This window comes from Pseudophryne corroboree, chromosome 1, assembly GCF_028390025.1.
Source record: "Pseudophryne corroboree isolate aPseCor3 chromosome 1, aPseCor3.hap2, whole genome shotgun sequence".
In the NCBI taxonomy this organism is placed as follows: Eukaryota; Metazoa; Chordata; class Amphibia; order Anura; family Myobatrachidae; genus Pseudophryne; species Pseudophryne corroboree.
The window spans coordinates 121967464-122255821 of NC_086444.1; the positions used below are offsets into that span (position 1 = coordinate 121967464).

Below are 288358 nucleotides of genomic sequence, written 5' to 3' on the forward strand. Positions count from 1 at the left end.
ATTCTGTAAAAATGTCCCTTCCAAAATGACAGCGTCCTGAGGACAGTTTTTAAAAATGCTAGAGCAGGCGGTGGCCATTTTACAAGGGACATCTCATAGACGGATCCTGGAGGGAACAGGAGGCAGAAAACGGCACAACAGTGCTAGGGATGCGGCGGCAGCACCAGTGGAGATAGCAGGCAGGTACAGTGACAATTTTAAGTGCGACATGGTGCTAGGGAGAATTACTGTGTGGGACATAATAAGGTGCAATGGGCATTACTGTGTGAGTCTTAATATGGTGCAAGGAACATTACTGTGTGGGGCATATTATGGTGTAAGGTAGGGTTTTCCTTCAAGGCCACCCCCTTCTCAGCAAGGCCACATCCATTTTCTACTAGACCATGCCCATTTCCAGCTAGACCATGCCCATTTTCCTGTGGTGGGGGAACTTTTTTTGTGTTCGTACTGGGAGCAAAATAGGCTAGAAACAGCCCTGTATAGCTGATTAAACTGCCATCCTGTCTGCCACTGCAGTGCCACTGTTTCCTAGATGTGCCATCTTTGAAGCTGAACTGCCATATGTTTGTGCTGCCCACTGCTGTCTCTTAGCTTAGTCAGCCAGTTAGCTTGGTGCAACATTTTTGGCTTAAACTGGATGAATATAAGAATATTGTGAGGCGGTCAAAACTGAGTGGAACTGATTGGAAATTAAAGTTATTAGGAGCAAAAATAGGGCCAAATTATGTAATTTTAGCTGGACAAAATGATCAGTAGCCCAAAGCGCAAACACACCTATGCAGCCACTTGAGGATGACAGGGCCACTCCACCCTTATACAAATGCAATGCAAAAAAGAGAATCCACAAGTAAAGGCGCTCAAGTGTTGTCTCACTTACACCAAATTGACAAAATATAAAATATACTTAATGTCCAAAAAAGGATCAAATCAGTCCCACAGTTGAGAAAGTCCTTTCTTAAAATCCTCTGTTTGCGCTTCCACCGTAAAGGCTTCTGTTTCCAGTAGTCACTCAAGAAGATATGCAATAAAAACAATACAAAATCATGGTGTAGTACGTCTCAAGCTGTTTTCACACAGTGACAGATAGATATGCTAGAGAACCAAAGCGTACCCCACTCACAAAAAGTAAGGTGACTGAAGAGTGTTTTTTAGGCATATCCATTTTTTGTTTTTTTCCCTCTGTAATTGATGTCTTAACACCAGACAGGGAATTTGCTGTTTTCGGCCGACGGCTATACCTGTTAATAGCATCGATATCAGTTGTGACTTACATATGGTCATTGCCTATATATGTTTTAAATAAAACCTTTTTATCAGTATATATCCCTTTATTTGAATGAGGAGGGATCCGGCATGGAACATCTAAAGAAACCGTGATGTGAGGAGTACTGCTTCTGGAGAAGTGAGTATGGTACGCATAATTTGACAAGAATTGTCACATCTGCACCATTACTAAAGATACCTTTACATGAGGATAGTCACCTTACTTTTTGTGAGTGGGGTACGCTTTGGTTCTCTAGCATTTCTATCTGTCACTGTGTGAAAACAGCTTGAGACGTACTACACCATGATTTTGTATTGTTTTTATTGCATATCTTCTTGAGTGACTGCTGGCATGTAATTTTAGCTGTTTTTATCATAAAAAAAAAAAAAAAAATACAGATCCAAAACCAAAACATGTGAAGGCGGTTTTGGCAATACCAAACCCCATGACAAATAACAACCAAAACCTGTTGACCAGGAAGAAACCCTAAAGGAATATTGATATTTTTCACTTAAATGCTCATTAGCAGCAATTGTCTAGTGACAATGGAAATGCAGCATGTAGGACTATGAAGAAGCTGAACATAGCAGGTATGCTGTTGTCATCGGATTAAGTACTGAAACATAACGTTTAAAAACTGCCAAATAAAATAAGAATTTACTTACCGATAATTCTATTTCTCGTAGTCCGTAGTGGATGCTGGGAACTCCGTAAGGACCATGGGGAATAGCGGCTCCGCAGGAGACTGGGCACATCTAAAAGAAAGCTTTAGGACTATCTGGTGTGCACTGGCTCCTCCCCCTATGACCCTCCTCCAAGCCTCAGTTAGGATACTGTGCCCGGACGAGCGTACACAATAAGGAAGGATTTTGAATCCCGGGTAAGACTCATACCAGCCACACCAATCACACCGTATAACTTGTGATCTGAACCCAGTTAACAGTATGATAACAGATGAGCCTCTAGAAAAGATGGCTCACTACAACAATAACCCGATTTAGTTAACAATAACTATGTACAAGTATTGCAGACAATCCGCACTTGGGATGGGCGCCCAGCATCCACTACGGACTACGAGAAATAGAATTATCGGTAAGTAAATTCTTATTTTCTCTGACGTCCTAGTGGATGCTGGGAACTCCGTAAGGACCATGGGGATTATACCAAAGCTCCCAAACGGGCGGGAGAGTGCGGATGACTCTGCAGCACCGAATGAGAGAACTCCAGGTCCTCCACAGCCAGGGTATTAAATTTGTAGAAATTAGCAAACGTGTTTGCCCCTGACCAAGTAGCTGCTCGGCAAAGTTGTAAAGCCGAGACCCCTCGGGCAGCCGCCCAAGATGAGCCCACCTTCCTTGTGGAATGGGCTTTTACAGATTTTGGTTGTGGCAGGCCTGCCACAGAATGTGCAAGCTGAATTGTACTACAAATCCAACGAGCAATAGTCTGCTTAAAAGCAGGAGCACCCAGCTTGTTGGGTGCATACAGGATAAACAGCGAGTCAGATTTTCTGACTCCAGCCGTCCTGGAAACATATATTTTCAGTGCCCTGACTACGTCCAGCAACTTGGAGTCCTCCAAGTCCCTAGTAGCCGCAGGTACCACAATAGGTTGGTTCACATGAAAAACTGCTACCACCTTAGGAAGCAATTGGGAACGAGTCCTCAATTCCGCCTTATCCATATAAAATACAGATAAGAGCTTTTGACAAAGCCGCCAATTCTGATACACGCCTGGCCGACGCCAAGGCCCACAGCATGAACACTTTCCACGTGAGGTATTATAGCTCCACGGATTTAAGTGGCTCACTCAATGCGACTTCAGGAAATCCAACACTACGTTGAGATCCCACGGTGCCACCGGAGGCACAAACGGGGGCTGACTATGCAGCACTCCCTTAACAAAAATCTGAACTTCAGGCAGTGAAGCCAGTTCTATTTTGGAAGAAAATCGATAGAGCCGAAATCAGGACCTTAATGGAACCCAATTTTAGGCTCATAGTCACCTCTGACTTGTAGGAAGTGCAGAAATTGACCTAGCTGAAATTCCTCCTTTGGGGCCGTACTGGCCTCACAGCACGCAACATATTTCCGCCATATGCGGTGATAATGGTTTGCGTTCACTTCTTTCCCAGCTTTAAATAGCGTAGGGATAACTTCCTCCGGAATGCCTTTTTCCTTCAGGATCCGGCGTTCAACCGCCATGCCGTCAAATGCAGCCGCGGTAAGTCTTGGAACAGACAGGACCCCTGCTTCAGCAGGTCCTGTCTGAGCTGCAGAGGCCATGGGTCCTCTGAGATCATTTCTTGGAGTTCTGGGTACCAAGCTCTTCTTGGCCCCCCGGAACAATGAGTATAGTTCTTATTCCTCTCCTTCTTATTATTCTCATTACCCTGGGTATGAGAGGCAGAGAAGAGAACACATACACCGACTGGTACACCCACGGTGTTACCAGAGCGTCCACAGCTATCGCCTGAGGGTCCCTTGACCTGGCGCAATATCTTTGTAGCTTTTTGTTGAGGCGGGACGCCCTCCTGTCCACCTGTGGCCTTTCCCCACGGTGTACAATCATTTGGAAAACTTCTGGATGAAGTCCCCACTCTCCCGGGTGGAGGTTATATCTGCTGAGAAAGTCTGCTTCTCAGTTGTCCACTCCAGGAATGAACACTGCTGACAGTGCTAACACATGATTTTCCGCCCATCGGCGAATCCTTGTGGCTTCTGTCATCGCCATCCTGCTTCTTGTGCCGCCCTGTCGGTTTACATGAGCGACCGCCGTGATGTTGTCTGACTGGATCAGCACCGGCCGGTGTTGAAGCAGGGGTCTAGTCTGACTTAGGGCATTGTAAATGGCCCATAGTTCCAGAACATTTATGTGTAGGGAAGTCTCCTGACTTTTCCATAGGCCTTGGAAGTTTCTTCCCTGTGTGACTGCCCCCCAGCCTATGAGCACTCTGCAGTCACCACCACAGCGACACCCTGGCCCTTGGAGACAGGATTATCCGCCGATGCATCTGAGGATGCGACCCGGACCACTTGTCCAACAGATCCCTTGCATGGGAATTGACGAATGGAAATTCTTCGTAAGAAGCTACCATCTTTTCCAAGGCTCGCGTGCATTGATGCACCGATACCTGTATTTGTATTAGGAGGTCTCCGTCTAGAGACGCCAACTCCTTGGACTTCTCCTCCGGGAGAAACCCATTTTAACCTGTTCTGTGTCCAGAACCATATCCAGGAACAGTAGATGCGTCGTAGGAACCAGCTGCGACTTTGGAATATTCAGAATCCAGCCGTGCTGTTGTAGCACTTCCCGAGATAGTGCTACTCCGACGAACAACTGCTCCCTGGACCTCGCCTTTATAAGGAGATCGTCCAAGTACGGGATAAGTACTTCGGCCATTACCTTGGTAAATACCCTCAGTGCCGGGGACAGACCAACGGCAACGTCTGGAATTGGTAATGACAATCCTGTACCACAATTTTGAGGTACACCTGGTGAAGAGGGTAAATAGGGACATGCAGGTAAGTATCCTTGATGTCCAGTGATACCCTGAAATTTTCCAGGCTTGCAATAATCGCCCTGAGCGATTCCATTTTGAACTTGAACCTTCGTATATAAGTGTTCAAGGATTTCAATTTTAGAATGGGTCTCACCGAACCGTCTGGTTTCGGTACCACAACATTTTGGAATAGTAACCCCGGCCTTTTTAAGGAGGGGTACCTTGATTTCACCTGCTGGAAGTACAGCTTGTGAATTTCCGCCAGTACTACCTTTCCGAGGGCAGCAGGCAAGGCTGATGTGAAGGCAACGGCGAGGGGGAGTCGTCTCGAACTCCAGCCTGTATCCCTGTGATACTACTTGCAGAACCTAGGGATCCACCTGTGGGCAAGCCCACTGGTCCCTGCAGTTCCCGAGACGCGCCCCCACCGCACCTGTCTCCACCTGTGGAGCCCCAGCGTCATGCGGTGGACTCAGAGGAAGCGAGGGAAGAGATTTGATCCTGGGAACTGGCTGACTGGTGCAGCTTTTTCCTTCTTCCCTTGTCTCTGTGTAGAAAGGAAGCGCCTTTGACCCGCTTGCTTTTCTGAAGCCGAAAGGACTGTACCTGAAAATACGGTGCTTTCTTAGGCTTTTGTGAGGAAACCTGAGGTAAAAAATTTTCTTCCCAGCTGTTGCTGTGGATACGAGGTCCCAGAGACCATCCCCAAACAATTCCTCACCCTTATAAGGCAGAATCTCCATGTGCCTTTTAAATGCAGCATCACCTGTCCACTGCCAGGTTTCTAATACCCTCCTGGCAGAATGGACATTGCATTAATTCTGGATGCCAGCCGGCAAATATCCCTCTGTGCATCCTTTATATATATGACAACGTCTTAAATATGCTCAATGTTAGCAAAACATTATCCCTGTCTTAGCTATTATCTGACAGGGTATCAGACCACGCTGCAGCAGCACTATTTATGCTGAGGTAATAGCAGGCTTCAGTGTATAACCTGAGTGTGTAATTACAGACTTCAGGATCGCCTCCTGCTTTTTATCAGCAGGTTCCTTCAAGGTGACCGTATCCTAAGACGGCAGTGCCACCTTTTGACAAACGTGTGAGCGCCTTATCCACCCCAAGGGATATCTCCCAACGTGACCTATCCTCTGGCGGGAAAGGGTACGCCATCAGTAACTTTTTAGAAATCACCAGTTTCTTATCGGGGGAAACCACGCTTCTTTTCACACTTCATTCATTCATCTGATGGGGGAACAAAACACTGGCTGCTTTTTCTCCCCAAAAATAAAACCCTTTTTATGTGGTACTTGGGTTCATGTCAGAAAATGCGTAACACATTTTTAATTGCCGAAATCATGTAACGGATTTTCCTAGTGGATTGTGTATATGTCTCAACCTCGTCGACACTGGAGTCAGACTCCGTGTCGACATCTGTGTCTGCCATCTGAGGTAACGGGTGTTGTTTGAGCCCCTGATGGCCTTTGAGACGCCTGGGCAGGCGCGGACTGAGCAGCCGGCTGTCCCACAGCTGTTACGTCATCCAGCCTTTTATGTAAGGAGTTGACACTGTCGGTTAATATCTTCCACCTATCCATCCACTCTGGTGTCGGCCCCACAGGGGGCGACATCCCATTTATCGGCCTCCGCTCCGCCTCCACGTATCCAACATGTCGACACAGCCGTACCGACACACGGCACACACACAGGGAATGCTCTGATAGAGGACAGGACCCCACTAGCCCTTTGGGGAGACAGAGGGAGAGTATGCCAGCACACACCAGAGCGCTATATATATATATATACAGGGATAACCTTATATAAGTGTTTTTCCCTTTATAGCTGCTGTATTGTTATACTGCGCCTAATTAGTGCCCCCCTCTCTTTTTTAACCCCTTTCTGTAGTGTAGTAACTGCAGGGGAGAGCCAGGGAGCTTCCCTCCAACGGAGCTGTGAGAGAAAATGGCGCCAGTGTGCTGAGGAGATAGGCTCCGCCCCCTTCTCGGCGGCCTTTCTTTTGTGAAAATCTGGCAGGGGTTAAAATTCATCCATATAGCCCAGGAGCTATATGTGATGTATTTTTAGCCAGCCAAGGTGTTTCTATTGCTGCTCAGGGCGTCCCCCCCTAGCGCCCTGCACCCTCAGTGACCGGAGTATGAAGTGTGCTGAGAAGCAATGGCGCACAGCTGCAGTGCTGTGCGCTACCTTGTGGAAGACAGGATGTCTTCTGCCGCCGATTTGCCGGACTCTTCTTGCTTCTGGCTCTGTAAGGGGGCCGGCGGCGCGGCTCTGGGACCGAGCTCCAAGGCTGGGCCTGTGAGCGGTCCCTCTGGAGCTAATGGTGTCCAGTAGCCAAGAAGCCCAATCCACTCTGCACGCAGGTGAGTTCGCTTCTTCTCCCCTTAGTCCCTCGATGCAGTGAGCCTGTTGCCAGCAGGTCTCACTGAAAATAAAAAACCTAAACTAAAACTTTCACTAAGAAGCTCAGGAGAGCCCCTAGTGTGCACCCTTCTCGTTCGGGCACAAAAATCTAACTGAGGCTTGGAGGAGGGTCATAGGGGGAGGAGCCAGTGCACACCAGATAGTCCTAAAGCTTTCTTTTAGATGTGCCCAGTCTCCTGCGGAGCCGCTATTCCCCATGGTCCTTACGGAGTTCCCAGCATCCACTAGGACGTCAGAGAAATACTGTTTACCTAACAATTTGTCTAGAACTGTTTTATGGTTCTATAAAAGTTTTCCTGCAATGGACAAGTAGAAACCTGTATTTCCAGTTTAATGTGAGGCTTGTATCAATCCTGAGGAAGGCTTATGTGATATACCATGTTGACTATTCGCCTAGGTATTTCTATCTCCCTCCTTCTAATACTGTACCTACAAAGGTCAAATAGGGATTTAATAAAGTATAATTAAAGCCCTCAAACTTTAACCCAATACGCTTAGCTGAGTCGGAGTTGTAGGTTTGTGGCATGTATATGAAACACTCCAACACGTCCTGCACATCCACACACCCTTCCTCCACCGGAATACATACTATTTACCAGCGGGCAGGATGTCGGCTGTCAAGATCCCGACAACGGCATCCGCCCGCCAGAATGCCGGCAACGGGGCGAGCACTAAGAGTCCCCTGCGGGCTCGGTGGCTCGCCACAGGTTCTATTCTCACTCTATGGGTGTCGTGGACACCCACGTCAGGGAATAGCCCTGTGCACCAGGATTCCGTCTGTCGGCATTGTCAACAGTCGGGATTCTGGCGTAGGTATCCTGACCGCCGGGATCCCGAGAGCTGGCAAATAGATTGCATACCCCTCCACCTTACCTGTCACCAATGACAAGGAGAATGGACTTCCATACATGGCAAGGTTTAATAAATAGTAAGCTTCCATATCCTTGGTGATCTGCTGGTAGGACTCATCAATCAGATGGTGATAGTATGATTAGGACAAATAACTAAGGGCTTCAGCTACAAAGAAATAAATCAAATTAAATAATTCATTTTACACTGACCATAATTCGGAAACAAGCCTTCCAGGGGTGTGGTATAGAAGATCTACAGTATTTAGGTCAACACTAAATGGTCGACATGCATTAGACTGACGTGTAGAAAAGGGCGACAGAGTCAAAAGGTAGACATGACAGTGTTCGACACACAAATGGTCAACATAATTTTTTCAGTTTTTGTAGTCATATCTTGTAATGGGTCTGGGACTCCAGGTCGACACCAAAAAGGTCGACACCAATTGGTCGTCACACCTTAGATCGACATGGACAAAAGGTCGACATGGAAAAAGGTCGACATGAGTTTTTTATGTTTTTTTTGGTGTTGTTTTCTCCATAATGTGACCAGGAACCCCAATTAGTGCACCGCGTCCCCTCACATGGCTCGCCATGCTTCGGGCAAGGTGCCTTGGTCCGCTACCGCTGCGCTCGTTACAGGTTACCGGTCCCAATCGTAGTCCACGTGAATCGTAAAGTATGAAAAAGCCCAAAAAATGAAGAAGAAAAAATAAGTGAAAAACTCACGTCGACCTTTTGTCCATGTCGACCTAAGTTGTGTCGACCTTTTTGGTGTCGACCTGGAGTTTGGATACCTCTTGTAATATGTGACTACTATCGGTAGAAACGCATACCCTTATGGGCACGCTCGCCATGCTTCGGGCAAGATGGCTCGCTCCGCTACTGCTGCGCCGCCACAGGTTACTTTTCCCAATTGTAGTCCACGTGGACAGTAAAGAAAAAAAGAAGCAAAACATGTGTCGATCATTTGTGTGTCGACCACTGTCATGTCAAACCTTTTGAACCTGTCGACCTTTTCTATTTGTTGACCTTAAGCACTGTTAACCTTTCATCTGTCGGCTTTTTGTACCTCTCGGCCTAATGCATGTTGACCTATTGACTGTTTATCTTTCATCCTGAAAACGGCTTCCAGAATGAGTTAAAGGACACCCATGAAAGAAATACTGTAGAAGCTATTATAAGTACTTGGTAGGTAAAGAGATGTCAGATAGGAACATCTAAGCATCAGTTCAGTCAAAAGTTGCAGTTGATTATTATAAAGACACTTAGGGGGGTATTCAATTGTTTGAAAAGTCAGTTGGGTGTCTGTTTTTTCCTATCTAATAGACAGGAAAAAACAGACACCCAACCGACTTTTCAAAGAATTGAATTCCTCCCTTACGGGCAGATTCAATTAGCCGCATACCTGCGCGTTAAACCCTAGAGGGTGCACTTAATGCAGATTTCTCTGACGTCCTAAGTGGATGCTGGGGACTCCGTCAGGACCATGGGGAATAGCGGCTCCGCAGGAGACAGGGCACAAAAGTAAAAGCTTTAGGATCAGGTGGTGTGCACTGGCTCCTCCCCCTATGACCCTCCTCCAAGCCTCAGTTAGGTTTTTGTGCCCGGCCGAGAAGGGTGCAATCTAGGTGGCTCTCCTAAAGAGCTGCTTAGAGTAAAAGTTTTGTTAGGTTTTTTATTTTCAGTGAGTCCTGCTGGCAACAGGCTCACTGCAACGAGGGACTTAGGGGAGAAGAAGTGAACTCACCTGCGTGCAGGATGGATTGGCTTCTTAGGCTACTGGACAGGACACTAGCTCCAGAGGGACGATCACAGGTACAGCCTGGATGGGTCACCGGAGCCGCGCCGCCGACCCCCTTGCAGATGCTGAAGAGAGAAGAGGTCCAGAAATCGGCGGCTGAAGACTTCTCAGTCTTCATGAGGTAGCGCACAGCACTGCAGCTGTGCGCCATTGCTCTCAGCACACTTCACACCAACGGTCACTGAGGGTGCAGGGCGCTTGGGGGGGCGCCCTGGGCAGCAATGAAAGTACCTATGCTGGCTAAAAATACATCACATATAGCCCCTGGGGCTATATGGATGTATTTAACCCCTGCCAGGTTGTCAGAAAAACGGGAGAAGAAGCCCGCCGAAAAGGGGGCGGGGCCTATTCTCCTCAGCACACAGCGCCATTTTCCTACACAGCTCCGCTGTTAGGAAGGCTCCCAGGCTCTCCCCTGCACTGCACTACAGAAACAGGGTTAAAACAGAGAGGGGGGGCACTTATTTGGCGATATTATTATATATTAAGATGCTATAAGGGAAAACACTTATATAAGGTTGTCCCTGTATAATATAGCGTTTTGGTGTGTGCTGGCAAACTCTCCCTCTGTCTCCCCAAAGGGCTAGTGGGGTCCTGTCCTCTATCAGAGCATTCCCTGTGTGTGTGCTGTGTGTCGGTACGTGTGTGTCGACATGTATGAGGACGATGTTGGTGAGGAGGCGGAGCAATTGCCTGTAATGGTGATGTCACTCTCTAGGGAGTCGACACCGGAATGGATGGCTTATTTAGGGAATTACGTGATAATGTCAACACGCTGCAAGGTCGGTTGACGACATGAGACGGCCGGCAAACCAATTAGTACCTGTCCAGGCGTCTCAAACACCGTCAGGGGCTTTAAAACGCCCATTTACCTCAGTCGGTCGACACAGACACAGACACTGACTCCAGTGTCGACGGTGAAGAAACAAACGTATTTTCCATTTGGGCCACACGTTACATGTTAAGGGCAATGAAGGAGGTGTTACATATTTCTGATACTACAAGTACCACAAAAGAGGGTATTATGTGGGGTGTGAAAAAACTACCTGTAGTTTTTCCTGAATCAGATAAATTAAATGAAGTGTGTGATGATGCGTGGGTTTCCCCCGATAGAAAATTATTGGCGTTATACCCTTTCCCGCCAGAAGTTAGGGCGCGTTGGGAAACACCCCTTAGGGTGGATAAGGCGCTCACACGCTTATCAAAACAAGTGGCGTTACCGTCTCCAGATACGGCCGCCCTCAAGGAGCCAGCTGATAGGAGGCTGGAAAATATCCTAAAAAGTATATACACACATACTGGTGTTATACTGCGACCAGCGATCGCCTCAGCCTGGATGTGCAGCGCTGGGGTGGCTTGGTCGGATTCCCTGACTGAAAATATTGATACCCTTAACAGGGACAGTATTTTATTGACTATAGAGCATTTAAAGGATGCATTTATGTGCGAGATGCACAGAGGGATATTTGCACTCTGGCATCAAGAGTAAGTGCGATGTCCATATCTGCCAGAAGATGTTTATGGACACGACAGTGGTCAGGTGATGCAGATTCCAAACGGCACATGGAAGTATTGCCGTATAAAGGGGAGGAGTTATTTGGGGTCGGTCCATCGGACCTGGTGGCCACGGCAACAGCTGGAAAATCCACCTTTTTTACCCCAAGTCACATCTCAGCAGAAAAAGACACCGTCTTTTCAGCCTCAGTCCTTTCGTCCCCATAAGGGCAAGCAGGCAAAAGGCCAGTCATATCTGCCCAGGGATAGAGGAAAGGGAAGAAGACTGCAGCAGGCAGCCCATTCCCAGGAACAGAAGCCCTCCACCGCTTTTGCCAAGTCCTCAGCATGACGCTGGGGCCGTACAAGCGGACTCAGGTGCGGTGGGGGGTCGTCTCAAGAGTTTCAGCGCGCAGTGGGCTCACTCGCAAGTGGACCCCTGGATCCTACAAGTAGTATCCCAGGGGTACAGATTGGAGATTCGAGACGTCTCCCCCTCGCAGGTTCCTGAAGTCTGCTTTACCAACGTCTCCCTCCGACAGGGAGGCAGTATTGGAAACAATTCACAAGCTGTATTCCCAGCAGGTGATAATCAAAGTACCCCTCCTACAACAAGGAAAGGGGTATTATTCCACACTATATTGTGGTACTGAAGCCAGACGGCTCGGTGAGACCTATTCTAAATCTGAAATATTTGAACACTTACATACAAAGGTTCAAATCAAGATGGAATCACTCAGAGCAGTGATAGCGAACCAGGAAGAAGGGGACTATATGGTGTCCCTGGACATCAAGGATGCTTACCTCCATGTCCCAATTTGCCCTTCTCACCAAGGGTACCTCAGGTTCGTGGTACAAAACTGTCACTATCAGTTTCAGACGCTGCCGTTTGGATTGTCCACGGCACCCCGGGTCTTTACCAAGGTAATGGCCGAAATGATGATTCTTCTTCAAAGAAAAGGCGTCTTAATTATCCCTTACTTGGACGATCTCCTGATAAGGGCAAGGTCCAGAGAACAGTTGGAGGTCGGAGTAGCACTATCTCAAGTAGTTCTACGACAGCACGGGTGGATTCTAAATATTCCAAAATCGCAGCTGTCTCCGACGACACGTCTGCTGTTCCTAGGGATGATTCTGGACATAGTCCAGAAAAAGGTGTGTTTCTCCCGGAGGAGAAAGCCAGGGAGTTATCCGAGCTAGTCAGGAACCTCCTAAAACCAGGAAAAGTGTCAGTGCAATGGGTCCTGGGAAAAATGGTGGCTTCTTACAAAGCGATTCCATTCGGCAGATTTCACGCAAGAACTTTTCAGTGGGATCTGCTGGAAAAATGGTCCGGATCGCATCTTCAGATGCATCAGCGGATAACCCTGTCTCCAAGGGCAAGGGTGTCTCTTCTGTGGTGGCTGCAGAGTGCTCATCTACTAAAGGGCCACAGATTCGGCATTCAGGACTGGGTCCTGGTGACCACGGATGCCAGCCTGAAAGGCTGGGGAGCAGTCACACAAGGAAAAAATTTCCAGGGAGTGTGATCAAGTCTGGAGACTTCTCTCCACATAAATATACTGGAGCTGACTTCCGGTTCCGGCTACCTGATGAGAGGCAGCTGAGGCAGTGAGCTCCGCTGCTGAACGCGCCCTGCCAGCTACTTCACGGCTTTAAAAGCCTCCCACACGGTGCTGCTAACGCCCGCTAATTACCCTGCTCTGTCCACTGTATGGACAAGTATCTACTCCCGATGCCCAGCTACAGAAACCGCTCACAGAAGGAAAAAGAGCGGCGCCGGACGGAATCCAAGATGGCGCCGGACGCCAGCTCCAGCACTACACCCGCTCCCCAGCCGCTCCCACAGCAAAACATCCTGACTCCTGGATCAGAGGTAGGCACTGAAGGGGAGAGGAACACACAATCTAGCCCCCCAGCAGACACAGAAATACCTCTGCCACCACCTGACACCCCAGTCACATATGGGGACATGATCGGAGCCATACGCCTAGCAATGGGCCCACTCCTTAAAGCACAAACAGCAGACATAAATAAACAGCTCTCTCTGCTCACACAACGGGTTTTGCACACCGAACACAGGCTGGGGGAAACTTTTGCAGACGTTGCGGGTCTGAAGCAGGCGACCGCCCGCCACGATAAAGAAATTTATCAGCTGCACAATAAGATACAAGATCTTGAAAATCGATCTAGGAGACATAATCTCAGGATCATCGGACTCCCTGAGACAGTGAAAGGGAAGGAACTGTTTGATTTTATTAAATTCACTTTGCCCGACTTGCTGCATGTCCGTGATCGATGCGAAGATATTATTATCGAGCGTGCACACAGGATAGGGCCAATCAGATCCCAAGAAGGAGCACGACCACGTGCAGTAATATTCAAAACCCTCAATTATTTGCACAAAGAATTGTTATGGTCTGCCTCACGCAGGCAGAGAAATATAACGTGGGAAGGTCAAAAGATATTAATCTTTCAGGACTATTCTGCAGAATTGACCAAAATGAGGAAAGACTTTGCTCCGCTCTGTTCCCGATTAATTCAGGAGAACCGCAAGTTTGCCCTGCTATATCCCGCGAGACTGCGTCTCTACAATGGCTCTACCTTTAAAGATTTCTTAACTGTATCAGATGCAGAAGCCTTCCTATCCGAGGAATCAGACCCCCAGGGCCTCCGACATGGAATGTCTGACTGCGACTGACGAGAGCTTATTTGTTATTTGTCATATACAAACTTGACCACTGTGAGAGCCACGCTCTAATACGGGTCAAACCATCTACACAACGTTTGCTTGATACCGGTGAAGCTAACCAGATGTCCCGGACATACATTGGCACTTGGACCGCTCTCAGAGAAATGAGCTTGCATGGGTAAAGCTTTACGTGTTTACAGAACTCAGAGAGCGAATCACCATGACACCGGGTGAAACACAGCACTATAGAAATTATGTTGTTTTACTAGCTAGGCGCGTTTGCTTAGGAGCAAGATATGCTCACGATTGATACTTCCATGTTTGGCAATATTCTCCACTATGCCGGAAGTCATTACATGTTTGTATTGTTTACTATTGTTTTTGTTACCAGAAATTATGTTAATCCCTGTAATCGTCTATTAATCCCTCGACAGGGCATTCTGAAATGTAGTCTTGTGTCTCTCCTCACCCTGAACTGGGGTTTCTGCTGTCTCGGTGCTGGGTGTCTTGGGACGGGTCCCGGCGCGGGGACAGCAGACCCTCACTTGAAAACGGTCGTGCTGTGCTGCTCCCAATTATGTTTTATCAATGTCTCTTAGAATAGGTAGTTGGAATGTGGGAGGTATAAACTCCCTTGCAAAACGGAAACGTATATTGATGTACTTAAAGAAGCTCCATATAGATTTACTGTTTCTCCAGGAAACGCACCTGGTCCCCACTGAAGTCCTGAAACTCAACATGCTTAAGTGGAAGGTCTTAGCGGCATCGTCCTATAACTCTAAATCACGGGGAGTAGCTATATTAGCAGCAAATCACCTCAGAATAGAAGTAACCGGGCTCACGACCGACCCTTTGGGCCGCTACGTGTTGTGCCAGCTGCAGTGCGACCAACAAAAATTTACCTGCCTAAATGTATATGCTCCCTCGGTCTACTCTGTCTCCTTTTTCCAAACCATTGTCTCTTTACTTACCCCCTTTCTAGATACACCTATTATCCTATGTGGAGATTTTAACATTATCTCTCTCCCCCAACTAGACAAGCAATTTCCTAGAACTGCTGGACATAGACTCCCTAAATTTGGAGTACCAGCTTTAGCACGACAACTACTATTGCTAGATATGTGGAGAGTTAAACACCCTATTGAAAGAGGATTCTCTTGCCTATCAGCTGCCAGGGGGACGCTCTCACGAATTGATTACATGTTACTCTCCAGTTCCTTACTGCCCAGAGTGGAGAGTGTTGAAATGGAGTCAATTTCCTTGTCTGACCACGCGGTAGTCTGGACAGATTTATTTCAGAGTAGAGAACAAAATGATTTTATCAATTGGAGATGTCCAGCATCCTTATCTATGTCCACCCCCTTGCAGCTGGCAGTATCTACAGCCTGGGACCATTATGAAACAGACAACTCTTCTACACTACACTCTAACCCCACATTATTCTGGCAAGCAGCCAAAGCCACATTGAGAGGAGTAATTATCTCACACTCGATTTCAGGCAAAAAAACTCTCTCTGCAGAGTATCTTAAGGCCCAACAATCTCTTACCACAGCATTTCAGGCTTATAAAAATAACCCCACGACAGCCACAAAAGGTACTTATAAGCTAGCCAATCAGAACTTTAATAAATTATTTACACGCTTAGAGTCCTCATACACATTCAAAGGAAGATGCAAATTCCACAGGTATGGGAATAAATCTAGCAAATTGATGTCAAATCTGCTTATGTGCCAACGAGCGCCATCCACCATACACCCTCTAAAACAACAAGATGGAACCCTGACCACATCTAATGCACAAATAGCTGGAGTTCTCCAGAACTTCTATGAATCCCTATATACCCCTCCCCCCACTGCCCCCCACTCTATGCCAACATTTTGGGAAAATTTACCTCTCCCACAGCTACCGAATTCCTGTCACACACAAATGACAGCGGAAATCACAGTGGAAGAGGTTTAGGCGACAATATCAACATTGAAACATGGGAAGGCGCCTGGCCCGGATGGCTTTACCTCGGATCTCTATAAATTACTCTCTGCTAAACTAGCTCCAATCCTCACACTAGTTTATAACACTATGTTAACGTCAGAAACCCTCCCAAAATATTTTAATGAAGCAACACTTAGAATACTCCCGAAACCGGGCAGAGATCTGTCTGATCCAGGTTCATACCGCCCAATTTCGCTCCTGAATTTAGACTACAAGATTCTGACCAAGATCTTGGCAGTACGCTTAAAAATAGTACTGCCCTTGGTGGTCCACCGAGATCAGACGGGCTTCATCATAGGACGAAACTCTGTGAATAATATCCGGCGAGTGCTGGCCGCGGTACAAGACTCCCAGTGCGCCATGCCCAAAATACCACGAGCAATTTTATCCCTAGATGCCGAGAAGGCCTTTGACATGGTGCACTGGGACCATTTATATGACTCCCTGGCCAGGTTCCACTTCCCAGAAAAATTTATACAGTTTATTAAAACTTTATACACTTCCTCTACCTCTAGAATCATATGCAATGGACTGATGTCAGCAAGTTTTAAGATCAGACGGGGAACCAGACAGGGATGCCCAATGTCACCCTTGCTGTTTGCCCTCGCCCTCGAACCACTGGCTATCGCCCTCAGACATTCCCCCCTATATCAAGGTATTATGATAGGAAACTCAGATCTCCGCTTATCACTATTTGCGGACGACATGCTGCTATTTCTATCGTACCCCACTCATTCAATCCCAACTGCACTTAATATCATCCAGCAATTTGGAGAGTTCTCTGGCTATAAAATAAACGTCAGTAAATCGGAACTCCTCGTACTGAATGGTCCTAGACCTACCCTCCCAATGACGACCAACCTGAACACTGTTAAACTAATGGACTCTAAACTTAAATATCTTGGAATATACATCCCAGACAGACTAGAATCCCTATATAAACTAAATTACCCCCCAGTGATTACATCTATGGAGCAATCCTTAACACGGTGGCATAACCTTCCCTTATCATTGCTAGGTAGACTCGAAGTCATTAAGACAGTGATATTCCCTAAGCTGACATATATCATGCAAATGTTACCTATCAAACTGACAGGGAAAGACACGAAACGTATAATGGCCGCATGTAGCAAATTCTTATGGAAATCAAAAAAACCCCGCATCTCATTGATAAAACTGCAATTACCCAAAACAAAGGGAGGGTTGGGACTTCCCAATCTTGCTAATTACTCACGGGCACTTTTACTGAGGTATGCCCTTGATTGGTTGACGGAACAGAATATTTACACTGACGTAACACTAGACAGTGCTGTTTTAACCCCATTCTCCCCAGGAGCACTGCTACACACACCAAGATCCCACATCCCGACACATATATATAATAAACTAATTGTCACAACTGAGGGCCTGAGCTGACGGGAGGCAGCCTCAGTTGTAGGGGCTGAGATGTACCGGAACCTGGGAGGTTGTATCAGACCCCTGGACATGTAAGTAACATGAATAATAACTGCCCGAAGGCGTGACCACGACAACTTAGATAAAAGTCAATGATGTTTATTATGACAACTCCGCATCACAGCAGCAATAAAAGAAAACGTAAAAGTCAGCAAAGAATAAATACAGTTCCTGAGTACTACAGCATGGCAGGAGCCACAGGGCACTGGTAGTGTGAGATAGTTCTTATGATCTTCTAGATGGAAAGTCCTTACCAGGCCCGGCTGTAGCAATGGAGATAACCCAGGATTATACCAGCTGGTGTTCCAGGAAGAGCTGGGTTGCTGAAGGTAAAACAGCTGCTGTGGATACTGGCTGGAACCAGACTGTTGTTAGCACGGAGTGGATACTGGCTGGAACCAGTTAAATAATAAATGAACTTTGGGAGCGATGAAATGTGAACTGAAATGTAGAACTTGAGAGCGGAGAAATAATAATTCCGGTGGAGAGTGGTAAAGTGTAGAAAGGACACCGGCCCTTTAAGGGAAGCTGTACTCTGCTGGAAGCTGAGGCTGGAAGCAGGTAGTGTTGTAGCTGGAAACAGATGAATCCACAATGGATTGGAGAGTCAGGCTACACCGCAGGTGGAATGCTGGTGCGGGTCTCTATGGTGGAAGTCTTGAGACAGGAGCTGGAACCTGGAAGACAATCATAGAAGAGAGACAAACAGGAACTAGGTTTGACAACCAAAGCACTGACGTCTTCCTTGCTCAGGTACAGCTTACTTATACCTGCAGCAAGGAAGGGGTTGGCTAGGCAATTATGCAAATCAACAACACAGACAGCAGATTGGTGGAAATGATCAGATGACAGAATCCAAGATGGCTGCGCCCATGCAGACACTTGGAGGGAAGTTTGGTTTGTAATCCATGTGGTCTGGGAAACAGTAATGGCGGCGCCGGCCACCGGAGACAGGAGACGCCAGGCTGATAGATGCACATTTAACCACGCGGGCACAGCGGAGGCCGCGGCTGATGAAAAGACCACTCTGTATGTGGAAACTCAGGAACAGCGGAATCCGGTCCTGGAACGCTGAGCCCGCCTTAGGAGGCATCTGAAGGGTAAGTAATGGCGTCCTGATACCCGGATCGTGACAGCACCCCCCCCTTTAGGAGTGGCCCCAGGACACTTCTTAGGCTTTAAAGGAAACTTTGCGTGGAAATTTCGGACCAAGGCAGGAGCATGGACGTCAGAGGCATTGGTCCAAGAGCGTTCTTCAGGACCATAGCCCTTCCAGTCAATGAGATACTGAAGTTGACCGTAACGGTGACGTGAGTCCAGGATCTTGGCCACTTCATACTCAACGCCTCGTTGAGTTTGGACTTTCGGAGTTGGTGGAAGTGAGGAATGAAACCGATTCAAGATTAGCGGTTTCAACAGGGAAACATGGAATGTCCTGGGTATTTTTAAGAAGGGAGGTAACTGGAGTCTGTAAGCAACAGGATTGATGACTTGATCAATTTTGAAAGGACCGATGTAGCGAGGTGCAAACTTCATACTGGGAACTCTTAACCTCAAATTCTTCGTGGATAACCATACCCGATCTCCCACCTTGAGAGCAGGAACTGCTCGACGCTTCTTATCCGCAAACTTCTTGTACCTGAACGATGCCTTGAGCAGAGCTGATCGTACGCTCTTCCAGATATTGGCAAACTGATGCAAGGTGATATCCACTGCGGGGACAGAAGTTGCTGGAAGCGGTTGGAACTCAGGGACTTTAGGGTGGAATCCAAAGTTGGTGAAGAATGGTGTTGAAGAAGATGAAGAATGATACTGGTTGTTATGACAGAACTCGGCCCAGGGAAGTAATTGAACCCAGTCATCTTGAGAGGAGGACACATAGATGCGGAGGAAGGCCTCCAAGTCCTGATTCACCCTCTCAGTTTGACCATTGGTCTGAGGATGGTAAGCCGTGGAAAACTTTAACTTGACTTGGAGGACTTGACATAAACTTCGCCAGAATTTGGCTGTGAATTGAACTCCTCGATCTGAGATAATTTCTTCTGGAAGACCGTGGAGTCGGAAGATCTCTTGTATGAATACTTGAGCCAACTTGGAAGCTGACGGAAGACCGGTGAGAGGAATGAAGTGTGCCATCTTGGTGAACCGGTCAACTACCACCCAGATGGTATTGAACTTGTTGCACATGGGCAAATCTGTAATAAAATCCATCGACAAATGGGTCCATGGTCGACGGGGAACAGATAGTGGAACCAGTTGCCCCGCAGGCGACTGGCGGGATACTTTATGTTGAGCACACTTTGGGCAAGATGCAATAAACTCCAAAACGTCCTTTTTCAGAGTTGGCCACCAATAGGACCTAGAGATAAACTCCAGGGTTTTTTGGATACCTGTATGTCCGGCAAAACGGGAAGCATGGGCCCAATGCATGAGCTTCTTCCTTAGTGTCGGCTTCACAAAACTTTTCCCTGATGGGGGCGTAGAGTCCATCCCTACCGTGGAGAATGCCAACGGATTTATAATAGGATGCTTGTCTGAAGACTCTGACTCATTTTCTTGCTCCCATGAGCGGGAAAGGGCATCGGCCTTGCGATTCTGAGAGCCCGGACAGAACTGGAGTTTAAAGTCGAACCTGGAAAAGAAAAGTGCCCATCTGGCCTGACGAGGGTTGAGACATTGTGCGCCTTTTAGATATAGAAGGTTCTTGTGGTCTGTAAGGATGGTGATTGAATGAGAAGCTCCCTCCAACAGATATCTCCACTCCTCTAGAGCGAGCTTGATGGCTAGCAACTCCTGGTCGCCAATGGCATAGTTGCGCTCCGCTGGGGAGAACTTCCGTGAGAAGAAACTGCAAGGATGTAAATGACCATCTTTAGCCCTCTGAGATAACACCGCTCCTACTCCAACGGAGGAGGCATCCACCTCTAAGATGAAAGGAGAGTCGATGTCAGGCTGTTTCAGGACAGGTGCAGAGATGAACCTCTGTTTTAAAAGATGAAAAGCTTGCATGGCTTCTTCAGACCACTTGGACGGGTTAGCACCCTTCTTGGTGAAAGCAGTAATAGGCGCCACAATGGTGGAAAAGTCTCGTATAAACTTTCGGTAATAATTGGCGAACCCTAAGAACCTCTGGACCCCTTTGAGGGTTAAGGGTACCGGCCAATTCTGGATTGCTTGTAGTTTCTCAGGATCCATCTCTAGTCCGGAACCGGACACAATGTACCCTAGAAACGGAATGGACTTGACTTCAAAGACGCATTTCTCTAATTTGCAGTAGAGATGATTGACACGGAGACGGGACAGAACCTCCTTTACCCAGAAACGATGTTCCTCTAAATCGTTGGCAAAAATGAGGATATCATCTAGATAGACCACGACATGACGGTATAGAATGTCTCTGAAGATCTCATTGACGAAATGCTGGAAGACAGCTGGAGCATTGCTCAATCCGAAGGGCATGACGAGGTACTCATAATGTCCGTCACGGGTGTTAAATGCGGTCTTCCACTCGTCACCCTCACGGATCCGGATGAGATTGTATGCACCTCTCAGGTCCAGCTTTGTAAAGATGGTAGCTCCGCTAACTCTGTCAAAGAGCTCAGTAATCAGGGGTAAAGGATAGCGGTTCTTGATGGTAATGTCGTTCAAACCTCTGTAGTCGATGCACGGCCGCAGACCACCATCTTTCTTCTTTACAAAAAAGAAGCCTGCGCCGGCTGGAGAAGAAGAAGGTCGAATGAACCCCTTTGCTAGGTTCTCTTTAATGTATTCCTCCATAGAATGTGTCTCGGGGAGAGACAACGGATAAGTTCGGCCTCGAGGTGGAACCTTCCCTGGAACGAGATCAATCGGGCAGTCCCATTCTCTATGAGGAGGAAGGATATCAGCAGAAGCTTTACTGAACACATCCGTGAAATCTTGATATGGAGGAGGTGGAACATCAGACGACCTGGGGGAGGAAGAACAGACAGGCAACACTTTAAACAAACATGTCTTAGTACAGGAGGAACCCCATGCCAGGATTTGCGTAGTCGTCCAATCAATTGTAGGATTGTGAAGACGGAGCCATGGAAGGCCCAGGACCACAGGATGTGTGGCTCTTGGAATCACTAAAAATGAAATAAGTTCGGAATGAAGAACTCCCACTCTCAGACGAACTGGTAGAGTCCTTAGAGAAATAACTGTATCAAAAATTTTACTGCCATCCACAGCAGTTAAGGAAAAGGACGAAGGAAGTCTCTCGGTGGGTAGGGACCACCGTTTAACATAGGCTTCAGTAATAAAGTTCCCAGCTGCTCCGGAATCCAGGAGGGCAATGACGTTCTGATAACGTTGAGCAACTTGAAGCGAGACTGGGAGGTTACAATCTTGAGGAGATGGAGAGGAGATCATTACTCCTAGCCGGCCCTCTCCTTGGCGAGCTAGGATTTGGAGTTTCCCGGACGTTTGGGACAGGCATTAATGGTGTGAGACGGAGCTGCACAATACAGACAGAGAAACTCGGAGAGACGTCTTCGGCGCTCAGCAGGAGTTAAACGGGAACGGCCAATTTGCATGGGTTCATCTGTAGTTGGTGACAGTTGGCGAGGAGGAGGAGTAGAAGATTTTGGAGCAGATGATCTTCCACGCTCAGTTGCTCTCTCTCTGAAACGCAAGTCAACTTTCGTACAAAGTGAGATTAGCTCATCTAACTTGGAGGGTAAGTCTCTGGTAGCTAACTCATCTTTAATACGCTCGGATAAACCATGCCAGAATGCAGCATACAGGGCCTCGTCGTTCCATGCCAGTTCGGATGCCAGGATCTGGAACTGTATAAGATATTGTCCTACAGTACGTGATTCCTGGCGTAAACGGAGAATCTCAGACGAAGCTGAAGTTACCCGGCCTGGCTCGTCGAAGATGCGCCTGAATGTTGACACAAATGCAGTGTAAGAAGATAGCAGGGTGTCGGACCTCTCCCATAACGGTGATGCCCAATCAAGGGCTGAGCCACTGAGAAGAGAAATAATGTAGGCAATTTTTGTACGGTCACTGGGAAAATTGCCAGGTTGTAGCTCAAACTGAATCTCACACTGGTTGAGAAATCCCCTGCAGAATCTTGGAGATCCGTCAAATTTTGCTGGCGTTGGAAGATGAAGACGTGGAGCAGAAATGGGTAAGGTGGGTGGGGTTATAGCTGGAGTCACTGTGGTTGACGCACCAGACGCGCCTGATCCACGGAGAGTTGTCTGAATCCCATCCAGCCGAGTAGAGAGATCCTGGAGACAGCGGATGATGTGGCCCTGTGCAGCCTCCTGATGTTCTAGTCGGGCTGCCAGTTCTTGCATCGGCCTGGCCGCTTGATCCTGGTCTCCGGCTGGATTCATTAGGTCAGTGCTTACTGTCACAACTGAGGGCCTGAGCTGACGGGAGGCAGCCTCAGTTGTAGGGGCTGAGATGTACCGGAACCTGGGAGGTTGTATCAGACCCCTGGACATGTAAGTAACATGAATAATAACTGCCCGAAGGCGTGACCACGACAACTTAGATAAAAGTCAATGATGTTTATTATGACAACTCCGCATCACAGCAGCAATAAAAGAAAACGTAAAAGTCAGCAAAGAATAAATACAGTTCCTGAGTACTACAGCATGGCAGGAGCCACAGGGCACTGGTAGTGTGAGATAGTTCTTATGATCTTCTAGATGGAAAGTCCTTACCAGGCCCGGCTGTAGCAATGGAGATAACCCAGGATTATACCAGCTGGTGTTCCAGGAAGAGCTGGGTTGCTGAAGGTAAAACAGCTGCTGTGGATACTGGCTGGAACCAGACTGTTGTTAGCACGGAGTGGATACTGGCTGGAACCAGTTAAATAATAAATGAACTTTGGGAGCGATGAAATGTGAACTGAAATGTAGAACTTGAGAGCGGAGAAATAATAATTCCGGTGGAGAGTGGTAAAGTGTAGAAAGGACACCGGCCCTTTAAGGGAAGCTGTACTCTGCTGGAAGCTGAGGCTGGAAGCAGGTAGTGTTGTAGCTGGAAACAGATGAATCCACAATGGATTGGAGAGTCAGGCTACACCGCAGGTGGAATGCTGGTGCGGGTCTCTATGGTGGAAGTCTTGAGACAGGAGCTGGAACCTGGAAGACAATCATAGAAGAGAGACAAACAGGAACTAGGTTTGACAACCAAAGCACTGACGTCTTCCTTGCTCAGGTACAGCTTACTTATACCTGCAGCAAGGAAGGGGTTGGCTAGGCAATTATGCAAATCAACAACACAGACAGCAGATTGGTGGAAATGATCAGATGACAGAATCCAAGATGGCTGCGCCCATGCAGACACTTGGAGGGAAGTTTGGTTTGTAATCCATGTGGTCTGGGAAACAGTAATGGCGGCGCCGGCCACCGGAGACAGGAGACGCCAGGCTGATAGATGCACATTTAACCACGCGGGCACAGCGGAGGCCGCGGCTGATGAAAAGACCACTCTGTATGTGGAAACTCAGGAACAGCGGAATCCGGTCCTGGAACGCTGAGCCCGCCTTAGGAGGCATCTGAAGGGTAAGTAATGGCGTCCTGATACCCGGATCGTGACACTAATATTCAGAGATACCTATGAAGCCTGGTGGTTTGTAAATGAGAAACTACACCATAACCCCCGCAGCTCCCCTTGGTTACCTATATGGGGAAACCCAATGTTTACTCCAGGATTGGAGAATCCAGCTTTCCAACGCCTTCGGACAAAAGGCCTTAAAGCGATTGCCCAAGTATTTGATCCAGGGGGAGAACTGATGTCTTTTCAGGATATACAGGATCTATATGGAATCCCAGATTCCTATCAATTCTCCATATTACAACTATATCATTACATACATTCACTCCCTCCGATGACTTCCTCCTCCCTTTCAGCAGATCCCTTACTACCCATCTTTTCTAAGTTTATCAAAAAATGTTATAAACCCAAAGATATCTACTTAAAACTTATGGAACCGTTTCATGCACAGATATGGCAAAAGACCACTGACACCTGGAGTAGAGATATACCTTTATTACAAAATAGTCATACATTATTCAAATATTATACACAGACACTTCGAGTGGTTCAATCTTCAACCCTCCAGGAAATACACGTAAAGACACTGTATAGAGCATACGTGTCACAGAGCCAGAGAAGTCACTTTGTACCAGAAGAAACGGGAAGATGCCCAAAATGTGGATACTTCTCGGCCACCTTTTATCACAATGGCCCTCATTCCGAGTCGTTCGCTCGGTATTTTTCATCGCATCGCAGTGAAATTCCGCATAGTGCGCATGCGCAATATTCGCACTGCGACTGCGCCAAGTATCTTTGCTATGAAGATAGTATTTTTACTCACGGCTTTTTCCTCGCTCCGGCGATCGTAATGTGATTGACAGGAAATGGGTGTTACTGGGCGGAAACACGGCGTTTTATGGGCGTGTGGCTGAAAACGCTACCGTTTCCGGAAAAAACGCAGGAGTGGCCGGAGAAACGGGGGAGTGGTTGGGCAAACGCTGGGTGTGTTTGTGACGTCAAACCAGGAACGAAAAGCACTGAACTGATCGCACTGGCAGAGTAAGTGTGGAGCTACTCTAAAACTGCTAAGTAGTTTGTGATCGCAATATTGCGAATACATCGGTCGCAATTTTAAGATGCTAAGATACACTCCCAGTAGGCGGCGGCTTAGCGTGTGTAACTCTGCTAAATTCGCCTTGCGACCGATCAACTCGGAATGAGGGCCAATATCTGGTCTTGCGGTCACATAAAAAAGTTCTGGTATAAGATTGTTGGATATATTAATACATCCCTCTCCTTAACAGTTACATTAGAACCTACAGCACTGCTGTTTGCCAACTTTGAGATTTGGGACATCCCCATACCACAGAGAAAGATGATACCCTTTCTGATGATATTAGTCACGGTAGCAAAAAAGGTAATACTCAATAACTGGATATCTAGACACACACCGAGCTTAACGGAAGTAGAGAACCTCCTAGCTATTTATATGTCTTATGACAAAAGCCTTATTCCTACGGGCTCCTCTACTGAGTCGACACGATTTCATAGGAAATGGGAACCGTTTATAAGCACGACATCCCTCACACTATAGCTCCCCCACACTGAGCTGCTAAACCAAACCAAATTGACACGAAACCACCACAAATACTCCCCCCTCCAATCTCCAATCTCGAAGGGAAACAGCGGCAATATCAGATATACAGACACTACCACACTATCTTGAGACATGAGACTCGAGATGTTCTTAACCAGACGATGGATTAACCTCACCCCCAATCCTTCCCCAGTTTGCCCCCCCACCCCTTTTTATCCCTGTTACATTTACTTGTTGAATCTTCCTCCAGAGGCTCTTATGATGTTTAGGAGACCCTGGATGTTTATATGGAGAAGGTGAAGTGTATATGTTTCATTTGACAGGCAAAACACAGAACCAAACAATGTCACTATGCATTTTCATTGAGACCAAAATGAGTTATCATAACTCCACTGGAGCGATGATACTGATTAAACCAGTATACCCATATTGTTGACCGGTCTCTTTGACTGTGAAAAACTCGATGTGGTGAATTGTATGCACACTGTGAATTTTTGTACTATGCATTTTCCTGACTCTGTAATATCTATTTCCAAATAACAAAATCCAATAAATATATTTTGAAAAAAAAAAATATACTGGAGCTAAGAGCAATTTACAATGCTCTAAGCTTAGCAAGACCTCTGCTTCAAGGTCAGCCGGTATTGATCCAGTGGGACAACATCATGGCAGTCGCCCACGTAAACAGACAGGGCGGCACAAGAAGCAGGAGGGCAATGGCAGAAACTGCAAGGATTCTTCGCTGGGCGGAAAATCATGTGATAGCACTGTCAGCAGTGTTCATTCCGGGAGTGGACAACTGGGAAGCAGACTTCCTCAGCACGACCTCCACCCGGGAGAGTGGGGACTTCATCGGGAAGTCTTCCACATGATTGTGAACCGTTGGGAAAGACCAAAGGTGGACATGATGGCGTCCCGCCTGAACAAAAAACTGGACAGGTATTGCGCCAGGTCAAGAGACCCTCAGGCAATAGCTGTGGACGTTCTGGTAACACCGTGGGTGTACCAGTCGGTGTATGTGTTCCCTCCTCTGCTTCTCATACCTAAGGTACTGAGAATTATAAGACGTAGAGGAGTAAGAACTATACTCGTGGCTCCGGATTGGCCAAGAAGGACTTGGTACCAGGAACTTCAAGAGATGCTCACAGAGGACTCATGGCCTCTGCCGCTAAGAAGGGACTTGCTTCAGCAAGTACCATGTCTGTTCCAAGACTTACCACGGCTGCGTTTGACGGCATGGCGGTTGAACGCCGGATCTTAAGGGAAAAAGGCATTCCGGAAGAGGTCATTCCTACCCTGGTCAAAGCCAGGAAGGAGGTGACCGCACAACATTATCACCACATGTGGCGAAAATATGTTGCGTGGTGTGAGGCCAGGAAGGCCCCACGAAGAAATTTCAACTCGGTCGATTCCTGCATTTCCTGCAAACAGGAGTGTCTATGGGCCTCAAATTGGGGTCCATTAAGGTTCAAATTTCGGCCCTGTCGATTTTCTTCCAGAAAGAATTGGCTTCAGTTCGTGAAGTCCAGAAGTTTGTCAAGGGAGTACTGCATATACAACCCCCTTTTGTGCCTCTAGTGGCACTGTGGGATCTCAACGTAGTTCTGGGATTCCTCAAATCACATTGGTTTAAACCGCTCAAATCTGTGGATTTGAAATATCTCACATGGAAAGTGACCATGATGTTGGCCCTGGCCTCGGCCAGGCGAGTGTCAGAATTGGCGGCTTTGTCTCACAAAAGCCCATATCTGATTGTCCATTCGGACAGGGCAGAGCTGCGGACTCGTCCCCAGTTTCTCCCTAAGGTGGTGTCAGCGTTTCACCTGAACCAGCTTATTGTGGTACCTGCGGCTACTAGGGACTTGGAGGACTCCAAGTTGCTAGATGTTGTCATGGCCCTGAAAAAATAGGTTTCCAGGACGGCTGGAGTCAGGAAAACTGACTTGCTGTTATCCTGTATGCACCCAAAAAACTGGGTGCTCTTGCTTCTAAGCAGACGATTGCTAGTTGGATGTGTAGTACAATTCAGCTTGCACATTCTGTGGCAGGCCTGCCACAGCCAAAATATGTAAATGCCCATTCCACAAGGAAGGGGGCTCATCTTGGGCGGCTGCCCGAGGGGTCTCGGCTTTACAACTTTGCCGAGCTGCTACTTGGTCAGGGGCACACCCTGGCTGAGGAGGACCTGGAGTTCTCTCACTCGGTGCTGCAGAGTCATCCGCACTCTCCCGCCCGTTTGGGAGCTTTGGTATAATCCCCATGGTCCTGACGGAGTCCCCAGCATCCACTTAGGACGTCAGAGAAAATAAGAATTTACTTACCGATAATTCTATTTCTCGTAGTCCGTAGTGGATGCTGGGCGCCCATCCCGAGTGCGGATTGTCTGCAATACTTGTACATAGTTATTGTTACAAAAATCGGGTTATTATTGTTGTGAGCCATCTTTTCAGAGGCTCCGCTGTTATCATGCTGTTAACTGGGTTCAGATCACAGGTTGTACAGTGTGATTGGTGTGGCTGGTATGAGTCTTACCCGGGATTCAAAATCCTTCCTTATTGTGTACGCTCGTCCGGGCACAGTATCCTAACTGAGGCTTGGAGGAGGGTCATAGGGGGAGGAGCCAGTGCACACCACCTGATCCTAAAGCTTTTACTTTTGTGCCCTGTCTCCTGCGGAGCCGCTATTCCCCATGGTCCTGACGGAGTCCCCAGCATCCACTACGGACTACGAGAAATAGAATTATCGGTAAGTAAATTCTTATTTTTTTATTGCACCCTCTGGGGCTTAACGTGCGGGTAAACCTGTGTTTTCCAACTGTGAATGCGGAATCTATGATTACCACGTGGGAAAACTGCAGAAAAATTTAAAGCAGTGTAATTTTAAAAACAAGCTGCTAAAACTAAAATAGAGCGGAGAGCGGCTATAATTCTCCCTGCACATTATAAATCTCCTGGACCTGCAGTGCAATATGGTTTTACTCCTAACTTTCAATCGGGGGCCTATATGAGTTTATAATGGAAATCAATAGAAGATGCTACCATGTAAAAATCATGCAGATCGTGCAGGGTTGACTGCAAAAGGCAAATTTGGTGTCTTTACGATGACTGCGCCATTCCCCTCTGCTATATGAGCCAGCACGCGGCACTTCTCTGGCTTTACGGCTGCAGTCATGTAATCGCTACCTACACAGGGCGGGATTCCCTTTCAACTCTGGCTGCAGATGGTTGCTTGTTTATAACCGGCTTTTTCGTAAATATTCTCTCTATTATCACTGTGACACTCACAATGGTCTTCTTTTATCTTGACCTTGGCTTTGATGAAAAGCACAAATCTGTTCACATAGACCATAAAGTAAGAATGTGACATGGGGGTCTATTCATGAAGCAGTGAAAAGTGTGGAGAAGTGTGCCAGTGGAGAAGTAACCCACGGCAACCAATCAGTGTTGAGGTAACATTTGAAAAAGCATTCTATAAAATTATGCGTAGCAGCTGATTGGTTGCCATGGGCAACTTCTCCACAGGCTCACTTCTCCACAGTTTTCACTGCTTCATGAATAGACCCCATAGAGAGAGAGCACTGATTCTCTTTTCAAATGCTGCTCAAGATGGTTCTGGTGATGCTCACACAGTTCAACAGAAACAAATAGACAGGCAAGGATAGAAGCAGTGGGAATGATCCTGTGCTAAGCAGAAAGCAACAAAAGATATTGTGCGCCACCTTGTGGTAACTGCATGTGATTACATTACATCTGATCTAAAATACTATTGTATTACTATTAGTATTTATTCCGCAGTGATGTGCAACTGGTTTTATGAGTGATAAAGTACCAGCCAATCTGATCCTAACTGTAAATCTATTTCTCGTAGTCCGTAGTGGATGCTGGGAACTCCGTAAGGACCATGGGGAATAGACGGGCTCCGCAGGAGACTGGGCACTCTAAAAGAAAGATTAGGTACTATCTGGTGTGCACTGGCCCTTCCCTCTATGCCCCTCCTCCAGACCTCAGTTAGGATACTGTGCCCGGAAGAGCTGACACAATAAGGAAGGATTTTGAATCCCGGGTAAGACTCATACCAGCCACACCAATCACACCGTATAACTCGTGATACTATACCCAGTTAACAGTATGAATTATAACTGAGCCTCTCAACAGATGGCTCAACAATAACCCTTTAGTTAGGCAATAACTATATACAAGTATTGCAGACAATCCGCACTTGGGATGGGCGCCCAGCATCCACTACGGACTACGAGAAATAGATTTACCGGTGAGTAAAATCTTATTTTCTCTGACGTCCTAGTGGATGCTGGGAACTCCGTAAGGACCATGGGGATTATACCAAAGCTCCCAAACGGGCGGGAGAGTGCGGATGACTCTGCAGCACCGAATGAGAGAACTCAAGGTCCTCCTCAGCCAGGGTATCAAATTTGTAGAATTTAGCAAACGTGTTTGCCCCTGACCAAGTTGCAGCTCTGCAAAGTTGTAAAGCCGAGACCCCTCGGGCAGCCGCCCAAGATGAGCCCACTTTCCTCGTGGAATGGGCTGTTACTGATTTAGGATGCGGCAATCCAGCCGCAGAATGCTCCAGCTGAATTGTGCTACAAATTCAGCGAGCAATAGTCTGCTTAGAAGCAGGAGCACCTATTTTGTTGGGTGCCTACAGGATAAAAAACGAGTCAGTTTTCCTGACTCCAGCCGTCCTGGAAATATAAATTTTTAAAGCCCTGACTACGTCCAGTAACTTGGAATCTTTCAAGTCCCTAGTAGCCGCAGGCACTACAATAGGTTGGTTCAAGTGAAAAGCTGATACCACCTTAGGGAGAAACTGGGGACGAGTCCTCAATTCTGCCCTATCCATATGGAAAATCAGATAAGGGCTTTTACATGACAAAGCCGCCAAATCTGACACACGCCTGGCCGAAGCCAAGGCCAATAACATGACCACTTTCCCCGTGAGATATTTCAAATCCACAGTTTTAAGTGGCTCAAACCAATGTGATTTTAAGAAACTCAACACCACGTTGAGATCCCAAGGTGCCACAGAAGGCACAAAAAAGGGGCTGAATATGTAGCACTCCCTTTACAAATGTCTGAGCTCCAGGCAGTGAAGCCAATTCTTTCTGGAAGAAAATCGACAGAGCCGAAATCTGGATCTTAATGGAACCCAAATTTCTCTATCGTCCTAGTGGATGCTGGGGTTCCTGAAAGGACCATGGGGAATAGCGGCTCCGCAGGAGACAGGGCACAAAAAGTAAAGCTTTAGGATCAGGTGGTGTGCACTGGCTCCTCCCCCTATGACCCTCCTCCAAGCCAGTTAGATTTTTGTGCCCGGCCGAGAAGGGTGCAATCTAGGTGGCTCTCCTAAAGAGCTGCTTAGGAAAGTTTAGCTTAGGTTTTTTATTTTACAGTGAGTCCTGCTGGCAACAGGATCACTGCAACGAGGGACTTAGGGGAGAAGAAGTGAACTCACCTGCGTGCAGGATGGATTGGCTTCTTGGCTACTGGACATCAGCTCCAGAGGGACGATCACAGGTACAGCCTGGATGGTCACCGGAGCCTTGCCGCCGGCCCCCTTGCAGATGCTGAAGTAAGAAGAGGTCCAGAATCGGCGGCAGAAGACTCCTCAGTCTTCTAAAGGTAGCGCACAGCACTGCAGCTGTGCGCCATTTTCCTCTCAGCACACTTCACACGGCAGTCACTGAGGGTGCAGGGCGCTGGGAGGGGGGCGCCCTGGGAGGCAAATGAATACCTAATTTGGCTAAAAATACCTCACATATAGCCTCCGGAGGCTATATGGAGATATTTAACCCCTGCCAGAATCCGTTAAGAGCGGGAGACGAGGCCGCCGAAAAAGGGGCGGGGCCTATCTCCTCAGCACACAGCGCCATTTTCCCTCACAGAAAGGCTGGAGGGAAGGCTCCCAGGCTCTCCCCTGCACTGCACTACAGAAACAGGGTTAAAACAGAGAGGGGGGGCACTAATTTGGCGATATGCTTATATATATATTAAGATGCTATAAGGGAAAACACTTATATAAGGTTGTCCCTATATAATTATAGCGTTTTGGTGTGTGCTGGCAAACTCTCCCTCTGTCTCTCCAAAGGGCTAGTGGGTCCTGTCCTCTATCAGAGCATTCCCTGTGTGTGTGCTGTGTGTCGGTACGTGTGTGTCGACAGGTAGGAGGACGATGTTGGTGAGGAGGCGGAGCAATTGCCTGTAATGGTGATGTCACTCTCTAGGGAGTCGACACCGGAATGGATGGCTTATTTAGGAAATTACGTGATAATGTCAACACGCTGCAAGGTCGGTTGACGACATGAGACGGCCGACAAACAATTAGTACGGTCCAGACGTCTCAAAAACACCGTCAAGGGTTTTAAAACGCCCGTTTACTTTAGTCGGTCGACACAGACACAGACAGGGACACTGAATCCAGTGTCGACGGTGAATAAACAAACGTATTCCTTATTAGGGCCACACGTTAAAGGCAATGAAGGAGGTGTTACGTATTTCTGATACTACAAGTACCACAAAAGAGGGTATTATGTGGGATGTGAAAAAACTACCATAGTTTTTCCTGAATCAGATAAATTAAATAAAGTGTGTGATGATGCGTGGGTTCCCCCCGATAGAAAATTATGGGCGGTATACCCTTTCCCGCCAGAAGTTAGGGCGCGTTGGGAAACACCCTTTAAGGTGGATAAGGCGCTCACACGCTTATCAAAACAAGTGGCGGTACCGTCTATAGATAGGGCCGTCCTCAAGGACCAGCTGACAAGGCTGGAAAATATAATAAAAAGTATATACACACATACTGGTGTATACTGCGGCCAGCGATCGCCTCAGCCTGGATGTGCAGAGCTAGGGTGGCTTGGTCGGATTCCCTGACTAAAAATATTGATACCCTTGACAGGGACAGTATTTTATTGACTATAGAGCATTTCTATATATGCGAGATGCACAGAGGGATATTTGCACTCTGGCATCATGAATAAACGCGATGTCCATAACTGCCAGAAGATGTTATGGACACGACAGTGGTCAGGTGATGCAGATTCCAAACGGCACAGTATGGCCGTATACAGGAAGAGGACTTGTTTGGGGTCGGTCCATCGGACCTGGTGGTCACGGCAACTGCTGGAAAATCCACCGTTTTTTACCCTAAGTCACATCTCTGCAGAAAAAGACACCGTCTTTTCAGCCTCAGTCCTCTCGTCCCTATAAGATCATATCTGCCCAGGGATAGAGGAAAGGGAAGAAGACTGCAGCAGGCAGCCCATTCCCAGGAACAGAAGCGTTCCACCGCGTCTGACAAGTTCTCAGCATGGCGCTGAGACCGTACAGGACCCCTGGATCCTACAAGTAGTATCCCGGGGGTACAGATGGGAATGTCGAGACGTTTCCCCTTCGCAGGCTCCTGAAGTCTGCTTTACCAAGTCTCCCTCCGACAAGGAGGTAGTATGGGAAAAAATTCACAAGCTGTATTCCCAGCAGGTGATAATTAAATTACCCCTCCTACTACAGAAAAGGGGTATTATTCCACACTATATTGTGGTACTGAAGCCGGAAGGCTAGGTGAGACTTATTCTAAAAAAATTTTTTTTGAACACTTACAAAGGTTCAAATTAAGATGAAGTCACTCAGAGCAGTGATAACGAACCAGGAATAAGGGGACTATATAGTGTCCCGGGACATCAGGGATGCTTACCTCTATGTCCCAAATTTGCCCTTCTCACTAAGGGTACCTCAGGTTCGTGGTGCAGAACTGTCACTATCAGTTTCAGACGCTGCCGTTTGGATTGTCCACGGCACCCTGGGGTCTTTACCAAGGTAATGGCCGAATTGATGATTCTTCTTCGAAGAAAAGGCGTCTTAATTATCCCTTACTTGGACGATCTCCTGATAGGGGCATAGTCCAGGGAACAGTTGGAGGTCGGAGTAGCACTATCTCGGATACTGCTACAATCAGCACGGGTGGATTCTAAATATTCCAAAATCGCAGCTGATCCCGACGACACGTCTGCTGTGCCTAGGGATGATTCTGGACACAGTCCAGAAAAAGGTGTTTCTCCCGGAAGAGAAAGCCAGGGAGTTATCCGAGCAAGTCAGGAACCTCCTAAAAACAGTGCATCATTGCACAAGGGTCCTGGTAAAAATGGTGGCTTCCTACGAAGCAATTCCATTCGGCAGATTTCACGTAAGAACTTTTCAGTGGGATCTGCTGGACAAATGGTCCGGATCGCATCTTCAGATGCATCAGCGGATAACCCAATATCCAAGGACAAGGGTGTCTCTCCTGTGGTGGTTATAGAGTGCTCATCTTCTAGAGGGCAGCAGATTCGGCATTCAGGATTGGATGCTGGTAACCACGGAGCCCAGCCTGAGAGGCTGGGGAGCAGTCACACAAGGAAAAAATTTCCAGGGAGTGTGATCAAGTATGGAGACTTTTCTCCACATAAATATACTGGAGCTAAGGGTAAATTTATAATGCTCTAAGCTTAGCAAGACCTCTGCTTCAAGGTCAGCCGGTATTGATCCAGTGGGAAAAACATCACGGCAGTCGCCCACGTAAACAGACAGGGCGACACAAGAAGCAGGAGGGCAATGGCAGAAACTGCAAGGACTTTTCGCTGGGCGGAAAATCATGTGATAACACTGTCAGCAGTTTTTCATCCCGGGAATGGAAACTGGGAAGCAGACTTCCTCAGCACGACCTCCACCCGGGAGAGTGGAAACTTCATTGAGAAGTTTTTTCCACATGATTGTAAACCGTTGGGAAATACCAAAGGTGGACATGATGGCGTCCCGTCTGAACAAAAAACGGGACAGGTATTGCGCCAGGTCAAGAGACCCTCAGGCAATAGATGTGGACGTTCTGGTAACACCGTGGGTGTACCAGTCGGTGTATGTGTTCCCTCCTCTGCTTCTCATACCTAAGGTGCTGAGAATTATAAGACGTAGAGGAGTAAGAACTATACTCATGGCTCCGGATTGGCCAAGAAGGACTTGGTACCCGGAACTTCAAGAGATGCTTACAGAGGTCTTATGGCCTCTGCCGCTAAGAAGGGACTTGCTTCAGCAAGTACCATGTCTGTTCCAAGACTTACCGCAGCTGCGTTTGTCGGCATGGCGATGGAAAGCCGGATCCTAAGGGAAAAAAGGCATTCCGGAAGAGGTCATTCCTACCCTGGTCAAAGCCAGAAAGGAGGTGACCGCACAACATTATCACCACGTGTGGCGAAAATATGTTGCGTGGTGTGAGGCCAGGAAGGCCCACAAAGAAATTTCAACTCGGTCGTTTCCTGCATTTCCTGAAAACAGGAGTGTCTATGGGCCTCAAATTGGGGTCCATTAAGGTTCAAATTCGGCCCTGTAAATTTTCTTCCAGAAAGAATTGGCTTCAGTTCCTGAAGTCCAGAAGTTTGTCAAGGGAGTATTGCATATACAAACCCCTTTTTTGTGCCTCCAGTGGCACTGTGGGATCTCAACGTAGTTCTGGGATTCCTCAAATCACATTGGTTTAAAACCAGTCAAATATGTGGATTTGAAGCATCTCACATAAAAAGTGACCATGCTCTTGGCCCTGGCCTGGACCAGGCGAGTGTCAAATTGGTGGTTTTTTCTCAAAAAAGCCCATATCTGTTTGTCCATTCGGACAGGGCAGAGCTGCGGACTCGTCCCCAGTTCTCTCCCTAAGGTGGTGTCAGTGTTTCACCTGAACCAGCTTATTGTGGTGCCTTGCACCTACTAGGGACTTGGAGGACTCCAAGTTGCTAGGAGTTGTCAGGGCCCTGAAAATATGTTCCAGGACAGCTGGAGTCAGAAAATCTGACTCGCTGTTTATACTGTATGCACCCAACAAGTTGGGTGCGCCTGCTTCTAAGCAGGCGATTGCTCGTTGGATTTGTAACACAATTCAACTTGCACATTCTGAGGCAGGCCTGCCACAGTCTAAATCGGTTAAGGCCCATTCCACAAGGAAGGTGGGCTCATCTTGGGCGGCTGCCCGAGAGGTCTCGGCATTACAACTCTGCCGAGCAGCTACGTGGTCAGGGGAGAACACGTTTGTAAAATTCTACAAATTTGATATCCTGGCAAAAGAGGACCTGGAGTTCTCTCATTCGGTGCTGCAGAGTCATCCGCACTCTCCCGCCCGTTTGGGAGCTTTGGTATAATCCCCATGGTCCTTTCAGGAACCCCAGCATCCACTAGGACGATAGAGAAAATAAGAATTTACTTACCGATAATTCTGTTTCTCGGAGTCCGTAGTGGATGCTGGGCGCCCATCCCAAGTGCGGATTATCTGCAATACTTGTACATAGTTACAAAAATCGGGTTATTATTGTTGTGAGCCATCTTTTCAGAGGCTCCGCTGTTATCATACTGTTAACTGGGTTTAGATCACAAGTTGTACGGTGTGATTGGTGTGGCTGGTATGAGTCTTACCCGGGATTCAAAATTCCTCCCTTATTGTGTACGCTCGTCCGGGCACAGTACCTAACTGGCTTGGAGGAGGGTCATAGGGGGAGGAGCCAGTGCACACCACCTGATCCTAAAGCTTTACTTTTTGTGCCCTGTCTCCTGCGGAGCCGCTATTCCCCATGGTCCTTTCAGGAACCCCAGCATCCACTACGGACTCCGAGAAACAGAATTATCGGTAAGTAAATTCTTATTTTAGGCCCATAGTCACTCCTGACTGTAGGAAGTGCAGAAAACGACCCAGCTGAAATTCCTCTGTTGGGGCCTTCCTGGCCTCACACCACGCAACATATTTTCGCCAAATACGGTGATAATGGTTTGCGGTTACTTCTTTCCTGGCTTTTATCAGCGTAGGAATGACTTCCTCCGGAATGCCCTTTTGCTTTAGGATCCGGAATTCAACCGCCATGCCGTCCAACGCAGCCGCGGTAAGTCTTGGAACAGACAGGGCCCCTGCTGTAAAAGATCCTGTCTGAGCGATAGAGGCCATGGGTCCTCTGATATTATTTCTTGAAGTTCTGGGTACCAAGCTCTTCTTGGCCCATCCGGAACCACGAGTATCGTTCTTACTCCTCGTTTTCTTATTATTCTCAGTACCTTTGGTATGAGAGGCAGAGGAGGGAATACATAAACCGACTGGTACACCCACGGTGTCACTAGAGCGTCCACAGCTATTGCCTGAGGGTCCCTTGACCTGGCGCAATATCTAGTTTTTTGTTTAGGCGGGACGCCATCATGTCCACCTGTGGCCTTTCCCAACGGTTTACCAACAGTTGGAAGACTTCTGGATGAAGTCCCCACTCTCCCGGGTGTCGGTCGTGTCTGCTGCGGAAGTCTGCTTCCCAGTTGTCCACTCCCGGAATGAACACTGCTGACAGTGCTAAGACGTGATTTTCCGCCCATCGGAGAATCCTTGTGGCTTCTGCCATCGCCATCCTGCTTCTTGTGCCGCCCTGTCGGTTTACATGGGCGACTGCCGTGATGTTGTCTGATTGGATCAGTACCGGCTGGTTTTGAAGCAGAGGCCTTGCCAGACTTAGGGCATTGTAAATGGCCCTCAGTTTCTGAATATTTATGTGTAGGGACGACTCCTGACTTGACCAAAGTCCTTGGAAATTTCTTCCCTGTGTGACTGCCCCCCAGCCTCGAAGGCTGGCATCCGTGGTTACCAGGACCCAGTCCTGTATGCCGAATCTGCGGCCCTCTTGAAGATGAGCACTCTGCAGCCACCACAGTAGAGATACCCTGGTCCTTGGAGACAGGGTTATCAGCCGATGCATCTGAAGATGCGATTCCGACCACTTGTCCAAGAGGTCCCACTGAAAGGTTCTTGCATGGAACCTGCCGAATGAAATTTTGCTTCGTAAGAAGCTACCATTTTTCCCAGGACTCGTGTGCAGTGATGCACCGATACCTGTTTTGGTTTCAGGAGGTCTTGGACTAGAGATGACAGCTCCTTGGCTTTCTCCTGCGGGAGAAACACTTTTTTCTGTTCTGTGTCCAGAACCATCCCCAGGAACAGCAGGCGTGTGGTAGGAACCAGCTGTGACTTTGGAATGTATAGAATCCATCCGTGCTGTTGTAGCACTTCCCGAGATAGTGCTACTCCGACCAACAACTGCTCCATTGACCTCGCCTTTATAAGGAGATCGTCCAAGTACGGGATAATTAAAAACTCCCTTTTTTCGAAGGAGTATCATCATTTCTGCCATTACCTTGGTAAAGACCCTCTGTGCCGTGGACAGTCCAAACGGCAGTGTTTGGAATTGGTAATGGCAATCCTGTACCACAAATCTGAGGTACTCCTGGTGAGGATGGTAGATGGGGACATGTAGGTAAGCATCCTTGATGTCCAGGGATACCATGTAATCCCCCTCCTCCAGGCTTGCAATAACCGCCCTCAGCATCACCTGTCCAGTGTCGGGTCTCTAATACCCTCCTGACAGAATGGACATTGCATTAATTCTGGATGCCAGCCGGCAAAATATCCCTCTGTGCATCCCTCATATATAAGACGACGTCTTATGTTCGCAAAATAGTATCCCTGTTTGACAGGGTTACAGACCACGCTGCAGCAGCACTATCTGCAGGTCTCAGTCTAGTACCTGAGTGTGTAAATACAGACTTCAGGATAGCCTCCTGCTTTTTATCAGCAGGTACCTTCAAAGTGGCCGTATCCTAAGACGGCAGTGCCACATTTTTTGACAAACGTGTGAGCTCCTTATCCACCCTAGGGGATATCTCCCAGCGTAACTTATCCTCTGGCGGGAAAAGGTACGCCATCAGTAACTTTTTAGAAATTACCAGTTTCTTATCGGGGGAACCCACGCTTTTTCACACTTCATTCACTCATTTGATGGGGGAACAAAACACTGCCTGCTTTTTCTCCCCAAACATAAAACCCTTTTTTAGTGGTACTTGGGTTAATGTCAGAAATGTGTAACACATTTTTTATTGCCGGGATCATGTAACGGATGTTCCTAGTGGATTGTGTATATGTCTCAACCTCGTCGACACTGGAGTCAGACTCCGTGTCGACGTCTGTGTCTGCCATCTGAGGGAGCGGGCGTTTTTGAGCCCCTGATGGCCTTTGAGACGCCTGGGCAGGTGCGGGCTGAGAAGCCGGCTGTTACGTCATCCAGCCTTTTATGTAAGGAGTTGACACTGTCGGTTAATACCTTCCACCTATCCATCCACTCTGGTGTCGGCCCACAGGGGGCGACATCCCATTTATCGGCATCTGCTCCGCCTCCACATAAGCCTCCTCATCAAACATGTCGACACAGCCGTACCGACACACCGTACACACACAGGGAATGCTCTGACTGAGGACAGGACCCCACACAGCCCTTTGGGGAGACAGAGAGAGAGTATGCCAGCACACACCAGAGCGCTATATAATGTAGGGATAAACACTATCACTGAGTGAATTTTCCCCAATAGCTGCTTGTATAAACAATATTGCGCCTAAATTTAGTGCCCCCCCTCTCTTTTTAACCCTTTGAGCCTGAAAACTACAGGGGAGAGCCTGGGGAGCTGTCTTCCAGCTACACTGTGAAGAGAAAATGGCGCCAGTGTGCCGAGGGAGATAGCTCCGCCCCTTTTTCGCTGACTTTTCTCCCGCTTTTTTATGGATTCTGGCAGGGGTAATTATCACATATATAGCCTCTGGGGCTATATATTGTGATTATTTTGCCAGCCAAGGTGTTTTTATTGCTGCTCAGGGCGCCCCCCCCAGCGCCCTGCACCCTCAGTGACCGGAGTGTGAAGTGTGTATGAGGAGCAATGGCGCACAGCTGCAGTGCTGGGCGCTACCTTGGTGAAGACTGAAGTCTTCTGCCGCCGATTTTCCGGACCATCTTCATGCTTCTGGCTCTGTAAGGGGGACGGCGGCGCGGCTCCGGGAACGAACACCAAGGACGGGTCCTGCGGTCGATCCCTCTGGAGCTAATGGTGTCCAGTAGCCTAAGAAGCCCAAGCTAGCTGCAAGCAGGTAGGTTCGCTTCTTCTCCCCTTAGTCTCTCGTTGCAGTGAGCCTGTTGCCAGCAGGTCTCACTGTAAAATAAAAAACCTAACAAATACTTTCTTTCTAGGAGCTCAAGAGAGCCCCTAGTGTGCATCCAGCTCGGCCGGGCACAGAAATCTAACTGAGGTCTGGAGGAGGGGCATAGAGGGAGGAGCCAGTGCACACCAGATAGTACCTAATCTTTCTTTTAGAGTGCCCAGTCTCCTGCGGAGCCCGTCTATTCCCCATGGTCCTTACGGAGTTCCCAGCATCCACTAGGACGTCAGAGAAACAGACAGACGCGCATGCAGCAGCGTCTATGAGCGGTCGCCCATCTGCGACTTGTAAGTGGCACTACAAACTCCTTCCGTTGTGTATATCAGGTCGCCCGAATGTGCAAAGACTGAGATGCCCTGTTTTAGCAAACGTGTACGCTGTGATACCTCATATGCTACCATGGGTCACACCATGGAAACATGGCATTATGGCAGGTGCAGTTTCTCCATCTGCATATGGCCTCCTATGTGAGCAGATCAGTGTCTATGTACTGTATATAACCGCTTTTAGCGACACGCCTCAGAGGCATGCACAAAAGACACATTGTCGGTTTGTGTGCATATCAGCATTGCATGGGGCACACAGCATCTATTCATGGGAGAGAGGAACTTGGGGCATAGCCGGCAGCTCCCGGATTGTTGGCCATACCCCCAGAATGACGGGAAAAGGGGCCGCGCCCCGCATTTACGGTATTTATTTAGTCATGCCTCCTAATTTATGTCATGCACATCCTGCACATGCAACTGTGATTTGCAGATGTCCGCTGTCTGGCCAAATTTTTGCACGGCGTATGCATACATTCGCACACTTGCACGGGGCAGGTTTTCACTCTCTATGGGTGGCAACCATCTGATCGCAGCCCTCTGAGCGATCGGGTCTGGATTAGGCACAAAGTCAGGAAGAAGATCATGCCCAGCATCGGCTACTGATGCGCATCCTGCTCATTTGTTACTGAACATGTTAAACTGATGAACTCATCAATAGCAGTGGCTCCTCCTCTGTTGTACTGGAAAAGACTCAGAACCCTGAAATCACTCCGGCTTGCTGTATGAGATATGAGTGGGAAAGGAAGTGCTCAGAACAGGAAGACAAGGCCTGTGAGAGTGGAAACCAGGGCTGGACTCAATCACATTTTGACACATCCATGGTGGAATCCACCAAAGTGCAGGAGGGTTGGGGCTATACAAAATCACCCCACTAGTGCCTCTGGATCCATCACTATTCCTGTATATGGGCCTGATTCCGATATGTATGGTATTGCACAGCTGCAGGTAAGCGGCTGTGCGATACCGTACAACTATTATGTTAATGCTGCAGCATCACCAATCCGAATGCTGTGTCCGAAGATGCAGCATCAGATCATCATTACGACCATTGGTTGCAGCCCTCGGCCATCTGCCAAGCCGCAAAAGCAGCCAACAAGTGCTCAGCACTTCTGGGAACTCCTTCAAGACTGTTGGAAAACCATTCCAGGAGACTACCTCATGAAGCTGATTGAGAGAATGCCAAGAGTGTGCAAAGCGGTCATCAAAGCAAAAGGGGGCTACTTTGAGGAATCGAAAATATAAAACATATTTTAATTAACACTTTTTTGTTTACAACATAATTCCATATGTGGTCTTTCATAGTTTTGATGTCTTCAGTATTAATCTACAATGTAGACAATAATTAAAATAATAAGATTTTAAACCTACCGGTAAATCTTTTTCTCCTAGTCCGTAGAGGATGCCGGGGACTCCGTAAGGACCATGGGGTATAGACGGGCTCCGCAGGAGACATGGGCACTATAAAGAACTTTAGAATGGGTGTGCACTGGCTCCTCCCTCTATGCCCCTCCTCCAGACCTCAGTTAGAGAACTGTGCCCAGAGGAGACGGACAGTACGAGGAAAGGATTTTGGTAATCCAAGGGCAAGATTCATACCAGCCCACACCATCCACACCGTATAACATGGAATATACGCAACCAGTTAACAGTATGCAACAAAACAGTATCAGGCAAAAACCGATTACAACTGTAACATAACCCTTATGTAAGCAATAACTATATACAAGCCTTGCAGAAAGTAGTTCGCACTGGGACGGGCACCCAGCATCCTCTACGGACTAGGAGAAAAAGATTTACCGGTAGGTTTAAAATCTTATTTTCTCTTACGTCCTAGAGGATGCTGGGGACTCCGGAAGGACCATGGGGTTTATACCAAAGCTCCAGACCGGGCGGGAGAGTGCGGACGACTCTGCAGCACCGACTGAGCAAACGCAAGGTCCTCATCCGCCAGGGTATCAAACTTATCGAACTTTGCAAAAGTGTTTGAACCCGACCAGGTAGCTGCTCGGCAAAGCTGGAAAGCCGAGATGCCTCGGGCAGCCGCCCAAGAAGAGCCCACCTTCCTAGTGGAATGGGCCTTTACCGAATTTGGTAACGGCAATCCTGCCGTAGAATGAGCCTGCTGAATCGTGTTACAGATCCAGCGAGCAATAGTCTGCTTTGAAGCAGGAGCGCCAACTTTGTTGGCCGCATACAGGACAAACAGTGCTTCCGTTTTCCTAACCCGAGCCGTCCTGGCTACATAGATTTTTAAGGCCCTGACTACATCCAGGGACTTGGAGTCCTCCAAGTCACCCGTATCCACAGGCACCACAATAGGTTGGTTCATATGAAACGATGAAACCACCTTGGGCAAAAATTGAGGACGAGTCCTCAACTCTGCTCTATGCATATGGAAAATCAGATAGGGGCTCTTGTGAGACAAGGCCGCCAATTCGGACACCCGCCTCGCAGATGCCAAGGCCAACAACATGACCACCTTCCAAGTGAGAAACTTTAATTCAACCGTCTGAAGCGGTTCAAACCAGTGAGAATTTAGGAACCGTAATACCACGTTAAGGTCCCATGGTGCCACTGGGGGCACAAAAGGAGTCTGGATGTGCAGCACTCCCTTTACAAAAGTCTGGACTTCTGGGAGAGAAGACAATTCCTTCTGAAAGAATATAGATAAGGCTGAAATCTGTACCTTAATGGAGCCTAACTTCAGGCCCATATCCACTCCTGTCTGTAGAAAGTGGAGAAAACGGGCCAGATGGAAATCCTCCGTAGGAGCATGTTTGGCTTCACACAAAGAAACATATTTCCTCCAGATACAGTGATAATGTTTCGCCGTCACCTCCTTCCTAGCCTTTATCAGCGTAGGGATGACTTCTTCTGGAATACCTTTCCCAGCTAGGATTCTGTGTTCAACCGCCATGCCGTCAAACGTAACCGCGGTAAGTCTTGGAACACGCAGGGCCCCTGCTGTAACAGGTCCTCCCTGAGAGGAAGAGGCCACGGATCTTCTGTGAGCATTTCCTGAAGATCTGAGTACCAGGCCCTTCGAGGTCAATCTAGAACAATGAGTATTGTCTACACTTTTTTTCGTCTTATGATTCTCAATATTTTTGAGATGAGAGGAAGAGGAGGGAACACATAGACCGACTAAAACACCCATGGTGTCACCAGGGCGTCCACCGCTACTGCCTGAGGGTCTCTTGACCTGGCACAATACCTCCGAAGCTTCTTGTTGAGGCGTGACGCCATCATGTCTATTTGAGGAATTCCCCAAAGACTTGTTATCTCTGCAAAAACCTCTTGATGAAGTCCCCACTCTCCTGGATGGAGATCGTGCCTGCTGAGGAAGTCTGCTTCCCAGTTGTCCACTCCTGGAATGAAGACTGCTGACAGAGCGCTTATGTGATTTTCCGCCCAGCGAAGAATCCTGGTGGTTTCCGCCATTGCTACTCTGCTCCTTGTCCCGCCTTGGCGGTTTACATGAGCCACTGCTGTGACGTTGCCTGATTGAACCAGAACCGGTAGGTCGCGAAGAAGATTCTCCGCTTGTCTTAGGCCGTTGTATATGGCCCTCAATTCCAGTACGTTGATGTGCAGACAAGCCTCCTGGCTTGACCATAGTCCCTGAAAATTTCTTCCTTGTGTGACTGCTCCCCATCCTCGGAGGCTCGCATCCGTGGTTATCAGAAGCCAGTCTTGAATGTCGAACCTGCGACCCTCTAGAAGGTGAGCACTCTGCAGCCACCACAGGAGAGACACCCTGGCCCTGGGGGTCAGGCTTATCTTCTGATGTATTTGTAGATGGGACCCCGACCACTTGTCGAGAAAGGTCCCACTGAAATGTCCTCGCATGAAACCTGCCGAAAGGGATGGCCTCGTAGGCCTCCACCATTTTCCCCAGAACTCGAGTGCATTGATGAACAGACACTCTTTTTTATTTTAGCGGGTCTCTGACCATGTTCTGGAGGTCCTGGGCTTTTTCCATTGGGAGAAAAACCCTCTTCTGTTCCATGTCCAGAATCATGCCTAGGAATGATAGTCGAGTCGTTGGAATCAACTGTGACTTTGGCAGATTTAGAATCCAACCGTGCTGTTGTAGCACTCTCAGGGAGAGCGATACGCTTTTCAGCAATTGTTCTCTCGATCTCGCTTTTATCAGGAGATCGTCCAAGTACGGGATAATTGTGACTCCCTGCCTGCGCAGGAGCATCATCATCTCCGCCATCACCTTAGTGAAAATTCTCGGGGCCGTGGAAAGCCCAAACGGCAACGTCTGAAACTGGTAATGACAGTCCCGTACAACGAATCTCAGGTACTCCTGATGAGGAGGATATATGGAGTCATGAAGGTATGCATCCTTTATGTCTAGTGACACAATAAAATCCCCCCCTTCCAGACTGGAGATCACTGCCCGGAGCGATTCCATCTTGAATTTTAACTTTTTCAAGTACAGATTTAGTGATTTTAGATTTAAAATGGGTCTGACCGAGCCATCCGGCTTCCGGACCACGAACAGGGTCGAATAGTACCCTTTCCCCTGTTGGACTAGGGGAACCTTGAAATCACCTGCTGTTGACACAGCTTTTGAATTGCAGCTAACACTACTGCCCTCTCTGGGGGAGAAGCTGGCAAGGCCGACTTGAAAAATCGGCGAGGGGGCACCTCTTCGAATTCCAGCTTGTAGTCTTGGGATACAATTTCCATCGCCCAAGGATCCACGTCTGACAGAACCCAGACCTGGCTGAAGAGTCGAAGACGTGCCCCCACCGGTGCGGACTCCCTCAGTGGAGCCCCAGTGTCATGCAGTGGATTTAGTAGAAGCCGGGGAGGACTTCTGTTCCTGGGAACTAGCCGAAGCAGGCATTCTTTTCCCTCTACCCTTACCTCTGGCGAGGAAGGATGAGCCCCGACATCTTCTGGATTTATGCGACCGAAAGGACTGCATCTGATATTGCGGAGTTTTCTTTTGCTGCGGGGGAACAAAAGGCAAAAAGGTAGATTTACCCGCGGTAGCTGTTGAAACAAGGTCCGCAAGACCTTCCCCGAATAAAACTTCACCCTTGTAAGGTAAAACCTCCATATGCTTCTTTAAGTCGGCATCACCCGTCCATTGGCGGGTCCACAAGGCTCGCCTAGCAGAAATCGCCATGGCGTTGGCTCTCGAACCTAGCAGCCCAACGTCTCTTTGAGCGTCTCTCATATATAAGACTGCGTCTTTAATATGACCTAAAGTCAATAAAATGGTATCCCTATCTAGGGTATCAATGTCAGCTGACAAGGTATCTGTCCAAGCTGCAACTGCGCTACATACCCATGCCGATGCTATTGCCGGTCTGAGTAAAGCACCCGTATGCGTATAAATAGATTTCAGGTAGTTTCCTATCTGCGATCAGCAGGATCCTTGAGGGCTGCCATGTCAGGAGACGGTAGCGCCACCTTCTTGGACAAGCGCGTTAAAGCCTTGTCTACCCTGGGCGAGGATTCCCAACATACCCTGTCCTGTGCAGGGAAAGGATACGCCATAAGAATCCTCTTGGGAATCTGCAGTTTTTTGTCTGGAGTTTCCCAAGCTTTTTCAAATAACTCGTTCAGCTCATGAGATGGGGAAAAGGTTACCTCAGGTTTCTTTTCCTTATACATGCATACCCTCGTGTCAGGGACAGAGGGGTCATCTGTGATATGCAAAACATCTTTTATTGCAATAATCATATAATGAATACTTTTGGCCACCCTTGGGTGTAACCTTGCATCATCGTAGTCGACACTGGAGTCATAATCCGTGTCGGTATCAGTGTCTGTTATTTGGGATAGAGAACATTTTGAGACCCTGAAGGGCCCTGTGACACAGTCAAAGCCATGGATTGACTCCCTGCTTTTTCCCTGGACTCTGCTTTGTCCATCCTTTTATGTAATACGGTCACATTTACATTTAAAACATTACACATGTCCAACAAATCAGGTGTCGGCGCTGCCGACGGAGACACCACAATCATCTGATCCACCTCCTCCCTAGATGAGCCTTCCGCTTCAGACATGTCGACACACTCGTACCGACACCCCCCCCTTCCACAGGGATATATTTATATGGAGACAGTTCCCCAATAAGGCCCTTTGGAGAGACAGAGAGAGAGTATGCCAGCACACACCCAGCGCCAACTGACACTGGAAACAAATTCCCAGATAATATAGTGCTTTTATATATAATTATCCGTGTAATACACTCACTGCGCCTTACAAGTGCCCCCCCCCCCCCTCTTTTCAGCCCTTTGTCACCGTGTTCAGCAGGGGAGAGTCCGGGGAGCCAGCTTCTCTGCAGTACACTGTGGAGAAAATGGCGCTGGTTAGTGTTGTGGGACCAAGCTCCGCCCCCTCCAGCGGCGGGCTTCGGTCCCGCTCAATTTTGTATAACTGGCGGGGGATTTTTATAACTACTGCCTCCGCAGCATATATATACTTATATGCCAGTCCTAGAGGTTTATATTGCTGCCCAGGGCGCCCCCCCTGCGCCCTGCACCCATCAGTGCCTGCTCGTGCGTGTTGTGTGTGGGAGCAATGGCGCGCAGCGTTACCGCTGCGCGCTTACCTCAGGGAAGATCTGAAGTCTTCTGCCGCCTTTGAAGTCTTCTTTCTTCTTATATACTAACCCGGCTTCTATCTTCCGGCTCTTTGAGAAGGACGGCGGCGCGGCTCTGGGACGAACGGCGAGGGGAGACCTGCGTTCCGACTCCCTCTGGAGCTAATGGTGTCCAGTAGCCTAAGAAGCAGAGCCTATCACTTAAGTAGGTCGGCTTCTCTCTCCTCAGTCCCACGATGCAGGGAGCCTGTTGCCAGCAGTGCTCCCTGAAAATAAAAAACCTAACAAAGGCCCTCATTCCGAGTTGTTCGCTCGTTCTTTTTCATCGCATCGCAGCGATTTTCCGCAAACTGCGCATGCGCAATGTTCGCACTGCGACTGCGCCAAGTAAATTTGCTAAGAAGTTTGGTATTTTACTCATGGCATTACGAGTTTTTTTCTTCGTTCTGGTGATCGGAGTGTGATTGACAGGAAGTGGGTGTTTCTGGGCGGAAACTGGCCGTTTTATGGGAGTGTGTGAAAAAACGCTGCCGTTTCTGGGAAAAACGCGGGAGTGGCTGAAGAAACGGGGGAGTGTCTGGGCGAACGCTGGGTGTGTTTGTGACGTCAAACCAGGAACGACAAGCACTGAACTGATCGCACTGGAAGAGTAAGTCTCCAGCTACTCAGAAACTGCACAGAAAAATCTTTTCGCAATATTGCGAATACTTCGTTCGCAATTCTGCTAAGCTAAGATACACTCCCAGAGGGCGGCGGCTTAGCGTGTGTACTGCTGCGAAAAGCGGCTAGCGAGCGAACAACTCGGAATGAGGGCCAAAATTCTTTTTTCAGAGAAACTCAGGAGAGCTCCCTGTAATGCACCCAGTCTCCTCTGGGCACTGGGATTAACTGAGGTCTGGAGGAGGGGCATAGAGGGAGGAGCCAGTGCACACTCATTCTAAAGTTCTTTAGTGCCGATGTCTCCTGCGGAGCCCATCTATACCCCATGGTCCTTACGGAGTCCCCAGCATCCTCTATGACGTAAGACAAAAATAAAAACCATTGAATGAGAATGTGTGTCCAAACTTTTGACTGGTACTGTACGTCTGTAGGAGATAGTCGCCTCCTGTTTGCATTAGCGAGTATCCAAATGCCTCGGAACACATAGTGATTCGCGATGGTCGGCCTGCATAAGTTGAATCTACGCAGGCTGGCTGTCACATCCAGACGCCATGGTGCATTATGGCTGCGTCCTCTGGACACAACATGCTCCCCTGAATAACGGTGCCAGGTGCAGATGGCAGACATATGACCTCATCTCTTAGGAAGGGTTTCCCTCAGTGACGTTCACATCACGCAGTTTAACCTCTTCACCTCTAGATGGCGCCGCCCGATTGCTGCGAGCTGTTCGGCCCCGCTGACAGGTCATGAACGGGTGGCCACCAGGCGCCGCACACATCAGGTGATCGGAAAGGAGGAATGCACGAGTCGCGGCTAAATTCTTAGGCCCGACATTAAGTTGAAAAGTGTACGCCAGACAGGCATGGTTGTGGACAGCTAGGTCCTGGCACTTTTGCCCTCAGCGTTAGTATAAGGTGTATGGGTCTTTGTTCCGCGAAAGCCCCCAAGCTTAGGCTGCCCCTGACGTTCGCCTGACAAGTTACTGGCATGTGTGTCTCGTGATGCCGTCGCTCTGGGTCGCGTGAAATTCTCTTTCTGCCCGGGACGGGTGTCGGCACTCCGGGCTGCGATGGCAGGCGTCACCCGGTGATCGGGCCCGCATCTCTCCCAACTGGGAGCAATGTGTGAGTATAGCTCCCCCCCGAGTGTGCCCGGGCCGCCCCTGTTTGACTCTGAGTGTGTCCTGCTGCTGCGTGTGGGGTAAAGGGGAGTGGGGATTCGGTGCCCCCTCCTGCTCACACCCCCTGAGTTATGCCAGCACTGTGCCCATTGTCCTCTCTGCCCCATTACACTGCTAGTGGCTGCTACCTCCTGCTCACACCCCCTGAGTTATACCAGCACGTGCCCATTGCCCTCTCTGCCCCATTACACCAAGTAGTCAGTATGTACCCTGCACAGAAACAATATAACCCACCCAAATCTAACTCTCTGCACGTTATATCTGCCCCACCTGCAGTGCACATGGGAGGTCATTCCGAGTTGTTCGCTCGCAAGGCGATTTTAGCAGAGTTGCTCACGCTAAGCCGCCGCCTACTGGGAGTGAATCTTAGCATCTTAAAATTGCGAACGAAGTAATCGCAATATTGCGATTACACACCTCGTAGCAGTTTCTGAGTAGCTTCAGACTTACTCGGCATCTGCGATCAGTTCAGTGCTTGTCGTTCCTGGTTTGACGTCACAAACACACCCAGCGTTCGCCCAGACACTCCTCCGTTTCTCCGGCCACTCCTGCGTTTTTTCCGGAAACGGTAGCGTTTTTCCCACACGCCCATAAAACGGCCTGTTTCCGCCCAGTAACACCCATTTCCTGTCAATCACATTACGATCGCCAGACCGATGAAAAAGCAGTGAGTAAAATTACTAAGTGCATAGCAAATTTACTTGGCGCAGTCGCAGTGCGGACATTGCGCATGCGCATTAAGCGGAAAATCGCTGCGATGCGAAGATTTTTACCGAGCGAACAACTCGGAATGAGGGCCATGGTTTTGCACAGTAGAGAAAGATTTTGCTTTTGCAATGAATCTTGAATTAGGCCCTATGTCATAGGGGGTAATTCAGACCTGATCGCTGCTGTGCGTCTTCGCACAGCAAGTGATCAGATCCATACTGCTCATGCACCGCAATGCACGAAGGATGGCTACAAAGTGGATCGCCGGTCAGCGACGGGTTTGTGCGAAGGATCCGTTCGCACAGGCATTTGCAAGGAGATTGACAGGAAGAGTGTGTTTGTGGGTGTCAATTGACCATTTTCAGGGAGTGGTTGGAAAAACGCAGGCGTGTCCAAGCGTTTGCAGGGAGGGAGTCTGACGTCAAATCCGTCCCCGCTCAGCCTGATGTGATCGCAGCGGCTGTGTAAGTCCTGGGCTGCGCAGAGACTGCACAAAATCTGTTCGTACAGCTCTGCTACACATGCGTTCGCACACTTGCACAGCTAAAATACACTCCCCCTGTAGGTGGCAACTATCTGATCGCAGCAGTGCAAAAAACGCTGCCCTGTGATCAGGTCTGAATGACCCCCGTAGTGTCTGTGTGCCTAACAAAGCCAAGCACCACAAGAATCACTCTGCTGTAAGCAGCCATAGTACTTTGTGTTTGTGGTGCTAGTTTTATGTTTCAGGGATTTTTTTTATTCACTTTGGGCTTTTAATGTAGTGAGTGGCTTACTTCATACCTGCCAAATGTCCCTATGTTTTTTGGACCTGTATGCCTCTGGATCCTTTCCACGTCTGTCCCTATTTTGTGTTCTATGTAGAACTTTTCAGATAAACATGTTTTACACACTATGCAGACACACTCTTAATGGGTTTCTTAGTACTTGATCTTTGTTGTAGCTGTGCTGTGTATTTCTCTGTAAACCATAGTTTGCGGAGTTTCGGGTTAATGCTGTGAATTGCATTTTTTTTTTCTTTGCCCATTTAAAATGTATGTAATATATACAACGTTCAAATATCTTTTTTTTAATCCATTGTTTTTCATGTATGATATACACCGATGTATATTTTGAAATATATTTAGTACAAGGGGATGGAGTTCAGTTAGCTGACGGATGGCGGGCGTTTAGCTCCTGGGTTAGTGATCGTTAAGTCATAGATAAGTACCCCCAGCTGTGAAATTACTTTATGCGGTAAGCACAAAGTTAACATGGATTTCTTTACCCCCTGTGTAAGTCCCACGGCTGATGAAATTCCCCGAAAATAAAATTAAGTGGGCCGATTCAATTAGCACTGCTGGAATGTAGCTCCTGGGTTAAGTGGCTGGAGCTATTCATTTGACTGCATGGCACCTGACACTTACCCTGGTAGGTACACCCTTGCCCTGGGCTTAGTTTTGGTAAGCTTACCCCAAAGGGGTAATTTTCTGCTGTAAGACCTGGGTTAAGTGCCCGCAGCTATACAAATACCGTCCACAGTAACATTGCGTCTATTCCTGGAAGCACTTGTTAATGCAGATTTCTGTTTACACTTTAGGGGGGTGCGATCAACAATCGTGCCCTAAGGGAGCAAATCAATTGTTTCCCCCACACTGCTGTCACTAGTGGGTGCTTACAGGGCAATTCAACACATTTCTGCTTGTGGACTCCTCCATGGCTTGGTTGCCCTAACCAGGACGTTTGAGACCAGTTTAGCCGTGTAAACCCTATCTATTTGACTGTGACACATGACTTAATTAGTCAGCGCCCTTAGTCAGCGCCTGGAACAATTGAATTGCTCCATCGGATGTTCATTAATTTTAGCGGTGCCCAAAACTATTTAATTCCAACCCCACGCCCACCCAAGAGCCTAAAAATATAGGAAGATGACAGTGTGACAAGTTTTTAATTTTTCATGTGCCTGTGTGTACATTAGCACAGTATAAACCACAAATACATACGTGCATTAAAAGTGACAATTTACAATATTACCGTGTGTTGCTGTTGTTGACTCAGTGGGATACTTGGAAATCCTCAGTTTTGTTACACGAGTATTAAAAACAATGAAACTTTTACGTGCTATGTTTACTGTATTTTTTTAAGTGGTGGGTGGGGGTGGAAACATCTTTTAAATTAAAATTTTACCTGGAAAATGTGCAATACTAGCAAAACATTGCACTTTTACACAAATATTCCCATAATTATTGAATTAGCGCAAAGCTAGAGTTATCCCAGGATTCTTCTTCCGAATATAGGTACAACAAATATGTACTTTTTGTTTTGTATGTATTATTTATCCAGTTATTTAATTATAGAATGTGAAATTGTCTATACTGAGGGGTATAAAGTATAGCAATAGCAGAACAACAACTGAAAGTGGCGTCACTGACAGCATACAGGTAGGTCATAGTGCACTGTGAGCAGATAGGTGTTACTGCGTTCTAGGGACGTGCATGATATTTAAGCCGTTACACTTTATGAAAGTCCATTATGATCAATAGTCTTAATCATTTGCTGTAAAACATTCAACGATACAAAGAATTGCACGCATACCGTATATACCTGTCCCTTGTAGCTCCATCTTGTTTATACCGCTTTTCACACTGCTGCTTCAACCCAGGTTATTGCAGCGTTAATCTGTGTTGCAGCTCGGTGTGAAAGAGTCCCCGAAAAAAAACCCTGTGTCTAGTGACTTGGGAATCCAACCTGGGTTGAACACTAGAACCACACAGGTTTTGGGGCAGTGTGAGCCGGGTACCGTTAACACTGTATGGAAAGCCAGCTCACCGGCAACTGGAGATGATGTCATCTCCAAGCACCGGCAGAGGAGAAGCTCTGGCAATAACCTGGGTCCAGCGTGCTGTGGGAACAGGTTTCAAGCTGCTGTGACACTGCTTGAAACCTGTGCTCAGTGACCGGGCTGGACCTGGAATTTTGGCATGAAAGGGGTATTAGTCTCAGAGAATACAGAGAAGTTCAGTTGAGAAGTATTTTAGAAACTGGACAGCCTGTCTACGGTGTCATCATCTGTCTTTTCTCCGGCAGGGTCCACAGGTTATCCACAGGATAACATTGGGATATGATGAAGCGACAGTGGATTTGCACCAATCAGTCAAAGCTTTTTGGCCTCCCAGCATGCAACAGGCCCGTCCATATACCCCCGCCTCCTGGCTCAGGCAAATCAGTTTTCTCATACGTCCTAGAGGATGCTGGGGACGCTTCAAGAACCATGGGGTATAGATGGGATTAGCAGGAGACATGGGCACTTTAAGACTTTAAAAGGGGTGTGAACTGGCTCCTCCCTCTATGCCCCTCCTCCAGACTCCAGTTTAGAATCTGTGCCCAGTGAGACTGGTTGCACACTGGGGAGCTCTCCAGAGTTTCTCAGAAAAAGACTTATGTTAGGTTTATTATTTTCAAGGAGAACTGCTGGCAACAGGCTCCCTGCTTCGTGGGACTGAGGGGAGAGAAGCAGACCTACTTCTGTGAGTTTCAAGGCTCTGCTTCTTAGGCTACAGTACACCATTAGCTCCTGAGGGTCTGAAAGCTAGGTACGCCTAGATGCTCGTTCCCGGAGCCCGCCGTCACCCCCCTTGCAGAGCCAGAAGTCAGAAGATGGGTGAGTAGAAGAAGATCAGAAGACTTCAGTGACGGTTTGGAGGTACCGCACAGCGGCCGTGCTGCGCGCCATGCTCCCACACGCAGCGGCACTACAGGGTGCAGGGCGCGGGGGGGGGGGCGGCGGCAGCATGTAAATCCTCTTTAGACCTGGCAAAAGTGGTTTTTAAGTGCCTAGGCACTGAATTCGGGCCCCCGCCAGTATAAATATTGGGGTGGTCTTCAGTATGCCGACTGACGGGATCCCGGCGCACAGTATACCGGCGCCGGGATCCCGACAGCCGGCATACCGACACTTATTCTCCCTCGTGGGGGTTCACGACCCCCCTGGAGGGAGAATAAAATAGCGTAGCGTGGCGAGCGCAGCGAGCCCGCAAGGGGCTCATTTGCGCTCGCCACACTGTCGGTAAGCCGGCGGTCGGGCTCCCGGCGCCGGTATGCTGGTCGCCGGGAGCCCGACCGCCGGCATACCATAGTGAACCCTAAATATTGAATAAAATAGCGGGGCTGAAGCGCGCCATTGAGGGGGCGTGACTTAGCCCTCACTGCTCTCACTAGCGCCATTTTCTCTCCACAGAGCTTCAGAGACGCTGGCCTTCTTCTCCCCTGCTGTACAAGTAAGAGGGTGCAAAACGGGGGGGGGCACAATATATTTGGTGCTGTTTAATGTAATATAGAAGCGCTGACAGGTCTGGGGCTTTATATAAAAGTGTTCAGAACCGGGATAAGCGCTGGGTTGTGAGCTGGCAAACTCCCTCTGTGTTTCTCTGACAGGCTTTACTGTGGGTCTGTCCCAGTGTGTTTGTGAGTGTCGGTGCACGTGTGTCGGCATGTCTGAGGCAGAGTGCGCTTCCCAGGAGGAGCCTGGATTAGGGAAAGAAACGGCTGTAGGACTGACCCTGTTGGCACTGCCGACTCCTGATTGGGTAAATGTTTTGAGTGCTTTGAATGCGAATGTGGCTCGGTTGAATAAAAGATTAAATAAAGCTGAGTCTCAGAACCAGGCATGGAAAAAATCCGTAGAGGATGTGTTGTCCCAGGTTCAGACCCCCTCGGGGTCACAAAAGCGTTCATTTACCCAGATAACAGATACCGACACGGACTCTGATTCCAGTGTCGACTATAGTGATGCCCGATTAAATCCAAAACTGGCTAAGAGCATTCAGTGCATGATTGTGGCGATAAAAGACGTGTTACATATCACGGAGGACCCTGATGTTCCTGATACAAGGGTCTGCATGTATAAAGGAAAGAAACCTGAGGTAACGTTTCCTCCCTCTCATGAACTGAACACTCTTTTTGAAAAGGTTTGGGAAAATCCTGACAAGAAGTTTCAGATTCCCAAGAGAATTCCGGTGGCATATCAGTTTCCCTCGGGGGATAGGGAAAAGTGGGAGTCACACCCCACTGTGGACAAAGCTTTATCACGGCTGTCCAAAAAGGTGGCGCTGCCGTCCCCTGAAACGGCAGCCCTAAAGGAACCTGCGGATCGTAAGCAGGAAAATACATTGAAATCCATTTATGTCACTACGGGTACGCTGCTCAGGCCTGCCGTGGCATCGGCATGGGTAAGTAGCACTATTGAAAAGTGGGCAGATAACTTGTCCTCTGATATAGATACCCTGGATAGGGATAGCGTTCTTTTGACACTGGGTCATATCAGGGACGCTGCAGCCTACCTAAAGGAGGCTGCGAGGGATATTGGCCTTTTGGGATCAAGGGCCAATGCCATGGCAGTCTCGGCCAGGAGAGCATTGTGGATTCATCAGTGGAATGCTGATGCTGACTCTAAGAAGGCTATGGAGTCTCTGCCGTATAAAGGTGGTGTCTTGTTTGGTGACTGCCTCACTGACCTGGTATCTACGGCTACCGCGGGTAAGTTGTCATTTTTACCTTTTGTTCCTGCACAACAAAAGAAGACGCACCACTATCAGATGCAGTCCTTTCGTCCCAATAAATACAAAAAGGGCAGAGGGACTTCCTTCCTTGCTTCTAGAGGAAGAGGAAAGGAAAAAGGTCACCGGCTGTGGCAAGTTCCCAAGAGCATAAGTCCTCCCCGGCTTCTACCAAATCTACCGCATGACGCTGGGGCTCCCCTGAGGGAGTCAGCACCGGTGGGGGCACGTCTCAAACTCTTCAGTCAGTGCTGGGCTCGTTCGGCCCTAGATCCATGGGGTTTCGAAATAGTGTCCCAAGGTTACCAACTAGAGTTTCAAGACGTCCCCCCCCCCCCTCGCTGATTTTTCAAATCGGCCTTACCAGCTTCTCTTCAGGACAGGGAGGTGGTATGCGACGCAATACAAAAATTGTGTCTAAATCAGCTTATTGTCAGGGTTCCCCTGTCGCACTAGGGAGAAGGCTTCTATTCCAGCCTGTTCGTGGTCCCAAAGCCCAGTGATCGCAAAAACGCGCTATAGCGTGTTTTTTACCTGTTTTTGAAGACATGGGACTCCAGTTTACAAAGTGGGAGGGTCCCCGGGGACGCGCTCCTCATTCCGCCAATCTGTAAGGGGGATTTGTTTAACTGACACGCTGGCCTCGGGCTGAATGATATAAAGAGGAGGTGGAGCCAGTTTCCCCTCCTCTTTGGCGCCTGGCTGCTTGCGGAGGCCGGGTGACTCTGTGTCGGTGAGTGTATATTGCGGCTGGTGGATGGGGGACGCGGGTTTCCACAGGGACTCTGAGAGGTGCTGGCAATGTGCAGGGATCGGCGTCTGTGATCTAGTGGGTAAAGCTGGGCAAAGTGACTGGGGCTTCCCGCGGTGCCATCTGAGGCAGTGACCGCGCTGCCGCTCTTGCCTTTGAGGTGTTCTCTCAAAGCAAGAGCGGCAGTGCGGCCACTGCCTCAGACGGCACCGCGGGAAGCCCCAGTCACTTTGCCCAGCTTTACCCACTAGATCACGGACGCCGATCCCTGCTGACGTGTGGTGCGTTCCCGTGAGTCAGTCCGCTATGGCCACCCGGTGAAGTATTGGTGGCGGTATTATGTATAGCTGCGGCCGTGACGCGTGTTAGTCACGGCCGTGTGAGTGTCTGCCTGGGTTTGCTGAGGGGTCCAGGGTTCCCGCGGCGACAGTGCAGCTGGTGCCGGGAGTAAGAAGTGGTCGGTAACTACTAGCTTTATTGCAGCTGTAAAGGTTCCCTGGCTGGCGTCTTCGGAGGGAGGGGGGCTGGAGCTATGGTCGGCTGTGTTTTTCCCCATCACCACAGGTGATGTGGTGATGGATTGCCTGATAGTTGGGGGGGTTAGGTGTTTTGTGGAGGGTTCAGCTTTTAAATGCATTTATTACATGCCATGTTGTTTAGGTTGGCATTACCTAGCTAGCAGCAGGAGTATTTGTTTCAAAATGACAATTGATCAAGTCTTTATTTATTTTTTTAATATGGTAAGCCAGGTAAGGAAAGGTTTTAATTTTCTCCATAATATACTACTGAGGTCACCATCTGCTAACAGCCTCGGATTTACGTTCACATCATTAAATGTTAGTTGTCCTTGTGTAATGTGTATAACGTGCTGTACCTGGCGCAATGTGTATAACATGCTGTACCTGGCGCAATGTGTATAACGTGCTGTACCTGGCGCAATGTGTATAACATGCTGTACCTGGCGCAATGTGTATAACGTGCTGTACCTGGCGCAATGTCTATAACGTGCTGTACCTGGCGCAATGTGTATAATAACGTGCTGTACCTGGCGCAATGTGTATAATAACGTGCTGTACCTGGCGCAATGTGTATAATAACGTGCTGTACCTGGCGCAATGTGTATAATAACGTGCTGTACCTGGCGCAATGTGTATAATAACGTGCTGTACCTGGCGCAATGTGTATAATAACGTGCTGTACCTGGCGCAATGTGTATAATAACGTGCTGTACCTGGCGCAATGTGTATAATAACGTGCTGTACCTGGCGCAATGTGTATAATAACGTGCTGTACCTGGCGCAATGTGTATAATAACGTGCTGTACCTGGCGCAATGTGTATAATAACGTGCTGTACCTGGCGCAATGTGTATAATAACGTGCTGTACCTGGCGCAATGTGTATAATAACGTGCTGTACCTGGCGCAATGTGTATAATAACGTGCTGTACCTGGCGCAATGTGTATAACGTGCTGGACCTGGCGCAATGTGTATAACGTGCTGGACCTGGCGCAATGTGTATAACGTGCTGGACCTGGCGCAGTGTGTATAGGAGGTTCTACCTGGTGCAATGTGTATAACGTGATGTACCTGGTGCAGTGTGTATAGGAGGTTCTACCTGGCGCAATGTGTATAGGAGGTTCTACCTGGCGCAATGTGTATAACATGCTGTACCTGGCGCAATGTGTATAACGTGCTGCACCTGGTGCAGTGTGTATAGGAGGTTCTACCTGGCGCAATGTGTATAACGTGCTGTACCTGGTGCAGTGTGTATAGGAGGTTCTACCTGGCGCAATGTGTATAACGTGCTGTACCTGGTGCAGTGTGCATAGGAGGTTCTACCTGGTGCAATGTGTATAAGCGGCACTACTGTGTGGTGTAATGTGAATTGGCACTTATGTGGTCACGCCCCTTCCCCGTGAAGCCACGCCCCTAAAATTTTGCGGCGCGCATTGCCTATGCTTTGCGGTCTGGGAGGTGGGACACCAATTCACTTTCTGCCTAAGGCCACAAAATGTCTATTTACAGCTCTGGTGCAGGGTGTCCTGCATACTACACAGCCCAGCAGCACTGTCACCCCATCCTCCCCACCTTGCACCACTTTTGTAGTGTCCAAATAAGATTAAGATTAATTAAAACCTTCATTCCGATGGGACCCAGAAAAAGACCGGTAGGACCCCAATTTTCAAAAGTGAGGGGTCCCTGGGACCCACTTTTTTTTGGCTCAGCGCGATCACTGGAAGCCAGACGGCTCAGTCAGACCAATCCTGAACCTCAAATCCCTCAATTTCTACCTAAGGAAATTCAAGATGGAATCTCTCTGGGCAGTGATCTCCAGTCTGGAGGAGGGGGATTTTATGGTGTCCGTAGATATAAAGGATGCCTACTTGCATGTTCCCATTTACCCTCCACATCAGGCTTATCTGAGGTTTGCAATACAAGATTTCCATTATCAGTTTCAGATGTTGCCGTTTGGTCTGTCCACGGCTCCGAGAATTTTCACCAAAGTAATGGCGGAAATTATGGTTCTCCTGCGCAAGCAGGGAGTCACGATTATTCCGTACTTGGACGATCTCCTGATAAAGGCGAGATCCAGGGACCAATTACTGCAGAACATTATGCTTTCCCTGACATTTCTGCAACAACGCGGTTGGCTCCTAAAGTTGCCAAAATCACAGTTGGTTCCGACAACACGACTGTCAATCTTGGGTATGATTCCGGACACAGAATTACAAAGAGTCTTTCTTCCAGTGGAAAAGGCTCTGGAAATTCAGAACATGGTCAAACAGTTTCTGAAACTGGCAAGAATGTCGATTCGATTCATCAATGCACTCTGTTGCTGGGGAAGATGGTGGCGGCCTACGAGGCCATTAAGTTTGGCAGGTTCCATGCCAGGGTGTTTCAGTGGGACCTGTTGGACAAGTGGTCCGGGTCTCACCTGCACATTCACCGGAAAATAATCCTGTCCTCCAGGACCAGAATCTCCCTCCTGTGTGGCTGCACAGCTCTCATCTCCTAAAAGCTCGCAGGTTCGGGATTCAGGATTGGATCCTGGTGACCACGGATGCAAGTCTCCGAGGCTGGGGAGCAGTCACACAGGGGGAACATTTCCAGGGAAAATGGTCAAGCCAGGAGGCTTGTCTGCACATAAACATTCCGGAATTAAGGGCCATTTACAACGTCCTTCTGCGAGCGGAGCATCTTCTTCGCGGTCTGCTGTCTTGATTCAGTCGGACAACATAACAGCAGTGGCGTACATAAACTGCCAGGGCGGAACAAAGAGCAGAGCGGCAATGGCAGAAGCCACAAAAGTTCTCCGCTGGGCGGAAAGACATGCAAGCGCTCTGTCAGCGGTCTTCATTCCAGGCGTGGACAACTGGGAAGCAGACTTCCTCAGCAGACACGATCTCCATCCAGGAGAGTGGGGTCTTCATCAAGAGGTCTTTGCATAAGTGACAAGTCGTTGGGGAATTCCTCAAATAGACATGATGGCGTCTCGCCTCAACAAGAAACTTCAGAGATATTGTTCCAGGTCGAGGAACCCTCAAGCAATAGCGGTGAACGCCCTAGTGACACCGTGGGTGTTTCAGTCGGTCTATGTGTTCCCTCCACTTCCACTCATTCCAAAAGTGATAAGGATCATAAGAAGAACAAGGGTTCATGTGATACTCATTGTTCCAGACTGGCCAAGGAGAGCCTGGTATCCGGATCTTCAGGAATTACTCATAGGAGATCCCTGGCCGCTTCCTCTACGAGAGGACCTGTTACAGCAAGGGCCGTGCGTGTATCAAGACGTACCACGGCTGCGTTTGACGGCATCGCAGTTGAACGCCAAATCCTAGCCCGAAAGGGTATTCCCAATGAAGTCATTCCCACACTGCTTCAGGCTAGAAAAGAAGGAATGGCGAAACATTACCACCGTATTTGGAGAAAATATGTGTCTTGGTGTGAATCCAAGAAGGCTCCTACAGAGGAATTTCAGCTGGGGCGTTTTCTCCATTTTCTGCAGGCAGGTGTGGATGCGGGCCTAAAGTTAGGCTCCATTAAAGTACAAATTCCGGCCTTATCAATTTTCTTTCAAAAAGAATTGGCCACCCTTCCAGAAGTTCAGACTTTCGTGAAAGGCGTGCTGCACATTCAACCTCCCTTTGTGCCCCCAGTGGCACCATAGGATCTTAATGTAGTGTTGCAGTTCCTGCAATCTCATTGGTTTGAACCTTTACGTAAGGTTGAATTGAAATTCCTCACTTGGAAAGTGGTCATGCTGTTGGCCTTGGCATCCACAAGGCGGGTGTCTGAATTAGCGGCTTTGTCTCACAAAAGCCCCTATTTCTCTGGCTGGGTCCACAGGATAACATTGGGATATTGTCGAGCGACAGCGAAAATGGCACCAACACGGTCACAAGCTTTCTGGCCTCCCAGGATGCATTGGGGCCTCCACTATATAGTCCCGCCCACTAACTCAGTCAGATCATTTTTTTGCTTGGTGCTGCAGGAAGCCGCATGTTCACAGGGCTGCTGTGAGAGCAGCCTCAAGCTTTTATTATTTTATTTTTATAAACTTACTATATTGTTTTTTTGAGCGACTTATCTTAACAGCGTCTTAAATGCATTCTAGAAAGAGTCGCTCCAACAACTCCCCACCGGGTCGCAACAACGCTTACCTTCGGGTATTAGTGCTGTCTCGACGGGCATCTGTGTCGGATGTTCTAGCAGGTCCAGCAGACGTAACCAGGCTGTGGCCGGAGCATGGGGAGACAGTGAGTCTATGGACTTCCTCTTACTAGAGGGGTCAGGACACCGCTACACTGACTTTGGTGGAGGCTACAAACAGTGTGTTGATGCGCCGAACATCTAGAGTGCGACAGCGCTACGCTCCGGGGATCATAGGCGCCAGGACTAGGTAGAGGCCGCGATCCTGGTAGTTTAAGTCAACGGGGATTCAGACGCTCTCCTGGCCGTACCTCCTCCGAGTTCATGGCCAGTTCCCGCGGGTTTCTCGTTTCATGAACTAAATGACCTCACTTCCGGCTCAGACGCTACCACGAGGGTACTCGGTCGCAGCTTAGACGCTGCGGTTGTGTACACTAGAGATAAACCCGCCCAGACCGAGTCGCAGGCCTTAGCGTCTGCATACACGTGGAAGTCGCTCAGCGTCCGTGTCCGTTGGTGAGCGTCCGTGTTCGTTATCAGTTATCAAGAGCGGCAGTGTACACCAGTAGCGTCTGAATCCACTCAGCGTCTTACGAGCGTATTTGCTTGGATATGGAAGTGTGGTGAGTCTCCCTGTATCCCGCTCTACGGAGGCAGGGTATACAGTACTAAAAATTCTCTCTACTTCTTAGTATGCATTATTAATTTTTAGTACCTATTGCATATGAGACCTGTATATTACTGTGTTTTCTGCATGTTATGTTGAAAAAAGAACCAGTTTAAAATAGAAGTACAATTTTCCTACTTATGTATAAGTTGTTATGGAGGTTGTATTCTCATATGGCAATGTCTAATGCTTTAACATGTGACTGACTCCTAGTATGTGTGCTGACTCTTCTGTGTAATGTCAGCCCTGTTCTGACCCTCAAATCAGGTGCACTGTGGTCAGATTGATCTCGCCTCTATATACTGACATATACGGTGATTTTCAGTCACAAATTGTGTAGTCAACAACAGGTTAATACCATGTCTGTGAGCGGCAAAAGTGATGAGGAGAATTTATCAAGCACTCCTACAGCCCTAACATGCTTATCTTGTAAGTCAGGGGTAATTGATATGAATCAATTGGTCACTTATGAGGGTTTGTGTGCAAACTGTTCCGCTTTTCAGCAAAGTAAAAAACAGGAGTTGGTCAACCACCAACAGAGCCACCATGGAATATGTTCGCAAAGACTCTGTCTTCAATAGTGGACAGGTTAGCTCCGGTAGCACCACCTCAAGGGTTAGGTTACACTATGAACCCATACATGCAGCTCCCTTCCTATGGTTTGGTTCCAGTAGCCTCTACAAGCAACCAAGGGGCAGGTAAGACTAAGACAGATTCCCAGCGTCAGATGAGCTGACGGAAATGATGGATGAGTCTTGGGCAACGCCCAGTAAAAAGTATAAGATTCCTAAGAGATGGGATTCTTATTATCCTTTTCCTGCTGTGGATTGTTCGAAAAGAGAAGTTCCTCCAAAAGTAGATGCACATGTTCTGCGACTTGTGCATAACCCTGCTTTACCACTGTCATCTACCTCATTAAATGATGTCACAGACAGAAGGGTAGAGAGCCTGTTGAAAAATATTTTTTCTCTAGTAGGAGCAGTGGTAAGACCTGCTATGGCTTCGGCCTGGGTAGCAAAGGCAATGGGCGAATGGATAGAGGAACTAGAGAATGACATCCCTTCTCCTACTAGGGAGCAAGAGGATCGTTTTTGCAGTTTAAGACAATCTGCCCAGTATTTGGAAGAAGCAGCAATTGATGTAGGCACAGTTGCTTCTAAAGCTTCAGCCTTGACAGTAGTCGCTCGCAGAGCAGTTTGGCTACGGACCTGGAAGGCAGATGCGGAGTCCAAGAAAGAATTGGAAGCATTGCCTTTTGTCGGTAATATATTATTTGGAAAACCTTTATCGGATATCCTAGAATCAGAGGCTGAATCGAAAAAGGTCAGATTTCCGGCTGCTTATAATCCTAAATACAAGGGTTTAAAATTTCGCTCATTTCGTTGGCAAAGCAAAGCGAAAGCTAAAGAGGAGCCTAAGCAACCCCAGTTTAAATCCAGGGGTAGGAAGCAGTGGGCTAGCAAAAAGCCAGCTTCCAAACCTGAACAGAAACCGTCAGCCTGAAGAGACGGGCCTCTAGGGTTGGGGGCCGACTCCTTCTTTTTGCACACACATGGCAACAGTCAACAGCAGATGCTTGGGTGCAGAAGGTAGTATATCAGGGGTATGGGTTCCCATTCAGGAGGCAGCCTCCTCAAAGATTTTTGCACCAGCCCGTCTCGTATAGAGTCGAAGGCCAATCCCCTGCAAGAAGCAGTCCAAAAATTACTGCAGTCAGGTGTGATTGTCCCAGTACGTCCATCACAAAGGGGACAGGGGTTTTACTCCAATCTATTTCTAATCCAGAAACCAAATGGGTCATACCGACCAATTCTAAATCTGAAGATGTTGAACAAATACATATGGATCCCGAAGTTCCACATGGAGACGTTACGCTCCATAATGTTGGCTATGGAACCGGGAGATTACATGGTATCTCTGGATGTACGGGATGCTTACCTACATGTGCCTATAGCACTATCACATCAGTGTTACCTCAGCTTTGCCATCCTCCAGGAACATTTCCAGTTCCAAGCTCTGCCTTTCGGGCTAGCTACAGCACCCAGGGTGTTTACCAAGATCATGGTGGTTATGGCAGCTTGTCTGCGCAAACAGGGGATAAGAATATTCCCATACCTCGACGACCTGTTAATCTTAGCACAGTGGCAAGATTTACTGTTGAGCCATCTTCAACAGACGATCGTTTGTTTACAGAGACATGGGTGGCTCATAAATTGTGAAAAGTCGTCCCTGAATCCGTCACAGCGGATGGTTCATTTGGGGGCCATATTGGATTCAGACCTACAGAAAGTTCTCTTACCAGAGAAAAAGATAGTCAAGGTGCAGGTCATGGCTCAGGAAGCATTGCAAGCCCAGACAATGTCAGTCCATGCAGCAATGCGACTGTTGGGTCTGATGGTATCAACCTTCGACATGGTGGAATATGCGCAATTCCACTCCAGACCGTTGCAGCACCTTATTCTGACCAAATGGAACGGAAATCATCAGACGATAAAGAAGCAGATGATAAAGATTCCAGTAAATGTAAAAAGGTCTCTAGCGTGGTGGCTACAGACAGACCATTTAAACAAGGGGAGACCCTTTTGAATAAAAGAGTGGCAAGTCCTGACAACAGATGCCAGCCTGCAAGGCTGGGGGGCGGTACTCGGAAGCCTATTGTTCCAAGGAAAGTGGACCGCAAGGGAAAGTCACCTGCCAATAAATCTGTTAGAAATAAGGGCCATTTACTTGGCTTTGGTTCAGGCAAAGGACAATCTACAGGGAAGACCAGTCCAGATCCGCTCAGACAATGCGACAGCAGTAGCATACCTCAATCATCAAGGAGGAACTCACAGCAAGAGATTGATGGAGGAAGTAACTCCCATTCTAAAATGGGCAGAACTCCATCTCCCAGCATTGTCAGCAGTATTTGTCCTGGGTGTACTAAACTGGGAAGCGGATTTTCTCAGGCGGCACACCATTCCGGAAACCGATTGGGCACTACACCCAGAAGTGTTTCAGACACTGGTGAACAGATGGGGTCTACCAGAGATAGACCTTATGGCGTCTCGTCTAAACAAGTTCCGAGGTACGGATCGAGAACAAGGGACCCAGGAGCGGTCCTTGTAGACGCACTGTCAGTAGAATGGAGGTTTCAGCTGGCATATCTGTTCCCTCCAATATCTTTGTTACCCAGAGTAGTGAGAAAGCTAAAACAGGCAAAAGGAGCGATCATTCTAATAGCTCCAGCTTGGCCAAGAAGGCATTGGTACACAGATCTGTTGAGAATGTCCGTGGAAGCACCGATACTGCTCCCTCAACGTCCAGATCTGCTAATGCAGGGTCCTTGTTGTCACAGTCATCTGGATCGCCTGTCTTTGACGGCGTGGCTGTTGAAACCTCTATCTTAGAGGCTAAAGGATTTTCGAAACAAGTAATTCAAACTATGCTTAAAGCAAGAAAGCCTTCGGCCCGTGTGTATCATAGAATATGGCAAGCCTATATATTCATTGGTGTACTGGAAAAAATTTCAATCCGAGATCTTTTAAAGTAGCTAGGATTTTGGATTTCCTACAGGCAGGATTGGATAAAGGGTTGAAAGTTGCTTCCTTGAGGGTCCAAGTTTCAGCGTTAACTGTATGGTTTCAGCAGAAGATTTCTGATTTACAGGATGTACGTACGTTTTTCCAAGGAGTAGTACATATTCAACCTCCATTTGTTACTCCTGCAGCTCCCTGGGATTTGAATTTAATTCTTAAATTTCTCCAGGGTCCTCTGTTTGAGCCACTTGAGAGAGCAGATCTTAAGTGGTTAACGGTTAAAGTTCTTTTTTTTTACTGGCAATGGTGTCAGCCAGAAGAGTGCCAGATTTAGGAGCATTATCATGTAAGTCTCCTTTCCTAAGTTTTTTTCCAGACAGAGAAGTTCTCAGAACGAGATCTAGCTATCTTCCAAAGGTGGTATCAAAGTTTCACCTGAATGAAGAGATTGTAGTCCCAGGTTTTCAGGTATCGGGACTATCTGCGGGTGAAGCGTCGCTGGACGTGGTCCAGGCTTTAAGAATCTACATAGATCGTACTAGTGCCATCAGGAAAACAGATTCTCTCTTCATCCTCTACGGATTCCATAGAAGAGGATGGCCTGCTAGTAAACAGACGCTGGCGAGATGGCTCCGAATGGTAATATGAGAAGCTTATTCTCATGCAGATCTCCCTATTCCGGCTAATTCTCTGCACACTCTACATGTAAGGTAGGTCCTTCTTGGGCAGCACAACAGGGTGCTTCAGCAGAACAGATATGTAAGGCAGCCACATGGTCTTCCATAAACACATTCATTAGACATGCCTTGAATACTTTTGCCTCTCATGACGCAGACTTCGGGCGAAAGGTCCTCCTGTGCAGTCAGGAGCGTCCCCACCACTAGAATGGCTTTGGGAATCCCAATGTTATCCTGTGGATAATCCTGTGGACCCAGCCAGAGAAATATACGTTATGGTAAGAACTTACCGTTGATAACGTGATTTCTCTTATATCCACAGGGATCCCACCCTGACGCATCTGATTTGAGGATCTAGACAATCACTAAAACCTCTTCCTTCTTGTATGGAAGGGTGTGCATGTGTGTTCTTATCGCCTAAACAGGTCTCTGCCTGATGTTCCTGCCTAAAATCGCTGTGGAAAGAACGGATCTGACTGAGTCAGTGGGCGGGACTATATAGTGGAGGCCCCAATGCATCCTGGGAGGCCAGAAAGCTTGTGACCGTGTTGGTGCCATTTTCGCTGTCGCTCGACAATATCCCAATGTGGATACCTGTGGACATAAGAGAAATCACGTTATCAACGGTAAGTTCTTACCATAACGTATATTTAATCTTCCATGCAGATATAGCTGAGTTGAGAACTCGTCAGCAGTTTCTGCCAAAAGTGGTTTCATCGTTTCACGTGAACCAGCCTATTGTGGTGCCAGTGGCTACTGAAGCCTTGGCGGAATCGAAGTCTCTCGATGTGGTCAGAGCTTTGAAGATTTATGTCGCCAGAACGGCTCAGATTAGGAAAACGGAGGCTCTGTTTGTCCTGTGGGCGCCCAACAAAATTGGGGCTCCTGCTTCCAAGCAATCTATTGCACGCTGGATCTGTAATACGATTCAGCAGGCTCATTCTACGGCGGGATTACCGTTAGCGAAATCGGTGAAGGCCCATTCTACCAGAAAGGTGGGCGCATCCTGGGCGGCTGCCTGGGGGGGTCTCGGCATTACAGCTTTGCTGAGCAGCTACTTGGTCGGGATCAAACACCTTTGCGAAGTTTTACAAGTTTGATACCCTGGCTGATGAGGACCTCATGTTTGGTCAATCGGTGCTACAGAGTCATCCGCACTCTCCCGCCCATTCTAGAGCTTTGGTGTAAACCCCATGGTCCTTGAAGCGTCCCCAGCATCCTCTAGGACGTATGAGAAAATAGGATTTTAATACCTACCAGTAAATCCTTTACTTTAGTCCGTAGAGGATGCTGGTCGCCCATCCCAGTGCGTACTGTGTCTGCAGTTATTGGTTATGGTTACACACATGTTGCATTGCGTTAAGTCAGCCTGTTGCTGACGTTATTCATGCCGTTGCATGCATTGTGTTGAATGCCATGGTGTACGGCATGTTTGTGGTGTGAGCTGGCATGTATCTCACCTTAGTTTTAAATTAAATTTAAATAAATCCTTTTCCTCGAAATGTCCGTCTCCCTGGGCACAGTTCCTATAAATGGAGTCTGGAGGAGGGGCATAGAGGGAGGAACCAGTTCACACCCCCTTTTAAAGTCTTAAAGTGCCTATGTTCATGCGGATCCCGTCTATACCCCATGGTTCTTGAAGCGTCCCCAGCACCCTCTACGGACTAAGAGAAAAGGATTTACCGGTAGGTATTAAAATCCTATTTTTTGTTTGGTGCTGCAGGAGCTGGACCATGGTCAGAGGGCTGCTGGTTTTAGCAGCCCTAAGCTTTCTTATTTTATTTTTATAGTCTTACTATTTTTTTCTTGAGTGAGCTTTCTAAAAAGCGTCTTATACGTACCTTAGAAAGAGTCGCTCCAACAACTCTCCGCCGGGCCGCGACCATGCTTACCCACGAGTACAGTGCTGTTTCGCCTGGCGTCTGTGTCGGATATACTAGCAGGTCCAGCAGACGTTACCAGGCTGTGGCCGGAGCACAGAGAGAAGGTAAGGCATCGGTTCTGCTTAGAAGGGGAATATGGACACAGCCGCACTGTTTTGGGAGGAGACTACCAAACAGTCGCTGACGCGGCTGACACCTCGGTGCGCTAGGCCTCAGGGATCAGAGGCTCCAGGAATAGTATGAGGCCGCAATCCCTAGAGTTGATGTCAGCAGTGGGGAGTCAGATGCTTTCCTGGTCGCCCCTTCCCCTGGTTCATGACCAGTTTCCTCAGAGTCTCCCGCCATTAACTATTTTCCCTCTTCCGTCTCAGACGCTGTACACGCAGGGGACCCAGTCGCAGCATAGGCGGCTGTGTGACTGGTGCGTCTGTGTTCACTATAGGTTCATGGAGCGGCAGTGTACATTAGTAGCGTCTGGATCGACTCAACGTTCGCAAACGTATTGATCGGTCCTGGAAACGAGGTGAGTCTCCCTGTATCCCACTCTACTGAGTACGGGTAATACAGCACTAAGTCGCCACCTTTTTGAGTACGAATAGTTAGATAAGTGCCTATTGCATGCAAGTCTGTATACTATTACTGTTTTCTTTCGCTATGCGTCTGAATACGGTAGATCTGTTTAAACATGATTCAGTAATATGTTCTACATACTTGAATTGTAGTTGTTGTTGATGTGCTCATATTGCTTATTATACTAATGTATAACGTGACTGACTGCTAGTGTGATTGCTGACTTTACTATATATTCTGTCAGTTTTTTTTCTATTCCGATCCTCAATGCTGGTGCATAAGTGGGGGTGGATCATTAGGTCGACGGTTTCTAGGTCGACATGTTCTAGGTCGACAGGTCAAAAGGTTGACATGAGTTTTTTCATGTTTTTTTGGTGTCTTTTTCATCCGTACAGTGACCGGAAAGCCCAATTAGTGCACCATGTCCCCTCGCATGGCTCGCTTCGTTCCAGTTACCGTTCCAGTCGTAGTCCACGTGGATCGTTAAGTATGAAAAAGTAAAAAAAAGAAAAAAAAATGTGAAAAACTCATGTCGACCTTTTGACCTGTCAACCTAGAACATGTCGACCTAGAAACCCTGTCGACCTTAAAACATGTCGACCTAGTGACTGTCAACCTATAGTGGTCGACCTAAACATTGTCGACCTAGACACTGTCGATCTTCAGACCGGATCCCGCATGAGTAGGGTCGGATTGTATGTCACTTTAAAAAGCTTAAAGTGATTACAGTCACAAATTGTGTAGTACACTGTGGAAGTGTTGATTATTTATCATGTCTAAGAGCAGCAAAGGTGAGGAAGATACACTCGTATCATGTTTGTCTTGCAAAGCTGTGTTAACCTCTCAGGATCTGGTTCAGGATGGTTTGTGTGCAAATTGTTTTAGCTTTCACCAGTGTCTCTTGAAAAATACAAGGCAGCTTCAGGTGCAGGTTGATCCACCTTGGGCTATGGGGGTCATTCCGACCCGATCGCACGCTGCAGTTTTTCGCAGCCATGCGACTGGGTTCGAACTGCGCATGCGCTGCGGCCGCAATCCGCAGGCATGTCACTGCCCGTCGACGGGTGACGCCGGGCAGCGATGAAACTAACGAAGATCGGGAACGCAGCGGTGACGGCAAGGTGATTGACAGCAGGAAGGCGTTCCTAGGTGGCAACTGACCGTTTTCTGGGAGTATCGACGAAAACTAAGGCGTTTACAGGACGGGTGTCTGACGTCAATTCCGGGATCTGACAGGCTGAAGTGATCGCAGCAGCTGAGTAAGTTCAGAGCTACTCAGAAACTGCACAAAACCTTTTGGCAGAGCTCCCCTGCACATGCGTTCACACACTTGCTAAGCTAAAATACAATCCCCTATAGGCGGTGACTATCTGATCGCACGGGCAGCAAAAAATTGCAGCGTGCGATCAACTCTGAATGACCCCCCCAATATGTTTGCACAGACATCCAGTATAGCTCCAACTCCTGTACCAGGGATAGGTTACACGATTATCCCTTACATGCAGCTTCCCACCTGCTGTTTATCACTTCCAGCAGCAGCCTCTCAAAAGAAACAGGCTGGTAAGGCAGTGGTAAGTAAGTCTTCATACTCACAGGCTACACATGTTTCAGATGAGGATTCATCGGAGGATGAAAGCTCAATAAATTTTACTTTGGCATACGAAGAGGAGGAGGAAGGTCTCAGCTCAGTGGATATAGCTGAGTTAATTAAAGTAATGAAAGCCATTCTATCCTTAGAGGATTTAGCAGAGCCAGTGTTAAAAACCAAGGCACCTGTGTTTAAACGTCCCAAAACAGATGAGCTGACAGAAATCATGGTAGAGGCTTGGGCTACGCCCAATAAGTTTAGAATTCCTAAGAATGGAATTCCAATTATCCTCTTACAGCTGGGGATTGTTTAAAAAGGGAGGGGGCTCCTAAAGTAGATACGCATGTGATTCGATTAGTGTGAAAATCTACATTACCTTTGCCTTCAACATCATTAAATGATGTCACGGATAGGAGAGTGGATGCTTTTTTAAAAACCATTTCTCTAACGTCCTAGTGGATGCTGGGAACTCCGTAAGGACCATGGGGAATAGCGGGCTCCGAAGGAGGCTGGGCATTCTAGAAAGATCTTAGACTACCTGGTGTGCACCGGCTCCTCCCACTATGACCCTCCTCCAAGCCTCAGTTAGATTTCGTGCCCGGCCGAGGTTGGATGCACACTAGGGGCTCTCCTGAGCTCTTAGAAAGTTATAGTCTTAGAATTTGTTATTTTCAGTGAGAACCTGCTGGCAACAGGCTCACTGCAGCGAGGGACTAAGGGGAGAAGAAGCGAACTCGCCTGCTTGCAGCCGGATTGGGCTTCTTAGGCTACTGGACACCATTAGCTCCAGAGGGATCGACCGCAGGCCCAGCCTTGATGTTCGGTCCCGGAGCCGCGCCGCCGCCCCCCTTACAGAGCCAGAAGCAAGAAGATGGTCCGGAAAATCGGCGGCATGAAGACTCTGTCTTCACCAAGGTAGCGCACAGCACTGCAGCTGTGCGCCATTGCTCCTCTCACACACTTCACACTCCGGTCACTGAGGGTGCAGGGCGCTGGGGGGGGCGCCCTGAGGCAGCAATAAAAACACCTTTGCTGGCTAAAATACCTCAATATATGGCCCCAGGGGCTATATATGAGGTAAATACCCCTGCCAGAATTCCATAAAAAACGGGAGAATAGGCCGCGAAAAAGGGGCGGAGCCTATCTCCTCAGCACACTGGCGCCATTTTTCCCTCACAGCTCGGCTGGAGGGAAGCTCCCTGGCTCTTCCCTGCAATTCTACAGTACAGTAAGAGGGAAAAGAGAGGGGGGGCATTAAAATTGGCACTGTATACAGTATATTATATAAAAGCTATTAGGGACATAACTCAGTTAGTCCCTGTATATATATATAGCGCTCTGGTGTGTGCTGGCATACTCTTACTCTGTCCCCCCAAAGGGCTTTTGTGGGTCCTGTCCTCGTTTAGAGCATTCCCTGTGTGTCTGCGGTGTCGGTACGGCTGTGTCGACATGTTGAATGAGGAGGCTTATATGGTGACAGAACAGAGGCCGATATATGTGATGTCGCCCCCTGTGGGGCCGACACCAGAGTGGATGGATAAGTGAAAGGTATTAACCGACAGTGTCAACTCCTTACATAAAAGGGTGGATGACGTAACAGCTGTGGGACAGCCGGCTTCGCAGCCCGCGCCTGCCCAGGCGTCTCAAAGGCCATCAGGGGCTCAAAAACGCCCGCTCTCTCAGATGGCAGACACAGATGTCGACACGGAGTCTGACTCCAGTGTCGACAAGGTGGAGACATATACACAATCCACTAGGAACATCCGTGACGTGATCCCGGCAATAAAAAATGTGTTATACATTTCTGACTTTAACCCAAGCACCTCTAAAAATGGGTTTTAGGTTTGGGGAGAAAAAACAGGCAGTGTTTTGTTCCCCCATCAGATGAATAAATGAAGTGTGTGAAAGCGTGGGTTCCCCCGTTAAGAAACTGGTAATTTATAAAAAGTTACTGATGGCGTACCCTTTCCCGCCAGGTGGATAAGTTACGCTGGCAGATATCCCCTAGGGTGGATAAGGCGCTCACACGTTTGTCAAAAAAGGTGGCACTGCCGTCTTAGGATACGGCCACTTTAATAGGTACCTGTTGATAAAAAACAGGAGGCTATCCTGAAGTCTGTATTTACACACTCAGGTACTAGACTGAGACCTGCAGATAGTGCTGCTGCAGCGTGGTCGGTGACCCTGTCAAACAGGGATACTAGTTGGAAAACATAAAAACATATTAAAGACGTCGTCTTATATATGGGGGATGCACAGAGGGATATTTTGCCGGCTGGCATCCAAAATAAATGTAATGTCCATTCTGTCAGGAGGGTATTAGAGACCTGTCACTGGACAGGTGATGCTGACTTAAAAAGCGCATAGAGAGCCTTATAAGGGTGAGGAATTATTTGGGGATGGTCTCTGGGACCTCGTATCCACAGCAACTGCTGGGAAGAAATAATTTTACCTCAGGTTTCCTCACAGACAAAGGTACAGTCCTTTCGGCTTCAGAAAAGCAAGCGGGTCAAATGGCGCTTCCTTTCTGTACAGAGACAAGGGTAGAGGGAAAAAAAGCTGCACCAGTCAGCCTGTTCCCAGAATCAAGATTCTTCCCCCGCCTCCTGTGAGGCCACACCATGACGCGGGTGCTCCACAGGTGTAGCCAGGTACGGTGGGGGGCCGTCTCAAAAATTTCAGCAATTAGTGGGCTCGCTCACAGGTGGATCCCTGTTTCTTTCAAGTAGTATTTCAGGGGTACAAGCTGGAATTCGAGATGTCTCCCCCCAGCCGTTTCCTAAAATATGCCTTGCTGACAACTCCCTCAGGCAGGGAGGCTGTGCTAGAGGCAATTAATAAGCGGTATTCCCAGCAGGTAATACTCAAGGTGCCCCTACTTCAACAAGGACGGGGTTACTATTCCACACGGGTTGGGGTACCGAAACCGCATGGTTCGGTGTGACCCATTTTATATTTAAAATCCTTGAACACAAAAATTCAAGTTCAAGATGGAATCGCTCAGGGCGGTTATTCCAAGCCTGGACGAGGGGGATTACATGGTATCCTGGGACATCAAGGATGCTTACCTGCATGTCCCCATTTACCATCCTCGCCAGGAGTACCTCAGATTTGTGGTACAGGATTACCATTACCAAGTCCAGACACTGCCGTTTGGACTGTACATGGCACCGAGGGTGTTTTATCAAGGTAATGGCCGAAATGTTGATACTCCTTCAAAAAAAAGGGAGTTGTAATTATCCCGTACTTGGACAATCTCGTTATAAGGGCGAGGTCCAAGGAGCAGTTGGTAGTCGGGGTAGCACTATTTTGGAAAGTGCTACAACAGCATGGTTGGATTCTAAACAGTCCAAAGTCACAGCTGGTTCCTATGACACGTCTACTGTTCCTGGGGATGGTTCTGGACATAAACCAGAAATAGTGTTTCTCCCGGAGGAGAAAGCCAAGGAGTTGTCATCTCTAGTCAGAGACCTCCTGAAGCCAAAATAGGTAGCGGTGCATCATTGCACGCGAGTCCTGGGAAAAATGGTAGCTTCCTACGAAGCAATCCCATTAGGCAGGTTCCATACAAGAACTTTTCAGAGGGACCTGTTGGACAAGTGGTCCGGATCGCATCTTCCGATGCATAGGCTGACAACCCTGTCTCCAAGGACCAGGGTATCTCTACTGTGGTGGCTGCAGAGTGCCCATCTTCAAGAGGGCCGCAGGTTCGGCATACAGGACTAGGTCCTAGTGACCATGGATTCCAGCCTTTGAGGCTGGGAGGCAGTCACACAGGGAAGAAATTTCCAGGGACTTTGGTCAAGTCAGGTTATTTCCCTACACATAAATATTCTGGACCTGAGGGCCATTTACAATGCCCTGAGGCCGGCAAGGCCTCTGCTTCAAAACCAGCCGGTACTGATCCAATCAGACAACATCACGGCAGTCGCCCATGTAAACCAACAGGGCGGCACAAGAAGCAGGATGGCGATGGCAGAAGCCACAAGGATTCTCCGATAGGCGGAAAATCATGTGTTAGCACTGTCACCAGTGTTCATTCCCGGAGTGGACAACTGGGAAGCAGATCTTCTCAACAGACACGACCTCCACCCGGGAGAATGGGGACTTCCTCCAGAAGTCTTCCAATAGGATTGTACACCATTGGGAAAGGCCACAGGTGGACATGATGGCGTCCCGCCTCAACAAAAAGCTATAAAAGATATTGCACCGGGTCAAGGGACCCTCAGGCGATAGCTATGGACGCTCTGGTAACACCGTGGGTGTACCAGTCGGTTTATGTGTTCTCCCCTCTGCCTCTCATACCAAAAGTACTGAGAATAATAAGAAGGCGAGGAGTAAGAACGATACTCGTGGATGGCCAAGAAGAGCTTGGTACCCAGAACTTCAAGAATTTATATCAGAGGACCCATGGCCTCTGCCACTCAGACAGGACCTGCGGCAGCAGGGGCCCTGTCTGTTCCAAGACTTACCGCGGCTGCGTTTGTCGGCATGGCGGTTGAACGCCGGATCCTGAAGGAAAAGGGCATTCCGGAGGAAGTCATTCCTACGCTTACTAAAGCCAGGAAAGAGGTTACAGTAACTCATTATCACCGCATATGGCGAACATATATTGCATGGTGTGAGGCCGAAAGGGCCCCAACAGAGGAATTTCAACTAGGTCGATTTCTGCATTTCCTGCAAGCAGGAGTGACTATGGGCCTTAAATTGGGTTCCATTAAGGCACAGATCTCGGCTCTGTCGATTTTCTTTCAAAAAGAACTAGCTTCAGTACCTGAAGTTCAGACATTTATAAAAGGAGTGCTGCAGAGTCAGCCCCCGTTTGTGCCTCCTGTGGCACCTTGGGATCTCAACGTGGTGTTGAGTTTCTTAAAATCACATTGGTTTGAACCACTAAAAACCGTGGATCTGAAATATCTCACGTGGAAGGTGGTTATGTTATTGGCCTTGGCTTCTGCCAGGCGAGTATCAAAGTTGGCGGCTTTGTCTTGTAAAAGCCCTTATTTGATTTTCCATATGGATAGGGCAGAATTGAGGACTCGTCCCCAGTTTCTCCCAAAGGTGGTGTCAGCGTTTCACCTGAACCAGCCTATTGTGGTGCCTAGGCTACTAGGGACTTGGAGGACTCCAAGTTGCTAGACGTTGTCAGGGCACTGAAAATATGTTTCCAGAACGGCTAGAGTCAGAAAATCTGACTCGCTGTTTATCCTATATGCACCTAACAAGCTGGGTGCTCCTGCTTCTAAGCAGACTATTGCTCGTTGGATTTGTAGTACAATTCAGCTTGCACATACTGTGGCAGGCCTGCCACAGCCAAAATCTGTCAATGCCCATTCCACAAGGAAGGTGGGCTCATCTTGGGCGGCTGCCCGAGAGGTCTCGGCTTCACAAATTTGCCGAGCAGCTACTTGGTCAGGGGCAAACACGTTTGCAAAAATTCTACAAATTTGATACCCTGGCTGAGGAGGACCTGGAGTTCTCTCATTCAGTGCTGCAGAGTCATCCGCACTCTCCCGCCCGTTTGGGAGCTTTGGTATAATCCCCATGGTCCTTACGGAGTTCCCAGCATCCACTAGGACGTTAGAGAAAATAAGAATTTACTCACCGGTAATTCTATTTCTCGTAGTCCGTAGTGGATGCTGGGCGCCCATCCCAAGTGCGGTTTATCTGCAATACTTGTACATAGTTATGGTTAACTAAATCGGGTTATTGTTGAGCCATCTGTTGAGAGGCTCTATTGTTTCATACTGTTAACTGTGTTTCATATCACGAGTTGTACGGGGTGATTGGTGTGGCTGGTATGAGTCTTACCCGGGATTCAAAATCCTTCCGCTCGTCCGGGCACAGTACCTAACTGAGGCTTGGAGGAGGGTCATAGTGGGAGGAGCCAGTGCACACCAGGTAGTCTAAGATCTTTCTAGAGTGCCCAGCCTCCTTCGGAGCCCGCTATTCCCCATGGTCCTTACGGAGTTCCCAGCATCCACTACGGACTACGAGAAATAGAATTACCGGTGAGTAAATTCTTATTTTTTTCCCTGTCTGGGGCAGTCATAAAGCCAGCCATGGCTTCAGCTTGGTTGGCAAAAGCAGTGGCTGCCTGGGCTGATGCATTGGTCGGGGATTTTCCAATAGCATCTAGAGAGTAAAAATCCCCTATAGCACATATAAAACAGGCTGCAATGTTCTTGGAAGAAGCAGCATTGGATATGGGTACTATTGCCTCCAGGGCATCAGCTTCAACAATAGCTGCTTGTAGAGCAGTTTGGCGACATACGTGGAAAGCTGATTCAGAATCTAAGAAGGTTTTGGAATCTTTGCCTTTTTCTGGAGATATTCTTTTTGGCAAAGAATTGACAGATATTTTGGAGTCAGAAGCAGACTCCAAGAAGGTAAAGTTTCCTTCCACATACAACTTCAAACCTAAAGTTCCAGCTTTTCGGCCCTTTCGGTCTCAAGGAAAAGCTAAAGGAATAAGTGATGGCAGGCAGTCCCAATACAACAAGTCTGGTAAGACTTAAAAGCATTGGGCTACCAGAGGACCGGTTGATAAAACAGATAATAAGCCATCAGCCTGATGGTGCGGGCCTCCACCTGGGAGATCCCAGGGTAGGGGGCCGACTTCTTCAGTTTGCACAGATCTGGCAGCAGTCTACAACAGATGCCTGGGTGCAGGAAGCGGTATCTCTAGGTTATGCTTGTGCCTTCAAGAAGCACCCTCCTCGAAGGCTTTTTTTGTACCAGCCCGTCTCGGTTAGAGACGAAGGCCAGGGCTTTTCAGGAGGCAGTTCAGAAATTGCTTCAGTCAGGAGTAGTCATTCTATTTCCTCCTGCACAACGCGGACAGGGTTTTTACTCCAACCTGTTTCTAGTTCAGAAACCAAATGGGTCGTTCCGGCCCATTCTCAATCTCAAAGTGCTGAACAAATACATTTGGGTACCTTGGTTTCATATGGAGACTTTACGTTCAATCATTTTGGCCATGGAGCCAGGGGATTTTATGGTATCCATGGATATACAGGATGCTTACCTACATGTTCCTATAGCACTGTCCCATCAGTGTTATCTCAGGTTCGCTATCCTCCAGCAGCATTTTCAGTTCCAGGCCCTACCTTTTGGGTTAGCCACCGCCCCCAGAGTACCAAGATTATGGTGGTAATGGCAGCTTATCTCCGCCAGCAGGGGATAAGAATTTTTCCATACCTCGACGATCTTTTAATATTGGCACAGTCGCAGGAACTGCTCCTATGTCTTCTGCAACAGACAACGTGTCTGCAAAGGCACGGGTGGCTCATAAATTGGGCAAAATCTTCTCTGGTTCCGTCACAGCGGATGACTCACTTGGAGGCTGTACTGGATTCAAGTCTTCAGAGAGTAATTTTACCTCTGAACAAGATATCCAAGGTTAAGTCAAGGATTCAGGACTTGATACACAGTCAAAAGGTATCCATTCACGCAGCAATGCGTGTGATGGGATTGATGGTGTCAACATTCGACATGGTGGAGTATGCACAATTCCACTTGAGACCTCTGCAGCATCTGATTCTTGCCAAATGGAATGGTTTGCATCAGACGATAAAAACAGACTATGGTTCTTACGATAGAAGTAAGAAGGTAATTAGTCTGGTGTCTACAGACATCCCATCTGGACAAGGGGAGACCCTTTTGGATATCAGCAGTGTCAAGAAGGTTGTGTTTCCAAGGGCAATGGACCAGGGAAGAAGGTTGCCTGCCAATAAATATATTGGAACTTTGGGCCAGATGCATGGCACTGATTCAGGCAAAGGACATCTTCGGGGAAAACCAGTTCAGATCCACTCGGACAGTGCGATGGCGGTAGCGTACATCAACCATCAGGGAGGAACTCGCAGCCGAAAAGCGATGAAGGAGGTAAGTCGCATACTAAAGTGGGCAGATCTTCATCATCCAGCCTTGTCCGCAGTGTTCGTTCCGTGAGTCCTAAACTGGAAAGCGGATTTTCTCAATCGACACTCCATTCAGGCAAGCGAATGGGCTCTACACCCGGAGGTCTTCCAGACTCTAGTAGACAAGTGGGGGTTGCCAGAGATAGATCTCATGACGTCCCGTCAGAACAACAAAGTTCTCGCATACAGGTCAAGAACAAAGGATCCCAGAGCGATCTTTGTGGATGCCCTGTCGGTGAGATAGGACTTTCATCTGGCTTATGTGTTTCCTCCAATCACGCTATTACCCAGGGTGGTGAGATAGATAAAGCAAGGAAAGGGTGCCGTGATACTAATAGCTCCGGCTTGGCCAAGAAGGCATTGGTACACAGATCTGCAGAGAATGTTGATGGATGCTACACTCCTGCTCCCTCAACATCCAGATCTACTGATGCAGGGTCCTTGTTATCACAGACATCTGGATCGACTGTCTTTGACAGCGTGGCTCTTGAAACCTCTATCCTGAAGTCAAGAGGATTCTCACAACAGGTAATTCAAACCATGCTCAGAGCAAGGAAACCTTCCTCAGCTCGCATTTATCACCAAATATGGCAAACCTATATTCATTGGTGCAGTGAATGGAAAATGGACCCTATGTCTTCCAGAGTTTCTAGGGTCTCCGCATTACTTCAGGCAGGAATGGATAAAGGTTTGAAGGTGGCTTCCTTGAGAGTGCAAGTGTTAGCATTGACTGTATGGTTCCAAAAGAAAATTGCCAACTTACACGATGTGCATACTTTTTGCCAGGGAATGCTGCGCATTCAACCTCCTTTTGGTCCTCCTACAGTGCCTTGGTACTTAAATTTAGTTCTAAAGGCCCTTCAAGTTGCCCCATTTGAACCACTTAATAAAGTGGATCTTAAATGGTTGACAGCTAAAGTTCTCTTTCTACTGGCCAAGGCATCAGCTAGAAGAGTGTCAGATTTAGGGGCATTATTATTAGAGATGAGCGGGTTCGGTTCCTCGGAATCCGAACCCGCCCGAACTTCATGTTTTTTTTCACGGGTCCGAGCGACTCGGATCTTCCCGCCTTGCTCGGTTAACCCGAGCGCGCCCGAACGTCATCATGACGCTGTCGGATTCTCGCGAGGCTCGGATTCTATCGCGAGACTCGGATTCTATATAAGGAGCCGCGCGTCGCCGCCATTTTCACTCGTGCATTGAGATTGATAGGGAGAGGACGTGTCTGGCGTCCTCTCCATTAGAATAGAGATAGATAGATTAGATAGAGAGAGATTGTGCAGAGTCGCAGACAGAGTTAGTTTACCACAGTCAGTGACCAGTGCAGTTGCTAGTTAACTTTTATTTAATATAATATATCCGTTCACTTCTCTCTGCTATATCCGTTCTCTGCCTGAAAAAAAAAACGATACACAGCACAGTCAGTCACACAGTGTGACTCAGTCTGTGTGCACTCAGCTCAGCCCAGTGTGCTGCACAGTCATCAATGTATAAATTAAAAGCTTATAATTAATTGTGGGGGAGACTGGGGAGCACTGCAGGTTGTTAGCAGGAGCCAGGAGTACAATTATATTAATTAACAGTGCACACTTTTGCTGCAGGAGTGGTGACCAGTGCCTGACCACCAGTATAGTATTGTTGTATACTACTAATATCTCTTTAAATATCAACCAGTCTATATTAGCAGCAGACACAGTACAGTGCGGTAGTTCACGGCTGTGGCTACCTCTGTGTCGGCACACGGCAGGCAGTCCGTCCGACCAGAATTGTATTATTTATTATTATATACCTACCACCTAACCGTGGTTTTTTTTTCATTCTTTATACCGTCATAGTGTCATCCTAATTGTTACGAGTATACTACTATCTCTTTATCAACCAGTGTACAGTGCGGTAGTTCACGGCTGTGGCTACCTCTGTGTCGGCACACGGCAGGCAGTCCGTCCGACCAGAATTGTATTATTTATTATTATATACCTACCACCTAACCGTGGTTTTTTTTTCATTCTTTATACCGTCATAGTGTCATCCTAATTGTTACGAGTATACTACTATCTCTTTATCAACCAGTGTACAGTGCGGTAGTTCACGGCTGTGGCTACCTCTGTGTCGGCACACGGCAGGCAGTCCGTCCGACCAGAATTGTATTATTTATTATTATATACCTACCACCTAACCGTGGTTTTTTTTTCATTCTTTATACCGTCATAGTGTCATCCTAATTGTTACGAGTATACTACTATCTCTTTATCAACCAGTGTACAGTGCGGTAGTTCACGGCTGTGGCTACCTCTGTGTCGGCACACGGCAGGCAGTCCGTCCGACCAGAATTGTATTATTTATTATTATATACCTACCACCTAACCGTGGTTTTTTTTTCATTCTTTATACCGTCATAGTGTCATCCTAATTGTTACGAGTATACTACTATCTCTTTATCAACCAGTGTACAGTGCGGTAGTTCACGGCTGTGGCTACCTCTGTGTCGGCACACGGCAGGCAGTCCGTCCGACCAGAATTGTATTATTTATTATTATATACCTACCACCTAACCGTGGTTTTTTTTTCATTCTTTATACCGTCATAGTGTCATCCTAATTGTTACGAGTATACTACTATCTCTTTATCAACCAGTGTACAGTGCGGTAGTTCACGGCTGTGGCTACCTCTGTGTCGGCACACGGCAGGCAGTCCGTCCGACCAGAATTGTATTATTTATTATTATATACCTACCACCTAACCGTGGTTTTTTTTTCATTATTTATACCGTCATAGTGTCATCCTAATTGTTACGAGTATACTACTATCTCTTTATCAACCAGTGTACAGTGCGGTAGTTCACGGCTGTGGCTACCTCTGTGTCGGCACACGGCAGGCAGTCCGTCCGACCAGAATTGTATTATTTATTATTATATACCTACCACCTAACCGTGGTTTTTTTTTCATTCTTTATACCGTCATAGTGTCATCCTAATTGTTACGAGTATACTACTATCTCTTTATCAACCAGTGTACAGTGCGGTAGTTCACGGCTGTGGCTACCTCTGTGTCGGCACACGGCAGGCAGTCCGTCCGACCAGAATTGTATTATTTATTATTATATACCTACCACCTAACCGTGGTTTTTTTTTCATTCTTTATACCGTCATAGTGTCATCCTAATTGTTACGAGTATACTACTATCTCTTTATCAACCAGTGTACAGTGCGGTAGTTCACGGCTGTGGCTACCTCTGTGTCGGCACACGGCAGGCAGTCCGTCCGACCAGAATTGTATTATTTATTATTATATACCTACCACCTAACCGTGGTTTTTTTTTCATTCTTTATACCGTCATAGTGTCATCCTAATTGTTACGAGTATACTACTATCTCTTTATCAACCAGTGTACAGTGCGGTAGTTCACGGCTGTGGCTACCTCTGTGTCGGCAGTCGGCAGGCAGTCCGTCCATCCATAATTGTATTATTATTATAATATATACCACCTAACCGTGGTTTTTTTTTTCATTCTTTATACCGTCGTCATAGTGTCATACTAGTTGTTACGAGTATACTACTATCTCTTTATCAACCAGTGTACAGTGCGGTAGTTCACGGCTGTGGCTACCTCTGTGTCGGCAGTCGGCAGGCAGTCCGTCCATCCATAATTGTATTATTATTATAATATATACCACCTAACCGTGGTTTTTTTATACCACCTAACCGTGGCAGTCCGTCCATAATTGTATACTAGTATCCAATCCATCCATCTCCATTGTTTACCTGAGGTGCCTTTTAGTTCTGCCTATAAAATATGGAGAACAAAAAAGTTGAGGTTCCAAAATTAGGGAAAGATCAAGATCCACTTCCACCTCGTGCTGAAGCTGCTGCCACTAGTCATGGCCGAGACGATGAAATGCCAGCAACGTCGTCTGCCAAGGCCGATGCCCAATGTCATAGTACAGAGCATGTCAAATCCAAAACACCAAATATCAGAAAAAAAAGGACTCCAAAACCTAAAATAAAATTGTCGGAGGAGAAGCGTAAACTTGCCAATATGCCATTTACCACACGGAGTGGCAAGGAACGGCTGAGGCCCTGGCCTATGTTCATGGCTAGTGGTTCAGCTTCACATGAGGATGGAAGCACTCAGCCTCTCGCTAGAAAACTGAAAAGACTCAAGCTGGCAAAAGCACCGCAAAGAACTGTGCGTTCTTTGAAATCCCAAATCCACAAGGAGAGTCCAATTGTGTCGTTTGCGATGCCTGACCTTCCCAACACTGGACGTGAAGAGCATGCGCCTTCCACTATTTGCATGCCCCCTGCAAGTGCTGGAAGGAGCACCCGCAGTCCAGTTCCTGATAGTCAGATTGAAGATGTCAGTGTTGAAGTACACCAGGATGAGGAGGATATGGGTGTTGCTGGCGCTGGGGAGGAAATTGACCAGGAGGATTCTGATGGTGAGGTGGTTTGTTTAAGTCAGGCACCCGGGGAGACACCTGTTGTCCGTGGGAGGAATATGGCCGTTGACATGCCAGGTGAAAATACCAAAAAAATCAGCTCTTCGGTGTGGAGGTATTTCACCAGAAATGCGGACAACAGGTGTCAAGCCGTGTGTTCCCTTTGTCAAGCTGTAATAAGTAGGGGTAAGGACGTTAACCACCTCGGAACATCCTCCCTTATACGTCACCTGCAGCGCATTCATAATAAGTCAGTGACAAGTTCAAAAACTTTGGGTGACAGCGGAAGCAGTCCACTGACCAGTAAATCCCTTCCTCTTGTAACCAAGCTCACGCAAACCACCCCACCAACTCCCTCAGTGTCAATTTCCTCCTTCCCCAGGAATGCCAATAGTCCTGCAGGCCATGTCACTGGCAAGTCTGACGAGTCCTCTCCTGCCTGGGATTCCTCCGATGCATCCTTGCGTGTAACGCCTACTGCTGCTGGCGCTGCTGTTGTTGCCGCTGGGAGTCGATGGTCATCCCAGAGGGGAAGTCGTAAGCCCACTTGTACTACTTCCAGTAAGCAATTGACTGTTCAACAGTCCTTTGCGAGGAAGATGAAATATCACAGCAGTCATCCTACTGCAAAGCGGATAACTGAGTCCTTGACAACTATGTTGGTGTTAGACGTGCGTCCGGTATCCGCCGTTAGTTCACAGGGAACTAGACAATTTATTGAGGCAGTGTGCCCCCGTTACCAAATACCATCTAGGTTCCACTTCTCTAGGCAGGCGATACCGAGAATGTACACGGACGTCAGAAAAAGACTCGCCAGTGTCCTAAAAAATGCAGTTGTACCCAATGTCCACTTAACCACGGACATGTGGACAAGTGGAGCAGGGCAGGGTCAGGACTATATGACTGTGACAGCCCACTGGGTAGATGTATGGACTCCCGCCGCAAGAACAGCAGCGGCGGCACCAGTAGCAGCATCTCGCAAACGCCAACTCTTTCCTAGGCAGGCTACGCTTTGTATCACCGCTTTCCAGAATACGCACACAGCTGAAAACCTCTTACGGCAACTGAGGAAGATCATCGCGGAATGGCTTACCCCAATTGGACTCTCCTGTGGATTTGTGGCATCGGACAACGCCAGCAATATTGTGTGTGCATTAAATATGGGCAAATTCCAGCACGTCCCATGTTTTGCACATACCTTGAATTTGGTGGTGCAGAATTTTTTAAAAAACGACAGGGGCGTGCAAGAGATGCTGTCGGTGGCCAGAAAAATTGCGGGACACTTTCGGCGTACAGGCACCACGTACAGAAGACTGGAGCACCACCAAAAACTACTGAACCTGCCCTGCCATCATCTGAAGCAAGAAGTGGTAACGAGGTGGAATTCAACCCTCTATATGCTTCAGAGGTTGGAGGAGCAGCAAAAGGCCATTCAAGCCTATACAATTGAGCACGATATAGGAGATGGAATGCACCTGTCTCAAGTGCAGTGGAGAATGATTTCAACGTTGTGCAAGGTTCTGATGCCCTTTGAACTTGCCACACGTGAAGTCAGTTCAGACACTGCCAGCCTGAGTCAGGTCATTCCCCTCATCAGGCTTTTGCAGAAGAAGCTGGAGGCATTGAAGAAGGAGCTAACACGGAGCGATTCCGCTAGGCATGTGGGACTTGTGGATGCAGCCCTTAATTCGCTTAACAAGGATTCACGGGTGGTCAATCTGTTGAAATCAGAGCACTACATTTTGGCCACCGTGCTCGATCCTAGATTTAAAGCCTACCTTGGATCTCTCTTTCCGGCAGACACAGGTCTGCTGGGGTTGAAAGACCTGCTGGTGACAAAATTGTCAAGTCAAGCGGAACGCGACCTGTCAACATCTCCTCCTTCACATTCTCCCGCAACTGGGGGTGCGAGGAAAAGGCTCAGAATTCCGAGCCCACCCGCTGGCGGTGATGCAGGGCAGTCTGGAGCGACTGCTGATGCTGACATCTGGTCCGGACTGAAGGACCTGACAACGATTACGGACATGTCGTCTACTGTCACTGCATATGATTCTCTCAACATTGATAGAATGGTGGAGGATTATATGAGTGACCGCATCCAAGTAGGCACGTCACACAGTCCGTACTTATACTGGCAGGAAAAAGAGGCAATTTGGAGGCCCTTGCACAAACTGGCTTTATTCTACCTAAGTTGCCCTCCCACAAGTGTGTACTCCGAAAGAGTGTTTAGTGCCGCCGCTCACCTTGTCAGCAATCGGCGTACGAGGTTACATCCAGAAAATGTGGAGAAGATGATGTTCATTAAAATGAATTATAATCAATTCCTCCGCGGAGACATTGACCAGCAGCAATTGCCTCCACAAAGTACACAGGGAGCTGAGATGGTGGATTCCAGTGGGGACGAATTGATAATCTGTGAGGAGGGGGATGTACACGGTGATATATCGGAGGGTGAAGATGAGGTGGACATCTTGCCTCTGTAGAGCCAGTTTGTGCAAGGAGAGATTAATTGCTTCTTTTTTGGGGGGGGTCCAAACCAACCCGTCATATCAGTCACAGTCGTGTGGCAGACCCTGTCACTGAAATGATGGGTTGGTTAAAGTGTGCATGTCCTGTTTTGTTTATACAACATAAGGGTGGGTGGGAGGGCCCAAGGATAATTCCATCTTGCACCTCTTTTTTCTTTTCTTTTTCTTTGCATCATGTGCTGATTGGGGAGGGTTTTTTGGAAGGGACATCCTGCGTGACACTGCAGTGCCACTCCTAGATGGGCCCGGTGTTTGTGTCGGCCACTAGGGTCGCTAATCTTACTCACACAGTCAGCTACCTCATTGCGCCTCTTTTTTTCTTTGCGTCATGTGCTGTTTGGGGAGGGTTTTTTGGAAGGGACATCCTGCGTGACACTGCAGTGCCACTCCTAGATGTGCCCGGTGTTTGTGTCGGCCACTAGGGTCGCTAATCTTACTCACACAGTCAGCTACCTCATTGCGCCTCTTTTTTTCTTTGCGTCATGTGCTGTTTGAGGAGGGTTTTTTGGAAGGGCCATCCTGCGTGACACTGCAGTGCCACTCCTAGATGGGCCCGGTGTTTGTGTCGGCCACTAGGGTCGCTTATCTTACTCACACAGCGACCTCGGTGCAAATTTTAGGACTAAAAATAATATTGTGAGGTGTGATGTGTTCAGAATAGGCTGAAAATGAGTGTAAATTATGTTTTTTGAGGTTAATAATACTTTGGGATCAAAATTACCCCCAAATTCTATGATTTAAGCTGTTTTTTAGGGTTTTTTGAAAAAAACACCCGAATCCAAAACACACCCGAATCCGACAAAAAAAATTCGGTGAGGTTTTGCCAAAACGCGGTCGAACCCAAAACACGGCCGCGGAACCGAACCCAAAACCAAAACACAAAACCCGAAAAATTTCCGGCGCTCATCTCTAATTATTATGTCGTTTTTTTTTATCCAGATAAAGCAGTTCTCAGAACTAGACCTGGGTATCTTCCTAAGGTGGGGTCTTAAGTCCACCTTAACGAAGAAATTGTAGTTCCGGGTTTCTGCGGGAGATGCATCGCTGGACGTGGTCCGTGCCTTAAGGATCGTACCAGTGACATCAGAAAGACAGATTCTCTCTTCATTCTCTACGGATTTCACAAGAGAGGATGGCCTGCTGATAAGCAGACACTGGTAAGGTGGCTTTTGATAATGATTTTAGAAGCATATGCTCAAGCTGATCTCCCTGTTCCAGCTAGTGTCTCTGCTCACTCTACTCGTAAGGTAGGTCCATCATGGGCAGCACAACGTGGTGCTTCAGCAGAAGAGATATGTGAGGCAGCCACATGGTCTTCCATTAACACATTCATTATGCCATGGATACCTTTGCCTCTTACGACACTGAATTCAGGCAAAGGATACTCCTGTCCAATAAGGAGCGTCCCCACCACTAAATTGCTTGGGGAAATCCCAATGTTATCCTGTGGATAACCTGTGGACCCTGACGAATAAATATATACGGTATGGTAAGAACTTGCTGTTGATAACGGTATTTCTCCTAAGTCCACAGGTTCCACAGGGATTCCACCCTGAGGCACCTTATTTGAGGATCCTTTTACTCACTAACCTCTTCCTTCTTGTACGGAAGGGTGTGTATGTGTGTTCTTCTCGCCTGATTAGGGCTATCTATGATGCTCTTGCCTTGAGCTTTGGGAATACAACTGAATTGTCTGAGCCAGGAGGCGGGGATATATGGACAGGCCCGTTGCATGCTGGGAGGCCGAAAAGCTTTGACCGATTGGTGCAAATCCACAGTCGCTCCATAATATCCCAATGTTATCCTGTGGTACCTGTGGACTTAAGAGAAATACCGCTATCAACCGTAAATTCTTACCATAACGTATATTTACTCCTTTTTCACCTGAACAATTTACATCTGCTAAATCGTTCATATCTCTGTTTTTCTTTCGTATATAGAATAAGAAAAAATAGGATTTTAATACCTACGGGTAAATCCTTTTCTCTTAGTCTGTAGAGGATGCTGGGGTCACCATTAGAACCATGGGGTATAGACGGGATCCGCAGAAGACATGGGCACTTAAAGACTTTCAAAGGGTGTGAACTGGCTCCTCCCTCTATGCCCCTCCTCCAGACTCCAGTTATAAGAACTGTGCCCAGGGAGACGGACATTTCGAGGGAAAGGATTTATTGTTAAACCAAGGTGAGCATCTTACCAGCTCACACCTCAAGTATGCCGCAGAACGTGGCATTCAACAGAACACAAGCCAACGACAGGAATAATTGCAGCAACATGCTGACAAGAACCGTAACACAACAAGTATGTAACCACAATCAATAACTGCAGATACAGTACGCACTGGGACGGGCACCCAGCATCCTCTACGGACTAAGAGAAAAGGATTTACCGGTAGGTATTAAAATCCTATTTTCTCATACGTCCTAGAGGATGCTGGGGTCACCATTAGAACCATGGGGTTATACCAAAGCTCTAGAATGGGCGGGAGAGTGCGGACGACTCTGCAGCACCGATTGACCAAACGAGGTCATCATCTGCCAAGGTGTCAAACTTGTAAAACTTTGCAAAAGTGTTTGACCCTGACAAACTAGTTGCTCGGCAAAGTTGCAATGCCGAGACCACCTTTCTAGTAGAATGGGCCTTCACTGATTTCGGTAACTGCAATCCTGCCGTGTAATGAGCATGCTGAATCGTACCACAGATCCAGCGCACAATGGTCTGCTTGGAAGCACGACACCCAACTTGTTGGGAGTATACAGAACAAACAGAGTCTCTGTTTTCCCAATAGGAGCCGTTCTGGCGACATAAATCTTCAAAGTTCTGACCACATCCAGAAACTTTGACTCAACGAAGGCATCAGTGGCCACAAGCACCACAATAGGTTGGTTCATATGGAAAGAGGGAACCACCTTCGGCAGAAATTGTTGACTTGTTCTCAATTCTGGTGAAACAAACCAACCAAGGTTGGAAAGGGCGCTTTAAGTGTTTTCCAATTAAAAAGTGCAGCAGCTGCCTGTATAGGATAGTTACACCTATGTAAAAAGACCAAACTAAAATACAACAACAATGAGGCTGCGCTTAGAGAGATGAATTGTCTGGATAACAATATAAAATTTATTAAACTTAAAATCCGTCCATTGGACAATTAATATAGAAATACACTGTGATAAATTGCCTCTAAACACCTTTTAAACCATCACATAAGCTTATTCCAAATGGACCAAAGGACCCTGTATACTTGAAACCAATTTTATCCTGGGGCTATAGCATAGTCCCTGGGCTGGAGAATTAAGTCCCAACGCTGGAGGATTAGCAGTTCCAATATTTTATCATGAAGTCAAGGAAAGTCCTCACCAGTATTGCGTTTTGGTAAGCAAAAGTCCAGTCCTTAGTTGTGGATATGGTTCAAGTCGGGCAGATTCTGGGGTCCGCGAAGGCCCGGGCTTGCAGTAATGAATTGTGATGGGGCCTCTTCATCACCCCATCACAATTCATTGCTTACCATCCACACCTGCTTGTAGAAAATGGAGAAAACGTCCTAGCTGAAACTCTTCCTTCTTGGAGTCATACCAAGAAACATATTTTCTCCAAATAACGGTGGTAATGTTTAGACGTTACCCCTTTTCTAGCCTGAATAAGTGTGGGAATGACTTCACTGGGAATACCCTTACGGGCTAGGATTTGGCGTTCAACCGCCATGCCGTTAAACGCAGCCGCGGTAAGTCTTGATACACACACATGGTCCCTGCTGTAACAGGTCCTCGCGCAGAGGAAGAGGCTAGGGATCTCCTATGAGTAATTCCTGAAGATCTGGATACCAAGCCCTCCTTGGCCAGTCTGGGACAATGAGGATTGCTAGAATCTTTGTTCTTCTTATGATCTTTAGAACTTTTGGAACGAGAGGAAGTGGAGGGAATACATACACCGACTGAAACACCCACGGTGTCACCAGTGCATCCACTGCTATTGCTTGATGATCTCTCGACCTGGAACAATATCTCTGAAGCTTCTTGTTGAGACGAGATGCCATCAAGTTTACTTGAGGAACTCCCCAATGACTTGTCACCTCTGTGAAGATTTCTTGGTGGAGGCCCCACTCTCCTGGATGGAGATCGTGTTTGCTGAGGAAATCTGCTTCCCAGATGTCTACTTCGGGAATGAAGATCGCTGACAGAGCGCCTGTACGCTTTTCGTTCCAGCTGAGAATCTGTGTGGCTTCTGCCACTGCCGCTCTGCGTTTCGTTCTGTCCTGACGGTGTTTACACGCTACTGCTGTTACATCGTCCGACTGGATCTGTACGGGTAGATCTTGAAGAAAATGTTCCGCTTGTAGACCGTTGTAAATGGCTCTTAACTCCAGAATGTTTATGTGGAGACAAGTTCCCTGACATGACCATTCCTTGGAAGTTTTCCCCCCTGTGTGTCTGCTCCCCAGCCTCGGAGGCTTGTATCTGTGGTCACTAGGGTCCAGTCCTGGATCCCGAACCTGCGCCTCACTAGGAGGTGAGAGTTGTGCAGCCACCACAGTAGTGAGATTCTGGTCTTGGAAGACAGGATTATCCTCCGGAGCATGTGTCGGTGGGATCTGGACTCTAACAGGTACCACTGGAATACACTGGCATGGAACCTGCCAAACTGTAAGATCTCGTAGGCTGCAACCATCATCCCCAGCAACCGTATGCATTGATGGATAGACATACTTGCTGGTTTCCAAATTTATTTGACTAGTCTCTGGATCTCCTGAGCCCTTTCCACTGGAAGAAAAACTCTGTAGTTCTGTGTCCAGTATCATTTCCAGAAATGGCAATCGGTATCAAGTATGACTTTGGGAAGTTCATGACCCAACCCTGTTGGTGAAAAACTGTCAGGGATAGTACAATGTTCTGCACCAACCTGGCCTTGGAACACTCTTTTTTATTAGGAGATCTACCAAGTACGGGATAATAATGACTCCTTGCTTGCGAAGGAGAACCATCATTTTCGCCACTATCTTGGTGAGAATCCTCGGAGCCGTGGATAGACCAAACGGCAACGTCTGAAATTGGTAATGACAGTCCTGAATTGCAAATCTCAGGCAATCCTGACGTGGAGAATAAATGGGAACATGTAAGTAGGCATCCATTATGTCTACTGAAACCATGAAATCTCCTTCCTCCAGACTGGAGATTACTGCCTTAAGAGATTCCATACTGAATTTGAAATACTTTAGGTAGAAATTGAAAAATTTCCGATTTAGGATCGGTCTGAGTGAGCCGTCCGGCTTTGAAGCCACAAAGAGGCTTGAATAAAAAGCCTCTTTGTTGGAACAGGGGAATCAGGGTAATGACCTGATCCTGACTTAATTTTTGAATGGCTGTGCTTACTACCTCCCTGTCAGGGAGAGAAACTGGTAAGGCCGATTTGAAATCGGTGTGGGGAAACGCCTTGAACTCCAGTTCGCATCCGTGGGACACTATTTGTAAAACCCACGGGTCCAGGCCAGAATGAACCCAGAACTGACTGAAAAGTGTCAGGCACTCCCCCACTAGGGCGGACTCTCGCAAGGGAGTCCCAGCGTCATGCAGTAGATTTGGCAGAAGCAAGAGATGATTTCTGCTCCTGTGATCCTGAAGAGGCGGACCTCTTCCTCTTCCCCCTACCTCTATATGCAAAGAAAGGGATTTTTTTTTTCCCGCACCTCATGGGCCGATAGGACCGCAACTTGGAGCGATGCGACTTTTTTGTCTGTGGAGGGACAAACGGCAGAGAGACGACTTACCTGCGGTAGCTGCCCACCAAATCATCCAGGTCACTACCAAACAAGGTCTCCCCTTGAGTACGGGAGAGACTCCATAATCTATTCTGGAAGCAGGATGCGCCTTTCACTGGTGAATTCTCTGTCACGGCTCCACGCATGGATGCCGTAGCATACCGTATATGATCTAACGTTAGGAGAATCTCATCCATAGCTAGTGTCAATACTGGATGATAAAATTATCAGAGCACTTTTTAATAGCCCTACTCATTCACGCACGTGCAATGTAGTTTTCTCTAACGTCCTAGTGGATGCTGGGGACTCCGTCAGGACCATGGGGAATAGCGGCTCCGCAGGAGACAGGGCACAAAAGCAAGCTTTTTAGGATCACATGGTGTGTACTGGCTCCTCCCCCTATGACCCTCCTCCAAGCCTCAGTTAGGTTTTTGTGCCCGGCCGAGAAGGGTGCAATCTAGGTGGCTCTCTTAAAGAGTTACTTAGAAAAAGTTTTTAGGTTCTTTATTTTCAGTGAGTCCTGCTGGCAACAGGCTCACTGCATCGAGGGACTTAGGGGAGAGATTTTCAACTCACCTGCGTGCAGGATGGATTGGATTCTTAGGCTACTGGACATAGCTCCAGAGGGAGTCGGAACACAGGGCTCGCCCTGGGGTTCGTCCCGGAGCCGCGCCGCCGACCCCCCTTGCAGACGCTGAAGATGAAGAGGTCCGGAACCAGGCGGCAGAAGACTCTCAGTCTTCATCAGGTAGCGCACAGCACTGCAGCTGTGCGCCATTGTTGTCAGCACACTTCACACAGCGGTCACGGAGGGTGCAGGGCGCTGGGGGGGGGCGCCCTGGGCAGCAATGTATAATACCTGTATGGCGAAAAATACATCACATATAGCCCTTGAGGCTATATGGATGTATTTAACCCCTGCCAGATATCTAAAACTCCGGAGAAGAAGCCCGCCGAAAAGGGGGCGGGGCCTATTCTCCTCAGCACACAGCGCCATTTTCCCTCACAGAAAGGCTGGTGGGAAGGCTCCCATGCTCTCCCCTGCACTGCACTACAGAAACAGGGTTAAAACAGAGAGGGGGGGCACTGATTTGGCGATATGTATATATATTAAAATGCTATAAAAGGAACACTTATATAAAGGTTGTCCCTGGATAATTATAGCGTTTTGGTGTGTGCTGGCAAACTCTCCCTCTGTCTCCCCAAAGGGCTAGTGGGTCCTGTCCTCTATCAGAGCATTCCCTATGTGTGTGCTGTATGTCGGTACGTGTGTGTCGACATGTATGAGGAAAATATTGGTGAGGAGGCGGAGCAAATTGCCTGTAATGGTGATGTCACTCTCTAGGGAGTCGACACCGGAATGGATGGCTTATTTATGGAAATTACGTGACAATGTCAACACGCTGCAAGCCGGTTGACGACATGAGAGGGCCGGCGAACAAATTAGTATCTGTCCAGGCGTCTCAAACACCGTCAGGGGCTGTAAAATGCCCATTTACCTCAGTCGGTCGACACAGACCCAGACACGGACACTGATTTCAGTGTCGACGGTGAAGAAACAAACGTATTTTCTTTTAGGGCCACACGTTAAGGGCAATGAAGGAGGTGTTACATATTTCTGATACTCCAAGTACCACAAAAAAGGGTATTATGTGTGAGGTGAAAAAACTACCTGTAGTTTTTCCTGAATCAGATAAATTAAATGAAGTGTGTGATGATGCGTGGGTTTCCCCCGATAGAAAATTATTGGCAGTATACCCTTTCCCGCCAGAAGTTAAGGCGCGGTGGGAAACACCCCTCAGGGTGGATAAGGCGCTCACACGCTTATCAGAACAAGTGGCGGTACCATCTACGGATAGGGCCGTACTTAAGGAGCCAGCTGATAGGAGGCTGAAAAATATCCTAAAAAGTATACACACACATGCTGGTGTTATACTGCGACCAGCGATCGCCTCAGCCTGGATGTGCAGAGCTGAGGTGGCTTGGTCGGATTCCCTGACTAAAAATATTGATACCTTTGACAGGGACAGTATTTTATTGACTATAGAGCATTTAAAGGATGCATTTCTATATATGTGAGATGCGCAGAGGGATATTTGCACTCTGGCATCAAGAGTAAATGCGATGTCCATATCTGCAAGAAGATGTTTATGGACACGACAGTGGTCAGGTGATGCAGATTCCAAACGGCACAAAGATGTATTGCCGTATAAAGGGGAGGAGTTATTTGGGGTCGGTCCATGGGACCTGGTGGCCAGGGCAACTGCTGGAAAATCCACCGTTTTTTACCCTAAGTCACATCTCTGCAGAAAAAGACACCGTCTTTTCAGCCTCAGTCCTTTCGTCCCTATAAGAGTCATATCTGCCCAGGGATAGAGGAAAGGGAAGAAGACTGCAGCAGGCAGCCCATTCCCAGGAACAGAAGCCCTCCACCGCTTCTACCAAGTTCTCAGCATGACGCTGGGACCGTACAGGACCCCTGGATCCTACAAGTAGTATCCAAGGGGTACAGATTGGAATGTCGAGAGGTTTCCCCCCTCGCAGGTTCCTGTAGTCTGCTGTACCAATGTCTCCCTCCGACAGGGAGGCAGTATTGAAAACAACTCACAAGCTGTATTCCCAGCAGGTGATAATAAATTTACCCCTCCGACAACAAGGAAAGGGGTATTACTCCACACTATATGGTGGTACTGAAGGCTAGGTGAGACCTATTCTAAATCTGAAAAATTTGAACACTTACAAGGGTTCAAATCCAGATGGAGTCACTCAGAGCAGTGATAGCAAAGAACAAGGGGACTATATGGTGTCCCGGGACATCAGGGATGCTTACCTCCATGTCCCAAAATTTGCCTTTTCTCACCAAGGGTACCTCAGGTTCGTGGTACAGAACTGTCACTATCAGTTTCAAGACGATGCCGTTGGATTGTCCAAGGCACCCCGGGTCCTTACCAAGGTAATGACCGAAAGGAGGATTCGTCTTCAAAGAAAATGGACGACCTCCTGATAAGAACAAGGTCCAGAGAACAGTTGGAGGTCGGAGTAGCACTATCTCAAGTAGTTCTACGACAGCACGGGTGGATTCTAAATATTCCAAAACCGCAGTTGTTCCGACGACACGTCTGCTGGTCCTAGGGATGATTCTGGACACAGTCCAGAAAAAGGTGTTTCTCCCAGAGGAGAAAGCCAGGGAGTTATCCGAGCTAATCGGGATCCTCCTAAAACCAGGAAAAGTGTCAGTGCATCATTGCACAAGAGTCCTGGTAAAAATGGTGGCTTATTACGAAGCGCTTCCATTCGGCAGATTTCACGCAAGAACTCTTCAGTGGGAACTGCTGGACAAATGGTCCGGATCGCATCTTCAGATGCATCAGCGGATAACCCTATATCCAAGGACAAGGGTGTCTCTCCTGTGGTGATTACAGAGTGCTCATCTTCTAGAGGGCCGCAGATTCGGCATTCAGGATTGGATGCTCGTGACCACGGAGGCCAGCCTGAGAGGCTGGGGAGCAGTCACACAAGGAGTGTGATCAAGTCTGGAGAATTCTCTCCACATAAATATACTGGAGCTAAGAGCAAATTTATAATGCTCTAAGCTTAGCAAGACCTCTGCTTCAAGGTCAGCCGGTATTGATCCAGTGGGATAACATCACGGCAGTCGCCCACGTAAACAGAAAGGGCGGCACAAGAAGCAGGAGGGCAGTGGCAAAACTGCAAGGATTTTTCGCTAGGCGGAAAATCATGTGATAGCATGTTCATTCCGGGAGTGGACGACTGGGAAGCAGACTTCCTCAGCAGGCACGACCTCCACCCGGGAGAGTGGGAACTTCATCGGGAAGTTTTCCGCATGATTGTGAACCGTTGGGAAAGACCAAAGGTGGACATGATGGCGTCCCGCCCGAACAAAAAAATGGGACAGGTATTGCGCCAGGTCACGAGACCTTCAGGCGATAGCTGTGGACGTCCTGGTAACACCGTGGGTGTAACAGTCGGTGTATGTGTTCCCTTCTCTGCTTCTCATAACCAAGGTATTGAGAATTATAAGACATAGAGGAGTAAGAACTATACTCGTGGCTCCGGATTGGCCAATAGGGACTTGGTAACCGGAACTTCAAGAGATGCTCACAGAGGACTAATGGCCTCGGGAGCTAAGAAGGGATTTGCTTTCAGCAAGTACCATGTCTGTTCCAAGAGGAACCGTGGCATCGGCCTTTAAGAAAGGACCTGCTCCAGCAGGGACCTTGTCTGTTCCAAGACTTACCGCGACTGCGTTTGACGGCATGGCGGTTTGAACGCCGGACCCTAAGGGAAAAGGCATTCCGGAAGAGGTCATACCTACCCTGGTCAAAGCCAGGAAGGAGGTGACCGCACAACGTTATCACCACATGTGGTAAAAATATGTTGCGTGGGTGAGGCCAGGAAGGCCCCACGAAAAAATTTCAACTAGGTCGATTTCTGCACTTCCTGCAAACAGGAGTGTCTATGAGCCTCAAATTGGGGTCCATTAAGGTTCAAGTTTCGGCCCTATAGATTTTCTTCCAGAAAAAATTGGCTTCAGTTCCTGAAGTCCAGACGTTTGTCAAGGGAGTATTGCATATACAGCCCTTGTGTGCCTCCAGTGGCACCGTGGGATCTCAACGTAGTGTTGGGATTCCTCAAATCATATTGGTTTGAACCACTCAAATCTGTGGATTTGAAATATCTCACATGGAAAGTGACCATGCTGTTGGCCCTGGCCTCGGCCAGGCGATTGTCAAAATTGGCGGCTTTGTCTTACAAAAGCCCATATTTGATTTTCCATTCGGACAGGGCAGAACTGCGGACTCGTCCCCAGTTTCTTCCTAAGGTGGTGTCAGCGTTTCACCTGAAACAACCTATTGTGGTGCCTGCGGCTACTAGGGACTTGGAGGACTCCAAGTTGCTAGACGTTGTCAGGGCCCTGAAAATATATATATATATATATATATATATATATATATATATATATATATATATATATATATATATATATATATATATATATATATATATATAATTCCAGGACGGCTGGAGTCAGAAAGTCTGACTTGCTGTTTATATTGTAGGCACCCAAAAAGCTGGGTGCTCCTGCTTCTAAGCAGACTATTGCTCGTTGGATTTGTAGTACAATTCAGCTTGCACATTCTGTGGCAGGCCTGCCACAGCCAAAATCTGTAAATGCCCATTCCACAAGGAAGGTGGGCTCATCTTGGGCGGCTGCCCGAGGGGTCTCGGCTTTACAACTTTGCCGAGCAGCTACTTGGTCAGGGGCAAACACGTTTGCTAAATTCTACAAATTTGATACCCTGGCTGAGGAGGACCTGGAGTTCTCTCATTCGGTGCTGCAGAGTCATCCGCACTCTCCCGCCCGTTTGGGAGCTTTGGTATAATCCCCATGGTCCTGACGGAGTCCCCAGCATCCACTAGGACGTTAGAGAAAATAAGATTTTACTTACCGATAAATCTATTTCTCATAGTCCGTAGTGGATGCTGGGCGCCCATCCCAAGTGCGGATTGTCTGCATTACTTGTACATAGTTATTGTTACAAAAAAATCGGGTTATTTTTGTTGTGAGCCATCTTTTTTAGAGGCTACTTCATTGTTATCATACTGTTAACTGGGTTCAAATCACAAGTTGTACGGTGTGATTGGTGTGGCTGGTATGAGTCTTACCCGGGATTCAAGATCCTTCCTTATTGTGTACGCTAGTCCGGGCACAGTACCTAACTGAGGCTTGGAGGAGGGTCATAGGGGGAGGAGCCAGTACACACCATGTGATCCTAAAAAGCTTGCTTTTGTGCCCTGTCTCCTGCGGAGCCGCTATTCCCCATGGTCCTGACGGAGTCCCCAGCATCCACTACGGACTATGAGAAATAGATTTATCGGTAAGTAAAATCTTATTTTGAGTAATGTCTCATGGGTTGTATAATTAAATATTAATGTATACTCCAACGTGCGGTCTGCCGGCTCCTTAAGGACAGATGTCCCAGATGCAGGCAGAGTCACTTTCTTGTTAACCGTGAGAGGACCCTTCTTAAAACTCCCCCTGTCAACTGCCGGGAATGTCTAGGCAACCTGAATTCCCTTGGGAATCACGAGAGGAAGGAAAAAGTTTCCTTCTTTTCTTTCTTTATATAGGTAAACCTTCTTCTGTTGGTACAGAAGGGTACTCCGTATTGTCTAAGACACCCTTATAGCTACAATCATGTACTGAATATTCTGGAAAACTAGTGTTGACACAGGATTCAGAGTCTGTGTCGGTATCAGTGTGCATTAGATAGACAATGTTAGGAGACCCCGAGGGGTCTGGTGTGGATGAAAAACAAAACTTTGGAAAAATACCTCTTCCACAGACAGTCTCCAGGTATGTGCCTGAGACTCAGACAAATTATCACAATTTTTTTTTACCCATACACGTTTTTTTTTCTTCTTCCTTTTGTAGTGGTGTTGGAAGGTCCATCACATTTTTATTTTATATATATATATATATATATATATATATATATATCGCACATACAGCATCCCTGGATGGGTGCTTTTTTCACCATTCTGTGCAAGTCTTTGAGTGCCGCCTCTGTTCCTGTGTGTGTGTGTGTATGTATGTGTATATATATATATATATATATATATATATATATATATATATATATATATATATATGTATACTGCTTAAAAAAATAAAGGGAACACTAAAATAACATATCCTAGATCTGAATGAATGAAATATTCTTATTAAATACTTTGTTCTTTTATATAGTTGAATGTGCTGACAACAAAATCACACAAAAATGATCAATGGAAATCAAGTTTATTAACCCATGGAGGTCTGGATTTGGAGTCATCCTCAAAATTATAGTGGAAAAACACACTACAGGCTGATCCAACTTTGATGTAATGTCCTTAAAACAAGTCAAAATGAGGCTCAGTAGTGTGTGTGGCCTCCACGTGCCTATATAACCTCCCTACAACGCCTGGGCATGCCCCTGATGAGGTGGCGGATAGTCTCCTGAGGGATCTCCTCCCAGACCTGGACTAAAGCATCCGCCGACTCCTGCACAGTCTGTGGTGCAACGTGGCATTGGTGGATGGAGCGAGACATGATGTCCCAGATGTGCTCAATTGGATTCAGGTCTGGGGAACGGGCGGGCCAGTCCATAGCATCAATGCCTTTGTCTTGCAGGAACTGCTGACACACTCCAGCCACATGAGGTCTAGCATTGTCTTGCATTAGGAGAAACCCAGGGCTAACCGCACCAGCATATGGTCTCACAAGGGGTCTGAGGATCTCATCTCGGTACCTAATGGCAGTCAGACTACCTCTGGCGAGCACATGGAGGGCTGTGCGGCCCCCCAAAGAAATGCCACCCCACACCATTACTGACCCACTGCCAAACCGATCATGCTGGAGGATGTTGCAGGCAGCAGAACGTTCTCCTTGGCGTCTCCAGACTCTGTCACGTCTGTCACATGTGCTCAGTGAGAACCTGCTTTCATCTGTGAAGAGCACAGGGCACCAGTGGTGAATTTGCCAATCTTGGTGTTCTCTGGCAAATGCCAAACGTCCTGCACGGTGTTGGGCTGTAAGCACAACCCCCACCTGTGGATGTCGGGCCCTCATACCACCCTCATGGAGTCTGTTTCTGATCGTTTGAGTAGACACATGCACATTTGTAGCTTGCTGGAGGTCATTTTGCAGGGCTCTGGCAGTGCTCCTCCTGTTCCTCCTTGCACAAAGGCGGAGGTAGCGGTCCTGCTGCTGGATGTTGCCCTCCTACGGCCTCCTCCACGTCTCCTGATGTACTGGCCTGTCTCCTGGTAGCGCCTCCATGCTCTGGACACTACGCTGACAGACACAGCAAACCTTCTTGCCACAGCTCGCATTGATGTGCCATCCTGCATGAGCTGCACTACCTGAGCCACTTGTGTGGGTTGTAGGGAGGTCATACAGGCACGTGGAGGCCACACACACTACTGAGCCTCATTTTGACTTGTTTTAAGGACATTACATCAAAGTTGGATCAGCCTGTAGTGTGTTTTTCCACTTTAATTTTGAGGGTGACTCCAAATCCAGACCTCCATGGGTTAATAAATTTGATTTCCATTGATCATTTTTGTGATTTTGTTGTCAGCACATTCAACTATGTAAAGAACATAGTATTTAATAAGAATATTTCATTCATTCATTCATTCAGATCTAGGATGTGTTATTTTAGTGTTCCCTTTATTTTTTTGAGCAGTGTGTGTGTGTATATATGTGTATATATATATGTGTGTGTATATATATATGTGTGTGTGTGTGTGTGTGTGTGTGTGTGTGTGTGTATATATATATATATATATATATATATATATATATATATATATATATATATAATATAGTACACACATCTGTGCCCCTACTAAAATTTCCTCAGGGAAAGACCACCATGTCAGACATGCTACATACATGTGCAAACACCGGGGCTTATAGGGGACAGATCCACTGGAAAATCTGTCAAGGGATACAGAGAGGATTTTGTCAGCTCACAACCCAGCGTTAGCAGCAGAGAACTGTACAACAAAGTTTGCCCACAGACCTGCAGCGCCCTTTTATTCATATATCAGTATATACTTAAATATACACAGCACTAATTTAACTTCCTCCCCCCCCCCCTGTTTTGCACCCTGATACAGTGGTGCAGGAAGGATCAGTGTCCTTGCAAGGAAGGAGGGAAAAATGGCGCCGAGTAGTGTGCTGACTGACTGAGGAAGAAGTCCCACCCCCGCAATGGCGCGCTTCTCCTCAGTGTGGATTACTAAATGTTTATACTGGCGGGGGTTAGGACAGTGCCACCGCACTATATGCCCTAATGTGCCAGTGTTAAGAGGATTTTATGCTGCCCAGGGCGCCCGCCCTGCACCCTGCAGTGCCTGTTATGTGTGGGAGCATGGTGCGCAGCGCTCCGTTCGCTGCGCGGTACCTCAGAATGCCGTCACTGGAGAAGAAGTCTTCTTTCTTCTGCTACTCCCCTGTCTTCTGGCTCTGTAAGGGGGTGACGGCACGCTGTGGGAGTGAGCATCTAGGCGTACCCAGCGATCAGCACCCTCAGGAGCTAATGGTGTCCTGTCAGCCAGAAGCAAAGCCATTGAACTCACTAGAAGTTGGTCATACTTCTCTCCCCTAAGTCCCACGAAGCAGGGAGACTGTTGCCAACAGCCTCCCTGAAAATAAAAAAACCTAACTTAAGTCTTTTCAGAGAAACTCAGTAGAGCTCCCCTGTAGTGCATCCAGTCTCACTGGGCACAATTCTAAAACTGGAGTCTGGAGGAGGGGTATAGAGGGAGGAGCCAGTTCACACCCTTTGAAAGTCTTAAAGTGCCCATGTCTCCTGCGGATCCCGTCTATACCCCATGGTTGTAATGGTCACCCCAGAATCCTCTAGGACGTATGAGAAATATTAAATAGTGATCAGTTTATCCATTTCTAGCAGTCCTCCCTTTTCATCTTATCAAGACCAATCTGTCGTTTTCACAAATTTAAGTTGTTGCTAAATTGTCTCCCTGTACACTCAAGAGACTGTGTGCCTAATTCAGCATGGGTCGTAGATGTGCGAAAAATCGCACATCTACAACCCATTACACTGACATGCTAGGGGACGCCCAGCGCAGGGCAAGTCTGCACCGCATGTAGCGCATCGCACAACGGTGATGCTCTCACATGTTTAGGGTTGCCATCTGCCTACGCAGCCTAGCTGCTAAGGCAGACGGCAACCCGTTACCTTTAGGGTTAACGCGTAGCCGCTGAAACCTGCCCCACCATCCCGTCCAGACACGCCTGCGTTGTCTGCACTGCCCCCCCAACGCCGCTGACGCAGTTGCCTTCTCCCGCCCTGCAAACGTAGCAGAGGCATTCGTGCGTGCGCACACTGCGGCAGGATTCAGCATGCGAACGCTGACGTAGCAGGGTTCCATGCTGAATCGGACCCTGTGTTCAGTTTTACATCCTTATGGTAATGGTAAGACATAAGCACCGGACTGCAGCACCAACTATCCGTAGCATGGGGTGCTTAATCTATCTTGCATAAGTAGGAGATAAATCTGATTTACCAGGGAAGATTTATTCAGTTTCATTCCATTCTGTATTATAAATGAGACTTCTGAATACTTTAAATCACTTGTTTCAGCACTAAAGGTGTGTTTTTTGTTGTTGTTTTTTTTAAAGTTATATGCCTTCTGTATTTAAATCAAAGCTGTATATAGTATTATTTTTCTATTTTATTTACATGGTGCCACAAGTGTGTACAGTGCCATTCAAAGATCAAAGGCCCGTATTCACGGGCAGATCTAGGGAGAGATGTGTTCTGAGCGAACTGCTCAGCACACATCTCTCCCCCCGCTCAGCACAGCGCGATGTGAAATGAGCGAACTGCTAGATTGGCCTGCATGGCTCAATCTAGCACCAGCGATAGTTATGCGCAGGGCTGCGCAACGCTATCGCTGTTGGGGGTACACACGAAGCGATCATGCTTAAAATCTAAGCAATCTAGTCAGTTTGCTTAGATTATCGCTCCGTGAGTGCCCCCCTTAACAATACAATTGTACATCAATACATAGGATATCTTGCCAACATAATACACACAGGCTGGAGGGTAGAGTGACTCGGTATGGCTAGTTAAAGAAAGTAATGATTCTCGTAGTGGGAGAGAAGAATAGGAAGTAAGGAGACGGTCTCTATTCCTACACGCAACAAGTGGGCCGACACACAGGATAAGAGTCACTGGTGGAGGATGGGAGATGGGAACTGAGACACAGTGGGCCTAATTCAGACCTGATCGCTAGCAAGCGATTTTTGCACTGGGAGTGTATTTTCGCTTTGCAAGTGTGCGTAAGCATGTGTAGCAGAGCGGTACAAACAGATTTTGTGCAGTCTCTGCGCAGCCCAGGACTTACTCAGCCGCTGCGATCACATCAGCCTGTCCGGGACCGGAATTGACGTCGGGTATCCTCCCTGCAAATGCATGGAAACGCCTGCGTTTTTCCAGACACTCCCTGACAACGGTCAGTTGACACCCACAAAAGCTGCCTTTCTGTCAGTCTCCTTACAATCGCCCGTGCGAACGGATTCGTCGCTCAAACCCGTCGCTGACGCCGATCCGCTTTGTACCCGTGCAACGCGCCTGCGCAGTTTGGACTTGATCGCCCGCTGGGCGAACCGCACAGTAGCGATCAGGTCTGAATTACCCCCAGTGTTGGGTGACTGATAGTGCTTGGAGGGAGAGTGCAAAGCAAGAGGGCCCTGCCTATGGAGCTTACAGTCTGATGGAGGGGGTAACCCCCTCCATCATAGACTGAAGATGAAGAAAGAAGTTGGGAGGCCAGTGGGGTACTGAGTTATGACCAGAGCTGATAGGCTTTTATGAAGTGGTGAATCGCTTGAAGCTGTGGCTACTGGAAGAGAGAATCCTAGAGAACTGAGAAATGGCGAATAGAGAGGAGGAGAGCTGATGTGAGGCAGAGATGGCGGGGAGGAGTGGGAACAGAAATGATGAGGTTGCAGATGTGGAATGGAGCTGGTTGAGGGCTTTTATATGTGAGGGTGAGTAGTAATTTACAGCCCCAATGTATGCCACTACGGTTTAATGAAACGGAGTACACAAGCCATTGATGTCTTCGATAAGTAGCCAATGATGGGCGACAGATCCGCCTTCAAAGCCGTCACCTGCTGCCCCAGCTCCTTCCTGTTTGGTATAACTTGATTTTTTTTTAAATGTCTGCTAATTTATTAGAGATATGTATTTCTGTTAGATAAATGTGTTGTTTCAACTTATTACTTAGATTAAGGCTAACGAACAGCCTCTTGAAGGTTAAAGTGCCTTTCCCCATTCCCAGGAAGAAAATAAGACTCTTTGGGGGCGTTTTAGTTGTTCTTCCCCACGGCTGTCACTAGATTGCTTCTAACTGAGCAATTCAATTGTTTTTCCATTAGGAGGGACACATTACAGCTTGCTGCCTCCTGCTGTGGTTGGATGAAATGTGCGATTTGGGTGCTCAAACAGGTGTTTGTGTGCCCCTAGCAGTTCTTTAGACTTGTTTAGGCGCTTTGTGCAGCTAAACCAAGTACTAATCGGTAGCTGAGGCGCCCACGGGGGGAACAGTTGAATTGCTCCGATGGGCAACCATTACTTTTGTGGGCTCACAAAACAATTGATTTCCCACTTTTGTTAAAAGAGTCGTCTTTCTTTTCTTTTAAAATTTAAAATATCTCACATGACTTAGGAGCATCACCAACTCCAGTAGTGGCCATTAATATTACTAGTTGGTTTAACCTAATAAATATATTTCTTTTTCATCCACTAGGGGTCACTGGAGTACTCTTGGGATATGGACGGTTCCACTGGAACTAGGCACTGAACAGTTAAACTTTGACTATACCTCCCCTCCATATCCCAGAGTACCTCAGTGTTTTTTCGGTGCTCACAGAGCAACTAGGCTTGTGGAAGTGGATCCACAATTATTGATTTTTCTCTGATTATTTTTTGAAAACATCCCTTTCCCCCTTCCAAGAAGGCGAGGATTTGGGATAGTGAAAGCTGCTGATGCAGCTGTGGGTGTCGGACCTCTCTAGAAGAGCTCCCTCATTTCCACGTGCAGGACACCTGCAGTAAAAGGCTGACAGTGCTTGCAGAGAAGCCCCGTCATTGCCCTCACCACAGGGTCCAGGTATGTGTTTGGGGTGGTCAGCTCATGCTGCCGCCCCGCTGTGTGGGATTACTGTGTCTGTGTATTATGCCGCCCGCCGCCGCTTTCAGCGCCGCTGTGAACACCTCTCCCGCTGCGCTCAGCCACGCTGGTGCATAGCCGCTCCACGGCTCTATGCGGCATATCGTCTGGCACTTCCGGAGTCATAGTAGCGGTCTCCGGATACAGAGTAGCGGTGCACGGGGGAGAGAGGGAGGCACACACTTCTTTATCCAGGGTGTATGGTCTAACACAGAGCCAGCAGCGCTGTATAGATAAGTAACAGGATGGCATATATACATTTAAGTACAATCTGCTGCATAAGTTAAATGTTTGCACTTTGTGATATTCTGTGAGCCTGGGGACATATTAAACCATGCTTCCTGTTTTTCCTGTTTCTCTCCAGATTTTCCTGTAATACATCTCTCCACCATTGAAGGCGCAGGGGTGTTAGGGGGATTTTGGGATCAGGCATATTACTGGCACACTTGGCCAGATATATAGAGACACCTTAGTACTATTTACTGAGTCGCACAGGTTTTCTCTCTCTTGTCTTTGTATTTATATTGTTTTTTTTTTATTATTATTTACATAATGAGTAAGACACCAGCAAAGTCTAAGAAGCAGTTTTTCTGCAATGTCTGTAAGGGTGTATTACCTGACGGATTTACCACATGTAAAGTATGTGTGGTAAATTCCGAAACAAGTACAACTCCTGCTCCGGTTCCAAATCCAGTTTCTACCCCGGACCCGCCATGGGCTATATTAGCAGATGTTTTAGCTGGTTTGCAATCAGAGTTGGCCGCCTCTCGGTAGGAGCGAGAGGCGGCAAGATCTGAATCTAGGGTGAGACCGCTAGAACTTCCTGAGGGGTCTCAGCCTTACCAAAGGTCCAGATCCTCTTTGACTAAAGGGGATAAGTTTCATTTTTCTTATAAACTACCGGTTTCTGCTATGCTACTGTCTGATGATTCTTCACCAGACCTCACTGTACAAGATGTGGGTGAGCAGGGCGAAGTAGACCAGCAGTCAGATGGTGACGATTTTGACAGGCTGGGTATTGATAATCTCATCAGAGCAGTGTGTCAGTCTCTAAATTTTACAGAAACTGAGGAGCCTCTGACAAATGATGAGGTCGTTTTTACTAAACGACAGAGAATTCCAATTTGTTTTCCGGTGTCAGAATCTCTTAATAAAATGTTACTAGAAACAAGGAAGAATCCGGATAAACGGTTTTCTGTACCTCACAGATTTAGGTCTAGCTATCCGTTTCCAGATTCTATGACAAGCTACATGGGAGAATCTGCCGTTGGTGGATTCATCTGTGTCTAAACTTACAAAGAAATTAACCATACCAGTACCAGCTGCAACTACACTCAAGGACCCTTCGGACCGTAAAATAGAGGTTATGTTGAAGTCCATGTATACAGCGGCAGGAGTGCTGCTTAGACCTGGGTTGAGTGGCATTTGGGTAACTAAAGCTCTAATAGTATGGATAACAGAACTCAGATCTGCCTTAACTGATGATCATCTTATACTTCTCGCTGATCAAATCTGGGAAGCGGCTGACTATTTATGTACAGCTTCTACTGACGTCTGTCAGCTCACTTCTCGCCTTTCATCATCACTAGTCACAGCACGACGTGTGCTCTGGCTACGTTCTTGGCGAGCGGAGACAGGTCAAAAAAAGGAATAGAAGCATTACCTTATGAGGGCGAGAAGTTATTCGGTCCTGAATTGGACAAATGGATTTCTGAGGCCACGGGAGGGAAGTCGGTTTTCTTACCATTTCCTCCAACAGTGCCTAGAAAAAGATATTCTGGACCGGCGTTCAAATCTTTTACACCTCAGTCCTTTCGCGGGCGTGGTAGGGGAACGGCCACACTAGGTAGACGAGGTCGGGGACGTAGTTTCCAACGAGCCAATACCACTCGTCAGGATACTAAAGTCACCGGTAAGCCAGTGGCATGACGGGCTCCCAGCCCATCTCGGTTCTCCTATTGTAGGAGCACGTCTTCAGTCATTCCAGTTGGCATGGCTTCAGACGTCCACAGATGGGTGGATCAGCAATCTAGTTTTAACAGGTTACAAAATAGAGTTCGACTGTCTCCCGCCAATGCGGTTTTTCAGGACAGGACTGCCTCTGTCGGACGACAAGAGGGCGATTCTGCAGACTGCTATTCAGTCTCTGCTGGACGCAGCAGTTTTGGTTCCGGTCCCTGTGCACCAACAGGGTCAGGGTTATTATTCCAGTCTGTTTGTGGTACCGAAGCCGGATGGCTCGGTCAGGCCAATATTGAACTTAAAGGGCCTCAACCAGTACGTCACTTACTACAGATTCAAAATTGAATCTCTACGATCAGTAATTGCAGGTCTAGAGCCACAGGAGTTTATGATTGCGCTGGATCTCAAGGATGCGTACTTACACATTCCGATTTGGCCTCCTCATCAAAGGTTTTTGCGGTTTGCAATACGACAGAACCATTACCAGTTTCAGGCACTACCGTTTGGCCTCTCGTCAGCGCCTCGGGTATTCACCAAGGTGATGTCTGTGATGATAGCTCATCTCAGATCTCTAGGAGTGATAATAGTTCCATACTTGGACGATCTACTCATCAAAGCTCCGTCTCCACAAATCCTCCTTCAACAGGCATTGCTGACATACAATGTACTGGTTCACCACGGTTGGATTGTCAACTTCAAGAAATCACATCTAGTTCCGTCCCAACGACTTCAATTCCTAGGTATGATTCTCGATACGGTAGACCAAAGGATCTACCTACCCGAACAGAAAGTACAGGTCATTCGTCATCTGGAACAATTAGTGCTCAAGCCACGCACAGTCTCGGTTCATTTGTGCATTCGCCTCTTAGGCACAATGGTGGCGGCTTTCGAAGCACTTCAGTTCGGAAAGGTTTCACTCACGTCCTTTTCAACTGGATGTGCTCGCACAGTGGTCGGGCTCGCACTTACAGATTCACCACAGGGTAAGGTTGTCTCCAAGGACCAGAGTGTCTCTACTCTGGTGGCTCAGGGTACAGAATCTAACCGCAGGAAAACAGTGCAGCACCTGGAATTGGATAATTCTCACGGCAGTCGCAAGTCTCAGAGGTTGGGGAGCTGTAGTTCAGAATCTTCAGCTCCATGGTCTCTGGGCGGATCACGAAAGATTGCTGTCTATAAATGTCCTGGAACTCCGGGCAATTTACAATGCGTTACGACAGGCAGTGCACATGCTGCAGGCTCAGGCAGTCCAGGTGCAATCAGACAATGCGACGGCGGTCGCATACGTCAACAAACAAGGCGGAACGAGAAGCCGCATGGCAATGCGGGAAGTAGCTCGAATCCTCAATTGGGCAGAATACCACCAGGTCATATTGTCGGCAGTATTCATTCCGGGAGTGGACAACTGGGAGGCGGATTATCTCAGTCGTCGGGATTTTCATCCAGGAGAATGGGCATTAAATCCAGACGTATTTCTCATGCTGGTCCAGAGGTGGGGTTACCCGCAGGTGGACTTGATGGCATCTCGCCACAATCATCAAACGCCCCAGTATGTATCCAGAACGAGAGATCCAGAGGCAGTGGCGGTGGATGCTCTCAGTCAGGTGGCCATACAGTCTAGTATATTTGTTTCCACCGTTTCCGCTGCTCCCTCTATTGCTAAAACGGATCAAAAGAGAGTTCGTCATAGTCATACTAGTGGCGCCTCATTGGCCACGGAGAGGTTGGTTTTCGGATCTTCGCTGATGACTCGCAGACGATCCTTGGCCGCTCCCACTACGTCCGGACCTGTTACAACAGGGTCCGTTTCTTTACCCCGATTTAGCGCGGCTGCGTTTGACGGGGTGGCTGTTGAGACCGCCCTCTTAAGAAGAGAGGGCATTCCAGAATCAGTCATTCCAACCATGTTACGAGCTAGGAAGCCGGTTACGGCAGCTCATTATTTTAGAATTTGGCGTGCCTATATAGGTTGGTGTGAAGCCAGGAAGTTTCCAACTTCATCTTTCAAGTTATCCCGTCTTTTGTTATTTCTACAGATGGGATTAGATGGAGGTCTACGTTTATCCACACTAAAAGTGCAGATATCTGCTTTGTCAATTTACTTTCAAAGACGATTGGCTCTTTTGCCATCAGTACACACCTTTATGCAGGGTGTCCTCAGAGTACAGCCTCCATTCATTCCACCTACAGCGCCATGGGACTTGAATCTGGTTTTAGATTTCTTACAGTCTTTTCATTTTGAACCCTTACAAAAGGTGGATATTAAATTTCTCACTTGGAAAACAATTTTTCTTCTAGCCTTGGCTTCGGCAAGGCGAGTTTCAGATTTGGGTGCCTTGTCATGCAAGCCACCATATTTGGTGTTTCATGATGACAGAGCGGAACTTCGGACGAATCCCGCTTTCTTACAAAAAGTAGTGTCATCTTTTCACATCAACCAACCAATAGTAGTTCCTGTGTTATTAGGACATTCTGAAACTTTGGATGCGGTACGCGCTTTAGTCTCGAACGTCTACACTTCGTAAGACGGATACGTTGTTTGTTCTCTATGATGCTGCCAAGAGGGGTTGGCCAGCCTCTAAGCAGACCCTATCCAGATGGATAAAACTGACCATACGTCAGGCTTATCTTCAGGCTAGATTACAGCCGCCTACATCGGTAACAGCTCATTCCACACATTCTGTTGGAACTTCATGGGCAGCTGGTCGTGGAGCCTCTACGACACAGCTTTGCCGGGCGGCTACATGGTCATCAGTGCACACGTTTGTGCGCTTTTATAAGTTTGATACTTTTGCGGCATCAGCATCTAGCTTTGGCCGTTTAGTGTTACAAGTGCCAAATAGCTCTCCCGCCCACGTGGGAAACTTTGGTACGTCCCAAGAGTACTCCAGTGACCCCTAGTGGATGAAAAAGAAAATAGGATTTTGGTACTTACCAGATAAATCCTTTTCTTTGAATCCATAGGGGGCACTGGACGCCCACCCAGAGCAGTTATTACCTGGTTGTGGTAAGTGCAGGGAATATTATGGTAACACACTCTTACCGACTGTTTCAAATTACAAATTCTGTCGGGTTGGTGTCAACTTTATTGTTGTCCAGTTTTGTTATATGTATTTCTCCATTGTCAACCTCTATAGCTCCAGTTCGGCTCAGTAAAAAACACTGAGGTACTCTGGGATATGGAGGGGAGGTATAGTCAAAGTTTAACTGTTCAGTGCCTAGTTCCAGTGGAACCGTCCATATCCCAAGAGTACTCCAGTGCCCCCTATGGATTCAAAGAAAAGGATTTATCTGGTAAGTACCAAAATCCTATTTTCTGAATACCCCACTCAAGCCACTTTTGCTTGACTGGAACCTGTGAGAGGTATCTTGTGCGGACTCCATTCCTCTTTTCTTAACTACAGTATAATTTCCCTATTCCTCCCTGTTGAAGGAGCAGGGGCAATGTCAGGGCATACACTGCCAGATGCCGCCAACTTACAATGCATTGAACGGACTTGCTGGATGATTAGACATGTACAACTGATCAATATTTTAAGACCATTTGCGCAGATGCGCATTACGATTTATCTGGCCTATCCAGTGGATCGTCCAGGTAATTGTATAATGTATTCCCAGCATAAGATATAATCCTTTTTTTTCATATTAATAACTGGACTCTATAAGCAGGGGCGGAGGCAGCGCTGAGAGATGAGCTCATCTCTGCCGCCTCTCCCTATTGTAGTGAACGGGTCCGGGTCGCATCAACCCAGGAACCCGTTTACGCTGACACTGACCCGGTATTCAACCCGGGAATAATACTGCTTTATTCCAGGGTTGAATTACCGGGTCAGGCGACCTGGGAATTCGACCATGGCGCGTCCACACCGCACACCGACCCATGTTGACTGATCAATACCGGGTTATTTGTGCGGTGTGAAAGGGGTATTATTGTGTCTACAGTACTCTGTTCTTAAGAAAGCCGTGTATAAAAGGATGCCTGAAAAAACCTGAAGCAATGTTGTATGGAGACTGGGCCAACAATCTTCTAATACAATTAGACTTATAAATGGCTACGAAATCTGATCACTTCAGTGTATTACTGATGGTTACAAGCTATAAAGCTTTGGGGGGGCGGGGGGTTTAAGGATCTGTGTATTATAGGACTGGCCAGGTCGGGTGGGGGGATGTGTAGTGGAATACTGACACTGCGTTATACATTTTGCATGCAGAGTGAAAGACTTATTTCAGAGGTTCTCAAACTCGGTCCTCGGGGGCACACACAGTGCATGTTTTGCAGGTAACCCAGCAGGTGCACAGGTGTATTAATTACTCACTGTGGAGCTAATTATTTCACTTGCGATTCTGGGAGGAGACCTGCAAAACATGCACTGTGTGTGCCCCCGAGGACCGAGTTTGAGAACCTCTGACTTATTGGGTCTGATGCTGTCTGCTCCCTGGCTAGGATTGTGATCGTTGTGTCCGGTTCCTGGCTAGGATTGTGATGATCATGGTGTCCGGTCCCTGATTAGGATTGTGATGATCGTGGTGACCAATCCCTGGCTGGGATTGTGATGATCGTGGTGACCGGTCCCTGGCTAGGATTGTGATGATCATGGTGACCGGTCCCTGGCTGGGATTGTGTTGATTGTGGTGGCTGGTCCCTGGCTGGGATTGTGATGATCGTGGTGACCGGTCCCTGGCTGGGATTGTGATGATTGTGGTGGCTGGTCCCTGGCTGGGATTGTGATGATCGTGGTGACCGGTCCCTGGCTAGGATTGTGATGATCATGGTGACCGGTCCCTGGCTAGGATTGTGATGATTGTGGTGACCAATCCCTGGCTGGGATTGTGATGATTGTGGTGGCTGGTCCCTGGCTAGGACTGTGATGATCGTTGTGTCCGGTTCCTGGCTAGGATTGTGATGATCATGGTGTCCGGTCCCTGGCTAGGATTGTGATGATCATGGTGTCCGGTCCCTGGCTGTGATTGTGATAATCGTGGTGACCAATCCCTGGCTGGTATTGTGATGATTGTGGTGGCTGGTCCCTGGCTAGGATTGTGATGATCGTGGTGACCAATCCCTGGCTAGGACTGTGATGATCGTGGTGGCCGGTCCCTGGCTAGGATTGTGATGATCATGGTGTCCGGTCCCTGGCTAGGATTGTGATAATCGTGGTGACCAATCCCTGGCTGGGATTGTGATGATTGTGGTGGCTGGTCCCTGGCTAGGATTGTGATGATCTTGGTGACCGGTCCCTGGCTAGGACTGTGATGATCGTGGTGGCCGGTCCCTGGCTAGGATTGTGATGATCGTGGTGGCCGGTCCCTGGCTAGGATTGTGATGATTGTGGTGACCGGTCCCTGGCTAGGATTGTGATGATCGTGGTGACCGATCCCTGCCTAGGATTGTGATGATTGTGGTGACCGGTCCCTGGCTAGGATTGTGGTGACCGGTCCCTGGCTAGGATTGTGGTGACCGGTCCCTGGCTAGGATTGTGGTGACCGGTCCCTGGCTAGGATTGTGGTGACCGGTCCCTGGCTAGGATTGTGGTGACCGGTCCCTGGCTAGGATTGTGGTGACCGGTCCCTGGCTAGGATTGTGGTGACCGGTCCCTGGCTAGGATTGTGGTGACCGGTCCCTGGCTAGGATTGTGGTGACCGGTCCCTGGCTAGGATTGTGGTGACTGGTCCGTGGCTAGGATTGTGATGATCATGGTGTCCGGTCCCTGATTAGGATTGTGATGATCGTGGTGACCAATCCCTGGCTGGGATTGTGATGATCGTGGTGACCGGTCCCTGGCTAGGATTGTGATGATCATGGTGACCGGTCCCTGGCTGGGATTGTGTTGATTGTGGTGGCTGGTCCCTGGCTGGGATTGTGATGATCGTGGTGACCGGTCCCTGGCTGGGATTGTGATGATCGTGGTGTCCGGTTCCTGGCTAGGATTGTGATGATCATGGTGTCCGGTCCCTGGCTAGGATTGTGATGATCATGGTGTCCGGTCCCTGGCTGTGATTGTGATAATCGTGGTGACCAATCCCTGGCTGGTATTGTGATGATTGTGGTGGCTGGTCCCTGGCTAGGATTGTGATGATCGTGGTGACCAATCCCTGGCTAGGACTGTGATGATCGTGGTGGCCGGTCCCTGGCTAGGATTGTGATGATCATGGTGTCCGGTCCCTGGCTAGGATTGTGATAATCGTGGTGACCAATCCCTGGCTGGGATTGTGATGATTGTGGTGGCTGGTCCCTGGCTAGGATTGTGATGATCGTGGTGACCAATCCCTGGCTAGGATTGTGATGATCTTGGTGACCGGTCCCTGGCTAGGACTGTGATGATCGTGGTGGCCGGTCCCTGGCTAGGATTGTGATGATCGTTGTGTCCGGTTCCTGGCTAGGATTGTGATGATCGTGGTGACCGATCCCTGGCTAGGATTGTGATGATTGTGGTGGCTGGTCCCTGGCTAGGACTGTGATGATCGTTGTGTCCGGTTCCTGGCTAGGATTGTGATGATCATGGTGTCCGGTCCCTGGCTAGGATTGTGATGATCATGGTGTCCGGTCCCTTGCTGTGATTGTGATAATCGTGGTGACCAATCCCTGGCTGGTATTGTGATGATTGTGGTGGCTGGTCCCTGGCTAGGATTGTGATGATCGTGGTGACCAATCCCTGGCTAGGACTGTGATGATCGTGGTGGCCGGTCCCTGGCTAGGATTGTGATGATCATGGTGTCCGGTCCCTGGCTAGGATTGTGATAATCGTGGTGACCAATCCCTGGCTGGGATTGTGATGATTGTGGTGGCTGGTCCCTGGCTAGGATTGTGATGATCGTGGTGGCCGGTCCCTGGCTAGGATTGTGATGATCGTTGTGTCCGGTTCCTGGCTAGGATTGTGATGATCGTGGTGACCGATCCCTGGCTAGGATTGTGATGATCGTGGTGACCGATCCCTGGCTAGGATTGTGATGATTGTGGTGACCGGTCCCTGGCTAGGATTGTGATGATCGTGGTGACCGATCCCTGCCTAGGATTGTGATGATTGTGGTGACCGGTCCCTGGCTAGGATTGTGGTGACCGGTCCCTGGCTAGGATTGTGGTGACCGGTCCCTGGCTAGGATTGTGGTGACCGGTCCCTGGCTAGGATTGTGGTGACCGGTCCCTGGCTAGGATTGTGGTGACCGGTCCCTGGCTAGGATTGTGGTGACCGGTCCCTGGCTAGGATTGTGGTGACCGGTCCCTGGCTAGGATTGTGGTGACCGGTCCCTGGCTAGGATTGTGGTGACCGGTCCCTGGCTAGGATTGTGGTGACCGGTCCCTGGCTAGGATTGTGGTGACCGGTCCCTGGCTAGGATTGTGGTGACCGGTCCCTGGCTAGGATTGTGGTGACCGGTCCCTGGCTAGGATTGTGGTGACCGGTCCCTGGCTAGGATTGTGGTGACCGGTCCCTGGCTAGGATTGTGGTGACCGGTCCCTGGCTAGGATTGTGGTGACCGGTCCCTGGCTAGGATTGTGGTGACCGGTCCCTGGCTAGGATTGTGGTGACCGGTCCCTGGCTAGGATTGTGGTGACCGGTCCCTGGCTAGGATTGTGGTGACCGGTCCCTGGCTAGGATTGTGGTGATTGTGGTGACTGGTCCCTGGCTAGGATTGTGATGATCGTGGTGACCGGTCCCTGGCTAGGATTGTGGTGATTGTGGTGACTGGTCCCTGGCTAGGATTGTGATGATCGTGGTGACCGGTCCCTGGCTGTGATTGTGATGATCGTGTTTTCTAGTTCCTGGATGTGATTGAGGATTGTAGTGCCTGCTCCCTGGGTATGGCTATGATGAGCATGTGGCCTGCTTCCCAACTATGATTATGATGTTTGGTTCATGGGTCTGATGATCTGTTCCGTTTGTATGATCATGACGTCTGTGATGTCTGGTTCCTGGGTATTAAGATTATCATATTGCTTGGATCATGATGTCTGGGTGTATGGTGCCTGGGGATGAATATCATTATGGTGTCTGGTTCCTGGGGATGATGGAGATGCTGATGACCTTGGTGCATGGTTCCTGGTGATGATGAATAAGCCATGTGGTGGTTAAAGGAGCGGTGTCCTTGTTAGGTATAATAGTATACTGTCCCATACATGAATGCATCTTTCAGAAGCCTCCTACACTGTGTGCAGCGTGCGCCATATCTATGACTCTTGCACACAACTGTACACTGTAGACCTTTTTGCTCACTGTAACTTTGGTCATTCTAGAAGTGCCTTGTTCTTAATGTTTAGATTTATAACAACATGACCTGTAAATAAGGAAATAAAATAAGTCCATTATTGTTCTTTTTAGCTAGCAGATACAGTATTGTTTGTTGTTGCATCTGCATTTTGATAATCCTGCTAATTGTGTTTCATTAAATCTTTTAACAGGGACTTGCAATGAGGTGTTAGAACCTTGTTTCACTTTATCCAAGTGACTTGACCTAAATGGCGCAGCATGACTTTGCTCCAGCCTGGCTTAATTTCCCTACACCGCCGTCATCCACAAAGGTAAAACTCTGCCTTGTGCTCATAACCTGGTGTCTTCCATGTAGTGAGATACCATGGCTCGTCTAGACAGACACATGGAAATCTGTTGGGATGATAGATGATAAAGCTGTAGACTAATTAGGTTTTTGTTGAATACACTCGGGAGGGGGGGGCTTACATATTAGGAGTGGGAGCGTTATTTGTGTATTGTGAAAGAGACATTGTAAATTCTTCCAGTGAGAGAAATCTTTGCTTTGTTTTTGTTTTTTTTGTGTGTTGTGTTCAAGAAAGTAAATGTGAAAGAGCTGTGGCTTTGTTTTTGGTGGTTGGAAGTTCTAGCACACACGTAGATATCTGGAATAAACAAGATGAATTGTGAAGCTTCAGTGAAGTTGCATTTGCTGTCTGTAGCATTCAGCGCCACAGAATGTATAGTAATGACTTGCGATCAAAGTTTCTGCAAGTATAGAAGTTTATAACGTCATTAGATTATACTGCAAAGCTTTTTCAACGGAGACCTGAAAGCAATGGCACAGCCTGTTTAAGTAACGATTGTGAAGCTGGACTGCCAAAAACATCATAATGGAATAATGCATATAATGAATTGGTAAGCTAGATTTTGGTACATACACTACAAATCCTCTTGGGGGCAGTGTGCAACCTCTGTGCAGTCCTGTCCAGGTAAAGCTTCCATAATAAATTGGATCACTAAATGCTATAAGTGACCTTTACAGATACAAGTCCTGAGTGTAAAACATGTCCACTATCCCCCCTTAAATTATGTTGCTGCTCTGTTAAAAGGGAAAGTTTTTTGCCTTTTCATACAGCTACAAACACCTGAAGCCACTGTTAGGGAGGAGATATCAAAGAGCAAAATGCTGTAAATTGGCAGAAAGCTGCAGTTTTCTGAGGTGTACCGCAATACATAGGGATTCACATGTGTGGAAAGGGTCAGCAGCGGATCACTCAGATATGTCCAGCACAGCAGACTCCATAGGTTTCTAATGGGCAGCGATGTTCAAGCTCTGGAAAAGTGTCATTTTCTGGAGCCTGTGCCCCCTTTTGACGCCTAAGATGCCCTTTTCGTTACTTGCCCCTTACACATGCACAGGCTGATAGTCGTGCTTGTATGTTTTTACCACCGGGTCATAAACCCAGAAGTCTAGGGACTGCCCTTATAGCTTCCCTGGCATGAAGCTATTCTTGCATACCGGATAACTAAAATGCTGATATGAAGTCAAATACAGATGGAGATGATTGCAATTTATTTGCAAATACATCTCCCCCTTAAGCTGCTGTGACATCACTTTTCCTGTGTATTAATCATCTCCATATAGTGCATTTCTGCCACGCTATCGGCTGCTCTCTAGAATTAATTTGGATTTAGTGGTTACATTTTGCACCACAATCTCTTTCATTGTCTTATTTGCACTGTACAGATGAGAAGAAAATCTAGTTGCTAATTGTTTGCGGTGACTCTGTGCCAATTTTGCTTCTAAATGCAAGTTGGTAAATTAGGTCTTGTGTTAGAGTCTCCCTGCCTGCCTCGTGTTAAGGCCGGCCGGTACTCACCGGCAGATGTGGGGAGAGATGTGTGCAGGGGGAACGGGGGGCCCCGCTCATTTCACCCAGTGGGTGAACGGGGGCCCCGCTCATTTCACCCAGAGTGTTGCTCAATCTGCTAGATTGAGCAACAGCGATCACTGCTAGGGGCAACACATGGAGCGATCTTGCTGAAAATCTAAGCAATCTAGTCAGATTGCTTAGATTATCGTTCCGTGAGTACCCCCCTTAAGAGACTCCTTGCCTGCCTGTCTCTGGTTAGAGACTCCCTTCCTGCCTGTCTCGTGTTAGAGACTCCCTTCCTGCCTGTCTCGTGTTAGAGACTCCCTTCCTGCCTGTCTCGTGTTAGAGACTCCCTTCCTGCCTGTCTCGTGTTAGAGACTCCCTGCCTGCCTGTCTCGTGTTAGAAACTCCCTTCCTGCCTGTCTCGTGTTAGAGACTCCCTGCCTGCCTCGTGTTAGAGACTCCCTGCGCAGAGGTGAAAGTATAAACTCTTCCGTTCAAGTATGTTAGTCAGCTCCAGAGTACACAGCCTTATATATATACTCGGGTGTTAACGTGGACAGTTTCTTCTTAATCATCATTACCGAACATGTCTAGCAAATAAGTGTGTGCTGTCGTGAACCCCCATTAATCGAATTAGAGGGCTAACTACTTACTACTTTTGCCGACAGGGGCAAACGCAACGAGCCCACTGCGGGCTCGCTATGCTCGCCACATGTTCTCTTCCCACTGGAGTGGGGATAGTCCCTGCTAGTTGCCATGCCGACTGTCAGGATTCTCAGTGGGTGGGATGTAGAGGGAGGTGTTGTGAGACCGCCGGTTACATAACTACATCCCGTAGCTACCATAGGTGCAGGCAGTGCAGCTGCTATGGGGCCCAGAGCTGAGAGGGGCCCACCTTCCCTATGAAAGTCACATGTGTTATATACATTTCTCTAACGTCCTTGAGGATGCTGGGACTACGTAAGGACCATGGGGAATAGACGGGCTCCGCAGGAGATAGGGCACTTTAAGAAAGCTTTGGACTCTGGGTGTGCACTGGCTCCTCCCTCTATGCCCCTCCTCCAGACCTCAGTTTTACACTGTGCCCAGAGTAGGATGGGTGCACTGCAGAGAGCTCTCCTGAGTTCTCTGCATAAAAGCATTTTTGTTTGGATTTTTTCTCTACTTTTTCTACTTTTTCACAGGGAGCACTGCTGGCAACAGGCTCCCTGCATCGAGGGACTGAGGAGAGAGGAGCAGACCTTCTTGTCTAAGATGGGCTCTGCTTCCTCGGCTACTGGACACCATTAGCTCCAGAGGGGGTGAACGCAGGTTCTTACTTGGGCGTCCACCCCCGGAGCCGCGCCGCCGTTCTCCTCACAGAGCTAGAAGAACAGAAGACAGAAGTCGTCAGGCGGCAGAAGCCTTCAGCTTCACGGAGGTAACGCACAGCACTGCAGCTGTGCGTCGTTGCTCCCATACACCTCAAACACTCCGGTCACTGTAAGGGTGCAGGGCGCAGGGGGGGGCGCCCTGGGCAGCAATATAAACACCTCTTATGGCAAAAGACAATATACATGTACAGGTGGGCTCTGTACATGTATATAAAAGAGCCCCCGCCATATTTTTGTAAGTTTGAGCGGGACAGAAGCCCGCCGCCGAGAGGGCGGGGCTTCTCCCTCAGCACTCACCAGCGCCATTTTCTCTCCACAGCACCGCTGAGGGGAAGCTCCCCGGACTCTCCCCTGCTTACACACGGTGAACGGGTGTTTAAAAGAGAGGGGGGGGGCACATAATTGGCGGTTTACATATTATACAGCGCTGCTGGGGAAAAACATTTTGTGTTGGTCTCCAGGATCATTGCGCTGGGGTGTGTGCTGGCATACTCTCTCTCTGTCTCTCCAAAGGGCCTTGACAGGGATACTGTCTTCAGGAAAGGGGTTCCCTGTGTGTGTGAAGTGTCGGTACGCGTGTGTCGACGTGTTTGACGAGGAAGGCTCGCTTAATGTGGAGGGGGAGTGCTTGAATGTCATGTCGCCGTCGGCAACGCCGACAACGGAATGGGTGGATATGCTGAATGTCTTGAATGCAAATGTTAATCTATTGCATAAAAGGTTAGACAAGGCAGAAGCTAGGGATCAGTCAGGTAGCCAGTTCATGCCTGTCCCTGTGGCGCCAGGCCCTTCGGGGTCTCAGAAGCGCACCATATCCCAGATCGATGACACAGATACTGACTCTAGTGTCGACTATGAAGATGCAAAATTACAGCCGAAGGTGGCAAAAGGTATTCGGTACATGATTATTGCCATTAAAGAGGTTTTGCATATTACGGAAGAACCCCCGGTCCCTGACACGAGGGTACACCTGTATAAAGGGAAAAAGCCTGAAGTCACCTTTCCATCCTCATTTGAACTAAGTGAATTGTGCGAAAAGGCTTGGGAATCTCCAGATAGGAGACCACAAGTTCCCAAAAGGATTCTTATGGCGTATCCTTTTCCACAAACTGATAGGATACGATGGGAATCTTCGCCTAAAGTAGACAAGGCGCTGACACACTTGTCCAAAAAGGTGGCACTGCCTTCTCAGGATACGGCTTCCCTCAAGGATCCTGCTGATCGCAGGCAGGAAATTACCATGAAGCGCATTTACACTCATTCAGGTACAATTGCTAGACCGGCTATGGCGTCGGCCTGGATTTGTAGTGCGGTTGTGGCATGGGCAGATTCCTTATCTACGGAGATTGACACCTTAGATAGGGATGCTATTCAAATGACCATAGAGCATATCAGAGATGCTGCCTTGTATATGAGAGATGCTCAGAGAGACATTTGTTTATTAAGCTCCAGAATAAATGCTATGTCTATTTCTGCTAGGCGGCTCTTGTGGACCCGACAGTGGACGGGAGATGCCGATTCAAAGCGGCATATGGAGTCCTTGCCTTACAAAGGGGAGGAGTTGTTTGGAGACTGCCTCTCGGACCTTGTCGCTACGGCTGGTAAGTCGAATTTCTTACCTTATGTCCCCCCGCAGCATACAAAAAAGGCACCTCATTATCAAATGCAGTCCTTTCGTTCCAATAAAAACAAAAAGGTACGGGGATCGTCCTTTGTTGCCAGAGGGAAAGGTAGGGGAAAGAAGCTGCACACAGCTAGTTCCCAAGAGCAAAAGTCCTCCCCTGCCTCTGCAAAGTCCACCGCATGACGCTGGTGCTTCCCGGGGGGAGGCAGATCTAGTGGGGGCTCGTCTTCGGTTTTTCAGCCACGTCTGGGTTCACTCGCAGGTGGATCCCTGGGCATTAGAGATTGTTTCTCCCCCTCATCAGGCGTTCCTGAGATTTGCAGTGCAGGACTGTCACTACCAATTTCAGATGTTGCCGTTTGGGCTTTCCACGGCCCCGAGGATTTTCACCAAGGTAATGGCAGAAATGATGGTGCTCCTGCGCAGGCAGGGGGTCACAATTATCCCATACTTGGACGATCTCCTCACAAAGGCGAGATCTCGGGAGAAGTTGCTGGACAGCGTGTCTCTGTCCATGAAGACGTTGCAGATACACGGCTGGATTCTCAATATACCGAAGTCCCAGCTAGTCCCTACAACGCGTCTGACCTTTTTGGGCCTGATTCTAGACACAGACCAGAAAAAGGTTTTTCTTCCGATCGAAAAGGTTCAGGAGCTCATAGCCATGGTCAGGAACCTATTAAAACCAAAAAAGGTTTCACTGCATCATTGCACGCGGGTCCTGGGGAAGATGGTGGCTTCATACGAGGCCATCCCTTTTGGCAGGTTCCATGCGAGGACCTTTCAATGGGACCTCTTGGACAAGTGGTCTGGGTCCCATTTACGAATGCATCAAAGGATCACCCTGTCTCCCAGGACCAGGGTATCTCTCCTGTGGTGGCTGAACAGTGCTCACCTGCTAGAGGGTCGCAGGTTCGGCATTCAGGACTGGGTCCTGGTGACCACGGACGCAAGCCTCTGAGGCTGGGGAGCAGTAACACTGGGAAGAAATTTCCAAGGTCTCTGGTCAAACCTAGAGACTTGTCTCCACATCAACGTCCTGGAGTTGAGGGCCATGTACAACGCCCTGCGTCAAGCGGAGGAATTGCTTCGGAAAAAAACGGTTCTGATTCAGTCGGACAACGTCACGGCAGTGGCTCATATAAACCGGCAAGGCGGAACAGAGCAGAGTGGCCGTGGCAGAAACGACTAGGATTCTACGCTGGGCGGAAGGCCATGTAAGCGCACTATCAGCAATGTTCATCCCGGGGGTGGACAACTGGGAGGCGGACTTCCTCAGCAGGCATGACCTGCATCCGGGAGAGTGGGGACTTCATCAAGAAGTCTTCGCACGGATCGATGGGGACTGCCTCAAATCGACATGATGGCATCCCGTCTCAACAAAAAGCTAAAGCGGTATTGCGCCAGGTCAAGGGACCCTCAGGCAGTAGCGGTAGACGCTCTGGTGACACCTTGGGTGTTCAGATCGGTCTATGTGTTTCCTCCTCTTCCTCTCATACCCAAAGTGTTGAGATTAATAAGAATGAGCAGGGTCAGAACAATCCTCATTGTTCCAGATTGGCCACGGAGGACTTGGTATCCGGAGCTGCAAGAGTTGCTCACAGAAGATCCGTGGCCTCTTCCTCTAAGGCAGGACCTGCTGCAGCAGGGGCCCTGTCTGTTCCAAGACTTACCGTGGCTGCGTTTGACGGCATGGCGGTTGAATGCCGGATCCTAGCGGAAAAAGGAATTCCGGAGGAAGTCATTCCTACCCTGATCAAGGCTAGGAAAGACGTAACGTTAAAACATTATCACCGTATGTGGCGGAAATATGTTTCTTGGTGTGAGGCCAGAGCTGCTCCTACGGAGGAGTTCCATTTGGGCCGTCTGCTTCACTTCCTTCAAACAGGAGTGACTTTGGGCCTAAAATTAGGGTCCATAAAGGTCCAAATTTCGGCCTTATCCATTTTCTTTCAAAGAGAATTAGCCTCTCTTCCTGAAGTACAGACTTTTGTGAAGGGGGTGCTGCATATTCAGCCTCCCTTTGTACCTCCGGTGGCGCCTTGGGATCTTAACGTGGTGTTACGTTTCCTCAAGTCACCTTGGTTTGAACCACTTAAAACTGTGGAGTTGAAATCCCTCACGTGGAAAGTGGTCATGTTGTTGGCATTAGCTTCGGCTAGACGTGTTTCAGAATTGGCGGCTTTATCACATAAAAGCCCATACTTGGTTTTTCACGTGGATAGGGCAGAGTTGAGGACTCGTCCTCAATTTCTGCCAAAGGTGGTCTCATCTTTTCATATGAACCAACCTATTGTCGTGCCTGTGGCTACACGGGACTTGGAGGATTCCGAGTCCCTGGATGTGGTCAGGGCTTTGAAGATTTATGTGACCAGAACGGCTAGAATCAGGAAGACTGAAGCTCTGTTTGTTCTGTATGCGGCCAACAAGGTTGGCGCTCCTGCTTCAAAGCAGACTATTGCTCGCTGGATCTGTAACACGATTCAGCAGGCACATTCTACGGCAGGATTGCCGTTACCGAAATCGGTTAAGGCCCAATCCACTAGGAAAGTGGGCTCTTCTTGGGCGGCTGCCCGAGGGGTCACGGCATTACAGTTGTGCCGAGCAGCTACTTGGTTGGGGTCAAACACCTTTGCAAAGTTCTATAAGTTTGATACCCTGGCTGAGGAGGACCTCCTGTTTGCTCAATCGGTGCTGCAGAGTCATCCGCACTCTCCCGCCCGTTTGGGAGCTTTGGTATAATCCCCATGGTCCTTACGGAGTCCCAGCATCCTCAAGGACGTTAGAGAAAATAAGATTTTACTTACCGGTAAATCTATTTCTCGTAGTCCATAGAGGATGCTGGGCGCCCATCCCAAGTGTTGACTTCTTCTGCAAGACTTGTATATAGTTATTGCTTACATAAGGGTTATGTTATAGTTTATCGGTTGAACCGTGGCTATGTTGTTGTTCATACCGTTGACTGGGTAGTTTATCACAAGTTATACGGTGTGATTGGTGTGGCTGGTATGGATCTCGCCCTTAGATTTACAAAAATCCTTCCTCGTACTGTCCATCTCCTCTGGGCACAGTTTCCCTAACTGAGGTCTGGAGGAGGGGCATAGAGGGAGGAGCCAATGCACACCCAGAGTCCAAAGCTTTCTTAAAGTGCCCTATCTCCTGCAGAGCCCGTCTATTCCCCATGGTCCTTACGTAGTCCCAGCATCCTCTACGGACTACGAGAAATAGATTTACCGGTAAGTAACATCTTATTTTTTCGCCATTGGGTGGTATGTAGGGGTCCTTTAAAACTTTTTCCGTGGGGACTGCACTATGTCTAGGTACACACATGAACCTGCTCATTGTAGTGTGGTATAACATGTACTGGAGGGCCCCGTGAGCATCGTATCGGATCCTCCAGATTGAATGTGCTGCACATTCAATCATGTCAGACCCCGCAGGCATGGCTGAGAACGCCCAGGGTTCGCCCCCTTGGCACCAGTTTCTGCACACTGGGCACTAGAGCGGGAAGCCCCGGGTTGGCCTCCCCAGCACCAGTTTCGACACACACTGCACTAGAGCGGGAGGCCCCGGCTTCGCCCCCTAGCACCATTTTCGGCAAACTGGGCACTAGAGCGGGAGGCCCCGGCTCCCCCCTAGCACCAGTTTCAGCACACTTGGCACTAGAGCGAGATGCTCCCAGGTTGGCCCCCCTGGCACCAGTTTTGGCACACTGGGCACTAGAGCGGGAGGCCCCGGGTTTGTCCCCCTGGCACCAATTTTGGCACACTGGGCACAAGAGCGGGAGGCCCCGGGTTGGCGCCCCGGCACCAGTTTCGGCACATTGGGCGCTAGAGCAGGAGGCCCCGGGTACACCCCCCTGGAAACAGTTTTGGCACACTGGGCACTAGAGCGGGAGGCAGCGGGTTGGCCCCCCTGGCACCAGTTTCGGCACACTGGGCACTTGAGCGGGAGGTCCCCGGTTCGCCGCCCCCCCCCGGCACATGTTTTTGCACACTGGGCACTAGAGCGGGAGGCCTCGGGTTGGCCCCCCTGGAAACAGTTTTGGCACACTGGGCACTAGAGCGGGAGGCCCCGGCTTTGCCCCCTAGCATCAGTTTCGGCACATTGGGCACTAGAGCGGGAGGCCCCAGGTTGGCCTCCCTGGTACCAGTTTTGGCACACTGGGCACTAGAGCGGGAGGCCCTGGGTATGCCCCCCTGGCACCAGTTTCGGCACACTGCGTACTAGAGCGGGAGGCCGCGGGTTCGCCCCCCTATAACCAGTTTCGGCACATTGGGCACTAGAGCAGGAGGCCCCGGCTTCCCCCCTTGGGCACTAGAGCGGGAGGCCCCGGCTTCCCCCCTTGCACCAGTTTCGGCACACTGGGCACTAGAGCGGGAGGCCCCAGGTTGGCCTCCCTGGTACCAGTTTTGGCACACTGGGCACTAGAGCGGGAGGCCCTGGGTATGCCCCCCTGGCACCAGTTTCTGCACACTGCGTACTAGAGCGGGAGGCCGCGGGTTCGCCCCCCTAGCACCAGTTTCGGCACGTTGGGCACTAGAGCGGGAGGCCCCGGCTTCCCCCCTTGGGCACTAGAGCGGGAGGCTCCGGCTTCCCCCCTTGCACCAGTTTCGGCACACTGGGCACTAGAGCGAGATGCTCCCAGGTTGGCCCCCCTGGCACCAGTTTTGGCACACTGGGCACTAGAGCGGGAGGCCCCGGGTACGCCCCCCTGGCACCAGTTTCAGCACACTGGGCACTAGAGTGGGAGGCCGCGGGTTCGCCCCCCTTGGCACCAGTTTCAGCACACTGGGCACTAGAGCGGGAGGCCCCGGCTTCGCCCCCCTTGGCACCAGTTTCGGCACACTGGGAACTAGGGCGGGAGGCCCCGGGTTGGCCCCCTTGGCACCAGTTTCGACACACTGGGCACTAGAGCGGGAGGCCCCAGAGTGGCCCCCCTGGCACCAGTTTCGGCACATTGGGCACTAGAGCGGGAGGCCCTGGGTACGCCCCCCTGGCAACAGTTTTGGCAGGCTTGGCACTAGAGCGTGAGGCCGCGGGTTCATCCCCTGGTACCAGTTTCGTCACACTGGGCACTAGAGCGGGAGGCCCCCAGGTTCATCTTCCTTGTACCAGTTTCGGCACACTGGGCACTAGAGCGGGAGGCCCCGGGTTCGCCCCCCTGGCACCAGTTTCGGCACACTGGGCACTGGAGTGGGAGGTCCCTGGTTCGCCTCCCTGGCATCAGTTACGGCACACTTGGCACTTGAGCGGGAGGTCCCCCGGTTCGCCCCCCCCCCCGGCACATGTTTTTGCACACTGGGCACTAGAGCGGGAGGCCTCGGGTTGGCCCCCCTGGCACCTGTTTCGGCACACTGGGCAATAGAGCAGGAGGTCCCCGGGTTGGCCGTCCTGGCACCAGTTTCGGCACACTGGGCACTAGGGCGGGAGGACCATGGTTCATCTTCCTTGTACCAGTTTCGGCACACTGGACACTGGAGCGGGAGGCCCCGGGTTCATCTTCCTTGTACCAGATTCGGCACACTGGGCACTAGAGCGGGAGGCCGCGGGTACACCCTGCTGGCACCAGTTTCGGCACCCTGGGCACTAGAGCGGAAGGCCCCGGGTTAGCCCCCTGGAACCAGTTTTGGCACGCTGGTCATTAGAGCGGGAGGCCCCAGGTTTGCCCCCTAACACCAGTTTCAGCACACTGGGCACTAGAGTGTGGGGTCGCGGCTCTGCCTTTATAGGCTTTGAAAAGCATAAAATGACAATGAATACAAGGAACTCAAGGTAAAGAGCTTAATGGTTTTAATGGCGTAAATCCAAGGAACGCTCTGGGCATACACCTCGCAGCCTGTGGAGCTGCCTGGAGCATTCTTAGGATGCTCTGCCTAGAGCCTGCGACCACTCTCCGTAAGTGGGATGTCATGACGTTACCCCACACCCCGTCATTGTTCCATTCTGGACGCCGGCAGTCAGGATTCCGTCACCATCATTGTCATCAATGTTGGTGTCGGTCTTGTGACCAGTGTCAGGATTCCAGCGTCGGTATTCTGACTGCCGGCAGCCACAATGCCAGTATGGTAACCAGATCCCCTGGTAGGAATAGGTACGGGGTGCACCGCAAGATGCTTTCCTATAATTGATGTGTCTTCTCCTGCAAAATCAAATCTAGTTTTTGCTGATCACACATAGCTACAGTACCTGTGCCCAGGGCCGGGTTAATGATGGGGCGGATGGAGCTGCAGCTCCAGGCCTCACCATCAAACACTGCCACCTGACATGGTAGCATCAAATGCGCACACTGCCAAAGCTGCCTGTAAAGAGGACGGGATCCGCTCTGTAGGTCGACACTGTTGGTCGACAGTAAGTAGGTCGACAGGGACTCTAGGTCGGCGTGATATAAGGTCGACATGAGTTTTTCACTTTTTTTTTCATTTTTAGAACTTTTTCATACTTTATGATCCACGTGGACTACAACTGGGAACCGTAACCTGTGTCAAGCGCAGCGAGTCACCTTGCCCAAAGCATGGTGAACGAAGCAAGCCATGTGAGGGGACACGGTGCACTAATTGGGGTTTCCGGTCACTCTACAGAGAAAACGACACCAAAACAAAAACAAAACCTTGTCGACCAATAGTGGTCAACCTAACATACTACACCCAAAGAAGACACACATAAGGAGAACATCACTCCTTAACTACTAATGCATTCCAAAAAAAATGTTTTATGTCCTTTCTATTGGCACTTATTATTGAAATCAGTCAATATGTAATAGAGTGATACATCCGTTATTGTATAAGGACGCCTCCTCTTCTCTGACCACAGTGCAATTGTAGGTTTGTCAGCCTGTTAATCTCTCCTTCTTCACAATCTCCAATAAGATGTTCTAGTCAGATGCGTAAAATAGGTGAGCGACAAAAATGTATTTTAGACCTCATTCGGCTTCAATTGTAGTTTTGCTAAATTAGTACAGGGCAAGGCCCCCCAGCATGCAAATGGCTGCCAGCCATGCGTTCTCCATTCAATCACAATCGTACCGCTGAATTAGGGATGCTCCCTGCCCGGGTGCGTAGCGTTTGTGTTTCCTGTTGTAGCGTCCATGTGTGGCGTCACACGAGCCACCCTGAAAATGGCTCAGACCCGCCCCTGTTTACGCTGCACCACCACCACAATGCAGTTTGCCACCCCCGATTGCCCTTCGAATCCCTCTGCCTGTCAATCAGGCAGAAGCATTCACATGAATGAGATGTGAACGCATCTCCTGGGGCGCGTGTGCGTGCCCCAAGTGCTGCACGTGCGCACTGGCCCGAAAATCTACAGTATGTGGAGATCCATACTGAATAGGGTCCATAATGTAGTACGTTTTAATTCAAACATGCAGGCTACCATAGGTGCAGGGAGTGCAGCTGCTATGGGGCCCAGAGCTGAGAGGGGCCCACATTCCCTGTCACAGTTACATGTGTTATATACATTTTTTTTGCCATTGGGTGGTACGTAGGGGTCCTTTCAAATTTGTTTTTCTTGAGGCCTGCAATATATCTAGGTATGCCCCTGGACCTGCTTTTTGTAGTGTGAAGGGCATTTAATGTTATATAATATGAACCGGGGCACTGTAATGAGGCACAATATGAACAGGGAGCACTATATATCCAGGGATAGCGATGAGCGGAAAAAAATTGTGGGTGCCAGGGACCCCTCACTTTAAAAAGTTAGGGTTCTGCTCCACTGTTTCTGGGTCCCATCTCATGTTATGGGGGATGAGAGCAAGCAGCAGTTGGGACAGGTAGAGGCAGGGAGAAGTTGGCGTAGAGCGGGGTAAGGGCAGGCAGTGCTGGGGGTAAGTGTAGACAGCAGTTGGGACAGTGCTGGGGGGGAGGGGGCTAGTGGCAAGCAGTGTTGGGAATAGGTAGGGGGAAAGGGTAGATAGCAGCTGGGGCAGTACTGGGTGGCAAGGAGGGGGTTAGGTGCAAACTACTGTGGGTATGAAAAAGGTAAGGGTAGATAGGTATTGGGGGCACGGAGGGGCTGTCGCAGGCAGTGCTGGGGTTAGGGATGGTGTAAGGGCAGATAGCAGCTACTGGGTTTAAAAGTGGGCACCATAAAAGGGGAAGAGGGGGGGTGGGAGTGGGTGTGTCCTCGCAACAAGGGGCAGTAGGTGGTAAGGTCTGGTAGGTAACAGTGTGAGTGTGCGGGGGACATGTCTGGTAGGTGATGGTGTCTGTGGAGCGATGTTGTGGGCAGTGGTGCAAGTGGAGAAAATGACTTAGGAACGTGGCCACTCGAAACTGGAGTGTGCCAACATGACATGCTACCCGTTTCTCGTCACTCTGGGAGTATTTCTCTCCATTCTATTCCAAATACACCTTACCTACATGGTGGTTTCACTGCAACGGGGAACCTCTGGTGAAATGGATCCTCCCTGGGCAGACGGCGTCTTCAGTCGGTATTTATTATTCAAGTAGGAGATAACCTGGACGGAAGATGCCTGTTTGTGTAGGCATATAACAGATGCATCATCAAACAAAGGTTCACCCAAACTTGTGCTCCCTGTGTCACTCCCTGCCCCCTGAATCTAGCCTCTTGTGTCTCTCCAGCCTCTTACCTTTCCAGCCTTCTGCCACTTGTGTCAAGGTAGCATCTGGGTCTTTTCCATGATCCAGGATGTCAATCCAGCCTCCTGTCATTCCAGAACTCCCTACCCTGTGTCCTACAGCCTTCCCCCTCGCTCTTTGTCTCTCAGTGACCCACCATCTGTGCCACTTAGCGCCCCCCCATGCCACTCAGCACCCCCCCTTCCATGCCACTCAGCACCCCCCTGTGCCACTGAGTTCCCCCTTGCCCCGTGCCTCTCAGCGTCCCCACTCCTGAGCCTCTCAGCGTCCCCACCCCTGAGCCTCTCAGCGTCCGCACCCCTGAGCCTCTCAGCGTCCCCACCCCTGAGCCTCTCAGCGTCCCCACCCCTGAGCCTCTCAGCGTCCCCACCCCTGAGCCTCTCAGCGTCCCCACCCCTGAGCCTCTCAGCGTCCCCACCCCTGAGCCTCTCAGCGTCCCCACCCCTGAGCCTCTCGGCATCCCCACCCCTGAGCCTCTCAGCTGTCCCCTTTCTGTGCCTTTCAGCTTCTCCCCTGTGTGCCTCTAAGCATCCCCATTCTGTGCCACTCGGCTGTCTCCCTCTGTGCCTCAGCTTCCCCCTGTCACCACACACACACTAGCTTACCCGGTCCACTTCATGGCGGTGACGGGCCAGTCTAGGGCGGGGAAAGTCAACACCACGCAGGAAGCCGCATTGCGCTGGGTCCTAGTGCTGATGACCTCCGCTGAGATCATGTATAGCTGCACGGGAAGGGCTGTTAGCAGCAGCCTCATCCGTGCAGCTGAGGGAACAGTCGGCAGTGCACCCGGCCCCTCAGCTGTGTGATCAGTCGTCAACTGCTCCCCACTTTCCCCTTGCCACGGGAACACTACCCGCCCCGGGACACTCAGCCCCCGCCACCGGGATTGGCTACAGCTGATCGCATCCTGTGGACCCGCTCATTTTGAAAGTGCGAGTCCCCAGTCCTCAAGTGGGTAAAATGTGCGCTATATCGCTTTTTTGCGATCACTAATATAATGTGAATTGGGGGATACTGTGCGGCATAATGTGTTCTGGCCGCTCTGAAATGTGACATAGGGTGACCTTAATCACTAATACTATTCATAAAATAAACTAGGGCACTACTATGGGGCCTAACATTAATTAAGGCTCTAATATGGTTCAGAAAACGAACTAGGGCACTATTATAGGGTATAAAATGAACAACTGCGGCAGAGTGGTGTCTCTTTAGAAGCATTGGGACGGGGCCCCTTCATAATGTTGCTATGAGGCCCACAAAGTTCTGGCTATGCCCCTCCCTACTTGCTATATTAAGGGGGCATGATAACACGCTATTGAGTACCAGGAATCAGGGCAAGTGACAAAATCACCCGGAGGTGGGGTGGAGGCTTAAGCTGGGTACACGCTAGATGATGTGCAAATGACGCAATGGTCATCCCGATTTCCATTAAACTACAGAACAAATATAGTGCGTACACACTGTGCAATCCTTCAAATGACCAAACGATTTATCATGGGTCATTAAAGACATATATAATAGTATGTTCCCGCCAGCATTAAGGCAGACCACTGTGGTGCGGGAGGGCATCAGTGCGCACGTGCTCAAACAGGGGGCGTGGCCAGCAGGGGAGGGGGCACAGCCCTACCATTGTGACACTTGGGGGGCGTGGCCAGCACTTGCTTAACTGCCCCTAAGCCTTCTCACTGTGAATAGACGTTGATGTGCCTTGGTAAACAGCCATACACATTATACAATTTGCACAAAACCATTAACGATATAATCAGATCTACCTGCACTGTAGATGCGATGAACGTGCAATTGTGTGTACACATTGGATGATTTGTCGTTCCGATTTGGCTCAAAATGGCAACTCGTCCGATTTATTGTCTAGTGTGCTCCCAGCTTAAACCCCTTCCCACCATTTCCTTCCCTCCATTCCATTCTTTACTATGCAGGTAGCAGAGAAAGGGACCTCTCCACCTTCTGATGAGCAGGACAGTTGGGAGTAATGAAGAATGTTACATTGTGGCTTTGCCTGGTCTTTTAAGGGACTGGATAAACGGTATCCGTTTGGATGGTCGACCATGTTATGGTCGACAGTCATTAGGTCGACCACTATTGGTTGACATAGTCGACATGAGTTTTTCACATTTTTTATCTTTTGTGGAACTTTTCCATACTTTACGATCCACGTGAACTACGATTGGGAACGGTAATCTGTGCCGAGCGCAGCGGTAGCAGAGCAAGGCACCTTGCCCGAAGCTCCGAGCCATGCGAGAGGACGCAGTGCACTAATTGGGGTTCCCCGTCACTTTACGCAGAAAAAAAATGCATGTCGACCTTTTCATGTGTTGACCATTTGTCCATGTCGACCATGCCAATGTAGACCAATAGTGGTCGACCTAATGACTGTTGACCATAACATGGTCGACCATTCATACTGGAACCGGATAAAGAGTGGTGCTGAATATTGTCCTTTCTTCCTATATCTTTCACATTTATTTTCATATTAAAGTTCTAATTCTGCCTGGATCGATGTTGCTTCCTTATGGAAATAAGTTTCTAACTGTCCAACAGTAAAGAAGTGACAATTACAGATTGTGCATAGCCATCAGGCATAGTTTAATTTATTTTGTACTACTTTGGTAGCAATATTCATAGGAATCAGTGTTTTTAGTAACATCTGCAGCATATTTTACTTGTCTTACTTTGAAATTTGATTTCAGGTGGTTTGGGCAGAAGGACACCTCCATCCAAGGGTGTGTCTGAGGGAGAATGCTTTCCAGATGCAGGCCCCTCTCCCAGCATCCCTCCCAAGACTTCACTCTAACTTAGCCCACTTTATTTTCTTACCCATTGTCTCTCCCACTTACTCCCTCTTTCTTTGTCTCGCATTTTCTTCTTTTTTCCATCTTACTTTTCTTTCGTGCTCTCGCTCTTCTCATTTCTTTCCCCCATCTCCCCTCTTTGTCACTCAACCAGTATACTCCATATGTCCTTTTCTCCCAGTATCCAGTATTTTCCATGGTCACCCTCTCTCACCTCCTTCTCTGCCCTGATTATTCAGTCTGCATCCAGTGCACTGTAATGGCAAAGCATGGAGGGTATACTTGGGGTAAATCAATTGTTTTGTGGGTGCTCAAAAGTAATTGGCGCCCATCGGAGCAATTCAACAGCCCCCCAGGAGTGAGTGCCACGTGTCTGAGCCTATTTGTATGGCTAAACCTGTTTAAAGTACTGCTGTGTTTCCCCTAACGCCTGACTTATCCACATTTCAGCTCGCCACAGGGGGCGTGGCTTCATACAGGGGGCGTGGTCAGTCACGCCCCCTGTACAGTAATAGCGCCGCTGAAAAATGTGCGGTGCGCGATGACGTCTAGTTCCCTTCGTGGAGAGGACCTTTGCTGTGCGGTGCGCGATGACGTCAACGCGCACCACACATCATTACAGAAAAGGTCCTCTCCATGAAGGGAAACTTCACAGCGGGCAGCCCACGAAGGGGAAACTAGACGCGTAGCGTCTAGTTTCACTTCACAGCGGACAGCAGGCAGTGGGGGGCACAGCAGCAGCGGATCTTGCCGTGGTGCGGCGCCCTCCGGATGGCGGCGGCGCCCCGGGCAAAAGTCCTGCTTGCCCGTGGCAAGATCCGCTACTGTCCACGGCTATTCGCGCCCGAACGGAGCAACAATTGAATTGCTTAGTCGAGCACCATCTAGTGGCGGCTGTGGGAAGAATAATTGAATCACCGCCCCCGAAGAGTCTTGAAGGTTAAACACTACACTGGGGAAAAGAAGTAATGATGACATCTGTGAGCTAGAGAGCTTGTAACGCCTCTCCTTTATTTAACAGGAAATGTGCTACAAGAAAATGGCCGCTGCTCTCCAGCATCCGTATGTACTGATTACTTATCCTCCCTACGGTTTCCTCTCTGGCAGAGCGATGGCATAAATATCATCTTCACACTTTGCTCCACCCACTTCTTTCTTGTGTGGCTCCGTTTCTGGGAGATTGGCATAATATTCTGGGCCGGCAAGTATACTCTAAGGCAGTGATGGCTAACCATGACACTCCAGCTGTTGTTGAACTACACATCCCAGCATGCCCTGCTACAGTTTTGCTATTTAGCCATGCTAAAACTGATGCAGGGCATGCTGGGATGTGTAGTTCAACAACAGCTGGAGTGTCAAGGTTAGCCATCACTGCTCTAAGGCATACCTAATGAATTGATAGAATGCTTTCTCTTAAATACTGGATGACCTCACAAAATAGTAGCCGCTACTGTCTGGCGATAAGAGGTGCTCGTTAATAGTTTTTCATACAACAATGCTGTTCTCCGCGTGGTGCACTTAGAGAATGGAGTTCTGTTTTTGGTGTGAGGTCAGTGCAATCTGACCATAGAGAATCAATGTGCGCTGCATACTTCATTGGTGTGGTGGGAATTAGCTGTGACGACAGTATATTGGCTGAGAAGAGGTCATTAATAATCCTATTGTGAATGGAGACTTCTATTTTTAGAACTCGTGAAAAAAGAATCGAAAATTTAAAGTCTGTTAGTATTATGTAAAATGTTATTTCTCTAACGTCCTAGTGGATGCTGGGGACTCCGTCAGGACCATGGGGAATAGCGGCTCCGCAGGAGACAGGGCACAAAAGTAAAAGCTTTAGGATCAGGTGGTGTGCACTGGCTCCTCCCCCTATGACCCTCCTCCAAGCCTCAGTTAGATTTTTGTGCCCGGCCGAGAAGGGTGCAATCTAGGTGGCTTTCCTAAAGAGCTGCTTAGAGTAAAAGTTTTGTTAGGTTTTTTATTTTCAGTGAGTCCTGCTGGCAACAGGCTCACTGCATCGAGGGACTTAGGGGAGAGAAGTGAACTCACCTGCGTGCAGGATGGATTGGCTTCTTAGGCTACTGGACACCATTAGCTCCAGAGGGAGTCGGAACACAGGTCTCACCCTGGGGTTCGTCCCGGAGCCGCGCCGCCGACTTCCTTGCAGATGCCGAAAATGAAGAGGTCCAGAAACCGGCGGCAGAAGACTTTTCAGTCTTCATAAGGTAGCGCACAGCACTGCAGCTGTGCGCCATTGTTGTCAGCACACTTCATAACAGCGGTCACTGAGGGTGCAGGGTGCTGGGGGGGGCGCCCTGGGCAGCAATGATAGTACCTTATTCTGGCTAAAAATACATCACATATAGCCCCTGGGGGCTATATGGATGTATTTAACCCCTGCCAGGTCTCAGAAAAACGGGAGAAGAAGCCCGCCGAAAAGGGGGCGGGGCCTATTCTCCTCAGCACACAGCGCCATTTTCCCTCACAGAAATGCTGGTGGGAAGGCTCCCAGGCTCTCCCCTGCACTGCACTACAGAAACAGGGTTAAAACAGAGAGGGGGGGCACTGATTTGGCGATATGACTACATATATTAAGATGCTATAAGGGAAAAGCACTTATATAAAGGTTGTCCCTGTATAATTATAGCGTTTTTGGTGTGTGCTGGCAAACTCTCCCTCTGTCTCCCCAAAGGGCTAGTGGGTCCTGTCCTCTATCAGAGCATTCCCTGTGTGTGTGCTGTGTGTCGGTACGTGTGTGTCGACATGTATGAGGACGATGTTGGGAGGCGGAGCAAATTGCCTGTAATGGTGATGTCACTCTCGAGGGAGTCGACACCGGAAAAGATGGCTTATTTAAGGAATTACGTGATAATGTCAACACGCTGCAAGTCGGTTGACGACATGAGACGGCCGGCAAACATATTAGTATATGTCCAGGCGTCTAAAACACCGTCAGGGACGTTATAATGCCCATTTTACCTCAGTCGGTCGACACAGACACGGACACTGACTCCAGTGTCGACGGTGAAGAAACAAACGTATTTTCCTTTAGGGCCACACGTTACTTGTTAAGGGCAATGAAGGAGGTGTTACATATTTCTGATACTACAAGTACCACAAAAAAGGGTATTATGTGGGGTGTGAAAAAACTACCTATAGTTTTTCCTGAATCAGATAAATTAAATGAAGTGTGTGATGAGGCGCGGGGTTCCCCCGATAGAAAATTATTGGCGGTATACCCTTTCCCGCCAGAAGTTAGGGCGCGTTGGGAAACACCCCTTAGGGTGGATAAGGCGCTCACACGCTTATCAAAACAAGTGGCGGTACCGTCTCCAGATACGGCCGCCCTCAAGGAGCCAGCTGATAGGAGGCTGGAAAATATCCTAAAAAGTATATACACACATACTGGTGTTATACTGCGACCAGCGATCGCCTCAGCCTGGATGTGCAGCGCGGGGGTGGCTTGGTCGGATTCCCTGACTGAAAATATTGATACCCTTGACAGGGACAGTATTTTATTTACTATAGAGCATTTAAAGAATGCATTTCTATATATGCGAGATGCACAGAGGGATATTTGCACTCTGGCATCAAGAGTAAGTGCGATGTCCATATCTGCCAAAAGATGTTTATGGACACGACAGTGGTCAGGTGATGCAGATTCCAAACGGCACAAAGATGTATTGCCGTATAAAGGGGAGGAGTTATTTGGGGTCGGTCCATCGGACCTGGTGGCCACGGCAACTGCTGGGAAATCCACCGTTTTTACCCTAAGTCACATCTATGCAGAAAAAGACACCGTCTTTTCAGCCTCAGTCCTTTCGTCCCCATAAGCATATCTGCCCAGGGATAGAGGAAAGGGAAGAAGACTGCAGCAGGCAGCCCATTCCCAGGAACAGAAGCCTTCCACCGCTTCTGCCAAGTTCTCAGCATGACGCTGGAGCCGTACAGGACCCCTGGATCCTACAAGTAGTATCCCAGGGGTACAGATTGGAAAGTCGAGACGTTTCCCCTCGCAGGTTCCTGAAGTCTGCTTTACCAACGTCTCCCTCCGACAGGGAGGCAGTATTGGAAACAATTCACAAGCTGTATTCCCAGCAGGTGATAATCAAAGTAACCCTCCTACAACAAGGAAAGGGGTATTATTCCACACTATATTGTGGTACTGAAACCAGAAGGCTCGGTGAGACCTATTCTAAATCTGAAATATTTGAACACTTACAAAGGTTCAAATCAAGATGGAGTCACTCAGAGCAGTGATAGCGAATCAGGAAGAAGGGGACTATATGGTGTCCCGGGACATCAGGGATGCTTACCTCCATGTCCCAATTTGCCCTTCTCACCAAGGGTATCTCAGGTTCGTGGTACAGAACTGTCACTATCAGTTTCAGACGCTGCCGTTTGGATTGTCCACGGCACTCCGGGTCTTTACCAAGGTAATGCCCGAAATGATGATTCTTCTTCGAAGAAAATGGACGACCTCCTGATAAGAGCAAGGTCCAGAGAACAGTTGGAGGTCGGAGTAGCACTATCTCAAGTAGTTCTACGACAGCACGGGTGGATTCTAAATATTCCAAAACCGCAGTTGTTTCCGACGACACGTCTGCTGTTCCTAGGGATGATTCTGGACACAGTCCAGAAAAAGGTTTTCTCCCGGAGGAGAAAGCCAGGGAGTTATCCGAGCTAGTCAGGAACCTCCTAAAACCAGGAAAAGTGTCAGTGCATCATTGCACAAGAGTCCTGGCAAAAATGGTGGCTTATTACGAAGCGATTCCATTCGGCAGATTCCACGCAAGAACTTTTCAGTGGGATCTGCTGGACAAATGGTCCGGATCGCATCTTCAGATGCATCAGCGGATAACCCTATCTCCAAGGACAAGGGTGTCTCTCCTGTGGTGGTTACAGAGTGCTCATCTTCTAGAGGGCCGCAGATTCGGCATTCAGGATTGGATGCTGGTGACCACGGAGGCCAGCCTGAGAGGCTGGGGAGCAGTCACACAGGGAAAAAATTTCCAGGGAGTGTGATCAAGTCTGGAGACTTTTCTCCACATAAATATACTGGAGCTAAGGGCAATTTATAATGCTCTAAGCTTAGCAAGACCTCTGCTTCAAGGTCAGCCGGTATTGATCCAGTGGGACAACATCACGGCAGTCGCCCACGTAAACAGACAGGGCGGCACAAGAAGCAGGAGGGCAATGGCAAAAACTGCAAGGATTTTTCGCTGGGCGGAAAATCATGTGATAGCACTGTCAGCAGTGTTCATTCCGGGAGTGGACAACTGGGAAGCAGACTTCCTCAGCAGGCACGACCTCCACCCGGGAGAGTGGGGACTTCATCGGGAAGTTTTCCACATGATTGTGAACCGTTGGGAAAGACCAAAGGTGTACATGATGGCGTCCCGCCTGAACAAAAAACTGGACAGGTATTGCGCCAGGTCAAGAGACTTTCAGGCAATAGCTGTGGACGTTCTGGTAACACCGTGGGCGTACCAGTCGGTGTATGTGTTTCCTCCTCTGCTTCTCATACCCAAGGTATTGAGAATTATAAGACGTAGAGGAGTAAGAACTATACTCGTGGCTCCGGATTGGCCAAGAAGGACTTGGTACCCGGAACTTCAAGAGATACTCACAGAGGACTCATGACCTCTGCCGCTAAGAAGGGACTTGTTTCAGCACGTACCATGTCTGTTCCAAGACTTACCGCGGCTGCGTTTGACGGCATGGCGGTTGAACGCCGGATCCTAAGGGAAAAAGGCATTCCGGAAGAGGTCATTCCTACCCTGGTCAAAGCCAGGAAGGACGTGACCGCACAACATTATCACCACATGTGGCGAAAATATGTTGCGTGGTGTGAGGCCAGGAAGGCTCCACGAAGAAATTTCAACTCGGTCGATTCCTGCATTTCCTGCAAACAGGAGTGTCTATGGGCCTCAGATTGGGGTCCATTAAGGTTCAAATTTCGGCCCTGTCGATTTTCTTCCAGAAAGAATTGGCTTCAGTTCCTGAAGTCCAGAAGTTTGTCAAGGGAGTACTGCATATACAACCCCCTTTTGTGCCTCCAGTGGCACTGTGGGATCTCAACGTAGTGCTGGGATTCCTCAAATCACATTGGTTTAAACCGCTCAAATCTGTGGATTTGAAATATCTCACATGGAAAGTGACCATGATGTTGGCCCTGGCCTCGGCCAGGCGAGTGTCAGAATTGGCGGCTTTGTCTCACAAAAGCCCATATCTGATTGTCCATTCGGACAGGGCAGAGCTGCGGACTCGTCCCCAGTTTCTCCCTAAGGTGGTGTCAGCGTTTCACCTGAACCAGCTTATTGTGGTACCTGCGGCTACTAGGGACTTGGAGGACTCCAAGTTGCTAGATGTTGTCAGGGCCCTGAAAATATCGGTTTCCAGGACGGCTGGAGTCAGGAAAACTGACTTGCTGTTATCCTGTATGCACCCAACAAACTGGGTGCTCTTGCTTCTAAGCAGACGATTGCTAGTTGGATGTGTAGTACAATTCAGCTTGCACATTCTGTGGCAGGCCTGCCACAGCCAAAATATGTAAATGCCCATTCCACAAGGAAGGTGGGCTCATCCTGGGCGGCTGCCCGAGGGGTCTCGGCATTACAACTCTGCCGAGCAGCTACGTGGTCGGGGGGAGAACACGTTTGTAAAATTCTACAAATTTGATACCCTGGCTAAAGAGGACCTGGAGTTCTCTCATTCGGTGCTGCAGAGTCATCCGCACTCTCCCGCCCGTTTGGGAGCTTTGGTATAATCCCCATGGTCCTGACGGAGTCCCCAGCATCCACTAGGACGTTAGAGAAAATAAGATTTTACTTACCGATAAATCTATTTCTCGTAGTCCGTAGTGGATGCTGGGCGCCCATCCCAAGTGCGGATTGTCTGCAATACTTGTACATAGTTATTGGTACAAAAATCGGGTTATTATTGTTGTGAGCCATCTTTTCAGAGGCTCCGCTGTTATCATGCTGTTAACTGGGTTCAGATCACAGGTTGTACAGTGTGATTGGTGTGGCTGGTATGAGTCTTACCCGGGATTCAAAATCCTTCCTTATTGTGTACGCTCGTCCGGGCACAGTATCCTAACTGAGGCTTGGAGGAGGGTCATAGGGGGAGGAGCCAGTGCACACCACCTGATCCTAAAGCTTTTACTTTTGTGCCCTGTCTCCTGCGGAGCCGCTATTCCCCATGGTCCTGACGGAGTCCCCAGCATCCACTACGGACTACGAGAAATAGATTTATCGGTAAGTAAAATCTTATTTTCTCATACGTCCTAGAGGATGCTGGGGACGACATCAAGACCTTGGGGTATAGACGGGATCCGCAGGAGACATGGGCACTCTAAAGACTTTTCATTGGGTGTGAACTGGCTCCTCCCTCTATGCCCCTCCTCCAGACCTCAGTTTTAGAAATGTGCCCAGGTCGACTGGATGCACTCTGAGGCGCTCTACTGAGTTTCTCTGAAAAGACTTTGTTAGGTTTTTTATTTTCAGGGAGATCTGCTGGCATTAGACTCCCTGCTTCGTGGGACTGAGGGTGCAGAAGCAGAACCAACTTCCTCAGCGGCGCCCTGGGCAGCAAGAAAAATACCTCAAAACTGGCTAAAAGGGGGCATAAGTTGCCGCTGGCACAGCCCTACCCCCGCCAGTATAAATATTAGTGTTTTATATGAGTGTAAGGATGCACCATTGCGGTGGCGGAACTTCTTCCTCAGGCAGCCAGCACACTACTCGGCGCCATTTACTCTCTCTCCTCAGGCTGCAGAGAACACGCTGGTCCTCTCCTCCACTTCTGACAAGTACAGGGTGCTATTAAGGGGGGGCACAAAGCGATTGTGCTGCATTTAATAGTGTGAATTGCTGTTTAAAGGCGCTATTTGGCTGTGGACATTCTGTATTCACAGGGAATACTGGCGCTGGGGTTGTGAACTGGCTGCTCCTATCCTGTGTCCCTCTGACAGATTTTACTGTGGGTCTGTCCCCAAAATAAGTGTGTCTGTTGGTGTGCTGTACACGTGTGAGGCATGTCTGCGGCAGGGAGTTCCTCCCGGAGGAAGCCATTTTAGGGACACAGAGTTGTAATGTGGTGGCGCTACCGGCACACCAAGAGCCTGCATGGGTGAAAGAGATACGCGACAGTATGCATCTGATTAACCGTAGATTAGATAAGTCTGAATCTAAGGCTGCATGCTGGAGAAAATCTGTGGAAGATGTGATTTTTCAGGATGCTGCTATTCCTTATGCGGGCGGCCCCTCTGGGTCACATAAGAGACCATTTGCAAATGTTGTAAACACTGATACCGACACGGATTCTGACTCTTGTGTCGACGATAGTGAATCCAGAGAGATAGATCATAAATTGGCAAAAAATATACAATATATGATTGTGGCTATAAGGGACGTGTTGGAGGTTACAGAAACCACTCCTGTACCTCAGGAGAAGGCGTATGTATGTAAGGAAAAGAAGTCCAAAGTCACGTTCCCGCCTTCATGCTCTGTTTAAAGGGATGTGGGTGAATCCTGATAAAAAGATTTCGTATTCCCAAAAGGATTCACATAGTTTACCCTTTCCTGGCTAAGGACAGGAAAAAGTGGGAGTCACCCCGTTTGTTAGACAGTGCACTTTCCAGGTTGCCAAAGAAGGTAATTCTCCCTGCTCCTGGCACGGCTTCTCTTAAAGAGCCGCCAGACCGCAAAATGGAAACAACATTGAAATCCATTTATGTTACCAATGGTACACTGATTAGGCCCACTATTGCCTGCGCATGGGTGAGTCGCGCTATTGAAAAATGGTCAGAAAGCATGTCATCAGAAATTGACACGATTGATAAAGATGAGATACTCCTTAAATTAGGGAATATCAAGGACGCTGGCGCCTACATGCTGAAAGCAATGAAGGATATTGGACTCTTGAGTTCACAGGCCGCTACCATGGCAGTATCGGCTAGGCGGGCGTTGTGGATTCGCCAGTGGAACGCGGATGCAGATTCCAAAAGAAACATGGAGGCTCTCCCATATAAAGGTGAGGCCTTAATTGGCGATGGCCTGGATGCGTTAGTCTCGGCGGCTACCGCAGGTAAGTCGACATTTTTGCCCTCTGCGCCTGCACCAGCAAAAAAGACCTATCACCCGCAAATGCAGTCCTTTCAGCCGAATAAATACAAAAAGACGAGAGGTTCCCCCTTCTTTGCAGGTAGGGGAAGGGGAAAGAAGCCCACAGCGGCTCCAGGTTCCCAAGAGCAGAAGTCTACCCCTACTTCTGCAAAATCCCCAGCATGACGCTGGAGCTTCCTTGCGGGAGGCCGCTCGGGTGGGGGCACGTCTCAGACTCTTCAGCCAGGATTGGATTCTGTCTGGCCTGGATCCCTGGGTGTTGCAGATAGTATCCCAGGGGTACAAGCTGGAGTTTCAAGACGTTCCCCCATGCCGATTTTTCAAATCGACCTTGCCAGTTTCTCCGTCAGAAAGAGAAGCAGTAACAGCGGCAATCCAAAAATTATGTCAAGACCAGGTCATAGTCCTGGTACCGTTGTCACAACAAGGGAGGGGCTTTTATTCAAGCCTCTTTGTGGTTCCGAAGCCGGACGGCTCGGTAAGACCGATCCTAGATCTAAAGGATCTGAATTGTTACCTAAAAAGGTTCAAGTTCAAGATGGAATCACTTCGGGCAGTGATTGCCAGTCTGGAGGAGGGGGCTACTTGGTGTCGGTGGACATAAAGGATGCTTACCTGCATGTTCCCATTTATCCTCCTCACCAGGCTTATCTGAGATTCGCGGTTCAGGATTGCCATTACCAATTCCAGACGTTACCGCTCGGTCTCTCCACGGCGCCGAGGGTATTCACCAAGGTGATGGCGGAGATGATGGTTCTCCTTCGTCAGAAGGGAGTCAGTATAATTCCTTATCTGGACGACCTCCTGATAAAGGCGAGATCCAGGGAGCAGTTGTTACAAAACATATCACTCTCTCTGTCAATACTCCAACAACACGGGTGGATCATAATTTACCCAAAGTCACAGTTGGAACCGGCAACAAGGTTGTCTTTCCTCTGGATGATTCTGGACACATAAGTTCAGAGAGTATTTCTTTCCGCTGGAAAAGGCTCTGGAAATCCAGAAAATGGTAAAACAGATATTGAAACCATCAAGTATGTCGATCCATCAGTGCATTCGGTTGTTGGGGAAGATGGTGGCGGCCTACGAGGCCATACAGTTTGGCAGGTTCCATGCCAGAGTATTCCAGTGGGACCTGTTGGACAAGTGGTCGGGGTCACACCTACACATGCACAGAAAGATAATCCTGTCGTCAAAAACCAGGATTTCGGGGGGCGTGGCCTGACTGGAAATGGAGTAGGACGTGTTCTCCTAGCTCCCCAGCCGACAATATCCTGAATATATCCTGACACCCCCTGAGTGACTGCCTAAGTGGCTATGTACGGCTATCTGACTGCCTGCTGTCCGTTCTGGGCCTCGTTTTAATGGGATCCTGTGTCCGGTGTCCCTGCTGGGAACATTAAAAGGAGTGAGCTGATCCTGACCTGCATGAGGCCGGCGCCATCTTGGATAGTGCTGCCCGGGAGCTGTGCCTTTCGTCTCCCACCCGGCTTGCCTGACATACCCCGCGGCCGGCGAGTGGATAGAGCGGGGGCCCCGCCGCTCGAGCAGCTTGTCGATCTGGTCCATTTCCCCGCCGGACGGCCAGGGCGCTTGTCGCGGCTGTGCTGACTGCGGGAAGCCGCCGGGCGCCATCTTGCGGTTGGCGGGCCGCGTGCACGGAGCTCCGCCACCCGCCCCTGACAGTCCTGGGCTAGATTTGGAGCAGCCTGTGCGCCGGCCGGAGAGCACCCCCGCTGTATACTACATGAGCCCGTGCCCCCCTGAGGGCTATATCACCGGCTGGGCTGTTTGTGGGGTTTTCTGGGCGCCATCTTGTGGTTGGCAGCGGGCTCGGCTCTGCTCCTGTCCGCACCTCTCCTGCTGGAAGTGTCTCTTTCATATAGCTTGGGCAGCTGGACCTGACTGAAGGCTGGAGACTGATACTGAGAGACCTGCATTGCTCTGCCTCAGGAGGGTGCTGTCTGTTCGGGTGGGAAGTTGCCTGACTCCCTGATTCTGACCACAGCTCCCAAACCCACTGTGCCGACACTCAGCAACACTGTCAAGGACACTGGTCCTTATATATATATATATATATATATATATATATATATATATATATATATATATATATATATATATATATATATATATATATATATATATATATATTTATTTGTCCCGCGCCTCTTGGCCCTCACACAGCGTGCTAGTGCCTGCGCCCCCTCTCTCTGCCTGCATTGCTTTGATATATACCTGGTCGAGTACGGCGGCATTGTGTTATCCAAAATGGTGAAAGGCCGCCAACAAAACGCGGCGGCGGGCGCAATGGAGAAGTTTGTCCGCAATCCCGGTCCCCAACAACAGAGGAGGGAAACTACACAAGCTGAGTCTTCGCCCCCCTCTCCTGCATACAGCTCTGCCTCATCAGAACCGCCCGATGCTGCATTACAAAGAGTGTTGGATGCCGTGACAGCTAGTGAGGCCCGCTTGGCTGATAAAATTGGGCAGGTGCAGTCTGATCTCTCCATTATCCATCAGGACCTACAACGGGTGAGAGAGAGGGTGGGTGAGGCCGAAACCCGTATCTCCAATGTCGAGGATACTGTCACCCCGCTGGGACGGCGTACTGATACTTTGGAGTCTCAGATGACTGATGTGCGCAAAAAACTAACGGATATGGAGGGACGCTTACGTCGCAATAATGTCCGTTTCATCGGTTTGCCCGAGAAGGAGGAAGGCTCATCTCCTGAGGAATTTCTAGAAACATGGCTTCGGAAGGCATTTGGGTCCGATGAATTCTCGCCTCATTTCACCATAGAACGAGCTCATAGAGTTCCGATGCGCCCATTGCCTCCGGGGGCTCCTCCTCGTACCTTCATCGCCAAGTTCCTTCACTTCCGCGACCGGGACACTGTTCTGAAACTTGCTCGCACGAAAGGCCCCCTAAAATGGAACGGGTCGCCAATATCGGTCTTCCCAGACTTCGCGGTGGAGGTGCAGAAAGATAGAGCTCAATTTCTGCCTGTTAAGAGGAGACTCCGGGAACTTGATTTGCCATACGCCATGCTCTTTCCATCACGATTACGAGTGGTAGCTGATGGTGAAACCAAGTTTTTTGCGGCTCCTCGAGAGGCGATAGTATGGCTGGATAGACGCTTCCCGGCGAGACGGGCTCTTGCTGATCCGTGATTAATTCCTGTGACTATGGTTGCAAGAGATTTTATGTACAGGATAAGATTGTTTGCATATCTACTGGGGGGATGCAGGATGTGGAAAATGTTTAAATATCTAAGTGCTGCTCCCTGAGGATGTGAGGGTGGTGGGGGGGATAATTACTTACCTGATTTTCTGTCTTGTTATTATTCTCATACAGGCCAATTATTATATTCATATTGCTGGGATGCGGGGGTTGGGAGGGCTGGGGGAGAGGAGGGATATATCTGTGGTCCGAGTATACCCGATTGTATTTTGTTCTTAAGTCCCGGGGGGTGACTTTGTATGTTTCGCCCCTTTTTCTATTTTATGGGGGTGATTTAGTCTAATGGCTGGGGATGTTTTGTTTGTGTTTTGTTTTCTCTTTCTTAGGGCCATTATATTCTTGGCTCCACCCAGAGTATAACTAGCTGTGTGCTCTGGGCTTGAGCCGGTGTTAGGTTAGGGGATCCAAGTATGCTGCAGGTTGGGAGTAGTGTACAGGGTGGGGGGAGGGGGGAAGTTAAAGGCTACGGTTGTTTCTGGTATGGATGTTTGAAATTTGAGTGTGTGTGGCTTACGAATCTATTCATTGAGCGGTGGTGCCTTGTACTTGTATGCAGAGAGGATGGATCTGGCTGGCTGCGGGCTGTAGCCTCTATTATTATCAAAACGACCCCTCATGGTTGGACTTAGGATGTTGTCATGGAATGTGCGGGGACTCAATGACCAGATTAAGCGATCTCTGGTGCTTAGACAAATTAAGCAGTATGCCGCTGATGTGATATGTCTTATGGAGACCCACCTGGTGGGCAGCAAGACCCTAGCCATTAAGAGACCTTGGGTAGGGTGGGCATTCCATTCTACACACACTTCTGCCTCTCGGGGGGTCTCTATCCTTGTAAAGAAGACTGTTCCCTTTGTGATGGAGTCAGTACAAACGGACCCATGGGGGAGATATGTGTTTTTAAAGTGTAAGATCCACTGTACCCCTCTACTTTTACTGTCCGTGTATGTGCCTCCCCCGTACTCCTCCGATGTCCTGAAAAAAGTTGCAGGGTTTATGGCCTTGTCACCGGGAATACCCGTGGTTTGTGTGGGGGATTTCAACAATGTATTAGATAAAGCGATGGATAGATTCTCTACTAATCCCTCTGGTCCACATTCTGGTAGAAATGATTTTGCTGATGTTGTGTCGGGGCTGGGCCTGGTTGATCCCTGGAGACTGAGACATCCATCTGTTAAACAATATTCATGTTTCTCACACTCCCACTCCTCGTTCTCTAGGATTGACCTGGCTCTTCTCTCGAGCGATCTGATTCCTAGGGTCCGGGATAGCAAATATGAGACTAGGGGTATATCGGATCACTCCCCTTTAACATTGATCCTGGATTTTAATTGCCCTAGAGGCCAGGCGGTGTGGAAGTTTAATCCGTTCTGGCTAGTACATATGGGAGATGGTTCAGATTTGGTGGCTGCGTGGCGGGAATTTTTCGAGATAAACAAGGCTGGGCAGCCTATCTCTAATTTATGGGATGCGTTTAAGGCCTTTTTGCGGGGAACCCTAATTAAACGAGGGGCTAATTTAAAAACCTTTTTCAGGCACCGGGATTCCGAACTAGAGACCCTAAGTGTTGCTGCAGAGGCACAATATTTACAGGATTGCCTGGATAGCTCCAAATCTGCATGGTTGTCAGCTCAGGGGGAATGGAGGGAATGTCTAATGGAAAAGACTCAGCATAGACTCCTCTTCTCCTCTCACGCCTTTTACGCCTCTGGGGATAGGCCGGGATCATATTTAGCCTCCCTGGCACGGGGTGAGAGATCCGCTAATACCGTGGTTGAAATAGAGGCCTCAGACGGTACCACTTTATTGCAGACCCCACAGATTGCGTCGGAATTCGTGTCGTATTATAGGCGATTATATAGCTCTAAACTAGACTGTACCCCGATGCAATTAGACTAATATTTACAGACTATACAGCTCCCCTTGCTGACTTGTGAGGCACATGACTTCCTCGAGGCACCTATCTCGCCAGAGGAGATTGTGGCTGCGATCAATGCTGCTCCCAATGGGAAGGCTTCGGGGCTCGACGGCATACCGTCTGAGCTATATAAACGTAATTTAGATTTTTTTGTCCCCCAATTACTTGAGTTATATAATCAGATATTCACACAGGAATCCCTCCCATTATCTATGGCGGAGGCATTGATTATTGTCCTTCCGAAGCCCGATAAGGACCATAGGAAGGTTGATTCTTATAGACCTATCTCCCTTCTGCCGACCGACATTAAAATTCTGGCCAAAATCCTGGCATGTAGATTAAATCAGGTCATTACGCAGCTCATACACCCAGATCAGACGGGATTTATGCCCAATAAATCAACATCCATTAATCTCAGACGATTATTTACCCATCTCCAGGTTTCCCGTGAGGCACCCTCATCCATAGTAGTATCATTGGACGCCGCTAAGGCCTTTGACTCCGTGGAGTGGGAGTATTTGTGGAGTATCATGCGCAAGTTTGGTATAGGCCCCAGCTTTATCAAATTCGTCGGATTGCTGTATTCCTCTCCCCTGGCTAGAGTGGCGGTGAATGGCTTTGTATCACATTCCTTTCCATTGTCTAGAGGTACTCGTCAGGGATGCCCATTGTCCCCTACCCTGTTTGCTATGGCCATTGAACCCCTTGCATGTCTTCTGCGAGCGAACCCTGAGATTATTGGATATACAGTGGGCACCAGGGAGGAGAAAATAGCTCTATATGCCGATGACATCCTGCTATTTGTGGATCGCTATGCTGAGTCTATGCTTAAGATTTTAGATATTATTAATAAGTTCGGATGTTACTCCGGGCTCCTGATCAATTGGGAGAAATCCTCCATTATCCCGTTTCAGGGCGAGGTCCCTGCCTCCCCATTGGTTGTTCTCCCACTAAGATGGGTGAATTCCTTTAAATATCTGGGCATTTGGGTATCCAACGACCCTCATAAATTTACTTCCCTTAATATTACACCGCAAATATCTTATCTTCGCAATAAAGTGAAGGTCTGGGGGTAACTGCCCCTGACAGTTACAGGGAGGGTTAACTTGGTGAAAATGGTTTTTCAGCCCAAACTCCTGTACATACTACAACAATCCCCAATATACATCCCCCAGAAAACTTTCAAACAGATAGATGGTTTGATGTCCTCTTTGGTCTGGGCTAGTGAACGGGCACGGTTGAAACTTAATACTTTGACCAGGCCCAAAACTTCAGGGGGGCTGGCTCTTCCCAACTTTCGTTTTTATTACTTTGCAGCACAATTAGCACATCTATGGGAATGGGTTAATGATTCTGACACTTCAAGTCTGCACTCACAGTTGGTATTGCAGGAGTACCCAGGTGGTTCCCCACTGAGACTGCTTCTCTGTGGAAGCGTCAAAGTGTCGGCACTACCACTCATTAAACAATATATTACTGTTTGGAGGCTGGCGCACCGGATATTGCAAGGACAGGGCATTGACCCTGACACTCCGCTGGACAATAAATATGGTTTGCCGGAGTTGTGTCAGCTTCAAATCAGGGAGGTGTGGGAACCATGGGGAGTAACTTCACTGGGACACTTATACACTGACGGGTATTTTAGATCCTTCCAGCAGATTCAACAGGAATTTAACGTCCCCTCTGCGTATTTTTTTCGCTTCCTTCAATTGCGACATGCTATGTCTGCCCAATTCCCCGATGGCCCGCCGGCGCTTACTGATTCCCCGGTCAAATTGCTGTTGCAGACGGTGGGATCTGGTCATTTAGTCTCTAAAATATATGGCCGTTTACTTCAAATGCATCATATTAACCCCCTTAGCTCCCTCAAGACCAAGTGGGAATCTGATCTGGGTCCAGTGTCGGATGATATTTGGGAGGGTGCTCTGGGATCGTGCCGGCTTTCAACATCATCTGTCCGATATCAACAAATTCAGTTGTTCGTGCTACACAGGGTATATATGTCCCCTCTGAGACTGTCACATATAGGGGGATCCCACAGTTCAAAATGTCCCAAATGTGGCAGTCTGGGAGCAGACTTTTGGCATATGATATGGCTATGTCCCTTGGTGTCGATTTTTTGGGAGGAGGTAATACGTGCCATAGTTGTTACGGGTATCCCCTCTACCGTACTTACACCTATCTCTTGTATATTAGCAACTATAGATGAGGAAGCTCTAGATCCGCCCAGTCGACGCTATGTTGTAAACCTCTGTACTTTGGCCAAGGTTTGCATAGCCAGACTATGGATGGCTAATGAAGCCCCAGCACCACAATCCTGGATTGCTCTGGTTAATGCCTCTGTCGTACATGAAAAATTTGTATATCTGGCCAGGAATGCGGAAAAAAAGTTTAATGCTATATGGGGAAAGTGGATGAGCTCTCGGTATTTCGCTTCACGGATGAATACTGCTGAACCCTAGATTTATTTAACTAACCGATATGAGTGTTTTCTGTGGGAGATCTCTGGGGTGAGTGGCCCATGGTCAGCCGGGTTCAAAGGCATGATACTGCCGTGACAAAGTATAATACGATGTGTGTACAATATATAGTAAATCTGGGTCATCACTGCTCTGTTGCTATATATGACTTTGAATGGGATACATAACACCACGTCACACTATGCTCTCTATGTAAAACCGTAAGCATGCTGTTGATTTTATTACTTTTTATTTGTTTAAGTGTTTTAGTTTAGTTGATTTATGTTTGTTATGTTTGCCCTAGGCAATGTTTAAATGTTAAAGCATTGTAAAAACCAATAAAAACTTATTGAATTAAAAAAAAACAACAACCAGGATTTCACTCCTGTGGTGGTTGCACAGCTCTCACCTGCTAGAGGGACGCAGGTTCGGGATTCAGGACTGGGCCCTGGTAACCACGGATGTAAGTCTCCGAGGCTGGGGAGCAGTCTCTCAGGGAGAAAACTTCCAGGGACGTTGGTCACAACAGGAAGCCTGCCTTCACATAAACGTTCTGGAGCTAAGAGCCATTTACAACGGCCTTCAACAAGCGGTACATCTTCTTCAAGACCGTCCCGTGCAGATCCAGGCGGACAATGTAACAGCAGTCGCATACATAAAGAGGCAGGGCGGAACGAAAAGCAGAGCGGCAGTGGCAGAGGGACAAAAATCCTCCGCTGGGCAGAAAAACATATACAAGCTCTGTCGGCAATATTCATTCCGGGAATAGACAACTGGGAAGCAGACTTCCTCAGCAGACACGATCTCTATCCAGGAGAGTGGGGCCTCCAGCAAGAAGTCTTCGCAGAGGTGACAAGTCTTTGGGGAGTTCCTCAAGTAGACATGATGGCGTCTCGTCTCAACAAGAAGCTTCAGAGATACTGTTCCAGGTCAAGAGACCCTCAAGCAGTAGCAGTGGATGCACTGGTGACCCAGTGGGTGTTTCCGTCGGTGTATGTCTTCCCTCCACTTCCGCTGATCCCAAAAGTACTCAGGATCATAAGAAAAACAAGGGTTCGAGCAATCTTCATTGCCCCAGACTGGCCAAGGAGGGCTTGGTACCCAGATTTTCAGCAGTTGCTCATAGAAGATCCTCGGTCTCTTCCTCCTCGAGAGGACCTGCTGCAGCAGGGGCTGTGCGTGTACCAAGACTTACCGCGGCTACGTTTGACGGCATGGCTGTTGAGCGCCGTATCCTAGCCAGGAAGGGTATTCCCGAGGAGGTCATCCCCACCCTTATTCAGGCCAGAAAGGGAGTAACGTCGAAACATTACCACCGTGTTTGGAGAAAATATGTGTCTTGGTGTGAATCCAAGAAGGCTCCTACGGAAGAGTTTGAGCTGGGACGTTTTTTCTCCATTTTTTGCAGGCTGGTGTGGAGGCGGGCCACCGATTGGGATCAGTCAAGGTCCAGATTTCGGCCTGGTCAGTGTTCTTTCAGAAACAATTGGCCTCTCTTCCAGAGGTTCAGACCTTTGTGAATGGGGTTCTGCACATCCAGCCTCCATTCTTGCCTCCAGTGGCACCATGGGACCTTAACGTGGTATTGCAGTTCCTTCAATCGGATTGGTTTGAGCCTCTACAAAAGATAGTTGAAGTTTCTCACTTGGAAAGTGGTGATGCTTTTGGCTTTGGCATCCGCAAGGCGGGTGTCTGAATTGGGGGCCTTGTCTCACAAGAGCCCTTACCTGATCTTCCATGAAGATAGGGCAGAGTTGAGGACTCGTCAACATTTTCTTCCGAAGGTGGTTTCATCTTTCCACATAAACCAACCTATTGTAGTGCCAGTAGTTACTGACACATTCACTGATTCAAAATCTCTAGATGTGGTTAGAGCTTTGAAAATCTATGTCGCTAGAACAGCTCGTATACGGAAAACAGAGGCTCTGTTTGTCCTGTATGCTCACAACAAGATTGGCTGTCCTGCTTCCAAGCAGACTATTGCACGTTTTATTAAAAATGATTCAGCAAGCTCATACTACGGCTGGTTTGCCGTTACCGACGTCGGTAAAGGCCCACTCCACTAGGTCAGGGTCAAACACTTTTGCAAAGTTTTACAAGTTTGATACCTTGGAGGATGATGACCTCAAGTTTGGTCAATCGGTGTTGCAGGGTCATCCGCACTCTACCGCCCATACTGGAGCTTTGGTATAGACCCCAGCATCCTCTAGGACAGGGGTGGGGAGCCTCCGGCCCGCGGGCCGTATACGGCCTGTGAAGCCGTTTGGTCCGGCCCACCAGCTTGTGTCAGTGAGACACGCTGCCTCTCAGTCCGGCGGCAGCGTGTCTCAGCTGTCAGAACAGGGAGGAGAGCGCGGCTGACGGGTGGGAGCGGCGGCGTGTAGTACTTCAAACCAGCCGCCGGTCCGTGAGCCAATCAGGAGCCGCGGCTGCCGGTCCGCGAGCTCTGATTGGCTCTCGAACCGGCGGCTGGTTTCAAGTCCTACATGCCGCCGCCGCCCAACATAACCGCGCTCTCCTCCGTGTCCCGCCGAAAGGAGCAAGGTAAGCAGCACGGAGGGGAGGGGGGCATCTGTATACCTGGCACTGTGGGGACATCTGTATACATGGCATTGTGGGGACATCTGTATACCTGGCACTGTGAGGGGCATTTGTATACCTGGCACTGTGGGGACATCTGTATACCTGGCACTGTGAGGGGCATCTGTATACCTGGCACTGTGGGGGCATCTGTATACCTGGCACTGTGGGGGCATCTGTATACCTGGCACTGTGAGGGGCATCTGTATACCTGGCACTGTGAGGGGCATCTGTATACCTGGCACTGTGAGGGGCATCTGTATACCTGGCACTGTGAGGGGCTTCTGTATACCTGGCACTGTGAGGGGCATCTGTATACCTGGCACTGAGGGGCATCTGTATACCTGGCACTGTGAGGGGCATCTGTATACCTGGCACTGTGAGGGGCATCTGTATACCTGGCACTGTGAGGGGCATTTGTATACCTGGCACTGTGGGGGCATCTGTATACCTGGCACTGTGGGGGCATCTGTATACCTGGCACTGTGAGGGGCAATTGTGGATCTGGCACCACACTATTGGGGGCATATGTGTATCACGTCACATTTTAACTGGCCACACCCAATTTTTTGGCGCGTGCGCGTACCTCTAAGGGGCAGACCTACTGGGGGACAGGGTCATTTTTTAAGTTGAGAATTTTTGTATGGCCCCCGAAGGATTTTATAAATATCCAAATGGCCCTCTGTAGAAAAAAGGTTCCCCACCCCTGCTCTAGGACGTATGAGAAAATAGGATTTTGATAACCTACTGGTAAATCCTTTTCTCCTAGTCCGTAGAGGATGCTGGGCGCCCGTCCCAGTGCGTACTTTACCTGCAGTTTAGTTATTAGAATTACACAAGTTGTGTTTTCTTGGTTTCAGCATGTTGCTGCAATTGGTTCATGCCTGTTGGCGTGTGTTATGTTGAATGCCATGTGTGCGGCATGGTTGAGGGTGTGAGTCTCACCACTAGTTAAGTAATTCCTTTCCTCGAAATGTCAGTCTCCCTGGGCACAGTTCCTACAACTGAGGTCTGGAGGAGGGGCATAGAGGGAGGAGCCAGTTCACACCCAATGAAAAGTCTTTAAAGTGCCCATGTCTCCTGCGGATCCTGTCTATACCCCATGGTCTTGATGTCGTCCCCAGCATCCTCTAAGGACTAGGAGAAAAGGATTTACCGGTAGGTTATCAAAATCCTATTATTTGTGGATAATGTTAATTATAATTTAGACTTTGTTCCATTCTATTTTTTTGCCACTCTCATCACTAAATGTCCAGACAAGGGAAAAGTTGCATGTTATCAATGAAATGGAAAGGCTAATTTCCCATTAACTGGATAATACGGAGTTGGCAGCAAAAGTTAAAAATTGAAAAAATAAAAGTAACTGTATTTTGAATAAACCGTTTTGCAATGCAAGGGGTGTAAATACATTTAGGGGCCTATTATTAAATATTTGAGGCTTATTCTCCCCCAAAAAACGTTTTCAGGGGATCTCTGCAAATATTTAGTATCACCTCAATGTGTGAAGGATCTCTTCTGCGGTCCCTCCGTTTCCTACAGCAGGTGCAGCCCCCATAGCTTTCTATGGAGGATGTGATGCTCTCAGATTCTCCAAGCTCTGGAATGCGAAGCATTAGCCACTGTAGTCTGTGGGCTACACATTGCAAAATTAAGAGCAGAGGGTTCCTCCAGAACCCTCCCCAGCAATGGCTACCACGCATGCATGGTCAGTAGACTGTGCAGTGTGCATGCACAGGAGTGCAGTTAGTCACTCTCAGCACTTAGTGGGGTTGGGTTTCTTGTGGAGTCCCTGTCCCTGTGTGCTCTCTTTGATATAATTGCATACTGCATTGTGGTTTTGGATGTTATCGACCAGATCACACTGCAAATTCGATTAATGATGCTTTTTTGCATGCAGAGTAAATACTGGCAGCTTTTGCATGTTGCCCATAAATGCTGGACAGCGTGGCTTGATTTTTACACTGTAATGTAGATAATGAGTTTGAACACTCCCCTGTCACATGTAAATCTCTGCACATCTTACATCTGCCCTATCTGAAGGGCGACATGGTGTTACCAAGGTTCAGAGTTACTTGCTCTGTTTTGTTCTCTTCCCAACTCAGAATAAGCCCCTGTATGTGATTCCTGAATGCCAGCAGGGTAATAAACATGTGTATGCCTTTTAGTTAGCTTATTTCACTCTCTGACCACAAATGAAAGTTTTTTATTTCTATTTTCAGTTTTGTAAAACAATAAATTGACAAATAAATGACTTGCCTGCTTCCACTTTGGTACTTTCTAACCTGTCCATTGTGACGGACACTACACATTTTAGCTACCTACATGGGAATCATTTCGTCAGTCTACAGACCCATGTTTCCGTTAGGATCCTCTTCAATAGTGTATTACATTATAATTCAGTGGAACCTAGCACTAAATGTACGATCTCATATAGCACACCTCAGTATGACAGACAGGAGACCTGCATGGGACCTTGGATCCATGCAGTGCCTACAGCAGCCAGCCAGCAGTGGGATCACAGGCTGATAACGGGGAGGTGGGTAGTTGGATATGGGACTCGGGGTCGACAGTGTCTAGGTCGACACCTATTGGTCGACACTAGAAATAGACACCGCCATTAGGTTGACATGAAAAAAGGTCAACATGAGTTCATCTTTTTTTTGGTGTAATTTTCTTTGTGAAGTGACCAGGAACCTCAATTAGTGCACCGTGTCCCCTTGCATGGCTCGCTTCGCTCACCATGCTTCAGGCAGGTTACCGTTCCCAATCGTAGTCCACGTGGATCGTAAAGTATGAAAAGTTGTTGTTTTTTTAAATTGTGAAAAACTCATGTCGACCTTGTTCATGTCGACGTAATGGTCGTGTCGACCTATCTATTCACTGTCGACCTAAGTGGTGTCGACCCAGAGTCCAGATACAGGGTAGTTACTGTCCTCTGAGACTCTGTTGATGGCTTTTCTCTGACTTTCAAAACCTCAAGAGACTAGGCCGAATTCTTAATAATGACATTAATGCACGCGTTTTGCTATTGTCACTCAGTTGGTGCTACGCTAAAATTATAGCCCTACATTTTCTGTAAGTTATGCTGAGATGCCAGTTGTCAAAGCTTTTATAGGTTGTGTATGTTTTGTGGCCTGTTTGTGTGTCCAGCCTGTACCTTTTTTTTATTAGGGTGGCAGTATTTGCTCACCCCATAGAGGTGGCGCTGAAGCTGCATGTTTTGGCACAAGATTGAGTGGAAGATTAGAAGGTTGTCTTTTCCCTACAAAAAGGTGACCAAAGCTCACGCTTCTCCAAACTAGGGTCCCAACCAGGCTTCCCTCATCCCACCAAATCCCTCCCCCACTAAATTATGCAAGTAACCACACTCCTGTCTGTCCCCTTTGCTCTGCCAATAACCACCACTTCTACTACTGACAGAGTACCTCTTCTCACTCCTGCCTCCAGGACTGAAACTCACTCCTCCTCTCCCCCCCTATCACTTTCCATCTGTCTCCAAAACTGCGAACTCCATATCTTCATCATAGCCTACTACCTCTCCTCCTAACCTACCCTTTTTGTTCCCACACACTGACTTCATCACACTGTCACCCATGTGTGACTTGCCCTCTCCTATAGATTGTAAGCTCTGAAGAGCAGGGCCCTCTTCAGTTGTATACTCTTCCTATCGTTACCTACTCCCATTTCCTTCCTCATGGTATTCAGTTTTGCCATCAGTGGCTCAGAACCTGTCTGTTGTGCCCATCAACTGGAGTTGTGATGAATTGCTTGTTTTGTAATTAATTAATTCTTGATTTGTGGAAGAGTTCCCGTTGAAAATTCCTCTTGACATGTGCTGCCCAGAGGCCTGGTCTGTTGGCCAGGCAGTGAGTACAAGGCTTCACATTTTCTGGGGATGCATTATGCCAATTGAAAAACTTTACATGTGAATATTATAGAATTTAATTGTAGATTGTTTTCCCATTGTAGACCTCTCTAAACACTGAGAAGCAGCCTGAAAACTTGGTGCGTCCGGACAGCCGTTACCACGTGATCCGGAGACGCCACAATTCTTCAGATGCGTTTGATGCCGCTATTGGCCGTCCCAGTGCTGGTAGGTACTGTATGGGTCTCAGTCAGACTTTTTAAATAAACCAAATGTACTTTGTTTAAACCAATTTGAATGAGTGGAAATAATCATGGACTGTTTACAACACGCAGAATAATATGTTTATCCTTAAGCCAGCGGTTCCCATCTTTTTTTTAATCATGGCGCCCTAGAGTATCAGAATTTTTTCATGGCACCCCTAGGCCAAAAGTTTCTTTGAGAATTTTAGAAAACAATAAGTAAATTATGTTTCTCTAACGTCCTAGTGGATGCTGGGGACTCCGTCAGGACCATGGGGAATAGCGGGCTCCGCAGGAGACAGGGCACATCTAAAAAAGCTTTTAGGTCACATGGTGCGTACTGGCTCCTCCCCCTATGACCCTCCTCCAAGCCTCAGTTAGGTTTTTGTGCCCGTCCGAGAGGGTGCAATCTAGGTGGCTCTCTTAAAGAGCTGTTTAGAAAAGTTTTTTTTAGGTTTCAATCTCAGTGATTCCTGCTGGCAACAGGATCACTGCATCGAGGGACTTAGGGGAGAGATTTCCAACTCACCTGCGTGCAGGATGGATTGGAGTCTTAGGCTACTGGACACTTAGCTCCAGAGGGAGTCGGAACACAGGTCAGCCTGGGGTTCGTCCCGGAGCCGCGCCGCCGATCCCCCTTACAGACGCTGAAGAGACGGCAGAACGGAGGTCCGGAAAACAGGCGGCAGAAGACTCCACAGTCTTCATGAAGGTAGCGCACAGCACTGCAGCTGTGCGCCATTGTTGTCACACGGCTCACTGACTCAGTCACGGAGGGTGCAGGGCGCTGCTGGGGGCGCCCTGGGCAGCAATATAATTACCTTTAGTGGCAAAAGAAATACATCACATATACCCATTAAGGCTATATGTATGTATTTTGACCCAGGCCAGTTTCTTAAAAACCGGGAGAAAAATCCAGCCGAAAAAGGGGCGGAGCTTATTCTCCTCAGCACTCAGCGCCATTTTCCTGCTCAGCTCCGCTGGTGAGGAAGGCTCCCAGGACTCTCCCCTGCACTGCACTACAGAAACAGGGTAACAAAGAGAAGGGGGGCATAAATTGGCGATATTTATATATTAAGAGCGCATATATAGTAAACAACACCTTCTAGGGTTGTTTTTATACATTTATAGCGCTTTTGGTGTGTGCTGGCAAACTCTCCCTCTGTCTCCCCAAAGGGCTAAGGGGTCCTGTCTTCGATTAGAGCATTCCCTGTGTGGCTGCTGTGTGTCGGTACGTGTGTGTCGACATGTATGAGGACGATGTTGGTGTGGAGGCAGAGCAATTGCCGATGATGGTAATGTCACCCCCTAGGGAGTCGACACCGGAATGGATGGCTTTAGTTATGGAATTACGTGATAATGTCAGCACACTGCAAAAGTCAGTTGACGAAATAAGACGCCCGGCAAACCAGTTAGTACCGGTTCAGGCGTCTCAGACACCGTCAGGGGCTGTAAAACGTCCTTTACCTCAGTCAGTCGACACGGGTACCGACACAGATGAATCTAGTGTCGACGGTGAAGAAACAAACGTATTTTCCAATAGGGCCACACGTTATATGATCACGGCAATGAAGGAGGCGTTACAGATCTCTGATACTGCTGGTACCTCAAAAAGGGGTATTATGTGGGGGGGTGAAAAAACTACCTGTATTTTTCCCAGAATCAGAGGAATTGAATGATGTGTGTGATGAAGCGTGGGTTACCCCCGATAGAAAATTGCTAATTTCAAAGAAGTTTTTGGCATTATACCCTTTCCCACCAGAGGTTAGGGCGCGCTGGGAAACACCCCCTAAGGTGGATAAGGCGCTCACACGTTTATCAAAGCAAGTGGCGTTGCCGTCTCCTGATACGGCCGCCCTCAAGGATCCAGCAGATAGGAGGCTGGAAACTACACTGAAGAGTATATACACACATACTGGTGTTATACTGCGACCGGCAATAGCCTCAGCCTGGATGTGCAGTGCTGGGGTAGTGTGGTTGGATTCTCTGACTGAAAATATTGAGACCCTGGATAGGGACAGTATTTTATTGACTCTAGAGCAATTAAAGGATGCTTTTCTTTATATGCGAGATGCTCAGAGGGATGTTTGTACTCTAGCATCAAGAGTAAGCGCGATGTCCATATCTGCCAGAAGAAGTTTATGGACGCGACAGTGGTCAGGTGATGCGGATTCCAAGAGGCATATGGAAGTATTGCCATATAAAGGAGAGGAATTGTTTGGGGTCGGTCTTTCGGACCTGGTGACCACGGCAACTGCCGGCAAATCCACCTTTTTACCTCAGACCCCTTCACAACAGAAAAAGACACCGTCTTTTCAGCCGCAGTCCTTTCGCTCCTATAAAAAGCGACCAAAAGGACAGTCTTATCTGCCGAGAGGCAGAGGAAAGGGTAAGAAAGGGCAGCACGCAGCCCCTGCCCAGGAACAGAAGCCCGCCCCGGCTTCTACAAAGCCATCAGCATGACGCTGGGGCTTTACAAGCGGACCCAGGAACGGTGGGGGGTCGACTCAAGATTTTCAGCAATCAATGGGCTCACTCACAAGTGGACCCGTGGGTCCTGCAGATAATATCTCAGGGTTACATGCTGGAGTTCGAAAGGTTTCCCCCTCGCCGGTTCCTAAAGTCTGCTTTACCAACGTCTCCCTCAGAAAGGACGTCGGTTTTGGAAGCCATTCACAAGCTGTATTCTCAGCAGGTGATAGTCAAGGTACCCCTCCTACAACAGGGAAAGGGGTATTATTCCACTCTATTTGTGGTACCGAAACCGGACGGTTCGGTAAGGCCTATTCTAAATCTGAAATCCTTGAACCTGTACATACAGAAATTCAAGTTCAAGATGGAGTCACTCAGGGCAGTGATAGCGAATCTGGAAGAAGGAGACTTCATGGTGTCCTTGGACATAAAAGATGCTTATCTACATGTCCCGATTTACCCCTCACACCAAGGGTATCTCAGGTTCGTGATACAAGACTGTCATTATCAGTTTCAAACGCTGCCGTTTGGTTTGTCCACGGCCCCTCGGGTCTTTACCAAGGTAATGACCGAAATGATGGTTCTTCTACGAAGAAAAGGCGTATTAATTATCCCTTACTTGGACGATCTCCTGATAAGGGCAAAGTCCAGAGAACAGCTGGAAGTCGGTGTGACGCTAACACAAGTAGTGCTTCAGCAACACGGGTGGATTCTAAATCTTCCAAAATCTCAATTGACCCCGACAACGCATCTGCTGTTCCTGGGTATGATTCTGGACACGGTTCAGAAAAAGGTATTTCTCCCGGAAGAGAAAGCAAGGGAGTTATCCGAACTTGTCAGGAACCTCCTAAAACCAGGAACGGTGTCAGTACATCAATGCACAAGAGTCCTGGGAAAGATGGTGGCTTCGTACGAAGCGATTCCATTCGGCAGATTCCATGCACGGACATTTCAGTGGGATCTGCTGGACAAATGGTCTGGATCGCATCTGCACATGCATCAGCGGATAACACTGTCACCGAGAACAAGGTTGTCTCTCCTGTGGTGGCTGCAGACTGCCCATCTGTTAGTGGGCCGCAGATTCGGCATACAGGACTGGGTCCTGGTGACTACGGATGCCAGCCTACAAGGTTGGGGAGCAGTCACAAAGGGAAGAAACTTCCAGGGCGTGTGGTCAAACCTGGAGACGTCTCTTCACATAAATATACTGGAGCTAAGAGCGATCTACAATGCTCTAAGTCTGGCAAAACCGCTGCTTCAGGGTCAGCCGGTGTTGATCCAGTCCGACAACATCACGGCAGTCGCCCACGTAAACCGACAAGGCGGCACGAGAAGCAGGAGTGCAATGGCAGAAGCTGCAAGGATTCTGCGCTGGGCGGAGAATCATGTCATAGCACTGTCAGCAGTGTTCATCCCGGGAGTGGACAACTGGGAAGCAGATTTCCTCAGCAGACACGACCTTCACCCGGGAGAGTGGGGACTTCATCCAGAAGTTTTCCACATGATTGTGAACCGTTGGGAAAAACCAAAGGTAGACATGATGGCGTCTCGCCTCAACAAAAAATTGGACAGGTATTGCGCCAGGTCAAGAGACCCTCAGGCAATAGCTGTGGACGCTCTGGTAACACCGTGGGTGTACCAGTCAGTGTATGTGTTCCCTCCTCTGCCTCTCATACCAAAGGTACTGAGAATTATACGGAAAAGAGGAGTAAGAACGATACTGGTGGCTCCGGACTGGCCAAGGAGAACTTGGTATCCGGAACTTCAAGAGATGCTCACGGAGGATCCGTGGCCTCTACCTCTAAGAAGGGATCTGCTTCAGCAGGGACCTTGTATGTTCCAAGACTTACCGCGTCTGCGTTTGACGGCATGGCGGTTGAACGCCGGATTCTAAAAGAAAAGGGCATTCCAGAGGAAGTTATTCCTACCTTGATTAAGGCTAGAAAGGAAGTGACTGTACAACATTATCACCGCATTTGGCGAAAATATGTTGCGTGGTGTGAGGCCAAGAAGGCTCCAACGGAAGAATTTCAATTGGGTCGATTCTTACATTTCCTGCAAGCAGGATTGTCTATGGGCCTAAAATTGGGGTCCATTAAAGTTCAAATTTCGGCCTTATCAATTTTCTTCCAGAAGGAATTGGCGTCAGTGCCTGAAGTACAAACTTTTGTCAAAGGTGTACTACATATACAACCCCCAATAGTGCCTCCAGTGGCACCGTGGGATTTGAACGTGGTTCTAAATTTTCTCAAATCTCATTGGTTTGAGCCGTTAAAATCGGTAGAATTAAAATACCTTACATGGAAGGTAACCATGCTGTTGGCCCTGGCTTCTGCCAGGAGTGTTTCAGAGTTGGCAGCTTTGTCATACAAGAGCCCATATCTGATATTCCATTCGGACAGGGCAGAATTGAGGACACGTCCTCAATTTCTCCCTAAGGTGGTTTCGGCATTTCACTTAAACCAGCCTATTGTGGTGCCTGCGGCTACTAGCGACTTGGAGGACTCCAAGTTACTGGACGTTGTCAGAGCATTAAAAATATATATTTCAAGGACAGCTGGAGTCAGAAAAACTGACTCGTTGTTTACATTGTATGCACCCAACAAGATGGGTGCTCCTGCGTCTAAACAGACGATTGCACGTTGGATCTGTAGCACAATCCAACTTGCACATTCTGTGGCAGGCGTGCCACAGCCTAAATCTGTAAAGGCCCACTCTACAAGGAAGGTGGGCTCATCTTGGGCGGCTGCCCGAGGGGTCTCGGCATTACAACTTTGCCGAGCAGCTACGTGGTCAGGGGAGAACACGTTTGTAAAATTTTACAAATTTGATACTCTGGCTACAGAGGACCTGGAGTTTTCTCATTCGGTGCTGCAGAGTCATCCGCACTCTCCCGCCCGTTTGGGAGCTTTGGTATAATCCCCATGGTCCTGACGGAGTCCCCAGCATCCACTAGGACGTTAGAGAAAATAAGAATTTACTTACCGATAATTCTATTTCTCATAGTCCGTAGTGGATGCTGGGCGCCCATCCCAAGTGCGGATTGTCTGCAATGCTTGTACATAGTTATTGTTACAAAATCGGGTTATTACTGTTGTTGTGAGCCATCTTTTCAGAGGCTACTTCGTTTTGTTATCATACTGTTAACTGGGTTCAGATCACAAGTTGTACGGTGTGATTGGTGTGGCTGGTATGAGTCTTACCCGGGATTCAAGATCCTTCCTTATTGTGTACGCTCGTCCGGGCACAGTACCTAACTGAGGCTTGGAGGAGGGTCATAGGGGGAGGAGCCAGTACGCACCATGTGACCTAAAAGCTTTTTTAGATGTGCCCTGTCTCCTGCGGAGCCCGCTATTCCCCATGGTCCTGACGGAGTCCCCAGCATCCACTACGGACTATGAGAAATAGAATTATCGGTAAGTAAATTCTTATTTTATTTGTCATCTTTAGTTTCTTTAGTGTGTTGCGGGACAATATTTGCTTCTGTTTGTCCTGATATTTTATAATTGGCAGCCACAAGCACTGGTTTTGTCTATTACTTTGACCAAAAATAGTTTGAATTGATCCTGGATCACCAATCCAAGGAACCCCTGCTAGTGTCCTGAGGCACCCCAGGGTGTCTAGGCACACAGTTTGGGAACCACTGCCTTAAGCACTTGTGACTTGACTATGGGATTTGGAATCACTTAAATGGTAACTTCCGTATTGGCGGACCTTTTATTAATCAAATATGACTCCCTCCCCACCCCCTTGTTGAAATGGGCTTCAATTTAGAGATGCGTTAGTGGAACCAGACTTATTGTTTTGAACATCTCACTGCTCCAAGCTAATGGATAAATATCTTTCTCTGACGTCCTAGTGGATGCTGGGTACTCCGTAAGGACCATGGGGAATAGACGGGCTCCGCAGGAGACTGGGCACTCTTAAAAGAAAGATTTAGTACTATATCTGGTGTGCACTGGCTCCTCCCTCTATGCCCCTCCTCCAGACCTCAGTTAGAATCTGTGCCCGGCCAGAGCTGGATGCACCTAGTGGGCTCTCCTGATCTTACTAGAAAAAGTATTTGTTAGGTTTTTTATTTTCAGTGAGATCTGCTGGCAACAGACTCACTGCTACGAGGGACTGAGGGGAGAGAAGCAAACCTACCTGCTTGCAGCTAGCTTGTGCTTCTAAGGCTACTGGACACCATTAGCTCCAGAGGGATCGAACACAGGGCCCGACCTCGATCGTCCGTTCCCGGAGCCGCGCCGCCGTCCCCCTTGCAGAGCCAGAAGACGGAAGAACCAGGAGAAAATCGGCGGCTGAAGACTCCGGTCTTCAATAAGGTAGCGCACAGCACTGCAGCTGTGCGCCATTGCTCCCACAGCACACCACACGCTCCGGTCACTGGTGGGTGCAGGGCGCTGGGGGGGCGCCCTGGGCTGCAATAAGTATACCTTTTGGCAAATGTGCACATAATACAGTTATAAACTGTATATGTGCCTAATCCCCCGCCATTAACATTATTAAAAAAGCGGGAGAAGCCCGCCGCGGAGGGGGCGGGGCTATCTCCCTCAGCACACCGGCGCCATTTTCTCTTCACAGCTCCGCTGGAAGGACGCTTCCCAGGCTCTCCCCTGCAGTATACACTACAAGAAGGGTAAAAAAGAGAGGGGGGGGGGCACATAAATTTAGGCACAAAAGGTGATATAAGCAGCTATTGGGGGAAAATTCACTTTGTGTTAGTGTAAATCCCTCTGTTATATAGCGCTCTGGTGTGTGCTGGCATACTCTCTCTCTGTCTCCCCAAAGGACTTTGTGGGGTCCTGTCCTCAGTCCCTGTGTGTGTGCGGTGTGTCGGTACGGCTGTGTCGACATGTTTGATGAGGACGCTTACGTGGAGGCGGAGCAAGAGCCGATAAGTGTGATGTCGCCCCCTGCGGGGCCGACACCAGAGTGGATGGATATGTGGAAGGTATTAACGACAGTGTCAACTCCTTGCATAAAAGGTTCGATGACGTAACAGCTTTGGGACAGCCGGCATCTCAGCCCGCGCCTGCCCAGGCGTCTCGGAGGCCATCAGGGGCTCAAAAACGCCCGCTACCTCAGATGGCAGACACAAATGTCGACACGGAGTCTGACTCCAGTGTAGACGAGGATGAGACAAATGTACAGTCCACAAGGGCCATCCGATGCATGATTACGGCAATGAAAAATGTGTTGCACATTTCTGACATTAACCCGGTTACCACTAAAAAGGGTATTATGTTTGGGGAGAAAAAGCAGCCAGTGACTTTTCCCCCATCTGATGAGTTAAATGAATTGTGTGAAGAAGCGTGGTGTTCCCCAGATAAGAAATTAGTGATTTCTAAGAGGTTACTAATGGCGTACCCTTTCCTGCCAACGGACAGGTTACGTTGGGAAACTTCCCCTAGGGTGGACAAGGCGCTCACACGCTTATCAAAAAAGGTGGCACTGCCGTCTCAGGATACGGCCGCCTTAAAGGAGCCTGCAGATAGAAAGCAGGAGGCTATCCTGAAGTCTGTGTATACACACTCAGGTACTATACTGAGACCTGCAATTGCTTCAGCATGGATGTGTAGTGCTGCAGCTGCTTGGTCTGATACCCTGTCAGATAACATTGATTCCCTTGACAGGGATACTATTTTGCTAACCATAGAGCATATTAAAGACGTCGTCTTATATATGAGGGATGCACAGAGGGACATTTGCCGGCTGGCATCTAGAATTAATGCAATGTCCATTTCTGCCAGGAGAGTATTATGGACTCGGCAGTGGACAGGTGATGTGGATTCTAAAAGGCACATGGAGGTTTTGCCTTATAAGGGTGAGGAATTGTTTGGGGACGGTCTCTCGGACCTCGTATCCACAGCAACAGCTGGGAAGTCGACATTTTTACCTCAGGTTCCCTCACAGCCTAAGAAAGCACCGTATTATCAAGTACAGTCCTTTCGGCCTCAGAAAGGCAAGTGGGTCAGAGGCGCGTCCTTTCTGCCCAGAGGCAGGGGTAGAGGGAAAAAGCTGCACCAGACAGCCAGTTCCCAGGAACAAAAATCCTCCCCTGCTTCCACTAAGTCCACCGCATGACGCTGGGGCTCCACAGGTGGAGCCAGGTGCGGTGGGGGCGCGTCTCCCGAACTTCAGCGACCAGTGGGTTCGCTCACAGGTGGATCTCTGGGTTCTACAAGTGGTATCTCAGGGATACAAGCTGGAGTTCGAGGCATCTCCCCCTCGCCGTTACCTCAAATCAGCCTTGCCAGCTGCTCCCAAGGAAAGGGAGGTAGTACTGGCGGCAATTCACAAGCTGTACCTTCAGCAGGTGATAATCAAAGTTCCCCTCCTTCAACAGGGACGGAGTTACTATTCCACAATGTTTGTGGTACCGAAACCAGACGGTTCGGTGAGACCCATTCTAAATTTGAAATCCTTGAACACTTATATAAGGAAGTTCAAGTTCAAAATGGAATCGCTCAGGGCGGTTATTGCAAGCCTGGAAGAGGGGGATTTTATGGTGTCACTGGACATCAAGGATGCTTACCTACATGTCCCCATTTACCCACCTCACCAGGAGTACCTCAGGTTTGTGGTACAGGACTCATTACCAATTCCAGACGTTGCCGTTTGGTCTGTCCACGGCACCGAGGGTATTTACCAAGGTAATGGCCGAAATGATGATACTCCTTCGAAAGAAGGGAGTTATAATTATCCCGTACTTGGACGATCTCCTTATAAAGGCAAGGTCCAAGGAGCAGTTGTTAGTCGGAGTAGCACTATCTCAGGAAGTGCTACAACAGCACGGCTGGATTCTGAATATCCCAAAGTCGCAGCTGATTCCTACGACGCGTCTGCTGTTCTTGGGCATGATTCTGGACACAGTGGGGTCTGTTAGACAAGTGGTCCGGATCGCATCTTCAGATGCATCGGTTGATCACCCTGTCCCCAAGGGCCAGGGTGTCTCTGCTGTGGTGGCTGCAGAGTGCTCATCTTCTCGAGGGCCGCAGATTCGGCATTCAGGACTGGGTCCTGGTGACCACGGATGCAAGCCTCCGAGGTTGGGGGGCAGTCACTCAGGGAAGAAACTTCCAAGGACAGTGGTCGAGTCAGGAGACTTCCCTACACATAAATATTCTGGAACTAAGGGCCATTTACAATGCCCTGAGTCAAGCAGAACCCCTGCTTCAAAACCAACCGGTGCTGATTCAGTCAGACAACATCACGGCGGTCGCCCATGTAAACCGACAGGGCGGCACAAGAAGCAGAATGGCGATGGCAGAAGCCACAAAGATTCTTCGATGGGCGGAGAATCACGTGCTAGCACTGTCAGCGGTGTTCATTCCGGGAGTGGACAACTGGGAAGCAGACTTCCTCAGCAGGCACGACCTCCACCCGGGAGAGTGGGGACTTCATCCAGAAGTCTTCAAGCTGATTGTAAATCGTTGGGAAAGGCCACAGGTGGACATGATGGCGTCCCGCCTCAACAAAAAGCTAAAAAGATATTGCGCCAGGTCAAGGGACCCTCAGGCGATAGCTGTGGACGCTCTAGTGACACCGTGGGTGTACCAGTCGGTTTATGTGTTCCCTCCTCTTCCTCTCATACCAAAGGTACTGAGGATAATAAGAAAGAAAGGAGTAAGAACTATACTCATCGTTCCGGATTGGCCAAGAAGAACTTGGTACCCGGAACTACAAGAAATTATCTCAGAGGACCCTTGGCCTCTGCCGCTCCGACAGGACCTGCTACAGCAGGGGCCCTGTCTGTTCCAAGACTTACCGCGGCTGCGTTTGACGGCATGGCGGTTGAACGCCGGATCCTAATGGAAAAGGGCATTCCAGATGAAGTCATTCCTACGCTGATAAAAGCTAGGAAGGATGTGACAGCAAAACATTATCACCGCATATGGCGAAAATATGTTGCTTGGTGTGAGGCCAGGAAGGCCCCAACAGAGGAATTTCAGCTGGGTCGATTTCTGCACTTCCTACAGTCAGGAGTGACTATGGGCCTAAAATTGGGATCCATTAAAGTCCAGATTTCGGCCCTGTCTATTTTCTTTCAAAAAGAACTGGCTTCACTGCCTGAAGTTCAGACTTTTTTTAAGGGAGTGCTGCATATTCAGCCCCCTTTTGTGCCTCCAGTGGCACCTTGGGATCTCAACGTTGTGTTGGATTTCCTAAAATCACATTGGTTTGAGCCACTTCAGACCGTGGAGTTGAAGTATCTCACGTGGAAGGTAGTCATGCTGTTGGCCTTGGCCTCAGCTAGGCGTGTGTCAGAATTGGCGGCTTTGTCCTGTAAAAGCCCATATCTGATTTTCCATATGGACAGGGCAGAATTGAGGACTCGTCCCCAATTTCTCCCAAAGGTGGTATCAACGTTTCATTTGAACCAACCTATTGTGGTGCCTGCGGCTACTCGGGACTTGGAGGATTCCAAGTTGCTGGACGTAGTCCGGGCCCTGAAAATCTATGTTTCCAGGATGGCTGGAGTCAGAAAAACTGACTCGCTGTTTATCCTGCATGCACCCAACAAGCTGGGTGCTCCTGCTTCAAAGCAGACTATTGCTCGCTGGATCTGTAGCACGATTCAACTTGCACATTCTGCGGCTGGACTGCCGCATCCTAAATCAGTAAAAGCCCATTCCACGAGGAAGGTGGGCTCTTCTTGGGCGGCTGCCCGAGGGGTCTCGGCTTTACAACTTTGCCGAGCTGTTACTTGGTCGGGATCAAACACGTTTGCAAAATTCTACAAGTTTGATACTTTGGCTGAGGAGGACCTTGAGTTTGCTCATTCGGTGCTGCAGAGTCATCCGCACTCTCCCGCCCGTTTGGGAGCTTTAGTATAATCCCCATGGTCCTTACGGAGTACCCAGCATCCACTAGGATGTCAGAGAAAATAAGAATTTACTCACCGGTAATTCTATTTCTCGTAGTCCGTAGTGGATGCTGGGAGCCCGTCCCAAGTGCGGACTTTCTGCAATACATGTATATAGTTATTGCTTAACTATAGGGTTATTGTTATGAGCCATCTGTTGAATGAGGCTCAGTTGTTGTTCATACTGTTAACTGGGTATAGTTATCACAAGTTGTACGGTGTGATTGGTGTGGCTGGTATGAGTCTTACCCTGGATTCCAAATCCTTTCCTAGTAATGTCAGCTCTTCCGGGCACAGTTTCCCTAACTGAGGTCTGGAGGAGGGGCATAGAGGGAGGAGCCAGTGCACACCAGATATAGTACCTAATCTTTCTTTTAAGAGTGCCCAGTCTCCTGCGGAGCCCGTCTATTCCCCATGGTCCTTACGGAGTACCCAGTATCCACTACGGACTACGAGAAATAGAATTACCGGTGAGTAAATTCTTATTTTTGTTTTATGGTCTAAGGTAATTTTGGAAGAAAAGACAAAAATGGCTGGCGTTCCCAGGGCAGGAACGGGTCTGAGAATATAAATCTCAGTGGCTCCTTCAATGGTACAAGCTACCGTTCCCGTAGTAGCACGTTCCACGGTGGGAAAAGTCACGGCAGTCGGGAGGGCAGTTCTTCAGAGAATGATGTGACTCGAAAAGATGACCGCGAAAGACGCAAGCAGTTCGAAGCTGAAGACTTTGTAAGTATACAGCTCATATACATGTATGCAGGCCGATCTTCCACAGATGGAACACTGTGGATTTACATGTAACATACAGGGCCAGTACAACAGGCTACATGTACATGTTCTAGCTCACAAGTATATATCTAACACATTAGTAGAATGATCACGTCTTTAACCTTTTATATTTGATTTTGTTTCAGGTTGAGTCTCCCATCTCCGAAAATCCGATTTTTCAAAATATTCTGCATCCAAAAATGTTTTTTGAGTGTAACTGAGATAGTGACACCTCCGCATACTGGTGGTTCAATTAACACAAACTTTGTTTCATGTACAAAATTTATTAAAAGTTTTGTATAAAATTACTGTCCTCGAGATATCTCTTGACAGTATGCAAATATTCCAAAATCCAGAATACTTCTGGTTCCAAGCATTTCAGCTATGGAAGACTCAACTATATTTTTGTCAGACATGCAGTATTTTTAATCACATAATGCCTTTTGTGTAGTTTATGGACATATGGATATATCTTAAATATTTTTTTACAGCCTTCTCTGAACCCTGAGCATGAAAAGGAATTGAACCAAAACAAGTCTCCTCCTGCAGGAGTGTGGGGTAAGACTTGCACTACATAGAAACATAGAATGTGACGGCAGAGAAGAACCACGTGGCTCGTCTAGTCTGCCTGTGTACACGCACATTTACACACGCTAGGATTAATATTGTCAGGAGCCAATTAACCTACTGGTTTGTGGGAGGAAACCGGAGTACCCGGAGGAAACCCACTCAATCGTGGGGAGAATAAATAAACTCCACACAGTTAGGGCCATGGTGGGAATCAAACCCATGACCTCAATGTATGAGGCAGTAATGCTAACCAATACACCCGCCCATACTGCCCGTAATGCATTGTTTAGGGTTTTCCCAATGAGCGCTGTGTGTGTAGGATGGAAAGCAAACTCTGTGTAAATATACAAATAATAGACACACTGATGTGATGCAGATAGAAACATCTAGGGGTCTTCTAGGCCTGTGGTTTTTATGACTAAAGTCTATTAAATGACGTATATAAAAAATGAAATAATACATCCTGTTTTTCCACTGTTCCCCGGATACTCCTTTCCCTAGTATAGGTTGAGATTCCCTTAGTTGATATTCTAAAAACCGCAATATTCCAAGAACTGGAATAATACGTCATGACCTGACATCATCTAGTAGCAATATCCTATGACAGGTGGTGTGGTTTGGAAGCCATTCCGATTTTCTGCCTTCACCGGCACCCAGCAGATGACCCCCCTCAGCTGTGCTCGGCGTATGTATTACAAAATCCGTAAAAAAAACCCCTAAATGCTTCTGGTCACAAGCATTTCAGATATTTGAGACGGGCGCCTTGTAGATTGTTTAGTCGTGCTCCTCACAGGGACTGAAGAAGTTGCCTAATGACTTTGTGTGACAGAAGTGTACAGGTATGTTAATTGCAATGCTGCTGTTCTAGAAGGACACAGCCTTCCAGATTGTGTGTTCTCTACAGTATTCTTTATTCTTTTACACTGTAAAGGGGGGTACACACGGAGAGATCCGTGCTTAAAATCTAAGCAATCTGACTAGATTGCTTAAGGGGGTACTCAGGGAGAGATCCGTGCTTAAAATCTAAGCAATCTGACTAGATTGCTTAAGGGGGGTACTCATGGAGAGATCCGTGCTTAAAATCTAAGCAATCTGACTAGATTGCTTAGATTTTAAGCACAGATCACTCGTGTGTACCCCTCTCAGCGATAGCGATGCGCGGCCCCGCACATCGCTATCGCCGATGCTAGATTGGCTTGCATGCAGGCTCAATCTAGCACGTCGCTCATTTCACCCGCTGGGTGAAATGAGCGGCCCCCGTCCTCCCCCGCATCGCTCAGCACACATCGCGCTGTGCTGAACGGCGGGAGAGATGTGTGCTGAGCGAACCGCTTAGCGCACATCTCTCCCGTGTATATGGCCCTTTAGATTTTAAGCACGGATCTCTCGTGTGTTTGCCCCCCAGCATACACCCGTACGACGCTATCGCCGGTGCTAGATTGGCCTGCATGCCCCCTCGCTCTGCACACATCGCACTGTGCTGAGTGGAGGGGGGGGGGCAGAGATGTGTGCTGAGCGGTCAGTGACATCTCTCTAGTGTGTACTGCCCTTAAGTGCATTTATGTTACGCCACCTATTGTATTCCCCAAATCAGTAAGAGCAGTATACAGGGCTATTACGAGCTGGGGTGGTCTTCAGGTTGCCGGCGGTCGGGGTCCCGGAGACCAGCATACCGGCGCCGGAATCCCGACCGCCGGCATACCGACATCTTTTCTCCCTCTTGGGGGTCCACGACCCCCCTGGAGGGAGAATAGATAGCGTAGCGCACCACCGTGCCCGCATCGTGGCGAGTGCAGCAAGCAATATATATAGGACAAGCTGAGCCAGCACTTAAACATTAACAGGATATTACCGCAGAAATTCTACCATTACAAACCCTTCCCTTTTTTCCTGTAAAATACACGTAAGGTTATTGTTGGTGATCCAGATACCAGGTCCCAGTCTTCCTCTCTTTCCTGCTGGAGGACTGAGTAGAAATGTTGATATAAGCCACACAGCTTCCAAAGATGGCAAGATGTTCCATGTAACAGTGCAAACACCACAACTGAAGACGTGGCATATTGTAGCCTGGTTTGATATATTCCCGTTCATGTTATGATTCGTACAGGGTCTGACCATGTTCCAGCCTCGTAAACTCTGAGGCTGACTGGTCGGAACATGATACGATGGGTATTAAACAACACAAGACTGATTGGGTACCTCTGTACGTTCTGTCCATCCAGCCTTTGGGTCTATATCTGAGTTGGATGTCGTTCCCTTGATGGACGTAAATAGTGAACTGTAGCATACTGCGCAGAAGTGTATTTTCCCATTTTTGCGTATCTTTTGCCAATTTTGGGTTGGACAGATCTTGGCCGGATCTCCCTTTGTGTGAAGTGGATGTTTTTGGGCTGTGCAGCTTCTGTGGCATAGCTCAAAAATCACCCCATTTATGTGAATGATAAAGCAAGAACGTTTTTGTACAAAACGGCAGATTAGCAACTCTCAAGGACAGACCCCTGTGATAGAGAAGATTTTGTCCACTTAGATATAATTGTTTGTTCAACATCTGAACATAGCGCGCATGACTAAAGGTGAATACACACTACATGGCGTGCTCCATGAGCGACAACTTCTAGTGTCTCACCCTCCCGGGCCGGGCTGCCGGCCGGTCGTACTTCCTGAGCGATATGACGTTCATATCACTCGGTGACATCACGCAGCGACCGAGCCGTGCAGGCAGCTCTAGGATGACAGTACAGATTGAGCATGCATGCATAGCCGATAGCGAGGGTAGTTAACGACCTGCAGGTTCGTCGTCGCCGGCATACACACTTGCCAAGAAAGTTAACGACGTCGCTCAGGAAGGATGAAAATGAGCGACGTTGTTCTTTTTATCGACAAATGTCGATAAATGCACCTTAAGTGGCATTCAGGGTGTCAGGCGGCTTTTTCCCTCCTACAAGTTAGAAGCTGTATTGAGGATTTATCTCACAATGTGCGCTAGACGCTTTTGACGTCAATAGAATCCAGCTTTGTGTCACTTCCCGATTGTTTTCCAAGCAGAAGGGATATTTACGTCACCGCTATTAAGGGTCCAGGTAGATACAGCGACTCCTTTAGAACATGATGAATGGTGTAAAGTGCTCCACTTCTGAAATGATACAATGGCAGTGCTTTGTGTCTCTTTAACCTGACCTTCTATAATGAGTTGCCTTTCTGTATTGCTAGGTTCTCTATTCTCTGATGACAAGTGATAATTGTAGTCTGAAAGCAATAGGCACTTCAAGCCTAATTTTCACACAAGTAAAATCTTGAAGGTCACAGTCTTATGCTGCTGAGAGAGACGCAGTTATTTTTGGGTATTAGAAACGTAAAGAAATGATGCGAGAAATGGATAATGGTGGGGAACACACTGCAATATTGCGGGCTATATCGGGCAACTCATCCACACTGGTAGTGAGCATGTTAGTAAATGAAGTTGGGAGGGAACCAATATTGGCCAGTGTCTGAAATACTTGAGAAGGATCCAGCGCTCCCATACAGGCGCTTAAGTCGGATTATACACGGTGGAGTCACATTATTATGACCACCAGCTAATAGCCAGAGTCACCGCCGTGTGCAGCACGGGCAGCAGCTAGACGGGCTGAACTGTTGTGTTAGACACACGTCTGGTAGCCCCCAGGTTCGTTTTGACAATGAGCTGCTTCACTGTAGCGTTTCGGTCGGCCATCATGCACTGTGGTAGCCGACGTTCACCTCTCTCATCAATGGCAAATGGTGTCAGCAGTTTCCATGTCGGTGCCATTTGTCCAGTCACAATACACCTTCACAGCAGCACGCAAACCGTTCACAAACTGCGCTGTTTCAGAAATATTGCCACACTTTGCCCGAAAGCCGATAATCATCCCTTTTTGTAACTCTGATGAATCGCCCCTTTTACTCATGACAGCAACAAGTGATGTGTGCAGACGGCCTGTCGCACACCTTTTATACTTACTAAGCCAGTGCACGATGTACTTCATGGGCTACACACTGCCGAAGTCAGATGTAGGAGGTGGTCATAATAATGTGACTCAACCGTGTATGTTACGGTGGCTTATGCCAAAAGGCAGGATCATTGTACGTGGAGACAGTCTAATAGAGGTCTCTAGATCAGCTTGGTGCAAGCGGCGCTGCGATGTAATAAGATGCGTTCTATTGCACATTATTTTGCTTGTCAGTCTTTAGGACAAGGGGTCTGTCATTTTAAATGTCTGGTAATGTAACACAGCAGTGTATACAGAATGGAGGATATTTGTTTTAAGGATGATTTAGATCTTTTGTTTAGTTTATTTTCCCAGTAAGTTTGCTTTTAATATAGCCTGTTTGTTCTGTTCTGCAGAATACCCTTTAAATACTAAATCTAGAACTTCTCGAATGCTGATCATTAGGAAAGGGATGAAAGATGATTTCTCACTATGTGGATATCCAATTACAACAAGCACCCGCTGTCCTCCGGTGAAGGCTGGAACAGATATTGCTACGGGTCTAGCACCAAAAGAAACACATACTACCAAGGTAATTTCAGACTTTGTATTGTAGTGGTGTAAAGAGAATGTACAGACTTTTGAGCACTTGGAATGGTGCTGACAGCTTACATACATATAGGTTTTTTTTTTAATCAAGCATAGAGAGAAATAAAGCACTAACCAATCAGCTCCTGATTGTCATTTTCCAAGCACAGCCTGTAAAATGAGAGTTATAAGCTGATTGGTTACTTCTTTATTTCTCTCCACTCTATCTCGCTCCATGAGTTGGAAGCAAGGCAAAATAAAGCAAGTAACTATGTATCTAGAGTAAACCATGTTGCGATATAAGGGGTGCAAATACTTGTTTTAATTTCTTTTGCATGCAGGGTAAATACTGGCTGCTACTCACATGTAGCCCACGCATGCTGGACAGTTTTAAGTTTACATTGTAATGTAGATGTGAATTTGGGCCCCCCCCCCCCCCTTCCCTTTCATGTGGAACTCTCTCTGCACATGTTACATCTGCCCGCACACTGCTGTATAACATGGTTTTATCAAGGTGCACAGTTACTTACTGTCTTTCGCTTTGCTCCTAACTCGGAATCAGCCCCTATGTATTAACCTTCGTTTTAACTGTTACTTGGTTGTGATGGGATAAATGGGCAATTAGCGTGCATTCTAGGCCTATTCCGGTTGGATCATTATTGCAAAGCTGCTTTTAGCAGTTTTGCATTACGCTCTTTAGCAATGCAAAAGCAGCAGGAAGTGCATATCGCCTCCTTCCTGCATTTGTGATTGCTAAAAACTGCGATGCTATCGCAGTTCCAGATGAACGTCGCTATGCATCTGCGTCTGCAGACTGAGAAAGTCGCAGGGAGGCTAGCGACGCAGAGGAAACTGCAACAGCAGCCCTTGGCCTCTCCACTCACACAAAATGCCCATGTTTTGCCAAACGCCGGCCGCCTCCACCCCTGTCCCTCCCCTCGCACCCCTCTGCCTGTCACTCAGGTAGGGGTGGTCTTCAGTATGCCGACTGACGGGATCCCGGCGCACAGTATACCGGTGCCGGGATCCCGACAGCCGGCATACCGACACTTATTCTCCATCGTGGGGGTCCACGACCCCCCTGGAGGGAGAACAAAATAGCGTGGCGCGCCACCGTGCCCGCAAGGGGCTCGTTTGCGCTCGCCACACTGTCGGTAAGCCGGCGGTCGGCCTCCCAGCGCCGGTATGCTGGTCGCCGGGAGCCCGACCGCCGGCATAACATAGTGAACCCTCAGGCAGAGGTGTTCACATTATAGCGATGCGATCGCAGGGCCCATTCTGCACATGCACAGTACAGGCCCTGTGCCTGCGCAGTTTCCAGATTATCTGGAAACTGCAGATTGGATCGCTGATGCGATCTTAAGGGCCCCATACACTAACGCAACATGTCCGTCTGACATGTCGCAGGCGATCACCCTCGGCCGCCTCCCGGTGGACAGGATCGCCCAAGATACATGCTGTGCTGTCCTTTTGCATACAATGTATCTTGGGCGTTCCCACCCATGGCCCCAGGTCGGACATGATTGAATGTGCAGCACATTCAGTCTGGAGGATCCGATCCGATGCTCACGGGAACGCGCATCAGATCGGAAACCCCTCCAAAATGCCCGATTTCATCCGATATAATGGTCCGAATGCCTGAAATCGGGCATAATCGTCCTAGTGTATGGGGCCCTTTACAGAGAGTCATCCTGATGCCACATCCTGTGTGTTGCAATTTTAAAAACTTGACTGGCCTGAGTGTAGGTTTCCAAAAGCTGAGTGCTCTGGTGGCTGCATAGAGCTGTAGGCAGCATTTTTCTGTCTAATACGCCGAAAGGGTAGATCAGCGCATATCCCTACTTTATGGTGCCGACTGATCATCTTCAATCCATGTTGTAGCATTTCCTTCCTAAGTGGTGTATTGGATTACTAATGAATTACAAGTAGTTAAAATGATGCATTGTACTTTCCAATCTTTAAAAACTAGGTAAGTCACTGAGGCTTGATCAGCTTTAGAAAATAGCTGCCTCTGTCATTGTCTGTAGGTGATGGCTCCACTGTAATACCGGGCATGTACACTGGGATCAGTATGAACTACTGACGGTTGGGATGCCGGCTGTCAGTATATAGATAATGGTATCCCGGCCGTCAGTATGCCAGCAGCGGGGCGAGTGCAGAGAGTCCCCTTGCAGGCTCGCTACGCTGCGAGCTTGGTGGCGCGCTCCGCTCTCCACAGGTACTATTACCACTCTATGGGTGTCGTGGACACCCATGAGTGGGAATAGCCCCTGTGAGCGACATTGTAACTGCATCCCTGTACACCATGTAATGTTCTCTTACTGTGCTTTATCACACAGGAACACCACTATCTGCAGTTGGAAGTAAATGCTCTGGGAACAACTTTCTGCCTGGATTCTTCTCATGAAGACTTTGGGGACAATAAATGTGCAAATTCTGATTTTCTAGATGTATCGCAGTCTTCAGTGGAAGAGGTAGCTTATTGCTTTTATACATTTCATCTTTTTTGTAACGGAGATATACACACTGTGGTCAGAACTTTGATGCACAGAATGGTAGTTGCTCAAACCAATGTAATGGTCCATCCAGGGCCGGTTCTGCACCTTGCGGCGCCCAGTGCGAAAGTTTCCACTGGTGCTCTCTCCCCCCCGCGGCAAAGCAGTTAGTTTGCGAAAAATAGAGGCGTGGCTTCATAGGGGAGGGTCGTGGCCACAGTTATGCCCCCAGTAGCTGTGCCCCCAAATTTGCCCCAAGTAGTTGTGCCCCCCAGTTCCCCCCAGTTGATTTGCCCCCTGTAGCTGTGCCCCCTGTAGCTGTTGCCTCAGTTGATTTGCCCCCAGTAGCACTGCCCCTTGTAGCAGTGCCCCCAGTATGTGCCCCCTGTAGATCTTCCCCCAGTAGCTGTCACTATGCGATCGCAGGGTCCATTCTGCACATGCACAGTACAGGCCCTGTGCCCTGGTGGTCCGACACTACATGTATGTTCAGTTTTACGCTGTACTTGGCTGTTAATTCATAAGGCATTAATGGGTCGTAGATGTACATAGACCTGGCGATAAAACAGCGCAAAAATGAAGGCTTTAGGTATATCCATGGCTCAGCACAGATGGTTAAATCAAATTGACTGAGGTGCTACTTAAGTCACCTGTGGTCAAGCATGGACAAACTTAAAACCTGGTCCATTGGGGTGCTTTGAGGACCGCATCTGAGAACCTCCGATGGAGTGGCTGATGCAGGCAAAGTGACATCATCCATAGTTGTTGCCAGTGTGTTAAACCAGAGTTTTGCAACTCGAGTCCTGAATACCACCAACAGGTCCTGTTTTGTTGCTTCCTTTAAGCATGCACAGGTGAGTTCATCTATTTTGCTGGGTCAGTAATTATCCCACCTCCTTCCACAGACAAAAATCCTCAAAACATGATCTGTGGGGAAAATTTGCGGTTTGAGGCTGAGAACCAGTTTTAAACAAATATTCAGGGATACAGTGCCAAAGCACAGGTCTATATAAGCACTTGCCGGTCAAGCTAGGGGCTCTGCAATCTTTATTTGCTTGTGCTGACTGGACTTGGGGATAATACAATTTGTTTCATATAGCTCTTTTTGATATTCATTTTTAAAGGCTAAACATTATATCCATTCTACATAATGCAAAGAAAATCTTTCTGTGCAGTTGTATTGGAAAGTAGGGATCATTTTAAGGATAAACATTGGGGGCAGATGTATTAACAAGGAGAAGGCATAAGGAAGTGATAAACCAGTGATATCTGCAAGCAGGGGTGTTTCTACCTATTGGCCTGGATGGCACTCGCCAGGGGCGCCAGGCAAGGAGGGGGCGCCGCCTGGCTGTGCCACCCGCTGCCAAAAGATAGAAAAGCAGTACTGTCAGACTGTACCTGGGTGAGAGTCTGTTACTGCTGGAGTGGCGCTGGTGTCCGGCAGCACCGCACTTGTAATCAGACTCAAAATAAACTGCAGCTCCCAGCAGCCCTTGTTGCTGGGAGCTCCCGGCAGCAAGGGCTGCTGGGAACTGTAGTTTATTGTGAGTCTGATTTCAAGTGCGGTGCTGACGGACACTGGCTCCGCGCCGGCAGTAACAGACTCTCATCAGGTACACAGCAATTGTTATATAGCACAGTGCTATAGATCTATTTGTTGTTGAAGAGAATATAAAAGTGTCAGTGTTTGGGAGAAGGGACTGTATTACCTGGAAAACTACACGATTTTTCATTCATGTTAGATGTAAGTAAGTAGTAAGCGAAAACCTTAACTTGTTGAGTGTAATAAAGAAAATACATATCTTACCTATTTCAAGGCCAGGTTCAAGGAAATGTATATCAGTTAATTGTATAATTGATCATTTTATCTTGGAAGTGATGGCACCCTGATGTTTTTTCTAACAGGAAGCACTTCTACCATCCAACTAATGGTGTTTGGTTAATGGCTGGGTCCATATGAGGCTCATCTCACAGCATCTCATTAGCATTTCATTCAGGATGCAGTCAGGATGCCGGCGTTTGGCATCCCGGTGCTCGGAAAGCTGACGCCAGCTTCCCGAAACTGCTCGGAATGCTGATTCTGGCATCCCAACATAGATAGCGATGCAGAATGCCAAAATCCGGATCGATCTGGTGCCAAAGTCTCCACTAGCAAGCCACGTGGGAGGGTTAGGGTTAGGCTGCGAGGGCGGGAGGGCTAGGGCTAGGCTGCAGGGAGGGAGATTAGGAAGGGTGGGTTAGAGTTAGGCACCATTGAAGAGGCTTTTGGAGGGGTGTGCGGGTTAAGGTCAGGCTGTGGGAAAGGTGGGTTAGGGGGGAGGGATGGTGTATCGTGAATACGAGACACTACTGTGCGGTGTAATGTGAATAAGGGATACTACTGTGTGGCATAATTTTAATTGGAAGTACTATTCTGACCAAGCCCTTCCCCCACAAGACCATTCCCCATTTCCAATACTCACACCTTATTCCAAATGTGTGTGGGGTGGGGGCGCCAGCCCCTTACTTTGCCAGGGGCGCTCAGACCCCTAGATACACCCCTGTCTGCAAGGTGATAAACGCACCAGCCAATCAGTTCCAATATGTAAATTAACAGGAGCTGATTGGCTGGTGCGTTTATCAGCTTGCACATATCACTTCTTTATGCCGTCTCCAGGCTTAATACATCTGCCCTATTATCTTGACAAATCCTTAGAATTTGGGGCTGTTTTGGGAAATTTGGGGCAGTTGGTAATTTTTAATGATCTTGTACAAACTCTGTTGCTGTAGACTTTAAAACAGAACATACAGTACTTAGTAATAATATTATGGCTGACACTAATAGAAGGTGTATATTTCTGTCTATTTTCAACCAGGCTTTCTAAGCAGTGTGCACATACCTGATATAGAAATTGTTAATGAGATTATTGACCCGCAGTCACTGAATCTTTCAGTTATGGAGTCATGGGCTCAGAACAAGCGTCTGAATCATTACTGTAATTAGAATGTGTCACTCTTGCGTTGTCCCTGTGGGTTTTTTCTACAAAGATGTAAAGCATTGTTGGTGTGATTACAGGAGGAGGATGCTTCCATTTTTCAGCATGAACGGGATATAAACTTGAACTTTGATCAGAGTGAAATTCCCCAAGGGAACAGCAACTCTTTCACTTCCAAGCATATCACAGAGTCTTCTGCCTTCCCTCAGGAGGACGTGCTGTCCAGCTCATTGGAAGCAGAGCACAGGTATGGTAATAGAGTTGGTTGCAGCCTTTAAAGGTGAATGTTGTTACATTTAACTGGTTGGGAAGTAGGTTTCAGTCTTCAGAGTGCAGAATATGAAAGTAGGACTTTGGCAGTCTTGTGCATTAGTGTGTATAATTCATGACTGCACAGGTAATGCTTGCAGAATGGAGGGGATTGAAGTGAACACTGATCCCAGTTGCACAGACATGAATAATATGGGGAGACATTGTGGTTTGATGCATTGCATTTTATTGGGATTTGTTTTGTGCCTGTAGTCTCAAGGTGTATAAAGTCAGTTCATGTGAACCAAGTTTATATGGCGCCTCAAGGAATCCACATGCGCCTTACATTGTATATAAACAGAAACATAACATGAAAATAGCTCAAAAGACTTAACCTAAAAAACTTTGCAGAGCAGTTGATACAAGCCATATAAACTTTGCAGCATTGCAAGTAAATTATTATCCAGAAAAACAACGCCAGATGGGCACAAAGGTTCAGTGCCACTGTGTTAGTAATGTGGAGGAGATGATGGTATAGGTTTGGGGAGGCACAAGCACAGAAGGGAAGAGGGCCCTGCTTGTTAGAGCTTACTGTCTGCTGTGGAGGGGCAGACAGACAGGGGTGACACAAAGTGGAGAAACCATGAGCGATGTGCTTAATGAGCAGAAATGTTTTAGTATAGGAGTGTGCCTTGAGAACCCATTTGTAGTTTTGTAGAGTGGAGAGTTCCAGTGGTAGGGGAACCAGCACGGACAAAGTCTTGGAGGCGGAATATGGTGCAGGCAATCCGTTCTATAATGGGTTTACTGTCCATTTATTGAAAATAAGTAGAAAACCGTGTATAAGCAGGGGTGCGTGCTTGCCATGTGCCACTGTAATACTCTTCTAGGGCAAGCCACAAAATGTAACTTGGATATAGAAAAAAATTAAATCTATATATAGTTGATGACAGAGAATGGTTCCAAGATGTCATGCAACTATTGTTTTGTACAGGTTGTTGAAGGAAATGGGATGGCAGGAGGACAGTGAGAATGATGAAACCTATGCACCACTAACAGAAGATGAGATGAAGGAGTTCCAAGCCATTAGTGAGCAGGTAATGTGGACTGTGACACCTGCAACAGGGACTGTATACACGTTACCGTATTTACAATTCGCCGTTCATTAAAGCTGTGGGAGTTTATAACAGGGACTGAGACAGGGAATGTTCTTTAAGTTGACCACTCAGTGACTCAATTAACCCTTAATATACTAAGCCTACCTCGTCAACTTACGTTACCAAGCTGGGGTCTTCAGAGGACCCCAGGTTTTTTTGTCTAAATTCTCAACTGTTTGATGAGGTAAATTACTAAAATTATATTTTTGAGGTTTCTGAAGGGATACGTTCTAGTAAGGGTAAAACAGCATAAAATATTTTGTTTATATATTTCAAGAGTAGTTAACCAATAAAAGCCATATATTCTTCTTCATTACAGTGTGTACATTTTTACATCCGATTGGATACTGTATATTCTTGTAAAAAGGTTATATCATTTTACTACGGTAACAATACATCACTATTCATGTGTTGCCATCGCTACAGCACGTCACAGTGGTGGTTGTTTGCCTGTGTTTCTCACATATAAAACGTTTGCATTCAGAGCAGACTGTGTTGACTTTCCAGTCGTTGCTTCTGGGACAATATATGAGCATCTTCCTCTTTCGGATCTGCCGCTGCCCTGATGATGACGTGCTTTTAGCTGCAGTGTTGCACGCAACATCTACTCCCATAGCTTCAATAGCTCTGACAACTGGAAGCTGGAGACCATTTGAGTTGCTTGCCCTGGAGACCATTTGGGTTGCTTGTCCTCCGCAGAATGTTGGGTTTTGTCAGTTCCTTGCCTAAGAACAACGTTCTGCATTTATAACGTAGTATACAAGGGGGGTCCCGGTGGGACCCCAATTGTGTTTTTTTATTATTTACGTTTTTTTGAAAGAATATTTTATAAGTCTAATTACACAGCATTTACAGTATCTTAATCCAATTCAGGACACATAGAAAAATTAGGCGTAAAATAGTTGTTATAGATACGGCAGGATCACAAAAAATAACATTCTGGGGTCCTCAGAAGACCCCCCTTGGTATACTAAGGGTTAATAAGTCATAATATGTAATTTAAAAGAAAAACAAAGATAATTTTTTTTTTTATATTGTTTTACTAGTATAGGTAAATTATTTGAACACAGTGGGCAGAATTCAATGTGAAACCCCTCTTCTCGTGTCCACGATCGCGCCAGCCGGCAGCTATTCAAATGTTTCTGCTGATGGGCGAAATATCATAATTTCAGCTCGCTGCCCCTGGGGGCGCCCAAACAGGAATTCTACTGTCAAGTGCAGGTTTACGCGCCTAAACCCAGCCGCTATTGGCACGATATGTGCGAAAACGGGACAATTGAATATAGCCCCGCAATCTCCCATCACAAGAGATCGGGCGCGATATAACATTTGAATATCGCCCTGTGTGATAAATCTTAAAGCACCATTTAAATGCCCTTTGAAAGTAACATTGAAATGCATTATGTGGGTTTTATCTACATTTAACACTCTAGTCCATGTATACTTTCCTGTTTGGGCTTCTAGCTCTTTTCATCCATCCAATCAGAAGTTTTATCAGTGATAATACCAGTGTGTAAGTTAATTACTGCTTCATACACATCCAATGACTGGTCCATTGCTTATCTCTTTGCAGCTGCAGAAGAACGGTCTCAGGAAGAACGGGGTCCTCAGAAACGGGCTTTCTTTTGATTTAAAGTTTGATCTCTGGAAACACAGCACTTTCACCACCGCAGACGACATTGAGGACACTGAGACCAGTAGCAGTGACACTTCAGATGATGACGATTTGTGAGGAATTGACAAAGACGTTTTCGTGACACAAACCTTCCCCTACCCCCCCCTCTTTTTCCTCTGGAGGGTAATTGTGAAAACTTGCTGCAGTTCAATGCTCATCCTTTTGGTGGCGCCACTACGCAGACAATATTATGCTGTGTTTATCTCTCTACTTAATTGCAAAAGGACACTGTAGACTTGAAGGTTCCGATTGGCTCAGCATATATTCTTTCCTTGTAGCAGCTGTGTTCTGAATGATAATGTGACGGTATAAAAGGGGTTATTTCTAGAATAAAACAAGCTAATCGTCATATTCCGCCAAGGTTTCTGTTAAACTGTCTTCTAAACAAACAAACAAACAAAAAAAGCACTTTAATGATGATTTCCTCTTCCCTGATATTTTCTCCCCTTCCCTTCATGTCTCATACAAATGATGTAGCATGTTTGTTAGGTAGAATATTCTGTTTCTTGGGGCCTTGAAACAAAACCGCTTTGTTACTGTAATTACACAGATTAAATGCATTTTTTTTTTTTTCCTTTCATTGTTTCACTATCAAGGTTTTATCTGGGTTTCTGGCTAGCATTTATGCAGTGACACGGACTAAACTCTGTTCAAAATAAACTTATTTTGATATAAACAATGGAGCCTGACCAATATTGCAGACCGGCAGTGATCGCAAAAACGCGCTATAGCGCGTATTTTACCCGCTTCTGCTGTCCAGGGACTCACTTATCTAAAATGGGAGGGTCCCTGAGGACGCGCCCCGCAGCAGCAAATCAGTGAGCCTGTGCTTTTAAATAAATAGAGGAGGTGGAGCCTTACCGCTCCTCTCCTGGTTGTGTACTTCCTTCACAGGGTCCCGACATTATGGCGCGGCTCCCTGGAACAGTGTCACGAAGACGGTGCGTCTCTGCTATGGCCGTATTTCAAGGGGATCCAGCGGCTAGCAGGTGCGTGTGTGAGCGCCGGTGACTGTATGTGGTTGCTGTGTATGTGCCGCGGGGATGGGGGGGTGATGAGTGCTGGTGACTGACTGTGTGTGCGGAGGATGAGGTGAGAGCTGGTTGCTGGGTATGTGCCGCGGGGATGGGGGGGGGTGAAGAGTGTCGGTGACTGTGTGTGCGGAGGATCAGGTGAGAGCTGGTTGCTGGGTATGTGCCGCGGGGATGGTGGGGTGATGACTGCCGGTGACTGACTGTGTGTGCGGAGGATGAGGTGAGAGCTGGTTGCTGGGTATGTGCCGCGGGGATGGGGGGGGTGATGACTGCCGGTGACTGTGTGTGCGCGCGGTGCGGGGGGAAAGGTGTGAGCTGGTTGCTGTGTATGTGCTTCGGGGGTGAGGGGTTATTAGAAGTGAGCAGTCCCCTACATGTCACACTGGGCTCAGACGGACTGACCCCGGTCCGGCCCCCCTGTACCCTGGCCGGCTATGAGTCCCAGCAGCACAGGAGGGACTTTGTCTCGGAGATGGAGACTGCCTCCGTCTCTACAGTAAGCCCCGCCCCCTCGTGGATATAATGCCGCGATTCGCGGGTGCATGGGGAAGGGGGCGGAGCCTAACATCATGAAGTGCCTTACACATATCAGTGACCTACTGTTGCTGTAGCCCAACAGGTATTGTTTATCCAGCTTTATTCATCTCTTCCCTCACTGACACTCTCTGTCCCCCTCCACCCCCACTTGGATCCCCTCCCCCTGTCTTCCTGACTCCCACTCTCTCCCCTCTCTATCTTCCTGACTCTCTACCTCACTGACACCCTCTGTCTCTCGCTTGGTCCCCCCCCCCCCCCTTCCTCTGTCTTCCAGGTTCTCTCTCTCCCTCCCTGACATCCCCTTTTCCTCGCTTGTTTCCCCCTCTCGCTCTGTCTACCTCCCTGACTCTCTCCTGCTCGCACCCCCTCCCTATTTCTGTCTTCCTGACTCTCTCTCTCTTGCTCCCCCTTCTCTATATCAGTCTCTCTCCCTCTCTGACGCCCTTTATCTCTCTCCCTCACTCGCTTGTACCTCTGTCTTTCTCTCTCTGACACTGTCTTAATCGCTCTCCCTCTCTAATGATAGCAACAGTGTGCACAGTCAGTTTTATTGGTGGGGGCCCCCACACCTTTGTTGCCTGGAACCCCCCACTAGCCTTAATGTGGCTCTGACTACATCAGTCGTTGTCACTCCTCCCTTTGGCACCCCCACTGACATACGTGATGACTGTGGGCACCCCCTTCCCTTGCTGACATCCACGATCACTGTGTATAAGTGCTCTACCTGGCGCAGTGTGAGTGATGTACTGCGAATTGGTACTATTATGTGGCCACACCCCCTCCTCCACGAAGTTATACCCCTAAATTTTTGCACCGCGCCTTCGGCGCACACCGTCTATTCTATGTTTGTTGTTGGGGGGCACCAAAATGTCTAGTTACAGCTTTGGTGCAAGTGTCATGTATACTACACAGCCCAGCAACATAGTCACCCCTTTCCAACACTTTAGTAGTGTCCACATCAAGTCCTTGTTTTTATATTTGAATAATTAATAAGAATATTCATTCCGATTGGACCCAGAAAAGGACAGGTAGGACCCCAATTTTTAAAAGTATGGGGTCCCTGGGACCCACTTTTTTTTTTGCTCAGCGCGATCACTGGACCGGTCTTTATTCCTTACAGTAAATAAATTGGAAACTAATTAGAAGCCTCTGCAGCTGGGAAAAGCGTGGAGACGATGTTATGTAACCGATGTTTTATGTGCACTGGCATGTAATGAGGCCCCTGTACAGAACTGATATACAGTATATCACAGGGCATTCACATCCCACTCCTTTTACTGGAAGTCTATTCAGCTGGATAATCACTTTCTACCAACAGCGTAACATGCTCCAAATCACTGTTTCAAAAGATCATATTATGTTGCGTTACAAGTAGACCTTCATCTTATAAGGGGACCAAGCCAGAGGGTATGATTGGCTAGTCATATTGGTAATCCTTGTCTAACCTACTGCCTGGCCTGTGTGAATGCAACGCACACATTCTATGATCTCAGCGTCACTATTACTAGGAGTACAGGAGAATAAAGTCCAGTGAGGAAGGCTCTATGTGACAATTGAGGGCTGTCTGCAGTTTTTGGAAGATGTGACTGATAATCACCTATTTGTATTGTTACGCTGTCTTTGTTCTCAATCTCGCAATTCCTCTCTCTGTATCGGAAAACTTATTTACCTCCTAAACTCATTGAAACACTAGTGAAAGCTGCAAAATCTTTTATGACCCATCCCATTGTAGATCACAGGTTAGTTCAGTTATTAGAGCTGATCCATCCAACCTAAAGGGTTAAGTCCGCAACCATGGTTATTTCATGTGACAAGTGTATCAGATTATTGAACTGTTCTATAATACTGCAAATATCAACTTTTTTTAAACTACAGTAGGACAGAGTATTATATTGGTGCTGTCCCCAATGAAATGCATGTCCTCTTACAATCATGGGATCTCAAAGACAGAACTACTGTAGCTGCTGTAGATGAAGCTTCAGCTCATCCCTAGCAACGGTACAATATTGGTGCATAGTAAAGGGGCACACAAGTATTAATCTGGATGTAGACCCTCAGCATCTTGATTAATGATTAGGTGTCCGGCCTCATATTAAACCAATGGAAAAAGGCAGAATAATAGCTCTGGGAGATAAATGTAATAGTGTTAGTATAAATTACTTACCATCTGCTGCTCGCTGACCGATAACCACGTATAGTTGGAATGTCTATGGACTTACCAGACTGGTAGTACAGCTGTAATGATTCCTCTGTCCACTACTTAAAATACTTCAGTGTTTACTTCAAATGTTCAGTGTTAGAGAAATGTTACCATACAAGTTTATTTGTTTTTCTATCTCCTGAGGTAATGGTCTGTGAACTATTTGGAACAATTAATCTGGAAAGTCCAAAGTCTAACCCGGCACCCAGAATTCCGATGGTCAGAATGCCAACTGCATCCCGACGTTCAAAATTCTGACAGATTTTATTAAGTATTTTAACACTAACCCACCCCTCCCGCAGCCTAACCCCACCGTCCCCTCCCGCAGCCTAACCCCAACCATCCCCTCCCGCAGCCTAACCCCAACCGTCCCCTCCCGCAGCCTAACCCCAACCGTCCCCTCCCGCAGCCTAACCCCAACCGACCCCTCCGACAGAATTCTGATAGTCAGAATACCGACGTCATCCCGACGTTCAAAATTCTGACAGATTTTATTAAGTATTTTAACACTAACCCACCCCTCCCGCAGCCTAACCCCAACCGTCCCCTCCCGCAACCTAACCTCCACCTTCCCCTCCCACAGCCTAACCCTAACTGTCCCCTCCCGCAGCCTAACCACAACCGTCCCCTCCTGCAGCCTAACCCAAAACCTAACCCCAGTACTTACCATTGGGATTCTGATCACTCGGATTCTGTGTGCTGGGATAGTAACTACGTCCCTCAAAAACATCACACAACCAGGACAGCTTGGTAAACAATTCCTCTGTAATACAGTATGTGTAGTAATGTTTTCATGCATCCACCCCAGCTCAATCGCAAAACCAGATCTTGGCACTACAAATATACACATGGGTACAGTACCAGATACTTCGTAGACCCTAGTATTGCAAACCTATGAGGAGATAATGTTACCCACACCGCTGTTTGCTGGTCTACTTGTTCTGGTCTCTGTACTTTTTTATGTGTATACAGGTGCTAGGTGAGACAGGCTTGACAGCCACTACTTGCTGGCTGCTCCTCATTGTACAGTCCTTATCTAAATGTGTTGTGCTAAGGAGTGTACAACGCGTTTCATTACTGGATTGGGACTTCCTGATTATGAAGAGTACCTGGTGATATAAGGTGCCATGGACTCCTGAACACACCCCCTCTCGCCTCCTTACCTTTTAGTGCCCACCTAGGACCATCGAATGCCTTCACTTTGGGAATCTGTGGTATAGAATGTACTCTTGTACATCAGGTTTGAGTGACCATGTACAACGCATGCTCTCATTACTGTATGTTGACAATAACAATGTTGAAATTCATAATGCTGACATTCTCAGAATGTCGACATGTAAAATGCTGACATGGATAGGCTGCGGGAGCTAAGGATTAGGGGTAGGGCAAGTATATTAATCGGAATGCACTCCATCAGATAACTATGATGCAACAGAGTCACATGACCGCTGGGACCTGGAAAAGAACACTGCAGCCGTCTGGAGCAGGTAAGTCCCTGCTGGGCCACCAGGGACTATATGTCAGCATTCTATCATGTCATCATTTCTGCAGCATCATGTTCAATGCTGACAGTATCTAACATCTTGAACAAATATAATTTCCAGTAATAATAAGAATTTACTTACCGATAATCCTATTTCTCATAGTCCGTAGTGGATGCTGGGACTCCGTAAGGACCATGGGGAATAGCAGCTCCGCAGGAGACTGGGCACAAAAGTATAAGCTTGAACTAGCTGGTGTGCACTGGCTCCTCCCCCTATGACCCTCCTCCAAGCCTCAGTTAGGATACTGTGCCCGGACGAGCGTACATAATAAGGAAGGGTCTTGAATCCCGGGTAAGACTCATACCAGCCACACCAATCACACCGTACAACCTGTGATCTGAACCCAGTTAACAGTATGATAAACGAAGGAGCCTCTGAAAAGATGGCTCACAACAATAATAACCCGAATTTTGTAACAATAACTATATACAAGTATTGCAGACAATCCGCACTTGGGATGGGCGCCCAGCATCCACTACGGACTATGAGAAATAGAATTATCGGTAAGTAAATTCTTATTTTCTCTAACGTCCTAAGTGGATGCTGGGACTCCGTAAGGACCATGGGGATTATACCAAAGCTCCCAAACGGGCGGGAGAGTGCGGATGACTCTGCAGCACCGAATGAGAGAACTCCAGGTCCTCCTCAGCCAGGGTATCAAATTTGTAGAATTTAGCAAAAGTGTTTGCCCCTGACCAAGTAGCTGCTCGGCAAAGTTGTAAAGCCGAGACCCCTCGGGCAGCCGCCCAAGATGAGCCCACCTTCCTTGTGGAATGGGCTTTTACAGATTTTGGCTGTGGCAGGCCTGCCACAGAATGTGCAAGCTGAATTGTACTACAAATCCAACGAGCAATCGTCTGCTTAGAAGCAGGAGCACCCAGCTTGTTGGGTGCATACAGGATAAACAGCGAGTCAGATTTCCTGACTCCAGCCGTCCTGGAAATATATATTTTCAGGGCCCTGACTACGTCCAGTAACTTGGAGTCCTCCAAGTCCCTAGTAGCCGCAGGCACCACAATAGGCTGGTTCACGTGAAACGCTGAAACCACCTTTGGGAGAAATTGAGGACAAGTCCTCAATTCTGCCCTATCCGTGTGAAAAATCAGGTAAGGGCTTTTATAAGATAAAGCCGCCAATTCTGAGACATGCCTGGCTGAAGCCAGGGCTAACAGCATTACCACCTTCCATGTGAGATATTTTAATTCCACAGTGGTGAGTGGTTCAAACCAATGTGATTTTAGGAACCCCAAAACCACATTGAGATCCCAAGGTGCCACCGGGGGCACAAAAGGAGGCTGTATATGCAGTACCCCTTTGACAAACGTCTGGACTTCAGGCACTGAAGCCAGTTCTTTTTGGAAGAAAATCGACAGGGCCGAAATTTGAACCTTAATGGACCCTAATTTTAGGCCCATAGACAGTCCTGTTTGCAGGAAATGTAGGAAGCGACCCAGTTGAAATTCCTCTGTAGGGGCCTCTTTGGCCTCACACCACGCAACATATTTTCGCCAAATGCGGTGATAATGTTTTGCGGTTACATCCTTCCTGGCCTTTATCAGGGTAGGGATGACTTCTTCTGGAATGCCTTTTTCCTTCAGGATCCGGCGTTCAACCGCCATGCCGTCAAACGCAGCCGCGGTAAGTCTTGGAACAGACAAGGCCCCTGCTGGAGCAGGTCCTTTCTTAGAGGTAGAGGCCACGGTTCCTCCGTGAGCATCTCTTGAAGTTCCGGGTACCAAGTCCTTCTTGGCCAATCCGGAACCACGAGTATAGTTCTTACTCCTCTCCTTTTTATGATTCTCAGTACTTTTGGTATGAGAGGCAGAGGAGGGAACACATACACTGACTGGTACACCCATGGTGTTACCAGAGCGTCCACCGCTATTGCCTGAGGGTCCCTTGACCTGGCGCAATATCTGTCTAGTTTTTTGTTGAGACGGGACGCCATCATGTCCACCTTTGGTTTTTCCCAACGGTTTACCATCTCTTGGAAGACTTCTGGATGAAGTCCCCACTCCCCCGGGTGAAGGTCGTGTCTGCTGAGGAAGTCCGCTTCCCAGTTGTCCACTCCCGGAATGAACACTGCTGACAGTGCTATCACATGATTCTCCGCCCAGCGAAGAATCCTTGCAGCTTCTGCCATCGCCCTCCTGCTTCTCGTGCCGCCCTGTCTGTTTACGTGGGCGACTGACGTGATGTTGTCCGATTGGATCAATACCGCCTGACCCTGAAGCAGGGGTTTTGCTTGACTTAGGGCATTGTAAATGGCCCTTAGTTCCAGAATGTTTATATGAAGAGATGTTTCCATGCTTGACCACAAGCCCTGGAAATTTCGTCCCTGTGTGACTGCTCCCCAGCCTCTCAGGCTGGCATCCGTGGTCACCAGGATCCAATCCTGAATGCCGAATCTGCGGCCCTCTAGTAGATGAGCACTCTGCAGCCACCACAGAAGAGACACCCTTGTCCTTGGTGACAGGGTTATCCGCTGATGCATCTGAAGATGCGATCCGGACCATTTGTCCAGAAGATCCCACTGAAACGTTCTTGCATGGAATCTTCCGAATGGAATCGCTTCGTAAGAAGCCACCATTTTTCCCAGGACCCTCGTGCACTGATGCACTGACACCTGGCCTGGTTTTAGGAGATTCCTGACTAGCTCGGATAACTCCCTGGCCTTCTCCTCTGGGAGAAACACCTTTTTCTGGACTGTGTCCAGAATCATTCCTAGGAACAGGAGACGTGTTGTTGGAATCAGCTGCGATTTTGGAATATTTAGAATCCACCCGTGCTGACGTAACACTAACTGAGATAGTGCTACTCCGACTGTTAACTGTTCCCTAAACCTTGCCCTTATCAGGAGATCGTCCAAGTAAGGGATAATTAAAACGCCTTTTCTTCGAAGAAGAATCATCATTTCGGCCATTACCTTGGTAAAGACCCGAGGTGCCGTGGACAACCCAAACGGCAGCGTCTGAAACTGATAATGACAGTTTTGTACTACAAACCTGAGGTACCCTTGGTGAGAAGGGTAGATTGGGACGTGGAGATAAGCATCTTTGATGTCCAGAGACACCATATAGTCCCCTTCTTCCAGGTTTGCTATCACTGCTCTGAGTGACTCCATCTTGAATTTGAACCTCTTTATGTAAGTGTTCAAGGATTTTAGATTTAAAATTGGTCTCACCGAGCCGTCCGGCTTCGGTACCACAAACAGCGTGGAATAATACCCCTTTCCCTGTTGTAGGAGAGGTACCTTGATTATCACCTGCTGGGAATACAGCTTGTGAATGGCTTCCAAAACTGCCTCCCTGTCGGAGGGAGACTTTGGTAGAGCAGACTTCAGGAACCGGCGAGGGGGAGACGTCTCGAATTCCAGTTTGTACCCCTGTGATACTACCTGCAGAATCCAGGGGTCCACTTGCGAGTGAGCCCACTGCGCGTTTAAATTTTTGAGACGGGCCCCCACCGTGTCCGAGTCCGCTTGTAAAGCCCCAGCGTCATGCTGAAGACTTGGCAGAAGCAGAGGAGGGCTTCTGCTCCTGGGAAGAGGCTGCCTGGTGCAGTCTTTTTCCTCTTCCTCTGCCCCGGGGCAGAAATGAGTGGCCTTTTGCCCGCTTGTACTTATGGGAACGAAAGGACTGAGTTTGAAAAGACGGTGTCTTTTTCTGCTGAGAGGTGACCTGGGGTAAAAAGGTGGACTTTCCGGCCGTTGCCGTGGCCACCAGGTCCGATAGACCGGCTCCAAATAACTCCTCCCCTTTATACGGCAATACTTCCATATGTCGTTTGGAATCCGCATCCCCTGACCACTGTCGCGTCCATAACGCTCTTCTGGCAGAAATGGACATAGCACTCACTCTTGATGCCAGGGTGCAAATATCCCTCTGTGCATCACGCATATATAGTAATGCATCCTTCAAATGCTCTATAGTTAGTAATATACTGTCCCTATCCAGGGTATCAATATTTTCAGTCAGGGAATCCGACCACGCCACTCCAGCACTGCACATCCAGGCTGAGGCGATTGCTGGTCGCAGTATAACACCAGTATGTGTGTATATACCCTTCAGGATATTTTCCAGCCTTCTATCCGCTGGTTCTTTGAGGGCGGCCGTATCAGGAGACGGTAACGCTACTTGTTTAGATAAACGTGTGAGCGCTTTATCTACTCTAGGGGGTGTTTCCCAACGCGCCCTAACCTCTGGCGGGAAAGGGTATAGTGCCAATAATTTATTAGAAATTAGCACTTTTTTATCGGGGGAAACACACGCTTTATCACACACCTCATTTAATTCATCTGACTCAGGAAAAGCTACTGGTAGTTTTTTTACTCCCCACATAATACCCTTCTTTGTGGTACTTGTAGTGTCAGAAATGTTCAATGCCTCCTTCATTGCCGTGATCATGTAACGTGTGGCCCTACTGGACATTACGTTTGTCTCCTCACCGTCGACACTGGACTCAGTATCTGTGTCTGGGTCTGTGTCGACCCACTGAGGTAACGGGCGTTTTATCGCCCCTGACGGTGTCTGAGACGCCTGGACAGGCACTAATTGATTTGTCGGCTGTCTCATGTCGTCAACAGTTTTTTGTAAAGTGCTGACATTGTCACGTAGTTCTTTAAATACAACCATCCAGTCAGGTGTCGACTCCCTAGGGGGTGACATCACTAACACAGGCAATTGCTCTGCTTCCACATCATTTTCCTCCTCATACATGTCGACACAATCGTACCGACACCCAGCACACACACAGGGAATGCTCTGATAGAGGACAGGACCCCACTAGCCCTTTGGGGAGACAGAGAGAGAGTTTGCCAGCACACACCAGAGCGCTATATATATATATATATATATATATATATTGGTGTCCACACAGGTGGCGGGCGCACTCTCACAAATGTACTTGAATTCTGTAGTTGATATCAGTTGTTCTTTATTATAGCCTCATGTATCGACGTTTCGACCCTTCCACAGGGTCTTTTTCAAGAAAGGCGATATGATATCTTATTTTTCATTGTGTGCGAAGTTTAAACAATGCCTAAAAAGAATACAAAAATTAAAAAAGACTCAGCCTCCCAGGCCCCTAACGATTGGCAGAAAAACCAATATGAACTTGGCTTCAAATACCATGTTCATATGGTGTATATAGTGTAAGATGGAATTAAATTCAGACAAACAACCACCTGCAACCAAGGTGTCATATATCACCAAACTCGTGTTCAAAAGGCGCCACCTTAATCCCCACACCAAGAGCAATAACACTTATCCACCAAAGATTATCTTATTTCACCCTTTTGTCCACTCAGGGGAACCAACTCGATATATTTCTCATGAATAGTAACACAGGAGGCTCACTTACACATGTTCTTAAAAATGTTCTTAAAAACGGTATCGCAATGTGCATAGCCTGTAGATAGTCAACATTGCATACGATCCTGTTGTCTCTATATAAAACATTAATTAACTGTTAGACAATGAGAAGAAACACTCTCTACCGTTCCAGACAAGATGATATTTATACACACTCTGCCGTTACCTATAGCAATGGCTGTAAAGATATGAGGCATCCTGGGATCATGATGGTCACAGCAGCAACTCAAACAGACCTATTAAAACAAAGTCAATTCTTCTAAGTGCACAGGTCTCACGACCTCAATCAGCAGTTTCAAACAAACAGAGCTTACCGTGTGTGAAGACCTGCCATGTGGACCCAGGACGCTAGCTCAAACCTGTCTGATCACGGAGGTATTTATACCCCCGAACCGGAAGTGCATCCTGATACGTGAATTGCTCTACGACAAAAAGACCCCAGCTCTAGGTGTAAAAGATCTCTACCTGCTCCACACACATACTCAACACTGACTCTCACACCGGTGTGCACCGATCCCCGCGGGTCTTCTAACCCAAAGTCCGCATCCTTGAACGCGTCTTGCGTTCCACAGCACCGGAAGCAAGACGCTATGCGTTCCAAGGTCCCGGAAGTGAGTGCCGTGTATTTCTAGTGCGGCGGACACTCCTCTATTCTTCGTGCCAGCCCTACTGCACTAGTCAGTGGTGGAGTCGTGCATTACACTCAAAATATCCGAGCAGTCCTCTGTACAAGGCTCATCAGCGAAAGCTCTCTATATATATATAGCAACATCTAGATTCGCTTTTAAATAGATACTTCAGGTGTATAGTGCTCAGCCCGCTGAACTGGTGCATAATTAAGTGGATAAACAAAAGGGAGAAAGAAGAAGGCTCTTGTGTGGGCGCACTCATTAATGGTAGTTAAATAACTAGAATGAATAACACTAGGTTGATTAGTCAGCAGATAAAACAAAATTTATTTGGAAATATTAAGAATATAATTGCCCCTGGTTGAGGAGATGTGAATGATCCCAGATAAAAATGTTCTGGTCCTGCCTCAGGAAATGAGATGGAGAGGGGTAGAGACACTGTAAGTCATAAACCCTTTCTCACCCGGCCAGTACAGATGATCTGTGTTAATGAGATCAATTAAGTCAATTGATTTTAGATTCTGTCATAATCCTAATGAATGAATAACAGCTATTATGGCAATGAGTAATAATAGAAACAAATCAAAGGATTTCTCCAACTTTCTCCAACAGTTACTTCACTTTGTTCTTGCCAAAAATTACTTTGTCTTCAAAGATCAATTTTACCTACAAATAAGAGGGACAGCAATGGGCGCAGCTTGTGCGCCCACTTATGCCAACCTTTTCCTTGGATGGTGGGAACATTGTACCGTCTTTAACTCTGCCAATGAAAAATAAATCTCACACATCGTCATGTGGCTTCGCTACATTGACGACATTTTCATCATTTGGGATTGTAACAAAGAACTACTAACAGAATTCATCAAATTGCTCAACACTAATGATCTCAATATAGTACTCACATACACCATCAGCTCAGAAACGGTCCCCTTTCTGGATCTCAATATCTACAAATCTAACACAGGTTTTTTGGCAACTGAACTATACCGCAAAGAAACGGCAACCAACAGCCTTCTCCACCAAACTAGTTCACATTTTCCCCCAACAATTGAAAACATTCCCAAGGGGGAGTACCTGCGTCTAAGAAGGAACTGCTCGGAAGACTCGGTATTTCACAAGAAAAGCTGGGAACTAACCAATCGTCTTCTGACCAGAGGCTACAGCAAACGTTCGCTCAAACGTGCCTATTCAGCCACTAAGACGATCAAAAGAGAAGATCTCATTTTCAGAAAAATCAAGGAAAAACCCGTACAAGAAGAAAACATCAGGTTTATTGGCACCTTTTGCCCAGAATGGCGAATGCTTCAAAACGCCATATCCAAGCATCTACCGGTATTACAATTAGATCCGGACCTGGCACCATACGCCAATACTCCAGTTCAAATGAGCTGGCGCAGGTCAAAAAATATCAAGGATCATGTGGTCCGCAGTCACTTCATGACTTCCACCTCCAAAAAACCGCAGACAACTGGTACCTTCCCTTGTGGTCACTGCAAATTATGTCCACATATTCTACGTAACAATGCAGTTACTGATAGATATGGACAATCGGTCAAGATACAACATTTCTTTAACTGCAACTCACAGACAGTAATTTATTGTCTAACCTGCAGCTGTGACCTCAAATACATAGGCATGACCACCAGAAAATTGAAGGAGAGGATTTTAGAACACATGGGAAATATCAGGAATGCTCAACACGATATCGCCAGAATGAAACAACTTACTTCAGTCGCCAGACACTTCTACTCCACTCATAAAGGATCAACCAAGGATCTGAAAGTTTTTTGTCTTGATCTTATTAAGTTGGGCATCCGTGGAGGTGATATTACTCAAGAACTATTAAAAAGAGAAAGCGAATGGATTTTCCGTCTGGGCAGCCTAAAACCATTGGGACTCAATGAGAATATCAATTATGGGGCTTTCTTGTAAAACCTACACCCCATCAACACATCTAGTAATCAGCTACCACAATTTGGTATTTTAATATTTTTAACCCGTTTTTATGTTCATTTGTCATAATTTCTAACCACCTCATCCCACTAGCCCCCCGCACTATTCCCCTAACCTCACTTCCCTCTCCTCCTTTTTTCCCCCCCTCTAACACCCTAAAATCCCCCTTAATTAATTCCCCTTTCCCCCACACTCCAACCCACCCACCCAGCCCACCATTAATACCCAGCGCCTCCCTCCCACTTTCACTCCCCCACTCCCCACCCATTGTTTTAGGATATAAATGACAAAATCTAATCTGCAATGCAAATGATATTTGAGCTTAATGATAGAACCAGTGTGTGGGTCTCATAAGCATTTGCTTTAAATTCGGTCCCCTCCGATAAGCCCGGAGTGGTTATCATATCGTGTCGCAAAAACTAAACGGTTTTTTGCGACACGATATGATAACCACTCCGGGCATCTCAACAAGGTACTTAAGAAACACTGGCCAATTGTCAGTACCGATCCAGCATTACCTTTTTCACGTATGAACACTCCTATGTTAGCTTATCGGAGGGGACCGAATTTAAAGCAAATGCTTATGAGACCCACTCTATATCCTAATGCTCCGATGTCTACCACTCAGTTGTTACAGCAAAAACCGGGTTGTTTCTCCTGCGGGAGCTGCACCACCTGTCGTTCAATGATGGTGGGTCTGACATTTTCCCATCCACACACTGGTTCTATCATTAAGCTCAAATATCATTTGCATTGCAGATTAGATTTTGTCATTTATATCCTAAAATGCCCTTGTGGATTATTCTATGTTGGGCTAACAACCCGCAACTTTAGGGACCGAATGGCGAATCACCGTTCATCTATACATATCGCATTGAATAGCGGCAAATCAGATAAACCGGTGGCTCGACATTTTATTGAGGCTCGACATCAGGTAGCTAGTCTAAAATGTAAAATTATAGACTGGGTGCCCCCGAATGTTACTGGTGGAGATCGGACCAAGAGGCTGAAACAGAGGGAGTGCTTCTGGATCAGCCACTTGGATACGGTGTCCCCGCGAGGATTAAATGAAAACAACCCCTACGGGGTGTTTTTATAGAGAATGTGTGTTATTTGTTATCTGTAATATAGTTATTTGTTGTATGTATTATATATGTTAGCCCATCCTCCCAGGTCCCTGCTGGCATGAATTTAAATTATTTAAAAAATTATTAATCCTGACTAAATGGGGGGTCATGATGTTAAAAGATCGGGACTGATTCTGAGCCACTTAATTATGCACCAGTTCAGCGGGCTGAGCACTATACACCTGAAGTATCTATTTAAAAGCGAATCTAGATGTTGCTATATATATATGGAGAGCTTTCGCTGATGAGCCTTGTACAGAGGACTGCTCGGATATTTTGAGTGTAATGCACGACTCCACCACTGACTAGTGCAGTAGGGCTGGCACGAAGAATAGAGGAGTGTCCGCCGCACTAGAAATACACGGCACTCACTTCCGGGACCTTGGAACGCATAGCGTCTTGCTTCCGGTGCTGTGGAACGCAAGACGCGTTCAAGGATGCGGACTTTGGGTTAGAAGACCCGCGGGGATCGGTGCACACCGGTGTGAGAGTCAGTGTTGAGTATGTGTGTGGAGCAGGTAGAGATCTTTTACACCTAGAGCTGGGGTCTTTTTGTCGTAGAGCAATTCACGTATCAGGATGCACTTCCGGTTCGGGGGTATAAATACCTCCGTGATCAGACAGGTTTGAGCTAGCGTCCTGGGTCCACATGGCAGGTCTTCACACACGGTAAGCTCTGTTTGTTTGAAACTGCTGATTGAGGTCGTGAGACCTGTGCACTTAAAAGAATTGACTTTGTTTTAATAGGTCTGTTTGAGTTGCTGCTGTGACCATCATGATCCCAGGATGCCTCATATCTTTACAGCCATTGCTATAGGTAACGGCAGAGTGTGTATAAATATCATCTTGTCTGGAACGGTAGAGAGTGTTTCTTCTCATTGTCTAACAGTTAATTAATGTTTTATATAGAGACAACAGGATCGTATGCAATGTTGACTATCTACAGGCTATGCACATTGCGATACCGTTTTTAAGAACATTTTTAAGAACATGTGTAAGTGAGCCTCCTGTGTTACTATTCATGAGAAATATATCGAGTTGGTTCCCCTGAGTGGACAAAAGGGTGAAATAAGATAATCTTTGGTGGATAAGTGTTATTGCTCTTGGTGTGGGGATTAAGGTGGCGCCTTTTGAACACGAGTTTGGTGATATATGACACCTTGGTTGCAGGTGGTTGTTTGTCTGAATTTAATTCCATCTTACACTATATACACCATATGAACATGGTATTTGAAGCCAAGTTCATATTGGTTTTTCTGCCAATCGTTAGGGGCCTGGGAGGCTGAGTCTTTTTTCATTTTTGTATTCTTTTTAGGCATTGTTTAAACTTCGCACACAATGAAAAATAAGATATCATATCGCCTTTCTTGAAAAAGACCCTGTGGAAGGGTCGAAACGTCGATACATGAGGCTATAATAAAGAACAACTGATATCAACTACAGAATTCAAGTACATTTGTGAGAGTGCGCCTGCCACCTGTGTGGACACCAATATATTCAGCGGACTTTGTTCTGTTGGGATAGCACCCACCCTGAAAAGTTGGATGCGAGTACAGGACCTTCTTTTGTGTATATATATATATATATATATATATATTGTAACACTGTAGGGGTGCAAGGCGCCTTTTCCTGGGGAATATGGCCGCACGCAGCAGCTGAGGAACAACACAAGTCCAGTTTCTGGTACAACTGACCCCGGCCAGTTTTATTGAAACAGAAAATAAAACAAACCCCAAAATAAAAATACCTTGCCTGTCCGGCACTAACTAAACATAAGATATTCCTAACTGTCACTAAACAAAACACAGAGTTCTTCAGTACATACTGTATAGCTTACTTGCATCAGAAAGCGTGTCTCTCACACACAGATCCTGCAGCCTTCCCAGGCAGTCTGCCCATACTAATCAGGTTAGAAGCACTATAACACTCTTACACAGCTGAAACCCTGATTAGCCCTCTGTGAGGCCAAAGACCCGAACTGGGCCCAATGTCTAGAACTTGCCTTATCTCTCTCTCAGAGCCTTTACCCAGCTTTTACAGTAAACTGAAAAGGTTCAGACAAAACAAAAAGCATTTTTCCTAGAAGTTAACATTTTCTAAAACATGTAAGACAAGAACCTGGGACAAATATACCTGCCCTCAAACACTATCCCAGTGTTCTTGTCACATATCCCCCTCCCCTGTTTCGACCTAGGGGCCGGAACACTTGTAGCCCCCAAACAGAAGATGCGAGACAATGCATCTGCGTTGGCCAATTGTGTTCCCGGTCTATGTTCGACAGTAAACTTAAAGTCCTGCAACGCTAGAAACCATCTAGTTACACGAGCATTCTTGCCTCTATTTACATACATCCATTTTAAAGGGGCATGGTCTGTCACTAGTCTGAATTGTCTACCCAAGAGGTAATATCTCAAGGTATCTAGTGCCCACTTAATGGCCAAAGCCTCCTTTTCCACAATGGCATACCTTTTTTCATGCTCATTGAGTTTCCTACTCAAATAAATGATAGAGTGTTCGTCCCCATCTCTGGTTTGGGACAGCACAGCACCTATCCCTACCTCTGAGGCATCTGTCTGTACCACAAATTCTTTTGAAAAATCTGGTGTTATCAACACCGGTTGTGAACACAAAGCCACTTTTAACGCTTGGAACGCCTTTTCTGCATCAGGGTTCCATTTCACCACATTTGACTGCTTCCCTTTGGTAAGGTCTGACAACGGCACCGCTGTGGTCGCAAAATTAGGAATAAACCGTCTATAGTACCCAGTAATTCCCAAAAAAGCCCTTACCTGTTTTTTATTCACTGGACGAGGCCAGTTTTGAATAGCATCAACTTTATTCAATTGGGGCCTAATCAGACCTCTGCCTATGGTGAAGCCCAAGTATTTGACCTCCTCCATTGCGAGGCAGCACTTCTTTGGGTTAGCAGTTAACCCTGCCTCTCTGATTGAGTCCAGTACTGCTTGTACTTTAACCAAATGGGACCCCCAGTCTGTACTGTGAATTACCACATCATCCAAATAGGCAGCTGCATATTTTCTATGGGGCCTCAAAATTTTATCCATCGCCCGTTGAAAGGTTGCTGGAGCCCCATGCAACCCAAAGGGTAACATCTTATACTGGTACAGCCCCTCCGGAACCGAAAAGGCTGTTTTTTCTTTGGCGCTATCAGATAAAGGTATTTGCCAGTAACCTTTGGTCAGGTCCAATGTGGTGAGAAACCTGGCTGTTCCCAGCCTTTCTACAAGCTCATCCACACGGGGCATGGGGTATGCGTCAAACTTGGACACCTCATTTAACTTACGAAAGTCATTACAGAAGCGTATGCTACCGTCGGGCTTCGGGATGAGCACTATGGGACTGGACCACTCACTGTTAGACTCCTCTATGACTCCCAGTTCTAACATGGTTTTAACTTCCTTAGAAATAGCTTCTCGCTGAGCTTCAGGAATCCTATATGGCTTTAAATGAACCCTGACCCCTGGTTCTGTGACCAATGTCATGTTTTATTATGGTCGTTCGGCCAGGCAGCTCTGAAAATACCTCCCTATTTTGGATGAGAAATTCTTTAACCTGATTGTTCTGATCAGCTGATAATGTCTCTGACACCTTCACTGCGGGAAGCAACCGGGGTGAAGACACCGAAGGGCAAGGCTCCGCTGACAGAGACAACCTATCTTTCCAGGGTTTGATTAAGTTAACATGGTAGATCTGTTCGGGTTTTCTCTTTCCCGGCTGGTATACTTTGTAATTAACCTCATTCACTTTTTCCCTAATCTCAAATGGACCCTGCCATTTAGCTAGGAATTTGCTTTCCACAGTGGGTACCAAAACAAGAACTCTATCTCCAGGAGCAAATTCCCGTATCTTGGCACTCCGGTTATAGACCCTCTGTTGAGCACTTTGGGCCTGTTCCATGTGCTCTCTGACAACAGGTACCACGGCTGCAATCCTATCCTGCATTTGTGTTACATGCTCAATAACGCTTCTATAAGGAGTGGGCTGTCCTTCCCACGTCTCTTTGGCAATATCCAACAGCCCTCTGGGGTGTCTACCATACAACAAATCAAATGGAGAAAACCCCGTAGAGGACTGAGGAACTTCTCTGACGGCCATTAACAAGTAGGGCAACAAACAATCCCAGTTTTTCCCATCTCTCTCAACAACCTTTTTTAACATACTTTTTAATGTTTTATTAAACCTTTCCACCAACCCGTCAGTTTGGGGATGGTAGATGGACGTCCTGAGGTGAGTGACCTTAAATAACTTGCACAACTCTTTCATGATCCTTGACATAAATGGAGTACCTTGGTCAGTCAAAATTTCTTTTGGTATTCCCACTCTACTAAATACCTGCACCAGCTCCCTAGCTATCGCCTTGGTTGTGATAGTGCGTAAAGGGACAGCCTCAGGATATCGAGTGGCATAGTCCATAATTACCAGGATATACTGATGGCCCCGAGCAGACTTTAACAAGGGCCCCACGAGATCCATGGCTATTCTGTCAAACAGGACCTCTATAATAGGCATGGGAACTAGTGGGCTCCTGAAATGGGGTCTAGGGGCATGATACTGGCATTCAGGACAGGAAGAACAATATTCAGACACTTCTTTATAAACCCCTGGCCAAAAGAACCTTTGTAAGACTCTTTCAGTGGTTTTTTCTGCCCCTAAATGTCCTGCGGTAACGTGACTATGAGCTAAATCTAGTACCGTTCTCCGATAAGGCTGGGGAACTACCAGCTGTTCCACCACATCCTCACCCCTTTTGACAATGTGGTACAAGAGCTCATTACAGATGGCCATGTGGGGATACGTAACCCTGTCACCTGGTACCACAGGTTCCCCATTAACAATCTTAACATTCTCTCTAGCCTTTATTAAGGTAGGATCCTTTAACTGTTCAGACGCAAACAGATCCTTCTTTACCTCCAGGTCAGGCACGCTTTCAGTTCTAACTACTATGTCTCTGTTCCCGGCAAGAGGGTCCTCACTGGACTCCCCATCTGTCACTTCCCCAGCCAAACTAGCAAAAGGCAAAGGGCCAGAAAGTTCCGAAGACCCACGTACATCCATAAAATCACCGGTATTATCAACTGGCTTTTTACTTCTCACATCTGTTGATAACCGTGATTCCCACAGTTTCCAAAAATGAGGAAAATCCCTCCCTATTATGGCCTCATGCACCAAGGTAGGGACCAGTCCCACTTTAACCATTGCTGACCCACAACAAGTTTCTATATTCACCTCAGCAGTGGCATAATGTTGGGTATCCCCATGTATGCAAGTTACCCCAATAGGTATTTGCTGGACCTTTAAGGGGTTCACTAACCCAGCTTTCACGAGGGTAACTAAACTTCCTGAATCTAGCAAGGCCTCTACCCGGTTACCCTCTAAGAACACATCACACATTTGTTTTTCCAGCTCAGGTGAAGGTACCACAGTACAGGCTAACCTAGCAAAGAAAGACATTCTGCGACATTCAAAGGCAGCATCACATTGCATGGGTTCTTGCGTGACTGGGCAATTGGCAATAACATGACCTGGCATACCACACCTAAAACATTTAACCACACGATTATCAACCCGTTTGGGCAGCATAGACCGTTCTATCCCCATTGGCCTGTCTCCAGGGCCAGTGTTTACAGTCTCTCCAGCCTTGCGTTCTCTTAACCGCCCAGCAACGTTTTCCCACGGAACAGTCTTACCAGTCTTTACTGAAGGGCGCTGTCGAGGATCTATGGGTTGCTGGGTGGTCATCAGTAGTTCCTCTGCTGCCAAATACCTCTCTACCATGTCCACTAATTGGTCAGCAGTACCCGGGTTTCCATGGCTCACCCACTTGCGCAGGACCATGGGCAAAGATCTCAAGTAGCGGTCCATGACGACTCTTTCCACCATCTGGGGACCAGTTAATGTCTCTGGCTGTAGCCATTTTTTTGTTAGCTGAATAAGGTCGTGCATCTGGGAGCGCGGAGGCTTCTCCATGGCGTACAGCCAACGGTGCACCCGTTGTGCTCGTACTGACAGCGTGACTCCCAGGCGGGTCAGGATCTCAGTCTTTAGTTTATCATAGTCCCGAGCCTCAGCAGGGCTTAAATCAAAGTAAGCTTTTTGGGGCTCACCTGACAGGAAAGGTGCCAGCAGACTGGCCCACTGTGCTTTCGGCCAGTTCTCACGCTCGGCAGTCCTTTCAAACGTGGTCAGATAGGCCTCCACATCATCAGCCTCTGTCATTTTCTGCAGGAAGTGACTGGCCCGTATAGAACTAGAGCTGGTTGGAGCACTGACGGCCACATCTCCAACCCGAGCTGCAAGTCTCTGCACCACTTCTGCTAAGGCCTCTCTATCCTGACGCTGTTGCCTGTAAAGTTCATCAACAACTGCCTGCTGTTGTCTCTTATTTTCCTCCATTGCCACCTGCTGCTGTCTTATATTTTCCTCCATTGCCACCTGCTGCTGTCTGTTGGCCTCCTGCTGTAGTCTCCAATTTTCCTCCATTGCCACCTGCTGTTGTCTCCTATTTTCCTCCATTGCCACCTGCTGTTGTCTCCTATTTTCCTCCATTGCCACCTGCTGCTGTCGGTTGGCCTCCAGCTGAGCCGCTGTAGCTTGCAGCAAGGCTTTAAGCAGATCCTCCATGTCGACAGATTTTTCAGGCGGCTTTGTAGCTGCTTTCACCCAGGACATATATCAAACCCTCAGGGGTGAGTCTCAGTAACTTCACACTGGGCTGTATCTGCATAAACCACCGTTTTCTGCAGGCCTCACAAAGCTGCTGCTTTCACTTATGCGCAGAACGGTGTGCTCGCATTCTCCACCAAGTTGTAACACTGTAGGGGTGCAAGGCGCCTTTTCCTGGGGAATATGGCCGCACGCAGCAGCTGAGGAACAACACAAGTCCAGTTTCTGGTACAACTGACCCCGGCCAGTTTTATTGAAACAGAAAATAAAACAAACCCCAAAATAAAAATACCTTGCCTGTCCGGCACTAACTAAACATAAGATATTCCTAACTGTCACTAAACAAAACACAGAGTTCTTCAGTACATACTGTATAGCTTACTTGCATCAGAAAGCGTGTCTCTCACACACAGATCCTGCAGCCTTCCCAGGCAGTCTGCCCATACTAATCAGGTTAGAAGCACTATAACACTCTTACACAGCTGAAACCCTGATTAGCCCTCTGTGAGGCCAAAGACCCGAACTGGGCCCAATGTCTAGAACTCGCCTTATCTCTCTCTCAGAGCCTTTACCCAGCTTTTACAGTAAACTGAAAAGGTTCAGACAAAACAAAAAGCATTTTTCCTAGAAGTTAACATTTTCTAAAACATGTAAGACAAGAACCTGGGACAAATATACCTGCCCTCAAACACTATCCCAGTGTTCTTGTCACAATATATATATATATATATATATATATATAGGGATAACCTTATATAAGTGTTACTCCCTTTTATAGCTGCTGTTTATAATTTAGCTGCCAATAGTGCCCCCCCTCTCTCGTTTTTACCCTGATTCTGTAGGGACTGCAGGGGAGAGTCAGGGAGCCGTCCTTCCAGCGGAACTGTGAGGGAAAATGGCGCTTGTGTGCTGAGGAGATAGGCTCCGCCCCTTCACGACGGCCTTATCTCCCGCTTTTTTCTGGAAAACTGGCAGGGGTTAAATACATCCATATAGCCCAGGAGCTATATGTGATGTATTTCTTTTGCCATCCTAAGGTATTTCAGTTTTTATTGCGTCTCAGGGCGCTCCCCCCCAGCGCCCTGCACCCTCAGTGACCGGAGTGTGAAGTGTGCTGTGAGCAATGGCGCACAGCTGCAGTGCTGTGCGCTACCTTAGTTGAAGACAGGAACGTCTTCTGCCGCCGATTTCACCGGACCTCTTCGTTCTTCTGGCTCTGTAAGGGGGCCGGCGGCGCGGCTCCGGGACCCATCCAGGCTGAACCTGTGATCGTCCCTCTGGAGCTAATGTCCAGTAGCCTAAGAAGCCCAATCCACTCTGCACGCAGGTGAGTTCGCTTCTTCTCCCCTTAGTCCCTCGTTGCAGTGAGCCTGTTGCCAGCAGGACTCACTGAAAATAAAAAACCTAAAATAAACTTTTACTCTAAGCAGCTCAGGAGAGCCACCTAGCATGCACCCTTCTCGTTCGGGCACAAGAATCTAACTGAGGCTTGGAGGAGGGTCATAGGGGGAGGAGCCAGTGCACACCAGCTAGTTCAAGCTTATACTTTTGTGCCCAGTCTCCTGCGGAGCCGCTATTCCCCATGGTCCTTACGGAGTCCCAGCATCCACTTAGGACGTTAGAGAAATGTAATTGAGTTGCGTAATACAAGCAATGACAAAGACAACAATGAATTTGCAGATAACATCTGGTTTTTGCAAGTAATCAAACATTCATATTAATTAAAATGTTATTGATGCTGTGCCATTTCAGTTTTCTTTAAGTTTTACATTTGTGTAACCAGCAGAGGGCACTCAAAGTTTAGATCTGACAGTGAACGGCTGATCTGTGTTTGGACAGGAGGGAAAAAATAACTGTTTTATTGTACGTTAATTTTGTAGAGCCTAGAAGAGAAGTACTGCATATTAATTTACAATGTGATTATTATTGTCACACTTTATAAGCAAAAAATATATACTATTATACTAAAAGCGCCTGTAAGATACTGTTCTACACTTTACTTATGCCCTCTATACGGGATCAGTACGAAATCCCGCTGGACGGGATCCCGGCGGTCGAAATACCGACACCGGAATCCCGACCAGAACAATCCCGATGAGGGTGGTGAGTAGAACGCTGCCCCTTGCAGGCTCGCTGCGCTCGCCTCGCTGCGGGCACGGTGCCTTGCTACGCTCGGCACACTAATTTATTCTTCCTCTGTGGGTGTCGTGGACACCGACGGAGGGAGAATATGTCGGGATTGTGCCGGTCGGGATTCCGGTGTCGGTATTTCGACCGCCGGGATTCCGCCCGGCGGGATCTTGACCTCATCCTCTCTATACATGCCTTAGCTTTTGTTGTATATACAAGTGCAGTACAGAGCATTAACTCCCCATTGTCTTGATTACAAAGAAGAGTCCTTTGCAGTAGGTCCAAGGTCATCTTAACGCATAGGCACACTATGCAGCTGCGCAGGGCCCCACAATTCTAGGGGCCTTCGAGCAGGGGTGGGTGGTGGTCACACATCAGAGTGGCAAGGCAGCACTCTCTACCTGCCTCCCAGGCTGCAGCCAGACAGTGAATTGCTGTCAGCATTCTGACTGGTGGATAGCTCCAGCCAGTTGTCTGCGGGGGCAGTTGTCTGAAGTTTAGAAATATACGAAGTTTGGAAATTACAAAGTTAGGAAATTTTAAAAAGAACAGTTAAACTAACAGTTAGTCTACATAGATCTCACTGAATATGGACTGATCAGCTTTCTATATATCTTTTCATCTCACAGGTATGTTGATTTCTGCCTGCTGATCCCTACACCTCTGCAATAACCCACAGACATCTCCATGCTATATTTTCAAAAGTATGTTGATTTCTGCCTGCTGATCCCTACACCTCTGCAATAACCCACAGACATCTCCATGCTATATTTTCAAAAGTATGTTGATTTCTGCCTGCTGATCCCTACACCTCTGCAATAACCCACAGACATCTCCATGCTATATTTTCAAAAGTATGTGGATTTCTGCCTGCTGATCCCTACACCTCTGCAATAACCCACAGACATCTCCATGCTATATTTTCAAAAGTATGTGGATTTCTGCCTGCTGATCCCTACACCTCTGCAATAACCCACAGACATCTCCATGCTATATTTTCAAAAGTATGTTGATTTCTGCCTGCTGATCCCTACACCTCTGCAATAACCCACAGACCTCTCCATGCTATATTTTCAAAAGTATGTTGATTTCTGCCTGCTGATCCCTACACCTCTGCAATAACCCACAGACATCTCCATGCTATATTTTCAAAAGTATGTTGATTTCTGCCTGCTGATCCCTACACCTCTGCAATAACCCACAGACATCTCCATGCTATATTTTCAAAAGTATGTTGATTTCTGCCTGCTGATCCCTACACCTCTGCAATAACCCACAGACATCTCCATGCTATATTTTCAAAAGTATGTGGATTTCTGCCTGCTGATCCCTACACCTCTGCAATAACCCACAGACATCTCCATGCTATATTTTCAAAAGTATGTGGATTTCTGCCTGCTGATCCCTACACCTCTGCAATAACCCACAGACATCTCCATGCTATATTTTCAAAAGTATGTGGATTTCTGCCTGCTGATCCCTACACCTCTGCAATAACCCACAGACATCTCCATGCTATATTTTCAAAAGTATGTGGATTTCTGCCTGCTGATCCCTACACCTCTGCAATAACCCACAGACATCTCCATGCTATATTTTCAAAAGTGTGTGGATTTCTGCCTGCTGATCCCTACACCTCTGCAATAACCCACAGACATCTCCATGCTATATTTTCAAAAGTATGTGGATTTCTGCCTGCTGATCCCTGCGAACTATAACTCTTGATCTCTATTCACACCAATGTATATTTTAGCAGTGTATGTAATTGTATTTGTAGAATATTAGTACTTGCTTATAGCTGATATTCTCTCTTGTATTGATGTTGGTCAGTGGAGTGGAGTTTATTAGCATACATGGCCTGGTGTTTACTTAACACAGGGTAATATAATTCCTTTGATTAGATGTCCAATTAGCTTCAGCTGAAGCCTTTGTAAATTAGAACTAGTATATGTTTGCATTCAGTTATGGGGCAGTTGTCTGAAGTTTAGAAATATACGAAGTTTGGAAATTACAAAGTTAGGAAATTTTAAAAAGAACAGTTAAACCAACAGTTGAACAAACATTGAACAACATTGGAAAGCAGGTAAATCTACCATTTAACTAACAATTTCCATAAGCATTTTCCTATCTATACTTTTCTCTTTATAAACACCATGCTCCACAAACTGATTTTCCTCATAGCACTTCATGGTATCCTCTATAAAATGACATTGTCCTTCACTATTCCTGTTATTTATCGCTCTGTACACATTGCAGCCTCATTAATCCACTCCCCTCTTATTAACACTCATGAGCGTTAACCTATCTATGTAAACTAACTGTCACATCCTCTACCTGTCACCATAAACTATCACACACCTCCCCCAACTATACCTATCTCTCTCTTCTTCTGCTTCTACTAGCTGGTGACATATCCCCAAATCCAGGTCCCATCCACATACCACGCTCACATTCAGCTGATTCACAACAGAATATAAAATCAACAAACCTTATCAACATAACTTGTCTCCCATCTACCTCCAAGTCACTAAAATGTGCTTTATGGAATGCACGCTCTGTTTGCAACAAATTAACAGCTATTCATGACCTTTTCATAGCAAAAATATTCAATATGCTCGCTATAACAGAAACCTGGCTCACACAATCAGACACTGCCTCCCCTGCAGCACTGTCACATGGTGGCCTCCACTTCACACACACCCCCAGGCCTGGTAACCTCAAAGGAGGGGGTGTTGGAATATTACTATCCAAATGTTACACGCACATTGTTTTACCACCTGTTCCCTCACTCACATTTACATCCTTTGAGGTACACACTATTAGGATTTTCACCCCTTTCTGCGTGTTGCAGCTATCTATCGCCCACCTGGGCAACCCAAAAAGTTTCTGGAAGAATTTTCTGCATGGCTCCCTCACTTTCTTTCCTCTGACATCTCCACCATCATTATGGGTGATTTCAATCTCTCTATTGACAGTCCACAATCTCCCCATGCCTCTAAACTACTCTCTCTAACCTCCTCTCTTGGCCTCTCCCAATGGACTGACTCCCCTACTCATCAGGAGGGCCACTGCCTTGATCTTGTATTCACCAGACTATGCTCTGTTTCTGAACTCACTAACACTCCTTTCCCTCTCTCAGATCACAACCTTATCACATGCATGCTCTCCTCCATTACTTCAAACTCAATGTCCATAAAGTCTACAAGGACACCTCTTACCCGCAGAAATATTAACGCTATTAATTTTCAACAACTATCTACCTCTCTGCAACCACTGCTTTCACCAATTTCTACATTCACCTCTCCAGAGACCGCTGTGTCACACCTTAACCAAACTCTAGTAACAGCACTTGATGAAGTGGCTCCAGCTACCCATCACACTCCACGTAGACTTAGATGTCAACCGTGGCACTCTAAATACACTAGACACTTACAAAAACTCTCACGAAAAGTTGAACGCCAGTGGCGTAAATCTCGTAGTTCAAGTGACTTTCTCACATATAAGACCACCTACCACTCTTATCGTACTGCTCTGGACACTGCCAAACAAACATATTTTCAATCTCTCATCTCTGCTCAAGCCTCTAACCCCAAGCGACTTTTTAATACATTTAAATCACTTCTTGTCCCTCCCTCACCTAACCCACCAGCCACTGACAGTGCGCAAGATCTTGCTTCCTATTTCAAGGACAAGATTGACAAGATCCGAAATGAAATGGTATGCTCTTCCACAGCAAGTGACCTGCTCAATTCCCTGCCTGAACCCTCTAACACCTTCTCTTCCTTTGATCCTACAAATGAAGATGAAGTATCTGCACTCTTTTCATCTGCCTACTCTAATACCTCTCCCCTTGACTCTATACCCTCACAAATTAGTAAAGCTCTGTCTACTGTGCTCATCCCAACCTTAACGAAAATCTGTAATCTCTCCCTGTCTACTGGTATCTTTCCTTCTCTATACAAGCATGCAGTGATTACTCCCATTCTGAAAAAACACAACTCTGACCCGAACGCTCTCTCTAACTACCGTCCCATCTCTCAGCTCCCATGCCCCTCCAAGCTACTTGAGAGACTTGCCTACACTCGCCTCACACACTTTCTTAACTCACACAGCCTACTGGACCCACTTCAGTTAGGATTTCGTGCCCAACACTCCACAGAGACAGCACTGACTAAGGTAGTGAATGATTTGGTCACTGCTAAATCTAAAGGACATTTCTCTCTACTTATTCTCCTTGATCTCTCTGCTGCTTTTGACACTGTTGACCACTCTCTTCTCATACAAACACTACAATCCCTAGGTATTCAGGACACAGCCCTTTCTTGGTTCTCATCCTACCTATCTAATCGCTCCTTCAGTGTTCGTTTCTCTGATTCCACCTCCTCTTCGCTACCTCTCTCATCAGTTGGAGTACCGCAAAGCTCAGTCTTAGGTCCTCTGCTTTTCTCTATCTATACCACATCTCTTGGCAAACTAATCAACTCTTTCGGATTTCAGTACCATCTGTATGCAGATGATACTCAAATCTACCTATCCTTCCCAGATTTGTCACCATCTGTATTGGCAGGTGTCACTGAATGCCTTTCTGCCATTTCATCTTGGATGATATCTCGCCACCTCAAACTTAATATTTCCAAAACAGAACTAATTATATTTCCACCGGCCAATAGTAGTTTCCAACCTGATATCTCTATCACTGTTGAGAACTCTGCAATCACCCCTACCCCACAAGCTCGCTGCCTAGGTGTCATTCTTGACTCTGAACTGTCCTTTGTTACCCACATTCAATCTGTCTCAAGATCATGTTACATACATCTAAGAAACATATCCAAAATACGCCCTTATCTTACACAAGACACAGCAAAAACTCTAATCCATGCTCTCATTATCTCCCGCATTGATTATTGTAATAGTCTCCTGACCGGTCTTCCCAAACATAGGCTCTCACCACTACAATCCATTTTGAATGCAGCTGCGAGACTAATCTTCCTTGCCAGACGTTCATCGTCTGCAGATCCGCTCTGTCAGTCCCTCCATTGGTTACCGGTATTCTACCGTATTAAATATAAAATACTTTTACTCACATACAAGGCTATTAACCAAACTGCACCAACATACATCTGTTCACTCATCTCAAAATATCTCCCTACCCGACCTCTCCGCTCTGCACAATATCTACGTCTCTCATCCACACGCATTACTTGTTCACACTCAAAATTATAGGACTTTATCCGGGCTTCACCCACTCTGTGGAATGCCCTCCCACGCACAGTAAGACTCGCCTCTAGTCTCCAAACCTTTAAATGTTCCCTGAAAACTCACCTCTTCAGACAAGCCTATCAAATTCCAGACCCACCGACATAACCTTCAGTGCTTCCCTATCTAATTACATCCTCTGTAGAATATTTATAACATCACATATCTTGTCTTTCTTTAGTCTCACACCCTCCTGACACTTGGATAACTTTGTGGGGTATCATCATACAACCCATTAAGAACCTAGCAATCTGGTGGACCATTATGCAATAGGTAGCATCTATCCTTGTGCATCTATGCCTATTTCCCTATAGATTGTAAGCTTGCGAGCAGGGCCTTCCTACCTCTGTCTGTTTTTACCCAGTTTTGTTCTATTACTGTTGTTCTAATTGTAAAGCGCAACGGAATATGCTGCGCTATATAAGAAACTGTTAATAAATAAATAAATAAAATAAATCCACCAATCAGCATGCTGACAGACATTCACTGTATGAAAGCAGGTGTAGAGATGGCGCAGGACCGCAGGAGGGGCACGTTGTGATTTATTTTTAATTGGTTATCGTGAATTGGTGTGTAGAGGCCCCAGCACATTGCTTTGCCCAGGGCCTAACATGCTGTTAAGACAGCCCTGCATAAGTCATGCCAAGCAAGTGACAAACCAGTCTTAATAATTTGGCTGTTTACTTAAGCGTACCAATGTTGTCTTGATTTAACTTTGTACGTCTTTATTTCTGTTGCATAAGTGAATCTGCCTATAGTAATGAGTCAGTGACATATTATGTGGTCACTCTGAGTAGACGCCACTTTTCAGTTTATTGTTGAATGATAAGTGAGTTGTTAGCAATCCAAACAAGTTAGCAATTGAGAAAAACCATGCTGCACTGCAGGTGGGGCAGATGCAACATGTGCAGAGAGAGTGTTAGATTTGGGTGGGTTATATTGTTTCTGCGCAGGGTAAATACTGGCTGCTTTGTTTTTACACTGCAATTTAGATTACAGTGTGAATGCAACCAACTCAAATCTAACTCTCTGCACATGTTACATCTGCCCCACCTGCACTGCAGCTTGGTTTTACCCATTCGTGTGCTTTTTTGGTTTGCTAACAACTCTGAATAACCTTTTATGTACAGAAACTCACTCATCAAGTTACAGATAATTTGCAGTACAGTGTGCTTTATTCGGGTTGGGTGACCAGCGATTGGGATCCCACCGGTCACCATACCGACGCCAGGATCCCGTGGATTAGAATGCCGGGGGGGGCTTCGCCATGCTATCAGGATTTTAAGGCGGCGGGATGTAGGCGTCTGTATTGTGACCACCGGTCACATAACTACTTTCCCTTTACTCTATATCTATCTATCTATCTATCTATCTATCTATCTATCTATCTATCTATCTATCTATCTATCTATCTATCTATCTATCTATCTATCTCAATCAAACTTAACCTATTCAGAGTCTTGATCTAGCAACCAGAATATAACCAAATTTGGTAGGGGTGCTAAGAATGATTCGGGAGGGGTATGGAGTAACAGCATTACAATGCTGTTGAGTGGGACATATGCTTAATATTTTTTTCCAGGGGGAGCGAGCTCACACCTCCCAGATTTTGGCCACGCCCCTAGTACCTGGACCCTGGGGAGACTAATTAGGACATGGGATGCTGGATTCTGAGAAACAGATTATAGTAGAAAAGTCGGCGGTAGAGGAAATCAGGCACTGTACAATAAGAGCACAGCATGAGAATCGACACACATATAACCCCCCCATGTTGATTTTTAGCGACATACATAGATTTAAGGCAAGTACAGATGACCCAGTGACTCATCCGTGACCCTATTGGGCTGTAATATAATTCTTGTGTTACTAAATGTGATTGCAAATGTTAAAAATGCTTGATGACAGTCCCATGAGTTTGTTGATTCTAATTAGTGAGTAATCAAAGTCACTGACATCTGCAGTTATAATAAATTAACAATGTAATATTGTGAAGGTCAGCCTACGTCAGACAGTCAAGTTCCGGGAAATCTAGCAAAACCATTTTCTTACAACAACAGGGATTCTCTAAATTAAACAGTTTATCCCTCTCACTTGGATTTGCTGGCATGTTGTTAACTTTAGCCCAGGAAGTCGGTAGTTAAAAATATTACTTTATAAATAAAACCAAGTCTGTAGGATGACGCTTGCAAAGTATTTCATAAAATAAAATGAATACATCGTTTCCCTCCCCAAAAGTTACCAATGTTTCACAATGATCTTGATATATTAACAAAACTAATTAGGTACACTTTTACAGTACCGACCCTTTCCCCACGAACAGCAGGAATTCTTTGTTGCATGGAAACATTTCTTGGAGCTTCTGGTCTATGGGGACATTGTTTGGATAGAGTGGGAGCAGGTTCGGATATCGCTTACCCACAGTCCTCTCTGAGCGCAGGAGAGCTCACTGTTGTATGGATCGCTGCGAGCCTATTAGGGCTTGCTTCATATTCTGTCTGTTGTGACCACATGGTGGGTTATTTAAACCACACCATACAACGTGAGAGAGGAATCGGGAGTAAGTCTGCAAGCAACGCTCCCAGGGAAGATGTACAAAGCCAGATGAACACTTCAGCTCAAGCAGGAAGACGCTGGCTCAACAGTCAGCACTGCCGGAAAACCTGTGCAGAGTGCCCTTGTAAGGCTCCAATTGGGGTACTAGTGCCCTTGTAAGGCTCCAATTGGGGTACTGGTTGTTATTGCAGAATCAGCAATGGCCCAGGAAATTGAGGGGGTTATCCAGCCCCCACACTGTACCACCAGGGAGATGAGCAATAGGGATTTAACATACAAGCCAGTGTTCCTATGGATATTCCATGGATATCCTCCAGCTGGTATGCGGTCCCAAGAAGCCACAGTAGGGGTGGTCAGAACTAGGCCTATCCTTTCCCACTGGCAGTTGCGCTGCACGACAGTAGAAGATAGAAGGCCATTGGAATTAACCAAACTTGTTGTGTTTGTGGAACCAGCTTGTTACTGTTACTATTGCCCTGCTACCACCTTGAAAGAGTCTGGCTATTCTCCTTTGACCTCTATCCTTAACAAGGCCTTTGCACCCATGCGCACTATTCTCTGTAAACCTTAGAGTCTGTTTTACATGCTGGCAGCAACAAAGCAGTCAAAGCCACTTAGATCACTTCATTATGGTGTTTGGTATGAACAATAACTAAACCTCTTGACCAGATCTGCATGCTTTTATGCACTGAGTCACATGATTGGCTGATTAGATATTTGCATTAACGAATAGGTGCACCCAGGGGCGGATTGGGATGGAAAATCAGCCAGGGAAATTAATGGAAGCAGCCCTAATGGGGGTGTGGTCTGATGAGGGGATGGGATCTGCTGATGAAGGCGGGAACCCTTATAGGGCATGATTGTACGCAGTTGCGGCCTTCCTTGCGTCTTTTGCTGCAGTTGTGTCTGAGACCAGGGGCGGATGGAAACTAAAGGTGGCCCTGTAAAAGTGGCCCAACATGGGCAGCACAAAATGAATAACATATCGTGTAGCCATGGCAGCATCACTGGATGGCAGAGTCGCTGTACAGCAGAGATGGAATAACAGATGAATGGGGACAATGCAGTGTACTGAGTGTGGTGGGCTGCCTGTCAATGTGGGTGATGGGGCCACATGACAACACACAAAACCGGCCCCGCCGACACGTCGGCCTACCAGGAATCTTCCTGGTGAGCCCTATGGCCAATCCGCCCCTGGGTGCACCTAAGAAAGTGGCCACTGAGTGTATAATGGATGCTGTAACTTTATCATTATTTTCCAAATCATATAATTAACAGATTACATTTGTAATGCAGCCATATTCATTTATTTCCTGAAAGACGGGGCCCTTGTGCCGCCGCACCCTATGCAGTCTAATGCATTGCTATGGCTATCTAATGTAGACTATAACACAAGTTGACTGAGGGCAGATATTCGCCCATGTGCACATCCACCATCCATCAGCACGTACTTGCACCTGGTGAAAGAGGCCCGACTGAAATCAGACGCATCTCTGCATGCACTCACCTCCTCCTACAACGTCCTCAGAGCTCTTAAGCTAGGTACTGGCAGATTTTTTTGGTCTGCCCGACATTTGGACGATTTTTGAGGAAATTGTAGGCATCAATATCTGAGCTACACACAAAGATTTTTTCTTTTTCAGTTACCAATTTTCTGCCACGTCACAGTTCATTTGCATATGTCCACCCACAAGGAGGATGATGTAGTGAGAGGAAAACATAGGAAATATGGGCCGATTATTGACACTGCTCAGTAATATTTTTGGTTTGGGCCGATTGATCGAAAAATCGATCGGATGTGTGTGCAAGATTTTCCCGAATTATCGGTGAAATGCCGACACAATCGTTTGTACACACTATACAATAAATCAGGCCAATGTCCCAATTATTGGCAAATCGGCCCAATAATTGTAGATTTTATCTAGGTGCAAACGCTCCGTTGCCTCCCAATTACACTGATTCAGCTGCAACTGGAGATGTGATTGAGACACATGGGACTCTAACTTGCCCATAATTGCTCATAGCTTCATACCCTCGGCCATGGACCATCCAAAGTGCTAAAAGAGCCATACACAAAACAGAGACAAGTCTACCCCAGCCAATACATTGCAACCTCATAACCACCTATAATACATAAAGTCGCTGCAATCCCTGACAACTCATGTCATTATCTATATACAATTCACAATCACAAGAAATAAAGATCAAAGATAGCTTTCATCCCCATCCACAAAGTGTCTGCAATTGGTGGCTGACTCCCTTTTATTACAGAGATGAATGAAAGAAGGCTTTACAAATTAAAATTGCTTTTCTACAGTAATAACAGAAGGGAAATGGATTCTACACAAAGAAATACTGCAAACTATTAAATCAGTGCTAGTGAAATTAATGACAGCTTTGCAGGATTCACTGCTCGCAGTTGAGTGATTAATGACCGCCAATTAAAGGGTCCATACCACTGTAAAATTATATTTACCATCATATTTGACAAGTAGAACTTAATTTACACTAATATTTGTTTTCCAACCATTCTCTACAAGTCTTGTAAGTTAAAAAAAAAAACTACCTTGGAATAAAATGCATGACCTGCTGTCAATTGTACATGTTCTTCACAGTGATCTATTCACCTAACCATGTAGAGCACAGGTTCTCAAACTCGGTCCTCAGGACCCCACACAGTGCATGTTTTGCAGGTCTCCTCACAGAATTACAAGTGAAATAATGAATTTCACCTGTGAACCTTTTAAAATGTGTCAGTGAGTAATTAATACACCTGTGCACTTGCTGGGTTACCTGTAAAACATGCACTGTGTGGGGTCCTGAGGACCGAGTTTGAGAACCTGTGATCTAGAGTGCTTGTGAAGCAGGGGTAGTCTGGCACTTCTGGCAAATGGCAGAAGGACCAATGGCCTGACGGTCCGCTCCGGCCAACTGAAGTCCTGGCCAACAGGTTTGCCCGACTGGCCAGCAAAGTTCCTGGAGAAGAGGAATGCTCCTTTGCCCATGCCGCCGCCGTTTCTTGCCCCCAGTCCATCCCTGATGGGAGGTATACATAATAGACAATGCCACTCTCTAATTACTGACATTGGTCCTCATTCAGGTTCAATCGCAATACGCAATCCAGCCGCAAAAACTACGGGTGCGTGCACAGGGCCCGTCCTGTGCATGCGCTCGCATTTTCTGCAAGCGCTGCACAGAAAATGCGAACGCCTCTGCTTGTCAATCAGACAAAGGCATTCGCACGGCGGAGGGTGGCAACGCTCCATTTCCAAGGTAGAGACGGAGCATTGCGGGGGCACGGTGTAGAAACGGAGGCGTGGCATGGGCATGATAGGGGCAACTGCGTGACGTCACACGCAGCCGCTGTGATCAGAAAAATGGAGGCGGGCCAACTGAGAGCGCAGCCAGGCTGCCCCGGCAGGAGGCTACCCCATTTTTAGCGATCACGCTGAAATTGCGATGCGTTTCATTTGCTGGCTGTCGGGATCCCGGCGGTCATGGTACTGACGTCGGAATCCAGTCAGCTGACAATGCCACCATCCGGAATCCCTGCGCACCGGGGCTATTTCCACATTTCCACTAGTGGGTGTCCACAAGCCCGCAGCGCGGCAAACACAGTGAGCCTGCAAGGGGATCCCTTGCCGTGCTGCTGGTATTCTGGTGGGCGGGATGCTGCTGTTGAGATATTGACAGCAGGCATCCCGCCCGCCGGTAAATCATACTGAATCCTGAACACACATACATGTAGAAGGATACCCCCCTCATGAATCCTGCGTTTGCCCCTGTATGGAGTCACAAGGTGTCCGGAATGCGCAATGCGGTAGGCAGTTTAAACAACTATGCATCAGTACATAAAAAATATATAACAATTAAAGGGGTGTACTATGATATCCCGGCACCCAGGATCCCGACCGCCAGAATGCCGGCAGTGGGGCGAGAGCAAAAGGTACCCTTGCGGGCACGTTGGTGCACTACGCATGCCACACTATTTATTCTCATTCCAGTTGTGTCGTGGACACCCGAAGAGGGAGAATAGTTGTCGGTATGCCTGCGCTGGTATGCTGAGCGCTGGGATCCCGACAGCCAGGATATCGAATGCTTCTCCAATTAAAGACAAAGGGATGTATTCATAAAGCAGAGAAAAGTCCTGTTTTGCGGAAAACAGGGCTATTCTCTACTTTGGCCGCAATTAGGCTCTTGAGGCAGGCATTCGCGGGGGCCTGCATACGCACGCTCCCGGTATGCTACGTTGTGCCAGGAGTTATAGCCTGCAATGCATAGGGACACATCTGTAATAAGCCTTTGATAGATATGGTGGAGAGAGATAAAGTACCAGCCAATCAGCTCCTAACTGTCAAGTTACAGGCTGTGTTTGGAAAATGACAGGAGCTGACTGATTGGTAGTTTATCTCTCTTCACTTTATCACTCTCCAGGGCTTAGCTCATCTGCTCCTTATACATGAAAATCCATCAAACCAGTTGTTCCATACCTGTATATCCAATTATAAAATGCTAATAACTAAGAATTTTGGAACACTTAGGTAAACAAAGATAACAACAATGGGCCTGATTCACGGCTGCACGCAGGAGGGATCGCTGCTTCGGCCACAGCAGTATCTGCATGCAAATGCAAATGCTGCTGCTCTTTGCATCCAAAGAAACAGCATTTGATCACTATTGCGTACACTGGCCGGCCTTCGGAAGTCTGAGAACCTCTGAGGTTTCTCAGACTGTCCACAAAACCTGCCTGCTGAATCCAGTAAACCTGTGTCCAAACACTAAGGGGGCTATTTAATAAAACATAATTATCTCATAAAAACTGGAAAATGGGATATTTATGTTTTCTGGAGATGAAGATAAATATCTCCTCTCCAGTGGCCGTTGCAGAGCAGTCCACAATTCAAATAGGGTAGCCACACCAACTGCCACCACAAACACTGCCAGACATTGCTGTTCGGGACTCACTGGCAGTTGGTGTGGCTCCCCTGTTTAAATTTTGGGCTGTGCTGCAACTGTCACTGGAGAGGAGATATTCATCTCCATCTCCAGAAAACGTAAATATCGCATTTTCCAGCTTTTATGAGATAATTATGTTTTATTCATAGGCGTGCGCACGGGGGGTGCCTGGTGCGCACAGGCACCCCCTAATGTTCGGCACCCCCCTCACACACGCCTGCTGCCGCTGCGGTGATCGCTAAGCCTGCCTATTGTAAACTCCGTCCCCCCGCCCGCTGCACCTGCCACACGGTCTGACAGCCGGCTGGGGGATGGGTTATTCATTCATATAGATGGGTCGTGTAATCCTCCTCCCTGCTCCTTCTAACTGCGCGATGTGACGTGATGATGTCACACCGCGCGCATACCTGCCCGCGCTCCTGCTCTCTCCTCATTCTCATTGTGTTTATGCCAACGCCACAGCCGCAACGCTTCGTTTAGGAGGAGGTGAAGTAAGTTCAAATTCATCCAAATAAGGACAATCTATTACTCAGCAGAGAGACAGAAAGAGTACTGTGACTGACATTAAATTGTAATAGTTTTAAGTAAATTGCTCCTGCTATACCTGCTCCTGCTGGGGAAAGAGAGGGGCCAGCCAGGGGAGAATATACAGTTGAGTATATTATTATTAATAATGTATTATTATTATTATTATTATTATTACTTATATTACACAGTAAATCATATACTGTGTAATATAAGTAAAAATAATACATTATTAATAATATATATGTCTCAAAGGATTAGGATATAATATATGGTAGTATATGCAAATGTAACATATATTAAACAAATTATATATATATATATATATATATATATTTATGCATATATGGTATGCCGTTAAAATACCGCCCGTCGGGAGCCCGGCTGTCTCAGTACTAACACCGGCATCCCAACAGGGGTCCTATACCGCTGCCGGAATACAGGCAAAGTAGGTGATTCCCCCTTGTTGGTGTCCACGACACCTATAGAGGGAGAGCCTGCAGTGTGGCAAGCGCAGCAAGCCCGCAAGGGGCTTCGTTGCGCTCATGCCCCTGCCGGCATTCAGGCGCATGGGATGCTGATGTCGGTTTACTGACATTCAGCATCCCATGCACCAGCATCCCATACCGATCCCATATATATATATATATATATATATATATATAACACGAACAATGAGGCGGCACTCAGAGTCTTCTGTAAGTGCAATTTAATGCTTTAGTGTATAGTGTGTGTATGTGTGTATATATATATATATATATATATATAAAATTTAGGAACAAGACAGGTGGCACTCTGCAGTCTTGAAATTATTGATTATCCGTAGTACTTTATTCGCCTACGTTTTGGGGTCCAGTCCCGCCATCATGGACAAGCCTGCAACATATAACAAACAATACAATTACAACTAAATATATATATATATATATATATATATATATATATTTATATATATATTTCGGATAAGCAGCACTCACCTAAAAATACATATACTTCCCTGGTGCCCTCCTGGGTGTCCTCTAGCATGAGGTCCAATCTATATATATATATAGACACATTTACTACACCACTTCGGGGGCCATGATATAGATTTTTTGTATTATGTATTATCCAGGTCCAAACCGCCTATATGTGGCTGTTGCTACACATTGCATTTGCAATATGCAATCGTATCTCTTGGGTGTATTAATAAGCACAGGCAGGGACAGGGGCTCTGTAAAGGAGCCCATCCCTGTGATGTGCTCAGCCAACTGCCGGGGGGATGTCTAGCATGCGCACCAGGCATTACCGTACATGCAGTCATCACTTCTGGGGAGGGTACCAGGGGGAACCCTCAGATGGCTGAGATTGCGGTGAGTAGCCAATAGGCTACACTGGACTACAGCCATTTTCAGTTAGCGGTAGCCAATATTGGGAATTCCCTATATTAGTTTACATTGAGGGCCAATATGTGGTGCTAGACACGCCCAGTAGGTGGTGTTAGCGACACCCAATAGGTGGGTCTAGACACGCCCGTCCAATCGTGCACCCCCTAATAAAATGTTCTGCGCACGCCTATGGTTTTATTTAATATCCCTCTTAGGGGGAGATGTACTAAGCAGTGCAAAGAGTGGAGAAGTGAGCCCCTGGCAACCAATCAGCATTGACGTAACATTTATAATTTGCATACTATCAAAGTATACAGAGTGGCTGATTGGTTGCCATGGGCAACTTCTCCACTGGCTCACTTCTCCACTTTTATCACTGCTTAGTACATGTCCCCCACAGACACTGACTTCTGTACGCCACCAACACAGAGGCGTCATTCCTTGCATCATGTCAATCATGCTGCGGTGTCCAGGGCACGCGACCTTGGTCTCAGTAGTATCACAACACATGCGCACAGTGGCCTGGGGAATGCACAGACCTGAAACCATCAGTCACTTACGACCGAAACGATACTGTGCTGAATCAGGCCCAATCCCTTACTGGTCTTCCAAAAATAGATTATCACCACTACAATTCATTTTGAATCCACTGGTTACCAGTATTCCATCGTATTCAATATAAAATACTTTTACTTACAAATAAGGCTATTAACCAAACTGCACCAACATACATCTCTTCACTCATCTCAAGATATCTCCCTAACCGACCTTTCCACTCTGCGCAAGATCTGCGTCTCTCATCCACATGCATTACTCATTCCCATTCAAAATGACAGGATTTTTTTCAGTACCTGTGTTGGCCACGCCCCTGGTAATGAGACGGGGCATGGCCAAAGCAGGAGTTGTGGCCACACACCCTCATTGTAAATAGTAAAAAAATGTGAAATATGTGCAGCTGCACGAGCCACATGGAGGTGTCGGTGACAGCTTCGATGGGTGGCCGGGGTACAGGTTTGACCGTTCCCGCCCCCGCACATCATGCAGGGAGAGAGGACTGACTGCTTCTGCAGCTGCCTCTCTCCCCAGTCAGCACACAGCAGCGTGTGTTCTGCTGCTGCAGCAACAGCCAGTCTTCTCTCTCACTGGCCAAAGTTCCACTTTCTGCAATGGGCAGGGGGACCCGGTCCCCTCCAACAGGCCTAGGTAAAGAGTACCCGCTTCCCCCCTCTCTGCACCACTGAATGCCCACCCCCCCTTCCACAAATAAGAATCCTCTAATCACCAAACCTTCAAACGTTCCCTGAAAACTCACCTCTTCAGGCAAGCTTATCAAATTCTGGAACCACCCACATAATCTTCAATGCCTCCCTATCTCATGACATTCCCCCTGTACAGTCCACACATATCCTCATATTTTGTCTTTCTTCACTTTCACATCCTCCTCACCCTTGGCCAACATTGCTGCGCGATCATATCATACAGCCCATCAGAGCCGGCCCTAAGCAATATGATGCCCTAGGCAAGAGTTTGGCTGGTGCCCCCTAGCACTGCCACTTGTTCCGCCTCTGACCCTGCACCCCTTTCCCAGCATCATCGCCCCTCATCCATAGCAGACCTCATTTTGGTGCTCCTACCCCCTATATTTGAAATAGGAACAGTGCTCACAAAGGGGTGTGTTCTTGCTGGTAAGAGGCATGACCACACAATTGTACCGCCAATTCAAATTACACCACACAGTAGTGCAACTTTATTTACATTTTATCATGCGATAGTGTCTCTAATTCACATTACATCACACAGTAGTACCACTTTAACTAATATACATTACTCCTCACAGTAGTGCAACTTTATTTACATTTTATCATGCGATAGTGTCTCTAATTCACATTACATCACACAGTAGTACCACTTTAACTAATATACATTACTCCTCACAGTAGTGCCCCTTATTCACATTACATCACACTGAATTGCTTCTTATTCACATTACACCACACCATATTGCTCTTTATTCACATTAGACCACACAGTAGTGACCTTTCTATACGTTATGCCTCACAGTAGAGCACCTTATACACATAATGCCACACATTAGTATTTATATACATAATAACACATAGTAATGCCCCTTACACATTATTAATGTCCTTATAAACATAATGTGCCTTACACATTATGCCAACCTTTATTAATGCTCATATACACATAATGTCCCTTTCACATATGCCGCAAATTATTATTGCACTTATATACATACTGTAATAACACACATAGTGCACCTTACACATATGCCGCACATTATTAAGGCATTTATACACATGACACACATAATGCCCCTTTCTCATATGCCAAACACTACTGCACAACCAACCCACCCTCACACAGCACTCACATGGCCGCTAATACTGTGACCTCTGCCTCTGTTTGGATACAGATGTGTCCTCATACATCTTGCCTCAATGTGCCATGCAGCAGGAAATGCCTGGTGTGAGTCAGCTGGCAGCTTTGCTAACTTTGAACGCCTTTTTGGCTTAATGTGTCTTATTTGCATTACTTTGTGATTAGGATGCACAAGCAGCTTCTGCTGATTAAAATGATATGTGGCATGCATAGATTCTGTTTGCGACTGTGTCGTTATACGAAATGCTACCTTACAGTGATTTCCAGTAATACACTGTAACGTTACATTTCGTATGCAGATACAGCAGCAGTCACACACAGAATATAGGCATGCCGCATATCATTTTAATCAGCAGAAGATGCTTGTACCCCTAGGTATACCAAATGCCCTAGTTTGCCTATGCCTAGGACTGGCTCTGCAGCCCATTAAGAACCTTTGCAATCTGGCAGGACCATTATGCAATAGATAGCACCTATCCTTGTGAATCAATGCCTATTTCCCTATAGATTGCAAGCTTGTGAGCAGGGCCTTCCTACCTCTGTGATGTTTGTTATTTCCCCATTTTGTTATATTACTGTTGTTCCAATTGTAAAATGCAGCAGAATAAGCTGCGCAATATAAGAAGCTGTTAATAAACTTTAATAGTTTGGCATTTAGTGTCATCTGACCTTTTCCTTTTATTTTTCCTAGTTATATATATTTAAACAGGATGTTTAGACTTTCCTTGCAAGATGCGAAAATCAAGGGACAATTGGAAACATTCTCTAAAAGTCACCAGCCTTTCACAAGAGCATTTCTCACACTTATGTATATACTGTACAGTATATATGTGGGTGAGTGAAAGGTTCACAGATTTATCAGGACAGGTGTTGTATTTCTTCCATGTGACACCAGTGTAACACGTCCTACCTTAGCAATGGTTACACGTGACTGACTTGTGCAATGATTGAGTATATTTTGCAGTGCGTGTAACATACATTAATTTTACATAATTTATTTGTTGTACATGAAATTGTTTATTATTAGGGAAACTGTATGCCGTGCCCAAAACATACTGTATCTGTATATTTAATCTGCAGAATGTAATATTTATATGAATGGAAAATAAGAAGAAACAATATAGGGTATGTCTGTTTTTTGTTTTGTTTATTAAAGTCAATGTCTTCTAAGAGAGATAGTTGCTGACTTTACGGATGCCCAGATGGGCGATGTGGGGGGCATGGCTTGGCATGGCTTGTGACGAAAGAGGCTGCTGGTGGGGGCGTGGCTGGATGTTTGCATATTTGTAGCCATGCCCCTGCAGTACAATTGTACAGGGGTGTGTGGCTATGATGACTCGATTCAGTGCAAATCAGCCCCCCAGACTACCCACTTTCACAGAGGGTTGCAAGAGGGTGCGGCAGTGGAGGCCGGCTCTGGGAGACTTGACCACTTTCACTGAGGGCTGGGAGCTCCACCCAATTTTCTGGAGCTTCCTGGCCTTGGCAGTGCCAGCTATCTAGCATAATGATTGGATGATAATCTGTATACAGTAGGCTGCTATGTAAATTGTTGCACCCTTACTAAACTCTCTAGGGATAATATTTACTAAAGCGTGGGTTTTAGAAGAAGAGATGTTTCTCATAGTAACTATACCCAGTGGCAAATTTCCCATGAGGCACGTGAGGCATGTGCCTAGGGGTGGCACTTGTTTGGGAGCGTCACTTGGATGATTGTGTTGGAACTACCATCCCAAAAGGTACCAATAACTGCAAAATATTTCCGCTGTTCCATAGGTCATCATGAATGGAGTGTAAATGGTTAGGACATGCACATAATGCCTCTCTAAGCTGTTCTACTTAGTAAATATGTACACATAATGAAAAATAAATCATAGTTGCTTTTTTTTAATTCTATTAAGTTGGCTTTCAACAAATAAGGGCTTATAATCAAGCAATAAATATAATAAAACAATGCATGCGGGGGGTGACTTATACTGTTATGCCTAGGGGCACCCTCACCCCTAAATCCATCCCTGACTATACCCCTAGATTTCTGCATGAAATGGTGTCATTATAATAGTGATGAGCGGGTTCGGTTTCCGAGAAACCGAACCCACCCGAGCTTTACCTTTTTTACACGGGTCCGAGCAGACTCGGATCCTCCCGCCTTGCTCGGCTAACCCGAGCGCGCCCGAACGTCATCATCCCGCGAGATTTGGATTCTATATAAGCAGCCGCGCGTCGCCGCCATTTTCCACACGTGCATTGAGATTGATAGGGAGAGGACGTGGCTGGCGTCCTCTCCGTTTATATACTAGATATATACTACACAGTTGATCTGATTGCTTAGCTTATTGTGGGGAGGATTGGGGAGCAGCTGTTAGGAGGAGTACAGTGCAGAGTTTTGCTAATAGTGACCACCAGTTTTTTATCCGTTCTCTGCCTGAAAAAAACGCTCCATACCATATCTGTGCTCAGTGTGCAGTGCTGCATGATATATCTGGGCTGAGTGCTCACACTGCTTAATTGTGGGGACTGGGGAGCAGCTATAGCAGGAGTACAGTGCACAGTTTTGCTGACAGTGACCACCAGTATACATTTGTCTGCCTGAAAAACACTCCTGTGGTGTCTTTTTTTTTTATACTATAAACGCAGTCTGCTGACAGTGTCCACCAGGTCCATTATACTGTATATAGCAGTACGGTAGGCCACTGCTGTACCTACCTCTGTGTCATCACTCGTCGTCCATAAGTATACTAAGTATCCATCCATCTACATTGTATACCTGTGGTGTCTTTTTTTCTTTATACTAAGTATAAACGCAGTCTGCTGACAGTGTCCACCAGGTCCATTATACTGTATATAGCAGTACGGTAGGCCACTGCTGTACCTACCTCTGTGTCGTCACTCGTCGTCCATAAGTATACTAAGTATCCATCCATCTACATTGTATACCTGTGGTGTCTTTTTTTCTTTATACTATAAACGCAGTCTGCTGACAGTGTCCACCAGGTCCATTATACTGTATATAGCAGTACGGTAGGCCACTGCTGAACCTACCTCTGTGTCGTCACTTGTCGTCCATAAGTATACTAGTATCCATCCATCTACATTGTATACCTGTGGTGCCTTTTAGTTGTGCGCATTAAAATATGGAGAACAAAAACGTGGAGGTTAAAAAATAGGGAAAGATCAAGATCCACTTCCACCTCGTGCTGAAGCTGCTGCCACTAGTCATGGCCGAGACGATGAAATGCCATCAACGTCGTCTGCCAAGGCCGATGCCCAATGTCATAGTACAGAGCATGTAAAATCCAAAACACAAAAGATCAGTAAAATGACCCAAAAATCTAAATTAAAAGCGTCTGAGGAGAAGCGTAAACTTGCCAATATGCCATTTACGACACGGAGTGGCAAGGAACGGCTGAGGCCCTGGCCTATGTTCATGGCTAGTGGTTCAGCTTCACATGAGGATGGAAGCACTCATCCTCTCGCTAGAAAAAAGAAAAGACTTAAGCTGGCAAAAGCACAGCAAAGAACTGTGCGTTCTTCGAAATCACAAATCCCCAAGGAGAGTCCAATTGTGTCGGTTGCGATGCCTGACCTTCCCAACACTGGACGGGAAGAGCTTGCGCCTTCCACCATTTGCACGCCCCCTGCAAGTGCTGGAAGGAGCACCCGCAGTCCAGTTCCTGATAGTCAAATTGAAGATGTCAGTGTTGAAGTACACCAGGATGAGGATATGGGTGTTGCTGGCGCTGGGGAGGAAATTGACAAGGAGGATTCTGATGGTGAGGTGGTTTGTTTAAGTCAGGCACCCAGGGAGACGCCTGTTGTCCGTGGGAGGAATATGGCCATTGACATGCCTGGTCAAAATACAAAAAAAATCAGCTCTTCGGTGTGGAATTATTTCAACACAAATGCGGACAACAGGTGTCAAGCCGTGTGTTGCCTTTGTCAAGCTGTAATAAGTAGGGGTAAGGACGTTAACCACCTCGGGACATCCTCCCTTATACGTCACCTGCAGCGCATTCATCATAAGTCAGTGACAAGTTCAAAAACTTTGGGCGACAGCGGAAGCAGTCCACTGACCAGTAAATCCCTTCCTCTTGTAACCAAGCTCCTGCAAACCACACCACCCTCAGTGTCAATTTCCTCCTTACCCAGGAAAGCCAATAGTCCTGCAGGCCATGTTACTGGCAAGTCTGACGAGTCCTCTCCTGCCTGGGATTCCTCCGATGCATCCTTGCGTGTAACGCCTACTGCTGCTGGCGCTGCTGTTGTTGCTGCTGGGAGTCGATCGTCATCCCAGAGGGGAAGTCGGAAGACCACTTGTACTACTTCCAGTAAGCAATTGACTGTCCAACAGTCCTTTGCGAGGAAGATGAAATATCACAGCAGTCATCCTGCTGCAAAGCGGATAACTGAGGCCTTGGCAGCCTGGGCGGTGAGAAACGTGGTTCCGGTATCCATCGTTAATTCTGAGCCAACTATAGACTTGATTGAGGTACTGTGTCCCCGGTACCAAATACCATCTAGGTTCCATTTCTCTAGGCAGGCGATACCGAAAATGTACACAGACCTCAGAAAAAGACTCACCAGTGTCCTAAAAAATGCAGTTGTACCCAATGTCCACTTAACCACGGACATGTGGACAAGTGGAGCAGGGCAGACTCAGGACTATATGACTGTGACAGCCCACTGGGTAGATGTATTGCCTCCCGCTGCAAGAACAGCAGCGGCGGCACCAGTAGCAGCATCTCGCAAACGCCAAATCGTTCCTAGGCAGGCTACGCTTTGTATCACCGCTTTCCAGAATACAAACACAGCTGACAACCTCTTACGGCAACTGAGGAAGATCATCGCAGAATGGCTTACCCCAATTGGACTCTCCTGGGGATTTGTGACATCGGACAATGCCAGCAATATTGTGCGTGCATTACATCTGGGCAAATTCCAGCACGTCCCATGTTTTGCACATACCTTGAATTTGGTGGTGCAGAATTATTTAAAAAACGACAGGGGCGTGCAAGAGATGCTGTCGGTGGCCCGAAGAATTGCGGGCCACTTTCGGCGTTCAGGCACCGCGTACAGAAGACTGCAGCACCACCAAACACACCTGAACCTGCCCTGCCATCATCTGAAGCAGGAGGTGGTAACGAGGTGGAATTTAACCCTCTATATGCTTCAGAGGATGGAGGAGCAGCAAAAGGCCATTCAAGCCTATACATCTGGCCACGATATAGGCAAAGGAGGTGGAATGCACCTGTCTCAAGCGCAGTGGAGAATGATTTCTACGTTGTGCAAGGTTCTGCAACCCTTTGAACTTGCCACACGTGAAGTCAGTTCAGACACTGCCAGCCTGAGTCAGGTCATTCCCCTCATCAGGCTTTTGCAGAAGAAGCTGGAGACATTGAAGGAGGAGCTAAAACAGAGCGATTCCGCTAGGCATGTGGGACTTGTGGATGGAGCCCTTCATTAGCTTAACCAGGATTCACGGGTGGTCAATCTGTTGAAATCAGAGCACTACATTTTGGCCACCGTGCTCGATCCTAGATTTAAAACCTACGTTGTATCTCTCTTTCCGGCAGACACAAGTCTGCAGGGGTTCAAAGACCTGCTGGTGAGAAAATTGTCAAGTCAAGCGGAACGTGACCTGTCAACAGCTCCTCCTTCACATTCTCCCGTAACTGGGGGTGCGAGGAAAAGGCTAAGAATTCCGAGCCCACCCGCTGGCGGTGATGCAGGGCAGTCTGGAGCGAGTGCTGACATCTGGTCCGGACTGAAGGACCTGCCAACAATTACTGACATGTCGTCTACTGTCACTGCATATGATTCTCTCACCATTGAAAGAATGGTGGAGGATTATATGAGTGACCGCATCCAAGTAGGCACGTCAGACAGTCCGTACGTATACTGGCAGGAAAAAGAGGCAATTTGGAGGCCCTTGCAGAAACTGGCTTTATTCTACCTAAGTTGCCCTCCCTCCAGTGTGTACTCCGAAAGAGTGTTTAGTGCAGCCGCTCACCTTGTCAGCAATCGGCGTACGAGGTTACTTCCAGAAAATGTGGAGAAGATGATATTCATTAAAATGAATTATAATCAATTCCTCCGTGGAGACATTCACCAGCAGCAATTGCCTCCAGAAAGTACACGGGGACCTGAGATGGTGGATTCCAGTGGGGACGAATTAATAATCTGTGAGGAGGGGGATGTACACAGTGAAAGGGGTGATGAATCGGACGATAAGGAGGAGGTGGACATCTTGCCTCTGTAGAGCCAGTTTGTGCAAGGAGAGATTGATTGCTTCTTTTTTGGTGGGGGCCCAAACCAACCAGTCATTTCAGTCACAGTCGTGTGGCAGACCCTGTCACTGAAATGATGGGTTCGTTAAAGTGTGCATGTCCTGTTTATACAACATAAGGGTGGGTGGGAGGGCCCAAGGACAATTCCATCTTGCACCTCTTTTTTCTTTCATTTTTCTTTGCATCATGTGCTGTTTGGGGAGTATTTTTTTGAAGGGCCATCCTGTCTGACACTGCAGTGCCACTCCTAGATGGGCCAGATGTTTGTGTCGGCCACTTGGGTCGCTTATCTTAGTCACACAGCTACCTCATTGCGCCTCTTTTTTTCTTTGCATCATGTGCTGTTTGGGGAGTATTTTTTTGAAGGGCCATCTTGCGTGACACTGCAGTGCCACTCCTAGATGGGCCAGGTGTTTGTGTCGGCCACTTGTGTCGCTTAGCTTAGTCACACAGCGACCTTGGTGCGCCTCTTTTTTTCTTTGCATCATGTGCTGTTTGGGGAGTATTTTTTTGAAGTGCCATCCTGTCTGACACTGCAGTGCCACTCCTAGATGGGCCAGGTGTTTGTGTCGGCCACTTGGGTCGCTTAGCTTAGTCACACAGCTACCTCATTGCGCCTCTTTTTTTCTTTGCATCATGTGCTGTTTGGGGACAATTTTTTTGAAGTGCCATCCTGTCTGACACTGCAGTGCCACTCCTAGATGGGCCAGGTGTTTGTGTCGGCCTCTTGGGTCGCTTAGCTTAGCCATCCAGCGACCTCGGTGCAAATTTTAGGACTAAAAATAATATTGTGAGATGTGAGGTGTTCAGAATAGACTGAAAATGAGTGGAAATTATGGTTATTGAGGTTAATAATACTATGGGATCAAAATGACCCCCAAATTCTATGATTTAAGCTGTTTTTTAGGGTTTTTTGAAAAAAAACACCCGAATCCAAAACACACCCGAATCCGACAAAAAAATTTCGGTGAGGTTTTGCCAAAACGCGTCCGAACCCAAAACACGGCCGCGGAACCGAACCCAAAACCAAAACACAAAACCCGAAAAATTTCCGGTGCACATCACTACATTATAATGGGTACAGAGGAAACTTGCTTTCATCTGCATTAATGTCAAAAGGCATAGAAGAATAGGTTACACTGTATTGATTACCTCAAGGTACAGTCTAATAACTAATAAGTCTAATAACTACTTGCCTGCAACATTCTCCTCACTGGCCTCACTTGCTCCCACCGAGCACCCCTCCAATCTGTCCTCAACTCCGCAGCTAGGCTCATCTTCCTCTCCCGCCGCTACACTTCTGCCACTCCCCTTCGACAAAATCTACACTGGCTCCCATTCCCCTACCGAATTCTCTTCAAACTCCTCACCCTCACATACAAGGCCATCTCTAATTCCACTGCTCCCTACATCTCCAACCTCCTCTCCCTTCATACCCCCTCCCGCCCACTACGGTCGGCTGATGACCGTCGCCTCTCCTCTGCCTTGGTCACTGCTTCCCATGCATGAGTTCAGGATTTGCCCGTGCTGTACCCCTTCAGTGGAACGTGCTCCCACGCTCCATTAGACTTTCCCCGACCTTGCAAAGCTTCAAACGGGCACTGAAAACCCACCTATTTATCAAAGTGTACCCTCCAATGCATAACCTAGTCCTTAGGCTGCTCCTCCATCCCCCTGCCCCACGCCTTGAACATCTCTACTTTGCTTGCATACTGCCATCAGGCTTCCTCCTGCTTGCTTGCACCTCATGTCATTTGTCTGTCACCCCTCCCCACTAGATTGTTAGCTCTCTTTCCTATTGTTGTCTAAGCCCTCTTCTCGACACATTTCAGTCAGCGACCATCTTTACCTGCTTTTTCTCCTACTGGTAAAGGCTCCTCTCTATCTATGGCCGCCAGCCCCAAGTAGAACAATGATTACTCCCTTGCTAATCTAAGATGTATTATGTTTTGAGAACTGTGGTGCTCTTTGTTACCTGCACTCCATTTTTGTTATTTAATTAGTTATGCTAAGTTTTGTCTCCCTGTACTGTCCTTTGTACGGCGCTGCGTAACACTTGTGGCGCCCTATAAATAAAATGTAATAATAATAATAATACAATGTAAAATACTGTGAATGACCTGGGGGCATAATAGTGTGGCAAAATATGAACTGGAAGCACTAAAATGTGACACAATGTGCTCTGGGGCACTGTGGCATAATATAAACTGGGAGAATTACGCTATGGCATAAAATGAACTGGGAGCACTACACTGTGGCATAATATAAACTAGGAGCACTACAATGTAGCATAATATGATCTGGGGGGGCAATACAATGTGGCATAATATGAACTGAGAGCACTACAATGTGGCTAATGTGCACTAGAAGCACTGCAATGTGCATAATATGAAGTGGGTGCACTGTGTGGCATCATGTGAGCTAGGGCACTATTATGGGGTATAAAATGAATTAGAGCACTACTATTTGGCTTAAAATGAAATAGGGCACTCTGTCCATATCCTGCCTTTACTTGCACAATTGTGTAACACCTTTATGGAAAAACACATGACACAGAAGACCTCATGTTCACTAAGTAGTTCTGTTTATGGCATTATAATATTAGATATAATAGACTGTTTCTTGGATCATTACCGGAAAAGTACCAATGAGAAGTTCCAATATGTCACTGAATATTCACGCACAAGTGATCACAGGCAATACAATTTCCCACTGCATATAGCTGCTATTGGGCCCAATTCGCATGCTGAAGCCCTTCTGTAATGTGCGCACACGCAGAAGCCGCACTGCGCGTGCAAACACAGTGAGATGTGACGGCATCTCACATATGCGAACGCCTTTGTCTGAGGCGTTGGTGGTGCAAGAGGGGGCGTCGATGCCCTGTTTTTGAGGGTTGGGGGGCGCAGTCTGGACAATGCAGGCATGTCCGGACCATTTGCGGAGTGGGCTGCGGCACCTGCGTAACGTAAAAAGCAGCCGCTGCGAGCCTAAACATGGCGTGTAGCTGTTTGCTTTTGGAGCTAGGCTGCGCAGGCAGATGGCTACCTTTAACATATGATCGAAGCGTTCGCAATGTTAGCAGAGGAGAAAGGCCCGCTATGAAGTCTAGTATACGGCTGGATAGTCGTCGGCTGGTCGTGCTTCCATAGAAGTGCTGACATAAAAGTGTTATTATAAAAATAGCGTTATACCTGCGTTAAACCGAAGGAAAACCAGAAGGAAAACATCAACACACCAACACTACCACAAAAGGACTGCCTTAATGCTCAAAAGTATGTAATTCATCTTATGCATATCATCCGTTTTTACAAAACCTAGGAAAAGGCATCCCCAATCTGCTCACTACAGTTCTCTCTTATGCAAACTTATGTATGTTTCTTTATGTAATGATTTCTTGAAAATGTCATTGCATGTGTGGGGAAGTTGCTCAGTGAAACAGTTTAGTATTGCATACTAACTGGTGATTACCTCTTTTGAACATTAACCCATTGTGGTCAGGTGTACTATGTCTTTATATTTAGTAAGGTATAGTCGTGGTGTAAAGGACAGAGTATGATTACTGATTAGTAAAAGAAAACAAATACTGAGCAACATCCCCAAACAGGTAATTTCAACTTTAAACTTGTCATTCATTTTGTACGCTCTGGACATGGCTACTACTAACAAATGCACAGAAACATTTTTTAAAGCTATGTCTGCAAATGCTAGGAGCTTAGGAGACAAAATTCCAGAGCTAATTGCGATAATGACAAGGGATAACCTGGATTTTGTGGCTATTACAGAGTCTTGGTGCAATGAGAATCATGACTGGGACTTAACTATACCAGGATACAATTTATTTAGGAAAGATAGAATAGGAAGAATAGGAGGAGGGGTAGCAATGTATGTGAAAAAAAGCATAAATGCCACTTTAATACAAAATATTGAAGCCAAAACTGAGGCCCTTTGGGTCACCATAGAAACTGGGAAGAAGGACATTATTCGCATTGGGGTGATCTATAGACCACCAGGCCAGGGGCAGGATTTGGACAGGAACCTATTGTTGGACATCTCTAAAATGGCTTTTAAGGGAGAAGTCATAATCATGGGAGACTTTAATTTACCTGATGTAAATTGGGAGGGGTCTTTTGCAAGTTCAGCTACAAGTGGCAAATTTCTACATTCCTTACAGGGAGCATCTCTCAAGCAATTGGTGAGGGAGCCCACTCGCAAAGACTCAATATTAGATCTAATTCTTACAAATGGTGATAGAATATCTGATATATATGTGGGTGAGCACCTGGGATCCAGTGATCATCAAGCAGTATGGTTTAGTATAAAGACAGGATCCAACTCCTCTCACACAAAAACAAAGGTGTTGGATTTTAGAAATGCAGACTTTGCAAAAATGGGGAGATGTTTAAGTGATTCATTGGCAGACTGGAGGAACTTGGAAGGGGTGCAGGAGAGGTGGAAAAAAATTAAACGTGCATTACTAAGTGTAACAGACCTTTGTATCAAAATGGTTAGGAAAAGCACCAGGAAAAGGAAGCCAGTGTGGTTCACAAAAGTAGTATCAACTAGTGTGAAAGCAAAAAAGATGGCTTTTAGGAAATACAAACAGACTCAAAATAATAACGACAAAGAGGAGTATCTGGACAGACGGAAGGATGCTAAGAAAGTGATCAGACGTGCAAAGGCAGAAGCTGAGGAGAAAATGGCCCAGTCAGTAGATAAAGGGGGCAAAACTTTTTTTAAGTATATAAGTGAAAGGAGAAAATCAAATGGAGGAATAATAAGACTTAAGACAGAGAGTGGGCATTTGGTGGAGGGAGACAAGGCAATAGCAGATCACCTAAATAATTATTTTTGCTCAGTATTTACTACAGAAGAAGGGATGGGGCCACAGTTAAATTGCAAGGACATTCATAAAAATAAGGTAGATGAAAATACATTTACAGAGGAGAAGGTCCTAACAGAACTTTCAAAACTAAAAGTGGATAAATCAATGGGACCAGATGGAATACACCCAAGGATACTCAAAGAGCTAAAAGATGTCCTGGTTACACCTTTAACAGAATTATTTAACCAGTCACTAAATACAGGTGCTATTCCAGAGGACTGGAAAAGAGCAAATGTAGTTCCACTGCACAAAAGTGGAAGCAAGGAAGAAGCAAGTAACTACAGACCAGTAAGCCTTACATCAGTAGTAGGGAAAGTAATGGAAAAACTATTAAAAGAAAGAGTAGTGGAATATCTTAAATCGAACAACTTACAGGATCCAAAACAGCATGGATTTACTGGTGGGAGATCATGCCAAACAAATCTTATTGACTTTTTTGACTCTGTGATGAAAATAATAGATCAAGGGGGAGCTGTAGATGTAGCATATCTAGACTTTAGTAAGGCATTTGACACTGTCCCACATCACAGACTGCTAAATAAACTTGAAAGCCTGGGGGTGGATTATAAATTAGTGAAATGGATAAGAACCTGGTTGCAGGATAGGAAACAGACAGTTGTAGTTAATGGAGTGCAATCTATGGAGGGAAATGTTACCAGTGGAGTACCCCAGGGATCTGTACTAGGTCCAGTTCTCTTTAATATCTTTGTTGGTGACATTGCAGATGGTATTGAAGGGAAGATATGCCTTTTTGCAGATGATACAAAGATATGCAACAGGGTAGACACACCGGGAGGGGTCAAACAAATGATTGATGACCTAGGTAGGCTTGAGAAATGGTCAAGAACGTGGCAACTACAGTTTAATGCTAAAAAATGCAAAATCATGCACTTGGGTCTCAAAAACCCAAAGGCTAAGTATAGTATCAAGGGTACTATAATGGAAACTACTGAGGAGGAAAGAGATTTAGGAGTCACTATTTCAAGTGACTTGAAGGCAGGAAAGCAATGCAACAAAGCAATGAGAAAGGCAAGTCAGATGCTTGGTTGCATTGGGAGAGGAATCAGTAGCAGGAAAAAAGAAGTGATAATGCCACTGTATAGGTCATTGGTAAGGCCCCATCTGGAATACTGTGTCCAGTTCTGGAGACCCTATCTCCAGAAGGATATAAATACATTAGAGAGTGTACAAAGAAGGGCAACTAAAATGGTGCATGGCCTACATCACAAAACTTACCCGGAAAGGCTAAAAGATCTTAACATGTATAGTTTGGAGGAGAGAAGGGAAAGGGGAGACATGATAGAAACTTTCAAATATATAAAGGGTCTTAACAAAGTTCAGGAGGGAAACATTCTTCAAAGGAAAAGAAGTATTAGAACTCGAGGGCATACATTGAGACTGGAGGGGGGGAGGTTCAGGGGAAATTTAAGGAAAAATTACTTCACAGAAAGGGTAGTGGATAAGTGGAATAGCCTCCCATCAGAGGTGGTAGAGGCTAAGACTGTAGGGCAATTTAAACATGCTTGGGACAGGCATATGAATATCCTTACAAAGAATCGAGGTTAAAAAAGGGTTGAGATTGCCTAAAGGATAAAATAAAAAAGGGGCAGACTAGATGGGCCAAGTGGTTCTTATCTGCCGTCAAATTCTATGTTTCTATGTTTCTATGTTATGTGAGGCGGACTTGACCTGTGCTGGAAGTCCACCAGCATGCTAGTGTGAAGGGTTGTAGTTGTGTGATTTTTCACATAACTACAACCCATGCTGAATTAGGCTCTTTGTGTGCATACAAACTCTCTGCCATACATCTGCAGTATGCTTGATTTTTCCACTGTTAACATCTATTACAAATTTACAATGAAGAATAATGTAACTGACTGATGTATTATGTTATGATTTGTTATGAAATCTAAAAAGTACATTTACCTTTTTCTTTTCTAACTTTTTTTGTGTGTTTGGGAATCCCATGTTTTAATATCTTAAATGATATTTGTTCCAGCTGCGCTTTGTAACTTCAGTCATTCTCAATGTAATCTCCTGCAGCATAATGCATCTGTAATGTTCCTCTAAGAATACATGTGTCACTTTGTTTTATATCTTTGTCTCCATTCAGAATATGATTGTATTCAGGGGCCGTCTAGCATGAAATAACTCCAATAAGATGCTAAGTGACATGTTGTTTTATGCCTTTTAAATGGATGTAGATATTGAGCCTTTGCTGTGCTTTCTAAATACATTTCTCCAGAGATAACAAATGCAAAACTGCCTTATGCTCTGTAGCTTTAAGCTGTAATGAATACATTGCAAGTTGTACTGTGTACACAATGGGGGTCATTCCGAGTTGTTCGCTCGTTGCTGATTTTTGCTATACTGCGATTAGTCGATTACTGCGCATGCGCAAGGTTCGCATAGCGCATGTGCTTAGTTATTTTACACAAAAGTTAGGTATTTTACTCACGGCCAGAGGCATCGGAATGGGGGGGGGGGGCAAGGGGGCAGCTCGCTCCCCCCAAACATGAGAGAGGCGCCAGCCACCCGGACCCACGATTGTCCGCCGCTACACCCAGGGTAGATGCTAGAACCATTGCTGGCCCCGTACATCCACGAGTCACAGTACGCGGCCGAGGGCGCTCCAGCCGCGTATAGTGAATCAGTGACTTCAGTGACAGTCAGCGGTAGTGGTGCTGCTGCTGCTGCGGACGCGCCTGTGCTCCCCCTCTCCTCCCGTGTTGAGCCATCGATCATGCATATGTAATGAGCGGCGGAACGTCATGACATCACGCCGCTCATTACATATGCGCAAACTGTGCTGGGGCCGGACGTCGCAGCAGGACTTAAACTTGCTTGAAAATACGGGAGCCGCCCGTTCCTGCACGCCCGCCCGCCTGCCCGGTATTCTGTGGGGGTATGTACAGTATATCTGCCACTGGGGGTATACATGTATCTTACACTGGGAGCATATATGTATTTAACACTGTGGGGGCATATGCACATCGGGCACTGGGGGGCATATGCGTATCTGGCACTGTGGGGGAATATGCGCATCTGGCACTGGGGGGCATATGCGTATCTGACACTGGGGGCATATGCGTATTTGACATTGGAGCATATATGTATCTGGCACTGGGGGGCATATGTGTATCTGACACTGGGGGCATATGCGTATTTGACATTGGAGCATATATGTATCTGGCACTGTGGGGGCATATGCGTATCTGGCACTGTGTGGACACATGCGTATTTGACACTGGGGGCATATGCGTATTTGACATTGGAACATATATGTATCTGGCACTGGGGGGCATATGCGTATCTGACACTGGGGGCATATGCGTATTTGATACTGGGGCATATATGTATCTGGCACTGTGTGGGCATATGCGTATCTGGCACTGGGGGCATATGCGTATCTGGCACTGTGGGGACATATGCGTATCTGGCACTGTGGGGACATATGCGTATCTGGCACTGTGGGGGCATATGCGTATCTGCCACTGTGGGGGCATAGATATGCGTATCTGGCACTGTGGGGGCATATGCGACGTATCTGACACTGTGGGGCATATGTATATCTGGCACTGTGGGGCATCTGTGTATCAGGAACTATGGGGACATATGTGTATCTGGCACTGCACATTGGGGTAAAATTGTCTGGCCATGCCCCTTTCTTGTGAGACCACACCCCTTTGAGTGGCGTGCGCGCTGTTCCTTTAAGAAGTTTATCTCATAAAAAGGCACCGAAAATTTTACTTGCTTACTAAAAAAAATTGTCTCTGGCCGGACCTGGCTACACGCTGTGTAAAGTAGTAGCACTGGTGTTTGACGCACCACAGCGCGAGCAGCGCTGAAGCTGCCTGCCACGTGTCCTCTGCCCCCACCTCGTCTCCGTCAGTGTCTGAGCTCTGCGACGTGCTAACATTGCAACAAAAAGAGAGCGACTCGGCACCAGAGAAATAATTGGAAAAGATTAGTATTACAGGTTGAGTATCCCTTATCCAAAATGCTTGGGACCAGAGGTATTTTGGATATCGGATTTTTCCGTATTTTGGAATAATTGCATACCATAATGAGATATCATGGTGATGGGACCTAAATCTAAGCACAGAATGCATTTATGTTACATATACACCTTATACACACAGCCTGAAGGTAATTTTAGACAATATTTTTTATAACTTTGTGCATTAAACAAAGTGTGTGTACATTCACATAATTCATTTATGTTTCATATACACCTTATACACACAGTCTAAAGGTCATTTAATACAATATTTTTAATAACTTTGTGTATTAAACAAAGTTTGTGTACATAGAGTCATCAAAAAACAAAGGTTTCACTATCTCACTCTCACTCAAAAAAGTCCGTATTTCGGAATATTCCGTATTTCGGAATATTTGGATATGGGATACTCAACCTGTACCAACAAATGGACAATTGATTTCACCTGAAATGTATCACTATTATCGTGTCCAAGTTGGTGGTGCACCCAGAGTCAGAAAGCAATGTAAATAACACAGTAGAAGAAAAAGAAGACTCTTGTGTGGGCGCACTCTTGTATATAGGTAAATACCGGGATAAAGTAATGTGTGAACAGTGTCTTAAAACCTAACTTTTATTAATTAATCACTAAAAGATCGTATAACTCACGGTCCCATATTTCCCATTACCTATGGAGAATCTATGAGTAGAGATAGTGATAGCTGATAGAAAACGAGAAAATTGAATAAAATAGACTGAGTTTATTACACTAACAAATGTTGATTAAAAGAAAAAATTAAAAAGTGTTCTGGTCATCTGCGACGTGCTGCCAGTGAGGTGACAATGGAGGTAAGCAGCTTCATAGTTGCTTCCTTCTAAGATACACCGACAATGTTGCATCAATAATACAGATCAATAAGGCAAACTTATTCAGGCATAAACAGATATAATGCAGTAATTATATACATTCCTGTCATAGGCTTTTTCCTTTGCATGGAATTCCAACTTTAGGTGCTTCTCATGCAGATCTTTTTCCCTTGCGATGTCACTCATAATCATCATATATAAAACAGTGTATACGAAGATCTCATGCAATACGTTTTTTAATTTAGACGATCAAACAGACAGAACTTCCATACGTTACATAAAAAAATGACACATAAAAAACAATGTAAAAATTCTATAAAAAAAGGTCCTCCTGACCATATAATCACAAAGCACACATCGCACAGGTGAGGTCCCAGTATCGGACCAAGAGGGGGTAATTACCAGTTTGAGAACTGAACCAGATGTAAAACAATGACTCCAGATGGCCTCCCGTATAAGCTACATTATGGATTTCGATACAGAGCCCCTCTGGATCCAAACGTGGTAGTCTCTTGTGCACCACCAACACGTTTCAAGCCTTCCTAGGCCATTTTGAAGACCATTTGCCGCCACTTTTCACCTGTGCGATGTCTGCTTTGTGATTATATGGTCAGGAGGACCTTTTTTTATAGAATATTTACACTGTTTTGTATGTGTAATTTTTTCATGTGACGTATGGAAGTTCTGTCTGTTTGATCGTCTAAATTAAAAAACGTATTGCACGAGATCTCCGTATACACTGTTCTTGTTTTATATATGATGATTATGAGTGACATCGCAAGGGAAAAAGGGATCTGCATGAGAAGCACCTAAACTTGGAATTCCATGCAAAGGAAAAAGCCTAAGACAGGAATGTATATAATTAAAGCATTATATCTGTTTATGCCTGAATAAGTTTGCCTAATTGATCTGTATTATTGATGCAATATTGTGGGAGTATCTTAGAAGGGAGCGCCTGGAACAATTGATACATAATTTCTTTGTGTTATTGCTCACTGGGGTGTGAGAGCACCCCACAAGTGTACTATTTGTTAAGGCTGATCCCATTTTGCGCAGAGAAATTTTTTTTTTTCTCGGATGCATAGTTGCTGACCGTGGGGTAGGGGTAGAGAAGTGGAGCACAGGAATGAGAAGGAGAGGAGAGAGGAATGAGGAGGAGGGGGAGCTCTACAATGTATTGCCTAAAGGATAAAAAAGGGGCAGACTAGATGGGCCAAGTGGTTCTTATCTGCCGCCACATTCTATGTTTCTGTGTATATAATGGGCTCTGTCAGGCATAAATAATGTGTGTAAGAGGCTCTACCAGAAATAATGTTTATAAGGGGCTTTACCAGGCATACTGTGTGTAAGGGAGCTCTACCAGACATAATGTATATAAGGAGTCACTCACTCCCAGTTGCTCCATAAAGTTCCGTACAGGTACAAGTGAGATCCGTCTAAGGTGGCCATAAATTAGGGGCGCCAAACTCAGATTTTATCTTGCCCCCCCAACTGAAAAACGTTCTGACACCCCTGCTCACGGCGTAACTACGTTTTTTCATCGTTCTGCTGATCGGTGAGTGATTGACGGGAAGTGGGTGTTTCTGGGCGGAAACTGACCGTTTTCTGGGAGTATGTAGAAAAACGCAGGCGTTTCAGGGAAAAACGCGGGAGTGGCTGAAGAAACGGGGGAGTGTCTGGCTGAACGCTGGGTGTGTTTGTGATGTCAAACCAAGAACGAAACTGACTGAACTGATCGCAATGTAGGAGTAAGTCTCAAGCTACTCAGAAACTGCTAAGAATTTTCTATTCGCAATTCTGCTAATCTTTCGTTTGCAATTTTGCTATGCTAAGATACACTCCCAGAGGGCGGCGGCTTAGCGTGTGCAATGCTGCTAAAAGCAGCTAGCGAGCGAACCACTCGGAATGAGGGCCTATACACGGCCCCGTTTCCTGGATCTGGTCACTAGGAGCCATTCCCATTGGCAGTCTTTGTCTGGTGCTTGCTGTCCATTGCCAAAAATTCAGATAAGCCTGTGTCTGAGTGAAATAATTGGGGAAAAGAAGAAAGAGTAGAGGAAGGGAGGATTTATGAAAGTTTATCTTTTTTTTATATAATAAGTGTCTTTTTTCACCAAATTACACATTTTTAAATCTAAAGGCCATGTATGTGTCTCAGTTATTGCTGTCCCTTGAGAACATATTTCCCGGTATTGGAGGTGAGTGTAAAGCAAAGGCCACGGCATGGGGGAGTGTCTGAATCCTGGCAGGCACTGAGGCGTGCTTAGTGCTGAAAGCCAGTAGGCTGCCCATTCTCTTCCTATAGTCCTATAGCTACCGTGTGCAACCTCAGATGGGCCCATCCCCTCTTCTAATGTCAGGGTCAGTTACCTGGAGGGGCAGGAACATCGATGAAAATGGGTGCTTGGTTTGTTTCTATGAAAACTACACCAAGATCTGCCGTCCTGCCTCTCAAAATAAGAGGTTCCATGAACAGGTGTAATGGTTTCTATTGTGAAATTGAATATATGGAAATCGGAAAAAAAAAAAAATGTCATCCCACATTTTTTTCAATGGCATGCATTTACCCTCTACTAGACATAATGCAGTTCCCATTGAGTTGTAGACACTCACTACTGTGTAGGGGTGTCCTCTATGATAGAGGCTCTGTCATATGTAGCGTTCCTTAATGTGGTATATATTGACACGATCGCCATTATATGCCTTATTATTCTACTTATGTTACATTATACTACATTCCCACTACAGTGCATCATTTAGTAGATCATACTGCATGAAATTATTAGTATGTACAGTACTATATATTTATAATGGGACCCAGACCATGCAATATAGTAGCAAGGTTTCTCCACACCCTAGGCAAAATGTCTGCCTACTGCCCCCCCCCCCCCCTCAGGTGAAAGTGTGGAGGTGGTAACTCCGAAGTTCCACAGCCGCCACTGTCAAATAGAGAACGCCCCCTACACACACACACACACGCACATGCACACGCACACGCACGCACACACACACACAATCTTAGCGCACCTTTGTGGGGACCCCAGGTAGTGTTTTAATGAATTCATGGATTGGAAAGGGGCACTGATTTGGGTATGGGGACAGAATATCAGGATAACGCTGGGTGCAGTGCTGAGGCCGCTGCGTTGTTCACTAAAAATTAGTTACCTTGCAACATAGGGGTTACCTTGCAAGTTACCTTGCAACATTCCTAGTTGATCGCTTGAAAGTTGATACCTTGAAAGTTACCTTGCAACATTCCTAGTTGATCGCTCGCTAGCTACTTTTAGCAGCCATGCAAACGCATAGTCGCCACCCACAGGGGAGTGTATTTAGGCCAGCATACTGGCGCCGGGATCCCGACCGCCGGCATGCTGTCAGCGGGGCGAGTGTAAAGGAGTCCCTTGCGGGCTCACTGCGCTCGCCTCGCTATTTATACTCCCTCCAGGGGGGTCGTGGACCCCCAATAGGGAGAACAGTTGCTGGTATGCAGGGTGTCAGGATTCTGGCACCGGTATACTGAGCGCCGGGATCCCAACAGGCGGCATACTGAATACCACCCCTCAAACGCAATACTCCAGGTTTTAAGTTTGTCCATGCTTGGCCACAGGTGACTTAATTATCACCTCAGTCAATTTTATTTATCCATCTGTACTGAGCCTAGAACCTGGACCGTTGGGTGCCTTGAGGGCCGCATTTGAGAACCTCTGGTATAGTCCCATTGTGAAGACACAGTACAAGTGGCTTATGGAAGCTTCATGTAAAAGAGAATACAAGGGAGACATAATAAAAATATAATAATATTATAATAATAATATCATACTTGCCTACGCTCCCCTCATTCTGCAGGAGACTCCCTGAAATAGCAGCAATCTCCCTGACTCCCTCAATAGTCCAGCAATTTCCCTGATTGCACCTTAACCCCATTATGCAGCTGTTACATTCTTGGGTGGAAAAAAATAAATCACAGATACATACATTCAAATAGGAACATCAGTGCCATTTCCCTGCATTCGTTATAAGGCACAATGATCCCTATGGCTACATGCATTTTACATAAAAGTTTCTCGTGGCCACTTACAGTATATGGAACCTCTTGTAAAGCACAATACACAAACACATTCTGCAAAGTATAAGAGTCTTTTCTTCAACAAGTAGATCTTACTAACTTTGAGGCTCATTTACATTTGGATATAAGTCATTTTAATAAATAAATAAATACATTTTTATGACACGCCTCTCAGATGTAGCAGTACACGTCCGCACTGATAGGTGTTACTTTCACATCTCACTGAAATGCTTTTTCAAAAGTAGGCAAGTATGAATAATGGCCCTCATTCCGAGTTGTTCGCTCGCAAGCTGCTTTTAGCAGCATTGCACACGCTAAGCCGCCGCCTACTGGGAGTGAATCTTAGCTTAGCAAAATTGCGAACGAAAGAGTCTCAAAATTGCGAATAGAAATTTCTTAGCAGTTTCTGAGTAGCTCGAGACTTACTCTGCCACTGCGATCAGTTCAGTCAGTTTCGTTCCCGGTTTGACGTCACAAACACACCCAGCGTTCGCCCAGACACTCCCCCGTTTCTCCAGCCACTCCCGCGTTTTTCCCAGAAACGGCAGCGTTTTTTCACACACTTCCATAAAACGGCCAGTTTCCGCCCAGAAACACCCACTTCCTGTCAATCACACAACGATCACCAGAACGAAGAAAAAACCTTGTAATGCTGTGAGTAAAAATAAGATTTTACTTACCGATAAATCTATTTCTCGTAGTCCGTAGTGGATGCTGGGACTCCGTCAGGACCATGGGGGAATAGCGGCTCCGCAGGAGACAGGGCACAAAATTTAAAAGTTTGACCACTAGGTGGTGTGTACTGGCTCCTCCCCCTATGACCCTCCTCCAAGCCTCAGTTAGGATACTGTGCCCGGACGAGCGTACACAATAAGGAAGGATTTTGAATCCCGGGTAAGACTCATACCAGCCACACCAATCACACCGTACAACTTGTGATCTGAACCCAGTTAACAGTATGACAAACGTAGGAGCCTCTGAACAGACGGCTCACAACAATAACAACCCGATTTTTTTGTAACAATAACTATGTACAAGTATTGCAGACAATCCGCACTTGGGATGGGCGCCCAGCATCCACTACGGACTACGAGAAATAGATTTATCGGTAAGTAAAATCTTATTTTCTCTGACGTCCTAGTGGATGCTGGGACTCCGTCAGGACCATGGGGATTATACCAAAGCTCCCAAACGGGCGGGAGAGTGCGGATGACTCTGCAGCACCGAATGAGAGAACTCCAGGTCCTCCTTAGCCAGGGTATCAAATTTGTAGAATTTTACAAACGTGTTCTCCCCTGACCACGTAGCTGCTCGGCAGAGTTGTAATGCCGAGACCCCTCGGGCAGCCGCCCAAGATGAGCCCACCTTCCTTGTGGAATGGGCCTTGACAGATTTAGGCTGTGGCAGGCCTGCCACAGAATGTGCAAGTTGAATTGTGCTACAAATCCAACGAGCAATCGTCTGCTTAGAAGCAGGAGCACCCAGCTTGTTGGGTGCATACAGTATAAACAGCGAGTCAGATTTTCTGACTCCAGCCGTCCTTGAAATATATATTTTCAATGCTCTGACAACGTCCAGCAACTTGGAATCCTCCAAATCGCTAGTAGCCGCAGGCACCACAATAGGCTGGTTCAGGTGAAACGCTGAAACCACCTTAGGCAGAAAGTGAGGACGCTTCCGCAGTTCTGCCCTGTCCGAATGGAAAATCAGATATGGGCTTTTATACGATAAAGCCGCCAATTCTGACACTCTCCTGGCTGAAGCCAGGGCCAGTAGCATGGTTACTTTCCATGTAAGATATTTCAAATCCACCGATTTGAGTGGCTCAAACCAATGGGATTTGAGAAAATCCAAAACTACATTAAGATCCCATGGTGCCACTGGGGGCACAACCGGGGGCTGTATATGTAGTACTCCTTTTACAAAAGTCTGGACTTCAGGAACTGAAGCCAATTCTTTCTGGAAGAAAATCGACAGGGCCGAAATTTGAACCTTAATGGACCCTAATTTGAGGCCCATAGACAATCCTGTTTGCAGGAAATGTAGGAATCGACCCAGTTGAAATTCCTCCGTCGGGGCCTTCCTGGCCTCACACCACGCAACATATTTTCTCCAAATGCGGTGATAATGTTGTGCAGTCACCTCCTTCCTGGCTTTTACCAGGGTAGGGATGACCTCTTCCGGAATGCCTTTTTCCCTTAGGATTCGGCGTTCAACCGCCATGCCGTCAAACGCAGCCGCGGTAAGTCTTGGAATAGACACGGTCCCTGCTGAAGCAGGTCCCGTCTTAGAGGTAGAGGCCACGGATCTTCCGTGAGCATCTCCTGAAGTTCCGGGTACCAAGTTCTTCTTGGCCAATCCGGAGCCACGAGTATCGTTCTTACTCCCCTTTGCCGTATAATTCTCAGTACTTTTGGTATGAGAGGCAGAGGAGGAAACACATACACTGACTGGTACACCCATGGTGTTACCAGATCGTCAACAGCTATTGCCTGAGGGTCTCTTGACCTGGCGCAATACCTGTCCAGTTTTTTGTTGAGGCGGGACGCCATCATGTCCACCATTGGTCTTTCCCAATGGACCACAATCATGTGGAAGACTTCTGGATGAAGTCCCCACTCTCCCGGGTGCAGATCGTGTCTGCTGAGGAAGTCTGCTTCCCAGTTGTCCACTCCCGGGATGTTTACGTGGGCGACTGCCGTGATGTTGTCCGACTGAATCAACACCGGCTGACCCTGAAGCAGAGGTTTTGCCAGGCTTAGAGCATTGTAGATTGCTCTTAGCTCCAGTATATTTATGTGAAGAGACGTCTCCAGGCTTGACCACACGCCCTGGAAGTTTCTTCCCTGTGTGACCGCTCCCCAGCCTCTCAGGCTGGCATCCGTGGTCACTAGGACCCAGTTCTGTATGCCGAATCTGCGGCCCTCTAACAGATGAGCACTCTGCAACCACCATAGCAGAGACACTCTTGTCCTTGTGGACAATTTTATCCGCTGATGCATCTGCAGATGCGATCCGGACCATTTGTCCAGCAGATCCCACTGAAAAGTTCGTGCATGGAATCTGCCGAATGGAATCGCTTCGTAAGAAGCTACCATTTTTCCCAGGACTCTTGTGCATTGATGCACAGATACTTTTCCTGATTTTAGGAGGTTCCTGACTAGATCGGATAACTCCCTGGCTTTCTCCTCCGGAAGAAATACCTTTTTCTGAACAGTGTCCAGAATCATCCCTAGGAACAACAGACGTGTCGTCAGGATCAGTTGGGATTTTGGAAAATTCAGAATCCACCCGTGTTGTTGGAGCACTACTTGGGTTAGTGCTACTCCGACCTCCAGCTGTTCTCTGGATCTTGCCCTTATCAGGAGATCGTCCAAGTAAGGGATAATTAAGACGCCTTCTCTTCGAAGAAGGATCATCATTTTGGCCATTACCTTGGTAAAGACCCGGGGTGCCGTGGACAATCCAAACGGCAGCGTCTGAAACTGATAATGACAGTTTTGGACCACGAACCTGAGGTACCCTTGGTGTGAAGGACAAATTGGAACATGAAGGTAAGCATCCTTGATGTCCAAGGACACCATAAAATCCCCTTCTTCCAGATACGCTATCACTGCTCTGAGTGACTCCATCTTGAACTTGAATTTTTGTATGTACAGGTTCAGAGATTTTAGATTTAGAATCGGTCTTACCGAGCCGTCCGGCTTCGGTACCACAAATAGCGTGGAGTAATACCCCTGTCCCTGTTGTAGGAGGGGTACCTTGACTATCACCTGCTGAGAATACAGCTTGTGAATGGCCTCCAATACCGTCGCCCTGTCGGAGGGAGACGTTGGCAAAGCAGACTTTAGGAAACGGCGAGGAGGGGACTTCTCGAATTCCAACCTGTAACCCTGAGATACTACCTGCAGGATCCAGGGGTCCACCTGCGAGTGAGCCCACTGTGCGCTGAAATGTTTGAGGCGACCCCCCACCGCCCCTGAGTCTGCTTGTAAGGTCCCAGCGTCATGCTGACGCCTTTGTAGAAGCCGGGGAGGGCTTCTGCTCCTGGGAAGGAGCTGCTTGTTGCAGTCTCTTACCCTTTCCTTTGCCTCGGGGCAAATAGGAATGTCCTTTTGCTCGTTTGTTCTTATAGGAACGAAAGGACTGCGGCTGAAAAGCCTGCGGCTTTTTCTGCTGGGAGGTGACCTGGGGTAAAAAGGTGGATTTTCCGGCCGTTGCCGTGGCCACCAGATCCGATAGACCGACCCCAAATAATTCCTCCCCCTTATACGGCAATACTTCCATATGTCGTTTGGAATCCGCATCACCTGACCACTGGCGCGTCCATAAACTATGGCAGATATGGACATCGCACTTACTCTTGATGCCAGAGTGCAAATATCTCTCTGTGCATCTCGCATATAAAGAAATGCATCCTTTAACTGCTCTATAGTCAGTAAAATACTGTCCCTATCCAGGGTATCAATATTTTCAGACAGTGACTCCGACCAAGCCACGCCAGCACTGCACATCCAGGCTGAGGCGATTGCTGGTCTCAGTATAACACCCGTATGTGTGTATATACTTTTTAATGTATTCTCCAGCCTCCTATCAGCTGGATCCTTGAGGGCGGCCGTATCAGGAGACGGTAACGCCACTTGCTTTGATAAGCGTGTGAGCGCCTTATCCACCCTAGGAGGTGTTTCCCAGCGCGCCCTAACCTCTGGCGGGAAAGGGTATAATGCCAATAACTTCTTTGAAATTAGCAGTTTTCTATCTGGGGTAACCCACGCTTCATCACACACTTCATTCAGTTCCTCTGATTCAGGAAAAACTATCGGTAGTTTTTTCACACCCCACATAATACCCCTTTTTGTGGTACTTGCAGTATCAGAGATATGCAAAGCATCCTTCATTGCCGTGATCATATAACGTGTGGCCCTACTGGAAAATACGTTTGTTTCTTCACCGTCGACACTGGATTCAGTGTCAGTGTCTGGGTCTGTGTCGACCGACTGAGGTAAAGGGCGTTTTACAGCCCCTGACGGTGTCTGAGACGCCTGGACAGGTACTAACTGGTTTGCCGGCTGTCTCATGTCGTCAACCGACTTTTGTAGCGTGCTGACACTATCCCGTAATTCCATAAACAAAGCATCCATTCTGGTGTCGACTCCCTAGGGGGTGACATCACCATTACAGGCAATTGCTCCGCCTCCACGCCAACATCGTCCTCATACATGTCGACCCACACGTACCGACACACAGCAGACACACAGGGAATGCTCTGATAGAAGACAGGACCCCACTAGCCCTTTGGGGAGACAGAGGGAGAGTTTGCCAGCACACACCCAAGCGCTATAAATATATATAGGGACAACCTTAATAAGTGTGTTCCCTTTATAGCAGCTCAATATTATAAATATCGCCAATAAGTGCCCCCCCCTCTCTGTTTTTACCCTGTTTCTGTAGTGCAGTGCAGGGGAGAGTCCTGGGAGCCTTCCTCGCAGCGGAGCTGGGCAGGAAAATGGCGCTGTGTGCTGAGGAGAATAGGCCCCGCCCCCTTTTCGGCGGGCTTCTTCTCCCGGTTTTTTTTTGGAACCTGCCAGGGGTTAAATACATCCATATAGCCCCAGGGGCTATATGTGATATATTTTAGCCAGAATAGGTATATTACATTGCTGCCCAGGGCGCCCCCCCCAGCGCCCTGCACCCTCAGTGACCGCTGGTGTGAAGTGTGCGGAGAGCAATGGCGCACAGCTTCAGTGCTGTGCGCTACCTCATGAAGACTGAGACGTCTTCTGCCGCCGGTTTCTGGACCTCTTCTCTATTCGGCATCTGCAAGGGGGTCGGCGGCGCGGCTCCGGTGACCCATCCAGGCTGTACCTGTGATCGTCCCTCTGGAGCTAGTGTCCAGTAGCCTAAGAAGCAAATCCATCCTGCACGCAGGTGAGTTCACTTCTTCTCCCCTAAGTCCCTCGTTGCAGTGAGCCTGTTGCCAGCAGGACTCACTGAAAATAAAAAACCTAACAAACTTTTTCTAAGCAGCTCTTTAGGAGAGCCACCTAGCTTGCACCCTGCTCGGACGGGCACAAAAACCTAACTGAGGCTTGGGGGAGGGTCATAGGGGGAGGAGCCAGTACACACCACCTAGTGGTCAAACTTTTAAATTTTGTGCTCTGTCTCCTGCGGAGCCGCTATTCCCCCATGGTCCTGACGGAGTCCCAGCATCCACTAGGACGTCAGAGAAATACCAAACCTCTTAGCAAATTTACTTGGCGCAGCCGCAGTGCGAACATTGCGCATGCGCAGTTTGCGGAAAATCGCTGCGATGCGATGAAAAAGAACGAGTGAACAACTCGGAATGAGGGCCAATATGCAGCATGTTTTGCAAATCCATGTCTGTGGTCATCAATGTAATAATGTTATCCAAATTGATGGCATGTGATATCGGAAGAGACTGGACCCATCACAGGAAACATAAAAGTAAATACTCAGCAGTGCCTATGTCAGATGTGGGTTTTCTGCACCAAGCATTGTATTTGCAATCCATCACACAGTATTGTCCCTTTAACTTAAACTGCATTGAATGCAACATCTTCAAAAAACATCTTTGCCTTCTGTCCCTGATGCTTAAAAATACTCTGCAGAGGATAGAGCAGCATCCTGTCACTGTAATTAGTATTTGTTCCCAGCAGCTGTTTAAAAAGTGCAACTGACAATAGCAAATTAATTGAAATAAAGGAAGAGAACCATCTGCTTGAGTGTGCATAAAGTTCTCATATTAACATGAATGCTGAGTAATTCTTCTAACCCTCTAGTTAGTTGGTTCATTTGCTGGAATATTTTTAGCCTTATTCATACAGTAGATCATTATGTTTGTGATCGCAACTTTGCACTGAAAATTTAAGATCAGTTTTTGTTTTGAATTAAATGCAATTATTTCTCTCAAAATGTCCCTGATCGCCATGGAGGTGCGGCGGCGGCCGGCGGGAGACGGAATCCTACATAATGATCTAGCATTTCTGTAATAAATATGTAAAATAAAACCCTTCTGGTTGAAGGGCCAGTAGTTCTTCTGTGCATGAAAATTCAATCCAATTGATATGTGTAGAAAAGTACATGGTAGTATTTTTCCTTTTGTGCCTGGATGGGCATGTGCAGTGACGGTTTTACGCATATGCTGGTTATGCAGCTGAGTAAGGCGCAGCATAGAGGAGGGCGCCCTACTCAGCTGCGCTAACGATTTGTGTAACACTGGCCATTCCTGATATGCCCTGATATGAAGCGCTTGCCTGGAGAATCACTGAGCAGGCAGTGATGTTGGCGCCGACGCGCTATGTCCGGCAGCGCACCCCACTAGTACTACAGTAATGTGAAGAAAAATAAAATAGACTACTGCTCCCAGAATCCCTTGCTTCCAGACAACAAGGGCTGCTGGGAGCTATAGTTTATTTTGAGATTCTTCACATTACTGTACATGCAAAATAAACTACCGCTCCCAGAAGCCCTTGCTGTTCGGCTACTAGGAGCAGTAGTTTATTTTGAGATTCTTCTTCTAGTACTATAGTGTGGTGCCAGGCATGGCGGAGGCGCCAACACCACTGACTGGTTTGTGAGTCTCCGGGCACAGGGGGCATATCAGGTAATACAGTACTTTGATTAGATTAATATGTAAGGGGAAGTATTAAAGTGGGCAAAATATGTAAGGGGAACTTCAACAGTGGGCAAATGTGTCAGGGGCACTTATATAGTGGACAAATGTGTAAGGGGCACTTATATAGTGGGCAAATGTGTCAGGGGCACTTATACAGTGGGCAAATGTGTAAGAGGCACTTATACAGTGGCAAATGTGTAAGGGGCACTTATATAGTGTGCAAATGTGTAAGGTGCACTTATATAGTGGGCAAATGTGTAAGGGGCACTTATATAGTGTGCAAATGTGTAAGGGGCACTACAACTGGGCTTTTACAATGAGACCACGACTACTCAATTCTTTCAGGCAAGGCACGCGCAAAAGTGCTTAGGTTGCCGCCAAAGTATTTATTCTCTTACCAAATAATTTGGCCTCAGACCGGCCCTGGCCATGAGCTCATATATAAGCATACCTCCCAACATGACCCTCTCCAGGAGGGACACAATGCTCTGCTTCTGGACTTTTCTCTTAATTTATGATTGCCATCACCTGTTTTGAACAGGTGAATTAATAAGAAAGGTGTTTCAGCACAGGTGATGGCAATCATAAATTAAGAGGGAAGTACAGGAGCAGAGCATTCTGTCCCTGCTGGAGAGGGTCATGTTGGGAGGTATGTATTATAAGTGCCTGTGCACAACATATATAGACGTGTCGTGTTGTTTCTGCCATGTGATATTATGGAATGCCAATTTTTTGTGAGTAAGCTCTGTCTGCATTCTGGTGTAAGCACTGCTTGCATTCAGATGTAAGCAGTGCACTGCCTGCATTTATCTCTACAGTCCTGTGAAGAGGATACCAGAAGAAGCAAGGTTCACTTCAGTATGGAACCTGCACAGGACAGCAGTGGTTAACTGCAGACAAACTTTGCAAGCTGGAAATAATCAGCAGTGTGGAAGCTGCATGGGATTGCAGTCTGGAACTGGAGATGATTTGCAGTGTGGAAGCTGCATGGGATTGCAGTCTGGAATTGGAGATGATTTGCAGTGTGGAAGCTGCATGGGATTACAGTCTGGAACTAGAGATGATTTGCAGTGTGGAAGCTGCATGGGATTACAGTCTGGAACTAGAGATGATTTGCAGTGTGGAACTGCACAAGATTGCAGGCAGACACAAACTAGGAGAATCTGAAGCATCTATGCAAAAATACGTCCGATCATATTTTGGATTTGATATAAGTCTCTCCTGCGCTGATTCAGGCGCCATTAACCACAGTACCGGGTGTTCTGATGACTGCTGAGCTGACCTTTGTGACTGAGTGTCCACTCCTCAGGCTCTTAGTGTTAGTGATCAAGTGCTACCTGCTTACCTATGTGACTGTGGGGGTTATTAAGGCTTGTTAGCAAACCAAAAAAGTTAGCAATTGGGCAAAACCATGTTGCACTGCAGGTGGGGCAGATGTAACCATGTGCATAGAGCAGGCATTCCCAAGGTCGGTCCTCAAGGCACACTAGCAGTCCAGGTTTTAGTGATATCATGCTTTAGCACAAGTGACTCAATTAGTACCTCAGCTATTTTGATTTAACCATCTGTGCTGAATCCTGAATAGCACTAAAACCTGGACTGTTAGTGTGCCTTGAGGACCAAGGTTGGGAATGCCTGGCATAGAGATTTAGATGGGTAATATTGTTTCTATGCATGGTAAATCGTGACAGGCAGTTATCAGAACATTGGTTTTATTTTTATAGTGCGGAAAGTTACATCTATTGTCTAAGTGTGTCACACTGGTGCTGCCTGTAACCCTAAAGGCCTCCATACACCACTGCGAGGTATCGCATGCAAACCTCACATGCGATACACTGCCAACTACCCGCTGGGGAGCCACAGAGCTCCCCGGCGCCTGGATCACTTATGTTATGATACATCATTTTGCATATGATGTATCGTATGCAATGCCATTGATTGCCACAGGATCCTTGTGGCAGCTATGGCGATCTCCTGCTCCGATCTGATGGGCACCGGACCGCGCAATGGATCGTAATTGGAGGTAAAACACATGATATGGCATTTTTCACACTATTTATCGGCCCAATGGGTCATATTGTACTAGTGTATGGGCACCTTAAGTGTGTCACACTGGTGCTGCCTATAAACCTGAGTGTGTCACACTGGTGCTGTCTATAACCTTGAGGGTGTCACACTGGAGCTGAGGATTAACCCTTGGTACATCTGCACACAGGTGTTTTTCTTTGTCACTTCCCGCAGGACACCCTCATATAGACTCCATATAGGGCAGCACACTGGCATTTTTCTTTTAGCACTGCCTACTTTGCAGCCCAGAGCTCCTAATACAGGGCAGCATTAACCCTTGGTGCACAGCACACTGGTGTTTTTTTTTATTATCAGTTTCAACATTGTAGCCCAGAGCTCCATATAGGGCAGGATTAAACCGTGGTGCACACTGGTGTTTTTTGTCACTGCCTACATTGCAACCCAGAGCTCCTAATACAGAGCAGCATTAACCCTTCATTGGTGCACAGTGCATTCTGGTGCCCGCAAAAGCTTTTAGGAGAGTTATCATTTGTGGAAAAAGAGAATAAAAAAGTTTTTGTTTTTGTTGTGTATGTTCAATAAAGCCCAGTAGGTGTGAGTCTGCAGTATGAAGTTGTCATTTGGGAAAAACTGAAAATAGAAACAAAAACTGTTGTTGTTTTTTTTTTTTTTTTGTACAACTTGTGTGTGTTCAATAAAACCCAGTAGATGCCGTGGCATACTGCATTAATAAATATAAGCACTGAGTTGATATGGATCACAATCAGTCAGTCACAATAGAAGAGCAGGAGCAGCAACCAAGTACTAGTGCTTTGGCTGATGCCAGTCATAATGCTTGAGATAGTAATACATAGTACTTCAACATCAACTGAAGCTGGTGCTCAAGTGCATAGAGGGTTTAAGACAGGGCACTTTAAATATCAGTAATACTTTACAATGCTAAAGAAAAAAACATCACCACTAATAAAAGGAAAGTTTACTGCAGACAAATATAAAATTGCCCACTGGAATCCACAATTAAAGAAGTCTCTGTATTCTGTTGCATTGGGCGGCAAAGGTCTTTGTCATAGAATTTGTAGTAATTTGTAACTCATTTCATTAGTTGCTACATAAAATGGTTTTAGTAGCATGCATAAAACAGAGAGTATTCTCCAGTGTGCTGGAGTAAGGTACATATACCCCCCTATCCTTATGTTATAACTTATTGTGTAGGTTTTGATGGCTTGTTGCTGTTCCTCTGAAGCATTTAAGGGGTGCAATTCTATTTTCTGATAACTACCTTTTGCTTCAGTCGGTGGGAAGGCAAATGGAACTGTTCTTGCAGCCGCTGCAATCTTCTACATGCTGTTGCTGAATGAATGCCGAAAATGTTCAGAAATTGTTCGGGCCACAGACAGCATCTCCTGCATGCCCCTATCATTTAAAAAAAAAATCTGATCCACCAAGTTTATTTTGTGGGCAAAATATGGGACATGTTCAAATTCACCTAGTTGTCATGCTCTCACAATGTTACATGTGTAATTGGAAATGACAATTTCTCTGGAGAGTCTTAGCAGGGTAAGCCATCTTGCTATGACATCCCTGAGTTCTTTTTACAGTTTGACACTGGTATGCTTCTTAGCTGGTGATACAGAGAGTAGTCTGCCTGTGAATGAGCTGGCATTGTGTGTTAGATACCTTTGCTGCTGCTGAAGGTGATACACCCACCCAGTGGGCTGTCACAGTCATGTAATCTTTAGTATGACCAGTACCGCTTGTCCACATATCTGTGGTTAATACAATGGTATTGTGTAGGTTAATAATTCATTCTTTTTTAACCTCTCAGCACAGGCGAGGGATCACTGTTCTAGCAAAATGTGGAATTTGGTAGTGGGGACACAGGTCCTTACTTAACCATTTAAAACCAGTTGAATTGACCTATTGGCTATACTAACCCCATCCTCCCTCATACATTTTCTTAGTCAATTAAACAATTAAAATAACTAACTAATCAATCCTTTTTTCTATTACAGCAACTAAAATAAAGGGCCATAAAAGAAGAAAATAATTTTTAATCACTAATAATGCCCCCAATGCCACCAATGATTTAAAATTTTGGACTCAAACAATTAAATGAAATTAATATAATAATCAATCCTTCTTTCCTTTACTTGCCAAGTTGCCTCCCACTCCATACATATTTCACCTCCCTTGGGCCTCTGGTCTAGTTTTTGATTAATGAAAAAAACAATGTTGGTTACTTTCTATGGGTTCGTACCAGTGGCGTGCGGTGAGGTCAGTGGCTGGTGAGGCACTACAGCCATAATGTCCGCCGGATCCTGCCGATGACCCCTACCGCCGCCGAGCCAATGCCCGCTACTGCCTCTGTGCCGCTGCCGCTGCCACTGCCAATGGCTTACAAACTCGCCCACCATCAACTGACCCAGCCCTCTGCCACTAATTTGCATCTCAGTCCGATGCCTGCCTGCCTGCTCGTCATACTTGTGATATATTGTGCATTTTTATAGAAAAATAAAATAAAATTAGTGTTTGGGACTGGGAAGGGAGTGGGAGGAGGACATGAATGCAATTTTGTTGTCCAGGGCTTCCATTAACTTAATGGAAAAGGGTCTGAATGGGTTAAAAAAAAAACTTACAAAAAATGCGTGAGGTCCTCCCTCCTAAGTATAACCAGCATTCTTGGTCATTAAAAGATGATCCGTGCTAGTATACAATACAGTATATGTCAAAAGAGCAGCTCTACTTCAATGTTGATTCGTAATAATAAAAAAAAAGGAGGGCCTGGTTATTTGGGATCCCGGCAGTGGAAATACCATCGCCAGAATCCCGACACTGCTCGGAATACCAGCACCAGCATCCCGACTAGGATCACAAGCCTGGCGCCAGAATCCCGATAGCTAGGATACCGAACGAGTCATTGCCGGGCTGCCGGAGAGATGAGCCGCACGGGAAGAGGGTCAGGTTAGGTTTAGTCTGTGGGGTGAGGGTTAGGCCGTGGGGAGTGTGGTTAGATTTATGCTGCAGGAAAGGATTGGATAGGTTTAGCCACTCCCAGGGAGGATTAGGGTTAGGCTGTGGGAAGGGGAGGCTAGGTTTAGGTACCTCCGGGCTAGGCTTCGGGGGGAAGGGTTGGGTTTAGGCTACAGGAAGGGAGTGAGGGTTTTCATACTTACTCGCCCCCTGTTGAACTTCTAACCATCAGGATACTGCGGTCAGTATTCTGACCACCGGCATATCAGCCCCATCCCGGTTATTTAGCTATTTGCACTGTATAGTAAAGTGTGTGTGGTGCAGTACAACATGAAAAATAATGAAAAAATGTCATATAAATGTTTATAGTATTTTTAGACTATTGAAAGGAGACAGTGAGACTTCTCAGCGGTGCAGGGTGCCAGCAAAAGGTAGCTAGTATAGGGAGAGATAGTGAGACCGCTAAACGCCACCAGAATTTATTCTTAATACTGAAGAATACCATTGGGTGAAAACTCCCTATGGGCGGGATGTATTAAAATACATTGCCGCCCCTCGCCACCTACCGCAGTGATGTTGATTGCATATTTACTAACATATGCGATTAACATCGCAATGCGGTGACGGAGGCCCCCCGGTGATACCTGTGAGGGGGGTATGCGGGAGATCTCCGTCACCTCCCTGGAGTCTCCAGCTGTCCCAGGCACCTCCTCCCTGCAGCTGGGCAGCGTTAATAGCAATATAGCAGTGGGGAGAGGGTGCCTGGTGGGGTCAGGAGACGGCACAGACGAGGGCAGCAGACGAGGTAAGCATAAGACCGACAGGTGACAGATACCGGGGGCGGGGGAGGACTCTGCAGCTGTGCCCGCACCCCACACATCCTGCTGACGATGACACCCGGCCCCGCAACCCCCGCTGCTCTGACGCTCCCATAGTCACAGACCCCCTGCTCCACTGCTCAGCGGCGGGAGGAAGCCCATAGGCTTCTATGGGGTATTGCCATCTTTTGATGGCGATACCCTCAGCCGCAAAAATGCCGCGGACGGGGGTTAATACATATGAGAATGCTGTAAAACCCCCGAAAACGGGGGTTTTACCGCATTTTCACTTTAGTACATCCCGCCCTATATCACTTAAAATTCTTACCTTTCTTCTACCTGAGGGCAAGCATTGGAAGGAGCTGCAGGGGGACCCAGCATGCAGTCAGCCCTGAAGCAGCACATTGCAGTCATTCTCCCCATAAGGCTCACTTCCTCCTGTCCCTTAGCAACCGCCGCGGGTGAGAGCGACTAGCTTACGCTGTGGGAGGGAGAAGGGTCAGAGGAGTCATGAGTTGGAGGAGAGAAGCCGGGACCCAGGGGACAGCCGAGCGTAAGAGTGATCAGTGTGATCTCCCAGACGCTGCTCCGCTGTGCCCTCCTTCTCCACCATCACCATGACAGTGTCCGGCACGGCACAGGAATTACAAGTAGGAGCCAGCAGCGGGGCCCCTATCTCTCTTCGGGACCGGGACAGGAGTACCCCCCCCCCCTGATGACGGCCCTGCGCCCAGGGGCGGAACTCCCGGAGGCAACGGAGTCAGTTGCCGCCGGGCTCCAGCTCTGAAGGGGGCACCTGGCTCCTGCACTGACCATGCCCTTCCTGTTTTACAAGAAGCGTTAAGCCACCCAGCCGAGGCGGAGTGCCCATTAGCATCAGCGCGGTGCTCCCCCTGTGTGACACCGGAACTGAGTCAGCAGCGTTGTGGTGGTCACGGCCATCATGTGCAGGGCCGCTCCTTCCATTGGATACTATTGGCCTGTGTGTGTGGGACACTACACTACGCTCGTCTGTCTCTAATATATTGCTCCATCAGCTCTCTCCTCTGATGAATGGATGCTATCGGCGCAGCTGTCCAGCTTGGGGATGCGGCGGTAGCCGCGCTGATAGCAGCCACCCAGTCAGAGGAGAGAGCTGATGGAGCATTATTTTAGAGACAGACGAGTGTAGTGCGGAGCAGTGTCTCACACACACATAAGGCTGACGGAAGCTGAGAGCTGCGTCACCATGTACAGAGCCCCGGCCGGCAACTGCAGCACCCGGAGCAATGCGTTGGGGAGATGCACTCTCAGGCAAGGTGATAGCCATGCAGGGTCACGGAAGCGGAGATAAAAAAGGGGAAGGCTCTAAAAAGTGAGTAGTTGTCATTAGGTTACTTATTGTTCAACTTTAATTCATACTACATTGGATGTCTTTTTTCATTCACGTGAACTGTGGGGCCAGTTTGGAGTGGGCAGGCAGGCTGTCTACAGGTCAGTGCTCCAATCCCCCCATACCAATGCTCCCTCTACCCCCCCCACCCAATTCACTGCCCCTCCCCCACTCATCCCAGTGCCCTCCTCTTTTCCAGCACAGTGTCCCCCACCATATTATTGACACCCCAATGTCCCAGTGTCTTCCCCCATATCATTGCCCCCTCACCTAACACCCCAGAGATAGTCCAGTCACAGTGACACCCCACATGCAGCCTAATGCCCGCCCTTCTCCAGTTTAGTTTTCTCCCTCCCGCCCCCATCTCACTAACACCCTTCCCAAACAGGACAGGAACCCCCCCCCCCCCCCTCGCCATTGGACATCCGACCGTGATCCTAGCAGTTGGCTGTACTGAGGAGCCGGCCTGGACTGGAGACAGTGCACAAAGTGTGGAGGGTGGTGACTGATGCACCATCACTGTCTGTGGCGATAGGTGTCAGGAGAGAAGCAGTGGGCACTGGCACAACAAATTAAACTATTATAGCGGCTTTGGGATTAAGTTTATCGCGGATTATGCTTCGGGTGGCTAATCCCTGATAAGCGCTGCATCGAGACTAATAGGATAGCCCCCGGCAATACAATTACCCACAGCCATTGGCCGTGGGTAATTGGATATCCCCCACTGTTTTATTATTTTCACTGTGGTGGCCTAGGTGCTGTATTATTTTTCTATCTGTGCCAACGTGTTTTATTGTGTTCGCTGTGGTGGCCTATGTGCTTAATAATGTTCACTGTGGTGGCCTATGTGTTTTATAATGTTCGCTGTGGTGGCCTATGTGCTGTATTATTTTTCTATCTGTGCCAACGTGTTTTATTATGTTCGCTGTGGTGGCCTATGTGCTTTATAATGTTCGCTGTGGTGGCCTATGTGCTTTATAATGTTCGCTGTGGTGGATTATGTGCTTTATAATGTTCGCTGTGGTGGCCTATGTGCTTTATAATGTTCGCTGTGGTGGCCTATGTGCTTTATAATGTTCGCTGTGGTGGCCTATGTGCTTTATAATGTTCGCTGTGGTGGCCTATGTGCTGTATTATTTTTCTATCTGTGCCAACGTGTTTTATTATGTTCGCTGTGGTGGCCTATGTGTTTTATAATGTTTGCTGTGGTGGCCTATGTGCTTTATAATGTTCGCTGTGGTGGCCTATGTGCTGTATTATTTTTCTATCTGTGCCAACGTGTCTTATTATGTTCGCTGTGGTGGCCTAAGTGCTTTATAATGTTCGCTGTGGTGTCCTATGTGCTGTATTATTTTTCTATCTGTGCCAAGGTGTGTGTGTGTTTTTTAACTACAATGGGAAGAGTGATGCAGTGCCGAGTATAGAGGAGTTCAGTTAAAATACAAATAATTTTTTTCGGGTCATGGGGTGGGGCGTGGGATAGGGGGCACAACATTTATCTTGCCTCCGGGCACCTGGGATGAAGTTATGCCACTGCCTGCGCCTGAGTATATGTGGCTGACTGGGCCGTCCCGCCTGGCGCCTGTAACTCACCTCGTGCCGAGCACTACTGCGGCGCTGCTGCCTGCAGGATCAGCAGGTGGGTGAAGCTTCGGTAGAGGCGAGGAGGTGGATGCTGTCCCTGGGTGCCGGTGCTCAGTGGCGGAACGGAAGTGAGAGCTCTGAGTCTCTTTCTTGTCTCGCTATGTAGAAGTGCCGCTTTCAGTGTTTTTTTGAATGGGCTTTTAGTACAGCCCAGTGTTTGGCCCCGCCCCCCGCTCTGTCCCTGTTCCCACTGTCAGCGGGAGGCACTAGCTATCAGTGCCTCCCAAACTAGTTTAATAATCTAAAATGTTTAGAATAATATAAAGAAGATACATATGACACAGAATATGTGTCATATGTATCTTTTTGTATTATTTTAATCATTGTTGATAGGGGAGGCACTGCCTCCCCTGCCTCCCCTGACTGCACGTCCCTGGTTCGTACACTTTATTAAACTGTCTTCCTGTCTGCAACAGCAGTGCCACTGTTTCCTAGATGTGCCATGTTTGAAGTTGAACTGCCACGTGATGTGCCGCCCACTGCTGTTGCTTAGCTTAGTCAGTCAGCTAGTTCAGTGCAACCTTTTGACCTAACCTGGACAAAAACAATATTGTGGTTGTCACACAAGGCGGTTGTTGGGAATCCGACAACTGAGGTTGGGCTTGGAAGACTGGTGCCTGAGGAGGGGAAAGGTAAGGAGGCTGAATGTAGTTCCTTCTCATGTGACATGGAGTACCAGGAAAGACTCAAGTCGATGAGGAAGATATAATTATGTGGTTTAATGGAATAATGATGATTCACAAAGACTGTGGCTATCCAATAGCAGAACTTAAGAATAATGTCGACGAGGCTGAAGAATACTGAATGAAGAACTGAAGACTGAGGCTGTGACTTTAAGAAGAGACTGAAGAATACTGAATAAAGAATTGAAGACTGTGGCTGTGACTTTAAGACAAGGCTGAAGAATACTAAACACATCTCGGATCCCCTCTACGGTCAGGGACCATGAGGTTGCCCCACGAGCGGAGATGGGCTGTTGGAACCAGGCAGATGCAGCAAATGGGTAACCACTGGGCAATAGCGGATGAGAACAGGAAACTAGGAGTAACCTGAGAGATCAAAGTTAAGCACCATTACCTGTGAAAGAAACTTGCAGCACTGGCACCATCACTCTAAACCAACCCCTTTTATAAGGGAAGTCTGCCATGGATTGGCTGAACACAGAAAGTGAACACAATTGGCCTGGCTTTGGTCTGCAACATGGCAGCCCCCTGCACTGAGGACACGCCTGCACTCAACAGTCAGCACACTGGGCTCAGGACAATGAGCTCTGGCAACCGAGCACTACACCAGGGACTTACTGCAGCAGCTTCCTACTGCTGCACCCTGATTACCCAGGACCTGGCCTACAGCTCCTGGACGCCATATCCCCTGCCTGGCAGCCCCTGCTGCTGCAGCCCTCCATCAGCAGCAGACCTGTCAGTCGCCGAGATGGCGAACCCCGCAGCCAGGCTCCGGAGGTAAAACTCCGGAGTGTGACAGTAGTCAAAATTGACTGGAAATTAAGGTTATTGAGGTTAATAATACTGTAGGAACAAAAATAGGCCCAAATTACATGATTTTAGCTGTTTTTAGCATTTTTTTTAAAATGACAGATTTAAAACCAAAACATGAGGATGGTTTTGTGAAATTAGAACCAAAACCGTAACACAAAATTAATGTAGATCCAAAACAAAATCCAAAGCATGGTTTCATTCTGGAGGTATTACACTAGAATATTTTTTTACTTTCACATCCACCGATTACCCTTCTATGGGAGTCCCAATTGTGAAGGACACAGTGTGGCTAAAAATAAGAAACTGTCCTGCCTACAGTACATCCTTGCTGACATCTAGTGAGAATCTCCACCATAAGAAGGAACCGCTTCTATGCTCTAACCAATCACTGTATCTGCATTAGCCTTCACTTCTAACACATCACAGGGATAGGCTCCTATCAGAGCTCCTTGTCTCTGCATGCGTTTTTTAATACATTCGGGCGATCTTTCATTTCTTATTGGCGTGATAAGTGGTGATAAGAAATTATAATTGTTGGGTCTTGAACACAATAATTAATAAATATTAGGGTTGTGTGCCGGCCCAAATCTCGAGTTTTGGGTTCTTGTTTTGGATCTGTATCTCCGTGTTTTGGATCTGTATTTGTTTTGCCAAAACCTCCCTTGCGAGTTTTGGGTCTGTATTCTTTAAAAAAAAAAAATCATAAAAACAGTTAAAATCACAGAATTAACCTCAATAAAAATAATTTCCACTTATTTTCAGTCAATTTTGACCACATCACAATAGTGTTTTTATCCAGCGTCGGATCTTGCAGGTTTTGAATTCCATAAAAGGGAGCCGCATCCAGGACTCGGTGTTATTGCACTCCCTTTGCTACGATGTCTGCAATAAAGTAGAAATATGTTGAATTAATACAAAAATTAGTTGTGTATATTGGTAAAATTTTTTTTACATGGAACTACATATCTTGCGTAAAACTGGATGAAGCAGAACCTTCTCCAGGTCGAACATTACTTTCGGGAACTAATCCTACATCGAGGCTGGAAATAATCTGTACAGATGATTACAGCATCTAAAAATATATATTGTACAATATATATTGTTCATTGTTTGTGCCGTGGTCAAAATTGCTTGGAAATGAATGTTATTGAGGTTACTAATACTATAGGAACATAAAAAAGCCAAATCATGTGATTTTAACTGTTTTTGTACATTTAAAAAAAAAGAAAGAAACCAAAATCAGCAAAAACGGTCTGACACAGATCTTTATCGATAACTAGATTTACGTATGTATGTATGTATGTATGTAAGTATGTAGTGGAAGAAAGGATTGATTAGTAATTTAATTTCATTTGTTTGATTTTAAAAATGTAAATTAATCATTGGAGGCATTGGTGATGGTCTTTAATGCATAGACAACAATTTTTATTTATATTATTTATATTATTGCACTAATCTGACTTTTACTAATCCGACTTTTACTTTGATTTTACATGCCCTGAATTAAACCGTCTATACCTCTCCTCTCAATTGTTTGTCCTCTATATCTGTCAACAAACACAACAAATCTGTCAACAAACCAAATGGGGTACAGCACACACTGCAATTTGTACAAAAAATCTACCACCTACAGTGTCATAATACGTGTATGAGCCAGAGCTAATAATCTAACGATACGGTTTAATTTCACCAACAGTATCGCCCAATATGTGTATGAGTCAGAGATAATAATATAATGATACGATTTAATTTCATCAACAGTGTCGCACAATACTTGTATGAGTAGGAAATAAGATATATTACTGTGGTATTACCTTCACCCACAGAGTCACACAATACACGTGTGTGTCAGAAATAGTGTTCGAACACTGCGGTTTAAATTCACCAACAGTGTCGCACAATATGTGTTTGAGTATGAAATAATATACTGCAGTCTGACCGGCAGTGTCACAGTTGTTATGAAAATAAAATAAAAATTGTACAGTACAATGAGGTACAGCACAAAAATATATATAAAAAAAGCATAATATTTTTAGGCTTTTTATTTTTAGCTTTTATTATTTTAATTTTACACTGGGGCGGAGCCCCTGGATGGATGCACAGAGCAACTCTTTTAGATACAGCAGACAGAGCACCCCTGGACTGATACAGCAGACAGAGCACCCCTTTCAGAGGGTTGGGGCATGGTGACCATCGGGATCCCGAGTGCCGGTCACATGACCGGATCAGGGCCGTCTTAACAGCAGTGTAGGCCACTGGGCACAGCAATACACTGGGCCCCCTACCCGTCCTCCAGCGGTAGGGGTGGGGGGTGCTATCAGCAGCAGCTTTGATGTCCCGCGGGCGGTAGGAGGTGTTCTATCTTCCGCTCAGCATGTAGGACCTGGAGCAGTAATTTCTGCTAATTACTCCTTTACTGCACATATGGGGCTAAACTGTAGAAGTTGGCATTGGGCTGAATAAAAGGGCCCTGGTATATGACTTCCAGGGTGGTAGGGGGTGTTTAATACGTAGGGGAGGGGTGGATAGTGGAGTGGGCTTAATACTGTATTTATTTTTTGGTGGGAGGACAGCTTGCTTGACTTCAGGTATCTCAAGTTCCTGAAAATATATTTTTTAGCTTTGAATGAGATAAAAAACTAGAGAGTCACAACTTTCAGAAGGTTCTGGGGACTTGGGGATCAGAGATCAGGAGCCAGAGCAATCCACCAACAAAAATCTAAAACTGAATACCAGGCGTGTGGAGCTGGAGCAGGGACCAGCTGCTGGAAGGCTGATATCCCTGGTTCTGGGCATATTAGAGACAAGCTGCCAGTATCCACCAAAAGGGGAGAGTCACAGCTTTTGGAATATACCCTCAGAAGTCAGACAGAACCCGAGATATCTGGCTGGGAAGAGCAATTAACAGGCTTGGATGGGGACCACTGCTTTTAAGTCGGACATCTCCGGTTCCCCAGGGCCGATTTAAAAAAATCTGGTACCCCTGGAAAGAGGGAAACCTCAGCTATCAGCCTAGGACCCTTATACTCCTGGGGCCCTTGGGCAAGAGCCCATTGAGCCCATACGAAAAGACAGCCCTGGACCGGATCCCCTTTCAGATACAGCAGACAGAGCACACCTGGACTAATACAACAGACAGAGCACCCTGTCTTGACTGATACAGCAGAGCACCTCTTTCAGATACAGCAGATACAGCAGACAGAACACCCCTTTCAAATACATCAGATAGAGCGCCCCTATCAGATACAGCAGACAGAGCACCTTGCCTGGACTGATACAGTAGAGCACCCCTGGACTGATGCAGCAGACAGAGCATCCCTTTCAGATACAGCAGACAGAGCACCTGCCCCAATCCAGACAACACAGTACAGAGTACTCTCTCCACAGCCGGAGTGAAGATAGCGCCAATCACCATGTACATTTATAGAATCCAAAATCTCCAAGAAGCTGACAGTGGGATGATGACATTCGGCCTCAATTTGGGATCCAAGCAATTTCCAGTCTCATGTCCTCCCAGATTTCCTCATCTGGAGGATTACCAAGCCTTCTCTCCCCTTATGATTCATGATCACTATCTTGGTTGCTTTTAACGACTGTGACAATGAAATTGTGTAGTGGAAGCACACACTGACTCTGGATTTGTACACCAAGGTATATTTTGTTAGGATGACCACAATCTAGTAGCAATCATAGGGGTCGATTCTATTCGGCAACTTATGAATAGCGCCGGGAATTAGCTCCCGACGCTATTCAATTCAGCTACTAGTTACCCGCAATTGTCGGGAATTCTTCTCTCATCCCCGGGGGATGAGAGAAGAAACCCGACAAAAGTGCTGCCTCGCGGCCGGCGCGAGGCTGATTCTGTCGGGAATCAGCCTCGCGCCGGGGAGTTAAGTCGGAGAATGCCCGTTCTCCCGACAATTCAACCAGTTTAGTCGGCGAGAACGGGACATCGCCGACTTAACTGGAGCTGAATTGAATAGCGTCGGGAGCTAATTCCCGGCGCTATTCATAAGTTGCCGAATTGAATCGACCCCATAGAGTTAATGTTTATACAAGACTCTAACAAAGGTCCTCAGCTCCTCACAAAAAGCTTCCCAAAAAGTCCTTTAACTAATTGTGACCGTCTTCTTTTTCACTGGCCAGCTTTTTCCGGCATCACTCTCCCAGACAAATGCCCCAGATAACTTTTTTTATACCTTAGACGCCTCCTCCCCCTCCCAGACTGGCAAGCAGGTGACACCCCCATACTGGCTTTTTAAGGGATTTCATCACAGATGCTCTGGTTACTCAGTCACATGCTTTCAGCTGCACCAGACTCAAAGGGGAAGTGCACTGAAGTCAATTAAGCAGGTAAGAAGCACATTTTCTATCCTGCAACTACGTGACTTCCCTGACGACTATCTGTGGGGTCCCAAAAGGCTCTGTTCTTGACTTGCTCTGCTTTTTATCATAGTACTTTTCTTGGTGAACACATTTCCTTATTGTAACTTATTCGCATCTGCAATTTTTACCACTGCGCAAACTCATGAGGCTGTCCAAGGCTACTTACACATCTCTCTGGATCTCTGCTTGCGGCTAAATTAGTGTAACTGGGTGGCAGTGGGTGTTTGCACCTAGCACAAGTTTGTCATAGGCGAGTTGTGAGCGGGTAGACTGAATTGTGTCCTTTTCGTAAATAAACGTACATAATAATAATAGACAGTCCGTTCCAGGATCCTAGGGTAGCTGTCTCGCATCAATTTCATCAACTCATACAATGAAAAGACAAACCATAAAGTATGAAGGTGTATTATTTACTATACAAAATAATAATGTATATATATTCTTTTCTTTCTATTTTCCATATCTTCTGCACACAATGTCCTTATTTTTAGAGATGTGCGGCGGGGACTTTTCGTGTTTTGTGTTTTGGTTTTGGTTCTGGTTCCATCCTCATGTTTTGGATCCGGATTGGTTTTGCCAAAACCACCTTTCGTGTTTTGGTTTTGGATCTGGATGGTTTTTGAAAAACAACAACATAAAAACAGCTAAAATCACAGAATTTGGGGGTCATTTTGATCCTACGGTATTATTAACCTCAATAACATTCATTTCCACTCATTTCCAGTCTATTCTGAACACCTCACACCTCACAATATTGATTTTAGGACACGTCCTCTCTCTACACTCTCCAATGCTGGAGTGAAAATGGAGGTGACGCGCGGCGACTTATATGGAATCCAAACCCCGCGAGAATCCGACAGCGGGATGATGACGTTTTGCCTCGTTCTGGTTTCCGAGTCAGGCGGGAAAACCCAAGCCTGACTCGGATCTGGGCTTGGGTGGTGAAGTCCGGTAGGGTTTGGTTCTCTGAGAACCGAACCCGCTCATCTCCATTTTTTATAACACCTTGGAAGTGCTGTTGTCAGATACTGTACGTTTCACTTGCTCGCCCTAAAGATGATCCCAGCATGCTTTAAATAATTATAATTGGCTAAAATGAAAATACATACTGTAAAACACAAACGTTAAACTGACATTTTTTTATTGCAAACAGAGAAAATCCGATTCTAGAAAGTCCCTTGGATGCTGGGGACCCTGACAAATGCCCTCTCTGCCCTTCCCAAAACCTGCCCCAGGGCATTTGCATAAAACAAGAACTAAAGTGACATGAGCAGATATGAACTGAACTCTTGGTTTCTGATGGAGCTGTCACTGCTGTTCCCCATCAGAAACTGTCACAGCTGGAGAGAGATAGTAAAATGTGTCCGCGGCGCTAATATATTTTTTTGTTGTGATGTGAGGGAAATGTTATACAAGTGAAAACAAGACGTCTGCTGAGATTCCTTGTGACATTCTTCTGAGTTGACTTCAGGAAGCTACACGCTAACAAGAGATGAATGGATAAAAGATGTAGAAAGAGGAAGATTCTCCTGTATGTACTTACATTCAATGTTTAATGCGTTCCTGAAACTATTGCTATGATATTGAGAGACCCAGCACTATTGAATTTTCAATATTGCCGTTGGATTGATAGGACCCTATTTCTTTTATATAGTGATGTGAACAGCATGGTCCTTTAGAGAAGCTAGAGAATACGTCCTATAAATTCCCTAGAAACCAGCAGCCTCCGGTAGGCATGAGGCACAAAGCAGGGACGTGCAGTCAGGGGAGGCAGTGCCTCCCCTGTGATAAGAAGATACTTATGACACATATTCTGTGTCATAAGTATCTTCTTTATTGAATCCTAATCATTTTTCTGCTTTAAAGTACTTTGGGAGGCACTGATAGCAGGGCCTCCCGTGGATAATGGGAGCGGGGACAGTGCGGGGGGCACTGGGCTGTAAAAGCCCATGAAAAACCATAGGGAAAGCGGCACTGTTCCAAGTGCCTCGCTGACAGGGACACCACCCCCATGTCAGCGAGGCACCTGTGATTGGACAGCGGATCCAGGGCTGGATCCGCTTGTCCAATCATCCACATGCGGCGCTGGAGGCGGCGGGTCCCGGCGTTAATGATAGCCGGGAGTAGCAGTGGGCCTTCAGCGTGTGCGGCTCCCCCCCCCCCCCCCCCGTCCTCCGGCTCCCGCTCACCTCACTATCAGCAGCGGCGGTCCTGCGGAGCTCCCCCCGTCCTCCCCTTCTGGCTCCGTCCTCCCGGCTCCCGATCACCTGACAGGCAGCAGCGGTGGCCGTACAGTACGTGCGGCTGTCCTCCTCCGCCGGCTCCAGCAGCAGGTTAGTTTTCTCTCTCTCTCTCTCTCTCTCTCTCTCTCTCTCTCTCTCTCTCTCTCTCTCCCCCTCTCCCTCCCTGGATCATATGTCAGTATAATGTTCATTTTACTGTCACGGTGTGTGTGTTTGTGTTTTTATTTGGGTATTTTTTGTTGTTGTAGAACTACAGGTACCAGCGAGCCCGTTATTTCCACGCCTGCTGGTACTTGAGGTTCTCCAAGTACCAGCAAGCGGGGGAGGCTTGCTGGGCCTTGTAGTTCCACAAAAAACAATATTCTTTTTTTACACACATGGCTATCAGCCCGGCACCCACCGCCCAGGGGTGCTGGGGACAGCCTCGGGCTTCACCCCTGGCCCTTGGGTGCCTGGAGGGCGGGGACCCCTTGATTTAAGGGGTCCCCACTCCTCCAGGGTACCCCGGCCAGAGGTGACTAGTTGGGGGGGTAATGCCACGGCCGCAGGGACCTACATAAAAGTGTCCCCCGGCTGTGGCATTATCTATCTGACTAGTGGAGCCCGGTGCTGGTTTTAAAAATACGGGGGACCCCTACATCTTTTGTCCCCCGTATTTTCGGAACCAGGACCGGACTAAGAGCCCGGTGCTGGTTGTCTAAATACGGGGAACCCCTGTCCATTTTTCCCCCCAGTATTTAAACAACCAGGACTGGCTCAAAGAGCCCGAGGCTGGTTATACTTAGGAGGGGGGACCTCACGCATTTTTTTTTTAACCCATTTAGACCCTTCTCCATTACGTTAATGGTAGCCCTGGACAACAGAATTGCACTCATGTCCTCCTCCCACTCCCTTCCCAGTCCCAAACACTAATTTTATTTTTTTTTCTATAAAAATGTACAATATATCACAAGTATGATGAGCAGGCAGGCAGCGGGCATTGGCAGCATCGGACTGAGATAGAAATTAGTGGCGGAGGGCTGGGTCAGTTGATTGTGGGCGAGTTTGCCATTGTCAGTGGCAGCGGGTACCGGCTCAGAGGCAGTAGCGGGCATTGGCTAGGGGTCATCGGCAGGATTCGGCGGACATTATGGCTGTAGTGCCTCACTAGCCACTGACCTCAACGCACGCCACTGGCACAAAGTACAATTTGGCTGTTACATAATCAGACAGCAGAAGCATCTTTCCCTTTTCGTCCAGAGGCACACACTTTCCTCCCACTCATCCTACACTCACTGCACCAGCGGGTTGGGTATGCGTGACCGGGTTGGGTATGCGTGCCCGCAGCAGGCTTGCTGCGCTCGCCACGCTGCGGTCTCAGTGGCGACCTGTGGTTGCCACAGTTTCTATTCCCACTCTATGGGTGTCGTGGGAATAGTCCCTGCTAGTCTGCATGCCGACTGTCGGGATTCTCAGGGGGTGGGATGTAGGGGGAGGTGTACATGTAGGTGGAGGTGCCAGTCATATAACTAAATCCTACACCAGCACGTGCAGTGACAGCCATGGCTGCCATCAGAAATTGTGGGGACCGGGACTGACAAAATAGGCATGGGCTCCCACCACCACCCACACACTGCCCCATAACCACACACATACTGCCCCATAGCCATACACACACACACACACACCCACACACACACACACACACACACACACATGCACGAACATACATACACCCACAGCTTGCACCACCCCCTCGCAGCTCCAGCCTCACCTTCCGCTTCCCCTGCAGCCCCCACAACTTACCATTCTGGGCTCTTGTTGTCCTAGTTGAAGAGCTGCAGTCAGGAGGTGGAGGTTGCAACGGTCTATGGGGGATATTCAGACCTGGCTACAATAGCGGCCCGCAGCACAGTTTGCCAGTGGTGGTATATGGCCTACTTCAGCATAAGTTGTACATTTCTCTAGTATGCAGGGGGCCGCCAGGCACAGGGCTGGGTCCTCTCCCCCTCCACTTCTGAAATACCAGTGCGTTGCTATACAGCGATGCGCTCGCATCTTAAGGGTTGCCCACTGCCTATGCAGTCACCGGGCAGCCATGATTCAGATCGCAACGGCCGCACAAACGTTCCGGACATGCCTCCGTTGCCGGGACCACGCTCTATTCCTCCATGGTTGTCTGCCGGTGGTCCCGATCAACACTGCTTACTCTGAAGTCATGGCCACCCCCCTTGATGGTGGCGGCCCCCCTTGGTGGTGGCCCTGATGACGGCAACATCTTTTGATGAATATCTGGACACCTTTGCTTCCTTTCTCCCCATTATACCTTTTGCAGAGACGTCCACCTCTATTATGGGTATACTATAGAATAAAAGGCTAACGCTGCTCCTCACCTCTATGGGGGGAATTCAAGTTTTTTGCTCATCGGCGGTCACTAGATGGCGCTCGACTGAGCAATTCAAGTATTGCTCCATTTGGGCGTGTACATCCACCGGTGTTGACATTACTGTTATGTTGTTCCATCATTTTAACGGGTTGGTAACTAGTATATTATATTTAAACATACTTAAGACATCATTATACTCTATCTGCTTCGGTTGTGACATTTTACTGTGATACTTTCTCTATACCTGACACCTGCCTCTATTATGGGCACTTACATGGTATGATAACACCTTTATGATATTATTATGTACTCTATCTGCATTTTTTTGTGATATACTTTTGCAGTCATTGCAAACATTGAATATATATTTTCCATACATTCATTATTGTTGTTTACCATTAGATATACACAGTATATAGGTCTGGGACAATTACCATCAATCTGTGAAGAACTAATTCAGAATGATATAGCATGTGGTACTTAATAAATCTATTGGAAGTTTACTGTTACTGTTTATAATAACCGCGGAATGACAATGGAATGTATCCAACAGACGCTTATTTGTAAGATGGAGTGCAGCAATTACCATTAGTTTGTGAAGAACTAATTCTGAATGTTCTTGTTATGATACTGTATTAACGGATGTTAATAATTATTGTTTAAATCAACTGAGGAGTACTAGATAAAATGCCTTTATATGCAAATCAGATTGCAGCTATTTTTTATTTGTATTGCTATTACCGTATACATCAAACCTTAAGGGATGACAACAAGAGTAATCGTATGCATGATATATAGTATTCTTATAGTATTCTTGTTTTTCTTTGAGTAATCAATAATCATTTCCTATATTTATGCAAATCATTTTGACAATGCTTCCTTCATTTACTGTATTTCTTACACTATTTCCAAATGTCAGCACCCGTTATATGCTGATGTTATAGGCTTTATATCAGTGATATAGGGGGTCATTCCGAGTTGATCGCTAGCTGCATTCGGTCACTGTGCAGTGATGAGGCCAAAAAATGGCACTTCTGTGCATGCATATGCGGCGCAATGCGCACGCGCGACATACTATTACAATGAACGATGTAGTTTCACACAGGGTCTAGCGAAGTTTTTAAGTCGCACTGCTGGCCGCAGAGTGATTGACAGGAAGAGGGCGTTTCTGGGTGTCAACTGTCCGTTTTCAGGGAGTGTTCGAAAAAACGCAGGCGTGCCAGGAAAAATGCAGGCGTGGCTGGGCGAACGCAGGGCGTGTTTGTGACGTCAAAACAGGAACTGAATAGTCTGAAGTGATCGCAAGCGCTGTGTAGGTCTGATGCTACTCTGAAACTGCACAAAAAAACGTTGCCGCCGCTCTGCGATCCTTTCGTTCACACTTCTGCTAAGCTAAAATACACTCCCAGTGGTGCCTGGCTCCACTGCCGCAGCGCTCAGCACAGGTTACTATTCCCAATCATAGTGCACATGGATGGTAAAGTATGAAAAAAGTAGAATTGTTTTTTTAAATAAAAAAAACTTGTGTCGATTATATATGACCTTTTGACCCTGTTGACTTAATGCAAGTCGACCATTAGTGGTTGACCTATTGACCTTTTTTGTGTCGATCCATAGACCGGATACTGATTATACCACAGAAGGATTCTTTCCATACTGCTTAAAAATATTTGGATTGTATGAAAAATAAGAATTTACTTACCGATAATTCTATTTCTCGTAGTCCGTAGTGGATGCTGGGGACTCCGTCAGGACCATGGGGTTTAGCGGCTCCGCAGGAGACAGGGCACAATAATAAAAGCTTTAGGATCAGGTGGTGTGCACTGGCTCCTCCCCCTATGACCCTCCTCCAAGCCTCAGTTAGGATACTGTGCCCGGACGAGCGTGCATAATAAGGAAGGATATTGAATCCCGGGTAAGACTCATACCAGCCACACCGTACAACCTGTGATCTGAACCCAGTTAACAGTATGATAACAACGAAGGAGCCTCTGAAAAGATGGCTCACAACAAGAATAACCCGATTTTTGTAACAATAACTATGTACAAGTATTGCAGACAATCCGCACTTGGGATGGGCGCCCAGCATCCACTACGGACTACGAGAAATAGAATTATCGGTAAGTAAATTCTTATTTTCTCTAACGTCCTAAGTGGATGCTGGGGACTCCGTCAGGACCATGGGGATTATACCAAAGCTCCCAAACGGGCGGGAGAGTGCGGATGACTCTGCAGCACCGAATGAGAGAACTCCAGGTCCTCCTCAGTCAGGGTGTGCCCCTGACCAAGTAGCAGCTCGGCAAAGTTGTAAAGCCGAGACCCCTCGGGCAGCCGCCCAAGATGAGCCCACTTCCTTGTGGAATGGGCTTTTACTGATTTTGGCTGTGGCAAGCCTGCCACAGAATGTGCAAGCTGAATTGTACTACAAATCCAGCGAGCAATCGTCTGCTTAGAAGCAGGAACACCCATCTTGTTGGGTGCATACAGGCTAAACAGCGAGTCAGATTTTCTGACTCCAGTCGTCCTGGAAACATATATTTTCAGGGCCCTGACAACGTCAAGTAACTTGGAGTCCTCCAAGTCCCTAGTAGCCGCAGGTACCACAATAGGTTGGTTCATGTGAAAAACAGAAAACACCTTAAGGAGAAATTGAGGACGAGTCCTCAATTCTGCCCTGTCAGAATGAAAAATTAAGTAAGGGCTTTTATATGATAAAGCCGCCCATTCTGACACACGCCTGGCTGAAGCCAGGGCTAATAGAATCTTCACCTTCCATGTGAAATATTTTAATTCCACAGTGGTGAGTGGATCAAACCAATGTGACTTTAGGAAACTCAAAACAACATTGAGATCCCAAGGTGCCACTGGGGGCACAAAAGGAGGCTGTATATGCAGTACCCCTTTTACAAACGTCTGAACTTCAGGCACTGAAGCCAGTTCTTTCTGGAAGAAATTCGACAGGGTCGAAATTTGAACCTTAATGGACCCTAATTTAAGGCCCATAGACAGTCCTGTTTTCAGGAAATGTAGGAACGACCCAGTTGGAATTCCTCTGTAGGGACCTTCTTGGCCTCACACCACTCAACATATTTTCGCCAAATGCGGTGAAAATGTTTTGCGGTTACATCCTTCCTGGCTTCGACCAGGGTAGGGATGACTTCATCTGGAATGCCCTTTCAGGATCCGGCGTTCAACTGCCATGCCGTCAAACGCAGCCGCGGTAAGTCTTGGAACAGACAAGGCCCCTGCTGGAGCAGGTCCTTTCTTAAAGGTAGAGGCCACGGTTCTTCCGTGAGCATCTCTTGAAGTTCCGGGTACCAAGTCCTTCTTGACCCATCCGGAACCACGAGTATCATTCTTACTCATCTCCTTCTTATGATTCTCAGTACTTTTGGTATGAGATGCATAGGAGGGAACACATACCCTGACTGGTACACCCACAGTGTTACCAGAGCGTCCACCGCTATTGCCTGAGGGTCCCTTGACCTGGCGCAATATTTGTCTAGTTTTTTGTTCAGGCGGGACGCCATCATGTCCACCTTTGGTTTTTCCCAACGGTTTACAATCATGTGGAAGACTTCCCGCTGAAGTCCCCACTCTCCCGAGTGGAGGTTATGCCTGCTGAGGAAGTCTGCTTCCCAGTTTTCCACTCCCGGAATTAACACTGCTGAGAGTGTTATCACATGATTTTTCGCCCAGCGAAGAATCCTTGCAGTTTCTGCCATTTCCCTCCTGCTTCATGTGCCGCCCTGTCTGTTTACGTGGGCGACTGCCGTGATGTTGTCCCACTGGATCAATACCGGCTGACCTTGAAGCAGAAGTCTTGCTAAGCTTAGAGCCTTGTAAATTGCCCTTAGCTCCAGTATATTTATGTGGAGAGAAGTCTCCAGACTTGATCACACTCCCTGGAAATTTTTTCCTTGTGTGACTGCTCCCCAGCCACTCAGGCTGGCATCCGTGGTCACCAGGACCCAGTCCTGAATGTCGAATCTGCGGCCCTTTCATAGATGAGCACTCTGCAGCCACCGCAGAAGAAAACACCCTTGTCCTTGGAGACAGGGTTATCCGCTGATGCATCTGAAGATGCGATCCGGACCATTTTCCCAGCAGATTCCACTGAAAGGTTCTTGCGTGAAATCTACCGAATGGGATCGCTTTGTAAGAAACCACCATTTTTCACAGGACCCTTGTGCAATGATGCACTGATACTTTTCCTGGTTTTAGGAGGTTCCTGACTAGCTCGGATAACTCCCTGGCCTTCTTCTCCGGGAGAAAACATCCTTTTCTGGACTGTGTCCAGAATCATTCCTAGGAACATTAGACGTGTCGTCGGAAAAAGCTGCGATTTTGGAATATTTAGAATCCACTCGTGCTGTCGTAGAACTACTTGAGATAGTGCTACTCCGACCGCCAACTGTTCTCTGGACCTTGCCCTTATCAGGAAAGCGTCCATATTTCTTTTAGGAAGAATCATCATTTCGGCCATTACCATGGTAAAGACCCGGGGTGCCGTGGACAATCCAAACGGCAGCGTCTGAACTGATAGTGACAGTTCTGTACCACGAACCTGAGATACCCTTGGTGAGAAGGGCAAAATTTGGACATGTAGGTAAGCGTCCCTGATATCCAGTGACACCATATCGTCCTGGTTCGCTATCACTGCTCTGAGTGACTCCATCTTGATTTGAACCCTTGTATGTAATTGTTCAAATCTTTTAGATCTCACCGAGCCGTTTGGCTTCAGTACCACAATATAGTGTGGAATAATACCCCTTCCCTTGTTGTATGAGGGGTACTTTGATTATCACCTGCTGGGAATACAGCCTGTGAATTTTTTCCCAATACTGCCTCCCTGTCGGAGGGAGACGTTGGTAAAGCAGACTTCAGGAACTTGTGAGGGGAAGACGTCTCGAATTTCCAATGTACACCTGGGATACTACGTGTAGGATCCAGGAGTCCACTTGCGAGTGAGCCCACTGCGTGCTGAAACTCTTGAGATGACCCCCCACCGCACCTGAGTCCGCTTGTATGGCCCCAGCGTCATGCTGCGGACTTGGCAGAAGCTGTGGAGGACTTCTGTTCCTGGGAATGGGCTGCCTGCTGCAGTCTTCTTCCCTTTCCTCTAACCCTGGGCAGATATGACTGGCCTTTTGCCCGCCTGCCTTTATGGGTACGAAAGGACTGAGACTGAAAAGACTGTGTCCTTTTCTGCTGAGATGTGACTTGGGGTAACAAAAGTGGATTTTCCAGCTGTTGCCATGGCCACCAGGTCCGATGGACCGCCCCTTTATACGGCAATACTTCCATGTGCCGTCTGGAATCTGCATCACCTGACCACTGTCATGTCTATAAACATCGTCTGGCAGATATGGACATCACATCTACTCTTGATGCCAGAATGCAAATATCCCTCTGCGCATCTCGCATATATAGAAATGCATCCTTAAAATGCTCTATAGTCAATAAAATATTGTTCCTGTCAAGGGTATCAATATTTTCAGTAGAGATGAGCGGGTTCGGTTTCTCCGAATCCGAACCCGCCAGAACTTAATGTTTTTTTTCACGGGTCCGAGCGACTCGGATCTTCCCGCCTTGCTCGGTTAACCCGAGCGCGCCCGAACGTCATCATGACGCTGTCGGATTCTCGCGAGGCTCGGATTCTATCGCGAGACTCGGATTCTATATAAGGAGCCGCGCGTCGCCGCCATTTTCACACGTGCATTGAGATTGATAGGGAGAGGACGTGGCTGGCGTCCTCTCCATTTAGATTATAAGAGACTGAGAGAGATTTACTGGAGCTGACTAGGAGGAGTACTGTTACTGTAGAAGTGTAGAGACTGAGTGGAGAGAGTTTACTAGTGAGGACAGTGCAGTTTACTTTATAATCCGTTCTCTGCCTGAAAAAAGCGATACACAGCACACAGTGACTCAGTCACATACCATATCTGTGTGCACTGCTCAGGCTCAGGCCAGTGTGCTGCATCATCTATTATCTATATATAATATTATATATATCTGTCTGACTGCTCAGCTCACACAGCTTATAATTGTGGGGGAGACTGGGGAGCACTACTGCAGTGCCAGTTATAGGTTATAGCAGGAGCCAGGAGTACATAATATATTATATAGTGAGTGACCACCAGACACACAGTGCAGTTTATTTAATATATCCGTTCTCTGCCTGAAAAAAGCGATACACACAGTGACTCAGTCAGTCACATACCATATCTGTGTGCACTGCTCAGGCTCAGGCCAGTGTGCTGCATCATCTATTATCTATATATAATATTATATATATCTGTCTGACTGCTCAGCTCACACAGCTTATAATTGTGGGGGAGACTGGGGAGCACTACTGCAGTGCCAGTTATAGGTTATAGCAGGAGCCAGGAGTACATAATATATTATATAGTGAGTGACCACCAGACACACAGTGCAGTTTATTTAATATATCCGTTCTCTGCCTGAAAAAAGCGATACACACAGTGACTCAGTCAGTCACATACCATATCTGTGTGCACTGCTCAGGCTCAGGCCAGTGTGCTGCATCATCTATTATCTATATATAATATTATATATATCTGTCTGACTGCTCAGCTCACACAGCTTATAATTGTGGGGGAGACTGGGGAGCACTACTGCAGTGCCAGTTATAGGTTATAGCAGGAGCCAGGAGTACATAATATATTATATAGTGAGTGACCACCAGACACACAGTGCAGTTTATTTAATATATCCGTTCTCTGCCTGAAAAAAGCGATACACACAGTGACTCAGTCAGTCACATACCATATCTGTGTGCACTGCTCAGGCTCAGGCCAGTGTGCTGCATCATCTATATATATTATATATCTGTCTGACTGCTCAGCTCACACAGCTTATAATTGTGGGGGAGACTGGGGAGCACTACTGCAGTGCCAGTTATAGGTTATAGCAGGAGCCAGGAGTACATATTATATTAAAATTAAACAGTGCACACTTTTGCTGCAGGAGTGCCACTGCCAGTGTGACTGACCAGTGACCTGACCACACTGACCACCAGTATAGTTAGTAGTATACTTATATTGTGATTGCCTGAAAAAGTTAAACACTCGTCGTGTGACTTCACTTGTGTGTTTTTTTTTTTTTTATTCTATAAAAATAAAACTCATTCTGCTGACAGACAGTGTCCAGCAGGTCCGTCATTATATAATATATAATATATACCTGTCCGGCTGCAGTAGTGATATATATATTTTTTATATCATTTATCATCCAGTCGCAGCAGACACAGTACGGTAGTTCACGGCTGTGGCTACCTCTGTGTCTCTGCACTCGGCAGGCAGTCCGTCCATAATTGTAATACCACCTAACCGTGGATTTTTTTCATTCTTCTTTATACATACATAGTTACATAGACATCTTCTCTTTATCAACCAGTCTATATTAGCTGCAGACACAGTACAGTACGGTAGTTCACGGCTGTGGCTACCTCTGTGTCTGCACTCGGCAGGCAGTCCGTCCATAATTGTATACCACCTAACCGTGGTTTTTTTTCATTCTTCTTTATACATACATAGTTACATAGACATCTTCTCTTTATCAACCAGTCTATATTAGCTGCAGACACAGTACAGTACGGTAGTTCACGGCTGTGGCTACCTCTGTGTCTGCACTCGGCAGGCAGTCCGTCCATAATTGTATACCACCTAACCGTGGATTTTTTTCAGTCTTCTTTATACATACATAGTTACATAGACATCTTCTCTTTATCAACCAGTCTATATTAGCTGCAGACACAGTACAGTACGGTAGTTCACGGCTGTGGCTACCTCTGTGTCTGCAGTCGGCAGGCAGTCCATAATTGTATACTAGTATCCATCTCCATTGTTTACCTGAGGTGCCTTTTAGTTGTGCCTATTAAAATATGGAGAACAAAAATGTTGAGGTTCCAAAATTAGGGAAAGATCAAGATCCACTTCCACCTCGTGCTGAAGCTGCTGCCACTAGTCATGGCCGAGACGATGAAATGCCAGCAACGTCGTCTGCCAAGGCCGATGCCCAATGTCATAGTACAGAGCATGTCAAATCCAAAACACCAAATATCAGAAAAAAAAGGACTCCAAAACCTAAAATAAAATTGTCGGAGGAGAAGCGTAAACTTGCCAATATGCCATTTACCACACGGAGTGGCAAGGAACGGCTGAGGCCCTGGCCTATGTTCATGGCTAGTGGTTCAGCTTCACATGAGGATGGAAGCACTCAGCCTCTCGCTAGAAAAATGAAAAGACTCAAGCTGGCAAAAGCAGCACAGCAAAGAACTGTGCATTCTTCGAAATCCCAAATCCACAAGGAGAGTCCAATTGTGTCGGTTGCGATGCCTGACCTTCCCAACACTGGACGTGAAGAGCATGCGCCTTCCACCATTTGCACGCCCCCTGCAAGTGCTGGAAGGAGCACCCGCAGTCCAGTTCCTGATAGTCAGATTGAAGATGTCAGTGTTGAAGTACACCAGGATGAGGAGGATATGGGTGTTGCTGGCGCTGGGGAGGAAATTGACCAGGAGGATTCTGATGGTGAGGTGGTTTGTTTAAGTCAGGCACCCGGGGAGACACCTGTTGTCCGTGGGAGGAATATGGCCGTTGACATGCCAGGTGAAAATACCAAAAAAATCAGCTCTTCGGTGTGGAGGTATTTCACCAGAAATGCGGACAACAGGTGTCAAGCCGTGTGTTCCCTTTGTCAAGCTGTAATAAGTAGGGGTAAGGACGTTAACCACCTCGGAACATCCTCCCTTATACGTCACCTGCAGCGCATTCATAATAAGTCAGTGACAAGTTCAAAAACTTTGGGTGACAGCGGAAGCAGTCCACTGACCAGTAAATCCCTTCCTCTTGTAACCAAGCTCACGCAAACCACCCCACCAACTCCCTCAGTGTCAATTTCCTCCTTCCCCAGGAATGCCAATAGTCCTGCAGGCCATGTCACTGGCAATTCTGACGAGTCCTCTCCTGCCTGGGATTCCTCCGATGCATCCTTGCGTGTAACGCCTACTGCTGCTGGCGCTGCTGTTGTTGCCGCTGGGAGTCGATGGTCATCCCAGAGGGGAAGTCGTAAGCCCACTTGTACTACTTCCAGTAAGCAATTGACTGTTCAACAGTCCTTTGCGAGGAAGATGAAATATCACAGCAGTCATCCTACTGCAAAGCGGATAACTGAGGCCTTGACAACTATGTTGGTGTTAGACGTGCGTCCGGTATCCGCCGTTAGTTCACAGGGAACTAGACAATTTATTGAGGCAGTGTGCCCCCGTTACCAAATACCATCTAGGTTCCACTTCTCTAGGCAGGCGATACCGAGAATGTACACGGACGTCAGAAAAAGACTCACCAGTGTCCTAAAAAATGCAGTTGTACCCAATGTCCACTTAACCACGGACATGTGGACAAGTGGAGCAGGGCAGGGTCAGGACTATATGACTGTGACAGCCCACTGGGTAGATGTATGGACTCCCGCCGCAAGAACAGCAGCGGCGGCACCAGTAGCAGCATCTCGCAAACGCCAACTCTTTCCTAGGCAGGCTACGCTTTGTATCACCGCTTTCCAGAATACGCACACAGCTGAAAACCTCTTACGGCAACTGAGGAAGATCATCGCGGAATGGCTTACCCCAATTGGACTCTCCTGTGGATTTGTGGCATCGGACAACGCCAGCAATATTGTGTGTGCATTAAATATGGGCAAATTCCAGCACGTCCCATGTTTTGCACATACCTTGAATTTGGTGGTGCAGAATTTTTTAAAAAACGACAGGGGCGTGCAAGAGATGCTGTCGGTGGCCAGAAGAATTGCGGGACACTTTCGGCGTACAGGCACCACGTACAGAAGACTGGAGCACCACCAAAAACTACTGAACCTGCCCTGCCATCATCTGAAGCAAGAAGTGGTAACGAGGTGGAATTCAACCCTCTATATGCTTCAGAGGTTGGAGGAGCAGCAAAAGGCCATTCAAGCCTATACAATTGAGCACGATATAGGAGGTGGAATGCACCTGTCTCAAGTGCAGTGGAGAATGATTTCAACGTTGTGCAAGGTTCTGATGCCCTTTGAACTTGCCACACGTGAAGTCAGTTCAGACACTGCCAGCCTGAGTCAGGTCATTCCCCTCATCAGGCTTTTGCAGAAGAAGCTGGAGGCATTGAAGAAGGAGCTAAAAGGGAGCGATTCCGCTAGGCATGTGGGACTTGTGGATGCAGCCCTTAATTCGCTTAACAAGGATTCACGGGTGGTCAATCTGTTGAAATCAGAGCACTACATTTTGGCCACCGTGCTCGATCCTAGATTTAAAGCCTACCTTGGATCTCTCTTTCCGGCAGACACAAGTCTGCTGGGGTTGAAAGACCTGCTGGTGACAAAATTGTCAAGTCAAGCGGAACGCGACCTGTCAACATCTCCTCCTTCACATTCTCCCGCAACTGGGGGTGCGAGGAAAAGGCTCAGAATTCCGAGCCCACCCGCTGGCGGTGATGCAGGGCAGTCTGGAGCGACTGCTGATGCTGACATCTGGTCCGGACTGAAGGACCTGACAACGATTACGGACATGTCGTCTACTGTCACTGCATATGATTCTCTCAACATTGATAGAATGGTGGAGGATTATATGAGTGACCGCATCCAAGTAGGCACGTCACACAGTCCGTACTTATACTGGCAGGAAAAAGAGGCAATTTGGAGGCCCTTGCACAAACTGGCTTTATTCTACCTAAGTTGCCCTCCCACAAGTGTGTACTCCGAAAGTGTGTTTAGTGCCGCCGCTCACCTTGTCAGCAATCGGCGTACGAGGTTACATCCAGAAAATGTGGAGAAGATGATGTTCATTAAAATGAATTATAATCAATTCCTCCGCGGAGACATTGACCAGCAGCAATTGCCTCCACAAAGTACACAGGGAGCTGAGATGGTGGATTCCAGTGGGGACGAATTGATAATCTGTGAGGAGGGGGATGTACACGGTGATATATCGGAGGGTGAAGATGAGGTGGACATCTTGCCTCTGTAGAGCCAGTTTGTGCAAGGAGAGATTAATTGCTTCTTTTTTGGGGGGGGTCCAAACCAACCCGTCATATCAGTCACAGTCGTGTGGCAGACCCTGTCACTGAAATGATGGGTTGGTTAAAGTGTGCATGTCCTGTTTTGTTTATACAACATAAGGGTGGGTGGGAGGGCCCAAGGACAATTCCATCTTGCACCTCTTTTTTTCTTTTCTTTTTCTTTGCATCATGTGCTGATTGGGGAGGGTTTTTTGGAAGGGACATCCTGCGTGACACTGCAGTGCCACTCCTAGATGGGCCCGGTGTTTGTGTCGGCCACTAGGGTCGCTAATCTTACTCACACAGTCAGCTACCTCATTGCGCCTCTTTTTTTCTTTGCGTCATGTGCTGTTTGGGGAGGGTTTTTTGGAAGGGACATCCTGCGTGACACTGCAGTGCCACTCCTAGATGGGCCCGGTGTTTGTGTCGGCCACTAGGGTCGCTAATCTTACTCACACAGCTACCTCATTGCGCCTCTTTTTTTCTTTGCGTCATGTGCTGTTTGGGGAGGGTTTTTTGGAAGGGACATCCTGCGTGACACTGCAGTGCCACTCCTAGATGGGCCCGGTGTTTGTGTCGGCCACTAGGGTCGCTAATCTTACTCACACAGCTACCTCATTGCGCCTCTTTTTTTCTTTGCGTCATGTGCTGTTTGGGGAGGGTTTTTTGGAAGGGCCATCCTGCGTGACACTGCAGTGCCACTCCTAGATGGGCCCGGTGTTTGTGTCGGCCACTAGGGTCGCTAATCTTACTCACACAGCTACCTCATTGCGCCTCTTTTTTTCTTTGCGTCATGTGCTGTTTGGGGAGGGTTTTTTGGAAGGGACATCCTGCGTGACACTGCAGTGCCACTCCTAGCTGGGCCCGGTGTTTGTGTCGGCCACTAGGGTCGCTTATCTTACTCACACAGCGACCTCGGTGCAAATTTTAGGACTAAAAATAATATTGTGAGGTGTGAGGTATTCAGAATAGACTGAAAATGAGTGTAAATTATGGTTTTTGAGGTTAATAATACTTTGGGATCAAAATGACCCCCAAATTCTATGATTTAAGCTGTTTTTTAGTGTTTTTTGAAAAAAACACCCGAATCCAAAACACACCCGAATCCGACAAAAAAAATTCGGTGAGGTTTTGCCAAAACGCGTTCGAACCCAAAACACGGCCGCGGAACCGAACCCAAAACCAAAACACAAAACCCGAAAAATTTCAGGCGCTCATCTCTAATTTTCAGTCAGGAATTCCGACCAAGCCCCCCCAGCGCTGCACATCCAGGCTGAGGCGATTGCTGGTCGTAGTATAACACCAGTATGTGTGTATATACTTTTTAGGATATTTTTCAGCTTCCTATCAGCTGGCTCTTTGAGGGCGGCCGTATCTGGAGACGGTAACGCCACTTGTTTTTATAAGCGTGTGAGCGCCTTATCCACCCTAAGGTGTGTTTCCCAACTCGCCCTCACTTCTGGCGGGAAAGGGTATACCTCCAATAATTTTCTATCGGAGGAAACCCACGTATCATCACACACTTTAATTTATCTGATTCAGGAAAAACTACAAGTAGATTATTCCCACCCTACATAATACCCTTATTTGTGGTACTTGTAGTATCAGAAATATGTAACACCTCCTTCATTGCCCTTGTAACGTTTGGCCCTAAAGGAAAGTACGTTTGTTTCTTCACCGTCGACACTGAAGTCAGTGTCCGTGTCTGTGTCGACCAACTGAGGTAAATGGGCGTTTTTACAAGCCCCTGACGGTGTCTGAGACGCCTGGACAGGTACTAATTTGTTTGCCGGCCGTCTCATGTCGTCAACCGACCTTGCATCGTGTTGACATTATCACGTAATTCCTAAATAAGCCATCCATTCCGGTGTCGACTCCCTAGAGAGTGACATCACCAATACAGGCAATTTGCTCCGCCTCCTCACCAACATCGTCCTCCTACATGTCGACACACACGTACCGACACACAGCACACACACAGGGAATGCTCTGATAGAGGACAGGACCCCACTAGCCCTTTGGGGAGACAGAGGGAGAGTTTGCCAGCACACACCAAAAACGCTATAATTATACAGGGACAACCCCTTATACAAGTGTTTTCCCTTATAGCATTTTCACATATGTAATCATATCGCCAAATAAGTGCCCCCCCTCTCTGTTTTAACCCTGTTTCTGTAGTGCAGTGCAGGGGAGAGCCTGGGAGCCTTCCTCACAGCAGAGCTGAGCAGGAAAATGGCGCCGTGTGCTGAGGAGAATAGGCCCCGCCCCCTAAAACGGCGGGCTCTTCTCCCGGAGTTTGTGAGATCTGGCAGGGGTTAAATACATCCATATAGCCTCAAGGGCTATATGTGATGTATTTTAGCCATAAAAAAGGTATAATACATTGCTGCCCAGGGCGCCCCCCCCAGCGCCCTGCACCCTCAGTGACCGCTGGTATGAAGTGTGCTGACAACAATGGCGCACAGCTGCAGTGCTGTGCGCTACCTTATGAAGACTGAAAGTCTTCTGCCGCCTGTTTCTGGACCTCTGGAGCTCTTCAACTTCGGCATCTGCAAGGGGGGTCGGCGGCACGGCTCCGGGACGAACCCCAGGGTGAGACCTGTGTTCCGACTCCCTCTGGAGCTAATGGTGTCCAGTAGCCTAAGAAGCAAATCCATCCTGCACGCAGGTGAGTTTACTTCTCTCCCCTAAGTCCCTCGTAGCAGTGAGCCTGTTGCCAGCAGGACTCACTGAAAATAAAAAACCTAACTTAAACTTTTATTCTAAGCAGCTCAGGAGAGCCACCTAGATTGCACCCTTCTCGGCCGGGCACAAAAATCTAACTGAGGCTTGGAGGAGGGTCATAGGGGGAGGAGCCAGTGCACACCACCTGATCCTAAAGCTTTTATTATTGTGCCCTGTCTCCTGCGGAGCCGCTAAACCCCATGGTCCTGACGGAGTCCCCAGCATCCACTTAGGACGTTAGAGAAAAACATCTTAATTATATACATTTCATATATTTATTATCAGTCTAAGGGGCTCATTTATAAAGCCTTGGAGAGTGATAAATAGCACGGTGATAAAGTACCTCTCCAAGGCTTGATAAATTTGGGCATAAATGTTATTGCTTATGGTTATCATTGTTTGTAGTGAGTGACTGTCTTGCTGCTCACAATAAGGAGAAGCAGTAGCGGATTTACTCCTATGCATCCAAAGCTGCTGCTTAGGGCCTGGACGATCCCAGGGGGTCTCGCGGCCCACAGACAAGGTTGTTTAATTGAGGCCCTGGCAGACTGTCAGTGCATTGTTTGTAGTGTGTGACAGCAGCTGTGTACTTACACCACACGCAGAGAGAGAGAGAGGAGCAGAACAGCCGAGCAGAGGGTGAGGAACAAAGTGAGGGTGAGGTCAGGTGCACTGCCGTCTGGCTCCGTGAGGTGCACTGCCGTCTGGCTCCGTGAGGTGCACTGCCGTCTGACTCCGTGAGGTGCACTGCCGTCTGACTCCGTGAGGTGCACTGCCGTCTGACTCCGTGAGGTGCACTGCCGTCCGAGTTATAGTTTTATGTTTGCTTTCCACCACTGTCCCCCAGCCTGGGCCCTCCTAAATTCACCTACCGGTGGGGGCAGAGCCGGAATAAGTCTATGGGGGGCCTGGGGTACATAAGACAGTGGGGCCCCTATTCAAGAGTGGAGGAGGGTGGTGGGGGGGGGGGGTCACATACCAGCCAACAATCGAACTGCGCTCCCGTCCCCGCCAACCGCACAGACAGCTGAGCGACGGCTCAGCTCTCCAATCATGTATGAATGAAGCAGCCTGCCGCTCAGCCATTGGGGCAGCCTACTTCACTCATACGTTATTGGACAGCTGAGCCGTCGCTCAGCTGTCCTGTTTGTACGGCCGCCGCTGCAGTGCGGACAGGAGTACAGCACCACAGATCGGATCGGAAGAGAGATCCGATCTGTAGTGTGACAGGGGGCCCTTTTGGTAAGGGGGGACCGGGGGTACGTATCCCCGGGACCCCCCCTTAATCCGGCTCTGGGTGGGGGGCGTCGGTGTGTGATGGCTGTGTGTATGTTTGACCTGTTACTATGGGTGACCGTGGACAAACAGTAAGCTAAACAGGCACCCCAGTCCTATAAACCACTTCCAGCTTTAGTGTACTCGATCACTTACCAGATGATTGAATCTAGGAAGTGAATCATAAAATAAATTAATTGTACGTACCTTGTTATATATTCCTCCAATAGACTGGTACAGTATATCTATGTAAATAGCTGTGTTACTTTATATAGGGCCTAATTCAGCATGAGTTGTCATTTTAGAAAAACTACAATTCATTTCTCTAGTATGCGGGGAGCCGCCCAGCACAGGGCAAGGCCGCCCTGCATACCGGGTCCTCCCTCTCCCGCTTAAATGTGAGTGTATCGCATTCGCTATACAGCAATGCGCTCGCATCTTAAGGGCTGCCCCCTGCTTACACAGTCGCCAGGCAGCCATTTTTCGTATTGCAGCGGCTGCGTGTGACGCCACGCAGCCGCCAAGGCCTGCCCAACAAACAGTCCGGACACGCCTCTGTTGTCCGGACTATGCCCCCCCAAAAGGCGCGTCTACGTCTACAAAGCGCTGCATCGACGCCCCATCACACCCCACACTGGGGCTTAGACTAAAATAACGATTTCAGTACTTCTATGATCAGTGCAGAAGACGGTAGTGATTCTGGTTAGAAAACTTGACAAGCAAACCACTACCATCTATACTGTATAGTGACTATGGGCAGTGGCGGTTCTTGCCACGGGCAAGCGGTACTTTTGCCCGGGGCGCCGCCTTCCGGAGGGCGCCGGCGCCATCCGGAGGGCGCCGCACCAGGGCAAGAACCGCCGCAGTGCCCCGCTGTGCCCCCCGCTTTGAAGGGAACCAGACGCGTAGCGTCTAGTTTCCCTTCATTGAGAGGACCTTAGTTGTGCGGTGCGCGATGACGTCATCGCGCACTGCACAGCAAAGGTCCTCTCCATGAAGGGAAACTAGACGCTACTGTCTAGTTTCCCTTCATGTAGAGGACCTTTGCTATGCGGTGCGCGATGACGTCATCGCGCACCGCACAGCATAGTGGCACAGACACTAGGGGTCATAATTGACCTCTAGTGTCTATGCTGTTCTATGGGAGAGACATAATAACGTCTCTCCCATAGATCGAGGAAAGGAGAGAAGAAGAGCGGCGCCGGCGGAGGAGGTCTGCAGCAGTCTGGATCAGGAACGGGGATGGTAAGTATACTTTTTTTTTATTTTATTTTATCTTTCAGCGTCGCTACAGGGGCATAAATGGGGGCGTAACTGACCACGCCCCCATTTGAAGCCACGCCCCTATACTTCGCCCGGGGCGCCACAATCCCAAGAACCGGCCCTGACTATGGGGTCACTGTGGGGTCTATGTACTGAGTCTTGGAGATAAAGTGGTCGGAGATAAAGTACCAACCAACCAGCTCCTGTCATTTCATAAACACAGCCTGTACCATGACAGTTAGGAGCTGATTGGCTGGTACGTTATCTTTCTCCACTTTATCTCTCTCTGAGGCTTAGTACATAGACCCCTATATATCAACAAGTTTGGCCCCGGAAGCTAACGCCATCTGAAGATGGCATTAGCTGCTGTAGCCTATGAGCTACAGATTAGAGAAACCACAGATGGGGGGATGGGGGGGGGGGAGACCCCCCCCACACTCCCCCCCCAGGCTGTATACACACACACTGATCCGGGATGACGTTCTCCACTGGCTCACTTCTCCACTCCTTATTACTGCTTAGTACATCTCCCTTTTGTTACAGTTGGGTAAAGACTAAGAGTATAGCTTGTGTTACTCTGTATACTTTCTTTTTCCTGTGCAGAATCTAATTCCTCTCTCCCTGCTATTAATAGTATACAAATATATGGAAATTTCCCAACAAGACGAAGATGATAACACTACTGCTGGTTGTTTTGATCTCTCAGAGAGGGAGATGTATCAAGTCTTTGAGAGAGCTAAAATGGAAATTTATCAAATCTAATAAAGTGGTAGGGATGGCCATCGGTGTGTTCGCCATCAATGGTTAAACAGTGAGTGAACATTAATGGTCACCAACTATGCTATGGAAGACCAACGATGGTTTCACTCATCGATAGACATCCCTGTTATTTCAGTGAATGACCCATGGGCCAATCACAACCTGGAGGTGGGGCTTCATGGTTGTTAGAAGGAGCTATGCTCTGAGTCCCGCCACCTTGCAAAAAAAAAAATATTTGTTTATGCTGTGCTATCGATGGAGGGAAACCATCTGGTTCTCTCCCATCAACGGCAAAAACATTCAACATCGCCCATAAACCATCGATGATTAGGAATAGTCCCAATAAAGGGGGTCATTCCGAGTTGTTCGCTCGCTAGCAGATTTTAGCAGCATTGCACACGCTAGGCCGCCGCCCTCTGGGAGTGTATCTTACCTTAGCAGAATTGCGAACGAAAGATTAGCAGAAGTGCGAATAGAAAATTCTTAGCAGTTTCTGAGTAGCTCGAGACTTACTCTTACACTGCGATCAAGTCAGCCCGTTTCGTTCCTGGTTTGACGTCACAAACACGCCCTGCGTTCGGCCAGCCGCTCCCCCGTTTCTCCAGACACTCCCGTGTTTTATCCTGGCACGTCTGCGTTTTTCCGCACACTCCCAGAAAATGGCCAGTTTCCGCCCAGAAACACCCACTTCCTGTCAATCACACTCCGATCACTTCAACGATGGAAATTCTTCGGTCGGACGTGAGTAAATCTACTAAGTTTTGAGCTAAAATACTTAGCGCATGCGCACTGCGTACGGCGCATTTTCGCCTTAATCGCTCTGTTGCAAAAATCGGCAACGAGCGAACAACTCTGAATGACCCTCAAAGTGGAGAGAGACAACAAACCAATCAATCAGCTTCTGTCATTTTACAAGCTGTGCTAGAAAAATGACACTTAGTAGCAGGTGGCTGGTACTTTATTCTTCTCCACTTTATCTCTCTCCAAGATCTGAGATTTGATAAATACTTCTTCCCTGGAATACCATTACTTGTTAATGTGAGCCCATAGCCTCAACTCTCCCAGACTTTGTGGGATAGTTGAAATGGGCAAAGAGTGGTACAGCAGTATTCCAGATTTGGGGGTACAATTGGGTGGATGGTAACGTGGTTGGGTAGACTGCGGGAGTGTATAATTTTATATCAGACTTTCATTCAGCAGTGTTGGGAGGCCTGTGATCATGTTATAGGTGCAGTTCCACAGGTCTTGGGAGGCCTGTGATCATGTTATAGGTGCAGCTCCACAGGTCTTTGTGCTTTCCTGTGTTTCCAGCCCACCCGTTACAGACTGGTGAGAGGCGCAGTAGGACATATATTACCACGGAAACTACAAGTAAATATTAAAATAGTTTCCAGTTTCTCTAGCCTGCTCCACGCTTATATGGAGTAATGCACTTATTATTGCTATGTATATGGATGGAGGCGTTCTCTGCACACAACTCCTGACCGTCCCATTTCCGGCGGATCTGTGATAAATGAACGATCTGTATACATTTTATAAACAAGCACATATTAAAAAATTTAAATATGTTGACATCATCCTGTCTTACACATAGGAAGGTTATTTACTGAGAACATATGTACATAGCGCTATAAAGTTGTTTTTCCAGCAGTAGAAAACGTGGGTGTTGATTACTCTATGGGTGAAAAAACATGCTCGTTATGATAGAAATCATCCTTTTACTTTCACGGGGGAGGTGAGAAGACTGAGTGATGAAGGGATGAGCCCAGCACAATCTTATGAGAATCCTATGGTGACATATCCATTTACTAAACTCCGGCTGGCTGGAGCACATTGTAGGGTGTTTCTCCCATTAATGAGCTGAATGCATTTTGGTTTTATGAAGTACTGTATATACATATTAGCACTAAATTGTGAAAAGGTCGTATATTCGTCCTCATTCCGAGTTGATAGCTAGCTGCTTTCGGTCGCAGCGCGGCGGTGAAGTACTATCACACAAAACTATGCAGTTTTATACAAGGTTGAGCGACGCTTTTCTGTCGTTGTGTTGATCGGTGAGTGATTGACAGGAAGTGGGTGTTTCTGGGTGGTAACTGGCCATTTTCGGGGAGTGTGCTAAAAAACGCAGGCGTGACAGGTAAAAACGCAGGCGTGCCTGGGGAAACGGTGGAGTGACTGGCCGAGCGCAGGACGTGTTTGTGACGTCAAAGCAGGAACTAAGCTGACTGAGGTGATCGCAAGCTACGAGTAGGTTTGGAGCTACTCAGAAACTGAATGAAAATTTTTACGAGCAGTTCTGCTAACCTTTTGTTCGCACTTCTGCTAAGCTAAGATACACTCCCAGAGGGCGGCGGCCTAGCGTGTGCACTGCTGCTAAAAGCAGCTAGCGAGCGAACAACTTGGAATGAGGGCCATTATCCGAATTGAAGTACTGGCACAAATAGTCTGTAAATGGAAAGCTCTCCATATAAAACCAATTTTTACAGTGCATATTAAGAATCTTTTATAGAACTTGCAAATGTCATCTTGTAACATTGTGCACCTACAGTATTTCTGTACAAATACATCTGCTTATTATTCATATGCAGATATTTGAGCATGTAAGCAAAAGGTCAAAAATAACAATGATATTTATAATGTTGACAGTTATGTCAACAGGTGAAGTGTCGACATTCTCAGAATGTTGACAATAGGATGGCTAGTCTGCAGGTGGGTTAGGGGGGTATACGGTCTATAGATCTACACTAAAAAGGTCTACAGTCAATAGGTCGACCACTAATGGTAGAAATGCATTAGGTCGACAGGGTAGTATTGCATGTCTATCATTAGTGGTAGACATATTGGGGAGTATTCAATTGTTTGAAAAGTCAGTTGGGAGTCTGTGTTTTCCTATCTAATAGACAGGAAAAAAACAGACACCCAACCGACATTTAAAAAATTGAATTCCACCCATTGACTGTAGACCTTTTTAGTGTAGATCTAATAATTCACACCTGGGTTATGGGTCCTACAGATTAGTCGATATGCCGCCGAGGTGTCCGACGGCCGATACGGCCAACGGGTGACCCGGCGGCGGGGGTGAGTGATGGGGGGAGTGACGTTTCTTCATTCCCACCGTCACCCAGCCCCATAGCAATGCATGCTAATATGGACGAGATTGTCCATATTGGCCTGCATGTATAAGCGACCCGGCACCAATGATGAAAGAGCGCATCGTTCATGGTTGGTGCCTACACACTGGAAGATATGAACGATATCTCGCTCATTAATGAACGAGATTATTCATATCTTTCAGTGAAATCTCCTAATATGTAGGGCCTATTAGGGTTAGGCTGCAAGGAAGGTTAGGGTTAGGCTGCTAGCAGTGGCGTAACTACTGCCCCCGCAGCCACTGTGGTGGCTTGGAGGCGCAGGGCTGCAGGGGCTTCGCCGCCACTGATTGCTGTGAGTTTTGGGAAGGAGCCGGAGGGCACAGAGCGCGCCTCTCCTGTGTGTCCCTCCTGGGTTTCTGGCGGCGGCGATGTGTCTGTTAAATGAAGTGCCGGTTTGTGAGCTAATCAGAGCTCACGGACCAGCACTTCATTTGACAGACACACCGCTGGAGACACACACAGGACGGACACAGCCAGGAGAGGCGCGCGCTGTGCCCTCCAGATCCTTCCCAAAACTCACAGCAGCGGGGGAGCCTGGGGAGGGTGTGTAACTGGCACTGGGGGGCATATTTGGCACTGTGGGTATATGTGTGACTGGCACTGGGGGGGCATATTTGGCACTGGGGGTATATGTGTAACTGGCACTGGGGGGCATATTTGGCACTGGGGCATATGTGTTTCTGACACTATGGGGGCATATTTTTTATCTGACACTGAGGGGGCATATGTGGCACTGGGAGCACAGGCCTAGCAACAAGCATTACCCCACTGGTAACAAGCACAACACCCTGCTCATGAAATCCCTGGTAACAAGCATTACCCCCTAGCAACGAGCATGCTACCCAGTGCATGAAACCCCTAGCAATGAATATTACCCCCTGGCAACAAGCTTGAAACCCAGCACATGATACCTCTGGCAACAAGCATAACACCTAGTGCATGAAACCCCTGGCAACGAGCATGACACCCTGAGCATGAAAACCCCTGGCACCGTGCATGGAACCAAGAGCATGAATCCCCTGGCAACGAGCAGGTAATTTAAAAGTAATTAGAAGCCTTACTGTAGGGCTTAATGTGTAATGGGCATTGCGGTGTGTCGCATAATGTATCACAGGCACTGCGGTGTGTGTCATAATGTGTCACAGGCATTACGGTGTGGGGTATACTATATTACGGGCATTTTGGTATGTGGTATAATGTCTCAGGGGCATTGCAGTGTGTGACATAATATATAACAGGCATTGCAGTGTGTGGCATAATGTATCACGGACATTGCGGTGTGTGTCATAATGTGTCACAGGCATTGTTTGTGCTATAATGTATCAGGGGCATTGCAGTGTGTAGCATAATGTATAACGGGCATTGCGATGCGTGTCATAATGTGTCACAGGCATTATAGTGTGTGGCATAATATGTCGAGGGCATTACCTTGTGTGGTATATTGTGTCATGGGCATTATTGTGTGTGGCATAATGTCTAAGGGCCATCACAGTATGTGGCATAATGTATACTGGGCATTACTATAAGGAGAAAAAAATGACAAATAATGTAAGGGGCATGAATCAGGATTATTTTTTTCCCTGTGGTGGCCAACGTCTGGGCATGGAGATTGCAAAACTGGGGTATAAGATAGTCTTTTCCTGCAATGCCATGACCTTTTATGCAAAGCCACGCCCATTTCAGCAAGGCCACGTCCCCTTTTTGCAGTGCGCGCCTAAGGCGAGCACAGATTAATCCCTTTACTAGTGGCAATTATGGGCGCGCCAGAGAATGTTTTGGCTTGGGGGAGAAAAATTTCTAGTTACGCCACTGGCTGCTAGGGAGGAGTTAGGGTTATGCTGCAAGGGAGCGTTAGACTGCTAGGGGGGAGTCCGGGTTAGCCTGCAGGTGGGTTAGGGTTAGGCTATAAAGGAGGTTAGGGTTAGGCTGCTAGGGGAGTTAGGGTTAGTCTGCGGGTGGGTTAGGGTTATGCTGGGAGGGAGGTTAGGGTTAGGCTGTGGGAGGAAGTTAGGGTAAGGCTATGAGGGAGGTTAGAGTTAGGCTGCCGTGGGGAATTAGGGTTAGGCTATGATGGAGGTTAGGGTTAGGCTGCTAGGGGGAGTTAGGGTTAGTCTGCAGGTGGGTTAGGGTTAGGCAATGAGGGAGGTTAGGGTTATGCTTCTAGGGGGTAGTTAGGTCCATACCTCCCAACTTGTCATTTTGGAGGCGTGGCTTTCCGGGTAGGGTGTGTGGACTCATGACAAGAGCCGCAATCACAGGCCATGCCCCCATTTTCGCCAGTATGGGTGCATGAACAGAGCTCAGTGAGCTCCTGGCCATGTCCCTTGTCCCTCTCTGCTGGGGAATAGCCACAGTGCGCATACACACAGCATCTATTCACCGCTGCTCTGCTAGGTAGAGCAGTGAGTGCAGGATCTTCCCAACTCCCCCCCCCCCCCACACACACACACCGTGGACACTATGGTGGGACTGTCCTGCGAAAATCGGGACAGTTGGGAGGTATGGATAAACAACCAACCCCGGTACCTGTCTGGGCCTGTAACACCACGGATCACTGCGACACGTGGGCGGGACAGGCTGTGAAAAACAGGACTGTCCTGCCAAAAAGGGGACAGTTGGGATGTATGGGTTAGTCTGCAGGTGGGTTAGGCTTATGATGCGAGGGAGGTTAGGGTTAGGCTGCAAGGGAGGTTAGGGTTAGGCTGCTAGGGGGGAGTGAGGGTTAGTCTTCAGGTGGGTTAGGGTTAGGCTGCTAGGGAAAAGAAGGTTAGTGGTAGGTATTTGGGTTAGGCAGAGTTGCCGACTTTCTGGCTGCCCCCTTCAGGAGAGGGCAGC

The 288358-nt window shown here is 47.5% G+C and overlaps 1 protein-coding gene across 3 annotated transcripts; it reads left to right on the forward strand.

The window, feature by feature from the left end:
* The first annotated feature begins 47965 nt into the window (after positions 1–47965).
* GPBP1 (GC-rich promoter binding protein 1) lies at positions 47966–178547 on the forward strand. 3 transcript variants are annotated; one of them, XM_063962673.1, is made up of 11 exons: positions 48033–48330; positions 84762–84979; positions 112703–112822; positions 152073–152196; positions 164057–164280; positions 164811–164877; positions 169253–169428; positions 171764–171898; positions 174975–175141; positions 176138–176240; positions 177874–178547. In XM_063962673.1, exons 3-11 carry the CDS (start codon positions 112760–112762, stop codon positions 178030–178032), a joined length of 1218 nt encoding a protein of 405 aa, XP_063818743.1. In that variant the 5' UTR covers positions 48033–48330; positions 84762–84979; positions 112703–112759; the 3' UTR covers positions 178033–178547. The 3 variants fall into 3 exon arrangements, with proteins under 3 accessions (XP_063818753.1, XP_063818743.1, XP_063818736.1); XM_063962683.1 differs by lacking the exons at positions 48033–48330; positions 84762–84979 and adding an exon at positions 47966–47987; XM_063962666.1 differs by lacking the exon at positions 84762–84979 and having other exon boundaries at positions 48034–48330.
* Positions 178548–288358: the final 109811 nt, after the last annotated feature.

What these genes read in the sequence shown, in the direction of transcription:
- GPBP1 (XM_063962683.1), top strand. Translation starts at nt 112,760, where the DNA reads ATGGCGCAGCATGACTTTGCTCCAGCCTGGCTTAATTTCCCTACACCG. An exon ending in CACCGCCGTCATCCACAAAG is followed by an intron (nt 112,823 to 152,072) that starts GTAAAACTCTGC and finishes TTCCCATTGTAG; the next exon opens with ACCTCTCTAAACACTGAGAA. An exon ending in TCCTCCTGCAGGAGTGTGGG is followed by an intron (nt 164,878 to 169,252) that starts GTAAGACTTGCA and finishes TCTGTTCTGCAG; the next exon opens with AATACCCTTTAAATACTAAA.